Source organism: Lissotriton vulgaris, unplaced genomic scaffold (genome assembly GCF_964263255.1).
Source record: "Lissotriton vulgaris unplaced genomic scaffold, aLisVul1.2 SCAFFOLD_628, whole genome shotgun sequence".
Lineage (NCBI taxonomy): Eukaryota > Metazoa > Chordata > Amphibia > Caudata > Salamandridae > Lissotriton > Lissotriton vulgaris.
Genome location: NW_028249533.1, coordinates 71,969 through 360,326, shown reverse-complemented (window position 1 = coordinate 360,326; position 288,358 = coordinate 71,969). Strand labels below are relative to the sequence as shown.

Here is a 288,358-nt window from a genome sequence, read left to right as displayed (position 1 = left end):
TGTGGCCCGGGGGAGGGGCACACCCCAAGGAGAATGAATCACAATGAGAGGCTCACCCCCACTCACCACTCCTTGGGGCCGAGCCAAGCCATCCGCTGCAGCTTCTAAGCAGCCATCTCTCTCCCAACGTTGGAGTGGCCCGCTGTCCAAAAAGTTAAGTCATCCGGGTGTTCACTAGAAAAGTGATTTGTAATGGGATACCTGTTGGGATCTATGTTTAATGGAACATTGAGTGGGTTGCTAGGAGCTCAGAATGTTATGTTGTGAACTGCAGCTCAGTAAGAAGAGGTTGCTGGAGGAGCTGGAGGTCTTCTCATGTATGCTTATTGAAGTAAAGTTTATTCCCTTCTACAAATTGCTTTGGACTCATCTTTACACTGGCGACGAGGGACTACTCTGGCAGGGGACAGATTGCCTTTGACCTCCACCCCTGGACGATACTACCTGGAGCTGGTAGTATACATTTACTCCTTCAATTACAAGTCTACTGGATTTGGATCTTAGTTTCTTTATTTACCTGCTTCCTTGAAGATTTAAAGGATCTAGAGCTATATTTGATCAATTCCCCAAAGACCCACAAGAAATCTTTTCCAAGTACTTGGTTATACCATCTCTAACTGTTTTTTGCCGTCATTGCCGAATGGAATTGCCGTCATTGCCGATTGGAATTGCGAACTGTTTGTGGATTTACTTGAATTTCACAATTTTATCAAGTTATTCTTGCCAAGTTATTTCTACTATTCTGATCTGCATTATTTAAAGTGGTTGAAACTGCCTACCAGAGCGCGCTACTTCTAAGCGCCGTCATCAGAGGCTGCACGCACTGCTGTTGCCAAGCAGAAGCTGGTCGCGTCTCTGCTACTGTTCGTACGATCATCTGTTGCCAAGGTCCGGCGTCAGAAGCTGTTGCCAAGGCCCGGCGTCAGAAGCTGTCATCCGCACCAGCAAGAGGTTCTATGCGCCGTGTGAAGCTGCAATCATCCGCGCCACGCACCAGCAGGAGTTCTGTGCGCCGTCTGTAGCTGTAATCACCCGTGCGACCTGTCCCATCGTCATCACGCCATCACGCACCGTTAAAAAAAACGTGGCGTCCATTTTGAATTGGTCTAGAACATTGTTTATTTTCATGTAACCACGAAGAGCAACGGAAAGAGATAAAGAGGTCGGAATAGGAAATAATAACAAACGCGGAACGATAACTGTTTCTGGGCAATGCTGCAAACGTTATATGGAGCGTAAAGAGTTGTGGGCACATTGGTTTTTTTTGGATGTATTTTGTGGAAAACTAGTGGGCATTTCCACATTATTCATTTGGGAAAACACATTATTCATTTGGGAAAAGTTGTAGGCAAATTGTTCTTGATGTATTTCTTCAACCATTAGAGTAAGCATTGTGTGGAATATTATTTCTTCTACAGTTATGGCTGATCAATCATTTGCTGCTCCTCCTTCCTTTCTTCCTACCCCTGGTGAGCCTACTGTGCCGTGGAAAGAATGGAAAAAGCTGTTTTTAACATACATTCTTGCTACTGGTGCAGACAAATTTGGCCCGATTCGTAGACAGGCAATTTTACTTCATAATTTAGGAGTAGAAGGCAGGAGACTTTATGAAGATTTGCCAGAGATATCCTTGGGTATAGGTAATGGTCAACCCACTAATGTCTACGAAATGAGCATGCAGATGTTGGAGAAAAGGTTTATAGCTAAAATCAACACTGTTTTAGAAAGGCACAAATTCTTTTGTCGTGTACAAAGGAGTGATGAAGACATTTCTAGTTATGTTGCAGCTTTGAGGAAATGTTCAAGAATTGATGTTGTGTGTTGAAGGGTTACCTAACAAGGAAAGTACTCAAGACCATGTTTCTCTTGTCAATGTACCTTCCGAGAGCACAGACAAATTAGAAAAGCCACACTGTTTAATTAATTTTGATAGCAGGGATGAGAAACATCCTCAGACAAGAGATGTTAAAATGTTAATTGATTCTGGAAGTCTTTATACATTGCTATCTAAAGATATGTACATTGAAGTGTGGGGGAATGATTGTGATGTTGCTTCTTGGGGGGCGCCAGATATAAAAGCAGTAGGTTATAGTGGGAAGACTATAGATATCCTTGGACTCAAATGGATGGTGATAAGTTTCTCAAATAGAAAAGTATTTGGACGAGTTTACCTGACAAATCAGGGTTCCAACTTGCTTGGTTGGCGCCACCAGAAGGATTTGGGCATTTTATTGAATCCTAATGCTGCTGTCCCAGTTTCTTCACTTTCTGTCCTTAATGTTGACAGTTTTGAGATTGACATTATGAGAAGATTTCCCAATGTTTTTTCTGACAATTTGGGGAAATTGAAGGGGTTTTCGCACAAAATCATTCTCAAGAAGAATGCGGTCCCAGTGGTTCATAAAGTTAGGAATGTTCCGCATTTAATGAGGGCCCCTCTCAAAGATGAATTGGATAAATTGTTGGATTTGAGAATAATTGAACCCATTGAAGCCTCTGAATGGCTCGCCCCCATTGTCGTCGCACCTAAGGAGGGGGGAGCTAAGATTCGGCTCTGTGTGGACCTCCGAGACTTAAACTAAAATATTTGGGTGGATAGGCAGCCATTACCAAATATTTCTGAGATGTTAAGTGCTATGGGTGGTGGCGTAATTTTTAGTGTGATTGACATGTCTGCAGCTTACCACCAGATAGACTTGGATGAACAATCCCGACATCTCACTACTTTTGTGACTCCGCTGGGTGCGTTTAGGTATTGTAGGATGCCCTTTGGGTTGGCGTCTGCCTCAGCGGTGTTTCAGAGGGTGATGCAACAAGTTTTGGTGGGCATACAGAATGTTCTATGCTTTCAAGATGATGTGTTGATTGTTGGGAAGAGTTGTGAACATCATGATAAGGTTTTGACAGAAGTGTTGGAACGTAAGGAAAGTAATGGTTTGACCATAAAAAAGGAGAAGTGTCAATTAAAACGAGACAGCATGACTTATCTGGGTCATGAGATATCGGGTCTTGGGATTAGACCTAAGAAGAGTATAATTTCTGCAATCAACAATGCTCCTGTACCGTCCAACAAAGATCAGCTTAGATCCTTTTTGGGTCTAGCTGAATATTGTTCAAAGTTTATAAAGGGATTTTCCGATGTTGTAGAACCTTTGAGGGTGATGATGAAGAATGGTGTTTCATTTAAGTGGAATGAGGTTTGTGATTAAGCATTCAAGTGTGTTAAAGAGGGAATTGTGCATGCGCCGACTCTTGGTCATTTTGATGTAAAAGCTAGGACTTTAGTTACCACAGATGCTAGTGCTGTAGGGATTGGTGCAGTTCTGTCCCAGATTTCAGATGGTGTGGAGAAAATCATAGGATTTGCATCAAGGAGACTTCAGGGAGCTGAAGTCTCTTATTCCGTTATTGAGAGGGAAGCTCTCGCTTGCACATGGGGAATAAAGCATTTCAGATATTTCCTTTGGGGTTTGCCTTTCAGGGTGAGAACGGATCACAACCCCCTTGTACATTTGTTTAAGGGGGGAAGAGGTTTGGAAGGAAATGTAACTTTTAGAATATCTAAGTGGATTCTGTCTGTGCTTGAGTACAATTTTGAGATGGAATATGTCAGAAGTGAGAAAAATGTAGTTGCAGACTATTTGTCAAGAATGCCGGTTGAGTCTGTAGGTGAGGATTTGGAAAATGACGACTTTGTAGCTAGTTGTAATGAAATCTTGACGTTTGATAGAGCAGAATGGGAATCTGCCATGTCTGAAGATCAAGTAATAACATTAGTGATAAGAAATGTTTCTGAAGGGTGGTCTAGGGAGTCTTGTACTGACATTCGCCTAAAGGGTTTTCATCATGTAGAGGGTGAATTGAGTGTTTCAGAAGGTAAGTTGTGGAGAAGAAACAGGTTGGTGCCACCATGCAATCTTAGGTCTAAGATTATGACTTTGGCGCACGAAGGTCACTTAGGAAGAAACATGACAAAGAGGAGAATTCGTGAGTCGTACTGGTGGCCAGGCATGGATGGGGAAATAGATGATTTGGTCAAAAATTGCTATGCTTGTGCTGGTAGCGATAAAACTAAAATCGTTAGGCAGCCTCCACTTTCGTGTGTTGATTTTCCGACACGTCCCTGGGAAAAATTGGCCATTGACTTTCTTGGTCCAATTTCCAAATTGGGTGCTCGTAATAAGTTTCTAATGGTTTTGGTGGATTATCACTCGAAGTGGTTTGTGGTGGAGTCTACTGAGAATATTGATACCAGGAGAGTGATTGCTTTTATGGAAAGAGTGTTTCTGAATGAAGGGATTCCTAAAACTCTAGTATCAGATAACGGGGTGCAGTTAGTTTCTAGAGAAATGAAAGAATTTTTGGATGGCATGGGAATCTGTCATGAGAGAGTTGCGTTATTCAGGCTGCAGGCTAATGGTCTTGTGGAAAGAATTAACAGATTGTTAATGGAAAATATTCAACTATCTCTTGCTAACGGTCTAGTACGGTCTGATGAACTTAAGAAAATGGTGTGGTCCTATAGAGTCACGCCACATTCAGTTACTGGTGTCTCGCCTTTTGTTTCCCTTAAGGGGAGGGAGCCTGGTACAAAAGAGGTTCCGGGTTGGCTGAGGAACCAAGAGTGTGTTTGGGTTGACCGTATGAGTGTGAAATGTGGTGTTGATAAACGACAAAGTGATTCTGCTCAGTCATATAATTTGAGAATGAGGGTGCGTGAGTATGACATTAAAGTAGGTGATTGGGTTGTTACTAGAAAGGGTGGTATAGTGATTAAAGGGGAGAGTAAGTTTTCACAACCTAAACAAGTGAAGAGTGTGAAAAGAAACATTCTTATCTTGGGCGATGGTTCTGCTTGGAGTAGTGGTAATGTTGCGAAGTGCAAATGCCCTGTTCCCTAATTTTTATTCTTTCATGAAATATAATCTGTATTGCACATGTTATCTGGTATTGCATATGTTACGTTGTTTCTCCCTAATTTTTATTCTTTCATGAAATGTAAACTGTATTGCACAAATTATTTGGTATTGCATATGTGATGGGGGAGATGTGTTGGGATCTATGTTTAATGGAACATTGAGTGGGTTGCTAGGAGCTCAGAATGTTATGTTGTGAACTGCAGCTCAGTAAGAAGAGGTTGCTGGAGGAGCTGGAGGTCTTCTCATGTATGCTTATTGAAGTAAAGTTTATTCCCTTCTACAAATTGCTTTGGACTCATCTTTACAATACCTATTGTCCTTTGACTTAATGGCTCGTCGGTGTTCCTGAATCCTCAGTTTGAGGCAGCGAATAGTGCTGCCGACATAAATTATATCTTATCTACACCCCAAAATGTAGACCACATGTGTGGTGTTGCAGTTCAAGAAATGGCTTACATTAAATCTTTTTGGTGTGTTGTAGCTGAAAGAAAGGGTCTTATTTCTTCCCAGCGGGCATACATTGCACTTCCCGCATACATAGAAACCTTTCGGTTTGGGCGGTAGCTAGGTCTGCATTGATTTCGGTGTTGTCACATGGCTTGGACATAGGGAATTTCTAAATGATATCCCTCTCCTATATGTGATGGATGGTCTGGTCTCAATCGAGTCCTTAAGTCCTGATATTTCGGTCAGCAAGTGTCAGTGCTTACGCAAGATGTTAAAAATAGCTCCACTGTGTGTTGTATATTGAGTTATAAATAAGGCTCCCAGTTTTCCGTTTATACATATAAATACAGACGGAAAACATTTTTTTTTCCGTCTGTATTTATAAATAGAAGCGGAAAAATACAACCAAATTAGATTCTCTGAGCCCGAGAATTGTTTGGCAATCCCTGCTCCAGCCAGGGTTGCCTGCCACAACCCTCTTCCTGATTGCCATGTATGGCTGCCCTCATTAGCACCTGCTGGGCCATTAATCACTCTCTGCTAGGCGCGGGAAATTCCTTCTGCTGTTCCTTTGACATCTCCAGCGCTGAGCCTGCACCCCAGTGAGTTTTAGGTCACAGGTTAATCAAAGGGTGGGGGGTGGACCTGTATTTCACTGTTTGCACTACTACAGGTGTTAACATTTGAGGAGGAGGGGGCGTTGTTAGCAGCGCGAATACTTGGAGCTAAGACTGGCAGAAATGTGTGACCCAAAGAGGTCAGATAGACCGGCCGAATAAACACATTAAGAAAATTAAGTTGCATTCACTTTCAGGCCTTCAATTGAGACTTTCCTCCGTGACTTGGTGCAGCATGAAGAAACATTCCTGAGAGACAGAGACAGCCGCAGTATATCTGTAAGCCCCTTTTAAAGTTAAATTGTTTTTTTTTTCTCCACTGTGTGAGAAAGAACTGTGGCTGCAGCTACACTGTGTAGGATTACAGCATTAAAGTAAATTGTTCAAATGCTATGGGGCAGTATAAAGTAAAATAAGGGAAGTGATACACGCCCAATGTCTTCAGCGCAGAGACTAGTTAACTTATGGAAAAAGGGTTTTGCATTATCGAAGGACTTCGTTTTAAAAAAATGTGAATCAAAAGCTGCCAGCTCACATGCCTGTTGTTGGATATTCTAGGCTTCATGCTTCAGGATTGTGAGAGAAATAGAGCCTGGCAGGACTAATGCAAGGGCCTTTATTTTTTTCTGAATTGAGAGCTTGCTGCTGTCTTTGGCCAGGTCACTGAAAGTACCCAGGTGCACTTGTCTAAATTCTAAATGTGTTTACATTTAATAACAAGCATTTGCAATGCAATAGGTCTCGCAGCATTAAAGTTTGAGTTACTGGCATTGTAAATGACAATGCTTTGCATATTTTTTTTTCTTTAATTTGCAATTGGTATATAAACATTATTTGTGAATGGTTAGCTGTTGCTTATGCGAGTTAGTGTTAGTGTTTTCTGACTCTAGAGCAAGCTGTGATGGCGGACCCATTACCGTGCGCTGTCACTGTGCCCCTGTTCCATCCTCCCTGTACGTATATCAGGGTGTCTTTGCGTCTGCCAGAGCATGTCGGTATATCAACACGAGTGTCCGTTAGCGTCTCCTGTGTCGCTATCTACGGTCTCTGAATGAGCCTATCTCTTCCTGCCGCAGTACAATTTCAGTGTTGCCTGTTAATACTTTGTCACACTGTTCTGTGCTCGTGCCTGTTAAACGCCCTGTGACAGTGTCTCCTTCACACAGTGCTGTCCTTGATACCCGTCATTACACTGTCAGTGTCTCATTGCCCAGTTTCAGCTAGTTAGGACAAAAAGCATGAAATAGTCACAGCAGGGTCTCCCTATAGTGTGCTGTCTCCCGACTCCCTGTAGTGTGCTGTCTCCGTAGTGTGCTGTCTCCGTAGTGTGCTGTCTCCGTAGTGTGCTGTCTCCGTAGTGTGCTGTCTCCCTCTAGTGTGCTGTCTCCCTATAGTGTGCTGTCTCCTCTCCTAGAGTGTAGTCAGTTTTCCGTGCCCAAGTGTAAGTGAATGTCGGCCACTTGACTCAATGCCTTGCCATCCTAATGCACATAAGTGTATCCCTAATTGAACATGTCAGTGTCTCATCTCCATTCTGTCCGTTTCCAATGTCCCAGCGTACTGCATGCGACTCCTGTCCTAGCGGTCACCGTCTCTTGTTCCAGTGTACAATGGTGTCTTATTCTCCAATGCTTGCACCAGACCTAAACAAGGAATGAAAGCAGATAGCTTTCTGTCTTGGAGTAAAATAATTGTACTCTAAGACAGCCAGGCGCCTTATATTTCTTGACAGTACCGCAGTTATTTGTTCTGCGAAGCGCAGCCAGGGATTGGTGCAATATCCAAGCAGTAAATGACCTGTCAGTTAACAGAACACCACAATGACTATTTCTCCCTGGGGCGGGTCCTCTAAAGAGGGCTTTGCTCCCCCAGTTTGGTTGTTTGAGCTGTGTCACAAAGTATCCCTAGATGAACTGGCCCATAGCTAACTCACTCTTTGATCTTCTCGCGGCTGACAGACTAAGTCGCAGTACGTTGATTTGCCTTAATTTACAGCGTTAGAAATTTGCTATGAAGCGCTATACATTGTGGCCACCGGAAGCGCCACCTCACGCAGTTTGCAGCCCTTGTCCCTTAGCAGCGGCGGCGGTTGACCACATCACTCCCGCTTTATTTAAGGCAAGGTTATATTGCGCGAACTTTACCCAAAGGTGTCAGAGCGCTTTATTAAGAACTAGTTGCAAAGAAGGAGGATTTAGGATTACATGAGTTACATAAAAGATACACAGAGAAGAGACTGGTGATTATGGTTATTTCTATATACATAAGGAAGGGACATGCCCATTTACACCAACAGAAACGCAGGCTAGATGGCTCAGGGTCACGCGAAAGCTGCCGTCGAAGGGAGCAGTGAAGAGAAAGGTAAGGGGCCAAAAAAAAAAAAAAAAGAGAGCGGAGCTGGCACCGTCAGTACCGGCTGATCCCTTTTAAATGGTGCATATATCGGGTGGGGGAGGAGTGAGTGAGAACACGCGAGACCCAGGGCCTGCCTAGGTGCTGTGTGTGCGCCGGTCAGTGGAATGTTAGGGTACCTGGAGTGCTCCAGAAGCTGTCACCGCTGATGCATTTCTAAGGAAGGCGCTATCGCCACGATTGGGTCTTTAAAAATGCCGCCCTGCGCTCCTCTTTAGAACAGTCGTTAAGCGACATTAAATAAATGGGATTTCCTGATTTCTCCGTTCTACGTTACTTCCCTGTAGGGTTCGTCAAGGGAATGTAGTGGCAAGTTCTTCATGACCCACTGTTTAAAATAAGGCATGTGCACCGTGAAAGCGCCTGGCAGCCCTGTATGTATAGGAAATGTACACATCCATGTACTCGAGGGTTGTGAATTAATTTGAACTTAAACGGGAAATTGCTGCGAACAGTACCAAGAGGCGCTAATTGCTAAGTATGCTACATTTACTGGGGGCGTCCGAAGTCGAAAAGGGGGATGGGGCCAGCTGGCTTAAGGACGTGCATGGGTCCGAGGAGGGTTAGGTTGGGGGAGGTGCGCTTTCTCCATGGCAGACTTTAAGGACGGACCGCGAAAGAGCGCATGAGGGGGCAGCGCAGCTACGAGCGCCTCAGTCAGAAGACGGGTCCACCTCTTTCGGTGCAAAGGCGCCGTGGATGTCGAGTTAGGGGTGCACAGTGATCAAGGGTGCTTCTGTACATCATGCCAAGGGCAGGGCTCCTGCGTACAGCACAGGGACTCCAATTACATCTGGTTTCCCCCCCTCCCCGCTATCCTCATGTCTTCTCGGTTGAAGGGGAGGAGTGGGCTTCCGAGGAATGTGGAGGAAGGTTGGAAGGTTTGCAGTGCCAGGCACTGGTGAGCGCTACACCCACGGCTGGGCCCCGGGGGTGGGGGGAAGGGGCATTTGACCTGGGCTGCGTAATACTGATGGGGATGAAAACACAAGGGACGGAAGGTGCGAAGTCGGTGGTTTTTAATTATGTGATTTTATATAGCGATTTTATATAGCGCAGACGTTACCCGAAGGTGTCTGAGCGATTAATGAAAGAGGCGGAACTGATATAAGAGAACATTACAAGCGAGCAAATTGCAAAAGTTACTACACAAGCACTGGCGAGCGCCACACACAGGGCTGGGCCCCGGAAGAGGATGAGGCGCTATACAGGGCGCAACGTCTTCGCGTTATGCAGAGGGGGGGGGGGGATAGGAAGGACACACTGGGAGGCTGATGCCGTCCTGTGGGTGGGGGACGTTTTTATTCATTACTATACGGCGCGGACGTTACTCGAAGGTGTGAAAGGCTTCACAATAGCAAAAGGTGCATTACAGGAGGAGAAAGTGACATGGGTGCAGGTTAAAACAGCGAACAAAGTATTAGTAGAGGCATAACACTGCAATAAATGGCTGACACTTCAACACAACAACAAACGTTACGTAGGCTGGGTGGCAGGGGTGCAAGGATCGAAAGGAAATAAAAAGGTAAGACGTAGCAAAGTTTGATGGAATGGCACGAGTATGGGCCAGACCGCTTCCCCCAGTACTTAATTGACTTCGGCAGAGGGCACAGCTCGCATTTGGGTGTCCCCCGCTTGGCCGCAGCTTACATACAATATGTTAGCTTCCGTGGTGCTGAGAGCAGGCCCGGGTGGTAGTAGGCCACGTGGTCTCTCCTTGAAGAGCCGCCAGTCCCCCCCTCGGACAACATCCTTCACTGTTAAAGTGTCTGGCTGAAGTGTTAAAGTGTCTGGCTGTCACTTGGAATGTAGCGCTTGTTAAAACCTCCTGGGCGCTCCAGGCGCAGAGGCTGCGAACTGGAAGGCGAAGCGGAGCAGGGAAGGAGGAAAAGAAAACACAGAGGGGACGGAGCTCGGGGCGGGCTCGGCTTGACAAGTTAAGCTTCGGAGTCATGTTTTCAGTATATTTGTATTTCCGAAGGGGCAGTAGGTCCGTGGTTTCCTGTTGCTCTGGGCTAGAGTGCTGAAATGAGGTCTGCTGCGGACACGGAGGAGGACACGTCTGCGCGCGCACTCCTAAAAACGAAACCTATGGTGGGGGCGGGACTTCCGTTTTGTGAAGCCCGCGCCCACGGAGTGCCTGGAGGAGCAGTGGTGCCCGAGGGAGAGCCCCGCGGACGGAGGCTGCACAAGTCCGGAGTGCCGGTGAGCGGGGAAGGGGGGGATGCCTGTATGTGTGCGTGTGTCTGTGTGTGCGACGGCGGAGGGAGGGGGGGGAATGTTTCTACATGCGTGCATGTCTGCTTGTGTATGTGTGTGCGCATGCGTGCAGGGGGGGTGTGTGCCTGTGTATGTATGCGCTTCCAAGGAGACAGACACGGCAAGCGCGTGGCCTGCGCCGATCGCATTTTGAGAGAAGCGCGTGGCCAGCACTGTCTCCTGGGAAGCAGTGTCCGTAACATTAGATCTCGGCGAGTACAGTGCTTACGCACTGTATCGCTACGAGACCTAAAAATGGCTAGTGACAGTGTTTTCAATATTGTAACACAGCATCAGCTCACTAATATTATCGCAAGTAATCTCTGTGACACCACTCCCATTTCTCATATGTGAGTTCCTGTTTTGATCTAACAGAAAGGTTTTTGGGTGGATGTTGCATGAAACATATTTGGCGCATATATACATATAGCTAAACCTATAACAACCGTTTGCACTGTCTATTTAAATAAATGTGGAAAAATACTAGCAGCAACGTCTTTTTTTGCTTGCGACAACAATAAATACAGATATATACAGATAAAATGACTTAAAAATAAATATGGATAAATACAGACGGAAATGTTAAAAAAATAAATACCATAAAACCGGGAGCCCTAGTTATAAATCTTGCTTTAGGATTAGTTCTATCACTAGGCAGTTTTTCTGTTAGTGTATCATTCCTATTCAAATTACGGGGCCCTAGCTTCCGCTTTATCGAGGACTCCCTGTGTATATCCCCTCTTGGCGAACCTGTTTTTAACATCTCTAATGTTGTTTTGAAAGGTTTCCTCCTCACTGCATGTTCTTTGAATCCTTGTCATCTCACCAAAGGGTATATTATTCTTTACCAAGCAAGGGTGTGCACTTGCAGCGTGTAATACAGAATTACAAGCAGTCTCTTTCCTGAAGAGTGTGCTATGGATCTGACCCTGTTGTATGTAGAACTGTATATCAAGGAAGTTGATATGCTCCCTGTTATACATCATTGTGAATTTGACATTGTAGATGTTATCATTTAGAAATGTCACATATTGTTTTAGGTCTTCCACTGAGCCAGACCATAAGCAGATCACATCATCGATGTACCTCCCCCAGTACACAATGTAATTAGTCCAAGGGGAGGCACCTCTGCCCCAAGCATGCTCCCTCTCGAACCACCCCATAAAGAGGCAGGAATAGGAGGGAGCAAACTTGGAGCCCATTGCAGTACCATGTACTTGTTGGAACCATCAGTTATCAAAGAGGAAAAAATAATTAGACAGTATAATGTCAATCATGGAGACAATCATTTCGTTATAATCGAACAATCCTGCATCCTCCCTATCCAGAAAGGATTGGATCGCTTTAATCCCAAACTCCTTATCTTTGCTCGTGTAGAGACTCTCTACATCGAGGGTGACAAATAGCAGATCGTCCGACCAGTCAAAGGCTTTAAATTTCATAAGGATTTCTTTACTGTCCCTAATATAAGATGGTAAATTAGGGACGTGTTTCTGGAGTCTCATGTCCACATATTGGGATAGTTTTTCCGTTGGTGATCCTACACCAGAAATGATGGGCCTACCTGGGGGAAACTGTCCGCCCTTGTGTATCTTTGCAAGATATAAATACACGGAAAGGTCGGACAGTCTGCCCACAGGTATCTACATTCGTCCTCTGTCAAAAGGCCTGCTTCTTTCCACTCTGTGAGTTTTGCATTAATCATGGTGGTGGTGGTGGTCGGGATGGGATTGTTCTGTATTTCCTGATAATACAGGTTATTATTAAGCTGTCTAGAAATTTCAAGCATATAGTCCATGTGGTTCATAATGACCCCCTTGTCCGCTTCTCTAATTATAATATTGGGGTCCTTATTAAGTCTTCTAAGGGCCATCCTTTCAGAGGCTGTGATATTATGGGGGGCCTTGGTGACATATTTTTTGGGAGTTTCTAAGTCGTATAAGTCTTCAGTGACTTTACCATGAAACACATCGACGTTGTAATGAGTGAGTGCATGGGTGTAAACTTGGATTTGGGATGAAGTCCGCTGTCAGCACCTAGGTCAGCATGTGGTCTACATTTTGGGGTGTAGATGCAATATTATTTATGTCGGCAGCACTATTCGCTGCCTCAAACTGAGGATTCAGGAACACCGATGAGCGATTAAGTCGAAGGACAAAAGGTATCCCATTACAAATCACTTTTCTAGTGAACACCCGGTTGACTTAACTTTTTGGTTCCATGCAATAGACCATGTACCAGTACAGACAAGAGGAGGTAACAGGGACCTGTTACTGAGACAGCTGGAGGCAAGATGGATTTGCCGTTTGAAAGCGACCTGTTGGGGGCATAATACTGACGGGGAAATGCATTACTTCTTATAAACATGGTTGGTCTAAGATATCTGAGAAGAGAATGGAGTGGAAAAAGAAAGGATGAGAGGGAAATGGGAAAAGGGACATAGAGGAAGAGGGTAAATGTTGATGTGATGAATGAGTTTCTGTTGATATATATGTGATATAAAATGTCTTAACATCTGGAATCGTTTGTATGACACATGAAGTATACTATTTATATGGTTTCGTCCGATCCACTTGACGAATGTGGTACCATTCTGTGCTTCAAATACTAATTACTTTTTCCACCCCTCTCTCCTTTATTCAATCTGTACTTATAACTTTTCCCCTGTCCATTTCCTGCCGAGGGTTGACGTACAACGATTACAGGAAGGTTAAAAACGTGGGATCAGTATGTTCATACTGGTCCAATCTATATACACCCATGGATACATATACTACCCTTTTGGTCCGTGTGGCTAGCCTGCTAATCTCAATACAATTTTATGTAAGGAATCCACAATATGTGTGGTTAGCCTGCTAATTTTAATACAATTTTTACTCAAGGAATCTACAATATGAGATAGGCTAACTTTGCAGTTCCAGATTCTTTAAGGGGCAGATGTAACGTGATTACAATACATTTAGTACATCAGACTACATGGAGAACGCATTCCAAGATGGCTGAGTTTGAACCTTACAATTGTTGAAAATATAGTGACCCATGTGACCATTGCGACCGCGACCCACGTGACCCTTTTGATAGTGAGTCACCTTCGTTGGAGTTCCCCTAGTGGGACGGTAGAGTTCAATAATACCCCTAAGAAGACCGTTGCAACGGCCCGCAACTGCGGCGCCGCTGGGTGGCCAAAATAGACACTGGCCTGTCACCACTGTGGCCCGGGGGAGGGGCACACCCTAAGGGGAATGAATCACAATGAGAGGCTCACCCCCACTCACCACTCCTTGGGGCCGAGCCAAGTGGTCAGCAGCCGTCCGCTGCAGCTTCTAAGCGGCCATCTCTCTCCCAACGTTGGAGCGGCCCGCTGTCCAAAAAGTTAAGTCATCATGGTGTTTACTAGAAAAGTGATTTGTAATGGGATACCTATTGTCCTTTGACTTAATGGCTCGTCGGTGTTCCTGAATCCTCAGTTTGAGGCAGTAAATAGTGCTGCCGACATAAATTATATTGTATCTACACCCCAAAATGTAGACCACATGTGTGGTGTTGCAGTTCAAGAAATGGCCTACATTAAATCTTTTTGGTGTGTTGTAGCTGAAAGAAAGGGTCTTATTTCTTCCCAGCGGGCATACATTGCAATTCCCGCATACATAGAAACCTTTCGGTTTCGGCGGTAACTAGGTCTGTATTGTTTTCGGTGTTGTCACATAGCTTGGACATAGGGAATTTCTAAATGATATCCCCCTCCTATATGTGATGGATGGTCTGGTCTCAATCAAGTCCTTAAGTCCTGATATTTCGGTCAGCAAGTGTCAGTGCTTACGCAAGATGTTAAAAATAGCTCCACTGTGTGTTGTATATTGAGTTATAAATAAGGCTCCCGGTTTTCCGTTTATACATATAAATACAGACGGAAAAATATTTTTTTTCCGTCTGTATTTATAAATAGAAGCGGAAAAATACAACCAAATTAGATTCTCTGAGCCCGAGAATTGTTTGGCAATCCCTGCTCCAGCCAGGGTTGCCTGCCACAACCCTCTTCCTGATTGCCATGTATGGCTGCCCTCATTAGCACCTGCTGGGCCATTAATCACTCTCTGCTAGGCGCGGGAAATTCCTTCTGCTGTTCCTTTGACATCTCCAGCGCTGAGCCTGCACCCCAGTGAGTTTTAGGTCACAGGTTAATCAAAGGGTGGGGGGTGGACCTGTATTTCACTGTTTGCACTACTACAGGTGTTAACATTTGAGGAGGAGGGGGCGTTGTTAGCAGCGCGAATACTTGGAGCTAAGACTGGCAGAAATGTGTGACCCAAAGAGGTCAGATAGACCGGCCGAATAAACACTTTAAGAAAATTAAGTTGCATTCACTTTCAGGCCTTCAATTGAGACTTTCCTCCGTGACTTGGTGCAGCATGAAGAAACATTCCTGAGAGACAGAGACAGCCGCAGTATATCTGTAAGCCCCTTTTAAAGTTAAATTGTTTTTTTTTCTCCACTGTGTGAGAAAGAACTGTGGCTGCAGCTACACTGTGTAGGATTACAGCATTAAAGTAAATTGTTCAAATGCTATGGGGCAGTATAAAGTAAAATAAGGGAAGTGATACACGCCCAATGTCTTCAGCGCAGAGACTAGTTAACTTATGGAAAAAGGGTTTTGCATTATCGAAGGACTTCGTTTTAAAAAAATGTGAATCAAAAGCTGCCAGCTCACATGCCTGTTGTTGGATATTCTAGGCTTCATGATTCAGGATTGTGAGGGAAATAGAGCCTGGCAGGACTAATGCAAGGGCCTTTATTTTTTTCTGAATTGAGAGCTTGCTGCTGTCTTTGGCCAGGTCACTGAAAGTACCCAGGTGCACTTGTCTAAATTCTAAATGTGTTTACATTTAATAAAAATGGCTAGTGACAGTGTTTTCAATATTGTAACACAGCATCAGCTCACTTATATTATCGCAAGTAATCTCTGTGACACCACTCCCATTTCTCATATGTGAGTTCCTGTTTTGATCTAACAGAAAAGTTTTTGGGTGGATGTTGCATGAAACATATTTGGCGCATATATACATATAGCTAAACCTATAACAACCGTTTGCACTGTCTATTTAAATAAATGTGAAAAAATACTAGCTGCAACGTCTTTTTTTGCTTGCGACAAAAATAAATACAGATATATACAGATAAAATGACATAAAAATAAATATGGATAAATACAGACGGAAATGTTAAAAAAATAAATACCATAAAACCGAGAGCCCTAGTTATAAATCTTGCTTTAGGATTAGTTCTATCACTAGGCAGTTTTTCCTTTAGTGTATCATTCCTATTCAAATTACGGGCCCTAGCTTCCGCTTTATCGAGGACTCCCTGTGTATATCCCCTCTTGGCGAACCTGTTTTTAACATCCCTAATGTTGTTTTGAAAGGTTTCCTCCTCACTGCATGTTCTTTGAATCCTTGTCATCTCACCAAAGGGTATATTATTCTTTACCAAGCAAGGGTGTGCACTTGCAGCGTGTAATACAGAATTACAAGCAGTCTCTTTCCTGAAGAGTGTGCTATGGATCTGACCCTGTTGTATGTAGAACTGTATATCAAGGAAGTTGCTCCCTGTTATACATCATTGTGAATTTGACATTGTAGATGTTATCATTTAGAAATGTCACATATTGTTTTAGGTCTTCCACTGAGCCAGACCATAAGCAGATCACATCATCGATGTACCTCCCCCAGTACACAATGTAATTAGTCCAAGGGGAGGCACCTCTGCCCCAAGCATGCTCCCTCTCGAACCACCCCATAAAGAGGCAGGAATTGGAGGGAGCAAACTTGGAGCCCATCGCAGTACCATGTACTTGTTGGAACCATCAGTTATCAAAGAGGAAAAAATAATTAGACAGTATAATGTCAATCATATTTTTTGGGAGTTTCTAAGTCGTATAAGTCTTCAGTGACTTTACAATGAAACACATCGACGTTGTAATGAGTGAGTGCATGGGTGTAAACTTGGATTTGGGATGAAGTCCGCTGTCAGCACCTAGGTCAGCATGTGGTCTACATTTTGGGGTGTAGATGCAATATCATTTATGTCGGCAGCACTATTCGCTGCCTCAAACTGAGGATTCTGGAACACCGATGAGCGATTAAGTCGAAGGACAAAAGGTATCCCATTACAAATCACTTTTCTAGTGAACACCCGGTTGACTTAACTTTTTGGTTCCATGCAATAGACCATGTACCAGTACAGACAAGAGGAGGTAACAGGGACCTGTTACTGAGACAGCTGGAGGCAAGATGGATTTGCCGTTTGAAAGCGACCTGTCTGGGGCATAATACTGACGGGGAAATGCATTACTTCTTATAAACATGGTTGGTCTAAGATATCTGAGAAGAGAATGGAGTGGAAAAAGAAAGGATGAGAGGGAAATGGGAAAAGGGACATAGAGGAAGAGGGTAAATGTTGATGTGATGAATGAGTTTCTGTTGATATATATGTGATATAAAATGTCTTAACATCTGGAATCGTTTGTATGACACATGAAGTATACTATTTATATGGTTTCGTCCGATCCACTTGACGAATGTGGTACCATTCTGTGTTTCAAATACTAATTACTTTTTCCACCCCTCTCTCCTTTATTCAATCTGTACTTATAACTTTTCCCCTGTCCATTTCCTGCCGAGGGTTGACGTACAACGATTACAGGAAGGTTAAAAACTTGGGATCAGTATGTTCATACTGGTCCAATCTATATACACCCAAGGATACATATACTACCCTTTTGGTCCGTGTGGCTAGCCTGCTAATCTCAATACAATTTTATGTAAGGAATCCACAATATTTGTGGTTAGCCTGCTAATTTTAATACAATTTTTACTCAAGGAATCTACAATATGAGATAGGCTAACTTTGCAGTTCCAGATTCTTTAAGGGGCCGATGTAACGTGATTACAATACATTTAGTACATCAGACTACATGGAGAACGCATTCCAAGATGGCTGAGTTTGAACCTTACAATTGTTGAAAATATAGTGACCCATGTGACCATTGCGACTGCGACCCACGTGACCCTTTTGATAGTGAGTCACCTAATTTTTGTGATAATAGGCCCTTCGCTGTGCCATGGATTAAATGGCAAGACATTGCCCACTTCAGTGGTTAGTTAACCTAACATATCTGCGTTTATATTGGCCGCTCGGTATTGTGGATTTGCAAAATGTTCGTGTTTGACTTTTTTGGTGGCATATTAATCACCAGGATTTATCTATCAATTTGAAATATATATGTCCTTAATGTTTTTGGTCCCTCCAGCAAGATGTAATTTGCAAAGGGACACTTCTGGACTTGGCTATCATTGCCACTATATTCAATCATGGCGCCCATAGTTTTGGAGTGTAATCACATGACTCTTGATTGCATCACGTGGGGAAGAATAAGGGCCGGCATTCTCTTATTTAAATTCAGCAGATAATGGCGTGGCTGGTTGGGAGTCCGTATGAGGGACTGGTACTAAGACCGTGAATTTCAAACCTGATAAGGTAAGACGGCGGAATCCGCTTGGTGGGGGGTGGTTTCACGCCACACGATATTTTGCGAATGCAGCATTTTGAGACTCACCGCATAAGACTCTAGAGGGTACCCGGGTCCCGGCATAAGCACCCGGGGTTATCCTGTGCACCTTATTGTTTGTAAAACCATACACAACCGATGTATTGCGCATTTTGAGTCCCGGCTTAAGCACCTGGGGTCATCCTGTGCACCTTATTGTTTGTAAAACCACACACTGATTGATTAAGTATCTTAACATGTACGCGAAGTGATGATTTATTAAAACATTAGGTACGCAGTTTTTTGTAAATATAGCAGTCTTGAATTTACCACACAGGTCGTTTTTGAGCCTCTGGGTTATCTTGTGCACACTACTGTTTGTGAAGCCATACACATTATATGCGTATTGCCCTCAATGTGTACTATTGTGTAGTTCGGGGGTTGAATGAAATGAGGCGTTGCTCGATTAAATCTGTAGTACGGTGTTCCAATTTGACTCGATTTTCATGGCCTTTTGCAACACAGGGTTGGTTTCCTAAAGCGGATTAAACTGTGGCTCTGTTGTGTCACATATTGTTAAATAAGGCTTTATGCTTGTTGTTCAGACTTTGACTATGTTATCAATGGGTGTTGCAGCACAAGGTTAGTGACAGCTAGTGAATACCCTTATCATGATAGAAATGTTTTTCCATCAGGAACACTGGCTGTTTCTTTGGCCCTTGGATTCACTTTATATATATTTTGAAATATAAAGTCAAAGTTATTACAAAATTAAGATGACGTTCACTTAACTTACCGCTTCTTATCTCCGCCTGTCCGGACTGTTATTCGGTTTGCTGGTGGTAGAGGTCACACTATCTGTTATTTTATTATATCAACACTGTCGACACATCATGTGTGAGGAATTAGTAGCACCGTTTGATATGTGTTGTTTCTATTGTGGTTAGGACAACCTTGGGTCCTGTCCAGACATACCAAGCAACTTGGAATACTGGGGTATGCTGAACGTGCTTATAACCTTGGTAAGTTGCGCATAAACTTGTGACTTGCAATACAACCCTAACAGTGTTGGGACCCTGACTTAGGGGCAGCATATTTATTTATTTATTTATATATGATTGATGGTCTTGGTGGCATTATGATGCTGTGTCCTCTAAATCAGAGTCTTGGTCTTTCCTCAGTTTTTGAACCTGGGCTTTTACGGAATATATTTCCAAATGTGAAACTGATTGATTGGCGGACTGATACGAAGACAATTTTGGTGAGATCACTTGTTGGACTATGTGGGTGCGCTTTGTAAGATACTCAGTTTGATTTATGGATGAACTTTAAACTTTCTTTTTTATTTTACTTTTTATTTTTTACCACCCGCTTCTCCCCCTTTTCTCCTCTGCTCTCTTCTTTATCTCTCTCACCCTTTTATCTGTAACTGTGGTCTGTGTAGAAGGATCTTTTCTTTTAATTTATTGTGAATAGGTTATGAACATATCTTCATTTATTTTTATGCACATTTCTTACTGTATACTCATACATCCAGTACTTTTTTTGTGATTAATATGTGTTGGTCTGTTTTGCCGTTCTTTCAATGTAATGTATGTATGTATTTGTGATGTTTCATATTTAATATATATGTTGTGTAGACAATTCTATTTGTTGTCCTATGTGGCAGTTATACTTAGTTTGTCTTTTATTTGTGTACTTTTTCAGCCCTGACGAAGTACCGTCTGGTACGAAACGTGCGTGCTGATGTCCATGGTCTTAATTGAAAATCTAATAAAGAATCTATTTTGAAGTATACACGGAATTTCTTGACTTCATCCTGGTGCACCGTCCTTTGTCTTTGAATCTATTTATCTGGCCTCCAGTGGAGTAAAAGTGTGGCGTACTCCGGATGTGTTTAGACAGACATTTTATGAATTGGTTTACTTATGTATGTATGTATTTCTGATGTTTCATATTTAATATATATGTTGTGTAGACAATTCTATTTGTTGTCCTATGTGGCAGTTATACTTAGTTTGTCTTTTATTTGTGTACTTTTTCAGCCCTGACGAAGTACCGTCTGGTACGAAACGTGCGTGCTGATGTCCATGGTCTTAATTGAAAATCTAATAAAGAATCTATTTTGAAGTATACACGGAATTTCTTGACTTCATCCTGGTGCACCGTCCTTTGTCTTTGAATCTATTTATCTGGCCTCCAGTGGAGTAAAAGTGTGGCGTACTCCGGATGTGTTTAGACAGACATTTTATGAATTGGTTTACTTATGTATGTATGTATTTCTGATGTTTCATATTTAATATATATGTTGTGTAGACAATTCTATTTGTTGTCCTATGTGGCAGTTATACTTAGTTTGTCTTTTATTTGTGTACTTTTTCAGCCCTGACGAAGTACCCTCTGGTACAAAACGCGCTGGCTGATGTCTATGTTCTTAATTGAAAATCTAATAAAGAATCTATTTTGAAGTATACACGGAATTTCTTGACGTCATCCTGGTGCACCGTCCTTTGTCTTTGAACCTAGTTTAGCTATAGTTAGTATTGGTGTTGCCAAGATTTGCCAAAAGTCCCTCTAGGTTCTAGTCTGCTCCATACCTTAGAATGAGAGAGGTTGGAATCTCATTCCGGGTCTTGATCTCTAATACCCCGCAAGGGGAGTCAGAAACACTGGAGCTGGATTCTCTGAGAGGAGGATGACAGCGTCTGGTCAGTGTATCAGGCGGAGACTCGAATTCCTTCCGCACTTGCCGTGGCGAGCCGTATCGAGCTGTGCAGCCGAGCCGTGGTTTGCCAGGGCAAGTGCAGGTATATTTATACCTAGAATGTGTTTAGGAATGCCAGTATTGATGTAAAAGTCGGGCAGAGGAATGTCATGAATGAACCCCTAAGGAATAGATGTTCATGCATAATAAATGAGTTCTTGGAGAAATCAATAATCCAAGCGAGGGGAAGTCCTAAATGCTTAAGAGTCTGGTTTTCCAAGAACTCGTTGTGACGTGGATGGACGGATGTAGGTGACCATGCCTGTATTTGGTTAGCATGGATAATGCCTAAATAAGGGTTGGATTTCTATGCCCAAATAAGGGCAATGAGAATTGTGCCTATATAAGGGCATAAATCAGAAAACAAATATACGGTATCTAAATCGACACACAACACCCGTTTTGTAAAATAAGCTGTAAAAAACACTACAAGACATACTATATGGCGATAAGTTACCCCATCAGAGCCAGAGGAGGGAAACTTCATACAGACATAACAGTTACTAACATCGATAGTATTAATATACTGGGTGAGAAGTTTAGTAAAAACATTTAAAGTTGATGCATTTTTTATTATTCTAGGGTGATCTAAACTTCCATCCAGACGTTCTAATCCTCTAAAAGACTTTTTAGTAACCACATTAATTCCTTTATTAGTAATGGTATTATTGCTAGCATTATTCGATATCATCAACAATGGTATTATGACAGTTAACAATAGCCACAATAATATTAGTAGAACTATAGGGCCTCATTTATGAAAAGTGACGCATCGCTGCGTGAAAACAGCGATGCGTCACTTTTCACTGCGCCCTCCTTGCGAGACCAATGATGCGTCATATTTACACTATGACGCATCATGGCGCAAGGAGTTACAGATACCTCAGTATTTCTGACGTATCTGTAAGCGCAAAAGTCAAGCATTGCTGGAATGTGTCACAAAAGTGACGCAACTCCAGCAATGCGTCCTTTCACATGGGGAAAGCCCCATGTGAAAGGGCTTACGTCAGTCTTACGCCTGCTGTGAGGCAGGAGCAAGATTTTGATGCAACAGTGTCCTAAAAGTGACACAGTGAAATCTCATAGATTTCACTGCGTCACTATTACGAGGCTTTTTGTGGGGGAACGCCCCGTCTGCATACATTATACCTGATGCAGGTATAATGTAGCGCAGGGGTTTACAAAGTGACGCATCTGCTTAGATGCGTCACTTTGTAAATAGTGTGCAACAGGAGGCATATTTTACGCCCCCGATGCGTCACAAAAAGTGGCGCATCGGAAGCGCAAAACTGACGCAAGGCCTCATAAATGAGGCCCCTAGTACATAAGCAGAATCTACAGCATTTATTCATTAGGTTGCTCTTCGGTTGACCAGTCACTTCAGCATTTGCCATTTTATTATCTACAAAAATGTACAAAAGGCTAAAAATTGATTCTCTATTTTACTTGGCCTAGGAAAAAATCTAAGTTTATTTTCTGACAAAAAATGATCAGGTTTTTTTTTGTGTAATCCTGCACCTTAAGAGCTTTCTCCTTTACCCCTTTCTTTTATTGAAGCTGAAGTTTTGACACCTTTATTCTTTTCTGTTTGTCTTCAAGCTGGCATTAGAGCTCTGTCAGCAAATTTGTCATCATCATCACTAGCTGGTTCGTCACTCAGGCCTAGATATTCAAAGTCCTGAAGAACTATATAAGTCCACTCAGGATCCTGGTATTTTCTGTTCTGGACTCGCAATCATAAGCCTTTTCGGGCAGTTTTGCTTCCAGACGGTTTTTGTTCCGATTGTCTTTCAACATCTCTTAACTGATCTATTTCCTCTTGAGTCCTTCTCCTCAGGAAATATTTTAGCCTCTTTACTCCACTAGGCCAATGATCACCTCTCCTAGCTCTTTTAGGTCGGACTGCTTTATCACCTACTTTGTTCTTCCCTAAGGCTCTTTTAGTTTCCTTCTCTTTGGACTTGGCCTGATCTGAGATGTCAGACTCGTCTTCCTCTCTTATTGGACTTAGTTCACTTCCAGAAATTCTTGTTTCTTCACCTGGTCTGTTCTGATTTTCACATGTATTGCTCTGACTTTCTTCTATCTGTTCCTGTTCAGGTCTTTCTGTGCTTGTAATTTCTTCTGCCTGAACTTGTTCTTCTTCTGTCTTGCCCTGCTCAGGTCTTACTTCCGTGTCTGAGTCTTTTGCCTGAGTATGTTCATCTGTCCCTATCTGATTCTCCTCAGGTCTAATTTCAATGCGTAAATCTTCTGCCTGAGGGAGTTCTTCTATCTCTTCTTCTACCTTTATTTCCCTTATTTCTTATTCATCTGAATCTTCAATAACAATGATTTCTGAAGTCCCAATATCTGGTGCCCACCTAGTCTGGCTTGTACTTGGTTGTTTGTCATCTACACTTCTCTCAGAATCCGATGTTATAGGTATTTCGACTTCACAACCTTCAGCTCCTGACTCTCCTTCTCTTCTTTCTGTCAGCTGCTGCTCTACTGCTTCCAAGGGATTCGGGACTCTTTTTGTATGGCTGGCATGAACCCAGTTTGACTTTGGTTGTCTTACTCCATCGGGGTGCAAAGCACGACTTCCTAGAGTGCTTCTTTATGACCACCCAATCGCCTGGATTGAGGTCATGTGCTTCATTGCACTGAGCTGGGACTGCATCTCCTCCGACCTGATGAGACACAGAACGTACAACATCAGCTAGTCCCTTACAATACTATAACACTAGATCATCAGTAATGTTCAGCAGTCTGTTTCCAGGTATACAGATTCACGCTTGTTTCAGTGAACAGGTAACATGCGACTGAAATCAATGCCTGAGAGACTGTATTTTGAACGCAGAGAGACAAACCTGCACGTTGGAGTGAATGACTGCCAGCGTAAACTCTTTTGGTCACGATCCGAATGATCTGCCTGCAGGTGACCAAACATGGCGGTTCGTAACAGAGGCTAAGTGCGAGCTCATTCCAGTGCCTGATGCTTGGCCACGATTCTTAATCTCTGCTAAGACACTGTAGATATTGTGATGAAGTTACCAAATAAATGACAACTACAATGCTGGAGGGGCGGGCCTTGAACTTTGGGAACCGGGTTCTAGTCTCGGCGGGAGGCTCAACATCCTGTGATTCTGGGTTAATCACTTAATGTCCCCATGCCTATAACAAAAAAATGAATGTGCCAGTCTGTAATGCAACTGGTGCTCATGTGAAGCGCTCTGATACCTTCTGATCGAGTTTGTGCTATACAAAACTCAAAAAACTAATTCTCAGCCACTGGTAATCACTTGGGCTGCATCCCAGCAGGAACAGCTCCTCCATTTGAGCGGAGGTGTGTTGCCCATCTGCTGCAGGTGCGGAAGGCACACAAGAATAAGTAATATGGCAAATCAATGCCATTTTACTTAAATGCAGCAGTACGAGGGCAGGGGGTGGAGCTAAATCCTGCAATTGCAGGATTACAGCTGCTCCTGCAGTGCGCATGCAAAAAAGGGGGGGTGCTGCACTGTTCCTGGAGAGAGATGAGGAAGTAGGGAAAGTTTTAGGGAAGGTTTTACCTGGCGTGACCAAGGGTGTTCCAATGATACCCTGGGGCATCCATTATGTTGGATGTAATTGCCTCACACACCCCGAAGAGTGTCATGCTTCATCATCGGCGGTTGCTCCTCGTCGGGGAGGCGGTGCAACCCCCGACGGGCTCACCTCAAAGAGGGGCTCTTTGGCGGAGATCTTTTTCCAACAGCCTTGTGGTGAAGTGGGGGTATGTGGGCAGGATGGTGTATTCCTGTTAAGCTGGTTAAAATGTAGCAAGGGGTACCGGAATGAACTTTATTCTGGGGGTCCTCTGGCTACAGTTAAAAGGTGGGGCTAGCTTCCTAGGAGTCAGCTAATTAAGGTTGTGTGACCCTAGAAGAGGCTAGAAGTGAATGTGGTCAACATGTTTCTCGCTAAGGCTATATTAACCGCGATTCTTCAGGACCAAAGTGAAAACAACAACATGCTAGTCTCATATGTGTTGTGTTTGTTACCTTAGTGGATCCTCCTATGCCTATTGGTCATATGCTAGAGGCCACATGAGGGATCGGCGGTGTGGTACAACAGAGCTGAGCCCTTAGAGTGTAGCTTCAGTCCTCTGAGTCCTCTGAGTCCGTGTGTGGTGACCTACCCTTTACCGCCGAGCTCGAGCTCGAGCCGGGTCCTCTCTGCACTTGAACACAAGCAACCCAAGACCGGTTACCTCTAGTCTGGGGTCTTCAGTCGGATGCAGTTTGGGTTTACCTTATGGTGGGCAAAACAATGATGAAGTGGGATGCAGCCCGATCAATTACCAGTGGCAGAGATTAATATAAACATTACATCATCACTTTTTAAAAATGTTCAGTGCTTAAGAAAGAAGCTGAAGTGAGGAATATTGGCCAAAGATCTTGACCAATGTCCTACAGTCAAATGCCACCACTGTGGAGCCCATGTTTACTTTTACTGAGCCCCTAATCTAATCTGAGGTCTAATCTAGCATCATGCCCAGTGGTCATCGAACAATCGCACCATGCTACAAACTAGCTCCTGCAGCCCCCCCTTTAATTTTTATCCCTACATCCATCTCCATAGAGTTTGGCGGGCCAAGCCTCCTCCGCTACTAATTTGAACTCAACAGCTTTTCCTACTCCTAAAAAGGAATTGAACAAACAGGAAGATGTGGGGAAGAAGGCTTTTTCAGAAGGCAGCTTAGCGTTGCTGTCAGTTATTGGCGCTTCCTTTTGGGACTTGATATCAATGGTGATCCCTAATTTACCAGGACACACTAGTGGCCATTTTACATGGCGCTTCCTGTCACATCATCAGGTTAGGCCTGGACACAGCATACGATGTTGGCTGGACCATGAGCTTGCCTGTTAGATTGAGGAGGCATTTTTCTATCAGCAGATAAACAGAATACTTTGACGGATATGCTGTTTGACGGAGAACTGCTTTTTAGTATTAAATCTTTTTATTGAAGAAAAGACTCTCATGCAATGCAGCAAACTTACAGCAAACAGTGTATATGCGACAAGTGCTAGATATGAAACAGGATCATCAGGGTAAAGCGTATCAGAAAGCATACATGGCAAAAAGAGCCCCTGTGCTATACCGAAATGCGACTGAATAAGATGCGTAAGTGTAAATGCCAGAAGAGAGAGCAAACCCCACCAACCCCCCCCATACCCCGACCCCCTCTCAACCTACCCACCCACCACCCTCGTTCCAGGTCCAGTTCCTCACCCCACACACGCATCCAGTCACTCAACCTTAGTTCCAGCATCGAGCTGAGATAGCCGCAGCAGCCGTAAGTAACGGGGGCAGGTCACCTCCCTAAATTCTGTGGCCAACAGGGACAAAAAGGGTTGCCATAACTCTGCATATTTAGCCCCTTCTCCCGCTTTCACCAGGGACAGCTTCTCCATTCCTAAGACTGATTAAAGTCTGCCTAGCCAGCCCTGCATGGTGGGCACATGTGCCGTGCGCCATAAGGCCAGAATAGTCTGAACGGGGGAACCCAACGCTATTGCGATTAATCGCCCTCTTCTAGCTCTCAGGGGAAAAGTAATGGCGTCGGGAAGCCCCAAGAGAACATAGGCCGGGAGTCTCGGAATCTCCGTGTCAAAGTGGGCATCCATTTCATCTAGAACCACCTTCCAGTAACCCTGAATGTGTGTGCAATCCCACAAGAGGTGTGTTAATGTGCCTGTCTCTGCGCAGACCCTCCAGCAGGTCGCGTCCCGGGAAGAATCCATCTTGTGCAACCTTTCGGGCGTGTAGTACCAGTATGACACCAGCTTGGTAAAAGTGTCTGTCAGGCCCATGTGGTAAGCAGAGTGTCGGGCCCGATAGCAAATGTCCTCCCATTCCTTATTGCTCAGGTCACTTTCCAGCTCCCTCTCCCAGCGTGCCCTCCCCGCATTATAAACTTGGGAGTATCGCTCCAGGAGCAATCGGTAGAGGTCCGATCTAAGTCGTTTGTCCATCGTCCGGGAAAGCAGCCAGTACTCGTATTGGCTGAGCTTCCGGTCAGCTCCCTCTCGCACTCGGGGGTCAAGCGCCCAATGACACACCTGGAGATAACGGATGCGCTCCCATTCCGGTAGGCCATACTCTTGACGTATGCGCTCACAAGGTGTCACCCCTCCGTCGGAGTACATGTGAAATAAAACCCGACAGCCCGCCGGGCGCCAACGAGCGAACACCCACACGTCCCTACCAGGCCCAAAGTCTGGATTTTCCAACAGCGGCGTCAAGGGCGACGCGAACGTCGTCAGACCATGTCGGGCATTAGTCTGGTCCCACACCTCCAGAGGCACTCTGGTGATGAAAGAGGCGTATAGATTAGGTGGTCTGTGCTGTCTACGGAGGAAGGGGACCTCCTGCATGGGGCGGCCAGCCACCGCCTGATCCTGAAAGAGCCAATGCCGCTCCGACTCCCACCTACTCCACTCCACCAGGGTGCGGAGGTGCGTCGCCTGGTAGTATAGCGTCAGATCAGGCAGTCCCAGACCTCCCTTCTCTGGAGGGAGCATCGCCAACCGCAGTTTCATCCTCGGACGCCTTCCGTTCCAGATAAACTGCGCAAGTTCCGATTGAGTTTGGCGAATCCAACCCTCAGGCGGTCGGAGCGGTATAGCCCGAAAGATATACAAAACCTGTGGCAAGATGGTCATCTTTACCGCCGCCACCCGTCCTAGCCAGGAGAGAGGCAAATGCCGCCAACGTCCCAGCTCCGCGCGGATAGTACGGCGGAGGGTGGCATAGTTAATACGCACCGTGTCCTGTAGAGTTGCCGCCAGGTGAATCCCCAGGTAGGGGACTGCCTCCGAGGACCAGTGGAAGGGAAAGCGCTCCTCCAGAAATTCACGAGTCTGGTGTTCTAGGGAGAGATCCAGAGCCAGTGATTTTGCCATATTTACCTTAAAGCCCGAGGCCCTTGCAAAGGCGTTTAGAATCTCGACACTGGCCGGCAGGGATTCCCTCGGGGTGGCCAAAGAAAGGAGCACGTCATCAGCATATTATTATTATTATTATTATTATTTAAGAAGCTTATAAAGCGCGCGGCTACCCCCGACGGGGGTGTCCCGGCGCTGAGAGTACAAGTTAATCACGAGAGGGGGCTACCAAGTTCAAAACCATCCTAACCTAAAGCTGCAGAGGGCCCCAGGCTCGCCTAATCAGAGTATGGTGAACAGCCAGGTTTTTAGTTTGCGTCGGAAGACTTGCTCTGAATCATTGAACCTAAGGTCCAGAGGAAGGCTGTTCCAGTACTTGGCCGCCGTCACACCGAACGTTCTGCCGCCACTCCTGGTGAGCCTAAATCTGGGAACCACCAATAAACGGAGGCTGTTAGATCTCAGATGTCTTTCTGATATAGATAATTTGAGTCTTTTACTCAGGTAAGCCGGGCCAATTCCATGAATAGCCCGAAAGGCAAGGATCAAGATTTTAAATTGAATGCGACGGGCGATGGGGAGCCAGTGTAGGTCGTTCCGGTATGCTGTGACCGAGTTGCGGGTAGGGATGTTTCCAATAAGTCTAGCTGCCGCATTCTGAACAATTTGCAATCGGTCAATGAGATAGAGGGGGGCACCAGCGTATAAGCTGTTGGCATAGTCCAGATGTGCCGTAATAAGAGCATGGACAATCGTTTTGCGGGCCGTCTGGGGGAGATAGGGAAAGATCTTCCTAATCATGCGCAGCTTACCAAAGCAGGCCGCGGTAACTCTGTTGACCTGAGCTTTGCAGGACATGGCGTTGTCGAAAAGGAAGCCGAGATTGCGGGCTGACTGTACTGGATTGGGAGGGGGATTCAAGACAGTAGGCCACCACAAGGTGGCGGGGGGCAGATTTCTGGCTAAAAAAGAGCTCCTCAGTTTTATCCGTATTGAGGGCCAAGTGATTAGAGGCCATCCATGCGCAGATGTTGCCAAGGCAGTTGCGAAAGTTGGAAAATGGGAGGATGAGTGGTCTCTAAAGGAAAAAATAAGCTGAGTATCATCAGCATATGAGACCACCTTGACCCCCCATGACTCAACTACCCTGGCAAGCGGGCCTAAATACACGTTAAACAAAAGAGGGCTTAAGGCCGAGCCCTGAGGCACACCGCATATAAGGGGTTTATCCTCTGATTCAAAGGGACGAAGAAGTACCCTTTGGGATCTCCCTGAGAGGAAAGATTTAATCCATGCCAGGGCCGTGCCACCAATCCCCAACTGCTGTAGGCGAGTTGCAAGTATGTCATGTGACACAGTACTGAATGCAGCGGACAGGTCGAGGAGGACCAGCATGGCCTCCTCGCCCCTGTCCACTGATTCCCGGATTGTCTCAGATACCTCCAGCAGCGCCGTCTCGGTGCTGTATCCGGTTCTAAATCCGGACTGGGAATCGTGTAGCAGCTGGTTAGTTTCTAGGTACAGGGCCAATTGTTTCTGGACCACTTTCTCTAGGATTTTGGCAGGTTTAGGCAGAAGAGATATAGGGCGATAATTACTGAGTTGGGAGGGATCCGCATCTGGTTTCTTTAAAATGGGGAGCAACCTAGCTTGTTTCCAGACTGAAGGGAACTGACCACGGGCCAAGGAAGAGTTCCAAATGGAGAGGAGAGGGTTGATTAAAACCGGGGCGAGATTACCCATCACTTTGGCAGGGACTGGGTCTAATGGAGATCCTGACTTAACCTGGATTAGATGTTTCGTGACTGTATCTGGCATCAGCACATCAAAAAAATTAAATGAGCATTGTTGGGGGTATGACTCTTCTGGCCGAGGACTAGAGGGTGCAGAATCAAAGGAGGAAGATAGTTTAATAATTTTTTCCTGATAAAAATCAGAAAGTCCATTACAAAGAGCTTGAGTGGGAACACTCTGGGATTTCAAGGCAGGTGGGTTCACAAAATCCTTCACAATTGTGAAAAGAGTTTTTGAAGAATTCTCAGCCAGTTGAATAAGTTTTGAGAAGTAGGCTCTCATCGTGGAACGTTTAAGTTTTTGAAATTTGTTCAAGGCCGTCTTATAGGCTAATTTGGTAGTAGGGTCATAAGACTGGCGCCATTTACGTTCCAGCTGTTTGCACCTACTCTTTTCCTCTCGCAACATGGGGGAAAACCAAGGAGCAGACGGGCGAGATCTAGAGGAAGTAATAGGAGCTAGAGGAGAAATGGTATCTAGTGCAGAGGTAAGGGCAGAGTTATATCTCACAACTTCCTCATTAAGATCTTCTGTTGAATTAAACTGATAGAGAAAACAAGGGTCAATGGTCTCACAAGTGACGTTGGACCATTTGCGACCATTATCTCTGTTAATGGAGGAGGGAAGGGGCAGGGAAGGAATAGTAATTTCAAAAGGGAGAAGAAAATGGTCTGACCATGTGAGGGGTAAAGAAGGAAGGGAAGTTATGCCGGGGTGATTCGTGAAAATGAGATCAAGTGTGTGTCCTGCTATGTGGGTAGGGCCCTTAATTAATTGGGACAGAGTTAATCCTTGTAGGGTTTCGAGAAGAAAGGATGCTTGTGCACAGGAGGGATTATCGACATGTAGATTGAAATCTCCCAGCACTGTGAAATAAGAGTGTTTGAGGGAGAGATCAGCGATTGAGTGCAGTAGAGTGTTGAGAGACGAGGAAATGGCTGTAGGGGGGTTATAGACCAGGATGCCGGCAAAAATCGTGATGGCGGAATCCATAATCGTGAGATACATGGCTTCAATAAGCCCACGGTTAGTTATTTTTTTAATCTTCAGATTGAGATGGGATTTCAAGATGACAGCAAGGCCCCCTCCAGATTTAGAATTGGCACGATTGATGCCTAGCAATTGATAGCCAGGGGGAGTGGCCAAGTGTATATCCGGTTTAGAAGAGTCTTTAAGCCAAGTTTCCGTAAGGAATATCATATCCCATTTATGAGTATCCAACGATAGCCAAATATCAGAGGCATGCGCAGGCAAAGATCGACAATTTATTAAAGCGGCTTTTAATTTAGAGGGGGACTGGGGTTTAATGGCTTTCTGAATGCGAAGGACTCGATTTTGCTTGGCGGAAATGGCGAGTTCGCACAGAGAACAGATATAGGTAGACTTCTCAAGGCCTAGGGGGTTACAACAGGTAGTGGGGGTGCAGACGCCTTGTCTTAATAGATTAAGCTGACTACTGGAGCTGGAGCGCTACCCTGCCTCCCCCCAAGATGGCGGTTTCGCGTTCTCCCAGCCGGCGAGAGCGCTGTGCTCGGCTGCGCCGGGGGAGAGAGAGCATATAAACTGATTGTATGGATGTAGGCTCCAAATTTCATCCCTGTAACTCTGGGATCTGTCCACAGGGCCTGCGCCAGCGGTTCCATGTACAGTGCAAAAAGTAGGGGGGAGAGTGGGCACCCCTGCCGGGTCCCGCGTTCAATAGGGAAACGAGCTGATGAGCAACCATTGACGCGTACAGTCGCTGTGGGGAAGGTGTAACAATTCAGCACCGAAGTGCGGAATTTGGCACCCAATTCCACCCTTATCAAACACTGTTCCAGATACGGCCAATGGACCAGATTGAACGCCTTTTCGGCGTCAATCGCCAGCATCATGAACTCGCCGGGCAATCTTGTGGCCCGTTCGATCAGGTGGAGTGCCCTCTTAGTGTTGTCGGCCGTCTGTCGTTCGGGGATAACTCCCGCCTGGTCCGGGTCAACCAACCCCTGCATCAGGGACGCTAGACTGGAAGCAAGGATGCTAGTATAGAGCTTGAGATCAACGTTGAGGAGGGAGATGGGTCTATAGGCTCCGCATTGCATGCGGTCCTTCCCAGGCTTGGGAATGACCAAGATGGTGGCCTCCATCAGATCCCTCGGAATAGCACCTGATTCTGAAAATGAGTTAAAAAGAGTGGTGAGCAGCGGAGCTAGTTGGAGGCAGAAGGTCTTGTAAAAGATGGCGGTGTAGCCATCCGGGCCCGGAGCCTTAGCTAATTTAAGTTGTGAGATCGCTGAAATCACCTCCTCCGGTCGTATCGCCCTCTCCAGTGCCTCCGACTGCTCAGGTGAAATAGTGGGCAGCGCCACAGCCCGTAAGAATGCCTCACTGTCTGCGGGGTCAAGTCCGGCTCCAGTATACAACGCGGAATAGAAATCGCTGAAGGTATTCGCTATTTCCCTATCCCCTGTAACTCTATTGCCCGCCTGTGTGGTTAGCTCTTGTACCGCGTGGCGCTGAAACTGTTCCCTGAGTGCCCTTCCCAGCAGCCGCCCGCAGCGGTCCCCGCCTGTGTAATGCATATGACGGACCCTCAAAGCCGCGTATTCGGTGCGATCTTGGTCAACAGCTGTTGACGTGCCAGACGGAACTGCCTCCAGATTCTCAGCGCCCCTGTCCGCTGGTGGATCCTCTCTAGCTCGCGCGTAGTCGCCGACAGCTCCTCCCTTTTACGCGCCCGCTCCGCATTTTCCGCCGCCGATATCACTATGAACTCGCCCTTTAGCACCACCTTCAGCGCCGCCCAGTGTGTGGCCTGTGAGGTGTCAGAAGGCTGATTATGTGTCATGTACTCCGTTATGGCCCCCTTGATTTTGGCTATAACCTCTTTCTGATGAAGTAACATGTTGCGCAGTCTCCAGCAACGCGGAGCGTGGGCAAGGGGCGGGAAAGAGAACATTGCCGTGAGCGGCGCATGATCTGACAGCGCCATTGCCCCAATGTCAGTCTGGGATGCCAGCGCTGTAAGTGAGGTGGATGTCAATAGGTAGTCTAAACAAGCATAGGTCTTGTGAGCATTTGAGTAGTATGTGTAATCCCTGGTACCCGGGTGAAAGCTCCGCCAAAGATCAGTCAACCCCAACTCTCTCAACCTGCAATGTACCCCCTCCGACAGAGTGCCTGTTTGTGAAGAGCGCTGCCCTGATCTGTCCTGGAGGTTGTCAAAGACCAAATTAAAGTCCCCCCCTATCATAATATGTCTATCCGGGGACGTGGCAGTCTCACTAAGACTCTGGTGAAAAAACTTTTCTTGTCCCTCGTTAGGTGCATATACTGAACTGGCCGTGAAAGTGACCTCACCCATAGAAAATCTGTAGGATAGCAGCCGCCCCTTTATTTCAGCGCTTTTCTGCAGAACCTTGCCTCTAAAGCGGTGGGACACCAATATGGCAACCCCTGCGGTCTTCCTGGATGCCGAAGAGAAAAACTGCGTTGGGAAATGGCGCGATTTCATCCTATGATAATCTTTGGGCAAGAGGTGCGTCTCCTGTAGGAGGCAGATATCAGCCTTCGAGTTCTCCAGGAGAGACAAGACCGGCCTGCGCTTTACCGGGTTATTCAAGCCTCGGACATTTAAAGTGAGGAGGCACATATCAGTCGCCGACATAAGCAACCTTCAATCCTTCAAGCTGCATCCCCTGAAGCGAAGCCCTAACCGAAGCCAGACCCTCTTCCATTCCTCTCCCCGTCACCTCCATCACCCCTTCCTCTGCTCCCCTGTCAACCTCCTGCGCACCAGCGTCCCAACACACATCCATTCTTACCTGAACCTGGAACCCCCCCATCCCACCTTGAACCCCGCACTAGTGCCGAGCACCCCCTGATCCACAACACCCCCCCCCCCCCTGGAGCCCTCCCTAGCCCCAACCACAACACCCCCCCAACAGTCAAAAGAGTCCTGGACCAGTCATGTCCTTGTTCAGGTCCCTGGAATGAAGCAGTAGTGGGAAACGTGGCACTGGCAACCCCAGCGGCCCCCCCGCCCAGCCCCAATCAAGCCCACATGATATCAGTGCTAAGAAGAGAACCCCCCCCCCTGCACATGAGGAAGAGGCTCAGTCCTGTGTTGCTGTATCCTTGGACACCTTCTCGATAGCCACCGCCTGCTCCTGCGCCACCGTTGCCGGGTCTGGCCTACGGGCCGTCCTGGGCGCTCGCCGACGCCGCACGCTCTGCCAGCCCTCCCCCGTGGAGCGGGGAAGCCTCCCTTGCGAGAGGTCGCCTGCGTCGTCTCTGGCCGTCGAGGCCTCCTCCATTTCTATACCCAACAGGGCGCATGCGTCCTTCAGAGATCGGAGCTGGTGCAGTGCAACATTCCACTTGAAAACCAGGCGAAAGGGGTGACCCCAAGAGTAAGGGACCCCCTTCTCGTGGAGGAAACGTGGTGACAACCTTGAAGGCCCTCCTTTTCTGTAAGGTAATAGCGGAAAGGTCCTGATAGAGTGCGACCTGCTGACCTCTGCGCGCCAAGCCCACTCTGTGCGCCCTGACAATGCGTATCACAAAGTCTTCCCCTTCCCCCAGGATGTCCCGGAAAAGGCCTTGCAGGAACAGGGTGACATCACCCCCCTCCGCCTTTGATGGCACACCTCGGACGCGTATATTGTTCCTCCGGGAACGATTTTTTAAGTCTTCTGCATAAGCCTGTAAGTCCAATTGCTGTTCCTGAAGGCACAGCACCTCCTGCTGCAGTTGCTCCACTTCTTCACTCCGCGTTTGATCAGCATCTTCGACAGCGGCCACCCTGTCCCCCAGACCATCGACGTCGCGGCGGAGCTACTGGTACTCTCCTGCCATATCCTGCTTTAGGGTCTGGAAGTCCTCCCGCAATGAATTGAACAGGGACTCCAGGAACGCTTTGGTGATCGGGCCCCATCTTCTTCTCGCCCCGCAGAGTCTTTGGCCGCCGCCGGGCCTGAAGGGCTGTTCGTCCCCTTAGCCGCTCCCTTTGTTAACATGTCCGTGATGGTGCACCCTCCTTTGCGTGACCCCCCGGACATGGCGGGTCCCGCCGCGCAAGTGCTGCTAGGAGCTCCCCGCCGTGGCATGAGGCCGTACTCCCTCCATCTCCACCACCGACTCTCGGGCCCACCAGCTCCACCAGGGCCACCCGTCCAGCGGCTCTCCCAGCTGGGAGGCCAGTTAACCTAGACAGTGGTGTCCACGAAGCTCCAGGTCCCAGGAAGGGCCCCCACAGTCCAGTCCCCGGTCTGCTCACCGCTGGACCCCTGGGGAGCACGCCTCTGCAACACTCCAGGCACCCACGTGTTCAGGGGTCCCCTCGCGTCGGCTGCTTCCCGCCAACCGCCCAAGGCTTCAAAGAGGGGCCCCCTCCCGATGCGGCTCCAGGGCCGAGACCCACACCACGGGCAGGCCGCACTTCCTGGATGGGCTCCCACTCTCACTCCAGGGTGCTCCCAGGCCCTCCTAAGCCGCCACTCAACCTCGTGGCCACCACAGATTCCCCACGTTGTGCGATGGCAGGCTCCACGACAGCGGGGGCCCCACTCCTGGTATCGCCCTCAGGCCTCTGAGTCCCGGTCTCGCCTGAAGCTAGACCTCCACACACTCCCGGCACCTCCAACCACACTTCCAGACGTAGGCCTCTGAGCCAGGGTCTCAATTTTCACCGCCCCTGCCGGGCCTCAGGTTATCTGCGCCAGCCCACGCCACCACTCCAGCGTGCCTCGCCGTCCTCCGCTGTCTGCTGCTCTCCTTGGGGGTCCCACGGTACCCTCCTCCGCTGTCCCCGGTATGTAGGCTGTTCCTCCCGCTCTCCGCCCCTCCGGGAGTAGGCCTCCGAGCCCGGACCTCTATTTTCGCGCTCCCAGGGCTCGCGCGTTCACATCCCCAGGGTGCCTCTCACCTCGGTCTCTGCCGTAACAGCCACTGCTGCGGGCCTCTGATTTCCGGACCGCCGCCCACCGCTCACGGCCAGCGGCACAGGTTGCCACCTCCAGGCCCAGCTCGCCTCAGCCCGGGGGCGCATGGCTCTCGATCCACGGCCGCACTGCTGTGGCCGGATCTCCGCTCTGAGTGCCACCGCGACCTCAGCCGCTCCAGCGAGGGAAGCACCACAGTCCCTGCGTCAGGGGCCTCAAAGGGTGATGCTAGGGGGGGGGGGGGTTTAACGCTATGGGTCGGGCATTAATCGGGGAAGGGACCGGGAGCCTCGCTAGCACACGTCCGCTGCGGTCGCCATCTTGGTCACGCCCCCCGAGAACTGCTTTTTAAATCAAAAGAGCAACAGCACTTGAACACTTCAGAGAAGACAGACCCACAACAAGATCTCTGGGGCTTTATTCCACAACTAAGGATTGTTGCTCCTTCCAGAGACCCAAAGCCTACAGCAAAGGCTTTCAGTTCAGATGGAGCCAATCTGCACCTGCTGGTCAACCTCAACAGAATCCCCTTGGTGGTCAGTATGGAGATGGGGTAAGAGACGTAGCTGTGGGCTCCAGCCGCCCTCCTCTGCATCTGCTAGGAAGCCTCAGGAGCTCCTCTGAAGGAGCTCAAGATGCTGGTGGGAGGACAGGCATCTTCTTTTCTGTGAGCCTGGCAGGCCATTCATTCAGAACAGTGGGCCCTACAAAACATAGAAAAAAGGGTGCATCCCACACCCACCCATCCCTCCTCAACACTCCTTTACTGGAGGAGACTATCTACAGATCCTGCAATGGGATCTAACCAGTCTGCTGTAGATGGAAGCCGTGGAGTTGATGCTGAAGCAGGAAATTATCAGAAGTGCTACTCTGCTCTTCCTGGCTCCCAAGATGGAGAGCAGTCTTTACCCAATCCCAGAGCTTAGGCTTTTGAAATGGTAAATACATAAGGAAAAGTTCAGGATGCTTTTCCTGGCTAGGTTTAGCTAGCGATGAAGAAGGATGGGTGGTGTCCCTCGACCTACAGGTTCTTTCCTATATCAGTCTTGCGGTCACACTGGATGTGCCTTTGCATTTTAGTGGGTGCTGCTCATTATTAATGTTCAGTCTTCCATTGAGTTGGCGTCGGCACCTCGAGTCTTCTTATAATTGATGGCAGTGGTCAAAGCCTATTTCAGGTGGTCTGCGGATCGTGGTGTTTCCATAGCTGGATAACTGGATGCTCAAAGCCAGTTTGCTGCAAATGGTATCACCCTACTGATGACGGCTTTCTGGTCTTTGATTTGGGGTTTTCATTTCATGTATGTAAGTCTTACCTAGAGCCCTCCCAGCGCCTCCTGTTCCTAAGGATGATAGTGGGTCACCCTTGCTCCAAGCGTTCCACATTTTGGGTATAAATCTGATGTTTCGGATTGCCGTGCAAAATTTTACAACTAGCTAGCATTGCTAAAGTGAAAAGACCTTCCATAGATGGCAGTTCTTTTAGCGATCTAGCGCATAAACTTTGGAACTCCCTTCCTCTTTTGGTTCTTCTGGCCTCCTCGGAATCTCTCTTCTAGAAAAAAATTTAAACCTGATATTTAGATTGGGCTGTTTCTGCGGCAATTTGTGCACTCTTAGCCTGCGGGAGTTTGGACCTTAGCGCTGGGTCACTACACCTGAAGGATCTATGCGCTCTACAAGCCTCATTATTTTATTATTATTACACCTGCTCACGTTGTTGGCTTCTTGCATCGTCTTGGTCACTAACGCAGGTTGGCATATGAGGACCATCCAGTGGTGCCTCTGCAAGCAGTGGCTTCAACATCGCTGAGATCATACAGACTCAACTATGATCTCCACAGACGCTGCAGCAGACTTAGGCTTGTGGGCATGGAGGAGAACCTGTCTCAATGGAGGTCCTTATGTCTCCTGACCTATTGTGGCCACAGTAGTGACAAGCGAATCCACCTTTGAGTGGTGTACGTATGTGAGATCTGGAGATTAGAGACCTCTGAAGAGCAGAGGTTACACCCTAATCTGCTGGAACTATGTGCAATCCAGCTGGTGGCTGAGCCCTTCGACCTGGCCCTTCACAATCAGTCCATCCAGACCTTGACTGCCAACATAACTGCAATGTGGTAATCAACAAACGGGAAGGAATGGCGTCTTGCATTTTCTGTCGAGAAGCACTGATGGGCTGAGGCTAGTAGCCAACCATCTGGCAGGTTTACTCTGTCTGAAACAACAGCCTCGGTCACCGTCTTTTTGCCATCCATGAATGGTGGCTCTTTGCTCTGAGGAGAAGAATCAAGTGGATCTGTTTGCCTCTTAGAGCGTGTCCAATTCCCCAAAGCACTGTGCACTCCAGTATCCATTGCAGTGAGTCTTGGGGGGCCCTTTTCAGTTGAAGTGGAATTTTCGACACACTGTTTCCTCCAATACTCTTGATTCGTTGGGTTCTAAGACTAATTCACAACAACTGAGTCCCAGCTGTTCTCATAGCATTAGACTGGCTAAGAAGGGTATGGTACACAGAGTGCCTGCATCTCATTCTGAGTGCTCCCCTTAGTTTTTTGCTTAGAGCAGATTTTCTCTATCAGTCAGGGGGCTCGGTCCTGCAGCCATATCTCTAAGATCACACCTTCATCCATGGAGATTGAGTGGGCCATCTGAGTTCACTTCAGGTTCCACCAGAGGTGGTTGACTTAATCCTGTCTGTCCGTTGCCCCCCAACCAAGTTGGTCAACTCCAGAAGATGGAACTTTCTAGCCTAGTGGGTAAGCAGATTGACACTTTACCTTTTCTGGCTAAAGTTAGCCAAGTTCACTTTAAAGCAGTTGGCACAGTCAATGGACATATTGCAGCCTTGTCTGTATTTTTTATGTTCCAATCCAAGCTTCTTTTGATCAGGATGCTGGTTGAATGCAGATTTTTTAAGAATTTGACCAATTATACCACCAATTCATTTTGTCATGCCACAATGGGACCTGAATTTAGTAATTTAGGGCCCAGTTCACAAAAGTAATCTGAGACAAAATCCTCACTGTAGGACTTTTGGTATTCACTAAAGGTAGGATTCCTAACTTTACTACTCCAAAAATCAGAAAAATCCTAACTTTATGACTTTCGGTATTCACTATAGGCATTTAGGAGTCGTAAAGTTAGGATTCCTAACTTTACTACTCCGAAATGCCTTTAGTGAATACCAAAAGTCTTAAAGTTAGGATTTTGTCTGAGATTTTTTGTGAATCGGGCTCTTAGTGTTGACATTTTAAGTCATGAATGTTTGGGCGGCCCGCTCGGCTGGCCAAATATTCATGCGCACTTTGCATGTTCTCCACCCAGGCTGCATTACAGCCTGGGTGGAGAACATATCTGAGGGCCAATACTCCATCTGAGCGCCGAACCACGGCACTCAGGCCAATCACAAAGCTGCATTGCATCGTTGTGATTGGCTATGGGGAGCCTCGGTGCTTCCTGACGAATAGAAGCCAGGAAGAGAACGGAAGAGAGAGGGCAGCCGGCCAACCGGCCAGCAGATAAGTGATCTTTTTTTTGTTTAACCCTTACCTCCCTTCTTATACCTTCCTCACTCCACTACTGCTTCCCGGGAGCAGCCACAACTACTTTAAAGGCTATGTTAGTCCCTCTTTCACATGATTCTCCTCAGATAAATTTGTAATGTGAACTAAGGCCGCTTTCCCACCTAAAGTGGTGGCTCCGTTTCATCTTGCCCTTTGTTCATCTGCGGCATAGTCTACCATGAAGGAGGGAAAGCAGTTGAATGGGTTGGACCTCAGGCGTGCAGTAAGTTATTATTTCTGATGGATACTTCCCTAGGCTTTCAGACTTGATCCAGGAACTTCAAAGCAGTACTGCACACCGGTAGGTGGAGTCTTGCGGCTCCATGGCAACATTGTTGCACTCCGGACGTGACAAGTAGAAGCACATATGTGTGCCACCCATGCACTCTGATGTCAGTACCTTTCTTTGGTCTCCTTCAGACTCTGATCTGGAGTTACTCCTTAGTCTTTTCAAGGCGCGTTTCAAAACAATTTTTGCACAAAATTCCGGTTAACAATGTCACCTCATAAGACGACAAGGTTCAAATGTGTAGCGACTGTCACAAACAAATGTCTGTCACAAACCCTCACAAAGTATGAGCCCGGGGTTTGAGCACAATCCCATGGCCTGTGATGAATTGGTAGGATGTTGTCAAACATCGGCAGACTAACCTTGACCGCTCGAAGTCGAAAACAAGGTTCAGTTGCTGCTTCTGAAGTCTTACCCATGGCAGATCATCAATGCATTTGAAGTCTTTGGGTAAGTCCAAGATAAAGCATAAAAACCCAAAGTAGGAATCTGGCGTTTCCTTCCACTCAAACTTCAGTGAGGGTGTAAGACCATGCCACCCAGTCTCGCTTCCAAGCCTAGTGCTGTTACACTCCAAATTTCTGGGTCCATCAGCGACAACACAGCAAGTGGAGATAATGCTGTACATTTTGTGCACCTTACCTGGGCCCACAAATATCCGCGGTTGGACGTCCACTAAGCGGGTCCACCCTCGGCACCTTATCTCAAGCTTGCTTCGCGTTCAGCAAAGACTACGAGATCTGCTTTGGTTCCAACATCAGTCACTGCACTGGTCCCCTTCACATACATGCCGCCAATGCCAGAGGAGGATTCACTGCCAATTGTGCTTTGAAGTACAAAAATAATCCACCTCAACCGAGGCTGCACCCTACTCCCATCAGAGCACAGCCTGCCAACATCCCTACTGATTCATTACACTTACCATAAGGCAGGGTCCAGATTTTGCACAATCTTTTCAGCACCAATTCAGATAATGATGATTTTGATGAAGGGGATGATTTTGACCCCCCAATATGATGAAAACTGTTATGAGGAACAACAAAATGCCTTGCAGGACTCAGGAACATGCCTGCACTTAATGGTGGAGCCCTAAACTGCCGCAGTAGGTGTGCCCGGGAGTGAATTGGCGATCCCTGTCCTGGCGGGCCCACAAGCAAGATGGCGACCGTGAATTGAATACTGCAGCCGTTCCTGCTCTACAAGGCTGGTTGGCAAGTAAGAACAGGCGGGGTCGCCCAAGCTGATCGGTGACCACCTGCGTGTTGCTACGGAGGTGAGAGGGAGCTGGAGCGCACTGTAATGGATGAACTGCCCAGCAGTGACCCCCTGAGGAGCACCAAAGTCGGCAACAAAATGGCGCCTAGGTTGTGAGTGCCCTGCGGTGACTGCCGTATCCAACAGTAAACCACCTTCAGCGATCCACATCTGGCCCCCTCAATAAGCCTGGAGGCTCACCAGCCTTGGTGAGGTGCTGCTGGGGCTTTTTGCGGCGATCGTGAGCCAGCGAACTTCCTGAGACGCGGGCCTAGCGGGCCGATCATAAGATGGCGCCCGCCTACTAGCTGGCACAGAGGCTCACCACCAACCTGAAAAGTGCTCAACGGCCGAAGGCAGTTCGCCCCGTGGGGCAGGGACCCCAATTGCGCCCCATTGCAGTAGTGACCAGTGTTCAACTTGGCAGCGGTGTTTGTCTAGCCCCGACAAGCTCACCCTCAACTGGCCCCAGCCAGGTGAAGAACCCGGAGGAGCTGCTGCGGTGGTGAATGGACGGACGGCAGTGGCCGGAACAGTGAGTAGGCCCGCCGGGCACTGGGGCGCAGCAGAGGTAGGAAATGCCTGGACAGTAGTACCATCATGGCGACACTTCCCACCCCCAAGCACCAGCATGCATGCAAATAAATACACACCACACAATTTGTTATTGGGAAAAACTGGTGCAGGTTTATTACATACAACGTTATGTAATCTGGTGGGTTATCTTACAGGCGATCCAAGGGCAGGCAGCATTCTCACCACCTGCCCGCCTGATGAGCCAAGCAGCACTGGGGCGTACCCCATCTGTGCTGCCCCTTCTGGTGATCCTCCTTCGAGATCACGTGACACTTATACTCGCGCCCCTTTCAGGGCGGAGTGTAGCAAGGCAAGCCCCCAGTTGTCCAGGACCACAACCGTCCGAAGGATAACGGGGCTCCGACACGGTTTCCAGGAACCCCCCATGAGGCTCCTGGGCTCTAGCTCTGGCACCCCTATGTGCCGTGCAGAGATACCCTTCTGTACCCATTTGCTTCCAGATCGCCCTGTAACTCCGCCTGCAACGAAAAAGTACAAGATTACAACATTCTCATCATGCTTCCTACTACCGACCACGCCGGGTAAGCGGTAGGGTGGGAGACGGCATGTCCCGCGAGGCAGCAGCTGCGCGTGTCCGGTGCGATGACAAAGAGGTCGTCAGCGTGGCGAGGGGGACATATATACCCCTCGCCCCGCCTCCCGCACCGGACATGACGCTGCACTGTCCGCACCCAGGAGGGGACTCCCTTAGAGCCCCTGCCCATTTGGGAGGAAGGAGGGGTGTGGGCTGCCCGATGGCACTACAGGGCCGCCCTCTTGAGTGGCCTCCTGCGGTGGCCTCGGGCAGCCGCATAGTCCCCGGCCTCTAAGACGTGAAGTTGCAGTGGCGACCGCACCCTGACTGTGCTGGCTGACGCCAGAGGCTTGAGGCGGCAGAGAGTTCCCCGGGTAACAAAGTCTGTAGTGCTAAGAGCCAGTGGCCCCCTGAATTGGACTTTAAGTGTTAACAGGCTAGTGGGGGTACCTGGATAGGGAGGTGCAGAAGAGCGGCGCAGCCTGTACCTAGAGCACCTCCCGCAGCGTGCAGAAGCAGCTCAGCAACCTGCACTAATGATGTCAGCCTACCTGGCTACCAGGACCAGATGTTTGAGGGTTGGTGGCGGGTGCCAGAGCTCCTACTGCGAATGCGACAAGCCTGGGCTAAGGCTAACACCGACTTGGTATAAAGAGCTGCGTTTGTACACAGATCACCCTATTGCTCCATGTGCGACCTGCTTTAAAACTGCTGGCCCAACCCTGTGTGGCTGCCAAGCGCTTCAGCTTTGCAAGAGAGCCCTGTCAGCAGTGGAGACCTCATAACCTCCTGAACAGCCCCCGCCAGGGGAAAATTCGACCTTGTAGGCCCTTGCGTGGTGACAGCAACTGGCGCCGCTGTTATGGATGGTGATGCACTGAGGTCTGGGATTACGGACGAGACGGCATTGCCCTGTTGTGAGACCTACCTGCTACAACTAGAACCTGGAGGGGATATCGGTGAAGGGGACTCACCGCATCTGTGAATAACTCCCGTTCAGTGACTAGACGGAGAACAAGGCTTAACAGTAGCAGCAAAATGGCGCCCTGAGTCTCCGGCATTCGGACTTAACCACCACAGAGGTGAGACAATACTGTTTCCCTGGAGGGCCACGGAGTGCAGTGTATAGCGGAAAGAGCTTAGAGGAAGCTGCGCTGCTAGGGGGAAGAAAGAGGTCGAGCAGACCACAAAGATTTACCTCCAAGAAAAAATCACTAGTCCCCTACGACTGCGAGTTTTTGGGGTGCGCAAACGACAAGAAGACTGTGCTCAGGAGGGATTGGACTGGTGGCGCCCTGGCGCACCGAACACGGCGAACACAGAGAGCGCACCAACGCCACACCAATACGAAGCGTCTTTGAGATGGGGAGAACTCAAAAGAAACAGGAGTTTGCTGTCCTTAGCGTGGATGCCCCTCGAACCCACTCAGAAGAGGAGGATGACTTACCCAAAACAAGTGGAGACCCGACCTACCGGAAACCTACATTGGTTGACATCATCCAGGCCATAACGGCCTCCACAAAGGCGCTGGAAAGGAAAATTGATGCTATTGGAACAGACCTCAGCCTGCTAAAGGATGAGCATCGCAAGCTCAAGGACAGAGTGAATGGCCTGCCGGAATCTGTCCACGAGATGCGCCGCTCCCTCGCTGTCCTGGAAACTAAGGTAAAGACTGTAGAAATGTGTGCCAAGGAGAGTGAAGGGAGGTCACGTCGAAACAACATACGAGTCATCGGGATTCCAGAAAAAACATAAGGAACAAATATGGTCCCTTACTTGGAGGACTGGCTCCATTCTGAAGTGTCTCCAATGGAACTATCCTCCTTCAACGCCCTGAAATGGGCTCACAGAGTCCCAGCTAAACCACCAAAACAAGGGGCTCCTCCACGTCCTGTTGTGGCCATACTTTTATACTTTCGGGACAGGGACCACATTTTGCAAAGTGACCGCCAAAAACAGGAACTGCGCATTGATAATAACAACGTCATGACCTTCCCGAATTTTACGAAGGAGGTGCAACACAGCACTGCTGTCAAGGCTAAACTATGCAAATTGAACCTGCCCTATGCCATGTTATTTCCTGCTCGGCTTCAGGTGGTAGACCCGATGGGGACTTGTTTCTTCAACACGCCACAAGAAGCTTGGGACTGGCTTGATACTCGCAGCTCGGCGGGTCAGCACACTTCAGTTCCTGGGACCCCATAGCAAAGTTCTCGCAGTCATAGGGCTGGAACCAAGACTCCTTCACTTAGAGAACTTAGTCTTGAGCGTTGCAAAGTAGCAGTGATATCGCACAGCCACAAAAGAACTAGTTCTCCTCTGAGTGGGAGTGGATGCTACACTGGAAGGTCGGAGACCTCACCAGACCGCAGCAACAACGACAGTCTAGGAGCGGACATGCCATGGATTACGCCCCCAAACAGCTGATGATCTCATGTGAAGGTCATGGGGTGACATCCAACGTGGAGATTTTTCGGGTACTCCCATCATTGTGTCATTGGAGCAGTGGCAGTGAACTTATGCCTTCCCTACAATGCCTTATGAGTAACATCCAGTTGTTGGCAAGATCAGTTACGGGGGGAGGCACTATGGGGTACTTAACACAGTTCTTATTGGGTTAGCACCCCTTCAACTGTCACTGGACGATGATTTGTGTTACTATGGTTGGGACGTGGATTCTTTTTAGGATACCTGTTCTGGGAAGGGGGAGTAGGGGTCGTTTCTATAGTTGGGGTTTTTTAAGGGAATCCAGGTGTGTCATAGGCCACAACAATGGGATCCACATTAGGTTTCACTTGTCTCTCGTTGAATGTACGGGGCATTCACTATATGGTCAGGCGCCATAAGATACACTCTTATTTTATTTATTTATTTAGTGTATTTTGGTATCGCGCACAGCTACCCCAACGGGGTGTCCCAGCGCTTCTGTGTAGCTTCATACTGCATAGAAGGATGTTAAAGATAACAATCAACAGAACAGGTGGGTTTTTATGGCTCTCCAGAAGGGTTGTTCCTCCTCGATCAGCAGAATGACATTGGGTAATTTATTCCAGAGAGCTGCCGTCAGTACGGGGAAAGATTTTCCACCGGAACGAGATTTCCTAAATCTAGGAACAGTGAGAAAGTTTTTTGAAGAGGAGCGTAGGGTCCTGGAGTTGTTATAAGGAATCAGGCACGTGGCAAGATAGGCGGAGCCCTTGCCTCGCAAGGCACGATGAGCTAGGATCAGAGCTTTGAATTCTGCCCTTTTTTGGACCGGTAGCCAATGTAGTTCACGACGGTGAGGCGCTATATGCTCACGTAGGGGGATACCGCTAACCAGTCGCACCGCAGCATTCTGAACTGTCTGGAGGCGATGACAGAGCCCTACAGACAAGCTGGTGTACAGGCCATTGGCATAGTCAAGGTGTGAGGTGACCAGTGCCTGTACCACGATCTTCCTGGTGTTACTGGGAAGAAAGTGAATGAACTTTTTTATCATTCGGATCTTAGCTAAGAATGCGGCTGAAACTGTGTGAACTTGATGGGAAAATGAAAGGTTAGAGTCCCATCTAACTCCTAGATTTTTCACAGAGGCATTGGGGAGAGGAGGAGCGCTTAGATCCAGAGGCCACCAGATATTAGGATCGAGAGGTGTAGGTTGGTGGAAAAAGAGGACCTCCGTTTTGCCTGCATTTAGCCTTAGGAAATTACTATCCATCCACTGGGCAATAGTTCGTAGGCAGTTTTTGAAGGGATCAAAAGTGGTGGGAGTGATGCTGTTATAAGAAAACAAAAGCTGGATATCATCAGCATAGGAAGTGACTTTAATACCTGTTTGGGCAATGATATCAAAAAGAGGGGAAAAATATACATTAAATAGAAGCGGACTCAGCGAGGAGCCCTGAGGGACTCCCCACCGAAGCGGGCGGCTTTCTGAGGTGAAAGGGGGGGGGGGTAAACACCGCCTGGGTACGGTTGGACAGAAAAGATGATATCCATCCTAAGGCCGTGCCCTGGATACCCTTTGAACGCAACCGTCTAGGAGGAGGGGGTGGGAGACGGTGTCGAATGCTGCTGAAAGATCCAACAGCACCAACACCGCTCTTGATCCCTCGTCCAATCTCCATCTAACAGCATCAGACATCTCAATGAGTGCCGCCTCAGTGCTATAACCTGGCCTGAAGCCTTGCTGAGAGTCATGAAACGCACCGGATGTTTCGAGAAAGCTCGCTAGTTGTTGCTGAGCGAGTCTTTCAAGGACTTTAGCAGGAGCCGGTAGCAGCAAGATAGATCTGTAATTAGCGGGCTCACTAGGATCAGCATTGGGCTTCTTGATTATAGGAACCAGTCGTGCCTGTTTCCAGGTGTCAGGGAAAAGTCCCAATTTAAGTGAATCATTCCAGATCTTGTTCAGGAAAGGGTTGAGGACAAGGGCTAAGGATTTGTACTGCTTAGCGGGCCAGGGGTCAAGCGAGGAGCCGGATTTGATTTTAGAAAGTTCTGCCAGGGATTGTTCCAAGGTGATCTCTGCAAAGTCAGAGAACAAGGACTCTGGTCCCGCAGAAGAGAGTAAAGAAAAACTTTCTGTAACCTGAGTATTGCTGGGAAAGGAGTCATAAATGGAAGCTATTTTATTTTCAAAAAAGATAGAAAGGTTGTCACAAAGAATCTGTGATACCAAGGGGGGACGTTTTAGGGCTAAAGGGTCTGTGAAAGATCGTACTGTTTCAAATATTTCCCTAGATGACCCTTGCGAACGATTGATTTTTTCTTCTAAAAATGTTCTTTTATGTTCTATGATCTTTTTCCTATATTTTTTCAGAGCATTTTTATAAATGCTTTTACGTTCAGGGGAGAAGGTAATTCTCCAACGTCTCTCAAGACGTTTACATTCCGATTTAAGTACTCGGAGATCGTTCGAGTACCATGGGGCCGTAGGAGCTGAGCGATACGTTTTTATAGGCCTGACTGGGGCGATTTGGTCGATTACCGAGGTAATTCGATCATTAATGTTGATCAGCCGTGTGTCGAGATTTAGACTTGTGTCAAGATGTAGACTTATGTGCCCAACTCGGACCAAAAGGCCTTCTCTCTTCTGCCAGGAAAGCTGGTGACCATCCTTACGGGGTTGATACTCCTGGGGGCGACTTTAATTGTACCTCTGACGTTGCCCTTGACCGCTCTCACCCTCCACTTCCTAATTCAGCTGCACACAAACTGGCAGACTCACGTCATAACTGGCTAGATAAATGGGGTTTAATTGACACCTGGAGGGCGCACCACCCCATGGCCCGAGATTACTCCTTCTCGGCCCTCCACGAAGGTATACACCCGTTACAACGCATCTTTTACTCCGCACTACCATTACAACACGACTTTTACAACGCATACCATTACAACGCATTGCGCTGGGGGGCGCTCTAGGATAGGGAATAAGTATAATTTACTATCCAACACCTTCCCTAGGGTCCACGGGGACTGGAGTTAGAATAGTAAATTATACTTACCACTATCCAGCACCTCAAAGCTCTATGCGTTGTAATGGTATGCGTTGTAATGGTCGCGTAGTAACGGTAGGTAGTTGTAACAGTATGCGTTGTAACATGGTACATCCTCCACGAATTACATGTCAGACTAGATGCCATTCTGTGTTCACCTGATGTCCATGAGGGGGTGGGCTGCAGCGAATACCTCAAAAGCACACTACCGAACCACAACCCTGTCCTGGTACAGTTACAATGGTCGAGTGCGCGCCCGAAAATTCCCACCTAGCGCCTATGCCCGGAGACCTTAGACGACCAAGCTTTCTGCACTACAATAGGTACAGCTATCACTAACTATTTCCAAGACAAAAGGGGTACAGCCACATCCTCCCTCGTGGAGTGGGACGCCGGTAAAACAGGCCTTAGGGGGAGGTGCATATCTGAGATGGTTGGAGTTAGGCAGGTTCTCCTCTAATATGTAAAGAGAGATGACAAATGCATGCGCGCCCTGGAAAAGGACAGACCCAAAAACCCAGATAAACAACAGGAGCTACTAGAGGCCAGGGAGGTGGTAGCCACACAGGTAGAGCGCCTGTGATGCTTTGATTACAAAGACTACATAACTCAAGCACACTCGGAGAGGAATAAATCGGGGGCCCTTCTTGCCTGGCTGGCCAACCCGGCTAGACGGGTACAGTCATACTGGAGATCATTGACCAGAATGGGGTAGCCAGATATGACCAACAAGGACGTAATTTTGGAATATTATATTGAGCTCTATCGAAGTCAGCTGTCCCCAATGGTTGAGGAACTGCAGAAGTTCATGCAAGGGGTTGATCTACCTGCGCTGGACAAAGGTACAGCACTCTCGCTAGGATGAGAGATCGAAGTAAGAGAAGTGCGTGGAGCGATCAAGGGTATGGCCCGCAATAAAACTCCAAGCACTGATGGTTTCCCGATAGAATTTTACCTGGCAAACATTGACCTCTTGGCTCCCAAACACATACAATTATATAAAGATGCCAAGAAACTTGGCAAACTCCCTGTCTCTACTAGGATAGCAATCATCATCCCTCTGCTAAAGCCGGCAAGCAGGTGTGGGATAAAACTGTGTACCGCCCCTTATCCATGCTCAATCTCGATTATAAAATACTAAGAAAAATCTTAGCCTCCCGTTTGCCCCCTTAAATGACCACCCTTATACACAAAGACCAATCCAGGTTTCTCCCCACTAGAAACACAGCGGTCAGTATCAGAAGGCTCATGCACATCCTGGAAGCGGACACCTACCGTGGGGATGTTGCCACAATATTTGCACGTGGGAATAGGGTAGGCTTGCAGCACACAGAGGGGGTGAACTGGGAAGACAGATGTCTTCCCTATCTGGGCACACATATTTACCACAAACAAGAGGACATTCTTGAGGGTAATATTGGGACGGCCATCAGAGGGACAAAAGCCAACGTCGAATTCTGGGGATCCCTGCCGCTGTCAGAAGCGGGGCGTGTGGCCCTTCTAAAAATGATAACCCTCCAGAGGCTCTTATATAACTTTGGGACCCTACCGATCTGGATTCTTGCAACGTATTTTGAGCAGCTTGGTTCAATGTCCACAGCCTTCCTTTGGGGCAAGGGCAGACGCAGGGTGGCTCTCAGTACACTCATGAGACCAAGAGCAGAAGGTGGCCTGGCGGTTCCAGACTACGAGACCTATTATTTGGCAGCACAATTTCAATGGCTTACGCAGTGCGTAGTGACGGCCAATAGGGGAGATGATGAGTGCAGGGAAGACTTTGGGCCCCTGTTATTACTGTCCCGCATTGTACTGCGGCTCCCGGTTAATACCGCAACTCTCACCCTGGAACTCACCACGGCGCGAAAATGCTGGCACAGATATTTGCGCAGAGCCTCTACTAAATATCCCTACGCACCGGAAATACCATTGATAATGTGCAGGGCCCTGCCACTTGGTGGCAATTGGCAGAAATTGGAAACTTGGCTGGAACAAGGGCTGACTACCATAGGGGAACTATATGAGGAGGATGCCATGATCCCGTTCAATGACCTGCAAACCCGCTTTGACCTACCCAGGGGTGATTTCCTGCAGTACACGGCCCTCACTGCGACTATCAGGAAGCACTGGGGTAGGGGTCTTACAGAACCACCAACTTCCATGGCCTGCCAAAACGTAGTGTTGACAGCAGGCACTTTTTAAAGCAGTGACGTGCCTCTAAAGGCGCATGACGCTGGAATCCTTACTCCCCTGTCTGTCCTGAAGCTCAAATGGGAAGTTGATATAGGTGGGGACATCCCAGATAAGGCATGGGGAGAGAGCCTGGAAGAGCACAAGGAATGCAAGATTTCAATTGTTGCATTTCCATATTTTACATAGAGCATACCTTACCCCAGCAACACTACACACATATTTCCCGGACCACTCAGCGACATGCCAAAGATGTAACACAGAAAGCAGAGATTTTAAACACATGTTATGGGGCTGCCCGTTCTTAGACAGTTTCTGGGAGGAGGTAACAACAACATTATCAGACCTCACTGATAGAGAGCTGGATCCAACCATGGATCGTTGTATTTTGCACTAGTTTCCCCACACGTCCAAGAACAAAATTACTAGCAAATTTATAGACATGGGTCTGCTCCTGGCCAAATGGAACATCACCATTGGAAGGCAAAACAGGGCCCTAGTACAGCAAAGTTAAAAGCAGAATTCCTAAATTAGGATGAATATGAGGGAATAATTAGGTTACAAGTAGCGAAGCGAACAGAGATTGAAAAGGCCCTGGAAGCGATCGTTGTGGCACATATATCTCCCGATGCGGAGGGGGATGACGCATCTGTAGGTGACCCTGTCGCAGCTAGGGGCTAACGCTTAAGCAGCTCTAAAACCACTTCGGTCTGAAGCCTCACGATTCTTAGCGGTGCTTGCCAAGCAAGCCAGGTGACAGTCAGGGGCAACAGCCTCCTATATGAATTAGTCACCCCCAATGAGATAACAGTTATATTGGCTTAATATAGACTGCACTTAAGTGACACGCCTGGGGAGGATGGGGGAAGGGTGGGGGGCTAGTAGGGGATGGGAAGTTTCATTGGTTGCAAATACTTGTCGTGATGACCGTATGCAATGCCTGAACAGTTGATATGGACATCATATGGTGCTCCGGTTATGCCATAAATAGCCTGATTTGCACGGTGACCTTGCTACCTATCTGGGGTATGTAATCGAAATCCCCCTTGTTGAAAAAGTACTGGGCTTACAACTCCCTACTATGGAGGTGAATGCTAATGTTCTGGCAAAGGTACTCACTCTTGGCCATGCACTTACAGAACATCTCTTACCATTTAATGGGACCCTCATGGACGCACACTTGGGCAAAACATGTTTGGGACGACTAGTCAGTAGTCATAAGGCAATAGGCAGATTCCTCAGGGCCATCTACCAGCACCAAGGGGCCCTGATGTTTTACACAACATCCGATACCGGTGAGCTTGGAAGTCCGGAAATCTGCCACTAATGTAAATCCCTTGCCTTGCCCAGGACTCCACCTGATTGTGATTCTAAAAGAATACAGAAATTAGGAAAATGAGTGATCAGTAAACACCTTCTGTCTTTTGGGCTATGGGACACGGTGGCCTAAGTCTTACCTGCTGTTCCAGAAACCCTCTGGGTGTCCCAAACACAAGTTATCCAGTATGGTCACAAAGAGGCAAAATTTGTGATCCTCTCTGTTTCTGACATAACCGGTGGCTTAGGTCAGGCGATCGGTATGAGTTTGGCGCTTCAGTGCCATGCTTGGATGAGTCTACAGGCTTTTCTGGGGATAGCCTAGCATCCTTGATCGACATGACATTTGCTCACACTCGCCATTTGGGCGAGAAAGTGGATTCCGCCTGGGAAGATTTTAAAGAAAGCTGGGCCACAGCACATTCCTTGAGCTGGTCTCGCACACGCAGAAAATCCCATCAACAATTTCGCCCTTTTCATAGAAGCTACGAGAGGGGTTTCTATTACCACCACAGTCAGACTCCGCCTCCAATATAACAGGTCTCACAGCCCTTTTGTGGCCAATACAGTGGCTTACAAATACAATGCCCCGGGCATCAGTGGCAATGGGCAGCTTAGCTCAGCTGCTAGATGTGCAAAATGTATTTTGTGTGTCCTTCACAGCACACACTAACCCTGCTGGGGCAGGATGCAACATTTCCTTCAAGTGTGGCAAGCAATTACATCAGATGAGTGGGTCCTCCAAATTGTCAATTGGTGCTAAGCCTTCCCTTTCATTTCGACTCTGCCACATCTTCCACCACCATGACGACGGCTGTCAGAGGACCGCATGCCCATCTTAAGCAGGAAGTGCAGGGCCATTAAGAGGGTTCCGAACCCAGAAGTAGGATCTGGCTGGTACTCCCACCACTTCTTGTGCTGAAGAAGGATGGAGGTAGTTGTCTTATTTCAAATCTCCTTCGGAAGGACAAGTTTCAGATGCTCACCCTAGCCCAGGCTTTGTCTGTCCTTGACCTTGGAGACTGTATGCTGACGTTGGATGCTTATTTCCATATTCTTGCCCTGCAGGCCCACTGGTGCTACCTGTGATTTCAGTTTGCAGTGCTTCCTTTTGGCCTCACTAGTGCCCCTCAGGTGTGCACAAAAATGGTGGCGGTGGTCACAGCACTTCTTCAGAGCAGTTGTCACCACCTCTGAGGCTGCTGGGATTGTTAGTCTCCTGCATCCAACAGGTACAACATGCCAGATTGTACAAGTGGGCTTTGCTTTGGGACCTAAAATCCCAGTGGGCTCAGCGCCTGGAGAATCTCTCTGATTGTATCCAGATTTTGGAGGAGACTGCAAAAGATCTGCAGTGGTGGCTGCTGGACCACAATTGGGTTTGTGGCCGACTCTTCTTATCCCACCCAGATTTGACAGCGCTGACTAATGCATTGCTTCTGGTTTGAAGAGGCCATATGTGAGACGTGGAGATCAGAGACACATCACCTTGTTGAAGGTAAAGACAATTCACTTGGCATTTTAGGCCTTTCTGCCCTTCATCAGAGGAAGGCTGGAGCAGGTGCTCACTGACACCACCACCATGTGATATTGCAACAAGCTTGGATGGGTTGTGGTTTTTTGGGTCCTGTGGCAGGAAGCTTTACGCCTCTGGAAGCGGCTGAACTGCCACAGAATTTCTCTGCTGGTGAACCACCTGGCGGGATCTCTGAACACCAGGGCAGACAAACACTTAATGAACCTTCAACACTTAGTGAACCATGGCTAACAGTTACACACTTCCATCAATGGGGGGAACCTTGACTCTCATTTTTGTCACCACCAAGAATGCACAATCTCTGCACCTGTGGGCATTGGAGTTCCCAAGGGCCTCTCACTCAAAGACACATTCACTCTAAAGAGGAACCCGGACTCCTGTAGGCCTTCCTACCTGCTACTTCTCCTGCCATAACAGTGTGGTATTCAGAAATCCTGCCCATGAGAATCTGTACTCTGATCAAGCTACCACTTCAGGGGGTTGTTCTGTTGAAGTAGCATGACTGCACAGGGGTCTGCCTTTTTGGGCGCATCCACTTTACTACAATCCTCTCTGACCATTCCACAATGTTCAATATAATTTTGTATATGATTTCCTTCCACCCCTTTGTATTTTTGAACGTTGACAGACCTTTCATGTGGGTATGCTTATTTTGGATTTCCTTTTCTTGTCCTTTAATTGGATTATGTTCATATGTTTACTATATGCAAAATTTCAATAAAACCTGTTGAAATCAAAACAGAAGATGACTGTCAGGGACCCCTTTACCCACTGCAAACCAGAGCTGTGTCAGTGGGGAAGTGATTGAAGTAAAGCCATCTACTATTTCAAGCTGCCACATACAAAAGGAGCCTAGAATGGATTCTACTGATCGCTATCAGGGCCAGTTGCACAAAACCTGGACACGACTGTGTAACGGGTCAGACTTGCCTACCCCGTTATATGCCGAATCAGAGGGAACAGAAGCAAGGGAATGGTGGTCTGCCCCCGCTGAGGACTGTCGATTCCTTTCATTTCAGCCCGAGACCTGGGAAGCTGGAAGAGAGGCAGTCTGGTTTGAGGAATCCCCAGAAACCAGCGCATATACCTTTAAGGAGATCCCCGAACTGACTGGAAAAGCCCCGCCTGACGACGTCACCAGAGACCAACCAATCAGGAGACCCGCTGACAGGGAAAAGACGGAAGCAAGAGGCGTAGAGACGAGCAGGCAGGAGGAAGAGTCAGAGGATCGGAGCTCGAGTGAGGAGGAAGTGCGTAGAAGAGGAGGACGACCAGGATGGAGAGAAAATTGAGAGAAGAAGATGTCACGGGAGGAGGTGCCAGGAGGACAACAGTACCGCTATTCGCCCAGCCACTCTCCTGGAGGAGTGAGGCTCTCCCAGGTACGGAGCCGGGTTGCGGGTTGGGTGGGAAGGCGGGGACGAGAGGATCCCTGAACACCTTGCGGCCAGTGTCAGCGTCCTCCGTTAGTCCAAGCCGCTTCCCGTTTCCCAACACTTCCCCCCTTCCCTCACGTGCACGCCCTGGAGTAGAATACGTAAAACAAACACCGAATTGTGTCACACCCCCTTCCCTTTTCTGGTAAACGACCGTGTCCTATAAACTGACACGTGTTCTCTTTCTTTCTTTCTCTATGTTACTTTCGAGTCTCCGACAATGGAAGAAGAAGCCCGGGTGAGGACCAAGGCGGGAGAACCGAATCCCAGGACTGCCCCACCTCAAAGCTTTGAATACCGCATCCAGGAAAAGCACATTTAAGACTTTGTCCTAGGAAGAGACGGGACCTTGCTTTCTTTTCTTTATTCGTCTTTATTTGGATACTGTTATAATCCTACCAACCCTGGCGACGGTAAAACGTTGAGTGTACCGGAAAATAAAACCCCATCTTCGACATATTGGTGTGAGCCTGTTCACTACAGACGATACCCCTGAGCCTGGCCCGTCACACATGGTGGAGAATGCATGCAATCAACCATTGATACCAATGGAATCCCTCATAAAGCACATTGTTGAGGCCCAGGATAAGCTGGGATGGGCAGTAGAAAGCCAGCTTACATCAGCCCAAGCCGATAGAGGCCTTTAAAGAAACCATCTCGGCGCAATTGGAAGGGCTACAGAGAATCACTGCAGATAACTCCACGGGGTCCGTGCCATATGCTCGTCCGGTCCAACAGAACCCCACTGGGGTAGCCCTACAGAAGTTTATAACCGGGGAGGACCCAGGCGCCTTTTTACTGAACTTTGAAAGGGCGGCCAGGGCCTGCAATTGGCCGGTGGAAAAATGGCCCTATTTACTAGCACTGCTGCTTACAGGAGAATCCCAGGCTGCCTATCAGGTAGCAAACCCTTTGGGGACCACCCCGTATGTGGAGGTAAAGAAAATGATCCTTGATCATTTGGGGCTCGACGATGAGGCCTACAGAGTCCGATTCAGACGGGAGAAAGGGCACCCAGGGGAGAACCCTAAGACTTTGTTTTACAGACTAAAATTTGCTGCAGATAAATGGCTGAGACCGGATGTGTGTTCAAAGGAAGAAATACTTGATAAAATATATCTAGAGCAGTTTCTGGAAGCGCTCCCGTTTAACTCCCAACGGTGGCTAAAACAGCATGCGAACCTGTCCACCAAAGAAGTAATGGAAATGGCAGCCACGTTTGCAAGAGCCCAACCCCGGCACGGGAGTCCAGAAACTGACCGTCTATACCGACCCCTCCCAGGCAAATTCGCAAGAGCCAAACATAATATGGAAGTAACAAAAGCAAAGGGAAAAAACGCCGAACTCACGCCCCCAAAAGGGACCCAGTGCTACGAATGTGGGGAGTGGGGACATATAGCGCGAGCCTGCCCCAAACGGAAGACCGAAGACGAACCTATGGACATATGATACCTTCCAAAAGCAGTCCTATATTCGGAAGAATGCGGTCCATCCTTTTATGTTCACGTAAGGATAAACAAAAGACCGGTTAAAGCACTGTTAGACTCAGGCTGCAAGCAATCCGTGGTCCTACGGGAACTCATACAAGCAGACCAAATCATAGCAGGAAGAGTGGTACACATCAGATGCGTACACGGTGATGTGAAGACATATCCCGTGGCACTTATCCAGCTGAGCACCCAGGAAAAAGACACATACTATATCTATGTAGGAGTAATGAATCAACTCCCAGAAGAACTGATCATAGGGACGGACAATACCGAGTTCCTAGAATTGTTCAAAACACTCCTACACAATAAAGTCAGGAAAGAACAACCTGAAAAAGAGGAGAGCTCCTGTCTAGCTCTCCTTTCTCAGGAGCCATGGGTGATGGATAAAAAGTTTAGGTTTGCCCAGTCTAATGACCCTTCTCTCAAAAATGCCTGGCAGTATTCATACAAGGAAGGGCAAACAGTACCCACACAAGGACCCTTCTTTATGGGAAACGGGGGTTTGTTGTACTGCTTAGCGGACCACAAGAAAGAGCCCCAATTGCTAGTACCTGCTGCATTCCGTGAACAAATCCTTTTTTTTGCACATTCCCACATAACCGCGGGACACATAGGGAAAGAGAAAACCACCCTTAATATTCTACGATTATTCTATTGGCCTGGGGTCTATAGGGATGTCGAGAAGTATTGTAGGGAATGTGAGACATGCCAAAAAATGAGCACCTACAAACCTCCACCAGTACCCTTACAGCCTATGCCGGTGATAGGGGCCCTGTTTTCCCGGATAGGCATGGACCTATTAGGTCCCCTCCCGAAAACTAGAAAGGGTCACCTATACGCCCTAGTGGTGGTGGATTACGCTACCCTTTATCCCGAGGCCTTCCCATTAAGAGCACCGACCTCTCAACTTATTGCTGATCGTCTGATCGAAATGTTTTCGCGTGTCAGATTTCCAAAGGAGATTCTTACCGACCAAGGTACCCCCTTCGTTTCTAAACTCATGAGGAAGGTTTGTAGAGTACTTGATCTTCAGCACATTAAAACATTGGTCTATCACCCCCAAACAGACGGCTTAGTAGAGCGTTATAATGGCACCCTAAAAAGATTGTTAAAGAAAATGTTAGTGGTTGAGGGAAGAGACTGGGATTAGCTCCTCCCCTTGGCTCTCTACGTCATCCGTAGTCAAGTACAGAGCAGTCTGGGGTGCAGTTCTTTTGAGCTGCTCTACGGGCGAAGGCCTAGGATGCTACTAGACATGACGAAAGAGTGTCAGAAGGCCTGGTAGATATACAGGAATCGACGCTAGTCCCAACGCCCCACCACCCCAGGAGCCACCCGACAATAGATGTCCGGGTAACCCCTGAAGCAGAAGGGAAAGGGGTAGTGGAGAAAATAATAAAGAAAAGAGAGACTGCCTCCGAGTGTCACACACTTCGAGTTGGTTCTCAAGGTCTTCTGTGCGATACCTGCAGGGGAACACTAAAATATAATACATGCAATTCTGACTAGCATTTAATTAACCTCTAAGCTAATGTAACGCTTACCCCAGAACCTTAGGCATTTGCTTCTCTCTTGCTGGATTATCAACTGTGAACTCGGATTCTTTATAACCTATGTAAGCACAGTACAATTAGTATTCTTTAATGATATGGCATAACTCTAAATGTATTCTCCAATTGCTGAATAAATACCTGTCACAGTTGAAGAATCCTCAGTAACTTGTCAACTGATAGCACATAAGTAGTAGAGTTCGGTGCTTCACCAAATAGGGAACCTAACTATGAGTAAACTAAAAGGGATTGGGAAATCAATATTTTGTCTGACGAGTTAATTCACTCTGGAACTCAAGAAGTCACAATAAACATCAAAGAGCTGCGTTGTATGAAGTTTTTAAACAGTCTGGAAACGAAGATTAAATGTCTTACTTGTGTGTCCCACGTTGCGCATGCGACAACAGGAAACTTGTTAAATACAAAAGGGAAACACTTCTCTGACTCTCGAAGCTCACTGGAATTCACTCTGACTCGGCGAACGGCTACAGTTGAAGTGTGCAGTTCGTTATCGGAACGCGCGCCTCACCAGCTGTGCCGATCTCGAGCTGAGGAACACTAGACCGGCAACTCGGAACTCTGCCGCGTCCCGACACTCCAGCCATATGTGTAACGCTATCCTGAAGCTCTGTCAAACACCGTGGAGGAATATTACAGACATCACATGTCGCCTCTTGAGACGCGAGTAATTACATCGCGCTTTTCCTCCAAATGTATTTTTAGGTTTTCTCTTGTCATGTTAAACGGCTGCCAGGCAGGTCTTGACAAAGAGGCATGGGAGAAGGAGGAGGAGGAGGAGGCCCATCATTTCCTCGAGTATACACAAAAACTCTGCTCCAAAATAGGGAAACTTAGAGACCTTGCCCATACACATCTGGAGAAAAACAGACAGAAACAAAAACATTTCTATGATAAAGGAAAGAAATGGAGGAAACTGAACATCGGGGATTGGGCCCTGGTCTTTCTCCCCTCCTCTGCTAGTAAAGTTAAATCCAGTTGGACGGGACACTATAAGATAGTAGGTACAGTGGGAAAAACCAGTTATAGGATACAAGTCAGACCTGGGAGGGTGCAGACCTACCATATCAATCTCCTAAAAAAATGGTTAGGACCCCTGCCGAAGGCGGTGAATCTCACCCAAGCCCAGAGTACCCTCGAGGCACTAGTTATCCATTCCAACTTGACTCAAGAACAACACCAAACCTTGAAAAAAGTACTAAAAGAGTACCAGGTAGAACCGACTTGATAGAACACACCATTGATACCGTCCCGGGCAAAACCATTAACCAAAAACCCTATTGCATACCAGCAGCAAGGAAACAAGCCATTAAAAAAGAGGTACGTGATATGCTTGACTTAGGGGCGATCCGCTCATCCAAGAGTGAGTGGAATTCCCCCTTAGTCATGGTCCCTAAGCCACACGGGTCAACGCGCTTTTGTATGGACTTTCGGGCTCTCAATACCATCTCCCGTTTTGATACATATCCCATTCCCCGGGTAGACGACATGATAGAGAAACTGGGAAAGTCCACCTACATTACCACCATAGACCTCACAAAGGGATATTGGCAGGTCCCACTAAGAGAGTCTGACAAAAAAAAACGCCTTTTCCACTCCTGAGGGTCTATAGGAGTTTAATGTATTGCCGTTTGGTCTACACGGAACCCCTGCTACATTCCAACGTCTCATGAACGAGGTACTCCGTGAACACCAACACTGTGCAGCAGCATACCTAGATGATATTGTGATCTTTAGTACCACCTGGGAACAACACATGGGAGACCTACAAGAGGTACTCAAGAGTCTTGCACTAGCCGGCCTACACGTAAATTAAAAAAATTCCAAAGTCGGATTTGAGAAAGTAAAATACCTAGGGTATGTATTGGGCCAAGGTATGATCGAACCCCAAGAGGAAAAAGTGAGAGCCATAAAAGAGATCCCCTTTCCCTCCACAAAACGTGAGCTTAGGGCGTTTCTGGGTTTGTTGGGATATTACCGTAGGTTTGTCCCACACTGTTCAGAAATCGCAAACCCTTTGACCGACTTACTAAGAAAAGGATCCCAGACTAAGGCCCTGACCAACCCCTCCCTTGAAACCTCACAAGCTTTTGAAGCCCTGAAAGACACCATTACCTCGGCCCCGGTATTGAGATCACCTGATTTTTCCCAGCCCTTTATCCTACAAACAGACGCCTCAGACCATGGGCTGGGTGCAGTACTTTCCCAACTCTCTAGTGAAGGGACAGAACATCCAGTTCTATTTATCAGTAGGAAGTTGTTCCCCAGAGAACAAAAATACCCCACCATAGAGAAGGAGTGCCTAGCCATTAAATGGGCTATAGAAAAACTGAACTACTACCTAGAGGGCACACGATTCACCCTCTATACGGACCACGCCCCCTTACAGTGGCTTAGTAAAAATAAGAGGCAAAACCCCAGGGTGCTGAGATGGTTTTTAAGTCTCCAACCGTACGCCTTCACTGTACAACACCGGAAAGGACTCGAGAACGGGAATGCTGATTTCCTCTCCCGGATAAGACCTCTCCAGGAGACGGAGAATGCAAGGGAGGGGGAGTGTAACGGGTCAGACTTGCCTTCCCAGTTATATGCCGAATCAGAGGGAACAGAAGCAAGGGAATGGTGGTCTGCCCCCGCTGAGGACTGTCGATTCCTTTCATTTCAGCCGGAGACCTGGGAAGCTGGAAGAGAGGCAGTCTGGTTTGAGGAATCCCCAGAAACCAGCGCATATACCTTTAAGGAGATCCCCGAACTGGCTGGAAAAGCCCCGCCTGAAGACGTCACCAGAGACCAACCAATCAGGAGACCCGCTGACAGGGAAAAGACGGAAGCAAGAGGCGTAGAGACGAGCAGGCAGGAGGGAGAGTCGGAGGATCGGAGCTCGAGTGAGGAGGACGTGCGTAGAAAAGGAGGACGACCAGGACGGAGAGAAAATCGAGAGGAGAAGAAGACGTCACTGGAGGAGGTGCCAGGAGGCCAACGGTACCGCTATTCGCCCAGCCACTCTCCTGGAGGAGTGTGGCTCTCCCAGGTACAGAGCCGGGTTGCGGGTTGGGTGGGAAGGCAGGGACAGGAGGATCCCTGAACACCTTGTGGCCAGTGTCAGCGTCCTCCGTTAATCCAAGCCGCTTCCCGTTTCCCAACACTTCCCCTTCCTCCCTCACGTGCACGCCCTGGAGTAGAATAAGTAAAACAAACACCGAATTGTGTTGCACCCCCTTCCCTATTCTGGTAAACGACTGTGTCCTAGAAACTGACACGTGTTCTCTTTCTTTCTTTCTCTTTGTTACTTTCAAGTCTCCGCTAGTGGAAGAAGAAGCCCGGGTGAGGACCAAGGCGGGAGAACCGAATCCCAGGACTGCCCCACCTCAAAGCTTTGAATACCGCATCCAGGAAAAGCACATTTAAGACTTTGTCCTAGGAAGAGACGGGACCTTGACTTCTTTTCTTTATTTGGATACTGTTATAATCTCACCGACCCTGGCGACGGTAAAACGTCGACTGTACTGGAAAATAAAACCCCATCTTCGACATATTGGTGTGAGCCTGTTCACTTCAGACAACGCCCCTGAGCCTGGCCCGTCACAGACTGACACTCTTAAAGCGGGGAGCATTTAGTAGCCCATAAACCATAGAGCAGCGTTCTGGGATCTCAGTCCATTTACTACGTGGCTCTTCACTGAGTTTGCACGGTTCAATTGGGGGAAACTGACAAAATAGAAAATACTTAGGAAACGTGACATGGACAGAGGGCCCGCTCTTCAGAGTCATGCCGCGGACTTACTGCCCAACAAGGACATCGAGATGTGCTCTTGGTACTCACCAATACCATAACTACCAACCAATGTCAAGAGTATCCACTGATGCTATGGGCACCTACAAAAGCTTTCAGATCCCACCACTGTGAAATGTACGCACCAGTCATGAGTACTCCCAACACTATAGCAAAAGTAGCGTTTAGGAATCTAACTCATCACCCATTCTAGGAGTACCTACTATCACCATAACTACCTTTAAATGCTTAAAGTACTCACTTGCACAAGGACTGTTCACCAGTGCCATGACATAATATCAATGGCTTTGCCAATGCCAAGACTGCCCTTCAGTGCGTCAAATATACATCAGTACTCACCATAGACAAGAAAACCCAACAATAACAAAAATACTCACCAGGGCCAGGACTCCCATGAGTACTACGACTGCCCACAAAAGAACGTGTTCACTTTATCATGTGGTTACCCCACAATGTTACTCGTCTTCCAATGGTGACCAGACCTACATTTAAATTGAGTCCTCTATATACCACTGAGAAACCACTGTGATCGCTTTCAGCTCTGCCGCTATGAGACGGGGAGTTAGGGAATTGAATATCTGCTTTGGATGTGATACCAGCTCACCCTTAACCCGGCCATGCACTTCGGTTGAGTGACGCCAGTCAAACATCTCCTGAGATATAGCGCACTGCAAAATCCAAATTAAATGTATCAAAAGCATAGACAGTGACATATGGGAAGATTTGACTCATTGATCTTTATTTAAAATGTGTGGTAAATAGATTTAGAAAGAATTGCATGTGCTTTATGGATCAGCTTTCAGAGTATTGCAAGGAAAAGTGTGTGGACATATCAGAGGTTTCCCTCTATCAGGTCTTGGATCCAGGCTCTGTAGATGGGCGAAGGCGCCGCATTCTTCTAATCTAGAGTTTCTCGGATTGGTACTGGTACATAAGGTCGCTGACGTCTTTGCTGCAGACTTTAATCCATCCATCTTCCTTCATGTGGTACACTGTGAACAGAAAGGTGTAAGAGAGCTTAGACATGGGCATGGAAGAGCCAGCCCAGGGCATTAGGGGAGAGCGAACTCTGTGATCACAGGGGGTTTATGCATGGGTACACAAAGGAGAGACAAGTGTAAGATCAATAAATGGAAGCTATCTCAGGCCACGGTACCAGAGGAGGATCTATGACAAGAGACAGTTTAGACACGGGTAACAGTCGTGTTCTCAAAAGCGACAAGAAGACAGAAAGGTCTAGTCGGCTCCCGTTCTAGGTTAGAGATAAGCCATCCCATGCCACAAGGGTGGAGTGCGCTCTATGGCCTGACACAACATAGACATGGTAAAAAAGAAAACTGCCATGGGTAGAGGAGAGCAGAGAGGGCTTACACTGGACAACACAGAATCCCCGCAATGGTATCAAGAATAGTTTGGAGTCTAATCTAGGCCATAAAGATGAAATTTGAATCTCAAAGAGAGAGCCTGTCTTAAAAGGGAGAAACCTTCCGGGGACAGGTGAGTCCTTCTAGGCCAGGAAGGAGAGATTTGAATCTCAAAGAGAGAGTCTGTCTTCAACATAAACATTATCCCCTTTCCCAGGCCATGATGGGGAGGTGCAGTCTGCAATAAGAGGGAGAAACCTTCTGGGACAGGTGAGTTCTTCTAGGCCAGGAAGGAGAGATTTGAATCTCAAAGAGAGAGTCTGTCTTCAACATAAACATTATCCCCTTTCCCAGGCCATGATGGGGAGGTGCAGTCTGCAATAAGAGGGAGAAACCTTCTGGGACAGGTGAGTTCTTCTAGGCCAGGAAGGAGAGATTTGAATCTCAAAGAGAGAGTCTGTCTTCAACATAAACATTATCCCTTTTCCCAGGCCATGATGGGGAGGTGCAGTCTGCAATAAGAGGGAGAAACCTTCTGGGACAGGTGAGTCCTTCTAGGCCAGGAAGGAGAGATTTGAATCTCAAAGAGAGAGTCTGTCTTCAACATAAACATTATCCCCTTTCCCAGGCCATGATGGGGAGGTGCAGTCAGCAATAAGAGGGAGAAACCTTCTGGGACAGGTGAGTCCTTCTAGGCCAGGAAGGAGAGATTTGAATCTCAAAGAGAGAGCTTGTCTTCAACATAAATAATCTCCCCTTTCCCAGGCCATGATGGGGAGGTGCAGTCTTCAATAAGAGGGAGAAACCTTCTGGGACTGGTGAGTCCTCCTAGGCCAGGAAGGAGAGATTTCAATCTCAAAGAGAGAGTCTGTCTTCAACATAAACATTCTCCCCTTTCCCAGGCCATGATGGAGAGGTGCAGTCTGCAATAAGAGGGAGAAAGTTTCTGGGACAGGTGAGTCCTAGGCCAGGAAGGAGAGATTTGAGTCTGATGAGAAATAACTCATCCTGAGTTAGAGTGGGGCCTTTCTTAGTCCACAATGGTGAAATTAGTACTCGTTGTCAAGCAGACTTTCCGAAGACGCCACGGACCTTACATCATAAAGGTAGGGCAAACTCATGCAAAGGAGACTGTCACCATTTGAAGGTCAGAATAGGGGTTGTAAGCTGCAAACTTCCCAGATTTAGTGCCTCCCTGATCAATAAATGGGCAATGCACCGTGGACCCAGGTCACACAGCAGACGGAACTGTTATATGTAACTCACTATTAACGTAGCCTCCAGAGTAGGCGTCACGGTGTGTGGCATGACAAATGGCTCGCTGGGCCAGATCATAGGCCTCCTCCACTGTAAGGTCATATCGGTAGCCACTGTCCACAACCCCGTAGGCGTAACTGTTCCCACAGCCAGTGGAGAACAGAGATCCAGCCAGACGTGTCCCATTGTCATCCACATAGTACAGCCCGGGGCCCTAGGAAGGAAGAGAGACGGGTGTCAGTGCCAGGATAGAACCTGAGTGTTGGATCTCAGGGGCCCTAGGAAGTAAGAAAGACAAGTGTAGGTGCAGGATAGAACCTGAGTGTGGGAGCCCGGGGCTCTAGGAAGGAAGGAAGGAAGAGAGACGGATGTCAGTGCCAGGATAGAGCTGAGTGTGGGAGCCCGGGGCCCTAGGAAGGAATAGAGATGGTGTCAGTGCCAGGATAGAGCTGAGTGTGGGAGCCCGGAGCCCTAGGAAGGAAGAGAGACGGGTATCAGTGCAGGATAGAACATTAGAGTGGGAGCCCGGGCCCCAGGAAGGAATAGCGATGGGTGTCAGTGCAGGGTAGAACCTGAGTGTGGGACACAGGGCCCTACGAAGGAAGAGAGACGGGTGTCAGTGCCAGGTTGAAGGACCAGTGCTGAAGAAAGTGCAACAGGTGTAAGTGCCCAGATAGAACCCAAATGTGGAAGGAAGAGAGACAGCTGTCAGTGGCAGAAAAGAATGACTGATGATGGTGCCAAGATGGAGTGCGAGTGCAGAATCATGAGGCACTGTTTTCAGTGCAGTCCAGAATCCTAGTTTGGAAGACAGAGAGATAGATGTCATCAGTGACAGGACAGAACTCCAGTGCAGCCTGAAGATTGACTGCCAGTGCCAGGATAACCCCAGTGTGGAAAGAAGAGCCACTGGTACCAGTGCCAGGATAGAACCCTGTTTGGGAAGAAAGAGCGATTGGTGTCAGTGCCAGAATAGAACTCAGCTGTGGAAGAAAAAGTGGAATTTGTCCCTGTGGCGAATACTCTTTTGGACCCACTCTGGCTCTCCCTTTGTTAGCGCATTACACATTTTAGGCTGCCTCTGCTTTGTACAGCCACACATAGTACATTTGTTTTGTGCCATGATATAATTTTAGGAATATGCTGTACATGTTATTTGTTATTCAGATATTCCTCTTGGGACTCAGTCTGAACATTTTGTACAAGGTAAAACAACATGGTACACTGTTTTCTTGTGCCCGGTCAGAAACGTCTCCTAAAGTTTTAGAGAGAACACAGAAGAACAACTGCAGCTTTTCAACACACTAGTTTTTATAATATAAACTATGTCTCGCCCCCTAGGGGGGCAGAGAGGAGAATTCCGGCAGAGAGACCGGTCCTTGAACAAATGGATCAGCCTCGCCTAAACAAAGTTTACACCTATGATGCAGACCACCTAAGTACGAATACCAGGTATTGGGTCTGGTGCTAATACCATAGATAACTGATATATCCCTGTGCTCATCTATGGCATCATTTATGAGGTTTTGGCGCAGGGCAGCACAACAAGGAATCTTGCTGCACTGCCCTACGTTGAAACAAAAGGGAAGGAATGTGCCTTATCTATGAGATACGGCGCATTCCTGTTCTTTTCCCCAGCACCAGCGGACAATGGGCTGCCATGCGCCAGTGCAGGCACCCTGGCACCATGGTGCAAGTGTGCCTGATTTTTTGCAGAAAGGCACATTTTCCCACACAAAACCAATCAATTCAGGTGTTTTCTCATTTCTATGTGTGCCGCAGAATGCAGCACACATAGAACAAGCATTTACAATGCAACGGTCTCGTATTGGCAAAAGTTTGAGCCATTGGCATTGTAAATGACAAACTTTTTATTTATGTGTTGGTTTTGAAAACAGATAAATAAATGGCATTGTCATTTACAATGCCAATAGCTTTAGCTCTCGCAAATGCGACACCTATTGCATTGCACACACACAGAGCAACACACACACACAGAGCCACACACACAGCCACACAAACAGAGCCACACAAAAACACACAGAGCCACACACACACAGAGCCAAACACACACACACACAGAGCCAAACACACCCACACACATAGCCAAACACACACACACACAGAGCCACACGCACACACACAGAGCCACATGCACACACAGAGCCATACGCACACACACAGAGCCACACACACACAGTCACACACACACAGCCACACACACACAGCCACACACACACAGCCACACACACACAGCCACACACAGAGTCACACACACAGAGCCACACACACACAGCCACACACACATACACAACTGCCTCACCCACCAAGATTGGGAGACCGGTTCGGTGGCTCTGCCCCAGCTCTCGGCCACACAGCGGCGGGGGCAGGCTGCCGGGACTCCCCGCTGAAAAGAGGTTAGAGGGCTCGTGTGGAGGCGGGGGAGCAGCGCACCAGGGGTGGTGGAGGAGGGCACCGGGAGTGGTTCAGGGCACTGGGGTGGTTATAAGGAGCCCCTACATACTTTACAGGTCTTAGCAATGCACAGGCTCTCCCACTGGTCACGGCTCGAAGTTCGCGGCCCCGCACTTAGGCCCACACCCGCCTCCGCAGCTGCAGGCCCAAGCAAGGCCGCGCCCCCACTCAACGCAACCAGCTCCAGCACCACTATCCTCCCGCAGCAGTGAGTAATGCCTCGCGCTGCACCCCGCCGATAACACCAGGCCTCCACACTGAGTCCCAGTTCCGTCGGGGTCTCCGCAGCCATACAGGGACCGCTGGGCGCCCACGAGGCATGTCGCTCAGCAGCACAGCTCCAAAAGTGCAATCTCCATCCGCAGGGCACTGGTCCAACTCGCAGCGGGGCAGCGTTGCGGACCGGTTCACCCCCGAGAGATGGCAGCCGCCATCTTGCACCCTCGCAGTCCGAGCACTTGTGTGATCTCTGGAACACACAGCCTTTAACAAGCCATCAGCAGAGCGCTTTGCTAAGCTCCCACCATTAGCCTGGGAGACCCCGAACAGCGTCCAATTCCTGCACCGAACCAAGGTAACGTCTCCAGAATTTCCATCCTGAGAGGGTGGCGGGTGGAGGGGGCATGAGACGCGCTTCAGCTCTATCGCTGGATGATATTTTATTACCCTATTACATTTACTATTACTATTACAGTATGAGCTCCACCCTTTCGCCCATTTCAGCCCCAGCGTCTTTTTTCCAAGCATTAAAAGCGAACAAAGATCAGCTTGAAGCCCCGTCCTTTTCAGACTGGGGGGTGTGTTTTTGATTAAGGTCGTAACTCAGAGAAACAAATGAAAAAACACGCCCCCCAATCCGAAAAAGACTGGGCTTAAATGAAAACAAAACCTCTTCTCCAATGGCTGGCTGCCGTTTAGGAAGCCAGCCAATGGAGAAGAGGAGCGGGGTTAACCCTCGCTACTAAGAAACATAAAATCTCGCCAGCGAGACTGCGCAAGCGCAGCCTACGCTAGCTGAGACCTAAAAAGGAAAAAACAAGGAGAAATGAAAACATTTCTCCTTGTTGCGCCACGCTAATGCCACTCCTGGGGTGGCGTTAGATTCTGACGCATTCCCAGGATGACGACAGAGAGCAAGCTAGGCTGGTGCCACCTCCTCTCACTTCATACACCAACAAAGAGACTGCCATGCAGGTGCAATTTTCCCTCTCATTTCTCACAGCACACTGAACTGTCTCTGGTTGCTTTCAAATTTTGTGTTGTTGTTGCCGCAAATGTACTCATGTTTTTAACCTCAAAGGTTGTCTGATCCTGTCAGAATCTGTTCTGCATTCTTTCCATCATTTGTGTGTCTTTTATTTTCTTAAACTCAAAAAAGGTTTGGGAGGTACCTTAGTACTTGGAAAAGGGATGGGTATAGATACTGAAACAAAAACAAAGTTCCCTTCTTCTACTCTGAGAACAAAAGGATTAATTTCTCTAATTAGATTGGTTAGTTTGATTGAGCAAGACTATACACTAAAATGTAATAAGACAAATGTTACCAGGTTGCTAAATTTACAGGCAAATATATACAATCAGACATAGAATAATACATTTCCAATTAACCATATAAATTCAAAGGAATGTACTGTCAATTTTATTTTATTCAAAAAACATGTTTTATATAATAAATATTGACAAAGTTAAAAAAAACATTAAAATCATATACTCATCATATTTGTTTTGAAGGATAATAATGTATACGATGAATACATGAGGAACAACTGTTGACGCGGGGTTTCGGTGCTAAGGTGCATCGTCACCTTCTTCAGGACAATAGTTCAAAATTTAAAAATATATTGGTTTGCGTAGAAACTCTTTTATTTTTCTCTAAAAAAGTTTTTGGACAGGTTTCTCGTCTGGTTTTCTCAGTCTCAAAAGGGCCAGATTATACACTATAGTTTTCTTTGGAAGGCCTTGATTTTATTTTATCTCTCTCCCTCCTATTTCTATGAATTCCTTCAAGGATTAATGTGATACCTTCATCAATCACACTTTGACCATCCGCAAATAACTTTTATACTGTCGGGTCCATCTTGGATCAAGATTTTAATCTCAATCTTGTTTGTTAAATCCACCCACTTTTTCCTTCTTTTGGGGTGCTGGTTCCAGTTAATTTTAATTCTGGTCCAGAATTCTTCAGGTATAGAGCTAAGAAGCAAAGCATGCAGCCTACATAGAGAAAATGGCCCAGCTGGGGCGCTCTCCGCTGTGCCTCACCAATCACGACGCTGCCATTGCAGTGTTGTGATTGGCTTAGGGGAGGGAGGCTGCCTGTGGCTGCCTCCTGATGGGACCCCGCCACTGCCAGGAGCTGAGGCCGGCACGGGACTCAGGACCCGCCCGGTAAGGTAGGTTTTTAAGTGGGAGATTCCCAGTTCCCAGAGCTGTTGCTGTAATTTACTGTGCACCGCTCTCCATGGTGGAATCCGCTTGCGTGACTTGCTGGGGTCACCGCAGAACACGGACGTCGGTACTGAGGCATGCGGCTTCTGCTTTACTACCTGTCCCCAGATAGATGGCGGCTTAGGCCGCTGCGAGCCAGCCCTCTGTGTCTTCATTCAAAGGCGCCCTCCAGCTCGCGGGCCGTACTCTTCCGTGAATGCGTTGTGGTTCTTCTCAGTCTAACTCGGGCACTGTGACCGCTCTGTTAGAAATGCGAGAGACAGAGCCAGAGATGCACCTGGAGTCAAATTTCAGGGGGAGGGCTAGGAAAAAAATTCAGGGGGGGCTGATTCATCAAGCAAAAGGCAGAGTGGAGCTGCAGGGGCTCTAGCAAGGGGTGAAAGTGTAATGACGGACCCACACGGCCCATCCACTCACGCACACACGCACCACACACCCCGAGGGCGGGCCCGCCTGAGGGTATAAATAAACGGGCGCGAGACCGCTCGTGGTCTTCGGCCCAGAATAGTTAAGAGTGTCTGTTCACGTCATTTACTTAGCAAAGGCCCAAACCTGCGACCTAGGTTTCCCTTTGCCCCCGGTGACCTGCGTCACCACACTGGCGACGAGGCACGTCTGCCCCACGCCTCGACCCTGTTGCCTCGAGCCGGCCATCTGAACCCGTGTCCGCGGTGCTCGCGCAGGCTGCGCTTGAGCTGCCGCCGGGACACGGTCGCGGGTGCCTACCCTGCCGATATCTGCCATCCGCGTCCTGCCTGGTGCGCGGCGGAAGGAGGAGCTGTTCTTCGTGCCAGGACCGGCACCGAGATGAGGCCTCTGCGTGTCGATGCGGTCGGCCGTGCGCGCCACTTCCCTTGCGCTGCACCGTGCCTGGCCGTGAGCCCGGCTCGGCTCCGCTGCCCTGCCCATCGCGCTCCCGCCCCCACGTGGTGGTGCCGGCGGTCGAGCCTGCGCGATCCACGTGGTGCGCTCGCACGGGGGGAGAGTCGGCCCCCAGGAGCTGGGGCCCGCTTGGCAACGCGTGGCCCCACCAACCTCGCATGAAGCCCCCTGCTGGCCAGCACCTCTCTCCTCGTTACAGGGGTGAAGCATCAAAGGTTGCTGCTTTTGGCCAGCCTGTTCTGTGGACTGCTCTTCACCACTGGGCTGCCTAAACCCCACCGTCAAGACTTTGGCCCCTCCACTGAGGCCCTTCTGACCCAGGGACTCGTGGGTCTAGGGACACGCAGCAAGTTCAGCGCTGACGTCCCTCAGCCGGGTGGGGCCCAGACACGCCAGCAGCCGCGCGCAGACACGTGACCACAGCCCAGGGGTGGCCACGGTAGGGGGAAGTCCCTCAAGAGCACGCCCGCGCGCAGTGGACACCTGCAACACCGTGGGGAGTGCGCCAGCGCCGACTGTGCCCAAACCAGTGGGGACTGCGCCAACACCGCCTGCGCCCAGGAAAGATGAGTGCTCCAGCCGCCGTCGGCGGTGGTGCCCCTTCGTCAGCGCCGGCACATCCTCAGGCCGTGCTCCAGGCCCCAGCTCCGCAACATGCAGCTCACCAAGCTCCTGCCCCAGCTCAGGCAGCCCAGCACTTCCACAACCCACCCGGCCACGGAACAGCCGCCCCGCTGCTGCCATTTAGTGAGCTCTCGGACCTGTCCACCACAGCAGCGAGATAGCGCTCCTCGATCGGTCGCCTCGATCACTACTTCGTGGGCATCAGGGAGATGGATGGAAGGGTGAAAAGGTCGCTCCTCATGTGGTATGGCGGAGCTGAACTATACAATCTGTTTGAGACCTTGCCGGACAGAGGCGAGAATGACGACTACGCCGGGCGGTTGCAGCTCTAAATCGGCATTTTGATCCGCAGATCAATCCGGACTACGAATGGTTTAAGCTACGGCAAGCGCAGCAGGGAGAGACGGAAACAAAGGACGTCTACTATGCCCGTCTGAGAAAATTGGCCACCTCATGTGATCTACCGGATCAGAGACTTGCAATCCGTGCACAGCTCATTCAAGGCTGCCGTTCGGTCCAGCTGAGACGTCTCATTCTTCGGCAGCCTCGCATTTCCCTCAATGAAATTTTGGTCCTTGCCAGTTCTCACGAACTGTTCAACGCTCGGGCTGACGAGATGGTGGCGGCCCTGAATCGTCCTTCGGCGGTGCCACAGACACCCACGATAAAGGAGGAGAAGGTAGATACGATCCGTAGACGGCCTCAACAGCCAAGAGGAGGAGCGAGTGCTCCGCTTACCTCCATGTGCGGTAACTGTGGCATGGATCATCCCCAAGGTGGAAAATTTCCTGCAAGGGGAAAAACGTGCTCCTAATACGGCAAGCTCAACCATTTCAGTCTGCCGGAGCAATGCCCCAAGCCCGCGTGGGCCTGCACAAGGATTGCGACAACTATCTCTGGAGGATCCGGGTCCCTGCAGCGACAACTCACGATCAAATTTCGACCTCGAAGAAGATGACGATTAAATATTTTTCGTGTCGTTCGTTGGCAGAGAAGGCTCCAAGAGACGGCCAACACCAATGAGTGACATCACCGTGGCAGGTTCATGCCCTGATAGACACGGGGGCGTCCGTCAACGTGATGGACAGCATCCAATACGAGAAACTGGCACCTCGCCCACCACTCCACCCGTCAAAAGCAAAAATATACACCTATGACAGCGATGAGCCACTCCCTCTGCGAGGGGTCATGGAGGTGGAGGTCACCAGCAATGGCCAGAGCCTACGAACGAGATTCCACATCACGGAGGGGAAGAGAGGGACCCGCCTCAGTTGCCACACAGCGGAGGACTTAGAGTTGGTGTTCTTCGTTAATCAAGTACATGAGTTGCACGCATGAGAAATGCTCAAAGATTTCCCCATGCTGTTTCAGGGTTTGGGCTGCCTCAAGGGAAAAACTTTCAAGCTACATGTCGACCACACGGTCAGGCCCATGGCATTGAGGCACCGGAGGGTGCCATTCCATCTGAGGAAGAACTCTGAAAGCTGGGAGACTTGGGGGGTCATTGAAAAAGTGTCGGGCCCAACCCCGTGGATCTCACCCCTCGTTATCGCCCCGAAACAAAAACAACCAGGAGCCATTCGACTGTGCGTCGACATGCGCTTACCGAACAAGGCCGTGAAATGGGAGGGTCATCTCACGCCTACGATGGACGACATTGTTGCTGACTTAAATGGTGCCAGATGGTTCAGCAAGTTGGACCTCAATGCGGGATACCACCAACTAGAGCTCCACCCCGAAAGCCGCAACATCACCACATTTTCCACACATGTTGCCCTACATCGCTATAAAAGGCTAAGTTTCGGTGTCTCATCAGCGGCAGAGGTGTTCCAAAACGCCATAAGGGAGACGCTCTCCGGACTGTCTGGGGTGATCAACTTAAGCGACGACATACTTGTGTTCTCCAAGAACCTCGAGGACCACCCTACACACCTCAGGGCCACACTGCAACGTCTGGCGGACAACGGATTTACCTTGCACCGAGCGAAGTGCTCCTTTTACCAGGAGTCAGTTGACTTCTTCGGCTACATCTTCTCAAGGGATGGCTTGTGCGTTGACCCGAGAAAGGCGGAGGCCATCCGGTCAGCACCAAGACCGACGACAGCTACTGAAGTCCAGAGCTTCTTGGGGATGGCCACATACTGTGGCCGGTTCATTCCCAACCTCGCATCCCTATCCGAACCACTCAGGATCCTAACTAAGGCTGGACAACCATGGACCTGGTCAGCGAAGGAAGACACGGCATTCCAGGCGGTCCAAGATGCGCTAATTGACGACCGGGTAACGGCATACTTCTGCCCGAACAAGCACACAGAGGTCGTGGTGGATGCCAGCCCCGTCGGCCTGGGGGCCGTCCTCATGCAGGAAACGGAGTCGAGGGACTGGGTACCCACTGCATACGCCAGTCGGGCGCTGACTGCCACAGAAATGCGGTATGCTCAAATAGAGCGAGAGGCATTGGCCATAAAGTGGGCTTGCCAACACTTCCACCTATACCTCTACGGCCACGAATTTCGGGTGATAACGGATCACAAGCCCCTAGTCCCGCTATTCGCTGGAACCGCCAGGCTTGCACTCACCCCCCACCCCCCGGATTGAGAGATAGGCTGTAAAGCTGCAGACATACCGCTTCGAGGTATACTTCCGGCCAGGTGCCAACAAACCGGCTGATTTCCTATCACGTCATCCAGGCACGCCCACACCGTCCCGCATGCAGATGGATGTAGACGACGTTGAAGAATTCGTGCAGATGATCTCACTGGAAGCTTGTCCTGTTGCTCTCACGCTGGAAGATGTAGGGAAGTCCACAGAGTCCGATGAATGCCTCACGAGAGTGAAGAGTACGCTGACCAACCAAAACTGGAGACATTTCCTGGATGGCGTCAGCTCGCTCACAGCCAAGGAACAATGCTTTCAATAGCAAGTATGGAAAGCCCAAAGTGAGCTCAGGGAAGGGCCCTACGGGGTGATACTCCGAAGAACCTCCCTCGTGATCCCGACCAGCCTGCAGGATGAGGTGATCCATCTGGCGCATCAGGGCCACCAAGGTGCATCCAAAACCAAAGCCAGACTTTAAAGCAAGGTGTGGTTCCCTGGGATGGATGCCATGGTGGAGGAGGTGGTGTGTAACTGCCTCTCGTGCAACATCACGAGCAGAGACCCAGTGTCACACCCCGTAATCACTGAAGACCCATGTCCGGACCCGTGGTCCAAACTGAGCATCGATTTTGGATCCTTCCCAGATGGACGGAACACCCTGGTGCTCATCGACTCCCACTCACGATTTCCTGTGGTGGAAGTGGTGCCTTCGACGGCATTCACCCATGTCCAAGCGGTGCTGGATCGCACATTCCCAATGATGGTTTTGCCCAAAGAGATCCGGTTAGACAATGGACCACCCTTCCAGGGCCGAGACTTCCAGACCTATCTGGCCTCCGGGCATCAAGCACAGGAAGATTACCCCACAGTGGCCCCGGGCAAACGGGGAGGTGGAGCGGTTCATGCAAACGCTGAACCGGGCTTTTCGCATTGGGGTGGAAAAGGGGGACGACGCCTAACAGTGTCTCTCACAATTTCTCAGCGCCTACCGCCAGACTCCACATTGCACCACCCGGTGTGCCCCAGCACACCTTCTGTTCCGAAGAACCCCCAGAGACTGCATACCGGCTGACCCATCCTGGAGTCCCCCGGAACTAGACCAGAATGCCCCACAAGGAAGAAGGAAGCAGTCAAACGAGAAAGCGAGTCAGGCTCGGAGAGCCCAACCCATGAACATCGTAGTTGGGGACAAAGTAATAATGAAAGATCGCCACCCAAACTGGAAGTTCCGCACCGCGTATGAACCGAATGTGTGGGAAGTGGTCAACACCCAAGGAACCATGGTGTCAGCTAGGAGAGGCACCCGAGTAGTCACACGAAATACATCCTGGTTCAAGAGGGTCCCCAGGGATCGCTGGGATGTTGACCAACCAAATGAAGACCAAGGGTGGGGAGACGAAACTATCTCTGCAGAGACCTCACCGAGCCGACAGGAGGAAGCGCAAACGCAACTTTCAAGAGAACCAGAAACGACAGCAATCAGGAAGGAATCCACGGAATGTGAGACCATCCCTGCTGAGGTCCCTTCAGGGCCCGCTCCTGCGCAGTGCACCAGTCCACCCCGCGGCGCCAGCACGCCATTGCGGGGGCCTTCAGACCCAGCCAGCTGGCCGCAATATCTGGAGTGTAAGTTATAAGGGGAGAGTTCAGGAAGCAAGAGGTGGAGGGCACAGGAAGTAAAGGCGGTGCACAGGGAGAAGTAGTGTGCTGCTACATGGAAGAGGGCGCTAGCTTCTCTCACACTCGCTAAGCAGCTGTAAGAAAGGGAGCAGCTATGCAAGCTCCTCCCACACATGCACAACACGGGTACTGCATGAGCATCAGTGGAGACCACCCTTGCTCACACACAACAGCTACTATATACACATCAGCTGAGCAGACTTCGCTTAACCGGCAGGTCGTGATTCCCACACAGCGTTTCACCACCGACTGCGAAATAAGGTCGACCCCACTGTGCAGAGGACGGCAGGCCCGGCTCGGAAGCTGAGGGGAACACCAGACACCAACATGTGTTCTTTAAAAGAACAGCAATACAGAAAGAGCCTCTTAGCTTTCCGTTTTTACAGGCCTATAGGTTTCATGCTGATGGGTGCTTCTACCACAGATTCCTCCTTCATTCATTTCCTGGAATCAGCCCTTAAGGGGTGTGAAATAGTTCCATTAGTACTCAAGCCCCGGGTGCTGCTGTGATTTGCCAAGGATCACACAAGGCACACAATGGAGAATGACTCGGAATATTCGTCAATGGCACTAGACCTTGAAGATGGGACCCCGTCGATGCAGACTCCCCGACCACCCAGGTGGAGAATATTGTTGGACAGGCCTCGTGGCCGGCCCGTCCCCTCCCCGCAGGGCGGGTCACGGACCCCTGCTCCTCCTGTTCCCCGGACAAGAACCACCCCTGCAACCCGCCGGGGCAACCCCCGGCCCTTCCCCGACGGAACCCTGGCTCCTGAACACCACTGCATCGGCTGGCCCGGGTCCCTTCCAGAACCCCGGTCTCTGGCCCAGCCGCCATTTTGGATACTACACGACCAGGCCTCGTGGCCTCGGGTCGACCCCGGCCTCGGGCCCAGCCAGGCCCCGACATCGAGGCACCACCATCCACCCAGGGGGTGAAGAGACCACTTGGCAGGTCAATGGGAGAAGGAGTGTCGATGGCTCCCCTCGGCCAGGTGTCGATCGCCCCCAGCCTCCCCGGGCGCTGGCTCCACCCCCCTGCTGGGTGTCTGGACTCTCTCATCCCGGACCTCCCGACCTCCAAGTGCGAGGGTCCGGACATCAAAGGGCGCCAGACCTATAACTGGGGCAGCTCCAGAGCAGGAAGGCAGTTGTATCCTGGAGTCGAGAGACACCGAGACGAGCTCATCCTTCAAGGCCTGCTGGCGCTGCCGCGGCTCATCCTTTCGTGAACCATCTTCAAGGCCTGCTGGCGCTGCCGCGGCCCACCTCGTCGTGAAACCATCTTCAAGGCCTGCTGGCGCTGCCACGGCCCTCCTCGTCGTGAACCATCTTCAAGGCCTGCTGGCGCTGCCGCGGCCCTCCTCGTTGTGAACCATCTTCAAGGCCTTCTGGCGCTGCCGCGGCCCTCCTCGTCGTGAACCATCTTCAAGGCCTGCTGGCGCTGCCGCGGCCCTCCTCGTCGTGAACCATCTTCAAGGCCTGCTGGCGCTGCCGCGGCCCTCCTCGTCGTGAACCATCTTCAAGGCCTGCTGGCGCTGCCGCGGCCCCTCCTTGCGAACACTCCAGCTCGAGGATTGTGAGCTCTACCAATTGCTGCTTCTATACCAGACCGGTATCTAGACTGTCCCGCTACCCTTTCCCCCATAGAGACTAGAAGTGTCGGGATCCTCGTATCCTGGTCCTACTGTACCGCTCATCACCTTGCCTAAGGATATATAAAAGTGCGCAGAACTGATTCCTGTGTGGTGTCTATCTGTGGGGGGGGAGTTACTTGTCCGTACGATTACCGGAGAGGGCCCTCGCCGGAGGCCTCTCCCCCTGTACTAGGCCGACCCTCCGGGTCTCCGTCTAACATTGGTGGCCAGCGGCGCGATCCGAGCCAACGCATAAGCGTACAGAGAGTAACTCACCCCACGACACACAGCCACCATGACGACAAAGGAGAGTGGAACAACAGAAACATTTCTGATAGAAAAGCTGGAAGAGTACAGCCACAAAGAACTAAAGCAATTCTGCATAGAACTGGGCATTGCTACCACAGGACTGAGCACGAAAGATGACCTCAAGCACGCCTTAGAATCTTGGGTGGAGACGGAAACATCCCCACCCCAAAATCAAAGCCTCGAGACCACCGAAACCAGTACCACCCCTGTGGACGAAAGAAGATCGGGCCTCTCGTCCGAAGAGGCCCGAGAACGGGAGAAAAGCCGGCTCCACGAATTGGAGCTGGCTCGACTCCGCTTAGATGGAGAACTCAAACTGGCAGAACAAAAAATAACCCTCGAACACTTGCGGCTCAGGGAAGAACGAGAAGAGAAAAAGAGCCAGAGGGAGCTGGAAGAAAAAAGACTAGCATACGAGCATGAGCGCAACTTGAAGGAGCTAGAAATTCGACTGCAGAACAAAGACCTCGGCGTCTCCGGGCACCAGAGCCTCACTGCCCCTACGGACCCTAAGGTCCACATCCCCAAGGACGTCGTCAGAGAATACTACCGGAACGATGATATCCAGCAATGGTTTAAAGCCTACGAAGTAGCAATGACCTCCCACCGAATCCCGCGGAGCGACTGGGGAGCCGGGTTATGGGGAAAATTCGTCAACGAAGGAAGAGACGCCCTGCTGCAACTCCCCGACCACCAGATGACATCCTACGACCACATGAAGGCCGCCCTCCTCACTCGCTATGGGCTCACGCCCGAAATGTACCGGCAGAGATTTCGAGACTGCAAACGAATCCCTGGTACAACCTGGGTGGAGTACGTGAACTTTTTCAGCCGAGCCTTCGAGGGGTGGATCAAGGGCAGCCAGGTCACCACCTACGAGCAATTATTCGACCTCATGGTATGGGAACACCTCTCCAATAATTGCTTCGTCGAATTAAGACAGCACCTCCTTGATAGTAAGCTGACCGAACCTCAGAAACTCGCCATCGAAGCAGACCGATGGGAGAGCACCGAGTCCCTCGGAGCTGGCCCAGCGAACAGAACAGAGCCTCCCAAGGGCCCCACCGCCCACGGGGGGAGGAGGAGGCCGGGGATGGGGCCGGGACACCGTCACGGTGCCCTCCACGAACAAACCACCGGCCCCGGCCGGAAGAGGAAGCCCTCCAACGCGTCCAGGGTTCCGCTCCAACGTTACCTGCCACAAATGCCAGCCACCCGGCTCCTACGCCAATGATCCGACCTGCCCGAAAAATCAGAGCCCCATGAACCGCCAGATCACCGCCGCCGCCCTGGGAGAAGAGCTGGGCCAAGAAGACGCCGAAGAGTACGAGCAGTACCAGCCCGAGTGGGAACCTGCCGCCATGACCCTGGTATGTCTAGGGGAAAGGGACATGGTCCCGCGGGCGCCCATTCCCGCCAACACGCAAAAATACGGCCAGTGGGTCACCATCAATGGACGCCGGGTTGAAGCCTTCCGTGACACCGGGGCCAGTGTGACTGCAGTCCGCTGCCATCTGGTGACCCCTGACCAGATCCTACCCAATGTACTTTGTCCAGTACGGTCGGCAGACAACTCCGAAAGCCTGTGCCAGATGGCCCGCATCCCCTTCGAGTGGGGAGGGGTGTCCGGCATGCTAAAAGTAACTGTCCGCGACGATGCCCCAGTAGACTGCCTTCTGGGGAACGACCTCGAGAGCTCCCCCTGGGCAGCCGTTGAACGGAAGGAGCACCTGGGGATGCTTGGTCTCCCTGAGTGGGTCTGTGTAACGACCCGATCCATGGCCGCCCGCGCCATCCCCAGCCCAGAGGAACAGGAGTGGCCCGAGCCTCCTCCACCGATCGTCACGGAAGAAGCCCCCCCTGAGCCTGGGCCTCCGGGGGCCGGTAACGAAGAACAGGATCAACTCCAAGAACTCCCGGAGCTGGCCCCGTGGCGCCAAGAAGGTGGCCCCACTCAGGAACAGTTCCGCCAGGAACAAAGAGCGTGTCCCTCCCTTGAGGGACTCCGACAACAAGCCATAGCCCAGAGCGCAGGGGATGCCTCGGGGGCCCACTGGATCTACTGGGACAACGAGCTGCTCTACAGTGAGCAAAAGATTGCCGAGCTGGGAGCCAGCCGGGTGCTGGTGGTCCCCCTCCGATTCAGAGACTTCCTATTGAACTTGGCCCACGATGTGCCTCTTGCCGGGCACCTGGGGCAGGACAAGACGTACAGCCGCCTGGTGACCCACTTCCAATGGCCGAAGATGCGGAACGATGTAGCGAACCATTGCCGGGCCTGCCCCACCTGCCAGGCCAGCGGGAAAAGCGGCCGAAAACTGAAAGTCCCCCTGCAACCCTTTCCCATCGTCACCACTCCCTTTGAGCGGGTGGGAATAGACATTGTGGGGCCCCTGGAGCCCCGGACAGCGCAGGGACACCGGTTCATCCCTGTCCTGGTGGACCATGCCACCCGCTATCCCGAAGCCATACCACTCCGGACCGTGACGGCGCCCGTGGTGGGCCGAGCCTTGATGGGGATCTTCTCGCGGGTGGGCTTCCCCCGAGAAGTCGTCAGTGACAGAGGCACAAACTTTATCTCCAGGTACATGAAGTCCCTATGGCAACAGTGCGGGGTCACCTACAAATTCACGACCCCCTATCACCCGCAAGGGAACGGACTAGTGGAACGATTTAACCGCACCCTCAAGGGGATGATCATGGGCCTGGAAGAACCCCTACGTCGCCAATGGGGCGTGCTGCTCCCGTGCCTCCTGTTCGCTTACAGGGAGGTCCCCCAGAAATCCCTGGGCTTCAGTCCGTTCGAACTCTTGTATGGACACCCCGTCCGGGGCCCCCTCAGCCTGGTCAAGGAAGGGTGGGAGGTGGCCCCTCAGAAGACTCCCCCTGATGTATACAAGTACCTCCTGACCCTCCGTAACCAGACCCGGCGGTTCAGGGAACTTGCCAAGGCCAACCTCGAAGCCAGCCAAGAAGACATGAAGCGCTGGTATGATCAAAATGCCTCGTCCATCGAGTTCGAGCCGGGACAACAGGTCTGGGTGATGTCCCCGGTTGAACCTTGCGCCCTCCAGGACAAATGGACGGGACCCTTCAAAGTGGTGGAGCGCAAGGGCCCCGTCACCTACCTGGTAGACATGGAGTCACCCCGAAACCCCCTACGTGTCCTCCACGCCAACAGACTCAAGCCCCACTTTGTGCGCTCTGAACTTAGCCTCCTGATGGCTACCGACAGTGAGGCCGAAGAAGACTCCGAGCCCCTCCCCGATCTCCTGAAAACGCTCGAGAAAGACGGCTCCGTGGAGGGAGTCCACCTCTCCGATGCCCTGTCCCCAGCACAACGCCAAGACTGCCAAGAACTGCTAATACAATTTGCCGACCTATTCTCCCTCATCCCTGGGGTCACCCCCTGGTGCCTCCACGACGTTGACACCGGGGATAGCCCCCCTATCCGACACAGGGCGTACAGGGTGCCTGATCGAGTACGCGCCTGCATCCAGTCGGAAGTCTCCAAGATGCTAGCTCTGGGAGTGATCGAGCCGTCCGACAGCCTCTGGGCCAGCCCGGTCGTGCTGGTCCCCAAGGCCGCCGCCCCGGGCGTCGCCCCCGAGCTCAGGTTCTGTGTAGACTATCGGGGTCTGAACGCCGTCACCAGGACCGACGCTCATCCCATCCCCCGGGCAGATGAACTGATCGACCGCATGGGGGCCGCCCGCTACCTGAGCATCTTCGATTTGACGGCGGGTTATTGGCAGATCGGCCTCATCCCAGGTGCCCAGGAGCGATCCGCCTTCTCTACCCCGGATGGCCACTACCACTTCAAGGTGATGCCATTCGGCATGAAAAACGCACCCGCCACCTTCCAGAGACTTGTGAACAAGGTGCTGGCGGGGCTCGAAGAGTTCAGCGCCGCCTACCTGGACGATATTGCTGTGTACAGCCGCCACTGGCCAGAACACCTCCACCACCTCCAGGAGGTCCTGAACGCCCTCCGGCAGGCCGGGCTAACCGTCAAGGCCAGCAAGTGCCAGATCGGCCAAGGGTCCGTGACCTACCTGGGACACCAGGTGGGAAGTGGCCTGGTGGCCCCCCTCCAGCTCAAGATTGCCGCCATCCAGGCCTGGGAGCCCCCGGTCACCCAGACAGAGGTCCGAGCCTTCCTGGGGCTCACCTGGTACTACTGGCGCTTCGTAAAAGACTATGGCAGCATTGTGGGGCCCCTCACAGAACTCACGTCCAAAAACAACCCCAAAAAGGTCAACTGCACTCCCGAATGCCAGGCGGCCTTTGAGAAGCTGAAGTCCGCCATGTGCACCGCCCCCGTGCTCCAGGCCCCCGACTACAGCCGAGAATTCATTGTACAGACGGACGCCTCAGATCATGGCGTTGGGGCCGTCCTCTCCCAACTCAATACCCAAGGAGTCGATCAGCCAGTGGCCTTCATCAGCAGACGCCTGCTAGCCCGAGAACAGCGCTGGAGCACCATCGAGCGGGAGGCCTTCGCCGTAGTGTGGGCCCTCAAGAAGCTCCGGCCCTATCTCTTCGGTACCCACTTCCGGGTACAAACAGATCACGACCCCTGCAGTGGCTGATGCAGATGCGGGGAGAAAACCCGAAGCTGTTGCGTTGGTCCATCTCCCTGGGGGGATGGATTTCACGGTAGAGCATCGCCCCGGCCAAGACCACGCCAACGCAGACGGCCTGTCCCGCTTCTTCCGCCTCGGCGAAGAGAGTACCCAAGAGGATGGGTGACTCTCCCTGCCTTCAGCTGGGGGGGACGCAAGTTGGACAGGCCTCATGGCCGGCCCATCCCCTCCCCGAAGGGCGGGTCACGGACCCCTGCTCCTCCTGTTCCCCGGACAAGAACCACCCCTGCAACCCGCCGGGGCAACCCCCGGGCCTTCCCCGACGGAAACCTGGCTCCTGAACACCACCGCATCGGCTGGCCCGGGTCCCTTCCAGAACCCCGGTCTCCGGCCCAGCCGCCATTTTGGACACTACACGACCAGGCCTCGTGGCCTCGGGTCGACCCCGGCCTCGGGCCCAGCCAGGCCCCGACATCGAGGCACCACCATCCACCCAGGGGGTGAAGAGACCACTTGGCAGGTCAATGGGAGAAGGAGTGTCGATGGCTCCCCTCCGCCAGGTGTCGATCGCCCCCAGCCTCCCCGGGCGCTGGCTCCACCCCCCTGCTGGGTGTCTGGACTCTCTCATCCCGGACCTCCCGACCTCCAAGTGCGAGGGTCCGGACATCAAAGGGCGCCAGACCTATAACTGGGGCAGCTCCAGAGCAGGAAGGCAGTTGTATCCTGGAGTCGAGAGACACCGAGACGAGCTTATCCTTCAAGGCCTGCTGGCGCTGCCGCGGCTCATCCTTTCGTGAACCATCTTCAAGGCCTGCTGGCGCTGCCGCAGCCCACCTCGTCGTGAAACCATCTTCAAGGCCTGCTGGCGCTGCCGCGGCCCTCCTCGTCGTGAACCATCTTCAAGGCCTGCTGGCGCTGCCGCGGCCCTCCTCGTCGTGAACCATCTTCAAGGCCTGCTGGCGCTGCCGCGGCCCTCCTCGTCGTGAGCCATCTTCAAGGCCTGCTGGCGCTGCCGCGGCCCCTCCTTGCGAACACTCCAGCTCGAGGATTGTGAGCTCTACCGATTGCTGCTTCTATACCAGACCGGTATCTAGACTGTCCCGCTACCCTTTCCCCCATAGAGACTAGAAGTGTCGGGATCCTCGTATCCTGGTCCTACTGTACCGCTCATCACCTTGCCTAAGGATATATAAAAGTGCGCAGAACTGATTCCTGTGTGGTGTCTATCTGTGGGGGGGGAGTTACTTGTCCGTACGGTTACCGGAGAGGGCCCTCGCCGGAGGCCTCTCCCCCTGTACTCGGTCGACCCTCCGGGTCTCCGTCTAACAAATATGCGATAAGGTCACAGGGTCACCTGCCAGGAAAAGGGCGCACACTCCCCTAAAAATAACTGTGAGCACGGAGGAGGGTCCGCGACGAGTCGGAAGGACTCAGAGGAGCCCGATCCCAGCACGGGAGGAGGGGTCGAGACTCTCGCAGCCCTCTACCAAACGTAGAACCCCCCCCCCATACACACACTCCTTTTCCAGTTCGGGCTCGCTCCCTTCTCTCGCTCGCTTATTACGGTACAACATTTTTCGCCTTACCACTTTCAAAATCCACCAGCCGCCATTGATCACAATATATAACAAACCACGTCCATTTAGCTACATAACAAGCCCTTGTAGTAGGCCTTCTGGATTCTTTAATGATGTTCATACAGTCTGGTGGAAGGTTCAGATAACGAAACTCTATGCTATGTTAATAAAATGTATTGAGCGCACGAATACCCGGAGATGTCTTGGCGCTAGGACTGCAGTGAGCCCAGGAAGGGGCATCTGGTTCTGAAATAGCCACGTTTTTAGCCTTTTTCTAAAGGATATAAGTGAGTTTGCACTTCTGAGAGCCATTGGAAGCGTGTTCCATAGTTTTGCTGTGCCATACGAGAAGCTTCGGCCCTCCACAGTTTGTGGGTTGGATCTTCGGAACCTTCATAAGTGTGGAGCCTGTGAAAAGTAGTTGTCTGGCCGGCTGGTACCAAGAGCATAAGTTTCTAAGAAATATTGGTCCAGTGTTGTTCATGGCCTTGTATGCTAGGCATAACAACTTGAATTTAATATGATGTGCCACCAGAAGCAAGTGGAGTCTTTGAATTTCCTTAGATACTGACATGTGAGTAGGGATATTCAGTAGCAGTCTAGCAGCTCCATTTTGTACCGACTGATGCTTTTTTTTATATTGTCTCTGCATATTTAGGTAGAGTCTGTTGCAGTAGTCTAGTTTTGACTGCACTACTATAGTTACAACCGTCCTTCTAGAGTCGACGGGGATGTAAGGTAGAATCGTCTTCAGTTTCTTAATCAGAAAATGGGAGGTGGACACAATAGCAGTGGTCTGCTGAGATAAGGTTATTTTGCTATCAAGCAGCACCCCCAGGTTTTTTGCCTTTTGCACTGGTTTTTACGGTTCCCCCATCTCCGCCGGCCACCAATGGTCGTCCCATCTGAGTTGCAGGCTCCCAAAGATCACTACCTCTGTTTTCTCTGAATTAAGTTTGAGACAATGCTTTCCCATCCACCTGTTTATTTCAATCATACAGTTCTGAAACTGCGATGTTGCGGAGGCTTGGTCTTTATACGCTGCCACCACAATCTGGGTGTCGTCAGCGTAAGACGTGAGACTGAAACGGAACTCTCGGATCAGAGGGGCAAGTTCTGATACTTATACGTTAAAAAGGGATGGGCTAAGTGATGAGCCCTGTGGGCCTCCGCATGGAAGGACGTAGGGGTCTGATTTAAACTTGTGCAGTGTCACTGTTTGTCTCCTTTCCTTCAGAAAGTAGGATAGCAGGGCCAGTCCATACCCTTAACCCCTAACGTTTCCAGCCGCAGCTTCAGTAGGTTATGATCCACAGTGTTGAACGCCGCCGACAAATCGAGGAGGACGAGGGAGGCAGTGATTCTCTGTCCATCACAGTCCTGATCTCCTCGCTGGCCTTGATTAATGCCGATTCTGTACTGTGCTCAGGTCGAAAACCAAACTGGGAGGGATCAAGTAAATCGTTTTCTTGTATGAAGTGGGCTAACTGTTTGTTCATAATTTTCTCCACTATCTTGGCTGGGGGAGGCAGCCGGGCTATTGGGCGATAGTTTTTAGGGTTGGACACATCCAGATTGGGATTCTTTATCAGTGGAAGTATGGACGCATCCTTCCATGGAGCCGGGAAAATACCAGACGTGAACATGTTATTGAAAATTTTTGTGAGCAAGGGGCTCACCTCACCCACTATATCCTTCAGAAATGCAGGTGGGCAGGGGTCTAAGGTTAATCCAGATTTGATTTCTCTGATATGTTGTTCCGCTAACTCAGTGGAAATTTGTGAGAAGCAGTGAAAACTCTTTCTATTGACATCTGAGATTGGGAGTATTTCAGTAGAAGTGCGACTGGGGGTTGCTGCAAAGGAGTTATAGATATCTGTAACTTTGTTTGTAAAGGCCGCTGCAATGACATCACAAAAGATTTGGTTGCTCTTGGTGTATTTTTTCTTAGGTAGAGAAAAAAGCTTCCCTACTACCCCAAACAGTTCTTTAGACAAGTTCATGGCTTTCTGAATCTGCCTGGTAAAAAAAAACTATGATTTCAGGTGGCAGATCCCTGGGTTGAGCTCTTTGGGATCTGGATGTCTTAGGTCTCCATGGCTCTGTGGGAGGAGACTGTGTGTGAAATGTAGTTTTTGAGGAGGAACTAACCACTGAGAGCTCCAATAGGATAGTGAACCAAGGTTGACAAGCCCATGTGGGAGCTACTAGGATCAGTGTGAAGGATGTTTGCCTGAGCTTTCAAACCACTAGTGGAATGAGTGGGAGAGGCAGAAAAGTGTAGGCAAATATCTCTGACCAGTTCATCCATAGTGCTTTGCCTTTGGACAATGGGTGTGGATACCTGGAGACAAAGTTTGGGCATTTTGCGTTTTGGTGTGTGGAGAACAGATCTATCTGTGGAAAACCCCACATTTGAAAGAATGGGAGGCGAACTTGAGGGTGAAGTTCCCACTTGTGAATCTGTTGTCTCTGCCTGCTGAGAAAGTCTGCAATTTGATTGTTTATTCCTAGGAGGTGTTCTGCCAGGAAAGAAATATTGTGATGTATGGCCACCTCCAAATGGCTTGTGGAAGGCATGACAGCTGGAGTTAGTGTGTCCCCCCTGTTTTTGTATGTAATACCTGGCTGTCATGTTGTCGGGCGGACTAGCATTACGTATAACAAAAAAAGGAGGTAGTTACTCTATCGGGCAGATGCACCAATGGGTGCTATCAAGCCGGAGTGAGTGTCGCTGGTGGATCTGAATTTCGGATAATAAAGCCCTCACACACCTGTTAGGTTGTCATGCTTCATCATAGGGCACTCCTCGTCAGACCGGCACTGCAATGTCTAACGGGCCTGGTGGCTACTTTGGCAGAGCTCTTTTGATCTGAAGACGCCGTCTGTGGGGAGGTCATGTGGGCAGTATGAGTGGTGAATTCTAGTGTGTAGAAAGTGACTTAAAATAGGCACCGGATCTAATGCAAGTATGGTGAGAAGGGACGAAATGTATATGAAAGTAACCAATGTGTACAAGTGCAATGAAAACATGGTCACTTTTGCAAAACTGGACCTAATGGAGAATGTTATGTCTTATTGTGCAAAATTGCACGAGGACTGTGAAGCTCTCTCTTGGACTGCTAACGCAGGGAGCAGGATTTTTCTCTAGGACCCTCGTCAACAACTTGCAGGACCCGCTTCGCAGGTCCCGCTGCGCCATCAGGGACTTTGGGGCTGTAAGGATAGCGAGAACAACATCGCCTCCAGGAATCCGCAGGGCTGCGAGCAGTACAGCAGGGACTCAACTTCCCAGGAGTCCCTGCTCGCCACACCTGAGGCTGCTCTCCCTGACGGCAACGCCCATGCCCTAGGTGTACATAAGTAACAGAGGTCACCGCTGCGCGGAAGCGCGCAGAAGCGCCCGGGGCTAAGCCCGGGCAAAGGGCGGGCCCTCTAAGACCCTCATAGGCCAGACAAGGCTGGGCTGGGCCTACCTTCTTTAGTTTGTCCCTTGAAGCATTGGATTATTGTTTGTTAAATTTTCCTTTCAGTTTGCACTCATTACGTTTTGTTATGCCTTCCCCGGCCAGGGAGGGCACCCCTATGAAGTTGGGAGGGGCCAAAAATAGGACTCTAGATAACTATTTACCCCGGGCACGGGAGAAGGGGATAAGGAAAGTACTTTGATCAAGCTCAGGGCGGAGCGTAGACGCTCTATAGAAAATCTGAAAAATAGGCCCCTTGGAGATAACTCTAGATCACTTAGTGAGGAGCCATCCCTAATGGATGATGTCCCCCTTTTGCTGAGGGACTGTACCAACAATCCGACTGTATCAACCACTAACTTAACCCCCTCCATTAGCCCAAGTCGTGTGACTATTGATCTAATCTCCCATCCCCCACCGGCTATTAAAGCCAGGAAAGTTAAACCTAAGTCAACCTCTGTGCAAGGGGTATATGGGCCCCCACCTAACAAACGCAGGAGGAAGTCGAGGTGTGGTCAGGGAAAAACCAAAACAAAAATCCCCCACTCTGATTTTGGGAGGACAACAAAACCCCCTCCACCCACTAAGAGGTTAATGGAAGATGCACACACAACACCTCCTGAAAAGATCCCCACTGTTACCGATTCGGCTGATGCCACGGTAAACAATGTTACCAATGCCCCTCTCTCTGTTGTTCCGTTAGGAAATCTGGAATTTTTGCTTAGGTCATTATTATTGCCAATTAGCGAGAGTATTAAAAAGGTTGAGATCAGACTCACTATTCTGGAGGCTACATTAAGTAGTATGAAATCCTCGGTTGGCCCCCAGGGTAGATCTCTTGAGACTATTCCATCTCCCATGGTCCCTCCCAACTCCTCCAACATGCCAGTTAGTCTAGCAACCCCCTTGGTGACCACTGTTGTTCCCCCTCCACAACCCCTTATGGCTAATTTAGCCCCAGTTCACCCACTAAGCCTTAACAGGCCACCTTCACCTGTAGGCCTAGCTCCCCCTATGCCAATCACTGGTAGTATCGCTCCCCCACCCCCAGTGAAGCCTCCTCCTAGACCCCGTAGGCCCAATCTCCCTCCAGAGGCAAACGATCTCATGGTAATCATGGCTGGAGTTCCCCCACTTGAAGTGGGCGAAGGTGAGAACTTTTGCTCACTGAAAAGCAAGGTTATCAAGTGGTTGAATTGGAACAGACCCCTCCCGGCACACCTCAACAACGAAATTATCATGGTGAGAAGGGTACCTTGGGTGGGTAAAACAAACAAATCTATAATAGGGGATTGTATCCTGGTGAGTTTTCGAGACGCTGGGACTGTTACTCATATATGTCTAGGGAAGAATAGATCACTCGAATCAACAATTTAGACCTTACAAGTGTCGTTTTTCTTCCCCCCTACCCCTATGTATCCCAATCAAGCCCACGATAACTGGACGAGGGTTGCCCGGAGGGGTAGACACCACGATTTTAATGTTCGGCCAGTTTTTCATCGCCCGGTGTTACCCTTCCATGGCTTTAATCGATTTAGTTGCCTGAATGGACTTGAAGGGGTTGATTGACACACGGGCAGATATACCAATACAACGGGAAATGTATGTCAAGGAGCCGTAAATATAGGGGACCCAATATTGGAACCTGGGCAGCAAAGCCCGTTGGCACAACAAACTTCACCTGGTAGGGCTAGGGGGATTGAGGCGAACGAGCCCATGGTTATAGCTATCGAACCTACAATGGGAGGAAATGGGTTGGAACTTGGTCGGGTGGAGATTGTGGAACAAACTGGGCTCAATGGGGGAATAGAGCATGTCCATGACGCACTGAGAATCATTTCCTGGAACATAGCAGGCTTGGCAGCCAAATTTAATAATAAAGAGTGGCGCAATTATATTAGTAACTTTCATGTAATTAGCCTCCAGGAGACATGGGCACTTGATAATAGTAATTTCCACATGCAGGGGTATAAATGTTTCTTTGTTCCGGCGCAAAAAACGAGATCGGGGAGAGCCATGGGAGGACTATCCATATATGTAGTTCTAAACCTCCCGGGCAGCTGGTCCATTACGGACTGGAAATCTCATGCCATACAAGCAGTACGGTTTAATGGGAAGGGGCTAAGACTTACTGTTTTCAACATTTACAACAATGGGGCAGGGGGAGACCATACCTCATTCATAGGAGAATTGGATGACAGATTGGGTCAGGAAATAATAGCTCGGAAAGTGGAACAGGTACCTGCTCTGCTGGTCATGGGAGACTTCAACTGTCACCTATGCTCGGCACTGGTCCCAATAGATGCAGAATGGTCTCATTGCCCCGTAGAGAAAGGGACGCATTTCTCCCACACGCCGAATGGTTTAGCTTTTAGTAAACTCCTGCTTAATCACGACCTAGAGCACACTATTAATATGATGGGTGTGCAGAGGGATGGCAGCCTCCCGCCAACATTCAAGGGTAGAGGATGCTCCTCTTTTATTGACTATATCTTGGTTTCTAGACTTTTAATAAATAGAGTCATCAGCGTAGGGATAGAATGGAGCAGTTTTAGTGATCACAACCCCCTTGTATTGGGGTTGTTGCACCTGGCGGGTCCAAAAAGCAGATACAAAGGTACAATTACTGAGAAGGTAACAGACCAGGGAAGGAGACTAAGGTGGTCCAAAATAGATGGGGAAACCTTTTATAAATCCTTGATGGACTCTGGCAAACCCGACATGGATGACTGTTTAGATATGGATGTTCAAGGTCCTAGGTTACTCGAAGCATTTGGCCAGATTGTTGACCTTATAGATGGTCTACTAAAAACTAGTGCGCCCATAAGGAACCACTGTAATCCACGTTGGTTCGATAGAGATTGCTCAAAGGCTTTGAGGGAGCTCAAAAGCAGCCTTAAAAACAAACCAAGAGATATCCTACAAATCGCTGTGTGTAGGAACAAATATAAGAGGGAGACCAAGAGGAGGAAATTAGCTCTACAGGGAGAAGCGTGGGCAGACCTAAGAGAAGCGGGGGAAAATAGGGACATGTCGGGGTTCTGGAGAATTATCAATCAACCAACTTTCCAGGAAAATAATACCCCGGAGATAGGATCAAATATCCTACCAGAACAGTGGGTCTCTCATTATAAGGGGCTGTACAACTATGAGCCAGGAACAACTGAAGAGCATGTAGAGACCTCACATCAGGGCACTACAGTAGTGTTCACCATTAAGGAGATCACTGCTGGAATAGAGGGATTGACAAAAAATAAAGCCCCTGGCCCTGACGGGATCCCCCCTGATTTGTTTTTGAGCTGTGTAGAACTCTGGGCTCCCATAATGACTAGGGTCATAAATACTGCCATTACTTGTGGTCTGCCGCCGTCCTGGTCAAAGGCCATAATCGTCCCTATTTTTAAGAAGGGAAACAGGGACGATCCCAAGTGTTATCGCCCGATTTCCCTGATTGATGTGTCTGCCAAACTCCTGGGAAGGGCGATCCTGAATAGACTGTCCAAGTGGACCGAGGAAAATAACATCTTCTCGGACACTCAATATGAATCCAGTGATCAATGCTTGAACCTCTATATGCTGACTGCCAAATACACCATGGCCAGCAATGAAGCCATCTATATGGGGTTCATGGATCTGGCAGCGGCATTCGATCATGTTAATAGGGAGAAACTTTGGGTCATGATGTCTCTCATGGGGATTGAGGTTGGCCTAATTAATATTTTAAGGGAACTTCACAGTGATACCTCTGCTAAAGTCCGTTTTAATAGGGAGGGTGGGCTGACCGATTCATTTCCTTGCAAGAGTGGGGTACGGCAAGGCTGTATTCTTGCCCCATTTTTATTTTCCCTTTATATAAATAATTTGGAGCAGTTTTTGTTAAATCTAAAGACAGATTGCCCAAAGGTGGGGACGCGTCATATTCCTGTTCTGCTTTACGCAGATGACGCAGTCTTGCTCGCACGTACGCCTAGGAGCTTACAGATTTTGATTGATGGATTTGTTAAATTCATGGGCTCCCTAGACCTTTTTGTCAATTTGGGCAAATCATATGTTTTGTTTGCTGGTAACAAACCTTGCACCAAATTTACGTATACGATAGGCAACCATAAAATAGAAGAGGTTAAAACATTTCCTTATCTAGGTCTAATTTTTGACGGGGCTTTACAATTTAACTCCCTGGTTGAGGAGCGCTGTTGCAAAATGATCGCTACCAATGGCGCCATTGCAAGTTATGGTAGGAGGGTAGGCAGATAAGTATGGGGCTTTGTTAATACTGCAAAAATACAGCGGGAAGAAAATAAATACTTAAGAACCATCCTGAGAGTACCCCCAAGCACCGCTGGTTTTATAGCACACAGGGAACTAGGGAGGCCTTACCTAGAAGATCTGGTAAAACTTAGGCCAATAGTGGCCTGGTTAAAAATTTGGGTCAACCCTGAGGCGTCTCTAAGCAGGGAAATTCTAAATGATTGCTTAGAAAGAGACAAATGTATGAGAATACCATGGCTTAATTATGTAAAGAGTACCTTTAGAGGCCCTTGGCTACAGGAACCTCTTCACCAACCCGGTAACAATTGTATCCCAGCACAAGGTGTTATTAAAAAAGCTTTTTTAGATCAAAAAGCACTACAGAGAGCTGAGGCTGAAGGGTCCAAAAAGACAGTGAGGGCTCATAACCTGGTTAAGAGCATCGAGGGAATGGAGCCATATTTGTATCTCATGCATAATGCTCAGGACAGATTTCTGATGTGTCGCTTTAGATTAAATCTACTTCCACACTTATTGGCATCACCAGCAGAGTTTTTAACTACAACTGAGCAGAAGGGAACCTGCGGCTGCGACAACAGGTCTCCGCAGGATTCCCTTCACTTTGTACTCCTGTGCCCTTTTTACTCTATGCCCAGGCGTAGATTTTTAGTGAAAATCTTAAAACAAGCCAACCTGAAACATGCTAAAGAGGCCCTAACCTACCTACAGAAAGCATCCGACTCTTTAACATTGTGCTGTATAATGAATTTTATTAAAGTGGCGGTCCGATTAAGGGTAACCAGAGGAGAGGAATGATGCCTAAAAATTGTTATTAATCTTTATTAAAGTGTCAAATCCCCTTTCCTTTTTTTGCAATGTGTATAAATAACTATTATAATTAGGATCCTGATAATGATTTAATGAATTTTTTAATCATGTATATATGTATGTGCTTTTATGGTGATTTTTAATCATCGAATAAAGAATCCTTGAATTGAATAGAAAATGTTTTAAAAAAATATATATATATGCACCGGAGCTCATAAGAAATACATTTTTATTAAATATGGGCCCCAGGACTAAGCAGAAACAGTGGTGCTATCTTGTAGTCCCTTGTGGCAGACTAGGGCAGCTTTGCCTGCAAGGTGAGTCTGGAAGGCTTTGAGCACTAGAAATACTGCTAACAGCTCTAGATAATTTATATGAAGTCGCTTTTGATTTTGACTCCACAAACCTTGAACTGTGTGAGTTTGGAGATGAGTTCCCCAGCCAGTGAGCGATGTGTCTGCGGTCAGCACCTTCTGTGACACTGGGTCGATGAAGGGCCACCCTTTCGATAAGTTTTGTGGATTCCACCACTGCAGAGAGCGATGAGTGCGGCCGTCTAATACTAGATCTGGCAATTGACCCTGAGACTGATTCCACTGACGTGCTGAGCTTTCTTGAAGGGGACAAACTTGAAGTCTTGCATGGGAAACTATCATGATGCAAAACACCATCATTCCCAGTAGCTGCATGTATACTCGAGCTGGTAGTGACTGGTCGAGCTGAAACTGAGATTAGAGCCTGAATATTGAAGTTTCTAGTTGCATTGGGATAGGCTAGAGCTTTTTGAGTATTGAGAGTGGCGCCCAAATATGTTTGTGTGTTGGAAGGTTGGAGATGGAACTTCAACCCATTCACTGTGAGCCCGAGAACGTGCAGTAATTGCAGTGTTATTTGAGTGAGCTGGAGACATTTTGGGTAAGAGCTGGCTTTGATGAGCCAGTCATCTAATTATGGGAAGACATGAATAGGCTGTCTTCGCAGGTATGTAGCGACTACTGCCCGGCATTTGGTGAATACTCTGGGAGCAGTGGTGGTTCTGAATGGGAGCACTGTGAACTGGTAGTATTATCCCGCTACCATGAACCTGAGATATTTGCGATGAGCGGGATGTATTGGAATATGGAAGTATGCGTCCTTTAAGTCCAGCGTAGACATAAAGTCGCCTTGCTGTAGGAGTGGGTGTACTTGTTGAAGAGTGGCCATATGAAAGTGATCTGAGTGATTTAGCTCTCTGAGGTCTAATATAGACCTGGGAGAGCCGTTCTTTCTGGGTCTGAGAAAGTATAGGGAGTACACGCCTGATCACTGATATTGTAATGGTACGGGCTCTATAGCTCTCTTTTGCAGAAGAGAGTGAACCTCCTGTTTGCGGAGGTGTAGATGCTCAGGTGACATTGTGTGTGAACGTGGAGGTATGTTTGGGGGATTGTTGGTAAGCTCCAGGCAATAACCAGATTGGATAATTCCTAGGACCCATCTGGCTGAAGTTATTGTATGCCAGACGGGGAGGAATAGAGATAGACGTCCCCCGACAGGTGTGGAATGATCGGGGGAAGGGGAGGCAAGTCACTGTTTGTTGAGTGGGAGGTGCGGGGTGTGGGGCCTTTATCTCTTCTCTTGCCATTATTGCTTCTAAATCCGTCTCGAAAGTAACCTCTTGAAGAGGATGACTGACTGTTACCTTTATACAATGTAGAGGTGTTGTCTGTAGATATGTTTTTAGAGCCTCCCCCGTAGAAGGAGCAACGAAAAGAACCCCGATTGGATGGGGACTGTAGGACTCCCATAGATTTTGCAACGTCTGTGTCCTCCTTCATCTTATCTAAGGAAGTGTCTACAACAGGGCCAAAGAAATGCTCTTTATCAAAAGGTAAGTTTAAGATAGAAGCCTGTACTTCAGGTTTAAACTCTGAAATTCTAAGCTAGGGTGCCTTCTTAGCAATACACTAGTGTTGATTGCACAAGCCGCAGTGTCAGCTGCATCTAAAGTGCATCTAATAGATGTGTTTGAAATTAGCTGTCTTTCCTGATCTAGGTTGTGTGCCTTCGACATATGTTCATCAGGTAGAAATTGGAACAATTGTTCCAATTCGTCATAGTGCGTTCTGTCATATCAAGCGAAGAGAGCATGGTTATTGGCAATACGCCAGTGATTAGCTGCCTGTGCAGCTACCCTTTTTCCTGAGGCATCTATTAGTTTAGATTCTTTGTCAGGAGGAGGGGCATCCCCCGATGTTTGTGAGTTTGCCCGTTTACAGGCATTAGAAACCACTAAGAAATCTAATGGTAATTGACCCTTGATGTAAACTGGATCTGATGGTGCAGATCTATACTTTTTATCTACTCTTGGTGTATGGATTCGTGCCCGATCCGGATCTTTAAAGATGCCGTCCGCGTATCTAAGCATACCCTTAAGCATAGGTAGTGTGTGAGTGGATCTTTGGGAAGAGCTTAGTGTCTCAAAGAGAAAATCCTCCACAAGTGACTCTTTATGAAGCTGAACTCCATGGTATTAGTTTTATATACCCTACATTATTATCAGGCGGAGAGGGTTTTGTAGGGTATAAGTCTGGATCGTTATCTGTGTTTGGATCTGTGTTATATCAGTCCATGGATCAGGACTATTATCAACTACCCTGTCCCCGTCATCCTGGTTGTCAGGTGGTAGTGGTCATGGTGAATTTGTGGGTCTTATCAACATATTTGGGTTAGGTGGGGAAGGAGGAGAGGGGTTAGTACCAACATGTTTTCTCTTAAGAGGAATGTGGTAAGTGTCCTCCGTTTCTGGTTTGCGTTTTAACGGCAAATTTGCTTGAATATGTCTAGTTTTGGGATTGATGACCAGTTCCTTTTGTTACGGGACTGGTTTTGAAGGCGGGACGTCAAAACGAGGTTCCTTTGATGGAGTAGGAGCCGTTTTATCTTTCGGTGCCAATATTTTTGGAGCCGAGGTTTTCGGCGCTGAAGTATTTGGATTCAAAGATGGTTTCAGTTTCGGTACCGAAGGAGTTGTCTCCGAATTGTGTTTTGGTCTTGATACCAATTGTTTTAGCTTGGTCCTGAATGTGGCTGACTCGATCCCGAGCCAGAAGGCTTCAATATTTGTTCCGGTGCTGGGCCCGAAGGTGGGGAGTTGAAAACGTGTTCTTGGTGCCGACCTTGGCCTGAAGGCAGACGAGGGACAGGGGCCTTTTTCTTGGGCAGAAGTTGAGTTTGGGGTAGGGAAGGACCAGTACTTGCGGTATGCTGATCCTGCAGAATCTCTTCGTCCATGTCGAAGTCCGCTTATGATACGGAAATGAGCTCATCTTCTTCCTTGGCTCCTTGCGCGTCATCCAGGTCTTGGTCAGAATTCTTCTCTAAAGAGATCTGGAATGGAGCCGCTGTGTTGTTGTTGCATTTCGTGACGTTGAGTCTGATGGTCATGGAGCGTCTTCTTGGATCGGAACGATTTGCACGCGTCTCAGTCTTGTTCGTCATGCTCCGGGGAGAGGAACAAATTGCACACTTCGTGCGAGCCGGTGCGTGGGTTCTTGGCGTGGTACCGGGGACAGAATTTAAATGGAGTCCATTCCATCGACTTCAAGATGGCCCGAGGCGGCTAGGCCCAACGGCCTTCTACGATGTTTCCAATCAAAAGGGATTTTTGAAACCGATACGATACACGGAGAATGGGAAACACAATCAAATAACAATAATGCCGCGGGTAAGTGAATTACGTATCGAGTGGAACCCGAGGAATGGTTTTGAAACGGAGCGCAGCAATACACGTCCGAACCCGATGGCGGAAAAAAGACAATCTAACACTGGAGTTGATGCCCTTGTGCAATATCACCGAAAGGAGGAGTCGCCTTACCTCGTGACTGGGAAGACTTCTTCAAAGAAAACAACTTGCAAACATCTGGACCCAGCACTAGATGGCAGGAGTATGCAAAGCATGTGCTCTACAGCTCACATGCCTCGAACAGGTAATTACCGAAGGTACGAAATTTGTTCTCCTGATAGATACTTCTAAAAGCAGATTATTCACTTTTTGAATAGGTACCACAGTAGCACCACCCTTGTGGTGGGTCTGTGAATCAGGTCAACCAAAAAATCCTGCAGGGTCAAGCAGGCAAAACATCCCCCTTGTAAGTAATCACACTAGGGGGCTTGAGGAGATTTTAGGACCTACAGCAACCAACTCCCCACTCAATTATCAAATCACAAAGCATAAGCCCCGGGTCCGTAATGATAGGGAGGAGCAGCAAATGGCTGAGTGTACTCTTAAGTGCACAGGGGGATTCCCTTTTCAGGATGGTTCACCTCACATACCAGAGGTGTCATGCTTCATCATAGGGGTGTCTCCTCGCATGAGAGACCTACTCTCTGCACGGGCTACAACCCCCTCGCTACGAGGGAGGAGGTCAGGGATGTTTTTTTGCCTGAGGTCGGCGGGTATCCTAAAACCCTATGTGAGGCTGGTGTGTTGGAAAGAAGTGTAGTGCTGTGATGTGAGTGATTTCAAACTGACTACAGGGTTAGCTATGCTGCAACTTTAATTCAGCTACCCGGTGCCAGGAGTAAAAACAGTATATCACTGGTAATACAGGTGCCGTCAATAGAGGCTTCTGTGTTGTATCAAGACCAATATATTTCGGCCAGCAGACCTACAAAAGTATCACAGCATTCTTCAGGGTCAGAGATACAGCTAACTGCAATAAATAAATAAAGTGAATATTACGTGATAAACCATGAGATATACACGTGCAAGCCTGTTCAATATGTTCAACACACATCCTGCCCCTGGACGCGCGCGACTAGGTCCTTGGACCCCACCGCTTGTGGTTTCGCCGCGCATACCTTATGGCTATTATGCCGGGACAGATGTGGTGAACTGCACAAACCAAAAGTGGTTGTGTGTTGAACATACTGAACAGGCTTAAACTTACTGGTTCAGTATTATACTATTATTTGTTGCAAGTGTTTTTCTCATGTTTTTTCACGTAGTATTCACTTTATTTATTTTTTGCACTTAGCTGTATCTCTGACCCTGAAGAAGGTTGTGATACTTGTGTAGGTCTGCTGGCCGAAACATGTTGGTATTGATACAACACAGAAGCCTCTAATGACGGCACCTGTGTTACCAGCTATATTCTGTTTTTAATCCTGACACCGGGTAGCTGAATTAAAGTTGCAGCATAGCTAACCCTGTAGTTAGTTTTAAATCACTCACATCACAGCACTACACTTCTTTCCAACACACCAGCCTCACATAGGGTTTTAGGATACCCGCCGACCTCAGGCAAAAAAACATCCCTGACCTCCTCCCTCGTAGCGAGGGGGTTGTAGCCCGTGCAGAGAGTAGGTCTCTCACGCGAGGAGACACCCCTATGATGAAGCATGACACCTCTGGTGTGTGAGGCGAACCGTCCTGAAAAGGGAATCCCCCTGTGCACTTAAGAGTACACTCAGCCATTTACTGCTCCTCCCTATTATTACGGACTGATGGCTTAAAAAATGTCCCCCTTGACAGGCCTCACTGTCTAGGCAGAAATGCTTTGTGAACATGTGTACCGACGCCCAAGTAGCAGCTAGGCAATTAGCCAGAACTGGCACTCTGTGTGCCAATGCAGTGGTAGCAGCTTTGGCTCAGGTAGAGCGAGCAAGTAAGCCTTCGGAAGGCTGCTTCTTAGCCAGTGTGTAGCAGATTTTACTGCAGAGAACGATCCACTGATGGATGTTTTTTATTTTGCACTGCCTTGCCTTTCTTTGCCCCAGAGAATCCAGCAAAGAGCTAAATGTCCACAAGATGTTCCCTGGTACGAATATAGACGCTGAGAAAACATTTGGAATCTATTTGATGAATTCTCTCTCCCTCCTTGAAGGGATGTGGCGGATCATAGGATTGTCAGAAAGGTGATAGCTGGCCCAACATGGAATAGATAAACCACTTTTGGTAGAAATGAAGCCTTGGTTCTCAGCACCTGCTTGTCTGGGTAAAATGTAGTGTTATGGTGCATTCATTAACAGAACGTGCCTGCAGCTTGCCAAAACACCACGCTGATGTTGTGGCAATGAGAAAAATTGCCTTCAAAGTCAGGAGAAGAAGAGGACAGCTGTTTGGTGGCTCGAATGGGGTTCCCATCAAAAAGTTAGTACTGTGGTATCACAAAAATCTTTGGCAGAAACAACTGTAAACCTTTTTAAAAAACTCATCACAATAAGTAATTTAAATAAGGAAGGCCGATCCAGCAACCGCAAAAAAGCAGGAAGAGCAGACTAATAACCATTAACAATGCCCAAAGCAAGTCTTTGCTGGGCCAGGGATAGCACAAAAAGCAATACTTCAGATAACTTGATTTGTAATGGATCTATCTGACAGGTGTGTCAGCTACAAATTGTTCCCAACAACTGGCATATACTGATTTCATAGAGGGACGATGCACCGGGGAGATAACATCAATTACATCAGGAGGTAGTTCTTTAGCCATCAGTTTTATTGGCATCAGCGTATACATGTAGACAATCTATGTTCAGACAGGGTACAAGATAATGGACAGGCAGCTAAAGAGTTACACAAATTATATTATAGTTGATGTTGTCATGCCTTTTACATTGATAGTCAAACGTATATAACAAATGTGATTCTGCAGTTATACTAGATGCAGTCTTAGTTTTAACCATAGTTAAAAACGCGAAAGAAACCCCCTCCGCTCGCATCTCGATATTACAGATGTGAACAGCAGTGTCTAACCTATAACAAAGTGGCTAAAAGCCGTGGGCCGTCATCCGGGAAACTACCCGCTATTGACCTGGGGTGGAAAGCAGAAAAATTACTTTTTTTAAATTTATTTTATTTTAAAAAACTTTTCCAAACATACAAAGTACACGCCTCAAGGCGGCAACAAACCCCCATGTGACAGCATAATATAGACATAATTTTTCCTTTTGTAGGACACAACATAATACATAATGGCGATGATATATTGCCGATCATGTCACAGTTCGAGACCCACACAGCTAACCCACATGCTTATGTTTGGTGAACATCAGTACCCATGGACAGAAGGTATGTTGGGAGAGGTGCCCAGCATACCCTACGCCTTGATGATGTCTGCAGTTCCTCCGCGTAACACAACAACTGGTCTCTACAATATATCACATCCGTCAACCAATCTTTGAATTTAGATACATTTTTGCTATCCCAGTTTTGCAGCACTTTTCTTTTAGCTAATAACCTGGCTAAGAGAACAAAACGTCTATTTTCTAGATTTAGATGCTTCACAAGCCCCAGGAGACACATCTGCGGTGTACAGCCCACCTCCTCCAGCACCATTTCAGTCAGCGCCTGTGTGACGGAAACTCAGAATTAGGGGTGGGCGGAATTTGCGTGATCATGTTACGCAAATCTCTGCGAAACAGTAAAAAATCTCAGCAAACACGTGGAAATTCCACGAACACGCGGAATTGCTTGCTTGCAATGGTTTTTTACTGTTCGCAATCGCTGTTTGTGTGCTCGGGGGGAAATATCTCGCGAACACGCATTTTGAGAACGGGAACACGCACAAAATTTCACAAAGTTGCGGAAAGTAGAATTTTGGGCAATTTCACATTTTCCGTGGAACGCGAAATTAACCAAATTCCGCGAGCAGATCAGAATTTACCACCCAGGCCTACTCCGAATCATGCCTCCTGCGCATGGCACCTTTTACAGCTGGCCGACTCTCAGCCCATATCTTTGTAACTGTGGGGGTATAATTAGACTTTCCTGTTTTCAGTTTCTATTTTTGGTAAATTCTGGTGGGGTTTTTTCAGTGTTTTCAATATCTTAAAAAACAGTTGTTATCAGTGGTTACACATTTTCGCCCCACTAAAAACAACAGAAAAAGTGTTTTTCCCATGTTTATGGAACGTTTTGCTTTTATTATTGCTTGCTTTCTTCACTGAAAGAACATGGTATATAGACAGTGTACTTATAGTGTATATGAAGTCCAAATAGATTTTTGCAAATTAATCTTATTGTAGTACAAAGCACAAAATGATAAATATTTGCGTTTTAGTTCCTGTGCATTAGAAACCAGTACACCAGAATGGACTAAAAAGTCAATAGTATCCCTCATTAACTCATAAGATTGTAAAGATGCTTTCAGCATACCATCTAACAAGTGGCAAGGATCTACTACAGGGAATCACTTCAGCTCGGGTATCAATTTTGACAGGTCATCACACAACTTTTTTATGTACGTAGCTGAATCACTGCAAATACAAACAAATATCACTCCAATCTTTGTTGAACTTGGAAAGAACCTTTTTTGCAGAGCATTACAAATGACACTGTGTTTCATGTTTTTCAAAAGTCTGGTGTCATGTTTTCACCACTATCCCAGATGCTTGGTGATATATATACATGTCACTATACCTTGCATTGAATGTTTAAAGACAATTCACCTACTATCAATACTGACCCACTAGAATTGATGGTCTGATGTATTAAGGGTTTTTACCCATTCTCTGTGGGTAAATGTGATGACACATATTAGGAAAGATTTTTATGAAACCAGCCACTTTACCTATCGGTAAAAGAATCAAATGCAGCCAAAATATCAAATATGAGTTTGCTATTTCCTGATTCTCTAAAGTTTATAAAATAATTAAACTAGACCTAAACCATGAAACTAAACCCTGCATCTTTAGATCAAAGGCCACAAAACTGAAAAAGTACAAGGAAGATGAAACAATATTTTAGTCGCATCCCTAAAGAACAAAACTCAAGCAGAATAATGTTAGCCAGTCTTTCTTACTGCTTCTTGTATAACAAAGTTACATTGTATTGACCCCTTCAGGAAGAAAAAAATGACTCTTTCACTCTCGTTTTCCTTCCTTTGAATGGCATTTAGTTTGTGGTTGTCCAGGTGTTTTTTCAGTGTTTATGTTTTCACCGGTGAGGGCTATTTTTCTTTCAGTGGGGTTTTATCAGTTATTATAGGTTTAAACCTAAAACCCCACAGCCTAGGTATAATACAGTTGCAGGACATATTTGAAGTGTATTATGCGCAAGTTGCAGTTAGCCATCAGCCACCTCGTCACAGAACAACTAAAGTCCCAGTCCTCGTCCTTAAGTGTGATCTCCAGTGAGGTTTCCCAATGTCCGCTTGCTTTGCTGGATTTGGGTGCCGTATGTGGATGGAGGACAGATAGAATGAGCTGCGTGCTGCCCGGATGTCCTGGGCACTGTGTTTGCAAACTAAGGCCTTGGAAGGCATGCAGGATTGCAGGTGTGGCCTGGTATTGATAACCCCTAGCATAGCCACAGAGGAGAAGGGGTAAAACTGCTGATGAAACTGTCTGACTGGGGCAGAGAAGCCCAAGATACATGCTGTAGCTCTGCCATCCTGTTAGAAATGGGATTTCCGGTTGGCTGAGGCTTGCGCCAAAGCCAGGCAGAAACCACCACTCTAGTCAGGGCAAGGGAGTTACATGCCAAAGATAACCCCTGCTCACCCTCTAGGCAACGTGGCGCGAGCAGTAGGACTTATCTCGGAGGCAATGTGAGTTAAGTGTTTGCGCGCCACCCAGCAACAACACCCAAGGCCCACCACAAAGGAAACTCCACACCAGGTTATATATAAAAATAGCCTTTGTATTATAGAAAACACATTAGATAAAAACACACACTTTACAATGTGCCAACAGGCACGGGCAGAATTTACAGGGGATATATGTACAAGACAGGGCCAAATGGACCACTGTCAGGATTATGCACTTTTAGACTTAGAATACTTGTTAGAAATAGCACTTTGTAGAGCATAGAATAATAACAACTGTAGGCCAAAATAGAAAATAGAGCACACAACCAGTAACCACTGGTAAGAGGTAAGTACCACCTACGCAACCCTAACCGCCTTAGGAAAATATCACGCAGGGAATTATGAACTAACTAGCATAACCATATACTAGGAAAAACAACCTCCTAAGCACCACAATACATCCATACTAATATAATAAAGAGAGAGCCCAAACCTTTGAGGCGGGTAATCTCAGGAACCACAGCACCAATCACAACACCCAATACAGCGTTGGAAAGGGCAGTTGCAGCAGAAGGACATAGGCTATGCAGACGCCCACCATATACATTTAAAAGGTAAAAGAACTGTGCCAGAAAAGTAGTCCCTTGCTGGCGTGTCTGCGTTGTGCTGTGGGCGTGTGCTGGGGGGCGTGACAACGCTGGGGGCGTGTGGTACGTTCCGCCCTTCATGCCATGTCTCATATTGTGTGCTGTGGGCGTGTGCTGGGGGCGTGGGCGTGTGCGGGATTACGGGAAAAAAAAGCAAGCGTTGTGCCCAATATTTCATTGTTTTTTCTTCCCAGGTTCTGTACATTCCAGCTCCGGGTGTCCACCCTGCTCCCTTTAAATTCCCCTGCACCCCATAATCATAACCCACCCTTACTCCTTAAAATACCCCAACACCCTTAAACACTAACCCGTCTTAACCCTACAAATATACCCTCTACCCCAAAACCCAAACCTAGCCGTAAATCCTAAAAATACAGCTGTACCCCAAATCCCAAAACCTACCCCTGAACCCTATAAATACTCCTGTACCTCAAAACCCAAACCTACCCCTGAACCCTAAAAATACCCCTGTACCCCAAAATCCAAACCTAGCCCTGAACCCTAAAAATACCCCTTTACCCCAAAACCCAAACCTAGCCCTGAACCCTAAAATAGCCCTGATCCCTAAAATACCCATGTACCCCAAAATCCAAGCCTAGCCCTGAACCCTTAAATTACCCATGTACCCCAAAACCCAAACCTACCCCTGAACCCTAAAAATACCCCTGTATCCCAAAACCCAAACCTAGCCCTGAACCATAAAAATAACCCTGTACCCCAAACCCAAACTTACCCCTGAACCCTAAAATACCACTGTACCCCAAAACCCAAACTTAGCCCTGAACCCTAAAAATACCCCTGTACCACAAAACCCAAACCTAGCCCTGAACCCTTAAAATACACCTGTACCCCCAAACCTACCCCTGAACCCTAAAAATACCCCTATACCCCAAAACCCAAACCTAGCCCTGAACCCTACAAATACCCCTGTACCCCAAAACCCATACTTATCCCTAAACCCTAAAACTACCCCTGTACCCCATAACCCAAAACTATATCTGAACCTTTAAAATACCCAAACACCCCAAAACATATACCTCAGTACCCCAAAACATATACCCCTATACTCATACTTACCTTATCCAAACATTAAAAAAAAAACATGCTTTTACCATTCATGCATTTACAACGAATTTCGTTGTAAATGTATGTGTGGTAAAAGCATATAAAATGTAATGCCATGCGTTATAATGGCATTGCGGAGTCATGGTACTTTCGTAATGAAAGTAGGCGGAGTGATGGTATGCGGAAAGAAAGTTGCGGAATAATGGGTGTTTACCCTCCCCCGGTAAGTACATTGGTGGCACGGCGGCCCACATCTCCAGCAACATACTCATATTTTTTCACCACCGTTTTGAAAAATGCACAGGTCTCTCTCATTGATGGCCAGCACCGACATACACTTTTAGACACACCTCCCGCAACAAGTTCTAGAATTGCTAACTTTAGAGCTGGGGAGCTACGTTCGAATCTCGGCATCAGCTCAACATCCTGTGATTCCAGGCAAATCGCTTTGTCTCCATGTGCCTACCACAAATGAATGTGTTCTTCTGTAATGTAAATTCTGCTCATGCCATGTTGTCGAGTTTGAACTATATAATATTGCAAGGAAAAATAAAGTAGGGAAACTCGAGTTCACACACTACTGAACGTGCACTCTTAAGTGCATCAGCAGTGCACTGTGAATGGGAGCGTTTCACAGGCCTGTCACAGATAAGAAATGCTATCAAGACGAAATCCTACACAACAATATACTACTGGCCGGCAGCAATTCATACCCGGGACGGGCTGCTAGTTCAGAGGTATAAAACATTACACATGATGCAGAAGGAATATGCTACTTACCAGTATGCATCTGTTCTTGGCATGTAGGGCTGCTGACATTCATATCTGTGCATAGATTGCCGCCTAGTGTTGGGTCCGGATGATTGCACATTGTTGTCCTGGAAGAGTCTTTGAAGTATCACAAGATAGGTGGCTCCTCCCCTGGACTACAGTGCGCATGGGCATCCTTTCCATCCTCAGATTGTTTTCGCCATTGTGGCAGAGATGGAGTATGATACAGTAAGTGATGACCATGCCTGAGAATAATTCTGAGTGCTGCAGCCGCTACAGGCGCCGGGGAGGAGGGCGGGCAATATGAATGTCAGCAGACCTACATGCCAAGAACAGATGCATACTGGTAAGTAGCATATTCCGTTCGAGGCATGTGGGCTGCTGAATTCATATCTGTGCATAGAATAAATAGCAGTTTCCTCCTTAGCGGTGGTTGCCCGTGCCAGCTGCAGCAGTCTGTAAAAGAGTTCTGAAAACAACCTGTCCTACAGCAGCTTGCTGTTTGGAGTGTACATCTACGCAGTAGTGTTTGGTGAATGTATGTATGGTGGTCCATGTGGCTGCTCTACATATATCCTCTAGAGGAATGTTACCTAGGAAAGCCATGGATGCCCCTAACTTGCGTGTAGAATGCGCTCTTGGGGGAACTGTTAATGTGCGTTTAGCCTTATGATAACAGATCTGTATGCACTTAACAATCCATCTGGCTATACCTGATTTGGAAATGGCCACTGAATCAGGATTTGGGAAGAATACTGGCAGTTCTATTGTTTGGTTAATGTGGAACTGTGACACCACCTTAGGCATAAATTTAGGGTTGGTACGCAGCACTACCCTATTAGCATGAATCTGCATGAAAGGCTCTTGAATAGTTAGGGCTTGCAGCTCACTAACTCTTCTTAGCGATGTGATCGCTACTAGAAAGGCCACTTTCCACGTCAGAAATTGTATCTCACAAGAGTTAAGAGGTTCAAAAGGTGGTCCCATTAGTCTGGTGAGAACTATATTTAGATTCCAGACAGGTGAAGGCGGGTGTCTGGGAGGAATTACTCTTTTGAGTCCCTCCATAAAAGCTTTAATGGCAGGCACTTTGAAAAGGGAAAGGTGCTGTCTGTTTTGAAGATAAGCTGCCATTGCAGCTAAATGTATCCTGATGGAACTATATGCCAGATTGCATCTGTGTAGATGCAACAAATAACATATAATGTTTTGCATTGATGCATCTAGCGGATTTATGTTATTATTGGAACAATAAATGACAAAACACTTCCATTTTGCAGCGTAGCACGCCCTGGTTGTAGGTCTTCTAGCCTCCTTGATAATGTTCATACAGTCAGGGGGCAGGTTCAGGTAGCCAAACTCTATGACCTCAGGAGCCATATTGCAAGGCTCAACTGTTGCAGATCTGGGTGCTGAATGTCTCCACGGCTCTGAGTGAGGAGACTGGGTGTGAGTTGCAGTCGTTGGTGAGGCACCACTGAAAGTTCTAGGAACGTGGTGTACCATGCCTGCCTTGCCCATGTTGGAGCAACTAGGATGAGTGTCATTGAGTGCTGCCGCAGTTTGCGCGCTACCAGCGGTATGAGCGGTGCTGGAGGAAAAGCGTTCGCAAATCTATCTGACCAGTTCATCCATATCGCATTGCCCTGAGACTGCGGGTGTTGGAACCTGGCGGCGAAGGTTTGGCATTTTGCGTTTTCCCTTGTGGCGAACAGGTCTATCTCTGGATGACCCCACTGCTGGAAATACGGTTGTAGCACCGAGGGATGTATCTCTCACTCGGGCATTTGATGGCTGTGCCTGCTGAGCAGGTCCGCTATCTGGTTGTCCTTGCCTGGGAGGTGTTACGTCATGAGGAACATGTTTCTTTGAATGGCCCACTTCCACATGCTCTGGGCTAGGTGTGACAATTGTGGAGAGTGTGTCCCTCCCTGCTTCTGGATGTAATACGTGGCAGTCATGTTGTCCGTCCGGATCAGCACGACTTTGTTGCACAAATGCAATTTGCATGCCTTCATCCCCATGAAGATTGTCATCAGTTCCAGCAGGTTGATGTGCATCTTCTGCTGCTGCGTCGTCCATAGTTCCTGCACTGTATAATGGAGGACATGCGCGCCCCAGCCCTGGAGAGATGCGTCCATCGTCAGCACTATCTGTGGTACGGGCTCTTGGAACGGTCGTCCCCTGTAAAGGTTTTGTGTGTTCCACCAATGCAGAGAGTTGTGTGCACGACCGGTCACGAACACTAGGTCTTTTAGATTTCCCTGAGCCTGGTTCCACTGTTGTGCCAAGCGCTCCTGAAGCGGACGCATGTGTAGCCTCGCGTGAGGGACTATGAAGAACCCTAAAACTACCCCTGTACCCCATAACCCAAAACTATATCTGAACCTTTAAAATACCCAAACACCCCAAAACATATACCTCAGTACCCCAAAACATATACCCCTATACTCATACTTACCTTATCCAAACATTAAAAAAAAACATGCTTTTACCATTCATGCATTTACAACGAATTTCGTTGTAAATGTATGTGTGGTAAAAGCATATAAAATGTAATGCCATGCGTTATAATGGCATTGCGGAGTCATGGTACTTTCGTAATGAAAGTAGGCGGAGTGATGGTATGCGGAAAGAAAGTTGCGGAATAATGGGTGTTTACCCTCCCCCGGTAAGTACATTGGTGGCACGGCGGCCCACATCTCCAGCAACATACTCATATTTTTTCACCACCGTTTTGAAAAATGCACAGGTCTCTCTCATTGATGGCCAGCACCGACATACACTTTTAGACACACCTCCCGCAACAAGTTCTAGAATTGCTAACTTTAGAGCTGGGGAGCTACGTTCGAATCTCGGCATCAGCTCAACATCCTGTGATTCCAGGCAAATCGCTTTGTCTCCATGTGCCTACCACAAATGAATGTGTTCTTCTGTAATGTAAATTCTGCTCATGCCATGTTGTCGAGTTTGAACTATATAATATTGCAAGGAAAAATAAAGTAGGGAAACTCGAGTTCACACACTACTGAACGTGCACTCTTAAGTGCATCAGCAGTGCACTGTGAATGGGAGCGTTTCACAGGCCTGTCACAGATAAGAAATGCTATCAAGACGAAATCCTACACAACAATATACTACTGGCCGGCAGCAATTCATACCCGGGACGGGCTGCTAGTTCAGAGGTATAAAACATTACACATGATGCAGAAGGAATATGCTACTTACCAGTATGCATCTGTTCTTGGCATGTAGGGCTGCTGACATTCATATCTGTGCATAGATTGCCGCCTAGTGTTGGGTCCGGATGATTGCACATTGTTGTCCTGGAAGAGTCTTTGAAGTATCACAAGATAGGTGGCTCCTCCCCTGGACTACAGTGCGCATGGGCATCCTTTCCATCCTCAGATTGTTTTCGCCATTGTGGCAGAGATGGAGTATGATACAGTAAGTGATGACCATGCCTGAGAATAATTCTGAGTGCTGCAGCCGCTACAGGCGCCGGGGAGGAGGGCGGGCAATATGAATGTCAGCAGCCCTACATGCCAAGAACAGATGCATACTGGTAAGTAGCATATTCCGTTCGAGGCATGTGGGCTGCTGAATTCATATCTGTGCATAGAATAAATAGCAGTTTCCTCCTTAGCGGTGGTTGCCCGTGCCAGCTGCAGCAGTCTGTAAAAGAGTTCTGAAAACAACCTGTCCTACAGCAGCTTGCTGTTTGGAGTGTACATCTACGCAGTAGTGTTTGGTGAATGTATGTAAGGTGGTCCATGTGGCTGCTCTACATATATCCTCTAGAGGAATGTTACCTAGGAAAGCCATGGATGCCCCTAACTTGCGTGTAGAATGCGCTCTTGGGGGAACTGTTAATGTGCGTTTAGCCTTATGATAACAGATCTGTATGCACTTAACAATCCATCTGGCTATACCTGATTTGGAAATGGCCACTGAATCAGGATTTGGGAAGAATACTGGCAGTTCTATTGTTTGGTTAATGTGGAACTGTGACACCACCTTAGGCATAAATTTAGGGTTGGTACGCAGCACTACCCTATTAGCATGAATCTGCATGAAAGGCTCTTGAATAGTTAGGGCTTGCAGCTCACTAACTCTTCTTAGCGATGTGATCGCTACTAGAAAGGCCACTTTCCACGTCAGAAATTGTATCTCACAAGAGTTAAGAGGTTCAAAAGGTGGTCCCATTAGTCTGGTGAGAACTATATTTAGATTCCAGACAGGTGAAGGCGGGTGTCTGGGAGGAATTACTCTTTTGAGTCCCTCCATAAAAGCTTTAATGGCAGGCACTTTGAAAAGGGAAAGGTGCTGTCTGTTTTGAAGATAAGCTGCCATTGCAGCTAAATGTATCCTGATGGAACTATATGCCAGATTGCATCTGTGTAGATGCAACAAATAACATATAATGTTTTGCATTGATGCATCTAGCGGATTTATGTTATTATTGGAACAATAAATGACAAAACACTTCCATTTTGCAGCGTAGCACGCCCTGGTTGTAGGTCTTCTAGCCTCCTTGATAATGTTCATACAGTCAGGGGGCAGGTTCAGGTAGCCAAACTCTATGACCTCAGGAGCCATATTGCAAGGCTCAACTGTTGCAGATCTGGGTGCTGAATGTCTCCACGGCTCTGAGTGAGGAGACTGGGTGTGAGTTGCAGTCGTTGGTGAGGCACCACTGAAAGTTCTAGGAACGTGGTGTACCATGCCTGCCTTGCCCATGTTGGAGCAACTAGGATGAGTGTCATTGAGTGCTGCCGCAGTTTGCGCGCTACCAGCGGTATGAGCGGTGCTGGAGGAAAAGCGTTCCCAAATCTATCTGACCAGTTCATCCATATCGCATTGCCCTGAGACTGCGGGTGTTGGAACCTGGCGGCGAAGGTTTGGCATTTTGCGTTTTCCCTTGTGGCGAACAGGTCTATCTCTGGATGACCCCACTGCTGGAAATACGGTTGTAGCACCGAGGGATGTATCTCTCACTCGGGCATTTGATGGCTGTGCCTGCTGAGCAGGTCCGCTATCTGGTTGTCCTTGCCTGGGAGGTGTTACGTCATGAGGAACATGTTTCTTTGAATGGCCCACTTCCACATGCTCTGGGCTAGGTGTGACAATTGTGGAGAGTGTGTCCCTCCCTGCTTCTGGATGTAATACGTGGCAGTCATGTTGTCCGTCCGGATCAGCACGACTTTGTTGCACAAATGCAATTTGCATGCCTTCATCCCCATGAAGATTGTCATCAGTTCCAGCAGGTTGATGTGCATCTTCTGCTGCTGCGTCGTCCATAGTTCCTGCACTGTATAATGGAGGACATGCGCGCCCCAGCCCTGGAGAGATGCGTCCATCGTCAGCACTATCTGTGGTACGGGCTCTTGGAACGGTCGTCCCCTGTAAAGGTTTTGTGTGTTCCACCAATGCAGAGAGTTGTGTGCACGACCGGTCACCAACACTAGGTCTTTTAGATTTCCCTGAGCCTGGTTCCACTGTTGTGCCAAGCGCTCCTGAAGCGGACGCATGTGTAGCCTCGCGTGAGGGACTATGAAGATGCAGGAGGCCATCATGCCTATCAGCTGCATAAACACTTGCGCTGGGAGTGAGTGTTGGGGTCTGAATTTCTGAATCAGCAATTGAATGCTGTTGATTCTTGCTGAGTTTGGCTGTGCTGTTGCTGCCAGAGTGTTTATTTCCGCTCCTAGGTACTTGTGTACATGTGCGGGTTGAAGATGAGATTTTGGGTAATTCTGTGAAAATCCTAGACTGTGTAGGAGGTGAATTGTGAGGGACATGTGGCTGGCACATTGCTGGTCTGACTTCGCTTGGATAAGTCAGTCGTCCAGATAAGGATAGACATGGATGTGTTGTCTCCGAAGGTGCGCAGCTACTGTCGCCAAGCACTTGGTAAACACTCTGGGGGCTGTAGTGACCCCGAAAGGCAGGACCTTGAACTGGTAATGCTGGTTGTTTATGGTGAACCTGAGATATTTCCTGTGTCCTGGGTGAATTGGAATGTGGAAATATGCGTCCCTTAGGTCTAGGGTTGCTAGGAAATCTCCCTGGCTGAGCAAAGGTAGAGCTTGCTGCAAAGTGAGCATGTGAAAATGTTCCGACAAGATGTATTGGTTCAAGGGTCTGAGGTCTAGAATGGGCCTGAGAGACCCGTCCTACTTTGGGATTAAGAAGTACAGTGAGTACACCCCTGTACCCTGTTGTTCTAAAGGCACGAGTTCTATGGCCCCTTTTTGCAGCATGCAGATTATTTCTTGCTGCAATAAGTGCATGTGCTCTGCGGACATAGGACGGTGCTTTGGGGGTATGTTGGGTGGAGTGGAGGCTAGTTCTAGACAATAGCCGTATTGGATAAGTTGTCTCACCCACCTGTCTGTGGTAATGCCTTCCCAGACTGGCAGGAACTGCTGAAGTCTTCCCCTGACCGGTGTTATATACTCTGGGGGCAGTGACAAGACGTCACTGTTTATTGGTGGCGGAGGATCTGGCATTATTATTTCCTCGTCCTCTGCCTCTGGTGCTGTTCCCACGGTATCCACCCCTATTGCTTTTGATATAGGTGGTTTGTGTTCCTCCTTTGTTGTATTGGGCTTGCTGTGATGCTTGACCTCTGGAGGCTCCCCTGTTACCGGAGCGACGAAAGGAACCGCCCCTGTACTGTTGTGACTGCAGAGCTCGCATGCATTTGGCTGTCTCAGTGTCTTTCTTAATTTTTTCTAGGGTCGTGTCTACATCGGGACCAAATAGAAAGTCAGGGTTAACCGGCTGATCGAGTAAAGTTGTTTGGATCTCTGGCTTGAAACCAGAGATGTGTAGCCAGGCATGCCTTCTGAGCATCACACTTGTGTTTATGGCCCTAGCTGCTGTGTCTGCTGCATCTAGCGCACATTTAATGGATGCATTTGAAATTAGCTTCCCCTCCTGTATCAGCATTTCTGCTCCCTCCTTATAAGCATCAGGCAGGTGTTGTAGTAGCTGCTCTAATGTGTCGTAATGAGCCCTATCATATCTGGCTAATAGGGCCTGTGTATTTGAGATTCTCCAAATATTAGCCGCTTGAGCCGCTACTCTTTTGCCAGAAGCTTCGAAGATTTTGGATTCTTTGTCCGGAGGAGGAGCATCACCACTTCTTTGAGAGTTCGCTCTCTTACGAGCATTAGCCACTACTAAGGAGTCCAATGGGAGCTGATATACGTAGGGTCTACAGGCGCAGGCCGGTATTTCCTTTCAATTCTGGGGTTCACAACCCTTGCCCTTGTGGTTTCTTTGAAAATGTCACCAGCGTGTTTAAGGACACCCTTTAGCATAGGCAATGTCTTTACTGATCTTTCTGAAGTTGAGAAAGTGTCAAACAAAAAGTCTTCCTCTACCGGGTCAGCGTGCATTTCTACATCATGGTTAATGGTTGCCCTTTCAATCAATGCGTTAAACGCAGCTGTATCTTCAGTAGGCAAGGTTTTGACTGTATAGGACTGAGTGTCAGGCGTGGTGTGTGGCTCACCAGGGTCAACAGGGTCAGTCCAGGGTTGAGACTCCTCTTGATCTGTGTCAATAGGATAATTAAATTCTTCCTCATTGTATCCTTCCCCCACATCCTCGGTGGTACGTGCGGGAGAATAGGCATATTCCTGTCCATAGGACTCTATAGGTTCAAAAAGAACAGGTGAGGTGGCAGAGTCCCTCTTCTTTTTGAGTGGGATCTTGTATGACTCCATAGGATTTTCTGGAATGATCTTTCTTTTATAAATAGTGAGTCTTCCAGAATCGGAGTCGATGAATAGTTTCGACTGATTATCAAAGGATGGCGCTTGGAACACAACGTCCTCTTCTATGGGCTGAGTTTTTGAGGCTACCGACAACTTTTTGGTTGTGTCGGTGCTTTTTTGTGGCTTGAACGCCTTAGGGCGTGCGGTCGGGGTAGTCCGTACTTTATTGGTGGCGTAAGCATTGGAGACGGACTGACCTGCTTTGAGGGTGGCGCCGCCTTCGATCCGACCGACTTCGTCTTATCACTATTTTGTTTGTGGCCATGCGTCGACTCGAGCTCTTGGTGCGCAGCAGGCACGCTCTTCTGCTTCGACTTGATAAGCTCTTTCGGGCCGAGTTTGGTTTTCGACTCGAAGGCCTTGACCACCAGTGGCTTGGAGGCCGGAAGCTTCGGATCGAGAGTCTTCTGAGCCTTGAGTCCCTTATTAGCGTTGCCATCTTTGGATGTCGACGTTGAAGGCGTCAGTGCGACGTGCTTGACTTTAGATACATGCTTCGGCGCCCCCCGATCTTCGTGGCGACACCCTCTTGTGACCCGAAGGGGTCGATGACACTCTTCAATTTGATTGGATCCGATGAATCTGAAGTCGTCGATCCGATAAATGTCTTTACCAGATTCGGTTTCGATTTAGCGTCTGTTGGTGTCGGTTTCGATTTTACCGCTGATTGTGGTTGATCGACCGATGGCTCCTTAGAAATATTCTTAGCCGGGCCTTAACGCGGGGCTATAGAATGTGGATTAAGATCTTGGCTAAGGCCTTCCGGCGATGCCTCGACCTGAGCCTTGGAAGGGACAGTGTCATTATCGGGCCCCACGACTGCGGTTGGGCCTTGCTCATCGCTTGAGTCGTCATCAACGGCTCCGATGGCCTGTGCGTCGTCTCCTACCTCGACAACGTAGTCTTCTTCTTCGTCCTCATCATAGTTTGAGTTCTGCTCCGACGCAGAATCCGACTGTTGATCAGGATCCTCTTCTTCGACGCTCTTGTCGTCTTCAGCCTCGAAGATGTTCTCCGGGTCGGGCGCCGTTTTCCGCGCCGACTATCTCGCGGCGCGTCGAAGCCTAAGTGTTTTCTTCGACCTGAACTGAGAACAGGCCATGCAGCTGGCCTTGTTGTGGTCCGGTGATAGGCATTTATTGTACACCGGGTGCACATCGATGTGAGGGTATTTAGAGTTGCAAACGGGGCATTGTTTGAACGGGCTCCGTTCCATTGTTGATCATTGATGGGGCCTTTGGTGTCGAAAAAGGAAAGCGGCCTTCGACATCCGTCTCGAAGAACTGGAACAAGTACGTGGCACCGAACGAAAGACAATACCGACACCCGAAGGCCTTTTAGCCTTGTGAAAAAGTGTTTTATATCGATTCCGAACGTGAGTTAAGAAAGTACATCCGAAAACCAATGGCGGAAAAAAACAATCTGAGGATGGAGAGGATGCCCATGCGCACTGTAGTCCAGGGGAGGAGCCACCTATCTCGTGATACTTCAAAGACTCTTCCAGGACAACAATGTGCAATCATCCGTACCCAACACTAGGCGGCAATCTATGCACAGATATGAATTCAGCAGCCCACATGCCTCGAACATGACATTAGGCTGGTATCACAATTGCGCAAAATCACAAAGGGCCAAAAACCTGTACCCCACACAAGGGCACAACACCAGAACTGTCCCCCAGGCCAACTTGCCTCTCAGGGGTTGAAACGCCCTGTGTCCAGAAAGTCAGCGCAGGCTGCGGAGGCAGCCAAAGAGATTGTGCAAAAGAACCAGGCCTAAACGTAGCAGCTGCCCACTAAGTGCTGGGCAGAGGGCCCAAAACAACATGGCAGACTCATGGGCTCGAGACACACAATGGGGCGAGAACCAGCGTAGGAGCCTCCTGGGCTCGGGATAACCAAATTGCCACCTAAGCCTCCTGGGCTCTAAATAAAGCTGGCGCCTGCGTTGGAGTCCCTCCTCTGGGGACTCAAAATGACCAAAATTCCCCTGGGCCCTCGTGGGCTAAATCAAGATGGCCCCCTTCGTGGGAGTCCCTTACCGGAGCGACGAAAGGAACCGCCCCTGTACTGTTGTGACTGCAGAGCTCGCATGCATTTGGCTGTCTCAGTGTCTTTCTTAATTTTTTCTAGGGTCGTGTCTACATCGGGACCAAATAGAAAGTCAGGGTTAACCGGCTGATCGAGTAAAGTTGTTTGGATCTCTGGCTTGAAACCAGAGATGTGTAGCCAGGCATGCCTTCTGAGCATCACACTTGTGTTTATGGCCCTAGCTGCTGTGTCTGCTGCATCTAGCGCACATTTAATGGATGCATTTGAAATTAGCTTCCCCTCCTGTATCAGCATTTCTGCTCCCTCCTTATAAGCATCAGGCAGGTGTTGTAGTAGCTGCTCTAATGTGTCGTAATGAGCCCTATCATATCTGGCTAATAGGGCCTGTGTATTTGAGATTCTCCAAATATTAGCCGCTTGAGCCGCTACTCTTTTGCCAGAAGCTTCGAAGATTTTGGATTCTTTGTCCGGAGGAGGAGCATCACCACTTCTTTGAGAGTTCGCTCTCTTACGAGCATTAGCCACTACTAAGGAGTCCAATGGGAGCTGATATACGTAGGGTCTACAGGCGCAGGCCGGTATTTCCTTTCAATTCTGGGGTTCACAACCCTTGCCCTTGTGGTTTCTTTGAAAATGTCACCAGCGTGTTTAAGGACACCCTTTAGCATAGGCAATGTCTTTACTGATCTTTCTGAAGTTGAGAAAGTGTCAAACAAAAAGTCTTCCTCTACCGGGTCAGCGTGCATTTCTACATCATGGTTAATGGTTGCCCTTTCAATCAATGCGTTAAACGCAGCTGTATCTTCAGTAGGCAAGGTTTTGACTGTATAGGACTGAGTGTCAGGCGTGGTGTGTGGCTCACCAGGGTCAACAGGGTCAGTCCAGGGTTGAGACTCCTCTTGATCTGTGTCAATAGGATAATTAAATTCTTCCTCATTGTATCCTTCCCCCACATCCTCGGTGGTACGTGCGGGAGAATAGGCATATTCCTGTCCATAGGACTCTATAGGTTCAAAAAGAACAGGTGAGGTGGCAGAGTCCCTCTTCTTTTTGAGTGGGATCTTGTATGACTCCATAGGATTTTCTGGAATGATCTTTCTTTTATAAATAGTGAGTCTTCCAGAATCGGAGTCGATGAATAGTTTCGACTGATTATCATAGGATGGCGCTTGGAACACAACGTCCTCTTCTATGGGCTGAGTTTTTGAGGCTACCGACAACTTTTTGGTTGTGTCGGTGCTTTTTTGTGGCTTGAACGCCTTAGGGCGTGCGGTCGGGGTAGTCCGTACTTTATTGGTGGCGTAAGCATTGGAGACGGACTGACCTGCTTTGAGGGTGGCGCCGCCTTCGATCCGACCGACTTCGTCTTATCACTATTTTGTTTGTGGCCATGCGTCGACTCGAGCTCTTGGTGCGCAGCAGGCACGCTCTTCTGCTTCGACTTGATAAGCTCTTTCGGGCCGAGTTTGGTTTTCGACTCGAAGGCCTTGACCACCAGTGGCTTGGAGGCCGGAAGCTTCGGATCGAGAGTCTTCTGAGCCTTGAGTCCCTTATTAGCGTTGCCATCTTTGGATGTCGACGTTGAAGGCGTCAGTGCGACGTGCTTGACTTTAGATACATGCTTCGGCGCCCCCCGATCTTCGTGGCGACACCCTCTTGTGACCCGAAGGGGTCGATGACACTCTTCAATTTGATTGGATCCGATGAATCTGAAGTCGTCGATCCGATAAATGTCTTTACCAGATTCGGTTTCGATTTAGCGTCTGTTGGTGTCGGTTTCGATTTTACCGCTGATTGTGGTTGATCGACCGATGGCTCCTTAGAAATATTCTTAGCCGGGCCTTAACGCGGGGCTATAGAATGTGGATTAAGATCTTGGCTAAGGCCTTCCGGCGATGCCTCGACCTGAGCCTTGGAAGGGACAGTGTCATTATCGGGCCCCACGACTGCGGTTGGGCCTTGCTCATCGCTTGAGTCGTCATCAACGGCTCCGATGGCCTGTGCGTCGTCTCCTACCTCGACAACGTAGTCTTCTTCTTCGTCCTCATCATAGTTTGAGTTCTGCTCCGACGCAGAATCCGACTGTTGATCAGGATCCTCTTCTTCGACGCTCTTGTCGTCTTCAGCCTCGAAGATGTTCTCCGGGTCGGGCGCCGTTTTCCGCGCCGACTATCTTGCGGCGCGTCGAAGCCTAAGTGTTTTCTTCGACCTGAACTGAGAACAGGCCATGCAGCTGGCCTTGTTGTGGTCCGGTGATAGGCATTTATTGTACACCGGGTGCACATCGATGTGAGGGTATTTAGAGTTGCAAACGGGGCATTGTTTGAACGGGCTCCGTTCCATTGTTGATCATTGATGGGGCCTTTGGTGTCGAAAAAGGAAAGCGGCCTTCGACATCCGTCTCGAAGAACTGGAACAAGTACGTGGCACCGAACGAAAGACAATACCGACACCCGAAGGCCTTTTAGCCTTGTGAAAAAGTGTTTTATATCGATTCCGAACGTGAGTTAAGAAAGTACATCCGAAAACCAATGGCGGAAAAAAACAATCTGAGGATGGAGAGGATGCCCATGCGCACTGTAGTCCAGGGGAGGAGCCACCTATCTCGTGATACTTCAAAGACTCTTCCAGGACAACAATGTGCAATCATCCGTACCCAACACTAGGCGGCAATCTATGCACAGATATGAATTCAGCAGCCCACATGCCTCGAACATGACATTAGGCTGGTATCACAATTGCGCAAAATCACAAAGGGCCAAAAACCTGTACCCCACACAAGGGCACAACACCAGAACTGTCCCCCAGGCCAACTTGCCTCTCAGGGGTTGAAACGCCCTGTGTCCAGAAAGTCAGCGCAGGCTGCGGAGGCAGCCAAAGAGATTGTGCAAAAGAACCAGGCCTAAACGTAGCAGCTGCCCACTAAGTGCTGGGCAGAGGGCCCAAAACAACATGGCAGACTCATGGGCTCGAGACACACAATGGGGCGAGAACCAGCGTAGGAGCCTCCTGGGCTCGGGATAACCAAATTGCCACCTAAGCCTCCTGGGCTCTAAATAAAGCTGGCGCCTGCGTTGGAGTCCCTCCTCTGGGGACTCAAAATGACCAAAATTCCCCTGGGCCCTCGTGGGCTAAATCAAGATGGCCCCCTTCGTGGGAGTCCCTTTCGGGGGACTCGACTCAGACAAATGCCCCCGGAGCCCTCGTGGGCTCTAAATAATAATGGCCAGACAACGGTGGAGTCCCGCTCGGGGGACTCGGACTGCAACTACTGCCTCACTACCGTTGGAGCGGCCTGCTGTCAACCGGGGTCGCTCAATGTGCCAAGAGACTGCCACCGCACTCACCGGGACCTCGCTGGGGCTGCGGGGGCGGGAAACACTGCCGGTCTCCTTCGTCAAGCAGCGCGGGGCTCTTTTTCAACACCGGAGCCCCGCCTGCAATTCCAGCCGCTCTCCTCTCGCTTCAGGGCTCTCCTCTCGTGGAGAGACGCTGGCTTCCCTCGGGCAGGGCTGGAGCGTGGGGTGGGCTCCCGTCTGCTTCCTGCTTCCGCCTCAGTACTTCCGGGTCGCAGCAGACAGCGCGGTGGCCCTCCAGGCACTTGAAAATCGGCGATACGGCAGACCGAGGGGTAGGCTCCCTCGGGAGGCGCACAACCCCGGCCAAATCGCGGGTCAAATGCAGGGTGGGCACCTGCTTCTTGAATGGAGAAGAGGCCCTTAACACAGCGCTCCTCTAGGGCACAAAGCGTGTAAAGCAAATAAAAGCGACAGCGCTCCCAGGCGCTTTAGAGGCAAGGTCCCAGGTCCTAGGGTCCCTGGTTGTAGGCAGGGGGGGCAAGGACTGGGCCCAGGGGCCAGCTCACGGGGCCCTCCAGGCAGGGAGGCAGTCCCCAGTAGCGGTTCCTCCTGGCAACCAGCAGCAGCAGCAGGCCCCCCCTAGAGTTAGGATCAGGAATCAGAACATTTTTCAAGAGGTCATAGCCTCTTTTTATACACTAAATCCCTTTGTCCTTAGGTGCTGGGTGGGGGGAAAACCAGTCGCAGCTGGTTTTGGAGCACTTTGTTGTGCTCAGCCACCCTTTCCATTCACTAGTCAGGCTAGGGTCATCAGTCGCACCACAGGGGGCGGAGCCAGCATTGTGTGGGGAAAGCCCAGCCCTATTCAGGTCCCAGGTGCACCCCTCCCTCACATCACTCATGCAGATCTCCCATTCACCACCAGGGAAGACCCATCCTGACTCCTGGAGCCTGGCACACCAGCCAGCTCCAGCCAATCATAAGCCAGACAACCAATTCACATAATTTACACAGACATGCCAACTTCTAGGAGTGGCACTTCCACACTAGACACAATCACGCCGCACACATCATCGCGCAGCATTTAATCACACAAGTCCACACATACCAAACTCGCACTTGCACTCCCCACGCATCAGGAACTAACATGGACACATACATTCCCCATGCATTCTTATGGGAGGGCAGGCCAACCTCACCACGCGCACGCACTTTACCCTGGGACACAGTGGTAAAGTACGCAGAAACCAAAAATCACTATCACCAGGTCACAATTAAAAAGCAAAAAGTTTAGGGGTGAACCTGCCAGAAGGGCCAAGTCCAACACAACCCCTTCAAGCCAAAATGCAGGGTAGACCAATCACCACCGTGATGGGCTTCCCTGCTTGGGGCGATAGAACACGGACGCGGGCCCGCAACTGCAGGGACACCCTCCTGTTCTACGCCACGGTGAACCCATGGAGTTCCTTCTTAAATCACTGTCTGGAACAACTGGGCTACCCCACTAGTACTCCCAAGCTGTCCGTGGCCAGGACCAGGCCCTGGGCCACCCAGGTGCCACTGGTCCTTGCCTACTCACAGAGTGAGGGGTAGTAACCCCTGGCACATAGTAGCCATTCTCCACTCTTCCTGTCTGTAGGACAGGGCTAGACTGCCACTGGTTCTCCAGCCTAGGGTCTACAGCCTCAGGTGGGCCAGGAGTCACAGGGGAGGCTCTCCTCCCCTACCTCTCCTTCTAGGGTTCCTCCACCCCCTGCGAGGGGTACCCTTAGAACACCATTCACCCAACCTAGGGTTTAACCCCTCAGGTTGCACCGGGGTCAAAGGTGGGCTCTCCCACCCTCTACACCCCCTTCCAGAGTTCTGCACCCTCCCAACTGCAATGGTAACCCTGGAAGATAAACCGGTCTGGACGCAAGTTACAGACGCCCTACCTTTCAGGTCAGGCGGATCCTAAACCTGGCCTTCCGACCTCTGGTCTAGAACCTTTGGAGGAATAACTGCCTGGCACTCCAGGACTTCTGGGGATTCACACACCATCCCCCTGAGGCTGACACCTGACTCATATGTCGTGTGACTGTCTGTGTGGTGCAGATCTCCCGTCCCCTGTCCACCTGACAGTGCGCGAAGATCCCCCAGAACAGAGGTGGTGTCACCCGGGTCCCCCCAAGGGAATCTAGCCCAACTGGTTAGTCCCTGGTCCACTGGTGCATCCACTGGGAAACTCATCCCCCAATCACTCCTCACTTCGGACTCCTGTGCCCTCCGAACTGGAGTAGCACTGCCGGACACTGGAACCCCTGGAGCTCTATTTACAGATGCTCCAGGTTCCCTAGACACTAGGTGATCTTCCTCAAATGGACTAACAGGACAGCCTAGGTCCCCAACCTGGTGTTCCCTAAAGAAACCACCTAGGTTCTGAGATAGGGCTTCGGGCATCTGGTGACTCTCAGCCACCCACTCACTCCTGCTCCACTGCGACAGGTAGCAAGCCCCTACACCCCTCTCGCTACTCTGGGACCTAGCGGGGCTACATTGAGCCTCTTCCACCACGCTGGGCTGGAAGATACCTGAACCACTACTTTCGGAATCACTCACCAATGACTCTGCAGAACCTCTGGCCCTTTCCCAGCGGTCTGCTTCATCTGCAGGCTCCCAAGGACAAAAGTATTCGAACCTCAACAGGTGCTGGTGCAACCCTGGACAACAAATACTGAGCAACTGCTCTTTGAGAAACATATTCATTACTCCCCACACCTCTGGTCCAGGTTAGTCGCCAGCCAAAAACACAGTGCATCTGAACAGTCATCCATAAACTCCCCTCAATACTGGTGAGACAGTTTCCGACTGCCCCTGAATTTCAACCTTAACTCCTCCTCTTGGGAAACAGGTACCAGACTCTGGGAACTGGGGGTGGGACTTCTTGCACAGGACTCTATATAGCTGCCACCACTGGACTCAACCCTCCCTGGGGAGTCCAGAAAATTAAAACTGCGCGCAGGGGATAATCTACCTTCCAGAGCTAACTTCTCTCTGGTGAAGGCCCTCTCAGCCTCCTCTATCCTCTCCTGCGCTAAGACCCTCTCGGTCTCTAGCTGTTGCTTCTTAACACCCAGCTGCGCCATTGCCTGGGCATGCTCTAACCTGAGCTGTTCCAAAGCCAGCTGGTGCTCCCTTTCTTTCCTCCTATCTTCCCACTCCTCTGGGAACAGGGAAAGGGAAAGGGATGGGGCACTGCCCCCTACACTGGACCCAGCAAGGCACTCCCTATCTATGGGGTCTTCACGATCTGCTGGCGTCCCTGTACTGTTATTTTCTTCCTTCCCTTCAGACTCTTCAGGGCTCCCCTCGGACCCACCACCCTCTTGGTGTGAGACCCGGGCCCTCTCCTCACTGTGCTCACGCTCCCAGTCATCCTTCTGCCATTGTGTTAGGTTTTCCCTAAGCTGGGACTGGGTGTCTGACTCATTCACTGCGATGTCTCTCTCTTCACAAAACTCTACCAACTCATGCATAAACATACCCCAGAAATTAAAAGCAGACTCCATCTTGACAGGATGCTCACAGACAAGTGCAACACAGGGGACTTAACTATCTGAGCTGAAGCAAGAGTACACAATTCAAACAGTAGTCAGCAAGCTCCCTATCTCAGATAACTCACACTCACTTGTCCAGTGCAACACACCATTCATCCACACACACCCCCACCTCGGACTGGTAAGGCAGTTTCTACCGCCCCTGATTTCTCAACCTGACCACACGTGATACAGGTACCAAACTCGGGGAGCGGGCGGGGAACAAATGCACTGGGCACAATTATGCTGCTACCACTGGATCCCACCCTCTGGTGAATCCAGAAAAACTCAAACTGCACTTAGGGGAGAGAAACCACCCAGAACTAGTGACACCTAACTCACAGTGCACAAGAAACACATTTCCCAAGAAATTACTTTTAGCATAAACTTAAAAACAATAATCCCCAAAATGTGATTTATCTAAAATGCAGAGTTTTGTGGTGCAGCCAGCTGCTGCTGTGGTACAGCGCAAACACAAATCCGGATCCCTTCCGCTGCCTACCAATGTTAGAAATGGGATTTCCGGTTGGCTGAGGCTTGCGCCAAAGCCAGGCAGAAACCACCACTCAAGTCAGGGCAAGGAAGTTACACACCAAAGATAACCCCTGCTCACCCTCTAGGCAATGTGGCGCTAGCAGTAAGGCTTATTCCGGAGGCAATGTGAGTTAAGTATTTGCGCACGCACCCAGCAACAACACCCAAGGCCCACCACAAAGGAAACTCCACACCAGGTTATATATAAAAATAGCCTTTGTATTATAGAAAACACATTAGATAAAAACACACACTTTACAATGTGCCAACAGGCAGAATATACAGGGGATATATGTACAGGACAAGGCCACATGGACCACTGTCAGGATTATACACTTTTAAACTTAGAATACTTGTTAGAAATAGCACTTTGTGGAGCATAGAATAATAATAACTGTAGGCCAAAATAGAAAATAGAGCACACAACCAGTAACCACTGGTAAGAGGTAAGTACCACCTAAGCAACCCTAACCGCCTTAGGAAAATATCACGCAGAGAATCATGAACTCACTAGCATAACCATATACTAGGAAAAACAACCTCCTAAGCACCACAATACATTCAGAGGTATAAAACATTACACATGATGCAGAAATGACATTATTCTGGTATCACAATTGCGCAAAATTACATAGGGCCAAAAACCTGTACCCCACGCAAGGGCACAACACCAGAACTGTCCCCCAGGCCAACTTGCCTCTCAGGGGCTGAAACGCCCTGTGTCCAGAAAGTCAGGGCAGGCTGCGCAGGCAGCCAAAGAGATTGCGCAAAAGAACCAGGCTTAAATGTAGCAGCTGCCCACTAAGTGCTGGGCAGCTGGGAATCTCCTTCGGGCTCTAAAGGAATAATGGGGCCCAAAACAACATGGGAGCCTCATGGGCTCGAGACACACAATGGGGTGAGAACCAGCGTAGGAGCCTCCTGGGCTCGGGATAACAAAATTGCCCCCTGAGCCTCCTGGGCTCTAAACAAAGCCGGCGCCTGCGTTGGAGTCCCTCCTCTGGGACTCGAAATGGCCAAAAAGCCCCCTGGGCCCTCGTGGGCTAAATCAAAATGGCTTCCTTCGTGGGAGTCCCTCTCGGGGGACTCGATCCGGACAAATGTCCCCAGAGCCCTCGTGGGCTCTAAATAATAATGGCCAGACAACGGTGGAGTCCCGCTCGGGGGACTCGGACTGCAACTACGGCCTCACTACCGTTGGAACGACCCGCTGTCAACCGGGGCCGCTCTATGTGCCAAGAGACTGCTCCCGCACTCACCGGGACCTCACTGGGGCTGCGGGGGCGGGAAACACTGCCGTTCTCCTTCGTCAAGCAGCGCGGGCTCTTTTTCAACACCGGAGCCCCGCCTGCACTTCCAGACGCTCTCCTCTCGCTTCGGGGCTCTCCTGTCGTGGAGAGACGCTGGCTTCCCTCGGGCAGGGCAGGAGCGTGGGTTGGGCTCCCGTCCGCTTCCTGTTTTCGCCTCAGTACTTCCAGGTCGCCGCGGGCAGTGCGGCGGCCCTCCAGGCACTCGAAAATCGGCGATACGGCAGACCGAGGGGTAGGCTCCCTCGGGAGGCACACAACCCCGGCCAAATCGCGGGTCAAATGCAGGGTGGGCACCTGCTTCTTGAATGGGCAAGAGGCCCTTAACACAGTGCTCCTCTAGGGCACAAAGCCCGTAAAGCAAATAAAAGCGACAGCGCTCCCAGGCGCTTTAGAGGCAAGGTCCCAGGTCCTAGGGTCCCTGGTTGTAGGCAGGGGGGGCAAGGACTGGGCCCAGGGGCCAACTCACGGGGCCCTCCAGGCATGGAGGCAGTCCCCAGTGGCGGTTCCTCCTGGCACCCAGCAGCAGCAACAGCACCCCCCTAGAGTTAGGATCAGGAATCAGAACATTTTTCAAGAGGTCACAGCCTCTTTTTATACACTAAATCCCTTTGTCCTTAGGTGCTGGGTGGGGGGAAAAACAGTTGCAGCTGGTTTTGGAGCCCTTTGTTGTGCTCAGCCACCCTTTCTATTCATTAGTTAGGCTAGGGTCATCAGTCGCACTACAGGTGGCGGAGCCAGCATTGTGTGGGGAAAGCCCAGCCCTATTCAGGTCCCAGGTGCACCCCTCCCTCACATCACTCATGCAGATCTCCCATTCACCACCGGGGCAGACCCATCTTGACTCCTGGAGCCTGGCACACCAGCCAGCTCCAGTCAATCATAAGCCAGACATGCAATTCACGTAATTTACACAGACATGCCAACTTCTAGAAGTGGCACTTCCACACTAGACACAATCACGCAGCACACATCATCGCGCAGCATTTAATCACACGAGTCCGCACATACCAAACTCGCACCTGCACTCCCCACGCATCAGGAACTAACACGGACACATACAGTCCCCATGCATTCCTATGGGAGGGCAGGCCAACCTCACCACACACACGCACTTTACCCTGGGACACAGTGGTAAAGTGCGCAGAAACCAAAAATCACTATCACCAGGTCGCAATTAAAAAGCAAAAAGTTTAGGGGTGAACCTGCCAGAAGGGCCAAATCCAACACATCCTTAAACCATTTCCAGGATCATGTCCGCTTCTTAGCCAAAAAGTCATGAACAATCGAAGGGCATCATGTCTATTAGGGATGCCTGGACATTCTCAGAGAATCCCATTGACCTCATCCAGGTGTGAGGTCTGAGTGTCACGCTTGTACCAATTGCCCGCTCTAGGCAATCAATGGTGTCAAGACTACAGAGAATCACACATGTTGCCGCATCAGGGCCATGTTGGTCAGAGATGAACGGAGGTTGTGCAGAACTGAAGACAAAATCTGGGCCAACGTCCCAAAGTGCATGGAATAGCGACCTATGAGGCAACTGGCATTTGCAGAGCACAGGGCAATGTTGGTGGAGGAGAAATATCCCCTATCCGGCTCACCCATCAAGACATTGAATCTGCGAACTTGCCGCCGACCGTTGAGACCTAGCCATTTGGCCGATAACCGGTGGAGCTACCTTGATAGCTATAGAGGAGATGGGCTGTGGGCTTCCCCCTTGGCCGTCACCTACCCAGACAGACTTTGGACAGACTTTCCTTCGTCTCTCTGCCGTTTCTCCCTCCTACCCTTCTACCTTACTCCCCTACCCTTCTAAACTCCTTTTATCTCGTCTTCTATTCTCTTTAAATGTTTTCTTGCAACAAATGTAACTTGTAACTGATGTAACCTTATAACATTGTGTAACCTCATGTAAAGCGCTCTGATATCTTTGGGTCTATCCAGCGCTATATAAAACTCTTAAAATAAAAACATGTGCTTGCCAAATGTTTTGATGTGTTTAGACTCACAATCAGGTGGAGATATTGGGAAGGCATTAGAGTTTACCTTACACGTAGACACCTGTAATATCAAGCTCTCAGGCGTATGCTGTTGAGTCAAAAATGTCAGGTGGAGGGTGATGGTGTCTGGCTATATAGGGGCCTAGAAGATAGCTTTGCCCCTGTGCCCAGAAGAGTGTCTGTCAAGGCCTCATAAAAGGCAGCATACCTTCTGTGTGCGTCTGCCCCCGGTTGAAAGACCTTTGAAAGGACATCGGTTTTAAGTTACATTGTTGGCAATTGGATGTCCCATATTACTTATGTCCTGCACAGAATCACAGCTAAGGAGGCACTCTCCTTGGTCACAGGGCCAGGGGATGGAGACCGCACTGGGATCTGGGAAGCGGTCCGGGCCACTTGTACAAACTGACCTCCGAGTACTGAAGTCCAATTAGAGGTCTCGCAGGCCCTTTGGATCTGAGGGCGCACCAGAGGTAGCAGGGAGGGTGCCAAAGAGGCGCGGCATCCCCGCACAGAGGGCACCAATCTCCTGATGGACTGGGGGAGATGGGAGCAAGACTGAAAGCACACTGACACCCCCATGCCTTCTCTGGAGTTCAGGAGGGGTTGAAAGGGGTCGAGCCCGCGCATGCGCTTCTTGTGCCTCTTTTTAGAGTTACCTGATGACTTCCACAGTCGTGAAAGTCTGCTGTGGGCACGACTGTGGCATCGGGTACGGGACCTTCCTTTCGATTTTGACCGGTCATGATGTGGACTCTTTTGCTGTTTGGAAAAAAAAGTTTCATCTCGTGGCCCTGAAAGCCGAACGCGCTGGGGCGACTTCTCAGCTGTCGGTACGGCATGCACCGAAGGCCAGGAGCCGCTGCCTGCCTCTTGGGTTTTTAGGTCCGGGCACATCTCGTGGTGCATTAATTCCGAAATGTACAGCAGAGTTACGTGTTCGATACTCTCTCGCTACACAATGCAAGGAGTATAGAACAGTGCTGTGCTGTGGATAGGCACAGGATGGATATGTGCTCGATAGATGTAGCAATGTGTACCGGGCCATAATTTCATGCAACAAGATTGAGAATCGCCAGAGGGGGAATTCTAAAGAAATGTTTCTGTGCAGAGTTTGTAAAAGAGGAAAAGTGTGTCTAGACCTGAGCTGCAATAGAACAAATAGTATGCACTAAATGTGATAACCGGGGGGAATAAATATCAGACGTGTTGTTTGTGGTGACATTTTGTGGTTCTTTTAAACCTTAGTGCCAGGGTCGTAGTTATTGATAGTGCAGCAGGTGCACTGGCCCGGGAGGTGTGTGTGTGTGTGTGGGGTGGGGGGTCAGTTGCACCTCAGTTATGTTTGTCTTTTATTACCCAATGATTTGGGGGCATATTTCCCTTGCTTGCATTGTGTCCTGGGCAGACCACAACTAGGGACCACTCTGTGACTCTGCTTGAAGCCAAACTGGGAAGTGCCCACTGAAAGGTGCAGAAGCAATTGATGAATCACTCGGGGTAATCCAATCGGCAACGTTGCACGCTCCTAATTGAGTGAAAGTGTTGAGATAGTGACATATTTACTCTGAGTTCAACACCACATATCTTGCGTACAAATCTCTAAAGTTTCATGTCATTCCTACAATGCACATTTCTTTGTACTATATGCAGTGCCAATCTAAGCGTATAGTTTTCATAATTTTGACAGGCATGCAGCAGTCTGACATGTATGTTCAGTACGCGTATTAGTTTCTCTTAACCTGCTTAGTGCATTATTATGCCTAACAAAGCAACAGTACTCAAGGTCGAAAACATACCCACAATTTGCATTTCACTTCATGATGCAGGTGAAACACCAGGTTGGTCAAGAATCACATGTTTACTATGGTTTGACATATCAAGCCTCCTAGGCGGAGGTGTGAAATAACACAGATGAAAGCTGGAATCTGCAGGCAGGAGAAATGCTTCGAGGAGGCTTCCTTCTCAAGCACCTCTCTATGTAGTTCCATAGACACAGCCTTTGTGTAGTGAGGTTCCTCACGACAGAGTGGGCCCAGCCTGGAGCAGCCACAACAGGTGCACAAAGAAGCGTGAACTATCTATTCTGCACCCGGCTATGAACAGCCACAAAGACAGTGATCAGGAAAGAGACAAACGAGAATTTTTTACCTAAAAGACCATTCGCACTCTGAATAACAGAGGCTTTACACGACCAAATAAAATGTCCTTTGCAGCTTTGCCTCCTTGTCCTCGCGTCACTGCCAATGTCTCCGTCGTCTCCCAGGCATTGGAAGTGTGTCATGATGCATCCTGACACACTTCCAATGCCTGGGAAGACATCACCCCTAATATAGTGCCCAGAAACGGGCCCGGGACGTCCAAATTGGAACCCACAGGCCTTCATAACTCTGCTTCACTTATACGTACAATACATTTTGTACAAGAGTCACATGCACAAGCATGCACGACGTACACTCGGGTGGGATTAGGTGACAAAACACTGTATAAATCTGATTGCGCATGGGCGAGACACTCCCAGCCAGCGCCAAATAACTCATTTTTAGTGAGTGAGTGAAAAAACTTTTAATTTACAGGATAGTGAGGGATGATCTTTAAATGAGATCTTATCATTTTTTCCATGCAAACTCCCCTTGTGCAGTGCACAGACACAATACCAAGTGCGGGATACTCCAGACTATGTTTGAAAGGCCTGCCATTGGATCGGCAACACAGCAGGCTCGGACTCTTAACGTTTAAATGATGCCTGCACTCAGAACCACATGTTTATACTGTCGGCCCGGATATGTAATACCATGTACAATGTTGTTTCTAAATGACATCTTGGCTTGATTACTGCAACAGCCTTTATACTTTGCAAATTTCAGATGGTCCAACATGCGGCTGGCAGACTGGTGCTTAAACTAGGCCTGGGCAGTAAATTCCGTTCCGCTCGCGGAATTGTGGAATTTGGGTAACTTCGCGTTCCGCAGAGAACGCAGGATTCCCAAAAATTCTGCGATCTCCGGCTTCACAACATTTTTTGCTTGTTCGCGCTTTCAAAATGCGTTCGCAAACAGGAAAAAAGCATTGCAAATTGGCGGAACAAGCAATTCCACGTGTTCGCTGAACTTTTGCGTGCTCGCAGAGATTTTTTACCATTTCGCTGAGCTTTGCGTAGCGCGACTATGCCAATTCTGCCCACCCCTAGCTTAAACTCTCCAACCAGAGTTCGGCCTCTGAAGCACTCAAAAGAATGTACAGGCTACCGGTTCACAAGATGGTCTCATTTAACCATTCTGGTTTTTAAAGCATTCCAGGCTACGGGTCCTGGTGACAGGTGCTAAAGCATGGAATCAACTACCAGGCCCGCTTCGGTTTATAGATAATGGAGACAGTTTTATAAAGAGTCTTAAGACTTGCCTTTTCCTTGCACCAAAAACTCTTTGCTATCCTTAATCCAAGTCCAATCTTTTCTCTTGTTCATGGTCTTGCGCTGGGTCTTTGGTTGTTCCCTTTCTGCACTGAGTACAGGTTCTGTTGGTGTCTGAGTTAGCACCAGGATGCTCTCTCCTTAGAGACAGTACACTCTATAAATGCCATATTCATTCATTCCTTGTTAGAAATGGGGTCGCTAGTTGGCAGAGGTATACACCTTGCCCAAGTAGGGATCACCGCTCTAGTCAGGGTAAGATAGATACACACTATAAGATAACCTGTGCTCAGCCTCTGGTAGCATTGTACAGGCATATCTAAAGAGGCAATGTGTATTTGTGCAACACACACAGTAACACAATGAAAACACCACAGAAATACTCTACACAGGGTTTGAAAACCAGATCATAATTTTATGAGTAAAACAAGACCATAATGATTTAAACTGGATCGGAGGTGTGAATTTTTAAAGATTAAATATAAATATATTATTTAGAGTCATTAAGTGCCAACCTGGGACATGTGGTTATGCTAGACTGGGATAAATCCAAAATTCAGGCCGACTGCGATAGAGGGCAAGTGGGCTACAGGACGTACGCACGTCCCACTGAAAAATTACCTCAATGGAGGAAGTGTCGGCTGTGAGAACCCGATGTGAGAAGGTGATGCATTGTAGTCGATCCTGTGGATGTAGGCGATGCTTCTGTTCCAATCTGTGCATTTGGTGAAGCCTTGTTGACAAACCCCTTTGTGATGCAAGCAATGCCTCATCATTTTTGAGCTACACAGTCTATTGAAGCGATGTCATTAACAGCAGCTGCATCGGAATTGACGGGCCATTCTTCGGTTCCAATCGGTGCAAAGTCGTCGATGCGTGGATTCTGCTGGGTAACAAGCACTTCCAAGGGCCCAGGACTGGCTTGGTACCACTTGGCAAGGCAGGACTCACAGATGGAAGAATACAGGTGCTGTTGCAGGGTTGTAGGAAGTCTTTGATAGCCCTGAAATTTCAGAACAGGGGCACACCAGCAAGCCATTGGAGTCACTTGTGGTTCAAGTGAGATGGGCCCAGTCTTTTTCCTCAGCAGGGCAGAGTGTAGCAATCAGCTGGCAACATGCAGCAAGCACACCAGAGCAGAAAAGCAGTTCTAGAGCAGCAGTCCAGAAGGGTGGCTCTGGAATGGTGCCTGGGTCGGCAACGCTGCCGACCAGCTCGCCAATCCCTCTGACCTGTGGATCGGGGCTCCGCCTCCGAACCAGCCTCTCCCTTGGTCTCCGGTGAGCCAACTCCTCCTTTGTCCACAAGACCCTACGGGGCTCACTACACAAGATCAAATCCTCTGATTAACAACATCCTGCAATTTGCTTTCCTTCTTTGGCTGCCCCCGCTACCCTTCTTGTCCATCCCTGCAATTCATCGCGAACAGCACCTTTCATTCAGCAATCGGGTCCTGCTGATGATCCTAAACCAATCGGATTGAAACATCGTCGACATCTCAGCGCAATTTGTGGCGCACCTTACCCTGGTTCACTAGAACACTTTGAATCTGTATCTATTTATGTCATTACCCTTTTGTGAAACTCAAGTTACTTATAAATTATTGTCACTTTTTCACTTGTGCCATTTATCGCTGTCCACTTGTCACCTGCGCCGTCCGCTTCCTGTGTCATGAGCACTTGTGTGCACATATTCTCTCGGGTTTTGCATGTATTAATTTCCCACAATGCTGTAACAACTGTTTTCAATTACTCTGTATCCCTTTATGCCTCTTTGTTCCTTTATTCAATATATGATGCCTTTGGCACATATAACTAAACCACGAGTCTCCCTATGTTCTTGACCTGCAATGGCGCATGCATGCTTATTTACTAGCCTTACAAATAATGCCAATTGAGATACTGTTGTTTTTGTATTCTTACTTACCCAAATCTCAGCCTGGTTGATGGGTACACCGTATACAGCACCCTGCCCTATAGGCTACCTAGGTCTACCTTAGGGCTGACTTAAGTGTAATAAAAGGGGAGTGTAAGGCTTGGTAAGTAGTTTTAAATGTCAAGGATAAAGGCTATAAACTACACTCACAGGACCTGCAATGGCAAGCCTGAGACAGGTGTGAGAGTGGCGACGTGTGTGGGTGGCACAATCAGTGCTGCAGGCCCCCTAGTAGCATTTAATTTGGTATGTGGTATATCACTTTACAGGGACTTACAAGTAAACTAAATATGTCAATTGTGTATACACCAATGTAACCATGTTTAGGGGAGAAGCACATGCACTTTAGCACTGGTCAGCAGTGACAAAGTGCTCAGAGCCCTAAAGCCAACAAAAAGAGTCAGCTAAAGTAGGAGTTAAGCAGGCAAAATGTATGGGGGAAGACCCCCCTAAGGATGACAGGTCTAACACCCATTCACTTTCTTTCTTCAGAGCGACCGTCTTCTTACCTTCCTCTGCTTACCTTCTATTTCTGAGTATAGTCTCCTCTAAGTTTCATACCTGCCTGCCTCAATCCTTCATACTGTGATTCGAAACTGGCTGATACCTAATTTCACAGATCATACCCTCTCCGTATCCCTGTAATCTAACATTACCTAATTTCTGCCAGCCTATCTATCTCCCCAACCATTCACCTGAAACCACACAGCCCTCACTAATGACTAAACCTAACTGGTATTGACATATCAGACAGAAACCAAAATAAAGGAATGTAATTTTTCTTGAGAGCACATGACTAATCCAAATAACCAGCATTAACCACTAACCTTTTTAAACACATTTCTTATTTTGTTTAGAATTGATCTAAAAAAGCTGCTAAATAAGCACCTCCAACTTTTTAAGTGTGTGTTCAAGGCTTTCGTTTTTGTAATATATGTGTACGGGCTCCTCTCACCAAGGCTCATCTATGTCAAGCCGCAACTGAACGCTAATGTCTGAGGCTGTCACAAGAGTGGGCACATCTACTTCAAGAGAGTGGTGTAGGCAGGTGGTGGCGAATGTGACTAGAAAACCACTAAATCAGAGGCCCCCAATATGTAGGGTGCTATACATTTGTATCAATTTAAGGTTGCAAATTTCCCTCTATTCTACCTTTTTCAGTCTCTTTCTCATCCTGATGAGGCCCAGTGAATCAATTAGAAGCGAAGACGTGCCATCAACATTTGGAGGACAAAATTTGAAAGGACTAGAATAATAAAATGTGATTACACAAAAGCTAATGGGAAGGAATTACACATTCTGACAAAAAAATCAGCCTTTCACCAATTTATCTGCCCAGGGAAGATTATGAGCTGCAACATAAAGATATGAAGGGGCTATTGGAGAATTACATTATAGAAATGTAGAGGTCAAAAACCATGTCAATTTATTTTTAATGGTTCAAAAGCTATATATTAATGAAAGATTGAAATATTTAGCACACAATATTTTTATGGATGTAGTTTTTTGAACATATAAAATAGATAGGTTTGAATACTTCCAGAAACTCTTTGGGTCCTTCTTAGTGATCCATTGTTAGCTTTTCTGTAAATTATCCCTATGAAGAGGACACCACACGGTGTGTTCTTGTATTTCTCTGCGTTTTCAGGCAGATGATGATATTTCTTACCCTTTTGAAGTATTGTATATGGTTTTCCCTTCGGAGTGTAATAGTATTCTGGACCTAGGACAGTAGTAATAAACAAGCATACCAGCCACAGACACTGTCCAGTGACTGACGGCTCTCCCAGTATAATACAGAAGGTCTCTCACCGGCGTGGACGTCATTCTTGCTGTAGTAAATTACTAAGGGGGGAGGGGCTGCTGTGCCATTTACTGTTTTACTGGCAGGACGTGGTCAGTCCAGCTCCTAAATATTTAACTGGATTGTGAGCAGGAAGTTAAAACAAGGCTCCAACACCAGTAAGGAAAATGCTACTTACCAGTATGCATCTGTTCTTGGCATGTAGAGCTGCAGAGTCATACACTTAGCATTAGATCGCCACCTGGTGTTGGGCTCGGATGATTGCATGTTGTTGTCGTCTTGGAAGAAGTCTTTGTAGTCACAAGATAGGTGACTCCTCCCTTGGACGATAGTGCGCATGGGCATCGACTCCATCCTTAGATTGTTTTTCGCCATGATGGGAAATGATGGAGTTAGTAGAAATAAAGAAAGGATGTCCATGTGTATATCTAATTAAGATGAAACTGGAACAGATACAGGTCCCGGGGAGGCGGGAGGGCGTGTAGAAATCTGCAGCTCTACATGCCAAGAACAGATGCATACTGGTAAGTAGCATTTTCCGTTCGAGCATATGAGCTGCAGATTCTACACTTTGCATCAGTTGTGCAGCAGTGGTCACCTGTATCATTTGCAGTAGTTTGAAACAGAGTTTTTAGGACAGATTGGCCTACTGCAGCTTGCTGCTTGGCTTGCACATCAACACAATAGTGTTTAGTGAAGTTGTGTGTCGTAGACCATGTTGCTGCCTTGCAGGTTTCTTCTAGGGGAATGTTCCCTAAGAAAGCCATAGAGGCTCGTAGTTTGCGTATACAGTGCGCTCTAGGAGGAACTGTTAACGAATATGCTACTTACCAGTATGCATCTGTTCTTGGCATGTAGGGCTGCTGACATTCATATCTTGTGCATAGATCGCCGCCTAGTGTTGGGTCCGGATGATTGCACATTGTTGTCCTGGAAGAGTCTTCAAAGTATCACGAGATAGGTGGCTCCTCCCCTGGACTACAGTGCGCATGGGCATCGACTCCATCCTCAGATTGTTTTCGCCATTGTGGCAAGATGGAGTGTAACACCGTGAGTGATGACCATACTAAGAGTAGTTACAAGTGCTGCAGCCGCTACAGGCGCCGGGGAGGAGGGCGGGCGATATGAATGTCAGCAGCCCTACATGCCAAGAACAGATGCATACTGGTAAGTAGCATATTCGGTTCGAGGCATGTGGGCTGCTGAATTCATATCTTGTGCATAGAATACATAGCAGTCCCTCCATTAGCGGCGGCCGCCTGTGCCAGCTGCAGCAGTTTGAAAAAGTGTCTTTAGAACAGCCTGCCCTACAGCTGCCTGCTGTTTGGAGTGCACGTCTACACAGCAGTGCTTAGTAAATGTGTGTGTAGTAGACCATGTGGCTGCTCTACATATGTCTTCTAAGGGAATATTTTCTAGGAAAGCCATGGAGGCCCCCAACTTTCGCGTAGAGTGGGCCCGCGGTGGGACCGTTAATGTGCGCTTGGCTTTCTGATAGCAAATCTGAATGCACTTAACGATCCACCTGGCTATACCTGCTTTGGAAATGGGATTGCCTTTGTGTTGTGGAGAAAAGGCAACAAACAGTTGTTTTGTTTTTTGAAAATCTTTGGTCCTATCAATGTAGTACATTAGTGCTCTTTTGACGTCTAGTGTGTGGAGCATTCTCTCCGCCAATGACTCAGGATTTTGGAAGAACACGGGCAGTTCTATAGTCTGATTGATATGGAACTGCGAAACCACTTTAGGAAGAAACTTAGGGTTAGTGCGTAGTACCACCCTGTTGGAGTGAATTTGAATGAATGGCTCTTGGATAGTTAGTGCCTGGAGTTCACTAACGCGTCTCAGTGATGTGATCGCTATCAGGAAAGCCACCTTCCACGTCAAGAACTGAATCTCGCAGGAGTGCAGAGGCTCAAAAGGTGGACCCATGAGCCTTGTGAGGACCACATTTAGGTTCCATTCAGGAGCTGGTGGGGTCCGGGGAGGAATAACTCGTTTGAGTCCCTCCAGAAAAGCTTTAATGGCAAGCACTCTGAAGAGTGAGAGATGCTGCCTACTTTGGAGATAAGCTGCTATTGCGGACAAATGTATCCGAATGGAAGCATAGGCCAGATTGCATTTGTATAGATGTAACAGGTAACAAATGATGTTCTGAGTAGATGTGTCAAGCGGGTTGATGTTATGGTCTGCACAGTAAATGACAAACCGCTTTCATTTCACCGCATAGCATGCTCTGGTGGTGGGCTTCCTTGCCTCTCTTATGATATCCATACAGTCGGGAGGCAAGTTGAGGTAGCCAAATTCGAAGACCTCAGGAGCCAGATCGCCAGGTTGAGCTGTTGCGGATCTGGGTGCTGAATGTCGCTATGGCTCTGCGTCAAAAGCCTGGGTGTGAGGTGCAGCCTTTGATGCGGTACCACGGATAGTTTTAGAAACGTGGTGTACCATGGTTGGCGTGCCCACGTCGGAGCAACCAGGATGAGTGTCATCGAGTGTTGCTTCAGCTTGCGTGCCACCAGCGGTATTAGAGGTGCTGGGGGAAAAGCGTACGTAAATCTGCCTGACCAGTTCATCCATATCGCATTGCCCTGCGACTGTGGGTGTGGGAACCTGGCGGCGAAGCTTTGGCATTTTGCGTTCTCCTTTGTGGCGAATAGGTCTATCTCTGGATGACCCCACTGCCGGAAGTACGGGTGGAGTACTGATGGGTGTATCTCCCACTCGTGCATTTGGTGGCTGTATCTGCTGAGCAGGTCCGCCATTTGATTGTCCTTGCCTGGGAGGTGTTCCGCCATGAGGAAGATGTTCCTCTGAATGGCCCACTTCCACATGCTCTGAGCCAGATGAGACAGCTGTGGAGAGTGCGTACCTCCCTGCTTCCGAATGTAGTACATGGCCGTCATGTTGTCCGTCCGGATCAACACGACCTTGCTGCACAGATGTACTTTGAATGCTTTCATTGCCAAGAAGATAGCCATCAGTCCTAGAAGGTTGATGTGCATATGCTTCTGCTGCGTTGTCCATAGTCCCTGCACTGTGTAGTGGAGTACATGAGCTCCCCATCCCTGGAGAGACGCGTCCATTGTCAGAATAATCTGTGGCACAGGCTCCTGGAACGGTCGGCCCTTGCAAAGGTTTTGTGGATTCCACCAATGCAGAGAGTTGTATGCGCGACCGGTCACCAACACTAGGTCTTTTAACTGCCCGTGAGCCTGATTCCACTGACGTGCTAAGCACTCCTGAAGCGGACGCATATGTAGTCTCGCGTGCGGGTTTATGAAGATGCAGGAGGCCATCATGCCTATCAACTGCATGAACACTCTTGCCGGAAGTGAGTGTTGCGGTCTGAATTTCTGTATTAGCAATTGAATGCTGTTGATTCTCACTGAATTTGGCTGTGCTTTGGCTGCCAGAGTGTCTATTGACGCACCCAGATACTGCCGTACGTGGGCGGGCTGAAGGTGGGACTTTGGGTAATTTAGTGAGAATCCCAGATCATGAAGAAGGTGAATGGTGTGGGACATGTGGGCGGCACACTGCTGGGCCGACTTTGCTTGGATAAGCCAGTCGTCCAGATAAGGGTAGACGTGAATGTTCTGTCTCCGTAGGTGTGCAGCCACCGTCGCCAGGCACTTTGTAAACACCCTGGATGCCGTTGTCACTCCGAAAGGGAGGACCTTGAATTGGTAATGCTGATTTTGAATGGTGAATCTGAGGTATTTTCTGTGTGACAGGTGTAGCGGAATATGAAAGTATGCATCCTTCAGATCTAATGTTGCAAGGAAATCTCCCTGACTGAGCAAAGGCAGAACCTGCTGCAGTGTCAGCATGTGAAAGTGTTCTGATAGAATGTACTGGTTTAGGGGTCTGAGGTTCAGTATGGGCCTGAGGGACCCGTCCTTCTTTGGGATTAAGAAGTACAGAGAGTACACTCCTGTGCCTCTTTCTTCCCCCGGCACGAGCTCGATTGCCCCTTTTTGCAGCATGACGAGTACCTCCTGCTGCAATAAGTGCAAATGCTCTGTGGACATAGGACGGTGCCTTGGGGGTATGTTGGGGGGAGTGGATGTTAACTCCAGACAATAACCGTACTGGATAAGCTTTGTGACCCACCTGTCCGTGGTTATAGATTTCCAGACCGGCAGGAACTGTTGGAGTCTCCCCCCGACTGGTGTGGTATGGTCGGGGGGCAGTGACAAGGCGTCACTGTTTGTTAGCGGCAGAGGATCGGGAGCTGTTGTTTCCACGACCTCTGCCTTTGGTGCTGTTCCCAAGATAGCCACCTCTACTTTGTTTGGCGTATTAGGTTTGCGCACCTCCTTTATTGTACTGTGTTTGCTGGGACAGCTGGCCTCTGGAAACACCTCTATTGCTTGAGCAACAAAAAGAAGCACCCCTGAACTGCTGCGACTGTAGAGCCCCCATAGACTTTGCAGTCTCAGTGTCCTTCTTGATCTTTTCCAAGGTGGTGTCCACCTCTGGGCCAAATAAATGATCAGGGTTTCCTGGCTGATTTAGAATCGTGGTCTGTATCTCTGGCTTGAACCCGGAGATTCTGAGCCAGGCATGGCGCCTCAACATGACACTTGTGTTAACAGCTCTGGCCGCTGTGTCTGCTGCGTCCAGGGCACATTTGATAGAAGCATTGGATATGAGCTTCCCTTCTTGTATGAGCATCTCTGCTGCCTCTTTATATTCGTCTGGTAGGTGTTGTAGCAGGGTTTCCAGAGTGTCGTAATGTGCCCTGTCATACCTGGCTAGAAGTGCCTGAGTGTTTGAAATGCGCCAGATATTGGCCGCTTGAGCCGCTACCCTTTTCCCTGATGCCTCGAACACCTTAGATTCTTTATCAGGGGGAGGAGCATCACCCGTGGTTTGTGAATTAGCCCTCTTCCGGGCATTGGAAACAACGAGAGAGTCCAAAGGCAACTGTCCCCTAATGTAGGTAGGGTCCCAAGGCACCGGTTTGTACGTTTTGTCAATTCTGGGGTTAATCACCCTGGCTCTTGTAGGCTCTTTAAATATTTCCCCAGCATGTTTCAAGACACCCTTCAGCATAGGCAGAGTCTTGACAGTTCTCTCCGAGGTGGAAAAGGTGTCAAAGAGAAAATCCACTTCAACAGGATCAGCATGGAGCTGGACATCATGGTTTTTGGCTGCCCTTTCAATAAGCGCATTAAACGCCGCTGAGTCCTCAGTAGGCGAGGTTTTAACCGCATACCCCTGAGTGTCCAGGGCAGTGTGTGGATCCCCCGGGTCAGCAGCATCTGCCCAGGGTTCACCATGGTCTTCTGGATCAGTGTCCACAGGGTAGTTATACACTTCATCGTCACCTGCCCCTGTGTCTACATCCGAATAAGTGGGCATACATCCTGGCCACGCGGAGACACATGTTCCACAAGTACGGGTGCAGTAGCAGAATCCCTTTTCTTTTTTAAGGGGATTCTATACGACTCCATGGGATGTTCTGGGGTGATCTTTCGTTTATAAACCGAAAGTCTGCCTGTTTCGGCATCGGTGAACTGTTTCTGTTGCTCTTCAAGCGAGGGTAGTTTATGCTTCGCGGCCGGTACCACAGTAGTGGGCTTCGGCCCCGTAGACCCCGTTTTGGCTGTCTTGACGGCCAGTTTAGGGACGAAGGCCTTCGGTACCACTTTCGGCGGCAGCGTGAAGAGGATGGGCGCCGACGTCTTCTGGGGTTTATCGGCAGGCTTCAGAGGTGGAATAACCTTTGGCCCGACCGTCGAAGCCTTGTCTTTGATTCGCTTCAACGATTCCGACACCTGCTTTGAGAAGGAGGCGGACGGCTGCGCTGACTCGACGGAGCTCTTCGGCCCACTGCTTGGCGTGGACCCGAGGGATACACCAGTTTTAGCCTTGTCTGGCCGATGCAGAGGCTCGAGAGCCGGCAGAGCTTTTAGTCCTTTGTCGGCGTCGATGGTCTTCGGTGCCGATTTTTTAGGGTCGACGACCTTAACCAGCGCTTTTGGAGCCGCAGTCTTCGACTCGACGCCTTTTAGTGGCTGTTTTGGATCAACAACACCTTTATGCTTTGTCGGAGCCGATAGTTCTGAGGACTTCGAGCCGACCAAAGCAAGACGCACTTTTGGTTTCGCTTTCACTTCTTGTGCTTTGGGTTGCGCAGACACCGAAGCTTTCTCTTTCGGTTTCGATTTTGCAACGTGCTGCTCCTTCAAAATGTCCGAAGCCGGGCCCGAAGGCGGGCTGTAGAACTCAGTGGAAGATCTTGGGTAAGGCCTAGTGGCGATCCCTCGACCTGAGCCTTATGAAGTGTCTCGGCCCCAGTATCAGTGTTCAGGCTTAGCTCATCTCCTGAGCTATCTTCCATGGCCCCAAAGGCCCCATCGTCGTCTCCTACCTCGTTGACAACGTCTTCCACATCGAGCATCTCAGCATCAGCGTCGTAGCTGGAGTCGATCTCCGATGCGGGATCCGACAGGTTCTCTCGAACCTCCCGCTCTGCTTCCTCATCATCCCCAGCATCGAAGATGTTCACCGGGTCAGGTGCCGACTGCTGGGCTTCCTTGCGCGCAGCGCGCCGGAGTCGAATTGTCTTCTTGGATCGAAAACGGGAACAAGCCATACAGCTGGCTTCATCGTGATCCGGCGAGAGGCACTTGTTGCACACCGGGTGGACATCGATGTGGGGATATTTCGAGCTGCACATGGGACATCTCTTGAACGGGCTCCGTTCCATGATGGTTCGTCGATAAGGCCTCTGGCGTCGACCGGGCCTTCAGCGCTGAAAAGCCACGCGGCTCTTCTGAATGTCCCCTCGGGAACTGAGCAGGAACAGAACTGGTCACCGAGCGCAAGACAATACCGACGGTAAACTAAAGGCCTTTTGCCAAGATAAAGTTATATATCGGTTCCGAACTGGAGTGAACCAATATGCATCCGAACCCAATGGCGGAAAAAACCAATCTGAGGATGGAGTCGATGCCCATGCGCACTGTAGTCCAGGGGAGGAGCCACCTATCTTGTGATACTTCGAAGACTCTTCCAGGACAACAATGTGCAATCATCCGGACCCAACACTAGGCGGCGATCTATGCACAAGATATGAATTCAGCAGCCCACATGCCTCAAACTGTACGTTTTGCTTTTTGATAGCATATTTGTATACATTTTACAATCCACCTTCCAATTCCAGCTTTAGAGATGGGGTTGCCTTTATGTGGTGGAGAGAAAGATACAAACAGTTGCTTTGTTTTGCGAAAGGATTTGGTCCTATCTATATAATAGAGAAGAGCTCTTTTAACGTCTAAGGTGTGTAGAGCTCTTTCTGCTACAGAGTATGGGTCTTGGAAAAACACTGGTAACTCTACAGATTGGTTTAAATGAAACAGAGTAATGACTTTTGGAAGGAATTTAGGAGAACCACTTTATTACGGTGTAATTGTAAAAATAGTTCTTGTATAGTGAAAGATTGAATCTCACTAACTCTCCTAAGAGAAGTAATAGCTACTAGAAAAGCTGTTTTCCATGTGAGGAATTGCAGTTCACATTTGTGTAGAGGTTCAAAAGGTGGTCCCATGAGCCTAGTAAGAACAATGTTTAGGTTCCACACTGAAGAGGGTGGTAACCTGGGAGGAATGATTCTTTTTAATCATTCCTTAAATGCTTTAATAGCAGGCACTCTAAAATAAAGACAGATGTCTGTTTTGTAGATATGCTGCAGTTTCTGCCAGATGTAGGCGTATAGATGAATATGCCAAGTTACATCTTTGTAAATGTAGAAGGTAGCAGATGATATTCTGGATGGAAGCATCCAGGGGATCAATTTGGTTATTGTTGCACTAGATGGCAAATCTTTTCCATTTAGCAGCATAGCAAGCTCTAGTAGTAGGTCTCCTGGCCTCTTTAATGATATTTATACAGTCTGGTGGTAGGTTAAGGTAACCAAACTCTAAGACTTCAGGAGCCAGATCGCCAGATTTAGTTGGCTTGGGTCTGATGTCTCCATGGTTCTGCGTTAGCATGGATGGTGTCAGACGTAGTTTTTGGTGTGGAACTAGGGATAGTTCTAGCAGTGTTGTATACCACGGTTGGCGTGCCCATGTGGGAGCTACTAAAATCAGTTTGAGCGACTGTTGTCATAGCTTGCGCACTATTAGTGGTATTAGTGGTAGTGGCGGAAAAGCGTATGCAAATCTGCCTGACCAGTTCATCCATATCGCATTGCCCTTGGACGGCGGGTGTGGAAACCAGGTGGCGAAGGTTGGGCATTTTGCGTTTTCGTGGGTGGCGAACAGATCTATGTCTGGATGACCCCACATTTGAAAGAATGGTTGAAGAACTTGCGGATGTAGTTCCCATTCCTGAATCTGTTGTGTCTGTCGACTTAACAGATCTGCTATCTGAATGTGAACTCCTGGAAGGTGTTCTGCTAACAGATATATGTTTTGTGGAATGGCCCATCTCCAAATGTTCTGTGCAAGCTGGGACAGTTGTAGAGAGTGTGTCCCCCCCTATTTTTGTATATACTACATGGCTGTCATGTTGTCCGTCCGGATTAAGACAGCCTTCTTCTGTACTTATACTTGGAAAGTTTTGAGCGCTACGAATATTGCTAGTAGCTCTAGGTGATTGATATGGAACAATCTTTGTTGAGTGGTCCATTGCCCTTGAGTTGTATGATGCAGGAGATGGGCTCCCCATCCAGTGAGAGATGCGTCTGCTGTAAGTATTATTTGTGGAACAGGTTCGAGGAACGGCTGCCCTTTCGTTAAGATTTTGGTGTTCCACCACTGCAGAGAGCGATGTATGCGGCTGTCCACCAACACCAGGTCTGTTAGTTGTCCTTGAGCCTGGTTCCACTGTTGTGCTAGACATTCCTGGAACGGACGCATTTGCATCTTGCATATGGTACAATAAAGATGCAGGATGCCATCATGCCTATTAGTCTCATGAACACTCTGGCTGGAAGAGAGTGTTGATGTTGAAACTTTGTGACTAAGGCTTGAATGCTCTGTATCCTTGCTGGACTGGGATACGCTAGAGGGATCACTGACATAATATCGAGGGACATAATATCGACTATCAAAAATATCGTTGACAAAATATCGACAGACAGAATATCGACTTTGCATGTACAAACAGGTAAGTACAAAAATATTGAGTAAAAAATATTGTTTACAAAAATATAGTTTATAAAAATATTGACTTTATTAAAAACAATGTTAAATTAAATTAATATTAAAAATTAATTACTAAAATATACTTAAAAATACTTAAATTACCTTATAATAATTAAATAATTAATGAAAGTTATAAAAAAAAAATTACAATCATATTTGTTAAAACATATATATATAGTAACATAATATAATTAAATAATAATCAATATTATAACCGTAGGATAGCGGAAGTGTAAAAATTACTATTCCCACTCCAGAGAGTGCAACAGTAGGGAAAGCGTTGGATAGCGTAGGGGTAAAAATTACTATTCCCACTCCAGTGAGTGCAACAGTAGGGAAAGCGTTGGATAGCGTAGGGGTAAAAATTACTATTCACACTCCAGTGAGTGCAACAGTAGGGAAAGCGTTGGATAGCGTAGGTGTAAAAATGACTATTCCCACTCCAGTGGGTGCAACAGTAGGGAAAGGGTTGGATAGCGTAGAGGTAAAAATTACTATTCCAACTCCAAAGAGTGCAACAGTAGGGAAAGCGTTGGATAGTGTAGGGGTAAAAATTACTATTCCCACTCCAGTGGGTGCAACAGTAGGGAAAGCGTTGGATAGCGTAGGGGTAAATATTACTATTCCCACTCCAGTGAGTGCAACAGAAGGGAAAGCGTTGGATAGCGTAGTGGTAAAAATTACTATTCCCACTCCAGTGGGTGCAACAGTAGGAAAAGCGTTGGATAGCGTAGGGGTAAAATTTACTATTCCCACTCCAAAGAGTGCAACAGTTGGGAAAGCGTCGGATAGCATAGAGGTAAAAATTAATATTCCCACTCCAGTGGGTGGAACAGTAGGGAAAGCGTTGGATAGCGTAGGGGTAAAAATTACTATTCCCACTCCAGTGAGTGCAACAGTAGGGAAAACGTTGGTTAGCGTAGAGGTAACAATTACTATTCCCACTCCAGTGGGTGCAACGGTAGGGAAAGCGTTGGATAGCGTAGGGGTAAAAATTACTATTCCCACTCCAGCGAGTGCAACAGTAGGGAAAGCGTTGGATAGCGTAGGGGTAAAAATTACTATTCCCACTCCAGATAGTGCAACAGTAGGGAAAGCGTTGGATAGCGTAGGGGTAAAAATTACTATTCCCACTCCAGTGAGTGCAACAGTAGGGAAAGCGTTGGATAGCGTAGGGGTAAAAATTACTATTCCCACTCCAGTGAGTGCAACAGTAGGGAAAGCGTTGGATAGCGTAGGTGTAAAAATGACTATTCCCACTCCAGTGGGTGCAACAGTAGGGAAAGGGTTGGATAGCGTAGAGGTAAAAATTACTATTCCAACTCCAAAGAGTGCAACAGTAGGGAAAGCATTGGATAGTGTAGGGGTAAAAATTACTATTCCCACTCCAGTGGGTGCAACAGTAGGGAAAGCGTTGGATAGCGTAAGGGTAAATATTACTATTCCCACTCCAGTGAGTGCAACAGAAGGGAAAGCGTTGGATAGCGTAGTGGTAAAAATTACTATTCCCACTCCAGTGGGTGCAACAGTAGGGAAAGCGTTGGATAGCGTAGGGGTAAAATTTACTATTCCCACTCCAAAGAGTGCAACAGTTGGGAAAGCGTCGGATAGCATAGAGGTAAAAATTAATATTCCCACTCCATTGGGTGGAACAGTAGGGAAAGCGTTGGATAGCGTAGGGGTAAAAATTACTATTCCCACTCCAGTGAGTGCAACAGTAGGGAAAACGTTGGTTAGCGTAGAGGTAACAATTACTATTCCCACTCCAGTGGGTGCAACGGTAGGGAAAGCGTTGGATAGCGTAGGGGTAAAAATTACTATTCCCACTCCAATGAGTGCAACAGTAGGGAAAGCGTTAGATAGCGTAGGGGTAAAAATTACTATTCCCACTCCAGTGAGTGCAACAGTAGGGAAAGCGTTGGATAGCGTAGAGGTAACAATTACTATTCCCAATCCAGTGGGTGCAACAGTAGGGAAAGCGTTGGATAGCGTAGGGGTAAAAATTACTATTCCCACTCCAAAGAGTGCAACAGTAGGGAAAGCGTTGAATAGTGTAGGGGGTAAAATTACTATTCCCACTCCAGGGAGTGCAACAGTAGGGAAAGTAAATACTTCTCATATTATTTTAAAAAATAGAAATTAAAATCTATAAAAAATTAATTAAAAGTAATTACCAATTTAATATAATATAATAATTAATCAATTAAAATTACTAATTACAATTAATTTTTAATATTAGATACCTATTCAAATTAATTACAAATTAACATTTAATTAAATAACAATTAAAAATTAATTAACAATTAATTCAAATCAAATACAATTAAATAAATTGAATTATTTAATTAGTTATGAATAAATTACTTCCCACCCTATTCCCCTATAAACTCACAACCCACTACAGAAAATAAATTAGTAAAATTAACATAATTAGCAATTAATCAATTAAATAAAATTAATTGGCAATTAAAATTTAATTACCCATAAAAAATTAATTAACAATGAATTCTAAAAAATACCAATAAATATTTTTACATATTTAATTAATTATAAATAAATTACTTCCCACCCAATTCCCCTATAAACCCTCAACCCGCTACAGAAAATAAATGTGTAAAATTAACATAATTAGCAATTAATCAATTAATTAAAATTAATTGCCAATCAAAATTGTATTAATTACCAAATATAAATGAATTAACAATTAATTAAAAATGACTACCAATATATACATTTACATATTTAATTAATTATAATTAAATTTCTTTCCACCCTATTCCCCTATAAACCCACAACCCGCTACAGAATTAAATTACGCAAAAAATTAATTATAACATAAATACACACTTTTCACACATATAATAACATAACAAACACTATAAAAAATTCGATAATTTTAATAACCTATATTATATACTTCGATGTTTTAACTTTCTATATTTTTAACATTCGATATTACATTACTTACCTTCAAAACGATATTTTTGATGACTATATTCTGTCCATTCGATATTTTGTCCAGACTATATTTTGTACTCGATATTATGTCCATTCGATATTTTGTAGTCAATATTATGTCTGTTTACCACGCTAGAGCTGTAGACATGTTTATTGTAGCCCCTAAATATTGGTGTACATGAGAGGGCTGTAGGTGCGACTTGGTGTTGTTGATTGTGAACCCTAAGTGGTGCAATGTTTGAATTGTCTGAGATGTGTGTTGGACACACTGATTGAATGACTTGGCTTTTATGAGCCAATCGTCTAGATAAGGGAAGACATGTATCTGTTGTCTTCTGAGATGTGCTGCTACTACTGCTAGGCACTTTGTGAATACTTTTGGCGCAGTTGTGACCCCGAATAGAAGGACTTTGAATTGATAATGATGTCCTTCTAGTACAAACCTTAGATACTTCTTGTGAGAAGGATGTATAGGAATGTGGAAGTAAGCATCCTTGAGATCTAGTGTGGCAAGGAAATCGCCTTGTTGCAGCAATGGAAGCACTTGTTGTAGAGTGATCATATGAAAATGATCTGAGTGTATATAGTGATTCAGGGGCCTGAGGTCGAGAATTGGTCTTAGTGTCCCGTCCTTCTTGGGTATTAGAAAATACTGCGAGTAAACCCCTGTTCCTTGATGTTGTAAAGGAACTATTTCTATTGCGTCTTTATGAAGAAGTGACAGGACTTCTTAATTGAGCAGTGTAAGATGTTCTGCAGACATTGGACGCTGCTTGGGTGGTATGACTGGAGGGGTAGCTGTAAGTTCGAGGCAGTAGCTGTGTTAGTCTGCCCCACCACAGGAGTGGAATGCTGTTGGGGGAGCAGAACAAAGTCACTGTTTTGTGGTGGAAGAGGTTTGATTATTGTTATTACCTCAACCTCTTCCTTTATTGCTGTTGCCTCTATAGCCTCCTCTAAAATATCCTTTACTGGAGGATGTTTGCGTATTGGATTTGAAGGAAGCTGAATTGTCTGCCCCAGTTTGTTTGGAGCCTCCTCTATAGAAGGAGCGACGAAAGGAGCCTCTAGCCTGTGTGGATTGCAAAGCTCCCATAGATTTGGCTGTATCGGTGTCTTTCTTCATTTTTTCAAGTGCTGTGTCTACCTCTGGTCCAAACAATTGTTGTTGGTTGAATGGCTGATTTAAGATGGTAGTTTGCACTTCCTGCTTAAATCCTGAAATGCGTAGCCACGCGTGCCATTACCCCTCCCTTCCCCCGCAGGCCACCCCCTGGATCCAGGACCTAAGCGCGACTCTGCGCTCCCAGTATCTCCGGGACCGCAAGGTAAGCCGCCGCCAGGCGTTAACAGACATGCGTTGTGTAAATTCTTGCGTTCGTTTCCCTGTTCTGATTTATCGAACGTTTCATAGGTACAAGCGGTATTGTGGTAATCTGCCCGCCCCGCCCCCGGACCTTGACACACTATTCTTGTAATCCCGGTAAGCCCCTAAACCCTGCTATGAATACCGGCACCGAGGGTTGGCCGTTCCTTTTATAACTGCTGTTTTTTTCCCCTCCATTTTTCAGATTCACCAAGTCATACCGATGACTAACTTTATTACCGATCCTGTCCCATCATTTTTAACTCAAGCTCGCCTGTGAGCTCTTTAACCTTATGCCTTTTGGTAAGCTCTATATACCTTTACCTTCAACTGAACTATTTCACTGCGCCGATCGTTCCTGAGAACTTCACCTTCACCTTACCTGCAATTGAATTGTTGCACTGCGCCGTTTATAAACTTCACCTCACAATTCTGAGGCACCAATGCGCCGTTTTTAATCTGACTACATAGTCACCCACCTGATCTTAAAATTGCGAATCTTTCACCCTCCACAAATGGGTATTTGCCACTCACCTAGACACTGTGAACGTAGTTTTATAACACTCAGTCACGTGCTTGCTGACACTATAATGTAAAATTCACTTGGCCTGATAAATATGGTTATTAACCACCACACAATGTCACCAACCCTATGTGTGTGGTTAAACTCCAACTTATTGTATTTTGTGTTCCCCTTCCTCCCTTTAGGCTAAAGAGGCTCAAATTTTAATAAGGCAACTACTGTTCTGTCCTGATGATGGACCCCAGCATTTAGTAAGGGGGTCCGAAACGTCGTCGACCTTGTGTACCATATACCAGTACAATGATTTACTACATGAAAGAATGTAATGGTACCTACTGGAATCTCTCTGTTTAATTTTGAAACTTTACAGAGACTCTTTTGATTTTGCCTTGTAAGCCCTTCTGTGTATGTTGTCTGTGTCTATGTATTGTCGTGGGTTGGTACAGGCTTGTGCCCCACGAAAGTGAATTGTTGAAGGTGCATTATTGTTTCGCAAAACGTTTATTGAAATATAAAACTTGAAGACCTCTGTCCGGCTGGGCATGTCTTCTACAATATAGAACTGACTGGGTCTATATTTATGTTGGTTATTATTGTCTCCTTGCTAGGGACCACTGTTGTGTTTATAGTCTAAGTAGGACACTAGTGTTTACAGCTCTAGATGCAGTGTCTGCTACATCAAGTGCGCACTTGATTGAGGCATTTGAAATTAACTTACCTTCTTGTATAAGGTGCTTTGCTTGTGCCTTGTATTGGTCAGGTAGATGTTGTAGTAGTGTCTCTAACTGATCATAGTGAGCCCTGTCATATCTTGCAAGGAGGGCTTGTGTGTTAGCTATACGTCATGTATTGCTAGCCCATGCAGCTAAAATTTTGCCTGAAGCATCTATCACCTTAGATTCTTTGTCAGGTGGGGGTGCTTCACCTGATGTCTGTGAGTTTGCTCTCTTTCTAGCATTTGACTCGACTAGAGAATCCAAGGGTAGCTGTCCCTTAATGTATGCAGAGTCCCCAGGAGCAGGCCTATACTTTTTCTCAATTCTAGGGATTAGAATCCTAGCACGTACAGGATCTTTAAATACTTCCGGAGCATGTTTGATGACTCCTTTAATCATGGGCAGAATCTGAACAGACTTTTGTGATTGTTCAAACGTATCTAATAAAAAGTCTTCCTCTGCCTCATCTGAATGCATGGTGACCCCATGATAGATGGCAGCCCTATTTAGTAAGTGCCCAAAACCAATATTGTCTTCTGGGGGAGAAAGTTTTGATGGATAAGAATGTGGGTCAGCAACATCTGGCACATCCTGTGGGTTTGGGTACTCCCAACCTGGATCATCAATAGGGTAGGGAAACGGCTCATTTGGGTCTACCCCTCCCCCTATGCTGTGCTCATCATCATTTGAAGGTATATGTGGTGAAGAATGAGGAGGAGAGTTTTCAGGAGAATTTTGAGGTGAAATATTAAGAGGAACAGGAGATGAAGGAGAAGGGGGTATAGGAGAAGTAGGATGCATAGGAGATGTGGCAGAGTCCTTCTTCTTGACAGGCACTGCAGGTGTAGGTGCTGTGTCTGACTTCCCCTTTCTCTGTGGTATAGGAGATACCTGACCTGTCTTTGGGTCAATGTAGATCTTCTTTTGTAGAGGATTAGGTTGAAAAAGGTCTTCTCCTTGCGGAACCTTTGCCGGTGCCGATTTTTTCGGTTCTGGGCGTGGTTGCTGCTTGTCTTTAGCCTTAGGAGTTGTTATTGTGTCCTTTGGCGTAGATCTCGGTACCGAAGGTATTGTTTTCGGAGCCGAAGGCTGTTTCGAGGGCTTGAGCGCATCGGAATCAGGCCTTGTAGGTTTCAGTGCCGAAGGTCCTGGCTTCGGAGTCGAAGCAGTTTTTGTGGGCTTCGAGGTATTGAAAGCAGGCTTCGGAGTAGGAGCTGTTCTTGTCGGCTTGGAGGCGTCAAACGCTGGCTTTATAGTCCTGTCTTTAGAAGTCGACGGTTTCGGAGCCGGGACATCTTTCAGTTTTGGTGCCGAGGGAGCTGGTGTGATCGGCATGTGCGGCTTGCTCGGTAAGCAGCTACCAGAAGGCTTGAGTATTTTCTTCGGAGCCGGGCTCGATGGCGGGGCTATCGAAGTGTTTTTTCAGTCGCGACTGTGCCCCGGAGGCGGAGTGTTGACCTTTGCCTTTGTTTTGGGTGCAGGGTATGGGGCAGGGGCAGTAGTACTCACGCGCTGACCCGATGGTATGGAGTCATCGGATTCGTCTGCCTCAGAAACGATTTGGAGATCGTCTGAATCTTCTTCTGGAACGAGCGGAACCTTTCGTCGAAGATATCCACTGGTTCCGGAGCTGATCTTTGCATGTCGTTTCGACGGGCCCTCTGATCTCGAATGGTCTTCTTGGATCGAAAGGATGCACAGGATGTACAGCTGGATTTGTCGTGAACTGGCGTTAAGCACAGGTTACAGACCTCGTGATGGTCACTATGTGGAAACTTTGCTCCACACTCGGGCATCTTTTGAATGGCGTCCTTTCCATGAGGTGTAGGCCTTACGGCGTGGATAGGCCCAACGGCCCACGTAGATGACCGGAATCGAGCTGATGGAATCGAGTCGACGTTTATTGATATCGAAAGTAGTTTGGTGAAGTTTGAATAAGTTTTTACACGTCGAAGCACTTGAAAAGTAGGTTTCGAACCAGAGCGGAAAATTTTCATCCAAACCCAGTGGTGGAAAAAAACAATAGGAGGATGGAGCCGATGCCCATGCGCACTATCGTTCAAGGGAGGAGTCACCTATCTCGTGACTACAAAGACTTCTTCCAAGACAACAACAGCATGCAATCATCCAAGCCCAACACCAGGTGGTGATACAATGCAAAGTGTAGATTCTGCAGCTCATATGGCTCGAACTCCTATTTACATGTTTAAAAACACTCTATTTTCTCAATGATCCGGCCTCTTGTCAGATTCCAAAAGACGGCACAAGGATCACCTTAGATAAAGAAGGATTGGCTTTAGCCTCCATGATGAACACCCTGGAAGGTTCTAGGTTGGTGTCATCTAATGCAGAAGAGCAGCTGTTGTAAGCATACACCTTACAAAAATAAAAAATACAACAAATGGAGCACAGCAAACTCATACCTGACTCAGCTGTTAACTCTCTTATCAGATTCTAATCCCTGGACAGGACTAAAACTGGGCCTGAGTCCCATCTAGTGGGTGACTGTGCCACAGCCAGCAGACAGCCTCCAATCTATTCCTAGGAGACTCCCTAGAGCATCTGTGTGCTTCATGGAACTGTCCCCTCCACTCACCTTCTTGTCCCAGCCGCAGATCATGCTACCCATGGACAGCCCCATGCCGCGGTATTCACACATCATGTTGGAGAGCAGCTTGGAGGCGGCGGAGACTGAGATCCTCTCCCTGTTGCGCAGTTGGTACAGCCTGAGAAAGAGAGATGAACTAATCAGTGAGGGTTAGGTGCCTGGAGAGCTACTAGCAACATATGGATGCTCATGATAACACCCCAAATCTGCTTTTGTGACATCTGGACCAAGGAAATGGGCGGGGAAGGCCAAAGACTCAAAGGGACACTCCACAAGGATGGAGGGTCAATGGACCAGGGAAATAGCAGCCCTTGGAGCTCCATGGGGTCAGGTTGTATCAGCCACAATATGTACTACACCTCCCAATGAGGTCAGAGGTCACCTATTGGAGACTTCTGTAGGGTCAGAGATCATGTGTAGGAAAAGGCAGAGTACGATTCAATGGGGTGGAGGAAGTATTGAATAGTCTTGTTGAGTCAGAGTTTATGGGCTAGAAAAGATCCTCAGTTGAATGGAGTTGGCGGTCAAGAGTTCAACGGTATATTGGACTGCTCCGTGGCGCAGGTTAAAGGAATTCATTAGGTTGACTTGAGCATCACGGGTTAGAGGAGGTGTTGGTTACATCTTTAGGGACCACAGATAATGGTGTGTGGGGTCAGAGATAATGAGGGACAAGAGAGGGTTCTTAGGGACTGAAGAGTGCGATGAAAGCAAACATTATTGAGCCAATCTGTAGTGTCAGAGGTTAAAGGCTGAGGAGGTACTGGACTGAGGTAGAAGAGGTATTGGACAGTGTGCTGTGGGCCAAGTGTCATTGTCAATCAATTGTCCTGGGAAGTTCTCTGGGACCAGGGTCTATGGGCTAGATACTGGCCAACTCAACAGAGTCACATGTCATGGGCTGGAAGAGGCACTGGACAACTGAATGGGATCAGAGGTTGACGACTCGCAGATGCATCGGACTCAACTGGGTCAGAGGTAAGTGACTGGAAGATGCATTTGTGGTCTATTAGTGAGACAATGTTTTGGCTTGTAGATGTATTAGACAGATCAACAGATTCTAAGGTCAGGAGCTGGACAGGGTATTGGTCATCTCTAGGATGTTAGGAGTTCAAAGGCAGGAAAAGGTGGTAGTCACTCTGTGGGGCCATGATTGATGGGCAGCAAAAGGTACTGACAGCTCAATGGGTTCAGAGTTCATGCAGTGGACAGTGATAGATAGTTACCTGAGACAAGAGGACATGAGCTAGGATGGGGGTTGGGTAGGTGTTTATGGTCAATGGCTGAGCTGCAGAAGGTGCTCGACCAGTATGTGGGCAGAGATAATAGGCTAAAGGAAAATGCTACTTGCCAGTATGCATCTGTACTTGGCATGTAGAGCTGCAGAGTAGAACACTTTGCATAGATCGCCATCTGGTGTTGGGCTCGGATGCTTGCACCTTGTTGTTGTCTTGGAAGACGTCTTTTGTAGTCACGAGGTAGGTGACTCCTCCCGTGGACAATATTGCGCATGGGCATCGACTCCATCCTCAGATTGTTTTTAGTCATGATAGGAAATGATGGAGTCAGTTAGAAATAAAAGAGATGTCCATGTGAATGTATCTAATTAAGATAATACTGGAACAGATACAGGTTCTGGGGAGGCGGGAGGGCGTATGAATCTCTGCAGCTCTACATGCCAAGAACAGATGCATACTGGTAAGTAGCATTTTCCGTTCGAGGCATATGAGCTGCGGAATTCATACTGTAGCATTGACTGTATAGCAGTGTCTTCCCTAGCGGTGGTCACCTGTATCTGCTACAGGGGTTTGAAAAAGTGTTTTAAGAACAGCTTGGCCTACCAAAGATTACTGCTTAGCCTGCACGTCAACACAATAGTGTTTGGTGAAGGTGTGCGACATCACCCCTTCACAAGACCTCTGCAACTCCCTCGCCTCCTACTTCCACAACAAGATCGCGGATAGACACAACAGCTTCAGCACTCAACCGACGCACGCCACGACTGAACCACCGCCCCCACCACCACCCTCCGCACCTGGACCCCGATCAGCACCGAAGACACCATCTGCACGATGAACTCCATCCACTCCAGATCTCCGACCGACCCCTGCCCTCACCACGTCTTCAACAAGGCCGACGCTGTCATCGCACCCCACCTGCGGGACATCATCAACACCTCCTTCGACACCGCTACCTTCCCGGAGAGCTGGAAGCACGCCAAACTCAGCGCTCTACTAAAGAAGCCATCAGCCGACCCCACTGACCTCAAAAACTACCGCCCCATCTCGCTGCTCCCGTTTCCAGCAAAAGTCATCGAGAAGACCGTCAACAAGCAGCTGGCCGCCTTCCTCGAGACGAACGGATCCCTCGACCTCTCGCAGTCTGGCTTCCGGGCCAACCACAGCACCGAGACCGCCCTGATCGCAGCCACCGATGACATCCGAGCCCTGCTCGACAACGGAGAAACAGCGGCCCTCATCCTCCTAGATCTCTCCGCGGCCTTCGACACTGTCTGCCACCGTACCCTAGTGCAGCGCCTCAGCAATGTCGGAATCCAGGAGAAGGCACTGGAATGGATCATCTCGTTCCTCGCCGGAAGGACACAGAGAGCCCGCCTCCCGCCGTTCAGATCAGAAGCCACCGAAGTCATCTGCGGCGTTCCTCAAGGCTCCTCGCTCAGCCCAACCCTCTTCAACATCTACATGAGCCCCCTCGCAGCCATCGCACGCCAACACAACCTCAACATCATCTCCTACGCCGACGACACCCAGCTGATCCTCTCCCTCACCAACGACCCCGCCACCGCCAGAGCCAACCTACACGAAGGGATGACAGACGTAGCCAAGTGGATGATGAACAGCCGCCTGAAACTGAACTCGGACAAAACGGAAGTCCTCTTCCTGGGATCTTCACCCTCCGCCTGGGACGACTCCTGGTGGCCCCCCGCCCTGGGCAGCGCACCCAACCTGGGCTTCATCCTGGACTCCTCCCTCTCCATGACCAGACAAGTCAACGCCGTCTCCTCGTCGTTCTTCAACATCCTGCGCATGCTACGTAAGATCTTCCGGTGGATCCCCACCGATACCAGGAAGACGGTCACCCAGGCCCTCGTCACCAGCCGCCTGGACTACGGCAACTCCCTCTACGCCGGAACCACCGCCAAACTCCAGAAGAGACTCCAGCGGATTCAGAACACCTCAGCACGACTCATCCTGGACATCCCCCGTCGCAGCCACATCTCCGGACACCTGAGAGATCTGCACTGGCTCCCGGTCAACAAGAGAATCACCTTCCGTCTCCTCACCCACGCACACAAAGCCCTACACAACCAAGGCCCAGGATACCTCAACAGCCGCCTCAACTTCTACGCTCCCACACGCCAACTTCAATCGACTGGCCACGCCCTCGCCACCGTCCCCCGCATCCGAAGAGCCACCACAGGAGGAAGGTCCTTCTCCTACCTGGCCGCCAAGACTTGGAACTCCCTCCCGACCCACCTTCGCCTGACCCAGGATCACCTTGCCTTCAGGAAGCAACTCAAGACCTGGCTGTTCGAGCAGTAGCAAACCCCCCCTCCCCTAGCGCCTTGAGACCCTCTGGGTGAGTAGTGCGCTATATAAATGCTTTGATTGATTGATTGATTGATTGTGCGGTGTAGACCATGTTGCTGCTTTACATATGTCTTCTAAGGGGATGTTCACTAAGAATGCCATGGAAGCCCCTAGTTTGCGTGCTGAATGCGTTCTAGGGGGAATTGTTAATGTGCGTTTAGCCTTTTGGTAGCATACTTGAATGCATTTTTACTATCTACCTGGTGATCCCAGCTTTGGAGATGGGTTACCTTTATGAGGTGGAGAGAAGGCTACAAACAGTTGTTTTGTCTTTCTAAAGGGTTTAAATCTGTCAATGTAATAAAGTAGTACTCTTTTGACGTCTAGTTTGTGAAGAGTCCTCTCTGCCACAGAGTTTGGGTTTTGGCTATACCCCGGTAACTCAACTGATTGGTTAAGATGAAATGCAGAGATGACTTTAGAAAGGAATTTTGGATTTGTTCTGAGAACCACTTTGTTACGATGTATTTGTAAGAATGGTTCTTGTATGGTTAAAGCCTGGATCTCACTTACCCTTCTGAGAGAGGTAATGGCAACAAGGAAAGCTACTTTCCATGTGAGGAACTGGAGTTCACATTTGTAGAGGTTCAAATGGGGGTCCCATGAGCCTGGTAAGAACAATATTTAAATTCCACTCTGGAGAGGGTGGCAATCTGGGAGGGATTATTCTGTTGAGAACCTCAATAAAGGCTTTAATTGCAGGTACTCTAAATATTGACAAGTGTTGTCTGTTTTGTAAATAAGCAGCAAGTGCTGCTAGATGTAATCGTATGGATGAATATGCTAGATTACATCTTTGCAAGTGTAGCAAGTAGCAAATGATGTCCTGGATGGAAACATCCAGTGGATCAATATGATTGTTATTGCAGTAGTTGACAAATATTTTCCATTTTGCAGCATAGCAGGTTCTAGTAGTTGAGTGTCTGGCTTTTTAATGATGTTCATACAGTCCGGTGGAAGGTTAGGGTAACTGAACTCTAGGACTTCAGGAGCCAGATCGCTAGAGTCAGTTGTCCTGGATCGGGGTGCCTTATCTCTCCATGGTTCTGTGTTAGCAACGTTGGAGAGAGACGTCGTTTTTGGTGTGGAACTACTGAGAGTTCCAGTAGTGTTGTGAACCACGGCTGGCGTGCCCATGTGGGAGCCACCAGGATCATTTTGAGAGACTGTTGTCTGAGCTTGCGTACTACTAGTGGAATCAGTGGGACTGGCGGAAAAGGGTACGCAAATCTTTCTGACCAGTTCATCCATATAGCATTGCCTTTGGACAAAGGGTGTGGAAACCTGGCAGCGAAGGTTGGGCATTTTGCATTTGCGTGTGTGGCAAACAGATCTATGTCTGGTTGATCCCATATTTGGAAAAAAGGTTGAAGAACTTGGGGATGAAGTTCCCATTCATGTATCTGCTGTGTCTGCCGACTTAGCAGATCTGCAATCTTATTGTGAACTCCTGGAAGATGTTCTGTCACAAGCTATATGTTTTGTGGAAAGGCCCATTTCCATATACTTTGCGCTAGGTGAGACAGCTGCAAAGAATGCGTGCCCCCTTGTTTCTGAATGTAATACATGGCTGTCATGTTATCCGTCCAGACTAGGACAGTCTTATTTTGTAGATGTATTTGGAAAGATTTTAGTGCTAGAAATATTGCCAGTAATTCTAGGTGATTGATGTGGAGCACTTTTTGTTGAGTGGTCCATTTGCCTTGAATCGTGTGGTTTAGGAGATGGGCTCCCCAGCCAGTGAGTGATGCGTCTGCTGTTAGTACTATCTGTGGAACTGGTTCGAGGAATGGCGGCCCTCTGGACAGGTTTTGTGTGTTCCACCACTTCAGAGAGCGATGTGTGCGGCTGTCCACCAACACCAGATCTGTAAGTTGTCCTTGAGCCTGGTTCCACTGATGTGCTAGACATTCCTGTAACTCCATCTGAAGTCTTGCATGAGGTACGATAAAGGTGCAAGAGGCAATCATTCCTGTGAGCTGCATGAATACCCTTGCTGGGAGGGAGTGTTGTGGTTGAAATTTGGTGATCAGTGCTTGCATACTGGCTATCCTGGCTGGATTGGGATAGGCCAGAGCTCTGGAGATGTCTACTGTGGCCCCTAGTTAATGATGTAGATGAGAGGGTTGAAGATGTGACTTGGTGTAATTTATTGTGAATCCCAAGTTGTATAGCAGGTGTATAGTTTGATAAGTGTGGTGAACACACTGGTTGTATGACTTGGCTTTTATTAGCCAGTCATTGAGATATGGAAAGACATGGATTTATTGTCTTCTTAAGTGTGCTGCTACCACCGCAAGGCTTTTTGTGAACATTCTGGGTGTGGTGGTCACTCTGAATGGAAGGACTTTGAACTGATAGTGTTGTCCTTCCACTATGAACCTTAGATACCTCCTGTGAGCAGGATGTATGGGAATGTGGATGTAGGCGTCCTTGAGATCTAATGTGGCAAGGAAGTCGCATTGTTGAAGCAGTGGGAGGACCTGTTGAAGAGTGATCATTTGAAAATGATCTGACTGTATGTAGAGATTGAGAGGTCTGAGATCGAGTATTGGCCTTAGGGTGCTGTCCTTTTTGGGGATTAGGAAATACAGCGAGTAAACCCCTGTTCCTTGGTGTTGTACGGGAACTGGTTCTATGGCCTGCTTTTGAAGCTGTGAGAGATCCTCTTGTTTTAAGAGGTTGAGATGTGCAGTGGACATTGGACGCTGTTTGGGTGGTATGGTGGGTGGGGTTGCTGTAAGTTCCAGGCAGTAACCATACAGGATAATTTGTCTTACCCACTTGTCTGTTGTGATGGAATCCCAGACAGGCAGGAACTGTGAAAGTCTTCTCCCCACTGGAGTGGAATGGTCTGGGGGGAGTAGAGGGAAGTCACTGTTTATTAGTGTGGGAGGTGCGAGTGTTATTGTTACCTCGGCATCTCCCCTTGTTGTTACTTCCCCTGTATCTGCCCTCTAAAATATCCTCTGTTGGGGGATGTTTGCTTGGTATTTTTGTAGGAAGAGGAGGTGGCGTCTGTTCCCATGTTTTTGGATACTCCTCTATAAAAGGAGCGACGAAAGGAACCACGTGTGGAAGGAGACTGTAATGCTCCCATGGACTTAGCAGTCTCGGTGTCTTTTTTCATTTTCTCTAGTGTGGTGTCTACAGCCGGTCCAAAAAGTTGTTTTTGATCGAACGGCTGGTTGAGGATAGTTGTCTGTACCTCTTGTTTAAAGCCTGAAATGCGTAGCCAAGCATGTCGTCTGAGTAACACACTAGTGTTAATTGCCCTAAACGCTGTGTCAGCTGCATCAAGGGCACACTTGATTGAGGCGTTGGTTATTAATTTGCCCTCTTGAATTAAGTAATTTGCCTGAGTTTTGTATTGATCAGGTAAATGTTGTCATAGGGTTTCTAGTTGCTCATAATGAACCCTATCATACCTCACAAGTAATGCTTGGGTGTTGGCTATGCGCCAGTGATTGGCTGCTTGGGCAGCAACTCTTGCCTGAGGCATCTAGGAGTTTAGATTCCTTGTCCGGAGGTGATGCGTCACCAGAGGTTTGAGAGTTGGTGCATTTCCTAGCGTTAGATACCACTAGTGAGTCTAAGGGTAGCTGCCCCTTAATGTAGATGGGATCATCGGGGCAGGTTTTATTTTTTATCAATCCTGGGATTGAGAATTCTTGCTCTCACTGGGTCTTTGAATGTGTTGGGGGCATGTTTAATGACCCCCTTTAGCATGGGCAGTGTTTAGACTGTCTTTTGTGACCGTTCGAAGGTATCTAAAAGGAAATCCTCATCTACAGGGTCTGAATGCATGTGAACACCATTGTAAATGGCAGTTCTATTAAGAAGCTGCCCAAAGCCAATATTACCATCTGGAGGAGATGGTTTTGCTGGATATGGCTGGGGATCAGGGAGGTCTGGGGATCTATTGCGTCATCATAGTCATCCGAATCGCCTGTGATGTGTCTGTGTCGTCATCAGGGTCAGTGAAAGGGTCATTGTTGCCCCCGCCACCCTCTAAATCTTCATCATCATCATCCTGTGGTGGTGGTGACTGTGGTGGAAGTGTTGGAGACTTTGAAGGAGATACATGTTTAGGAGGAAGAACAGGCTCAGGAGGAAGAACAGGAGAAGTGGGTCTTATAGGTGAAGTGGCAGAGTCTTTTTTCTTTACAGGCACTGCAGGAGTGTCTGGTTGTCCAGCTTCCTCTTCTTGTGTGGAACAGCAGCCACATGTCCTGTTTTGGGGTCTATATGCAGTTTTTAGGTCTTGCTACCGATGCAGCGCCATGCACTGCTCGCGCAAGCGAGACTTACTGTCGCTGGGTAGCTTAGCGAAGTGGGACAGGAGAGGTGCACGAGCGTGGAAACACATTGGAGACAATGGCTGCGACCGCGCGCTTTTGGAGACATGGGCTGTGAACACGCACGTCTCTTCTCGTGCTCTCCCACGCTTTCACTTTCGCGAGCGAGAGCACCTTTCTTTGTATCAGAAGCGCTGTGTGCCTTCCAGCACTGCTGCATCCCCGGACTCAGATAACACCCCCTGACCCAGTCCTCACTACTCGGCGGCAAAAGCAGCAGTGTCACAGTTCACTTCCGGTGGCATCGTTCACCTCTATTCTGCAGCTCTAGACACATTGACGATCGGCCGCTTTCACTCTCACCCAACGCACCAATTTCGGGCGCCATGCGGCTGTTTCCTGCTCTAGTGAATTCCCATGGCCGCGTAGCTCGCCGCATGGGGCAGGGGCCCCGCTCGCGCCTGGACCTGCTGCGAAACTTGCTGACGGCGCTGGTGCGGCACGAGCACATACAGACAACCTGGGCTCGCGCCGGTGAGCTGCGCTTCTACACCGAGCGGGTGAACACAGGACTGGGGCTTACGGATGGAAGCTGCAGGCTAGTTGGTGGGGTGGGGGGGTAAATGAGTGATCAGTAAAATGAGTGATTGGTGCACAAGCGGGTGCAGGGGATCGTCTACCGAGCTTGGAGCAGAAAGGCTGAGGCATTTGTAAAAGGCGTTTCCGCTGATGTATGTGTTTCAGTAAGATAGATGGTTTAAGAGTGGTTGTGGTGTCAGGGAGGGGTATGGGGGCTGAATTGCATACGAGTTCCTAAAAGTGAATCTTATTGTTATCGATGTGCCGCACAGTAAAGTGAAGACTAAACTTAGGCTCGGTAACGCTTCATTGACAGGAGAATTAATCCCTGCCACATGACGGCAGACCTCGCCAACGTATGGCCCGATTGGGGTAAAAGATTTTCTGTTGGAAAGTTCCTAAGCCACTGCTTCTGTTGAGAGGTATGTTATGGCTTGCTTCTCGTGGCCTTGTTTAGTTTTCAGACATCACGGTGCAGGGCTGGCTTTCATGCTTGCGGTGCTTGGTGTAACAATCATTTTTTTGGGCTTTCCACCCTCCCCCCCCCCCCCACCTTCTTCTTCTGGAAGTGCTGGTGCTTTAACCATGCCTGCCCTGTGCAAGACTCCCTAGGTGGGCGCAGCTTCTCTACGTGCCCACTCCTCCATGCACCGCTTCTGTGCACTGTCACTGCCCACATGCAGCATGCTCCTTTCTTCCCCAGGTTCTAAATGTGTTTTTCATTTCTGCTGTTCTGCGCCTGACCTATCGTGAATGCACAGCAACATCTAACATTTTTTGTTGCGTTCGGGCACCACACGGCAGGATGACATGATTGGGCCAGGCGGACTGCAATGAGCAGCATAACCTTACTGCCCAAACAAGTGGAGCCACGCAACACAGCACCTTCAAGACATGCCAGCCCGACGGTGACAGAAGAGTATTTTTTTTTGCCTGGCCGCAGTGCTGAGTTTCACCGGTGCCCTCCTGATTGCACCTGCCATTGGCACCCAATGCTCTAAGATCGGTGCACAGGTGGTCAACGCCACAATACAATTGCTCGAGAAGTTAATCAGTGAGATCCAGTGGGGCCTGGCTGCAACGACGCACAGCCTCCGGGCAGCGGCCAAGTCTAGTGCCCTTGCAGTTCTGGTGCTTGCTTACAGCAGCTTTAATATCTTAGAGTTTCTTACTGCTCAAATTGGTGTAATTTCTATTATTTATATGTTTCTGTTGTCTATATTGCTTGATTTTGCTCGTGGGATAGTGTCACTCATAATCTTTCATGCGTGCCCATTTACAGTTGGTGCTATATAAAAATGCACACATTCTACTTGCCACAGCTCGAGGGGCAGTGGTTGTGTACAACGGGACAGTGTACTTCAGCTGTATCCACACACATAAATTACAGGGCATTTAACCGCATGCGTGCGGGCGGAATTCCGCTCGCACGCTGAGATTTTTAAAATCGCATGTTACGTGACGAGCTGGGCTCGTCATCAGCGTGCGAGCGGGCTACGCCATGACGAGCCCAGCTCGTCATCAGCATGCAAGGGGTTAAAGGAGCACTTGTTTAGTAACCTACCTAATCCAGTGAGATATTTCACTGAGCAGTGCAAAGCCGCAGAAGACATCACAAAATACTTCTACTATGTCTGTTGTTGCTGGTTGTTAGAGGTTGTGGACTGAGGAAACAGGGCTGTGTGTTTTTCTCTGCACTGGAAGCCCCTTTATATCTAGTGCTTCACAGACCATGCATATATGTGTGCATTAATTGCTTATCCTATAAAATACTATTTATGTATGCACAACATATTTTCAAAAGGGACATTTTTGAATTACATTTCTTTAAGGTGTTTAAGGTGTTTCTAATACAACATATGTTTTTAAGTTTGAAAAGCAGAAGCATCAATTGCTGTTCAGAGATCCAGTATTTTTGGTATTTACGAGTTTCAGCTATTGGTATTGTAAATGCCAATGCGTTTTATTTATGTTTCTTTTTTTTAAAACATGGATAAAAGGCATTGTCATTTACAATGCCAAAGTTTAAGCTATTGGCATTGTAAATGACAATTCCATTTATTTATCTGTTTTCAAAACCAACACATGGATGAAGAGTTTGTCATTTACAATGCCAATGGCTCAAACTTTTGCAAATGCAAGACCTATTGCATTGCAAATGCTTGTTTCTGTTTGGGATCGATAGGATCCGGTCGAAAAAGTTCTTCCTCCTCGGTAACCGCGGGATTTTGATTTCTGCTCCGAGGCCTCAGGAGGTGGTTTAGAGTCCTTTGGAGACGAAATCTTTTTTGGTACCGAAGGTTGTGGCTTCAGTTAAGATGGTTTTTCTTTCGGCGTCGAGGTGGTCGGTGCCAATTTCTTTTTGGGAGTAGGTTGCTCTCCCGTCTTCGGTGCCGAAGGCGCCTACAGGACAATGATCTGCGGTTTGCTCGGTCCCGAGCTACTGGAAGGCTGGTCCTTTCTCTTCGGAGTGGGCCCGGGGGCGGGGCTTCTTAATCTTGTTTTTGGTCGCGACTGTGGCCAGCAGGCGAAGTCTTGACCAGGGCCTTATTTTTTTCGGGTGGAGTTGGGGTAGGGGCAGTTGTACTCACTCGTTGACCAGGAGTGATGTGGACGTCTGAGTCATCTGCTTAGGACACGATTTGAGGTCTTCGGAATCTTCTTCTGGGCCATCGGGGCCTTCATCGACAATGTCAACTGGTGCCGGGGGTGCTCTCTGCGCCATGATGTGTCGTCGGGCCCGGCGATCACGGATGGGTTTCTTGGATCGAAAAGAGGCTCAGGCCTGGCAATTGTCCTTGTCGTGCTCGGGCGAGAGACACAGGTTAGAGACCTTGTGACGGTCACTGTGTGGGAATTCCGCTCCACACTAAAGGGCATTTTTTGAATGGAGTCCTTTCCATGAGCTGTAGGCCCGAACGCCTTGATAGGCCCAGCGGCCCGCGTCGACGACTGGAATCGAGTAGTTGAGATGCGCGTCGAAGATCACGCGAGCAAAAACAATACCCTAGAGTTTGAGATAGTTTGAGCGTCGAAAAGGTTTGAAAAAATAAGTCTTGAACCGGAGCGCCAAAGTTATATCCGAACCCAATGGCGGAAAAAAGAATCTGAGGATGGAGTCGATGCCCATGCGCACTATTGTCCAAGGGAGGAGTCACCTATCTCGTGACTACAAAAGACTTCTTCCAAGACAACAACAAGGTGCAAGCATCCTAGCCCAACACCAGATGGTGATCTTATGCTACAGTATGAATTCCACAGCTCATCTGCCTCGAACATAGGTATTCAACAGTTCTGTGCAGTCAGAGTTCATGTTAAACAAGACATATGGAAGAAGTGAATAACGCCAGAGATCATGCGTTGTAGGAGCTAGTGGCCAATTCTATGTGGCCAGGGGGCCGGCAATAGCAGGAGAAGGTATTCATCAGGTCCTTGGGCTTAGAAATCATGGGCAAGAAGCTATTGTACAAGTGTGTGTGTTCATAGGTCATGGGCCAGACCAGTTCAATGAGCTCAAAGTTCATTAGCTGGATAGGTAGTTGGTTAGTTTTGCTGGACTAGAGGTAAGTAGTTAGAACAGGAATTTGTGCGGTCAGAACTAAAAGGCTACAGGATACACTGAAGAAAACATAGAGGTCAGAGGTCATTGCTGCAAGAGGTATTGGGAGGAGGAGGTAATGAACTGGGCAACATAACCATAGCATATGGGGAAAGAGAAGAAAGGTCAACATAGCCATAGCATATGGGGAAAGAGAAGAAAGGTCAACATAGCCATAGCATATGGGGAAAGAGAAGAAATGGGCAGTATTGGGCAGTTGTGTGTGGTCACGGGTCGTGAGCAGGATGACGTGGAGGATATCTCTGTGCGGGCAAAACTTAGGCATGTGTTTATGTGGTATCTGCATACGGCCTCTAGAAAAGGTACTGGACAGTGTATGTGGTCAGAGGAAGGGTTGGAAGAGGTTTTGATGGCTTGCAGTAAATTCATAGTGGTAAAAAGTCTTGTTATATACAATTTAAGACATAAGTACAGTTTTCACTGCCAATGGACTTTACAAAATGGTAAATTTTTGAACAACTCTCAAATATCATGTTTATTGTGTATCTGATTTAAAACAATTAACTAAACTAGGATCAGTATTAAGGATTTACATTAAGGTTCGAGTAAGGGATGGGTTAAGCTATGGGTACTCACAAACTTTCTCCCGGGGCCCAAATTTACAGTGTGGTTTGTGGCCAAGGGCCGCACTGGTGGGGAGGGGGTCAGTGGGGGAGGGGAGCAGGGCTAGAGCAAAAAAAAAACTGTGGCCATGAGGTTGAACGCAGGCCCCTGCAGAGGATGCATTTGTCCACTGAGCAACCAAACCCGGCATACACACATCTCTCTCTCTCTCTCTCTCTCTCTCTCTCTCTCTCTCTCTCTCTCTCTCTCTCTCTCTCTCTCTCGCTCTATCTCTCTCTCTCTCTCTCTCTCTCGCTCTCTCTCTATCTCTCTCTATCTCTCGCTCTATCTCTCTAGCTATCTCTATCTCTCTCTAGCTATCTCTCTCTATATATATATATCTGTCCTTAGCTAACTCTATCTCTCTCTCTATGTCTCGATCTCTCTCTATCCGTCTCTATCTCTGTGTCTCTATCTTCTATGTATCTCTATCTTCTATCTCTCTGTCTTCTATCCCTCTATCTATGTCTCTATCTATGTCTCTATCTGTCTCTGTCTCCCTCTATCTGTCTCCGTCTCAGTCTGTTTCAGTCCCTGTCTGTGTCTGTCTCTGTCTGTTTCTGTCCCTGTCTCTGTCTGTCTGTCTGTCCCTATCTCTGTCTGTCCCTGTCTTTATCTTGTCCCTGTCTCTGTCTGACCCTGTCTCTATCTGCATGCCCCTGTCTCTGTCTGTCCCTATCTGTGTTCCCCTGTCTGTCTGTCCCTGTCTGTAAGGTACTGTACATCTTCTATGTCTACCACTGTTGCTGCTCGAGACAACTCTTATGTTCTGTTACATTCTTATTGTATTCCTTGATCTGCATCCTCGAGAGACAGTGTTCTTTCAAACATGCTTATGTTTGAAGTGTGCATCTCTCGAGGATGCAATGACTGTTACACTACTGTTTTACTCTTACTGTTTGCCTACTGGTCAGTTTAATCTTGTACTTGCTACTGGCCAGTAGTACTCCCGTGTGATGCTGGATTTGTCGGAATAAATCTCCTTCTTGGATTTCAACTTGAGCCTGTGATTCCTCATTTAATATTCAAAGTATCCTACTTCACATTTGGCGACAGGATTTGGTTTCCCGACGTTTTCAGCATTTTCACTAATTTCTCAGTTCCTCACTTAAATCCGAGAATACCTTTGTCCTGCTGTGCCTAATCTTAAAGAAACAAACGTTTCTCACCTCGTTTTGGAATTTTTGTTCAAGGAGTTTTCTTCGTTCTTTTATGCATTTTTCTGCAAATCCTTGATTTCTACGAACCCCTTTCAAATACCGCGATAATTGGCTCGGGTGAGCTCATCGCGTACATCGCGCAACGGAAGGATTTCCTCCTAGGAAGTGAAAGCCACTTTCTTCGTCTGATTACACTGCGCAACGAAAGAATTTCCTTTCAGGAAGTGAGTGTCACTTTCTTTCTCTAAACGTGAGCACTGAGCTTCATTTCTGAAATAAACACCGCTTTGGTTCCCTTTTCTTTCACGCAACTGCCGATCTCTTAAAGGGAAACCACAAGTAAATGGTATGTACATTTTATTTTGACTATTTGAAGTAATTGTTTCAATACAACTAGTACTCAGTGGCTCATTGGGCATTTCACCTTCCTTTTTGTACTTTTATCTTACTTTTAAAACCTTCAAGAGTTCTTTAACATGGAAAATAATCAACAAGTAATTATTTTAAATAAATTTTTACCTAGTAACGGTAAACCAGTTGAACCTTGGAAGATATGGTTCAAAAGCTTTGAAAATTACTTGATAGCAATTGATGCCGAGGAATATTCTGCTAAAAGGAAATTAGCCATTTTATACAGCCATTTGGGAAGGGCTGGAAGAGAAATTTTCGACAATTTACCCACAGCCATCCCTCCTCCTGGCAGAGGTGATGGATGGAATGTTTACAGAGATGCAGTCCATAGACTGAATATTAAATTTTTAGTTCAACCAAGCGTTATCTTGGAACGTTATAATTTCAGGAAAAGAAAACAAAATATGGAGGAAAGTGTGGAAGACTTTATTTCTGTTCTAAGGAACATGTCAGCAGAGTGCAACTTCGGAACTGACTTAGACATTTACATCAGAGATCAGTTCGTTTATGGTTGCTGCCATAAAAAAATTCAAGAGAGGATTTTGAGTTGCAGAGATCCTACTTTAGCGGAGGTCATTGACATGGCTAAAAGCATCGAGAGAAGCATAGTTTCATCTAAAAGTATTTTTTCTGAAAACTCTGTCCCTGTTAATCTTGTTCAAAATGACTTGTCTGTTAATGCCTTAACAGTTAGAAATAAGTTTAGTAAACCCCAGCAGCCTCGCTTTAATACTTATTGTTTTAGATGCGGATCGAAAACCCATCTTAGTAATAGCCCAATATGTAGTGCCTTGGGTAAGAAGTGCACAAACTGCCATAAAATTGGTCATTTTAATAGTGTTTGCAAATCAAAACGTACTGTGCATGTTAGAGCTGTTGATACTCATGATCCCTACCAATCAGATACCTTATCAGGTTTTGATGTTGTCCAATTAGGGTCTGACATGCAACATCTAAACATCAATACTATTGAAATTCTGGCTGTTGACTCATTTGATAAGTTGATTGATGTTGAACGTGTTCCTGATCCCACTTGTCAAGTGTTTATTGGTGAACACTCATTTGACATGATGGCTGATTCTGGTGCACCTGTCACAATTGTTTCTGATGTTATTTTTAATAAGTTCTGGGCTCATTCAACCTCTTTATATAAACTTGACATTATTCCTATAGCATATGGAGAAAAGAGTTTTGAGATGCTTGGTTTCTTCTTGTCTGACGTAACATGCCTAGCTAGGAAAACATTCACTAAAGTCTATGTAGCCATTAAGGGTAAAAGCATAGTTGGTTGGCAAGATTTAGCCAGAATGGGTTTAAAACTCGTTCCTGGCTCCAAAAATCCAGTTCAAGTGAATAATGATGTTGAAATTGCTATGGTGAATGAAATTGATGAATCTTTTATCAATGATATTTTGAAACAATTTCCAGAAGTTTTCAATTCTAATGTGGGTAAAGTTGAAAAATTTGAACATCTCATCAAGTTGAAACCTGGTGCCATTCCAGTTGTTCATAAACTTAGAGCAGTTCCCCTTAGTGTTAGGGAGGATTTAAAGAAATTATTAGATAACATGGTGCTTGACAAAATCATTGAACCTACAAATTCATCGCAATGGGTCAGTCCAATTGTTATTGTTCGCAAAAAGGACTCTAGTATCCGTTTGTGTGCAGACCTTAGGTCTTTAAACAAAAATATATTGATTGATTGTCATCCCATTCCCAAGATTCAGGATCTCCTGGTTGGTATTGATGGATGCAAGTTTTTCACACTCTTAGACCTGCGAAGTGCTTATCACCAAATCCCTTTATCTTCAAAGTCTACTGATTTAACCACATTTATCACACCTTTTGGTGCTTATAAGTATTTAAGATTACCTTTCGGCTTAGCCTCAGCCGCTAGCGTCTTTCAAAAGTTCATGGACTCTGTGTTAGGTAAAATGAAAAATGTTCAGGCATACCAGGATGATGTCCTTATTTTTTCTAAGAGTATTGAGGAACATGTTAACACGTTAAAAGATGTACTTTTATGTTTCAAGAATGTTGGCATCACCTTGGGGAGAGATAAATGCAAATTTTTAAAATCAGAAGTTGATTACCTAGGTCACTGCATTAGTTCAGAAGGCATAAAACCTAAATTCTCTCTCACGAAGGCCATTTCAGATGTTCCCACCCCTGGTAACAAGGATTCCTTGAGGTCGTTTCTTGGCATGACAGAGTATTACTCTAGATTTGTGTCTAGTTATTCACAGATTGTGCAACCCCTACGGGATTTACTTAAGAAGAATGCCAAGTTTGAATGGTCTGATAGTGTTAACAAGTCATTTCTCACTGTTAAAGAAGCAATTTTGAATTCCCCAGCATTGGCATCTTTTAGCCCAGGAATTATGTGTACAATTTCGGTTGATGCCAGCCAGTTAGGTCTTGGTGCAGTTCTATGTCAGCATACAGGTCCTCTTGAACGTACAATAGGGTTTGCCTCAAGGTCTTTGTCCACTGCTGAGAGAAATTATTCAACAATTGAGAGGGAAGCATTGGCCTGTTCATGGGCTGTAGAGAAGTTTAAAAGTTTTATTTGGGGCACACACTTTGTGTTGCTAAGTGACCATAAACCTTTACTCAATTTATTGAATGGTAATGGTACTGGTAAGGCCTCAGCACGTTTGGTGCGTTTGCTTTCTAGGTTACACGAATTTAATTTCACAATTCGCCATGTGTCTGGTGGTCTCAACGTTAGAGCAGATTGTCTCTCAAGACTTCCACTTCAGGAAGACTATGTGGAGACAAAATTTAATGATGTAGAATGCGTTGTAGCATCTATCTCTGATTCAAGTGAAGTTTTTCCATTTTTAACTCAAGAACTGTGGTTCAAGGCTTACAGTGAAGATAAAGTTTTACAAGCTGTTGAGAATATGATTGTTAATGGTTGGCCAAGAGAACGTTCTTTACCTTCTTCCATGAAATCATTTGCTCAAGTTTCTGAGGAACTTTCGATTGTAAATGGGATTTTGATGCGTGGAGATCAATGCATTCCTCCTTGTTCTATACGTACGAAATTGGTGGAATGTGCGCATCAAGGCCATTTGGGCATTGGAGGTACTTCCAGAAAACTTAAAGAGTTTTTCTGGTGGCCCGCATTAGATAAGGATGTCACTTTATTTATAGATAGTTGTGATTCTTGTCTCTTATCCGATAAACATTGGAAAGTCAAGAAGTTACCTCTTCATCCTGTTGATATTCCAGATGAGGCATGGTCTAAAGTTGCGTTAGATTTTTCTGGACCGTTCAATTTATTGCCGGCCAGTGATCGTTTTGTAATAGCCTTAATTGATTATCACTCTAAGTGGGCGGACATTGATTTTTGTGAATCCCCATCTTCTTCTTCCGTCATCAAATTTTTGGAGAGAGTTTTTCATGTAGAAGGCTATCCCAAAGAAATTGTCACAGACAATGGCTCACATTTTTGTTCCTTGGTTGTGCAAGATTACTTCAAAACACATGACATTAAACATTTAAGAGTAGCACTATACTCCCCTTCTGCTAACGGTCTTATTGAGAGATTTAATAGGTTTCTAAAGGAGGGTGTACAAACAGCTCTTGCTAGCAATGTCCCGGTTAAAGAATTTTTGAGAAAGAAAATTTGGTCCTACCTTGTCACTCCACAAGCAACTACTGGTATTTCCCCGTTCAGACTGTTGAAGAAGAGAAATCCCAATGGGGTTGTTTGTCCAAATTGGTTGAGGGAGTTAAGGAAGGACAATTCTTCGTGTATTTCTTGTCATGATAAAGGCGTTCTGCAACAGAATGTTGTGAAGAAGCAGGCTCTTCAAAAAAAGTATTTTGATGCTTCTTCTCATGTTTCTGTTGAAGATTTTCAAGTTGGTGACTGGGTTTTATTCAGGAACCCTAAGAAGTGTCCTAAAGGTATTTCAAAATTTTCTGCTCCTTGTCAAATTGTCAAAACTTCTAAAGGTTCAGTTTTTCTGGAGGAAAAGGGATGGTGGAGTAAAAGAGCTCTTGTTAAAGTTTCTGACGATCAAGCCAGAAGAATTCGTGTATATAAAACTGACTCCAGTGATCTTGATTGTTCACATTTTCCTCTAGGTACCCCCTCTGACTTTTGTCATAACAATATTTGTTCCACTTTTACTCCTTCACCCTCTCCTTCAGGTATTGTGTTGCAGACCTCACCTATTCCATCACAAACATCTTCAATGTTAAGTGCAAGGAATCAATCTGTAAGATCAAATCGTAATTGTTCTTTTCCTTCTAGGTTCAAGGATTTTTATATGTCTTAGTTCAAAGATTTTTATTTGTCTTAGTTCATGTTGTTCTCTTATTTTATTCTCCTTGATAAAAAGGGAGATGATGTAAGGTACTGTACATCTTCTATGTCTACCACTGTTGCTGCTCGAGACAACTCTTATGTTCTGTTACATTCTTATTGTATTCCTTGATCTGCATCCTCGAGAGACAGTGTTCTTTCAAACATGCTTATGTTTGAAGTGTGCATCTCTCGAGGATGCAATGACTGTTACACTACTGTTTTACTCTTACTGTTTGCCTACTGGTCAGTTTAATCTTGTACTTGCTACTGGCCAGTAGTACTCCCGTGTGATGCTGGATTTGTCGGAATAAATCTCCTTCTTGGATTTCAACTTGAGCCTGTGATTCCTCATTTAATATTCAAAGTATCCTACTTCACACTGTCCCTATCTGTCTGTCCCTGTCGCTATCTGTTTATCCCTGTCTATCTGTCTGTCCCTGTCTCTATCTGTCTGTCCCTGTCTTTATCTGTCTGTCCCTATCTTTGTCTGTCCCTATCTCTGTCTGACCCTGTCTCTGTCTGTCCCTGTCTCTGTCTATCCCTGTGTCCGATTGTCCCTGTCTCTGTCTGTACCTGCCGCTGTTTGTCCCTGTCTCCATCTGTCCCCATATCTGTCTGTCCCTGTCTCCGTGTGTGCCTGTCTCTGTCTGTCTGTCTGTCCCTGTCTCTATCTGTCTGCCCCTGTCTCTGTCTGTCCCTGTCTCTGTCTATCCCTGTCTTTGTCTGTCCCTGTCTCTATCTCTGTCTGTCTGTCCCTGTCTGTCTGTCTCTATCTGTCTCTGCGCCTCTGTCTCTGCGCCTCTATCTGTCTCTGCGCCTCTGTCTCTGCGCCTCTATCTGTCTCTGCGCCTCTATCTGTCTCTGTGCCTCTATCTGCCTCCGCGCCTCTATCTGTCTCTGTGCCTCTATCTGTCGCTGCACCTCTATCTGTTTCTGTGCCTCTATCTGTCTCTGTACCTCTATCTGTCTCTGCGCCTCTATCTGTTTCTGTGCCTCTATCTGTCTCTGCATCTCTATCTGTCTCTGCGTCTCTATCTGTCTCTGCACTGCTATCTTTCTCTGTCAAACAGAAAACTTCCCAAAAGGTGCTTTAAAAATCAGCTGTGAAAGCGCCTACAGCTAACTTTTAAAGGGCCTTTTGGGAAGCTTTCTGAAGGTGCCCTGACGTCACAGAGGCCGGCAGTAAAAACAGAAGATGGCTGCAGGAGCATACGTAGTGAATACCTATTTAATACGTATTCACAACGTATGCTCCTGCGGTCATCTTCGGTGTTTACTGCTGGCCGTGGAAACTGCAAGGCACGGTCCGTGGCCGCCAATGAAGGCCTGCCGGGCCGCTGGTGGCCCGCGGACCGTACTATGAGTACCACGGGGTTAAGCGATGTGTCGGCGGCAGGGCTGAGGTAAAGCATGGGATGGGTTAGGTTATCAGCTAAGAATGAGAGGTTAGGATAAGGTTTAGGGCAGGAAGGTTAGATTTGATTGACGCATGGTGTAAAAGTTAGGGTAAGGACAAGGGATAGGGGTTAGGGTCAAAGTTCACATAGTTAGAGATTACCATAAGGTATAAACTATCAGCAAAGAAAATTATGAAATTTTTGTTACAACCTTTACGGGTCTGAAGTTCTGCAGGAGACAATACTACAAACAACCGTCTTGGGCAGCTTACTGTGGTAAGAGGTCATGGGCTACAAGAGGTATATTTGCGAGATGATGTAAGTTACAGTCTGTAAGTTGGAGCAGTTCATGATATCAGCCGTCAATCGCTGAATAAAAACAAGCAAACATAAAACGCTGAATTTCACTGCACATGATTTGGGATGGACTATTGGAGGACTGAGGACATTCCAGCACCGGCTACACCTCAGGCTCCTACCTGCATTCTTTGGCCAGCGTACGCTCCCAGAACTGGCAGTCGGCGGCGCTCCCAGACATGGTGCCCAGCAGGTAGGGGTTAATCTCGATCACCTTGTTAGCATGTATGGTGGCTGCAGATGGGTGCAACAAGAGAGCAGGAACACAAATAAGAGTGCAGGTAAGGGTTCATCTTTTACACCTTGTTAGTATGTATCATGGCTGAAGATGGGTGCGACGAGAGAACAAGAACACGGAAACGCATGCAGGTAGAGGTTAATCTTTCACACCCTGTTACAGTGTATGCAGGCCACAGATGGGTGCGACAAGAGAGCAGGAACATGGATAAGAGTGCAGGTAGGAGTTAATCTTTCACACCTTGTTACAGTGTTTGGGGGCCACAGATGGGTGCAACAAGAGAGCACGAACACGGATAAGAGTGCAGGTAGGGGTTCATCTTTCACACCTTGTTACAGTGTATGCAGGCCACAGATGGGTGCGACAAGCGAGCAGGAACACGGCTAAGAGTGCAGGTAGGGTCTATTATTTCACACCTTGTTACAGTGTATGGAGGCCACAGATGGGTGTGACAAGAGAGCACGAACACGGATAAGAGTGCAGGTAGGGGTTAATCTTTCACACCTTGTTACAGTTTATGGAGGCCACAGATGGGTGCGACAAGAGAGAAGGAACACGTATAACATTGCAGGTAGGGGTTAATCTTTCACACCTTGCTACAGAGGAACACAGATGAAAGTGCAGGTAGGGTTAATCTTTCACACCTTGTTACAGTGTATGGAGACCACAGATCGGTGCGACAAGAGAGCAGGTACACGGATACGAGTTCAGGTAGGGGTTAACCTTTCACACCTTGTTACAGTGTATGGAGGCCAGAGATGGGTGCGACAAGAGAGCATGAACACAGATGAGAGTGCAGGTAGGGGTTAATCTTTCACACCTTGTTACAGTGCATGGAGACCACAGATGGGTGCAAAAAGAGAGCAGGAACACGGGTAAGAGTGCAGGTGGGGTTAATCTTTCACACCTTGTTACAGTGTATGAAGGCCACAGATGTGTGCAACAAGAGAGCAGGGACACGGATAACAGTGCAGGTAGGGTTTAATGTTTCACACCTTGTTACAGTGTATGGAGGCTGCAGATGGGTGCAACAAGAGAGCAGGAACACAAATAAGAGTGCAGGTATGGGTCAATCTTTTACACCTTGTTAGCATGTATCATGGCTGAAGATGGGTGCGACGAGAGAACAAGAACACGGATACGCATGCAGGTAGGGGTTAATCTTTCACACCTTGTTACAGTGTATGGAGGCTGCAGATGGGTGCAACAAGAGAGCAGGAACACAAATAAGTGTGCAGGTATGGGTCAATCTTTTACACCTTGTTAGCATGTATCATGGCTGAAGATGGGTGCGACGAGAGAACAAGAACACGGATACGCATGCAGGTAGGGGTTAATATTTCACACCTTGTTACAGTGTATGGAGGCTGCAGATGGGTGCAACAAGAGAGCAGAACACAAATAAGAGTGCAGGTATGGGTCAATCTTTTACACCTTGTTAGCATGTATCATGGCTGAAGATGGGTGCGACGAGAGAACAAGAACACGGATAACAGTGCAGGTAGGGTTTAATGTTTCACACCTTGTTACTGTGTATGGAGGCTGCAGATGGGTGCAACAAGAGAGCAGGAACACAAATAAGAGTGCAGGTATGGGTCAATCTTTTACACCTTGTTAGCATGTATCATGGCTGAAGATGGGTGCGACGAGAGAACAAGAACACAGATACGCATGCAGGTAGGGGTTAATCTTTCACACATTGTTACAGTGTATGGAGGCTGCAGATGGGTGCAACAAGAGAGCAGGAACACAAATAAGTGTGCAGGTATGGGTCAATCTTTTACACCTTGTTAGCATGTATCATGGCTGAAGATGGGTGCGACGAGAGAACAAGAATACGGATACGCATGCAGGTAGGGGTTAATCTTTCACACCTTGTTACAGTGTATGGAGGCCACAGATGGGTGCGACAAGAGAGCAGGAACACAATTAAGAGTGCAGGTAAGGGTTCATCTTTTACACCTTGTTAGTATGTGTAGGAGAGTAGGGTCTGCAATCCTATGATCACCCAGATTTTTTGCTTTTGTTTCACTGGTTTACGACTTTCTCTGGCTGTGGGCCTGCCAATCAGACCCACAGCCTGGCTGTTCTCTTTCTAAATTACGAGATGTACCCTAGGTGCATTTACCAATTGGTACTGGGCCACCTTATCAGACCCTGTAACCCAGGGCATAGGTGTACCCAGGGCCGCCAGGGGCTGCAGCATGTATTATGCCACCCCTGGCTGGCCTCCTAAATTTGACACAACTGGCTGCATGACAGCTGGGGCGAAGTCGTGTAATCACCCTTTGCTTTAGATATAGTAGCTCTATATCTAACCCTACAATGGACACCCGAGTCCCTATCAGTCACTCCTATGGCAGGCCTTGACAATCCTGAAGGCAGAGTGCATGGGCTCGCGTGAACTGTGTTCTGGCCCGAGCCGAGCCGGTTGCAGCTTGCGGAGAAAAGACCCAATGGCTGTTCCATGATAACGCGTACCCCATCGGTAATTTCGGTGTCGCGTTATCAAGACATGTCGAGTAAGGTGTCATACGAATCGGGGTGCTGCCCTCTCACCAACCCTGGCGACGAGGTTAGCATTCCGCCCTTCTAGAGGGACACGACATGTACGTAACTGTGAACCCCGGTTAAAGTTAACGAAAGCCTCAGCTCCACAAAATGGATGCTGCCACCACAGACACGAGTCTGACCTCCTGCTGCTGGGAGTCCTTCCAGCGAGGAGCACTCGGACAAAGGGTTTCCTGTCGAGGGCGGTGTTCGCACCGTCCCAGACAGGGTTTGTGTATTCTGGGTAGGTAGGGCTTTTGCGAGAAGGTGACTGCGGAGTGGCACCCCGGTGCTCACTACGCATCTGCCGGTTAGAACCAGTTCCAGGGGCGACAGCCCTGGCCTGGGGAAAGTCCGGCAGGGGAGAGGGGTGTAACTACCCCCCTTCCTGGTCCCACCCTTAGGGCAGGACCTAGTCATGTACCCACCCCTTTCTTTAGAATAAAGGCCGGAGCGGGGACCCTTCCAAATTAGATCATCTTTGAATCAAGAATGCTTTCTACGAAAGGACTTCAAGACTCTTCTCAAGATTTCTCCCTTGTGGCTAAGGAGTAGTCACCCTGCATCAGCGGGCACCATCTAAGAACTCTGCGGTTTGCTGTAAGTCCTTCCTCAAGGAATCCGACGGCCCAGCTCGACGAGAACCGGCTTCCCTGGCACCTCTGACCTCTACCCACGTCATCAGCTCAGCTGTGATCTGTGGGTGCGACGAGACCTCGAGGGACCGGCCATCATCAGAACCTGCACGCTCTTAAAAACCAGCACGACCATCGAGGTAACTCTCTGGTGAGTGCTCTGGGGTCCGAGAAGCCCCGACCCTGAGCCGCTCCAGCTCCGAAGTGCAGTCTCCCAGCATCTCCACGATCTGCGTGGGGCCCTTCTGCTCGCTGCTCAGCACGTTGTCTGGTCACTAGCCGCTGGCTTGTGTCCTTCTGTGACGACATCCGAGAATCATCACTGCCGGTCTGGTTGCTCCAGGCTGGCCCTTGCTTCCATCTTTTCGAGAAGCACCCCGGATCCTCCTGGTCCACTCAAGACGCCGACAGCGCCATCCTTCGTGGGACAGCTCGCACCTCCACCGTGGTCGCCGACAACGCCTCCTGGTCCGTGAGACTGCAGAGCCTAGCGTCGCCCACTCACCTGGTTGAGGTGACGGCCAACTGGTGCCTTCCTGGTACCCTCTGACTACTGGCTAGTAGTACGAACTTGGTCCCCTCTGCTTTCAGGTTTCATCAATCTCCGATCCAGGCTTGGATCTCTACGAACTATTCATCACTGGTCGCCGGCCAGCAACTCCTTTTCTTCCGGCTCCTGGCTCGTCAGCGAAGACCCCGACGCCTGTAAGACTTGTGCAGCCGCAGCCCTCGTGGCTAGGTAACTCGGCATTTCAGTGCCTGCATAGCCTCCTTACTCTAGGGTCCCGAGTCCCTCGCTTCCGACTTGCCTTAAACCTTTCCGTGTCCTCGGACACTTGTTTTTAAATTGTGCACTTGAAGTATTTACCAAAGAGATTTGGTTTGTGCTTAGTACCCTGTCCTCATAAAGAATACAGGGCTGTTGTGATTCTTAATAAATATACTGTTTATTTTCATAACACTTGTGTGGTGTCCTTTCACTGGGTGTTCAAGGGGTACATGTGTGGTAAACAGCTGGCTTAACGCGCCCTCTCGAGTCTTTAGCCTTAGACTGCTCGTATCCACGCTACTAGGATAGCTGGTCTATAGGTTGACTTACAACCAAACACCATAAGGGTCGTTGGAACGATACATAGCGGTCGCTAGAATAGCGAACGTTGCATATCGGGCCAACTTCTCACATTGGTGAGCAGCGGTTGGGATTTGAGCTTGCTGTTGTTTTACCACACGTATCCTAAGAATATCTTGTTGAAAGATCGCACAAGTACTATTAGTACATATAACTAAAGCTTAGAATACTCTGAGTTCTACTGAACCAGCTGTTGTAGCTCCTCAAGGCTTAGCACACCTTGGCTACAACTCTTAGAAAGGGAACAGTAGGTAAACACGTAGTGTAGGTAGGTGCATCACTTACACCACACTAGAAACAGTATGTCGGACAAAGGAGGAAACTCTGAGTCTCCCCTTGTGTCAGTTGACCCTCCACAGGTCATCCCTTCAAGATATACTGCGCTTAACTTCCATGAGTTACGACAAGTATGTACCTCTAGGAAGATTAAGCAAGGGGCTAACCCCACCACCTCCTTTCTGATTGGTCTCCTAGAGACTTATGATGCCAGAAAGGCTGAGAAGCTTCTTAGCCCTTCTAATCCAGAAGGAGGCATGCCTCCCCTCGAGGGAACCCGGGACGATCCTGACCTCATACACCTCGCAACTGAGAACGAAGATGGCGAGGAGGATGAGGATGAGGATCTCTCTGGGGATGAGGCAGATAAGGGACAGGTAGAAGTCGTCAGACTGACACGGTCCAACTTAAGCAAACATGATAGTGGTACTGGGGGACCCCCGGCGCTACTGTCAGGTGCGCTTAACATTGGGAATGGACGAGTTAGGTCTCTATCAAGAGGCTCTAACAGATCCTTTCGAACCAATGGCTCTCGCAACTCTTCTCAAAGAGGGATGACGTCCCCTCAGAGGAGAGTGTACGAAGCTAAGGAAAGGGCAGCTAATCTGAGGATCGAAAGGGAAGAACTTGCCCTGGCCAAGGAAAAGCTTGCTTTTGCTAGAGAGCAACAGTTAAGTGGGGCAGTCCCCACTGGTGGCAGCAATGTACCTAGTAATAGGGAAAAGAGTTTCGATACGAAACACCTTGGGAAGATAGTGCCCCCCTTTAAACAAGGGGACGACATCCACAAATGGATTACTGCTTTGGAGAGGGCCTGCACTGTGCAAGGTGTTCCCCAGAGTCAGTGGGCGGCTATCTTGTGGCTCTCCTTTGAAGGTAAAGGAAGAGACAAGCTCCTCACCACAAGGGTAGAGGACGCTAATAATTACCAAGTCTTGAAGAATACACTCGTTGAAGGGTTCGGCCTAACCACTGAGCAGTACAGGGTGCTGTTCAGGGATACCCAGAAAACGCAGTCTCAAGATTGGTCTGATTTTGTCGATTGTGCCACTAAGGCTTTTGAGGGCTGGTTGCTGGGCAGTAAGGTTACTGATTACAAAGGATTGTATAATTTGATGATGAGAGAACAAATTTTAAACAATTGTCAGAACCAGTTGTTGCATCAGCATCTTGTCGACTCGGATCTGACCTCTCCCCAAGAATTGGGACAGAAGGCAGACAAATGGGTTCGTACGAGAGTTAAACAGAACCAGGGCCAGAATCAAGGTGGTCAGAAGAAAGCAGACCAGAAGGGTAAAGATTCTAAGGGGGAACAAAATGACCAGAAGTCTTCGACAGGTCCCCAACAACCCAAAGAGGGTGGGGGTCAGGCTCCCCAAAAGAAGAAAGAAGGCCAATCCAAAAGATGGTGCCAGTACTGTAAAAGTAAATCTCACTGGTTTAGTGAGTGCACCAAGAAAGGAGGAGGGCAGACTCCTGCCACTGCAGCCCCTAAGGCACCTGTGCCCCCTAGTACAGTCAGCAGTGGTAGTGCGCCTCCCAAGGGTTTAGTAGGGTTAACCTTGAGTTCTGAGGGGCGTGACAACTTAGTTGGCACACTCACTCAGGCTGTCCTTGTCAGTACAGGGGACGTGGACGTGTCCCCTGACGTAAGCCCCAATACGCTGGGCAAATACCGACAGACGCCTTTCATAAATGGAAAGATGGCTCAGGCCTATAGGGACACTTGTGCCAGCGTCACCATGGTGACGCCTAACTTTGTGGACCCTGGACAGATCATGCCAGGTACAGAATTCCTGGTGACCAATGCAAGCAATGTCACTACCAATCACAGTATGGCAATTGTAGCTTTCTCCTGGGGAGGGGTAACTGGCCAAAAGAAGGTTGTAGTTAGTCCAGACCTCCCAGTGGATTGTTTGTTGGGCAATGATTTGGAGTCGTCACAATGGTCAGAAGTGGAGCACCGGACTCACATGGAAATGTTAGGTTTGCCAGCACATGTGTTCGCTGTGACTAGGTCACAGGTCAGGAAATGCCCCACTGAACAGGTGCTGGATCCTGGAACAACGGACCAGACACCTCCCAAGAAAAAGAGCAGTAGGGTTAAGGCTGCGCCTTCCCCCTTACCCCAGGTTGTGGATCAAGTCTCAGAGGAGGCTGACCTACAGGAATTGAGGGAAACTGAGCCTAGAGAGTTTGAACTTGATCAAGTTGAATTCTTGGGTTCAGGGGGACCCTCAAGGGAAGACCTGGGGAAGGACCAGTTAGACTGCCCTTCTCTTGAACCCCTCAGACAGCAGGCTGCTGCTGAGGCTGCTGGGAACGCCACAGGTACCCACAAGGTATACTGGGAAGATGGACTCCTGTACACTGAGTCAAGAGACCCCAAGCCTGGCATGACCAGGAGGCTGGTCGTACCCTTGTCTCAGCGTGGTTTCCTACTTACCTTGGCCCACGAGATTCCCTTAGCAGGTCACTTAGGCCAGACGAAAACGTGGGACAGGCTTGTCTCGCACTTTCACTGGCCTCACATGAACGAAGATACCAAGGAGTTTTGCCGCTCCTGTGTCACTTGCCAAGCCAGTGGTAAGTCAGGTGGCACGACAAAGGCCCCCCTTATACCAATGCCTGTGGTGGGGGTGCCCTTTGAACGGGTGGGGATCGACATCGTCGGTCCCATGGAACCACCGACAGCATCAGGGCACAAGTTTATACTGGTGGTAGTGGATCATGCCACCAGGTATCCTGAAGCTATTCCCCTTAGGACCACTACAGCACCTGTTGTGGCAAGAGCCCTAGTTGGAGTATTCTCCAGAGTGGGCTTCCCTAAGGAGGTCGTCTCCGACAGAGGTGCAAACTTTATGTCGAGCTACTTAACTGCTATGTGGAAGGAATGTGGTGTCAACTACAAGTTCACCACGCCCTATCATCCACAATGCAATGGGCTTGTTGAGAGATTCAACAGGACCCTAAAAGGGATGATTCATGGACTACCGGAAAAGCTTCGGCGTAGATGGGACGTCCTGATCCCCTGCCTCTTGTTCGCCTACAGAGAAGTCCCACAGAAGGGGGTTGGCTACAGCCCTTTTGAACTTTTGTACGGGCATCCTGTAAGAGGACCCCTGTGTTTGGTGAAGGAAGGATGGGAGAGACCTCTCAAAAAGCCTGCAACCAACATAGTGGACTATGTGCTCGGCCTCCGCTCGCGGATGGCTGAATACATGGAGAAGGCATCCGAAAACCTTAAGGCCAACCAAGAACTCCAAAAAGCTTGGCATGACCAAAAGGCTGTCTTGACTGTTTACCAGCCCGGACAGAAGGTGTGGGTGTTGGAGCCAGTGGCCCCAGCAGCACTCAAGGACAAATGGTCCGGGCCCCACACCATCCTGGAGAAAAAGGGAGAGGTCACCTACCTGGTCGACCTGGGAACTCCCCGGAGCCCCCACAGGGTGCTTCATGTCAACAGGCTAAAAGCATATGTCGACAGGAAGGACATGAGTTTGCTCATGGCCCTAGATGAGGGACAGGAGGAGGAGAGTGACCCTCTCCCCGACCTGCTCACTCAGAATCCTGACGATGGCTCGGTAGATGGTGTTGTCTTTTGTGGCAGCCTCTCCGAACATCAACAGAACGACTGTAAACAGGTTCTTCAGTCGTTCCGACATCTGTTTTCTCTGACACCCAGTCAGACCGATTGGTGCACCCATGAGGTCGACACTGGTGACAGCTTGCCCGTAAAGAGTAAAATCTACAGGCAGCCTGATCACGTTAGAGACTGCATCAAAAGTGAAGTGCAGAAAATGTTGGAGCTGGGAGTCATTGAACCCTCGGATAGCCCTTGGGCTAGTCCCGTAGTTCTAGTGCCGAAACCTCACACCCAGGGTGGTAAGAGAGAGATGAGGTTTTGCGTAGACTACAGGGGTCTCAATGCAGTCACTAAGACTGACGCCCACCCAATACCAATGGCAGACGAGCTTATCGATAGATTGGCTTCGGCCAACTACTTAAGTACGTTTGACCTGACAGCTGGGTATTGGCAAATCAGGTTAGCTGAGGACGCCAAGCCTAAAACCGCATTTTCAACCCCTGGTGGGCATTATCAGTTCGTGGTGATGCCCTTTGGTCTGAAAAATGCACCTGCCACCTTCCAACGGTTGGTGAATCACGTCCTTACTGGGCTGGATGACTTCTGTGCGGCGTATCTTGACGATATTGCTGTCTTTAGCTCCACCTGGGAGGATCACCTGGTCCACCTGCGGAAGACGTTAGAGGCACTGCAAGCAGCAGGTCTCACTATCAAGGCCACCAAGTGCCAGATAGGGCAGACACAGGTTGTATACCTGGGCCACCTTGTAGGTGGAGGTCAGGTTCAGCCACTGGAGAGCAAGATACAGTCAATCAGGGACTGGGCTCCTCCAACCACCCAGACTCAGGTTCGAGCTTTCTTGGGCCTGACTGGTTACTACAGGAAGTTTGTCAGGAACTATGGTTCCATCGTGACACCATTAAACGAACTGACAAGTAAGAAAATGCCAAAAAAGGTTCAGTGGACAGCGAGCTGTCAAAAAGCATTCGATGACCTAAAGCAGGCCATGTGCACGGCGCCTATCCTCAAGAGTCCGGACTACTCCAAACCATTCATTGTCCAAACAGATGCTTCTGAGTTGGGTGTGGGAGCTGTTCTTTCTCAACTGAATTTTGATGGTCAAGACCAGCCCATTGCTTTTATAAGCAGACGGCTGACCCCTAGAGAGAAGAATTGGTCAGCTATTGAGAGGGAGGCCTTTGCTGTGGTTTGGGCCCTGAAGAAGCTGAGGCCATACTTGTTTGGCACTCACTTCAAGATTCAGACCGACCATAAGCCCCTCTTGTGGCTAAATCAGATGAAGGGTGAAAACCCCAAACTGCTTAGGTGGTCCATTTCCCTACAGGGGATGGACTTCACAGTGGAACATAGACCTGGTACTGATCATGGCAATGCCGATGGGCTCTCCAGATATTTCCACTTAGAACAAGAAGACTCACCTGGTCAAGGTTAGCTAGTTGTTCCGACGTTTGGGGGGGGGGTCATGTAGGAGAGTAGGGTCTGCAATCCTATGATCACCCAGATTTTTTGCTTTTGTTTCACTGGTTTACGACTTTCTCTGGCTGTGGGCCTGCCAATCAGACCCACAGCCTGGCTGTTCTCTTTCTAAATTACGAGATGTACCCTAGGTGCATTTACCAATTGGTACTGGGCCACCTTATCAGACCCTGTAACCCAGGGCATAGGTGTACCCAGGGCCGCCAGGGGCTGCAGCATGTATTATGCCACCCCTGGCTGGCCTCCTAAATTTGACACAACTGGCTGCATGACAGCTGGGGCGAAGTCGTGTAATCACCCTTTGCTTTAGATATAGTAGCTCTATATCTAACCCTACAATGGACACCCGAGTCCCTATCAGTCACTCCTATGGCAGGCCTTGACAATCCTGAAGGCAGAGTGCATGGGCTCGCGTGAACTGTGTTCTGGCCCGAGCCGAGCCGGTTGCAGCTTGCGGAGAAAAGACCCAATGGCTGTTCCATGATAACGCGTACCCCATCGGTAATTTCGGTGTCGCGTTATCAAGACATGTCGAGTAAGGTGTCATACGAATCGGGGTGCTGCCCTCTCACCAACCCTGGCGACGAGGTTAGCATTCCGCCCTTCTAGAGGGACACGACATGTACGTAACTGTGAACCCCGGTTAAAGTTAACGAAAGCCTCAGCTCCACAAAATGGATGCTGCCACCACAGACACGAGTCTGACCTCCTGCTGCTGGGAGTCCTTCCAGCGAGGAGCACTCGGACAAAGGGTTTCCTGTCGAGGGCGGTGTTCGCACCGTCCCAGACAGGGTTTGTGTATTCTGGGTAGGTAGGGCTTTTGCGAGAAGGTGACTGCGCAGTGGCACCCCGGTGCTCACTACGCATCTGCCGGTTAGAACCAGTTCCAGGGGCGACAGCCCTGGCCTGGGGAAAGTCCGGCAGGGGAGAGGGGTGTAACTACCCCCCTTCCTGGTCCCACCCTTAGGGCAGGACCTAGTCATGTACCCACCCCTTTCTTTAGAATAAAAGCCGGAGCGGGGACCCTTCCAAATTAGATCATCTTTGAATCAAGAATACTTTCTACGAAAGGACTTCAAGACTCTTCTCAAGATTTCTCCCTTGTGGCTAAGGAGTAGTCACCCTGCATCAGCGGGCACCATCTAAGAACTCTGCGGTTTGCTGTAAGTCCTTCCTCAAGGAATCCGACGGCCCAGCTCGACGAGAACCGGCTTCCCTGGCACCTCTGACCTCTACCCACGTCATCAGCTCAGCTGTGATCTGTGGGTGCGACGAGACCTCGAGGGACCGGCCATCATCAGAACCTGCACGCTCTTAAAAACCAGCACGACCATCGAGGTAACTCTCTGGTGAGTGCTCTGGGGTCCGAGAAGCCCCGACCCTGAGCCGCTCCAGCTCCGAAGTGCAGTCTCCCAGCATCTCCACGATCTGCGTGGGGCCCTTCTGCTCGCTGCTCAGCACGTTGTCTGGTCACTAGCCGCTGGCTTGTGTCCTTCTGTGACGACATCCGAGAATCATCACTGCCGGTCTGGTTGCTCCAGGCTGGCCCTTGCTTCCATCTTTTCGAGAAGCACCCCGGACCCTCCTGGTCCACTCAAGACGCCGACAGCGCCATCCTTCGTGGGACAGCTCGCACCTCCATCGTGGTCGCCGACAACGCCTCCTGGTCCGTGAGACTGCAGAGCCTAGCGTCGCCCACTCACCTGGTTGAGGTGACGGCCAACTGGTGCCTTCCTGGTACCCTCTGACTACTGGCTAGTAGTACGAACTTGGTCCCCTCTGCTTTCAGGTTTCATCAATCTCCGATCCAGGCTTGGATCTCTACGAACTATTCATCACTGGTCGCCGGCCAGCAACTCCTTTTCTTCCGGCTCCTGGCTCGTCAGCGAAGACCCCGACGCCTGTAAGACTTGTGCAGCCGCAGCCCTCGTGGCTAGGTAACTCGGCATTTCAGTGCCTGCATAGCCTCCTTACTCTAGGGTCCCGAGTCCCTCGCTTCCGACTTGCCTTAAACCTTTCCGTGTCCTCGGACACTTGTTTTTAAATTGTGCACTTGAAGTATTTACTAAAGAGATTTGGTTTGTGCTTAGTACCCTGTCCTCATAAAGAATACAGGGCTGTTGTGATTCTTAATAAATATACTGTTTATTTTCATAACACTTGTGTGGTGTCCTTTCACTGGGTGTTCAAGGGGTACATGTGTGGTAAACAGCTGGCTTAACGCGCCCTCTCGAGTCTTTAGCCTTAGACTGCTCGTATCCACGCTACTAGGATAGCTGGTCTATAGGTTGACTTACAACCAAACACCATAAGGGTCGTTGGATTGATACATAGCGGTCGCTAGAATAGCGAACGTTGCATATCGGGCCAACTTCTCACAGTATGTATCATGGCTGAAGATGGGTGCGACGAGAGAACAAGAACACGGATACGCATGCAGGTAGGGGTTAATCTTTCACACCCTGTTACAGTGTATGCAGGCCACAGATGGGTGCGACAAGAGAGCAGGAACACGGATAAGAGTGCAGGTAGGAGTTAATCTTTCACACCTTGTTACAGTGTATGGGGGCCACTGATTAGTGCGACAAGAGAGCACGAACACGGATAAGAGTGCAGGTAGGGGTTCATCTTTCACACCTTGTTACAGTGTATGCAGGCCACAGATGGGTACGACAAGCGAGCAGGAACACGGATAAGAGTTCAAGTTCAAGTTCAGGAATTTGTATAGCGCACTACTCACCCAGAGGGTCTCAAGGCGCTTGAGGGAGGGGGGGGGCCTTACTTATCGAAAAGCCAGGTTTTCAGCTGCTTTCTGAAGGAGAGGTGGTTCTGTGTGAGGCAGAGGTGAGTGGGGAGAGAATTCCAGGTCTTGGCCGCCAAGTAGGAGAAGGATCTTCCTCCCATGGTGGATCTATGGATGCGCGGATTTGTGGCGAGGGCTTGATTGGATGATCGTAGTTGGCGGGTGGGTGTGTAGAAGGAAAGCCGAGTGTTGAGGCATTCGGGTCCTAGGTCGTGGAGGGCCTTGTGTGCGTGGGAGAGGAGGCGGAACGTTATTCTCTTGTTGACGGGGAGCCAGTGGAGGTCTTTCAGGTGCCCGGAAATGTGAGCTTGACGGGGGATGTCCAGTATGAGTCTGGCTGAGGCGTTTTGGATGCGTTGGAGTTTTTTCTGTAGTTTGGCTGTGGTTCCGGCGTAAAGGGTGTTCCCATAGTCCAGTCGGCTAGTGACCAGTGCGTGGGTAACTGTCTTTCTTGTTTCGGTGGGGATCCAACGGAAGATCTTTTTGAGCATGCGTAGGATGTTGAAGCATGAAGATGAGATGGCGTTGACTTGTCTGGTCATCGAGAGGGAGGAGTCCAGGATGAAGCCCAAGTTACGTGCGTGATCTGTGGGTATGGGTGCTGTGCCCAGGGCCAGTGGCCACCATGAGTTGTCCCAGGCAGAAGGGGATGATCCTAAGATGAGGACTTCCGTTTTGTCAGAGTTTAGTTTTAAGCGGCTGTTCTTCATCCAAACGGCTACTTCTTTCATTCCTTCGTGTAGATTGGTTTTGGCGGTGTTAGGGTCTTTGGTGAGGGAGAGGATCAGCTGGGTGTCGTCTGTGTAGGAGATGATGTTGAGGTTGTGTTGTTGCGCGATGGATGCGAGGGGACTCATGTAAACGTTGAAGAGGGTGGGACTAAGTGATGATCCTTGTGGTACGCCGCAGATGACTTCGGTGGCCTCGGATTTGAATGGGGGGAGGCGGACTCTCTGGGTTCTTCCAGCGAGGAACGAGATGATCCAGTCCAAAGCTTATCCTTGTATTCCGACGTTTCTGAGGCGTTGTATGAGGGTGCTATGACAGACTGTGTCGAAGGCGGCGGAGAGGTCCAGTAGGATGAGGGCAAGTGTTTCTCCGTTGTCCAGTCGCGTACGGATGTCGTCTGTAGCAGCGATGAGGGCGGTTTCGGTGCTGTGTTTGGCTCGGAAGCCGGACTGTGAAGGGTCGAGGGATTTGTTGGATTCGAGGAATGCGGCGAGCTGACTATTGACGGCTTTCTCAATGACTTTGGCAGGAAATGGGAGGAGTGAGAGAGGGTGGTAGTTCTTGAGTTCAGTGGGGTCTGATGTGGGTTTCTTCAGAAGGGCGCTGAGTTCGGCATGTTTCCAGCTTTCCGGGAAGGTAGCGGAGTTGAAGGAACAGTTGATGACATCGCGGAGATGGGGTGCGATGATGGAGTCTGCTTTGTTGAAGAGGTGGTGGGGAGTGTATGGAGGCCACAGATGGGTGCGACAAGAGAGCGGGAACACGTATAACATTGCAGGTAGGGGTTAATCTTTCACACCTTGCTACAGAGGAACACAGATGAAAGTGCAGGTAGGGTTAATCTTTCACACCTTGTTACAGTGTATGGAGGCCAGAGATCGGTGCGACAAGAGAGCAGGTACACGGATACGAGTTCAGGTAGGGGTTAACCTTTCACACCGTGTTACAGTGTATGGAGGCCACAGATCGGTGCGACAAGAGAGCATGAACACAGATGAGAGTGCAGGTAGGGGTTAATCTTTCACACCTTGTTACAGTGCATGGAGACCACAGATGGGTGCGAAAAGAGAGCAGGAACACAGGTAAGAGTGCAGGTGGGGTTAATCTTTCACACCTTGTTACAGTGTATGGAGGTCACAGATTTGTGCAAAAAGAGAGCAGGAACACGGATAACAGTGCAGGTAGGGTTTAATGTTTCACACCTTGTTACTGTGTATGGAGGCTGCAGATGGGTGCAACAAGAGAGCAGGAACACAAATAAGTGTGCAGGTATGGGTAAATCTTTTACACCTTGTTAGCATGTATCATGGCTGAAGATGGGTGCGACGAGAGAACAAGAACACGGATACACATGCAGGTAGGGGTTAATCTTTCACACCTTGTTACAGTGTATGGAGGCTGCAGATGGGTGCAACAAGAGAGCAGGAACACAAATAAGTGTGCAGGTATGGGTCAATCTTTTACACCTTGTTAGCATGTATCATGGCTGAAGATGGGTGCGACAAGAGAACAAGAATACGGATACGCATGCAGGTAGGGGTTAATCTTTCACACCTTGTTACAGTGTATGGAGGCCACAGATGGGTGCGACAAGAGAGCAGGAACACAATTAAGAGTGCAGGTAGGGGTTCATCTTTCACACCTTGGTACAGTGTATTGAGGCCACAGATGGGTGTGATAATGGAGCAGGAACACAGATAAGAGTGCAATTAGGGGTTAATCTTTCACACCTTGTTAGCATGTATGGTGGCTGCAGATGGGTGTGACAAGAGAGCGGGAACACCGATAAGAGTGCAGGTAGGGGTTAATCTTTCACACCTTGTTAGCATGTATGGTGGCTGCAGATGGGTGTGATAATGGAGCAGGAACACAGATAAGAGTGCAATTAGGGGTTAATCTTTCTCACCTTGTTAGCATGTATGGTGGCTGCAGATGGGTGCGACAAGAGAGCAGGAACACAATTAAGAGTGCAGGTAGGGGTTAATCTTTCACACCTTGTTACAGTGTAAGCAGGCCACAGATGGGTGCGACAAGAGAGCAGGAACCCGGATAAGAGTGAAGGTAGAGTTTAATCTTACACACCTTGGTACAGTGTTTGCAGGCCACAGATGGGTGCGACAAGAGAGCAGGAACGCGGATAAGAGTGCAAGTAGGGTTTAATCTTTCACACTTTGTTACAGTGTAAGCAGGCCACAGATGGGTGCGACAAGAGAGCAGTAACACGGATAAGAGTGAAGGAAGAGTTTAATCTTACACACCTTGCTACAGTGTTTGCAGGCCACAGATGGGTGCGACAAGAGAGCAGGAACATGGATAAGAGTGCAGGTAGGGTTTAATCTTACACACCCTGATACTGAGCATGGAGACTGCAGATGGGTGCGACAAGAGAGCAGGTACACGGATAAGAGTTCAGGTAGGGGTTAACCTTTCACACCTTATTACAGTGTATGGAGGCCACAGATGGGTGCGCCAAGAGAGCAGGTAGGGGTTAATCTTTCACACCCTGTTACAGTGTATGGAGGCTGCAGACGGGTGCAACAAGAGACTAGGAACACAGATAAGTGTGCAGCTAGGGGTTAATATTTCACACCTCCTTACAATGTATGGAGGTTGCAGATAGGTGCGACAAGAGAACAAGAACATGGATACGCATAGGTAGGGGTTAATCTTTCACTCCTTTTTACAGTGTATGGAGGCTGCAGATGGGTGCGGCAAGAGAGCACGAACACGGATAACAGTGCAGGTAGAGGTTAATCTTTCACAACTTGTTACAGAGTATGGAGACTGAGGATGGGTGCAACGAGAGAGCAGGAACACAGATAATAGTGCAGTTAGGAGTTAATCTTTCCCACCTTGTTACAGTGTATGGAGGCTGCAGATGGGTGCCACAAGAGAGCAGGAACACAGATAAGAGTGCAGGTACGGGTTAATCTCTCACACCTTGTTACAGTGTATGGAGGCTGCCGATGGGCGTAATAAGCGAGCACGACCACGGATAAGAGTGCAGGCAGAGGTTAATCTCTTACACCTTCTTACAATGTATGGAGGCTGCAGATAGGTGCGACAAGAGAGCAGGAACACAGATAAGAGTGCAGGTAAGGGTTAATCTTTCACACCTTGTTACAGTGTATGGAGGCCAGAGATGGGTGCGACAAGAGAGCAGGAACACGGATAAGAGTGCAGGGAGGGGTTAATCTTTCACACCTTGTTACAGTGTATAGAGGCTGCAGATGGGTGCGACAAGAAAGCACGAATGCGGATAAGAGTGCAGGTAGGGGTTAATCTTTCACATCTTGTTACAATGTATGGAGGCTGCAGATGGGTGCGACAAGAGAACAGGAACACGGACATGGCTTGGACCTGTGTCCTACTAGCGGGAGACAACAGTTGACTCCAGAGGTGGCCATGTTCATGTAAGTAAGAAGAGGTCACTCACCTATGTAACTCCCAGTGGAGGCTCGAGAGTCCACAGCTACCACCACTCATGGCTGAAGATGGGTGCGACGAGAGAACAAGAACACGGAAACGCATGCAGGTAGAGGTTAATCTTTCACACCCTGTTACAGTATATGCAGGCCACAGATGGGTGCGACAAGAGAGCAGGAACATGGATAAGAGTGCAGGTAGGAGTTAATCTTTCACACCTTGTTACAGTGGATGCAGGCCACGGATGGGTGCGACAAGCGAGCAGGAACACGGATAAGAGTGCAGGTAGGGTTTATTATTTCACACCTTGTTACAGTGTATGGAGGCCACAGATGGGTGCGACAAGAGAGAAGGAACACGTATAACATTGCAGGTAGGGGTTAATCTTTCACACCTTGCTACAGAGGAACACAGATGAAAGTGCAGGTAGGGTTAATCTTTCACACCTTGTTACAGTGTATGGAGACAACAGATCGGTGCGACAAGAGAGCAGGTACACGGATACGAGTTCAGGTAGGGGTTAACCTTTCACACCTTGTTACAGTGTATGGAGGCCAGAGATGGGTGCGACAAGAGAGCATGAACACAGATGAGAGTGCAGGTAGGGGTTAATCTTTCACACCTTGTTACAGTGCATGGAGACCACAGATGGGTGCGAAAAGAGAGCAGGAACACGGGTAAGAGTGCAGGTGGGGTTAATCTTTCACACCTTGTTACAGTGTATGGAGGCCACAGATGTGTGCAACAAGAGAGCAGGGACACGGATAACAGTGCAGGTAGGGTTTAATGTTTCACACCTTGTTACAGTGTATGGAGGCTGCAGATGGGTGCAACAAGAGAGCAGGAACACAAATAAGAGTGCAGGTATGGGTCAATCTTTTACACCTTGTTAGCATGTATCATGGCTGAAGATGGGTGCGACGAGAGAACAAGAACACGGATACGCATGCAGGTAGGGGTTAATCTTTCACACCTTGTTACAGTGTATGGAGGCTGCAGATGGGTGCAACAAGAGAGCAGGAACACAAATAAGTGTGCAGGTATGGGTCAATCTTTTACACCTTGTTAGCATGTATCATGGCTGAAGATGGGTGCGACGAGAGAACAAGAACACGGATACACATGCAGGTAGGGCTTAATATTTCATACCTTGTTACAGTGTATGGAGGCTGCAGATGGGTGCAACAAGAGAGCAGAACACAAATAAGAGTGCAGGTATGGGTCAATCTTTTACACCTTGTTAGCATCTATCATGGCTGAAGATGGGTGCGACGAGAGAACAAGAATACGGATACGCATGCAGGTAGGGGTTAATCTTTCACACCTTGTTACATTGTATGGAGGCCACAGATGGGTGCGACAAGAGAGCAGGAACACAATTAAGAGTGCAGGTAAGGGTTCATCTTTTACACCTTGTTAGTATGTATCATGGCTGAAGATGGGTGCGATGAGAGAACAAGAACACGGATACGCATGCAGGTAGGGGTTAATCTTTCACACCCTGTTACAGTGTATGCAGGCCACAGATGGGTGCGACAAGAGAGCAGGAACACGGATAAGAGTGCAGGTAGGAGTTAATCTTTCACACCTTGTTACAGTGTATGGGGGCCACTGATTAGTGCGACAAGAGAGCACGAACACGGATAAGAGTGCAGGTAGGGGTTCATCTTTCACACCTTGTTACAGTGTATGCAGGCCACAGATGGGTACGACAAGCGAGCAGGAACACGGATAAGAGTTCAAGTTCAAGTTCAGGAATTTGTATAGCGCACTACTCACCCAGAGGGTCTCAAGGCGCTTGAGGGAGGGGGGGGGGGCTTACTTATCGAAAAGCCAGGTTTTCAGCTGCTTTCTGAAGGAGAGGTGGTTCTGTGTGAGACAGAGGTGAGTGGGGAGAGAATTCCAGGTCTTGGCCGCCAAGTAGGAGAAGGATCTTCCTCCCATGGTGGATCTATGGATGCGCGGAATTGTGGCGAGGGCTTGATTGGATGATCGTAGTTGGCGGGTGGGTGTGTAGAAGGAAAGCCGAGTGTTGAGGCATTCGGGTCCTAGGTCGTGGAGGGCCTTGTGTGCGTGGGAGAGGAGGCGGAACGTTATTCTCTTGTTGACGGGGAGCCAGTGGAGGTCTTTCAGGTGCCCGGAAATGTGAGCTTGACGGGGGATGTCCAGTATGAGTCTGGCTGAGGCGTTTTGGATGCGTTGGAGTTTTTTCTGTAGTTTGGCTGTGGTTCCGGCGTAAAGGGTGTTCCCATAGTCCAGTCGGCTAGTGACCAGTGCGTGGGTAACTGTCTTTCTTGTTTCGGTGGGGATCCAACGGAAGATCTTTTTGAGCATGCGTAGGATGTTGAAGCATGAAGATGAGATGGCGTTGACTTGTCTGGTCATCGAGAGGGAGGAGTCCAGGATGAAGCCCAAGTTACGTGCGTGATCTGTGGGTATGGGTGCTGTGCCCAGGGCCAGTGGCCACCATGAGTCGTCCCAGGCAGAAGGGGATGATCCTAAGATGAGGACTTCCGTTTTGTCAGAGTTTAGTTTTAAGCGGCTGTTCTTCATCCAAACGGCTACTTCTTTCATTCCTTCGTGTAGATTGGTTTTGGCGGTGTTAGGGTCTTTGGTGAGGGAGAGGATCAGCTGGGTGTCGTCTGTGTAGGAGATGATGTTGAGGTTGTGTTGTTGCGCGATGGATGCGAGGGGACTCATGTAAACGTTGAAGAGGGTGGGACTAAGTGATGATCCTTGTGGTACGCCGCAGATGACTTCGGTGGCCTCGGATTTGAATGGGGGGAGGCGGACTCTCTGGGTTCTTCCAGCGAGGAACAAGATGATCCAGTCCAAAGCTTATCCTTGTATTCCGACGTTTCTGAGGCGTTGTATGAGGGTGCTATGACAGACTGTGTCGAAGGCGGCGGAGAGGTCCAGTAGGATGAGGGCAAGTGTTTCTCCGTTGTCCAGTAGCGTACGGATGTCGTCTGTAGCAGCGATGAGGGCGGTTTCGGTGCTGTGTTTGGCTCGGAAGCCGGACTGTGAAGGGTCGAGGGATTTGTTGGATTCGAGGAATGCGGCGAGCTGACTATTGACGGCTTTCTCAATGACTTTGGCAGGAAATGGGAGGAGTGAGAGAGGGTGGTAGTTCTTGAGTTCAGTGGGGTCTGATGTGGGTTTCTTCAGAAGGGCGCTGAGTTCGGCATGTTTCCAGCTTTCCGGGAAGGTAGCGGAGTTGAAGGAACAGTTGATGACATCGCGGAGATGGGGTGCGATGATGGAGTCTGCTTTGTTGAAGAGGTGGTGGGGAGTGTATGGAGGCCACAGATGGGTGCGACAAGAGAGCGGGAACACGTATAACATTGCAGGTAGGGGTTAATCTTTCACACCTTGCTACAGAGGAACACAGATGAAAGTGCAGGTAGGGTTAATCTTTCACACCTTGTTACAGTGTATGGAGGCCAGAGATCGGTGCGACAAGAGAGCAGGTACACGGATACGAGTTCAGGTAGGGGTTAACCTTTCACACCTTGTTACAGTGTATGGAGGCCACAGATCGGTGCGACAAGAGAGCATGAACACAGATGAGAGTGCAGGTAGGGGTTAATCTTTCACACCTTGTTACAGTGCATGGAGACCACAGATGGGTGCGAAAAGAGAGCAGGAACACAGGTAAGAGTGCAGGTGGGGTTAATCTTTCACACCTTGTTACAGTGTATGGAGGTCACAGATTTGTGCAACAAGAGAGCAGGAACACGGATAACAGTGCAGGTAGGGTTTAATGTTTCACACCTTGTTACTGTGTATGGAGGCTGCAGATGGGTGCAACAAGAGAGCAGGAACACAAATAAGAGAGCAGGTATGGGTAAATCTTTTACACCTTGTTAGCATGTATCATGGCTGAAGATGGGTGCGACGAGAGAACAAGAACACGGATACACATGCAGGTAGGGGTTAATCTTTCACACCTTGTTACAGTGTATGGAGGCTGCAGATGGGTGCAACAAGAGAGCAGGAACACAAATAAGTGTGCAGGTATGGGTCAATCTTTTACACCTTGTTAGCATGTATCATGGCTGAAGATGGGTGCGACAAGAGAACAAGAATGCGGATACGCATGCAGGTAGGGGTTAATCTTTCACACCTTGTTACAGTGTATGGAGGCCACAGATGGGTGCGACAAGAGAGCAGGAACACAATTAAGAGTGCAGGTAGGGGTTCATCTTTCACACCTTGGTACAGTGTATGGAGGCCACAGATGGGTGTGATAATGGAGCAGGAACACAGATAAGAGTGCAATTAGGGGTTAATCTTTCACACCTTGTTAGCATGTATGGTGGCTGCAGATGGGTGTGACAAGAGAGCGGGAACACCGATAAGAGTGCAGGTAGGGGTTAATCTTTCACACCTTGTTAGCATGTATGGTGGCTGCAGATGGGTGTGATAATGGAGCAGGAACACAGATAAGAGTGCAATTAGGGGTTAATCTTTCTCACCTTGTTAGCATGTATGGTGGCTGCAGATGGGTGCGACAAGAGAGCAGGAACACAATTAAGAGTGCAGGTAGGGGTTAATCTTTCACACCTTGTTACAGTGTAAGCAGGCCACAGATGGGTGCGACAAGAGAGCAGGAACCCGGATAAGAGTGAAGATAGAGTTTAATCTTACACACCTTGGTACAGTGTTTGCAGGCCACAGATGGGTGCGACAAGAGAGCAGGAACGCGGATAAGAGTGCAAGTAGGGTTTAATCTTTCACACTTTGTTACAGTGTAAGCAGGCCACAGATGGGTGCGACAAGAGAGCAGTAACACGGATAAGAGTGAAGGAAGAGTTTAATCTTACACACCTTGCTACAGTGTTTGCAGGCCACAGATGGGTGCGACAAGAGAGCAGGAACACGGATAAGAGTGCAGGTAGGGTTTAATCTTACACACCCTGATACTGAGCATGGAGACTGCAGATGGGTGCGACAAGAGAGCAGGTACACGGATAAGAGTTCAGGTAGGGGTTAACCTTTCACACCTTATTACAGTGTATGGAGGCCACAGATGGGTGCGCCAAGAGAGCAGGTAGGGGTTAATCTTTCACACCCTGTTACAGTGTATGGAGGCTGCAGACGGGTGCAACAAGAGACTAGGAACACAGATAAGAGTGCAGCTAGGGGTTAATATTTCACACCTCCTTACAATGTATGGAGGTTGCAGATAGGTGCGACAAGAGAACAAGAACATGGATACGCATAGGTAGGGGTTAATCTGTCACTCCTTTTTACAGTGTATGGAGGCTGCAGATGGGTGCGACAAGAGAGCACGAACACGGATAACAGTGCAGGTAGAGGTTAATCTTTCACAACTTGTTACAGAGTATGGAGACTGAGGATGGGTGCAACGAGAGAGCAGGAACACAGATAATAGTGCAGTTAGGAGTTAATCTTTCCCACCTTGTTACAGTGTATGGAGGCTGCAGATGGGTGCGACAAGAGAGCAGGAACACAGATAAGAGTGCAGGTACGGGTTAATCTCTCACACCTTGTTACAGTGTATGGAGGCTGCCGATGGGCGTAATAAGCGAGCACGACCACGGATAAGAGTGCAGGCAGAGGTTAATCTCTTACACCTTCTTACAATGTATGGAGGCTGCAGATAGGTGCGACAAGAGAGCAGGAACACAGATAAGAGTGCAGGTAAGGGTTAATCTTTCACACCTTGTTACAGTGTATGGAGGCCAGAGATGGGTGCGACAAGAGAGCAGGAACACGGATAAGAGTGCAGGGAGGGGTTAATCTTTCACACCTTGTTACAGTGTATAGAGGCTGCAGATGGGTGCGACAAGAAAGCACGAATGCGGATAAGAGTGCAGGTAGGGGTTAATCTTTCACATCTTGTTACAATGTATGGAGGCTGCAGATGGGTGCGACAAGAGAACAGGAACACGGACATGGCTTGGACCTGTGTCCTACTAGCGGGAGACAACAGTTGACTCCAGAGGTGGCCATGTTCATGTAAGTAAGAAGAGGTCACTCACCTATGTAACTCCCAGCGGAGGCTCGAGAGTCCACAGCTACCACCACTCATGGCTGAAGATGGGTGCGACGAGAGAACAAGAACACGGAAACGCATGCAGGTAGAGGTTAATCTTTCACACCCTGTTACAGTATATGCAGGCCACAGATGGGTGCGACAAGAGAGCAGGAACATGGATAAGAGTGCAGGTAGGAGTTAATCTTTCACACCTTGTTACAGTGGATGGGGGCCACAGATGGGTGCAACAAGAGAGCACGAACACGGATAAGAGTGCAGGTAGGGGTTCATCTTTCACACCTTGTTACAGTGTATGCAGGCCACGGATGGGTGCGACAAGCGAGCAGGAACACGGATAAGAGTGCAGGTAGGGTTTATTATTTCACACCTTGTTACAGTGTATGGAGGCCACAGATGGGTGCGACAAGAGAGAAGGAACACGTATAACATTGCAGGTAGGGGTTAATCTTTCACACCTTGCTACAGAGGAACACAGATGAAAGTGCAGGTAGGGTTAATCTTTCACACCTTGTTACAGTGTATGGAGACAACAGATCGGTGCGACAAGAGAGCAGGTACACGGATACGAGTTCAGGTAGGGGTTAACCTTTCACACCTTGTTACAGTGTATGGAGGCCAGAGATGGGTGCGACAAGAGAGCATGAACACAGATGAGAGTGCAGGTAGGGGTTAATCTTTCACACCTTGTTACAGTGCATGGAGACCACAGATGGGTGCGAAAAGAGAGCAGGAACACGGGTAAGAGTGCAGGTGGGGTTAATCTTTCACACCTTGTTACAGTGTATGAAGGCCACAGATGTGTGCAACAAGAGAGCAGGGACACGGATAACAGTGCAGGTAGGGTTTAATGTTTCACACCTTGTTACAGTGTATGGAGGCTGCAGATGGGTGCAACAAGAGAGCAGGAACACAAATAAGAGTGCAGGTATGGGTCAATCTTTTACACCTTGTTAGCATGTATCATGGCTGAAGATGGGTGCGACGAGAGAACAAGAACACGGATACGCATGCAGGTAGGGGTTAATCTTTCACACCTTGTTACAGTGTATGGAGGCTGCAGATGGGTGCAACAAGAGAGCAGGAACACAAATAAGTGTGCAGGTATGGGTCAATCTTTTACACCTTGTTAGCATGTATCATGGCTGAAGATGGGTGCGACGAGAGAACAAGAACACGGATACACATGCAGGTAGGGGTTAATATTTCATACCTTGTTACAGTGTATGGAGGCTGCAGATGGGTGCAACAAGAGAGCAGAACACAAATAAGAGTGCAGGTATGGGTCAATCTTTTACACCTTGTTAGCATGTATCATGGCTGAAGATGGGTGCGACGAGAGAACAAGAACACGGATAACAGTGCAGGTAGGGTTTAATGTTTCACACCTTGTTACTGTGTATGGAGGCTGCAGATGGGTGCAACAAGAGAGCAGGAACACAAATAAGAGTGCAGGTATGGGTCAATCTTTTACACCTTGTTAGCATGTATCATGGCTGAAGATGGGTGCGACGAGAGAACAAGAACACGGATACGCATGCAGGTAGGGGTTAATCTTTCACACCTTGTTACAGTGTATGGAGGCTGCAGATGGGTGCAACAAGAGAGCAGGAACACAAATAAGTGTGCAGGTATGGGTCAATCTTTTACACCTTGTTAGCATGTATCATTGCTGAAGATGGGTGCGACGAGAGAACAAGAATACGGATACGCATGCAGGTAGGGGTTAATCTTTCACACCTTGTTACAGTGTATGGAGGCCACAGATGGGTGCGACAAGAGAGCAGGAACACAATTAAGAGTGCAGGTAAGGGTTCATCTTTTTTTTTTTTTTTTTTAATTTTTAAAGACCTTTATTGTGCATGTTGCAGAAAAACAAATACGGGCCTACAACCATTCGGCCGGCCACAACATTTATGAGCACAGGTGTCAACATTACGGCCTTCCGACGGCATCATGTGATACAACAACTATTAATAACAGTTACACTGGAAAGGACATGCCGCCAGGGAGAAGGATCAGTGAGGTCAAATTTTAAAGTTTTTGATGAAATAAAAGCAATAAAGGATTGGTATAAAGAATATCCGAGTCCGTACATTGAGTCCACATGAGTAGGCAGCAATAGAAATGATATCAATTACGTAGAGCTCTTCGTCAAGGCGGCAGAACAATAGGAAAGACAAGCGGACAGCAGAAGCCAAACTCGTGCCGCTCCCAGTGCCACCCACTCCCAACCATCCTCTGTCACAGACCCAGAAAAGAAAACAGTATAAGAAAGCGCAGGAAAAGAAGAGAAAAGGCCCATAGAAACTAAATATGGAAACTAACATCTACCCCCCCACCCTGCACCAACGCGGAGGCTACGGCCTACCCCCCCCCGACAATGTGCCTGTCGCCCCATAAAGAACCCGAAATATAGTTCAAGCAAAGAAAGAAGAGAGAAAAAGAAAAAAAAGTAATAAAACGTTACCATGAAATATAGAGAGCGAGAAAAGGCCACCCCAATCTACAACCCTCAAAAATCCCCTACAAGTGAAGCGGGAGGAGGAGCCAACCGAGCCATTCCCAGTTCCCCAGTCAGAAACACAGTCCCCATACAATTTACAATCATTGAAAACCAGTTATTAATACAAAAGCAGCTAGGGAAAGACATTATAACTTGTGCGACTTAAGCAAGATTGTACAACTTCCAATCCCGGTCCCACCCGCCCAGCAACCGACAGTACAAGGAGAACCTAGCCCTGACCCGACCTCGGACAGACCCAGGAAAGAAGCACATGAAGAAGGCCCGCCCCCACCAGGACAAAGAACCAACATGGCCGCACATCAAAGGAAAGTAACCCAGTAACACAAAATGGCCAGTGAACGTCACCAATAAATCCTGTCTTCGTCACAATTAAGTTCCATGGGCCATCGGGGAAACACGGGGCCTCCGGGGCACAGGGCAAAGGCAACAGTGGCAAGACCCGCGCGTGAGGCCGTAACACTGTTGCAGGCGGCATATCAACCAGTCCCGGAGACAAAGGATACAAAGTAACACAGGCAAATGCTCTGGTCGGCCCATGGCAGGCGTCCATAGAGGCAGAGACAGTCACGACTGCACCGTCAGAAATGAAGGGCACTGCATCCCTCGTCGGTTCGGCTGAAGATGAAGCCAGATTGGGCTTGCCCTCCACATTACGATCGCCGCGTAGATCGGATGCCATTGCGTCGAGACATTCACCCAGCGCTCTAAAGCCCGCATACATTTCCACACTGAGGCTAGACAGGGCGGCCAGGATATCCCTGTAGGAGAGCGGTGGTGGGAGCTCCTCGCATTCGTGTTCCCGGAGGGGAACGAGCATACCGGCGTCCAGTGCTCGTAGGGCGACACAACCCACAGACAGGGATATGCGCACCCCCCCAGTCTCTGAGGCAATTGATCCCATCCCGATGTGCGAGACACAGAGCAAGCTACAAATCGAGTGTAGCTCGAACCGACCACAGCACAGGGCTCCAAGCCAGCAGAGTCGATGAAGGTCGGGCTGTCGAGACTGGGGGCTGTAATACCACTAGCCGTCACACCGGGACAGGGTAGCAAGCATCCACCGTTTCACCAAAATGGCCGTGTCCCCTTTATCTTCCGCCACCAGTCACAGACAAAGACGCGTTACTTACGAGGCATCTTGAGGGGCAGGTAGACCACAGGGCTCCGAGCGCGGCAGTCCACTGCAGGCAGCCCAGTCAGGAGCTCGATCCGGGGAGAGATGGCCACCCTCTCAGAGTCAGCGGGTCGCGGGCAAGACGGCCGCTCCACAGCCTACCAGGCTCGGGGACGGCCAGTGGCGTGGTTCTGGGGTCAGGGCTCGACTCCGGCTATCGCGTATCTCCGGTTGCCGGGCGAGCTGGGAGGTCCGGGAAAGATGAATAAAGTCAGCACAGCTGGGCGCACCGTCCGCCGTCGGAGAAGTCAGGACATGAAGCAGGATAACAGTGCGGAGGGCAGAGAGCTGCCGGAGCCGGGAGCCTACACGTCTTCACCAGTCGCCATCTTGGCTCCTCCCCCCGGGCTGCTGAAGGGTTCATCTTTTACACCTTGTTAGTATGTATCATGGCTGAAGATGGGTGCGACGAGAGAACAAGAACACGGATACGCATGCAGGTAGGGGTTAATCTTTCACACCCTGTTACAGTGTATGCAGGCCACAGATGGGTGCGACAAGAGAGCAGGAACACGGATAAGAGTGCAGGTAGGAGTTAATCTTTCACACCTTGTTACAGTGTATGGGGGCCACTGATTAGTGCGACAAGAGAGCACGAACACGGATAAGAGTGCAGGTAGGGGTTCATCTTTCACACCTTGTTACAGTGTATGCAGGCCACAGATGGGTACGACAAGCGAGCAGGAACACGGATAAGAGTTCAAGTTCAAGTTCAGGAATTTGTATAGCGCACTACTCACCCAGAGGGTCTCAAGGCGCTTGAGGGAGGGGGGGGGGCTTACTTATCGAAAAGCCAGGTTTTCAGCTGCTTTCTGAAGGAGAGGTGGTTCTGTGTGAGGCGGAGGTGAGTGGGGAGAGAATTCCAGGTCTTGGCCGCCAAGTAGGAGAAGGATCTTCCTCCCATGGTGGATCTATGGATGCACGGAATTGTGGCGAGGGCTTGATTGGATGATCGTAGTTGGCGGTGGGTGTGTAGAAGGAAAGTCGAGTGTTGAGGCATTCGGGTCCTAGGTCGTGGAGGGCCTTGTGTGCGTGGGAGAGGAGGCGGAACGTTATTCTCTTGTTGACGGGGAGCCAGTGGAGGTCTTTCAGGTGCCCGGAAATGTGAGCTTGACTGGGGATGTCCAGTATGAGTCTGGCTGAGGCGTTTTGGATGCGTTGGAGTTTTTTCTGTAGTTTGGCTGTGGTTCCGGCGTAAAGGGTATTCCCATAGTCCAGTCGGCTAGTGACCAGTGCGTGGGTAACTGTCTTTCTTGTTTCGGTGGGGATCCAACGGAAGATCTTTTTGAGCATGCGTAGGATGTTGAAGCATGAAGATGAGATGGCGTTGACTTGTCTGGTCATCGAGAGGGAGGAGTCCAGGAAGAAGCCCAAGTTACGTGCGTGATCTGTGGGTATGGGTGCTGTGCCCAGGGCCAGTGGCCACCATGAGTCGTCCCAGGCAGAAGGGGATGATCCTAAGATGAGGACTTCCGTTTTGTCCGAGTTTAGTTTTAAGCGGCTGTTCTTCATCCAAACGGCTACTTCTTTCATTCCTTCGTGTAGATTGGTTTTGGCGGTGTTAGGGTCTTTGGTGAGGGAGAGGATCAGCTGGGTGTCGTCTGTGTAGGAGATGATGTTGAGGTTGTGTTGTTGCGCGATGGATGCGAGGGGACTCATGTAAACGTTGAAGAGGGTGGGACTAAGTGATGATCCTTGTGGTACGCCGCAGATGACTTCGGTGGCCTCGGATTTGAATGGGGGGAGGCGGACTCTCTGGGTTCTTCCAGCGAGGAACGAGATGATCCAGTCCAAAGCTTATCCTTGTATTCCGACGTTTCTGAGGCGTTGTATGAGGGTGCTATGACAGACTGTGTCGAAGGCGGCGGAGAGGTCCAGTAGGATGAGGGCAAGTGTTTCTCCGTTGTCCAGTAGCGTACGGATGTCGTCTGTAGCAGCGATGAGGGCGGTTTCAGTGCTGTGTTTGGCTCGGAAGCCGGACTGTGAAGGGTCGAGGGATTTGTTGGATTCGAGGAATGCGGCGAGCTGATTATTGACGGCTTTCTCAATGACTTTGGCAGGAAATGGGAGGAGTGAGATAGGGTGGTAGTTCTTGAGTTCAGTGGGGTCTGCTGTGGGTTTCTTCAGAAGGGCGCTGAGTTCGGCATGTTTCCAGCTTTCCGGGAAGGTAGCGGAGTTGAAGGAACAGTTGATGACATCGCGGAGATGGGGTGCGATGATGGAGTCTGCTTTGTTGAAGAGGTGGTGGGGAGTGTATGGAGGCCACAGATGGGTGCGACAAGAGAGCGGGAACACGTATAACATTGCAGGTAGGGGTTAATCTTTCACACCTTGCTACAGAGGAACACAGATGAAAGTGCAGGTAGGGTTAATCTTTCACACCTTGTTACAGTGTATGGAGGCCAGAGATCGGTGCGACAAGAGAGCAGGTACACGGATACGAGTTCAGGTAGGGGTTAACCTTTCACACCTTGTTACAGTGTATGGAGGCCACAGATCGGTGCGACAAGAGAGCATGAACACAGATGAGAGTGCAGGTAGGGGTTAATCTTTCACACCTTGTTACAGTGCATGGAGACCACAGATGGGTGCGAAAAGAGAGCAGGAACACGGGTAAGAGTGCAGGTGGGGTTAATCTTTCACACCTTGTTACAGTGTATGGAGGCCACAGGTGTGTGCAACAAGAGAGCAGGAACACGGATAACAGTGCAGGTAGGGTTTAATGTTTCACACCTTGTTACTGTGTATGGAGGCTGCAGATGGGTGCAACAAGAGAGCAGGAACACAAATAAGAGTGCAGGTATGGGTAAATCTTTTACACCTTGTTAGCATGTATCATGGCTGAAGATGGGTGCGACGAGAGAACAAGAACACGGATACACATGCAGGTAGGGGTTAATCTTTCACACCTTGTTACAGTGTATGGAGGCTGCAGATGGGTGCAACAAGAGAGCAGGAACACAAATAAGTGTGCAGGTATGGGTCAATCTTTTACACCTTGTTAGCATGTATCATGGCTGAAGATGGGTGCGACAAGAGAACAAGAATACGGATACGCATGCAGGTAGGGGTTAATCTTTCACACCTTGTTACAGTGTATGGAGGCCACAGATGGGTGCGACAAGAGAGCAGGAACAAAATTAAGAGTGCAGGTAGGGGTTCATCTTTCACACCTTGGTACAGTGTATGGAGGCCACGGATGGGTGTGATAATGGAGCAGGAACACAGATAAGAGTGCAATTAGGGGTTAATCTTTCACACCTTGTTAGTATGTATGGTGGCTGCAGATGGGTGTGACAAGAGAGCGGGAACACCGATAAGAGTGCAGGTAGGGGTTAATCTTTCACACCTTGTTAGCATGTATGGTGGCTGCAGATGGGTGTGATAATGGAGCAGGAACACAGATAAGAGTGCAATTAGGGGTTAATCTTTCACACCTTGTTAGCATGTATGGTGGCTGCAGATGGGTGCAACAAGAGAGCAGGAACACAATTAAGAGTGCAGGTAGGGGTTAATCTTTCACACCTTGTTACAGTGTAAGCAGGCCACAGATGGGTGCGACAAGAGAGCAGGAACCCGGATAAGAGTGAAGGTAGAGTTTAATCTTACACACCTTGTTACAGTGTTTGCAGGCCACAGATGGGTGCGACAAGAGAGCAGGAACGCGGATAAGAGTGCAGGTAGGGTTTAATCTTTCACACTTTGTTACAGTGTAAGCAGGCCACAGATGGGTGCGACAAGAGAGCAGTAACACAGATAAGAGTGAAGGTAGAGTTTAATCTTACACACCTTGCTACAGTGTTTGCAGGCCACAGATGGGTGCGACAAGAGAGCAGGAACACGGATAAGAGTGCAGGTAGGGTTTAATCTTACACACCCTGATAATGAGCATGGAGACTGCAGATGGGTGCGACAAGAGAGCAGGTACACGGATAAGAGTTCAGGTAGGAGTTAACCTTTCACACCTTGTTACAGTGTATGGAGGCCACAGATGGGTGCGACAAGAGAGCAGGTAGGGGTTAATCTTTCACACCCTGTTACAGTGTATGGAGGCTGCAGACGGGTGCAACAAGAGAGTAGGAACACAGATAAGAGTGCAGCTAGGGGTTAATATTTCACACCTCCTTACAATGTATGGAGGTTGCAGATAGGTGCGACAAGAGAACAAGAACATGGATACGCATGCAGGTAGGGGTTAATCTTTCACTCCTTTTTACAGTGTATGCAGGCTGCAGATGGGTGCGACAAGAGAGCACGAACACGGATAACAGTGCAGGTAGAGGTTAATCTTTCACAACTTGTTACAGAGTATGGAGACTGAGGATGGGTGCAACGAGAGAGCAGGAACACAGATAATAGTGCAGTTAGGAGTTAATCTTTCCCACCTTGTTACAGTGTATGGAGGCTGCCGATGGGCGTAATAAGCGAGCACGACCACGGATAAGAGTGCAGGCAGAGGTTAATCTCTTACACCTTCTTACAATGTATGGAGGCTGCAGATAGGTGCGACAAGAGAGCAGGAACACAGATAAGAGTGCAGGTAAGGGTTAATCTTTCACACCTTGTTACAGTGTGTGGAGGCCAGAGATGGGTGCGACAAGAGAGCAGGAACACGGATAAGAGTGCAGGGAGGGGTTAATCTTTCACACCTTGTTACAGTGTATAGAGGCTGCAGATGGGTGCGACAAGAAAGCACGAATGCGGATAAGAGTGCAGGTAGGGGTTAATCTTTCACATCTTGTTACAATGTATGGAGGCTGCAGATGGGTGCGACAAGCGAGCAGGAACACGGACACGGCTTGGACCTGTGTCCTACTAGCGGGAGACAACAGTTGACTCCAGAGGTGGCCATGTTCATGTAAGTAAGAAGAGGTCACTCACCTATGTAACTCCCAGCGGAGGCTCGAGAGTCCACAGCTACCACCACTCCGTGCTGGAACTTGAAGGCCAGGGTCGTCGTCCCATGCCAGAGCTCGATCTTGGCACCGTTGTGGCCCTCGGTGCACGACCGCAGGAACTGAGCAGGCTGTAAGAAGAGACTGGGTTTGGCATGGAATCATCCTCGGAGAGGGATGTTTAGAGAGCACTGGATAACATGGAGACTTGCTGGAAGAGAGACACATACAGGGTACTGGTCCTAACATGGACTTAGCAGGAGAAAAAGAGGCAAACAGTGGACCTGCATGGAGTCACGTAAGGGACTGGCAGCTGTAAGGATGGGGGCGGCGGTGTATACTGAGTACTGGGTCTGACGTGGACTGATACCAAAGTAGTACTGGACCTGCATGGAGTCGCCTAAGGGGGTGGCAGCCTGTCAGGATGGAAGGGAGTGCATACTAAGTACTGGGTCTGACGTGGACTGATACCAAGGGAGTACTGGACCTGCATGGAGTCACCTAAGGGGCTGGCAGCCTGTCCTGGGTCTGACGTGGACTGATACCAGAGGAGTACTGGACCAGCATGGAGTCACGTAAGGGGCTGGCAGCCTGTCAGGATGGAAGGGAGTGCATAGTAAGTACTGGGTCTGACGTGGACTGATACCAAGGGAGTACTGGACCTGCATGGAGTCACCTAAGGGGCTGGCAGCCTGTCAGGAGGGGGGCAGGGAGTATACTGAGTACTGGGTCTGACGTGGACTGATACCAAAGGACTACTGGACCTGCATGGAGTCACCTAAGGGGCTGGAAGCCTGTCCTGGGTCTGACGTGGACTGATACCAAAGGAGTACTGGACCTGCATAGAGTCACGTAAGGGGGTGGCAGCTTGTCAGGCGGGAAGGGAGCGCATACTGAGTACTGGGTCTGACGTGGACTGATACCAAAGGAGTACTCGATCTGCATGGAGTCACCTAAGGGGCTGGCAGCCTGTCAGGATGGAATAGAGTGTATACTGAATATTGGGTCCGACGTGGACTGATACCAAAGGTGTACTGGACCTGCATGGAGTCACCTAAGGGGCTGAAAGCCTGTCAGGATGGGTGGGGGGTGTATACTGAGTACTGGGTCTGACGTGGACTGATACCAAAGGAGTACTGGACCGATACCAAAGGTGTACTGGACCTGCATGGAGTCACCTAAGGGGGTGGCAGCCTGTCAGGAGGAAGGGGGGGGGGGCAGGGAGTATACTGAGTACTGGGTCTGACGTGGATTGATACCAAAGTAGTACTGGACCTGCATGGAGTCACGTGAGGGGCTGGCAGCCTGTCAGGCGGGAAGGGAGCGCATACTGAGTACTGGGTCTGACGTGGACTGATACCAAAGGAGTACTGGACCTGCATGGAGTCACATAAGTGGCTTGCAGCCTGTCAGGGGGGGGGCAGGGACTATACTGAGTACTGGGTCTGATGTGGACTGATATCAAAGGACTACTGGACCTGCATGGAGTCACTTAAGGGGCTGGAAGTCTGTCAGGATGGGTGGGGGGGTGTATACTGAGTGCTGGGTCTGACGTGGACTGATACCAAAGGAGTACTGGACCTGCATTGAATCACCTAAGGGGCTGGAAGCCTGTCAGGCGGGAAGGGAGCGCATACTAAGTACTGGATCTGACATGGACTGATACCAAAGGACTACTGGACCTGCATGGAGTCACGTAAGGGGCTGGCAGCCTGTCAGGATGGGGGCGGGGTGTATACTGAGTACTCTGTCTGACGTGGACTGATACCAAAGGTGTACTGGACCTGCATGGAGTCACCTAAGGGGCTGGCACATCTAGAGAATTGTAGAGTTCTTGTAATAAGAGGCCACATACAGTACTAGGAGGAAAGTGCTGGGCTTTATTAAAATGACCCCTCTGTGACCAGCAGCAACTCACTCCTTTGAAGACTCAGGACACTTGAAAGGTAAGGAGTAGTTTCTGTCCTGTAACTCCAGTTCTGTAGTAGGGATATCTCTGTTATAGTCGTAATCTAGTGAATAGTCCCGCCCATGTGCGGGGACCCCGGAGCAATCAAAAATTATCTCTTAAAGTGTTGAAAAATGCAGACCTGCACAGACACTTAAGAGAGAATTAAAGACAGATAATGCAGCCTATTCACAGGCTACACTGTCCAGTACTTCAACTAGAAATTCCACCAAAAATCCACAAACAGCAAAGCCTGTCCAGATTTCCCTTGCTTTAACAGCAAAACCCCTCTGGAATGATAGAGAGGAAGACCTGGACAGACAAGCCCCATAGGGTGCCATTATGTGGCTCAGAACAGGATACTGTGCCTTTAAGAGAACCTTCCAGAACTTACCAGTATCCCAGAATGCACTGCAGGTCCCTTTTACTTTCAGTTCTTTTTGAAGGCGTAACACGCCAGACCTGTAGCATTCCTTACATGAATATCTCTCTCCACCGGGGAGGCGGGCGGGCGCTTATGACTATAACAGAGATACCCCTACTACAGAACTGGAGTTACAGGACAGAAACTACTCCTTCTGTAGTAGGGGATCTCTGTGTATAGTCATAATCTAGTGAATAGAATGGCAAGCCCATCCCCACACCAAAGCGGAGGTGGAGAACGAGAATTAACACCACTATTGTGCGAACAGATTTCGCAGCGAAACCTGCCCAACCTGAGCGTCTGCCCTGGCATCAGTGTCCAGGCAGTAATGCTTAGCAAAGGTATGAACCGACTTCCAAGTGGACGCCTTGCAGATTTCTGCTTTTGGAACATTACGGAGAAAAGCAGTCGTCGCAGCTTTGCCCCTGGTGGAATGAGCTATAGGTTTACCCCCTAAGGTCTTACCAGCTTTTTGGTAACACAATTATATACAGGACACAATCCACCTAGAAATGGACTGTTTAGAGGTAGCAAGACCTGTCCTGACTGATCCATAATTGATAAACAATTGGTCTGACCTACGAATATCCTTGGCTTTATCCAGATAAAATTTCAACACCCTCCTGACATCCAGGGAATGCAGGGACCTTTCCGCTGGAGAGGAAGGATTCTGAAAAAACGTAGGTAAAGTTATGGTCTGGTTAACATGAAAGTCAGATATAACTTTAGGAAGAAATTTAGGGTGAGTACGCATTACAACCTTAGCAGCATGAAATACAGTATAAGGTTCTTGGCAACACAATGCCTGAATTTCACTCACCCTGCGGGCCGATGTAATGGCCACAAGGAACACCGCCTTCCAGGACAGGTGCTGCAACGAAGCCTTATGGATGGGTTCAAAAGGCTCCTTCATCAATCTGGACAGCACCACATTCAATTCCCATGAAGGCGAAGGGAGCCTGACAGGAGGGAACACTTTCTTCAAGCCATCCAAAAAATCTTTGATCACAGGGATCTGAAAGAAGGAAGTCTGTGAAGCGCATTTCCTGTAGGCAGTCAATGCAGCCAGATGAACCTTAATGGAATGGACATTAAGGCCAGACTGCGCCAGATGTAGAAGATATGGAAGGATAACATCTTCCTTACATGTCGTCGGGTCATAGTTCTTGGACTTGCACCAGATGCAAAACCTCTTCCACTTGTAAGCATAAGAAGTCCTAGTGGAAGGTCGCTTAGCCTTCTTCAGTATGTCCATGCAATCTTCTGGGAGATTCAGATGGCCATATTGCACTATCTCAGGAGCCATGCCGCCAAACTCAAAGACGAGAGGTTGGGGTGCAACATCTGCCCCCCGAACTTCGTGAGAAAGGAAGGAGAGACCGGTGAAGCAGGTCTGTGAACCACCACTGCCTGGGCCATTCCGGGGCAATCAGGATCATCCGCGCCCTGGACTGGGACAGTTTGATGAGCACCGCCGGAATCAGGGGAATGGGTGGAAAAGCGTACAGAAAGCTGTTCAACCAGTTGATCCATAGCACATTCCCCAGCGTCCCTGGCTGGTAGTACCTGGAGGCGAAGTCTCGGCATTTGCTGTTTTCGGCGGAGTCAAACAGATCTACGTCTGGAGTCCCCCACCTTGCGAAGACTTCTCCTAGCACTTCGTTGTTTATGACCCATTCGTGGTTTTCCTGAATCAGCCTGCTCAGTGCGTCTGCCTGAACATTCTGCACACCTGGCAGATGGGTAGCCGTTATCGTCAGTCCTCTGGCCAGAAGCCAGTGCCAGATCGCTTGCGCCTCCTGCGACAGAGTGCGCGATCTCGACCCCCCCTGCTTGTTGAGGTAATACATCGTGGTCGTATTGTCCGTCTGAAAAAGCAGAGAGTTGGTCCGGAAGGACGGATGAAAGGCCTTCAGTTCCAAGTGAACAGCTCTGAGTTCCAGGAAATTGATGTGGTACGAGGACTCCGTCGGAGACCACGTCCCTTGAATCTGTAGGTCTCCGGAGTGCGCCCCCCAGCCGTGGAGAGACGCATCCGTCACTATAGTCTGCGTGGGAATGTCCTTGTGGAAGGGAACCCCTCTGAGGAGGTTCTCCGCTGAACACCACCACTTCAGAGACTAAAGACCATGCAGAGACAGTCGTATCCTGTCGTCCCAAGATCCTTTCCTCTGATCCCACTGATCCTCCAAGCACTCCTGCAATGGTCTCATGTGCAGCCGTGCGTGTGGCGTGAGGAAGATACAAGAGGTCATCGATCCCAGAAGAGAAGACACCTTCCTCACTGTTGTAGATGGAGTGGTCATAAGAGCCTGAGCCTTCCGAAGGAGTGATAACCGTCGCTCCTCCGAAGGAGACACGCTTGCTGACAGCGTATTGATGGACTCTCCCAAGTACTGGATGCACTGGACCGGAGTCGGGACAGACTTGGACATGTTGATGTGCAACCCCAGCTTGTTCAAGAGAACGCACGTCTTCTGGAAGAGCACTTGAGCTTCCGAGAAGGAGGAGGCCTTGATCAACCAATCGTCCGGGTACGGGTAGACAAACACCTTGTTCTTCCTTAGGTGTGGGGCTACCACTGCCATGCACTTCGAGAATGTTCTGGGCGCAGACTTCAGTCCGAATGGAAGTACTGTGTACAGATAATGATTGGCGCCGACTTGGAATCGGAGGAACTTCCTGTGCTTGTGTGCAATGGGCACATGGAAGTATGCATCCTGTAGGTCTATGGCACACAACCAGTCTCCCTGTTGCAGCTGAGGATAAATCTGATGCAACGACAGCATGCGAAACTTCTCTCTGCGAATCCACTTGTTTGCCTGTCGCAAATCCAGAATGGGCCTGAACTCGTTCTTGTGCTTTTTGCGAACCAGGAAGAACCGGGAGTACAGACCTCTTCCCCTTTGAGAGGGAGCTACGTCTTCTATCGCCCTTTTCCTTAACAGGATATCGGCCTCCGCCTGGAGCTCGCGCAGCTGAAACTGCGAGCTGACCGGAGGAATTGATGGAGGCGGGCTGGTGAACCGAAGACTGTATCCATTGCAAACAATATTCAGCACCCACTTGTCCTGAGTAATTTTTCTCCACTCTGCCAAAAAAAATCGAACCCTTCCCCCCACCGGAGCGGGTAACGGATGTAGGGGAAGTAACAGCTCAGGGTCGAGACCCCGCCGCGCCCTTGTTTGCTGTAGAGGACTGCTGACCTCCTCTACCCTTCTGGCGCTTCTGGAAGGGCCTCCGGAACTGCTGCTGATGTTGCTGCTGCTGTCCCGAAGCCTGTCCTCGCCCTCTGTCCTGCGCCCCAAACCGTCTCTGGAACGGGAGGTAGGCTTTCTTTTCTTTGAGCTTCTCCAAGCCCACAGCCGTCAGAGTCTCGGCCTCCGCCTTCATGCGGGCCATCTCATCATCTGCATGTTTTCCGAACAGGGTCTCCCCCGAGAAGGGCAGATTAGCAACTCGCTGCTGGGCCTCCGGCTTGAGTGATGTGAGCCTGAGCCAGGCATGGCGTTACTGGTTAATCCCATGACAATATCCATGGGCCGCCAAAAGAGAACCATCAGCGGCTGCGCTGATGACCTGGTTCGAGGCCAGCATCCCTTCCTTCTGGATCTCCAGGAAATCCTCCCTCCTATCATGAGGCAGGAGGTCCGCGACCTGCTGGAGGGATTCCCACAGGGCACGATCATACTGCCCAAGCAGAGCCGTATCGCTAGCGGCTTTCATGGACGTAGAGGCCGTCCCACAGGCCTTCCTGCCATTTGAGTCAATCCATCGGCTCTCCTTATCCGGAGGCACGGTAGAAGACGGGGAGGTAGAGTGTTGCTTTCTGGCCGCCGTCACTATCACGGAGTCCGGAACGGGGTCAATCCTCAGAAAAGCCGGGTCGGAATCCGGAGCCCTATACTTCTTCAAAAGACAGGACGGAGCGGCTTTCGTCGTTGCAGGCGTAAGGAAAAGCTCCTCCGCTGGCTCTACCAATCCTGGCACGAGCGGCAGTAGAGGGCGAGACAAATGCTTCTTGTGAAGAGTCTCAAAAATCACGGACGTCGTAGGTGTAGGAGCCGTCACCGTGATTCCCAATTTTGCAGCACCTCTCAAGAGAAAATCCTGGAATGTGCTGATATCTTCCACAGGAGATACCCTTGTCCCCGGGGAGTCCTATAAGGTCGGGGAGTAGGACCTGGTTCTGTAAGAGTCCGTGCGGGACCGCGATCCGCGCCTCCTGTGGTGCCGTCTTGACCTCGTAGAGGACCTGCGACGACTGCGCGACCTCCCTCTCCGTCCGGAGCGGGATCGCGACTTCCTCGGCTTCGGTCGCCCCGCCGGTACCACCGGGACGGGAGACTTTGGCTTGGATGGAGCCCTCGGCCGAGGGGTCCCCGTAGGAGGAGTAGGAAATCGTGGCAACGAACCGTTCCTCGGAGGAACCGGAGGAGGCTTGTCAGTCGGCAACTGGGGTTGCGGTTGAGGCTGCGGAGTAGGCGGAAGTGGAGGCGGAGTGGGAGTCCGCGGAGGACGTCCTCTCGGCGGAGGAGGACGTGGAGGAGTAACCGTCTTCGGCCTAGCAGGGGTATACACCACAGAGTACACCGAGCACGGTGAACCGCCCTCCCTACTAGGCTGGGACTTTGGAGAGTCTTCCATAGGCACTCAACGCCTGCCAGACTGACTCCTGGCGCCAGAACTCCTTCCGCGCCTTTTCGACGTCGAAGAACGGCGACCAGACGGCGAGCGTCGGCCCCTCGATGGCGAGCTTCACCTCCTCGATGGCGAGCACCGATCCCTCGACGGCGGCCTTCTTCGCCTCGACGTCGACCGTCTATGCCTCGACGGCGACCGTCTATGCCTCGACGGCGACCGTCTATGCTTCGACGGCGACCTTCTACGCCCCGACGGCGACCTTCTACGCCTCGACGGCAACCTTCTACGCCTCGACGTCAAGGATCCCCTCGACGACGATCTTCTCTTCGCTGACGGCGAACTGCGGTGTCGCCTCGACGGCTAGCGCCGACGCCGGGCCTCTCGACGTCGAATACTCGACGACGACGATGACGACGAAGACGACGACGAAATCGTCACTGGAGACTTCAACGGCGGCCTCTTCAGATCCCTCGACATCGAACGTCGACGTCGCCTCGACCCAGAGCCCTGGGGAGACGGGGAACAGACTGCAGTCATCCCTCTCGACGTCGTGATCGGTGCAACCGACGCCGACGGAGAATGGGGACGTTTGCTGGTCTTCCTGCCCCCAGAGGCCTCAGCATGGGCAGATGAATCCCCTCCAGACCCACCTTGAGCCTTCCGTCCCTTGGGCTCAATGCTCCAGGGTCCTGCTTGCAAGAGCCGGAAAAAAGAACTGAAAGTAAAAGGGACCTGCAGTGCATTCTGGGATACTGTGAAGTTCTGGAAGGTTCTCTTAAAGGCACAGTATCCTGTTTTGAGCCACATAATGGCAGCCTATGGGGCTTGTCTGTCCAGGTCTTCCTCTCTATCATTCCAGAGGGGTTTTGCTGTTAAAGCAAGGGAAATCAGGGCAGGCGTTGCTGTTTGTGGATTTTTGGTGGAATTTCTAGGTGAAGTACTGGACAGTGTAGCCTCTGGATATAGGCTGCATTATCTGTCTTTAAATTCTCTCTTAAGTGTCTGTGCAGTTCTGCATTTTTCGACACTTTAAGAGATTATTTTTAATTGCTCCGGGGTCCACGCACATGGGCGGGACTATTCACTAGATTATGACTATACACAGAGATCCCCTACTACAGAACTCTTGGATATAATCCTAGAACAGAGTAGTACATAGAACAGGGCGGCTAAGTAGCAGAGGTGGGATACCACACATCCCAGCTTATTAATCAACAAATCACAAAAAAGGAAACATAATAAAGTAAAAACAATAATTTTGCGTGAGCAAGATAGGAAAGATACCATACACAGAGTGGTAGAGAAAGGAACTAAATAGTCAATTGGTCAAAGTAAGCAAGAACTTGACATATAACCCAATATTTAAAACAGCAAGTTGGATAACCCGCAACTATTAAGTAACGTAACCCTCAAGATAGCTTGGTCTCTTCCTTGTTCTCCTACAACCAGCCAGGTTGCCCATGGATGTGGCTCCACTGATTTGTTCCAGATCAACATCTCTGGCCACATCATGAGTTTTCCAGAGGCCACCACCCTCTCTCTCACGCACACAAATGTGACTTGTGCTACAAATCCTCCTGTCACTGGTTTTGACACTGTTGTCTGACAACCTTAATAGGCTTTGAAAATGTAGACCACATATTACCAAAGGTAAGAAACCTAGTTCTTCTGTGATGGATACTAACTGCTGGTTCCTCCCCTTGTGAAAAGATACCAAAGCAACACATCCCATGGCGGTGGCTCTGTGGGATGGCTCAGGCCAAAAAGGTTCTGTAGGACCAAACTACCACCAAACTACCAAAGTGCCCTTCCCAATAACCTGGCAGTTGAGGTAGTGTTTGATGAACATCTGCATTGATGCTGCTGTGGCAGCCTGACAGATTTTGAAGACAGGAACTCAACATGTAAGTGCGGTGGTAGAAGACCTGGCCCGAGTGGAATGGGCTCAAAACCTCATTTGTAAGCAATTAAGCCTCCCGGGGGCTGTTTCTTTGCCTTTACATAGCAGATTTTAATAAATAGTATTATTGTAAAGAATTGGATTATTGGTTAAGGGGGGTGTAAGCTCCACTCAAGCAACAACCACAATCCTTCTCTGGGTGAACCACAAAAGTCACCTGTGCATAACCCTCTGTCAGCTTGGCTCAAAAGCAGTCAGGCCTAACTTAAGAGGAATGTGTAAAGTATTTATGCAACACTTAAACAGCAATAAAACAAAAACAGAAGAAAAGTCCCAAGGTAATTTAGAAATCAAGAGTACGTGCTAATAAATAAAATGATTCCAGAAGAACAAAAATCCAATCAGTTGGACGGGATCTACTGAATTTTAATTATTTTTTTTAGTTAAAATAGCACCAAGAAGCAGAGAGTACCACTAGCACATATGTGGTCAGGCTAGACTGGGGGAAAGTCACAAGTTCCGGCCGACAGTGATGGAGTGAGGACCGGATGCATGGACCAGGTTAGTCCTGCTGAAAAGTTACCTTCTCAAGTCTGGCGCGAAGAGTCCCCTTCACATTGGAGGAGATCGGAAGAAGGTTTCAGAGCAAACAGCAGGCCAGGTGCCACAGACAATCGATACTGTAACTTGAAGATTCGGTCGTCACTGGAGCTTCGCATTGGTGGATCATCGCAGATGGTCACTGTCAGTGCAAAATGCAGGTATAGCGTTGCTGGTCGCGCCGGGCGGTCACTGTCAGCGCAAAGAGCAGGTCTCACCGAAGCTATGCATTGGTAGTTGTCGCCGACGGCAGAGTTTCATCATGAACTGGCCTGTTCGTAGCTAAGAGGAGCCCATACTTAAGGATTTTCACCTTTTTAGGTCTCGCCTATGCAGCGCGCATGCGCTACAAAGGCAAAAAGACCTTTTCTCATCGCTTTGGCTTTTCAGCCAAGCACGTGCACGCGTTCCATTGCCTTCAATGGCAACGCATGCACGTCTGGAGATTCACTTGCGGGAGCGAGCGCCAGCTATTATCTCTCCCGCAAGTGAATCGCGCAGGCCACACACCCCATCCCCCCTGCTGCTGCGCGAGCGCTTGTTGCTGTTGAATCTGCGGCGGCACGTCCCTGTACGTAAATAGGAGTCTAGGCTTGAGGCGTGCGTGATTCATTACACTGTAAAATATCTGTCCACTTTAAAACTCAACTTCTGAAGGATAGCGCACCGTCAGTTCTGGCTCAGTGCCTGAGATGCGAGATGTGTAAACACTGCTAAGGTGACCCGTGACACGAAGCAGAGGCGCAGATGTACTGCGTGCGCGGGGCCTTTGAAGCGGCTGGCCGTGACATACTGCATACCTTTACTCCATTATACACTGATCGGTCCATCCCTGCCCGCGGCCCTTATCTCACTAATATCTCTGATTTATTATTGCTCTGCGGCAATGCGTGACTCACTAGACCATTATTAATTCAGAAATTCCCAAGACATGGCTTTCGCCCCTGGCTGTGACATTCGTGCGCACTGGTTTCTAAAGACGTGTATTCCTGATGAACAGCGAACAGGGGAGTACTGGTGCATATTTTTACCAACTGCTGCAGCCCGCGAAGTTTAGTTTGTCGGCTGCTGCACAGAAGTGCCATTCCTTCCTCCAGGGGCTGCGAGCTGAAGAGCTTGGCAGGACCAGGCCCGTTGAGTCCTGATTCTTGCTGAAGCTTGCATACCCCCGCCCACAGGCAACTACGCATTTGGTTAGTCTAGAGTCTTGCACATACCTGGCCATGTCACGCACGGGGCGACCGTCGAGGGCTCAGGCACATAGCATTGGTCACCCCACAGAGGTGGAATTCTGCGACTGTCTGTTGTCGTAAAACACTTAGTGTGACTGGTATGCACAGGCGTGAGCGCTGTGCTGTGGGGCTCAAACTGAATCCTACTGGGCAAGCCCCAATTAACTGAAAACAGGCGGGCGGTTTGTGTTCCATAAAGTCGGACCCCTCAGACAGTTCGGGATGATTTGCAGAGTGGCATAGTGGGGCAAACATTGTGGACTGGAGTGCAGCCCCGACCGATCACCAGGGTCTAATATTAATACACGCATTTATCCATCATCTTGTTTGCAGCCAGTACCACAGGGGCAACATGTAGAGGTACCCTCCACAAGAGCGCGTCACCAGCTGAGGTCAGACACATGAATGCAGATGAATTCTGGTTGTCAGTGGAACAGCTCATGGTGTCTCTGGGAGGGAGACAGCTGTTTACTTGAACACGCTGCTGACACCAAAATCGTCCACACCATAACTTGCTGTGTAATCGATAATCTTGCAAGTCATTTCCCACAAGAAAAAGGTTTGTGTCCGGAATTAAAGCCATCACTCTATAACATGATTGATATCACCTCCTCATAATAGCTAGGGTTAGCGAAGCTGTGCTGGGGCCTTTACAGTATCAGCAGGTATGGGCTACTCAAACGCTGGAAAAACCTCTGACTTGTTGTACCCCCAACCAGATCAACCTTTAGATTACAACCTTTTTCACTGTATAAGAGGACTGCCTCAGCCCAAACAGTCCCACAGAAGCACTAGTCTATCTGGAATCTTAAAGCCTGACTACACATACCCCAAGCTTGCTGACAAAAAATCTAAACATATAACAAACTCGACACTTGCCTCATCTTTAAAATGAATGCCTGATGGGCATATTCACCACGGGTCCTTTGCTTCTATTCCACCCACCCTCCCCCAGCCAGCCTGTTTTGTAGCGCGTGCATCCTTTGCTTTTTGTCCTGATCACTCAGCTGCCTGTTTTGAGCACTTCTGCTTCCATTGAACATGGCACAATTACATACATAGCACTGACATGAGTGGGGGTCGCTGGTACCCGAGCTGGCGAGCTGCCCCTCAGCTGTACCCCTGAAGCAACCTAAATAAAGGAGAAGTTTGCACTGATGCTGACAGTCCTAAAAGCTGCACGCCAATCTGCAACAAGCATTGGAATAGCCAATAGGTCTCACTTTTGGGACCTTATAAGTATTTAATTATGCAGCACAATATCCTTGGTGCAACAACATCAACTGTTGCATGGCTAAACACTTATAAGGTCCCAAAGGCGAGCCCTATTGGCTATGCCAATGCTTGTTCTTCTTGGAGGAGCTTCCACTGATGCCAACCCAGGGTCTAGGACCTGGAGTAGGGTGCACCTCTTGGGCATCAGGTCTCCCTCCAGCATAGGCCAGTGGCAGGGCTCAGGAAGGTCCAGTTGAACCTGGTCAGTTGCAGGGAGACCTCTGGAAGCTGTTTGTGTCCCTGAAAGTCAACCTTCTGACCCTTGTAGTCACTCTGAGTAGGGATCATGGCAAGCAGGTTCAGTTTTCCTATTTCAGACAGCAAGGCAGTTCCTCCAGCAGCCGGCTAGTCCTCTGGCAACAGGGCAGTCCTTCCTTGGAATCTTTCACAGGTCCAGGAATTGTCTGATGAGTGGTTTTGAAGGTACTCCTTTTATACCTGGCGACAGCCTTTGCGTGGGGGAATTCCCTGACCTACCCCCAAAACTGGTTGTGGCCAGCTCATCTACACCCTCTGGTCCATGCTAGGGTGACATAAGGCAGGGAAGGCCTTATGTTATGTTCCTTTGTGTGTGCTATATGCAAAGCCCTTTGAAGAGTAAGTGAGGATGGGTGCATCCCCTCCCCAGACATCCTGTCAGAATAGCACAACCTATTCACATCTAAGCCCCCTGTGTCTCACTGTCTGGAAGCAATACAGAAACCCCACTAACAGAGCCATTCACAGTTATGTGACCCCAGGACACTAGCAGAAAGGCAAAGTTGACTGAGATAAGAAAATGCCAGTATTGTAACTTAAAATCCAAATACGCCAATAAAGAGGATTTTAAATTACTATTATTTTGAGTGTAAACACCATATATGTAGCTGCTATCAATCTGAAGTTACCAATTATCAAATGTATTAAGGTAATCAATCAATCAATCAGAGTACTTGTAGAGCGCACTGGGTGTGCCGTATGTGGGTAGGGAGGGTGTTCCAGGTCTTGGCAGCGTGTGAGGAGCTTGAAGGTGGTCCTCTTGTCGACGGGGAGCCAGTGCAGTTCTCCCAGGTGAGGGGTGATGTGGCAGCGGCGGGGGATGTTGATGATTAGTCGGGCGGAGGCGTTTTGGATGCGTTGTAGTCGTTGTAGATGTTTGACTGGGATTCCAGCGTAGAGTGCGTTGCCGTAGTCCAGTCTGCTGCTGACGAGGGCCTGTGTCACCGTTCTTCTTGTTTCGGTCGGGATCCACTTGTAGATACTGCGGAGCGTGCGGAGGGTGTTGTAGCAGGAGGAGGAGATGGCGTTGACCTGCTTGGCCATGGAGAGGGAGGAGTCGAGGATGAATCCTAGGTCAGCCACCAGGAGTCGACCCAGGCTGAGGGGGTGGGTCTGAGGATGAGTACCTCCGTCTTGTTCGAGTTCAGCTTCAGACGGTTGCTCCTCATCCAGTTGGCGACGGCCTTCATTCCTTCGTGGAGGTTGGTTTTGGCGGTGTGTGGGTCCTTGGTGAGGGAGAGGATGAGCTGGGTGTCATCGGCATAGGAGATGATGTTGAGGACGTGCTGGCGGGCCACTTGTGCGAGGTAACCCAGTGTTAGTCATTGGGAGAGGGAGGCTTTCTAGGAGTGAAAAAATGAAATTAAGAAATATTTCACCCCAAGACATGTAAAACATTTGTACAACTGCCCTCATTTAAAACAAGCATTTGCAATGCAATAGGTCTCGCATTAGGAAAGTTTGAGCTATTGGTATTGCAAATGACAATTTTTTTATTTATGTGTTGGTTTTGAAAATAGCGAAATTAATAGCTTTGTCATTTACAATGCCAATAGTTATAACGTTCGCAAATGTGACACCTATAGCATTTGTAATGCAACATGTTTTGTATTTACGTGACGTAGATATATGGATATTACAAATAAGAATGGCTTTACATTTTTTTAAATAATTAATACTTAAATAAAAGTGTCAGGCTTGTACTTGTCCTTTAGTGACGTAGGATAACCAATCTAGCAATGCCCAATGCAATTGCCAATCATCTTACATGTCTTGTTAGTGCAGGTAAAAATGAAACATCATGCAGCAGCGCCATGCAGGCAGGGGGCATATGAAGGGCAGCTTTTAAACAGCCCCATACCTAAAGCCAGTATTCGTCAAGTTTCGTGCCGTCTCACAGATGTGCACCATATTCCTGTTGTGTTCCGCGCCTCTCCAATGTCTGAAATCATTACAAAGTTTAGCCCTGCATAGTTTCTCTGGTGACCAGTTCCAGCGGCGGACAGTCTTCAAAAAGCTATATTTTAGCAAGCTACACTGAACCCTTTGACGTAATCTGCTAGTCTTGTTTCCCACCCTCCTTCACGCAGTGTTTCCCCCCATGTGAACGGTGTGTAGGTTGGGCTGGGGAAAACACAGTGATTAATCAGGGTGGCAGATAACCTCCACAATCTGTCACCTCGCCCTTGGATTGTGTTAGCCACGAAAGACAACAAGAACAAGCCTGTTGGCTTTGCCAATGCAAGTTGGGCCCGTTCATTCCTACGGGATGTTCAAAGCCACGGTATTTTTCGATCATGCTGTTGACTGCGACTGCAATTATGTGGCTGTTTTCAATCATTCCAAACAAAAGTAAGCTAATGCACATAAAAAGACTATGCAGGTGTGTATGCACAATTCAGATGTTTCATATGCACTACGTCTCGCTCCTCGCACACGTGACGCTTGCTTAGGAAGTACTCTACCCAAGCCCGACAAACACAAGACACCTGAATAAGAGCACTTGAAGATACGTTCAGCGCCTCTCACGCGAAGGCAGAACCCATGACAAGTGGAGCAATGGCGCGCGCCCTGGGGGGTGTTTTAAGAGCGGCTGAGAGCCAGCCTTCATTTACCCAATTAATCTTCATCTTAGTCACGTTATGGACAAACATGGCGCTGCAGTGCGAGAACAAATACTTCACTGACTGTACGGCGATTGTTGCAAAGATAGGGAAACATTGTTAGGTGATAGAAACTGCAGACTTCATTTATGATAATCTACGTTGAAAAAAACTGTCATATCGGTGTGGGCTCAACGTCCTGTGATTGTGATCAAATCCCTTATCTCCCCGTGTCTAACCCCAAAAAAACACGTGTGTTATTTATTTATGTTTATATAGCGCGAACTTTACCCAAATATGTCAGAGCGCTTTACACTAAAAGCAAGTATGTTACATGAGGAGATTTACAAACGTACACGTTACAGATACAAACGGGATAGTTTAAGAAGTAATAAAATAAGAGGTGGCACTGACAAACAAGATATTTCTAGACTGGGCTGAGTGAAGTATTTAATTAGCAAACTAACCTGTCCTGTTAAAATAAGACACGGCCTGGCGGCCGTCAAGTGTGAAGCAGTGGGCGGGGAATCTGATGCCTTTGAAGCTCTCGCTGCCTTTGATGATGGAATGCGAGTCACGGAAGGCAGGCGCTGGAGAGGGAGGGGGTGGGCTGCCTGCAACTCGAGCGACCATATGGAGAGGAATGGGGGTGGACGGCCTGCTGGCAGGCACTGTGATTAGAGACTCAAACTGTAGCTTCTCTCTACAAATGTACCACTTCTTTTACAGAACCCCAAAAAGCGTGCAATTAATCATGGCGTCTGGGACACAAGAGTGTAGGAGTCAAGCTGAATCATTTAAATGCATTTTCTGCTTTTACAGAAGCTTAATTAAAGCTTGAAATATCCCTACAACAAGAAGTGAAAGTAAAGCTTTGTGGATACCTGGAGTAACCAGGAAGCAGGATGGGCATTTTAAATGGATTTCCTTTAACTGCCAAATCTCGCTTCACAAAGAAAACAAGTGGTGAAGGAGTTGTACGTTGCCTAATTTTGCAAAGCCATCATAGGACAGACCCAAGATCATCAGATTCAAACAATCCCAATACAGAATGCACTCGATAGGGCCCCGACACATATATAGTAAAAACAAGTTCAATCTGGTTACCATTCCTTGATCAACTAGAGAAAACAATTGTTGGATGAAAACTGCTAAACAGTCTGCATAGCACCTTGCTGCAAATGATGTGTAGCTGCACGAACCCTGCAAAGACAGCAGGTGTGATGTGTCCTAAATATCTCATTTATTTATGAAGCACCGCAACAAAACCCTTGGGACACACTGGATCCAACGATGGGTTAGGATATTTCCATGTTCGACCAGGCTTCGGAAATACTTGTCTATTTACTACCCACCGCACCCGATTTTCAAAACTAAGAACTTGGCCATAGGCGAGACCTATTGGCTTTGCCAATGGTTGATAAAGTTAGTCACTTCACAAAACGTGCTAGGTACATTTTTTATAGCAAACAGCACAACTTACTGCTATTTCTTTGCATGAATATTTCAAGTGAGCAAACGGCTGATGTTGGTTATGTAATAAAAAGCACCGTCTCAACATGGATATTTGATGCAGAGTAGTAAGGCAGCTAATCACGGGTAGTCAAAGATTTTCAACTTATTGTGCCAAGCACCACACTGTCGTGACATAAAAAAGTGTCAAGTGACAAGGATCAAACCCTAATACTGGACGTATTGGTGTGCGTATAATCACCGCGCCTGTTAATGCAGCGGGGAAGCTGAGCCAACACGTAAGGACAAATTTGGCAATTTAACATTGGGTTCGTTACAGTGCTTTCCCGAAAGTGCCAAAACGTATTTGGGAATGCGTTGCACAAATGCGATACGAAAGCACGAGGCGCCCGGAGGAGAACAACTGACGACATACCTAATGCTAGGCAGAATATGACTGAGAACACAGCATTTTAGTGCAACAGTAATCAGTCGTGTCAGCATCAATGCTGTTATTTTGGTTTCAAAAACACTGTCGCTCTCTTGTGCGCACTGCATTTCGAATCCTTCCTTATATGCTATAAGACCTACATTCTTATTATTTACATCAGTCATTTTACAGTACACAACTTTAAACAGAAGAACTGTGAAAAGAAGGACCCAGTTACGCGTGCCATTTAAAATGAAGCTCTATACTTAGAGACTAAGAAGAATACTGCCGGATTGCACTATACACCCCCAGTCCGCCCCTGACTGCAGCCCACAATTTTTTCAGCATAAAGTATGTAGACTTCCAAGCAAAAAAATAAAACGTCCTCCAAACGTTTAAGGTGTCCTGCCTAAAATGTGAATGGAAACCCTGGAGCAGATCCATATCCACCTGCCAATGTGGAAGCAGCTTCTTTCTGCACTTGGGTCAGCAAGGCATGCAGGGAACGAACTGCGTTTGTTTTTCTTGCTTTACCACTAGTCCACCCCTCTGTCCTCAGAGTGTGTCTAATGTGTGTAAAAGCATCGTGGTCACATAGGTTTCCCGCACAGGAAATGCATAATGCATGCAAAAGCTGCAAAACACACGTGTAGGATCCGTAGTTCGCTGTGAGGAGCACTTCTGAGTGAATGAGTATGGGGACTTTGATATTCAAGTTTGTTTTTTACATTAGTATAATTGTTTTTTGCGGCACTCGCGTGGAAATGCGAAGCGAGGTACACATCCTGTAAAAAATGCACACCAGTTACTAACATGACGCGGTTTCTGAAAAACTGCGGCAAAAAACTAATCATGCGATGCACGCACAAGCACAACGCTTGGGCGTTACCATGGTGACAAGGTTTCAAAATACTGCAAGAAAAAGAAAGGAATGCACTTGCACCAAATGCTACCACACTACAGCCATGAACTAACGCGCACGAGACCAAACTACGCGAGCTCATTGCCGCAAAAAAGCAGGACACTCTGTGGCCTAAGGGACGCCAATACTTAGAATTAGATACAGAGAGACTGGGCTGTCAACTATGTGGTTGATGTTTTGGTGTCAGTGAAAAGAAACAGGATTGATAACTGAGTGAACGGCCATCTCAATGGATACCATGTCAATAAGGACACCGTGCTTCAGGCCTTGGATTTCCTCTTGCAAACCATTTTATCTGGTTTGTTTGTCCCAGCTGCGTTCATTAAAACTACAACTACCAGAATGCATTAGGCTGTTAAACACTGACTACATGCATTGATACAGCGTAATATGGTAGCTTCAAGATCAAGCATGTTTACTACAGCTTTCTATGTTGTCTCGAATAGAACTCCTCCCTTCTGTCAAGTGCGTCTCATAGCGACAGGAACCGACCTCTCCCCTCAGGTGATCTCCCAGAGGCGCCAACCTCACCCGCTACCCACTGGGCGTCTCGTGACGCCTCGCGAAATTTACATTGTGTTTGTTAGCGTTGGAGCTCAATGGCATTTTACTGAATATCAGGCTCTGTTGCAGTTAAATCGAATGAGGAAGTGAGCGCCGTGGTTGGCCACACATGGCTTCCTAGATGAGCGAACTTGAGGAAGTCTTAGGAGCCTAGTGCCAAGAAGTATTCACTAACTCGCATCGCTCGAAATAGTCACTGTTTGCCTAGAGCGTGTGGATGTTTTGCAGCGTTGGTGTTCCTACTTTCAGACACTCCGGAAACAAGGTTAAAAGTGTAATGTGTGTGGCAAGAAAAGGCAAATGATGCAGTACTGTATTATGCGGGCACATTGTTTAAAGGCACAGACAAGAAGGGGGTGGGCAGGCTGATTAGCTGCGGAGCGGATCTCTTTGAAGTAGCTCACGGCCTTGAGGCCGTGAAAATTAAAGCAATTAGGGGGGAGGTGGGAGGGAGGCTGATAGGCAGAAGGCTCGGGGCAGATGTCAGATTATAGGGAGGGGGTGGGCTGCCTGCAACTCGAGCGACCATATGGAGAGGGAGGGGGGTAGGCTGCCTGCTGGGAGAAGCTTGTGTGAGGGAGACTGGGCTGCCTTTGATGATCGAATGCAAGCTCGTACACGAGGAGCTTGTGGTCACGTGATTCACGTGAACTGTTGGAAATCCTCATCGTAAAAAGTCAGTTTTGTGGTTCGGTGGCAATAGGTCTCTTTGCGAGACCTAAAAATACTATCAACACTTCCCTATGAGCCTTTAGGGTCTACCCTAAGGGTGACATCTGAGTATTAACAAGCATTGGCAAAGCAAAAGGTCTCGCCTTTGGGGCCATATAAATGTTTAGCTATGCAGCACATTATTCTTGATGCTGTGCCACCAGGGATTGAAGAGCTATATAATTACTACACCCTGGGTCATGCAGTTTGATTCAGAAATACATGCTTGTCGAACACACTGGCTTCACCAGGCCACTCAGCTTGTGTAAGCCCCAGAAAATCACAGTATTTATTATGAAGGTTATTTACTTTAACCTAGTTTAGCCTGTTAGACAATGTTTACATGCATATAGTGCTTACTACCTGTGATGAGGCGTTGATATGGAGCGCCTTATGACTCCATATCACTAGGGAAGCAATGCTCCAGTAAAGGTTGTTTTCTGGTGCCTAAGTTCAGCAGTAGTAAGGGAAGTGCAGATGGACTAGAAGTCACAAAATACATTAGGGTGTTGAAGAAAAGCCCTGAAGTGGAGCCCTGCCTCTATGATGACAAGAAGTCCCCTGAACCAGGCTTCTCCAAAAAGTAGCTGATGGGCTACAGGTAGCTCACCAAGTACCTGTAAGTAGCTCTCCTCTGTGCTGCCCAGACTGCTAAATTAGAAGCTTTTACTTTGTTGAATTCAGATTTGTTCACCTAAATTTAGACTGCATAGTTGATACAAAAATGTGTTGATTTTCAGAACTCACAAGCTGATATTTGGAGAAAAATGGATGAGTTTCTAAAATATATGTAAAGCTGATATTAGAGTGCTAAATCTTGGTATTGTGAAGCCTTTTTACAAATGTCATTACCTTGGTGCCAGAGGCTTTGCAGCTATGGCTGTTATGTGTTACTCATGTAGAGGCATTCCATAGTGACACAGCCTTTTTTATATTACTGCTAGCATAAGTAGCTTTCATTACAGAAGAGGTTAGAGACACCCTGCTCTACTCCTACTCAGATGTCACCCGTAGGGTAGACCGTAAAGGCTCATAGGGTAGAGTTGTGTGTATGGCTTACAGCCTGTGCTGCAGGTAAGCAAACCCAAGGCCCGAAGCATCCTCTACCTCTCAGGTAGCATCTTCCATGCAACATAACGCCTGTTATTTAAATGAACATGTAAAGATCACAGTGATAAACTAAGCAAATGTAGACAATCCAACGCGTGGCTTTCACTGTGGACTCAGAACAGAACATTTTAACAAATTTAAGAGGTAGAGGTGTTTTCTCACCTAATGCGTCTACTGCAAATTAAGCAAATCTCTGTGAGACATGCGTGTTTTAGATTCGAAAATATACTCTAAATCACCCTGATGCTAAATGGGCGTACTCTGAGGATGAGCGGACTCAGACATTTTAAATGAAGGCAAAAAACACTAAGGTATGGAAGATGTTAACTGAAGGGATGAGAACTTTGCAGAAGTCCAGGCACAGCAGAGCTCGTGTGGGCCTTTGAAATGCGCTTTGTGCTACAGGAAGGATTCTCTTCAAGACTGCACAAATAATCCCAATAAGGGGTTTGAAGGCTCTTCTGACCTGAGCATACATTCTGCAGCAGGACTGAAAAACAGTCCACTGAAGCTAAATAAAGTGGTGCAGATTGTGAGAAAGCGCCCTCTTTCTGAATGATTGCCCCCATGTTTTGCTCAACTGCTGATGTGCTTTGACCTGCTAATCAGCGACCCAGAGCCTATGTTATTTCCCTAAAACTGCATTGAAGCCTAAACCCAATTTGTATCTCTGGCTACAGGGCAGCCCCTGGTAAATGGTACCACAGGTACCCAGGGCACTGTGACCAGGGAAGACCTCTAAGGGCTGCAGCACTTATTGTGCCACCCTTAGAGGTCCTGTACCTCTACACACACAGACTACCTTTGGCAGGCTGTGTGTCTTGGTGCAGAACAAAGTGAAGAGTCAACATGGCACACATCCCTGTGTGCCATGCCTACAACCCACTGCCCTGGCATAGATCAGCCACCCCTCTAGCTGGGTGCACTATCCCAGTGGTGAGGGTACAGGTGCATGAGCCATGTACGCCTACAATGCCCAAGTCCATTCTTGGGCATTGAAAGTGCAGTGCTGCCATTAAGATTATATGGTGCTGGGAGTTTGTCATTACGAACTCCTCAACACCATAATGGCTACACTGAAGACTGGGAAGTTTGGTATCAAACTTCTCAGCATATTAACCTACACTGATGCCAGTGTGGGATTTAATGAAAAAGGCACACAGGGGCATCGTAGAGATACCCACTGAAAAACGACCTACTACTAGTGTCCAGACTGAGTGGCTGCTTTGAGCTGCCACCACCAGACATGTTTCTGGACCCCTGGGGCGAGTGCCTGCTGCTCTCGGGGGTCTGAAACAATGCACATCCTGGGTCGAGGTGGAGGTGCCAAGCCTCCTCCCCCAGAATGGGCAGGTCCATGAAGGCAAAGTTTCAAAGGCTGCATTTGTGAGTATTCCCTGGCCATTTGCTGCTACCAGCAAACTGGTCCCCACTGGTTCGGACTCCCACTTTGGGCAGGAGAACCGGTGGAAAAACAAAGTGAGGGAGAGAGGTGTCAACTCCACCCCTCAGGTGGGGGTGGCGAGGTGAAGGACAACTCTCAGTCCCCACCACCTTGCAGATGGGGGGACCCAGCCAACCAGAGTGAGGCATATGCCCCCTCCCACTGGAGGGTGGCATAATAGGGGTGTTCTCACCCATTAGTCCCTACCTTTTCCATAGACATTAAAGCTCCTAAATCTAGTATTTAGGGGGCACCCCCAACCTTGCTTCCTCAGATCCAGACTAGACAAGAAGAAAAGAAGAAGAAGGACCGAACAGCCATGCCAAAGCTAACAAGGGGAAGACGCCTACTGGCTTGGCCCCAGCCCTACCGGCCTGTCTCCACCTCAAACCTGCTCCTGCGAAACCCCGGTGTGTACTGCAGCCAGGAACCTTGAAATCCCCAGAGGACCTGCCTGACTTCAACTCCAAAGACTGTGTCTCCCGAGAACACCGGATTTGTTCACCAGCAACCTCTGACTCCTGCCGGAAACTGCGAATCCGAACCACTCTGCACCTGCCTTCCACGGCCCGAGCTTGAGTGAGCAAACACCACGAGGAGGTCCCCCGGTGATCCTGACTCGAGAACCAGCGATCCCTGACTTGCCTCAAGCCTCCAGCTGACGCCTGCAGCCTCAAACCAGAAGGTCCCCCCCAACCGCGACCAGTAACTGGGAAGAAGATCCGACCCTAAAAGGCACCCCTGCATCCGATGCTCCACTGCCTTGGGTGGCCCAACCAACAGTGCCTAACCAACCCCCAGCATACCAACTTACCTCTCTAAGTGGTGGTCGCACCCAGAAGACCTTCGTCCCCGAGCCTGCAGTGTCTTTACAAACCGGAGGTTCCCCATAGCAAACAGCAGGTTGTCTGATGTCGAAACAGCACCCTGCACCCAGCCGTCCTAGTGCCGCTGAGGGTGCACCTTTGGTGCTACTTTGTTTCTCCATTTGCCCTGAGCTAAAGTCAAGGAGCTTTGCTCCCACAACCGAGTGGCCTACTCGTCAGCAGCCATCAACCGGAGGCCCACTAACCCCCATTGGATAACACTGGGCCTCAGCACTCTGCACCTAGTGCCGCTGAGGGTGTAACAAGAGTGCATCACTGACCCTGAGGTACCCCTGAGTCTACCCCTAGAGCCTCATCTCCCACAACCATATACTTACCTTAGGATAACATTGACTGTTTTTCTTGGAAAAGTGTGGAGTTTGAAAACCTAAAGAAATTCGTTAAAATTGTACGAACTAACAAAAACTATTTTACTTACCTGTTTACAGGAGATGTCCAAGTGCAGTACCCAGGTATACTGCACTGTGTAAGAAAAGTAATCTCAAAAGTAACTTACCTGTAATTTTCTTAAAAAGCTTATACAAAGTATATGTACAGTATTTCACAGTATTGCCATATCAGTAATTCAAACTGTAACAATTCCAAAGTACATTTACAACTGCATTTCCAAACTGTATATTTACTGCAAAGTACTTATCACTTACCTGTGCCAGGCTTGCTTGGTTCTAGGAAATAAAATAACTAAAATAATATTTCTATACAAAAAACAATTGGTCTGAAGTTCAGTCTTTGAGTGTGTGAATTCATTTGGTCATTGAGTGTGTACAACAAATGATTACACTGTCCTCTGATAAAGCCTTACTACTCGCCCACACTACCACAAAATAGAGAGTAAGGTGCTATCTACTTTTACCTCTGCCTACATTTGGGGTTCCACTGGACTCTGTGCACACTATACCTCACTTTGGTATAGTATATACAGAGCCAGCTTCCTACACAGATGTCTATGGCATCTGCCAGCAAAGGCGCTCATTACTTTCATACATTTGTAAAGGAGCTCCTTTCAAAAGTGCGCATTTCAAACAATTCCATGCTTTAATGCACAGTGCACCCATGTGCAGGATTTAAGGGGCACCTACATCAGCGGGGCTTTTAATTATTGACAATCGAACACTGAAAAACTAGCAGATGAACAGAAATTGCATATTACAGTGTTAATGAAAAATATAAGAATGCAACATAGGCAAGCAGAGGCTGCGAACCACGGGTGTTCACCAGCCTGGGAGCTAAGCCTCTCGCTGGCAGGTTAGCCAGAGTCCAAAATACCCTATTAACAAAATAAAAACTTCACACTCCACACAAATCACTTGCCGTTCAAAAGTGCATAAAGAATAGTGGAATTGCCCATACTGCAAGCTACAAAAAGATATATGGCTTGCTTTTGAAATAGCAGAGTACAGCTATACACAACAAGAAATAAATCATGAAATAAAACAGGCAGCAGCGCAGGAAGGACAGCAGTAGGGAGGGGGTGTGAGCAAGGAGGTAACAGGTGGCCAGAAATGGCCACCAAACAGGAACAATCAATGAATTCCAATGAGAGAGAACCAAGCACCAAAAGGCAGGACAGTTGTACACTATTTACCAACCAGAGCAAAGGAATTTCGAAAAGGCAGGCCAAACAAACAACCAAAATTGCTGGGCGTGTTGAAAGCCCATCGACTGAATACAGCATGTCTTGCAGACAGTGCATACTCGCTGTCTTGGCTCGACTTAGAAAAGAAGGTTTATGCCTGGCAAAAAGTTTAATTCGGCAGGTCAAAATGACAGTTTAAAACTGCCCTACAGGCTGCAGTGGCAGTTCTGAGACATGTTTGAAAGTGCTACTTTAGTGGGTGAACAGTCACAATATCGAAAAAAAAAATATCGATTGGACAAAATATTGAGTTTTTAAAATAGAATGGACAGAATATTGAATTGCAAAAATATAGAGGTGCAGAATATCGAAATTCAGGTAAGAAATAAAGATTTTAATAATATCGAAGTTAGTAATATCAACAGTCATATTATAGTTGTTTAAAATATCAATGTTTTTATAGTATTTTATTTAATTTTTATTTGTTTTATTAATTCAAAACATGAAAACAGTGGGCATAGAGAAATCATTACATGCATACAGAAATAGCGGGTCTTCATGGAATCGAACACACTGGCACTTCGGATACACAATATAGTTGTAACAGGTCGATAGCCCTCCACCCTTCCTCAAAGCTCCATCCCCGCCCCTCACTCAGAATCACTGTCGCAGAGTCCAAATCTGAGCACCACTCCCTAAGCGCCGGCACCTGTGATGCCCCCCAGGACCTGGCTATATTCCTTTTAGCGTACATGATACTCAGTGTGGCCCAGTCCTGCATGGAGTGATTTAGATCGTTCGGATCCCAAATATTCAGTAAGCAACATCGCGGCTCCGGGACCAGCGACTCTTTAACCACCTGTGATATAGTCCGCATAGCCTTCATCGAGTAATCGGCAATCCGCGGGCAGTCCCATATGGTATGAAAGAACGTACCCTCCTCGCCGCACCCCCGGAGACAGTACTTATGTGTGGCTTTCCTCCTCTTATAGAGGGAGACCCTGGTGTAATAAATTAGATGTAAAATTTTTAACTGCACTTATCTGAGCCTAGCTGGTATAGCCACTTCCCGCGGTGAGGAGAGCGCCGTTTGCCAGTCCGCCTCATCGAACTCGCCCACCTCAGCAGTCCATGCCGTCCGCAGCTTCAAGGTGGGGTCAGGAAGGTTATTAACGAGCTTACGATAAACAAAGGAAGTTGCCTTTTTGGGCATATGTTGCGTTAGGAGCATATCTTCCAATGGGGTAGACTCCGGTAGCTCCTCACAGGGCTGGATTAGTGACTTCAGGGCATGACTAATCTGCAAGTATCGGAATTGCTCCGTGTGTGCCAGGTCATATTGGTCCCTGAGTTGTGCAAAAGAAAGGACGGCCCCACGCCTCCAAAGGTCTCCAACCGTAGAGATACCTATCAGGTCCCAGGCTTAAAAAGCCCTTACTATTACACAGACGGCCCAGTAGGCGTGACGACCAGAGTGGCGCCATTTGCGTAAGTGTTCCTTGCATTTAAGGCGGGCAGAAGCCAAGTACCACACCCGTACCGTATGAGCCGTTGGGCCGATCAAGGCCGCAACACTTTTTGAGTCATAAAGCGCGGCCATCACTCCGCCGCTCCCTAGGTCATACATGTCCGCTTTGTACGCCGGCTCTATCTGCGGAGCATGCAGCCATTGATTTATGATTTTTAACTGGGCCGCCCAATAATACAATTGAATGTCAGGGAGGGCTATGCCTCCATCGAACCAACCTCTAACTAATTTATATCGAGAAATGCGTGCCGGTTTGTCTCCCCAAAGGAGACCGGAGACGAGTGCGTTTATGGACGTAAAATACTTAGGAGGCACTAAGAACGGAGTGTTCTCGAGGAAATAAAGCAGCCGTGGCAAAGTCATCATTTTAAAGAGCGCTGCTTTACCCAGAAGGGTCAGCGGTAAAGTGTGCCAATGCTTGACATCACTACGAAAGCGTTCGAGGGGGGGGCATTAAATTACGCTGATAAAAGACCTCTGGGGTAGGCGTTATCCAGACCCCCAAATATTTAAAAGGACCGTCAGTGACCACCAGTTGGCAATCAGCCGGGAGCTGCGGTGGGGGTCCCCTAAGGACGAACAAAACAGACATGGACCAATTAATAGTATACCCTGAGGCCCTTCCGAAGATTTCACAGATATTCAGGAGTACTATAATTGAACGTCTGGGCAAGGTCAAATAAAGGAGGATGTCGTCAGCGTAGAGCGATATACGATCCTCCCATGTCTCAATCCAACTGAGTCCCTTAATCATGGGGTCCCACCGTATCCATGCTGCCAATGGCTCAAGGATCAGGGCAAAGAGCAGGGGCGACAGAGGGTATCCCTGGCGCGTGCCACGTCCAAGTCGAAAATCCCTTGAAATATGGCCGTTCGCCACTACGTGCGCTAGTGGTTCCGTGTAAAGCAATTTCACCCATGCACAAAAAGTCGGGCCAAAGCCTAGGTGCCGGAGAACCGCGAAAAGATAAGGCCATTCGACCATGTCAAAGGCCATGCGGGCATCCAGTTTTATAGTATTTTAAGTGTTAGTATATGTGTTTAAAGTATGTATTATTTTAGTAATGTATGTTTGAATTTTTTTAAAGTAATACATTTTATGTTATTTAACTTTTGCGTAATTTAATTCCGTAGCGAGTTGTGGGTTTATAGGGGAATAGGGTGGGAAGTAATTTAATTATAGTAAACTAAATATTCATTTTTAGGAATTATTAATTATTTTTAATTTAATTTTGCGTTTTAGTTCTGTAGCGGGTTGTGGGTTTAACCTCTTCCGTGCTCGTGACGGAACCACTCCGTCACAAGCCACGGACGCGCTGTGCTGATGACGGAATGGTTCCGTCACGGCGGGCCACTCGGCCTACGCTGATAGAATTCCGCACCTGCGCGGCGCGTTCTATTGAGTGGGCGGGGCCGTAACGGAACCACTCCGTCACAAGCACAGCGCGCCTGTGGCTCGTGACGGAGTGGTTCCGTCACGAGCATGGAGGCGCCGCGCGACCCCACTCCCCCCAAGCGCCGCAGCGGAATTGCCGCCGCGGCCAAGGGTTTAAAGGGGAATAGGGTGGGAAGTAATTTAATTGTAATTAAGTAAATATTCATCTTTAGTTATTGGTATTGATAATTAATGTATTGTTAGTTAATTATTAATTGGTATTTAATTTTTATTAATTGGTAATTAATTTGTATTAATTGATAATTATGTTAATTGTATTAATTTATAATTCATAGCGGGTTGCGGGTTTATAGGGGAATAGGGTGGGAAGTACTTTAATTGTAATTAGGTAATTATTGAAATTATTTTTGTGTATTGATAATTTATTGCTAATTAGTTATTAATTTGTCATTTTTTATTACTTATTACATTTTTGGTATTGAAAATGTATTGTTGTTAATTAATTATTAATAGGTAATTAATTGTTAATACATAATATTTATGTGTATGCATAATTAATTAATTATTAAATATCTTGTAATTGGTCATTAATAAAAAAAAATGGGTAATGATAATTAATTCATTTTATTTAAATAATAAATCATTACTTTCCCTGCTGTTGCACTTACTGGAGTGGGAATAGTAATTTATACCCCTACGCTATCCAACGCTTTCCCTACTGTTGCACTCACTGGAGTGGGAATAGTAATTTTTACCCCTACACTAGCCAACGCTTTCCCTACTGTTGCACTCTCTGGAGTGGGAAAAGTAATTTTTACCCCTACGCCATCCAACGCTTTCCCTACTGTTGCACTCTCTGGAGTGGGAATAGTAATTTTTACCCCTACGCTATCCAGCGCTTTCCCTACTGTTGCACTCACTGGAGTGGGAATAGTAATTTTTACCCCTACGCCATCCAACGCTTTCCCTATTGTTGCACTCTCTGGAGTGGGAATAGTAATTTTTACCTTCCCACTATCCAACGCTTTCCCTACTGTTGCACTCACTGGAGTGGGAATAGTAATTTTTACCCCTCTGCTATCCAACGCTTTCCCTATTGTTGCACTCTCTGGAGTGGGAATAGTAATTTTTACCCCTACGCTATCCAACGCTTTCCCTATTGTTGCACTTTCTGGAGTGGGAATAGTAATTTTTACCCTTACGCTATCCAACGCTTTCCCTACTGTTGCACTCACTGGAGTGAGAATAGTACATTTTATCCTTCCGCTATCCTACGGTACAAATATTGAATATTTTTTATTAATATTAAGTTAATATATATATATGTATTAAAACATAAAAATGCATGTTTCTTTTTTTTTACTTACATTAATTATTTATTATTTTTAAGGTTTTTAAGTATATTTTAGTTAATTATATTTATTATTTCATTAATTTTACATTACATTTAACACATTCGATATTTTAACAAACTATATTATTTACAACAATATTTTGGATTCGATATTTTTGTACTTACCTGTTTGTAGATAGGAATTGGATATTCTGGCATTCTATATTTTCTCCATGATATTTTGGCAGGTCGATATTTTGCTCCTCGATATTCTGTCAGTGATCCACTTTAGTGGGTAGCACAATGAGTGCTGCAGCCCACTAGTAGCATTCAATTTACAGGCTCTGAGTACATGAAGTACTATTTACTACAGACTTATAAGTAAATTAATGATACCAGTCAAATGCCAATTGTACCATGTTTTTGTGAGAAAGAACAAGCACTTTACTACTGATCTCCCAGACGATATCCCCAAATCAATAGTAACACATCTGTTACCACCATCACCTCAGGGTGGGGTAGGAACATCGTTCTACTGCTGATCCACCTGTGTACAAGCAGTCTCCACTGCAGATCTTTCTCAGTCTCCTACTAGTCCGAAAGGTTTCTCTGGTGCTGTGCCACTGCAACTTTAGTTACTACAGTAGAGGTCCCAGATGCCATTGGACAACGGTTCACAAGCAAGAAGCAGGCGGTCAATAGGCCAAGAAGCCTGAGAGCTGTCCTTATCCAGGCTTGAGGTTGAAACATCGGGTTATTAGCCCAAATGTCCTCAACTTGTTGGTGTGGAACAACCTCAAAAATGCATGGTGTCCAGGACGGCTCCAATGAAGGGAAACCTCTGTGAAGTTGTGCTGCCAGACCACAATCACCTTCATGAACACCCGAGGGGAACTGCTGAGGCCAAAAGTGAGCAGTGAAAACTGAAAGTGCTCGCGGCTCACCTTGAACCCCAGGTAGCGCCTGTTGTCCTGCTGGATGAGAACATGAAAGTGAGTGACCTGCTGGTCTAGTGCCACCATCAAGTCTCCTGGGTCCTGGGCAGAGAGAACCTGATCTAAGGCAATCATCTTACATTTGTCCTTCTGCAGGAACAAGTTGAGAGGGCAAAGCTCTGAGATAAGAGGCAAGTCTCTGCCCTTCTTTGTGACTAAGAAATAGGAGGGATAACACCCATTTCTGATTTACACGGTTGAAACCCTTTCAATGGCTCCTTTGGAACAAAAAGAGCATGGACCTCCTGTGGCAAAATGGACAAAGAGCTGCTCTTATGAAGGTGGAATGGGTGGTGGGACAGAAAGGAAAGAACTGTACCCACTTGTCAGATGTTATTACTTGCCACCCATGGAGAAAATGAGTGATCCTGCTTCCCAGAGGGTGGCTATATGCTGCTAAGAGCAAACTGAAGCAGCTTTGAGGCTGCTGCCGGGGGCCCTGGGACTGGATAGTTCACTGCCCCTGCTGGCCTCAGCGTTGACTACTGGACACCCTGCTGTGGCATTTAAAGGACTGGGGTACATGATGTTGTCTGAATGTGAAACCCTAGCGATCCCTCTTAACCCCTCCCATGCTGGTGACGAGCTCAGCTCGTCATGAGGTACAGTTGAGCTGTACTCATGACGAGCTGAGCTCGTCACAGCCGTTGGAACGTTCCAAAAACGGTTGTGGTTGTGACGAGCTCAGCTCGTCATGAGTACTTTTTAAAGGAACAATGGTTCAAGGGTGGCCTGATAAGGTCCCGAAAGAAGCGAAGCGAATAATTAATTAACGCTAGGGAGCTAAAGATGTAGGTTCTTATAGAATCTTTTATTTACTTTCTTTTTTATTTACAATTATTATAGTACTTTTCAGGTGCTCAAGTGAGTGACAAGGTGCAGAACGTGACATAAGTGAACAAAGTGAAAAACGAAATGTCACACAACAACAAGGCTTAAAACCACAGAGATAAGGTGGGTGTATTTCCTTGGGTAAGTCGACGACGTTTCGATCTATGTAAGTTTAGATCTTCATCAGGACTGATGAGCCTCCTGAAACTACAAGATGTAATTGAGATTAGAAAAAGGACCTACAAATGTATTTTAAGTTTAATTAATACTAGTGCTCCCAGTTTCAAATTTGACTTTTTCCATGCATATTTTGATCACTTTGGATGGTGCGCTTAACAGTCTCACCAATTATGTGCTGCGCATATTTCTTAATCTAGCGACGTGGGTGGGCATGTGGGTACATGCAATGGCTTAATTGAAGTACAATTAATTCGGTTCAGTACCTCAGGGTAGTTGTATCCGGCAAAGAATTATTTTGAAACAGGCTACATGGTATTTCAGTAATTTGCCAGAGAAAGGGTTCTGAGGAAACAAAAAACGGGGTCATTTCGAGCAGTATATATCTATATAATTATAGATAAAAATCATGGATTGGCATTGTAATTCTGAATGGCAGTCATGATTTAACGTGGAGGTATAATCTAATTTTTCAAGTATCGAACACTTATTGTGGTATAATCACTGTTGACCTGGGTCAGTAATACTGATATTCATCCTACGGCCTTAGTTGTTGCGTGACCTGGCCTCATTTACTTGCCGCTGGACAAGCACAATTACTTCTAGCTATTTGAAGTACCAGGAGCGGGGCTCAGAATGTCATTTAATCGAGGTTATTTCTAAAAACATTGGTAGGGTTCAAAAGCATTGAGAAAAGATCGTACTCGTTACATTAAATAATAATTTCTCAAGGGGTCCAGATTGTGCTTGATAAAAATTGCTTCGAAAAGGTCCTATTTGAGCCTATAGGAAAACAATGCAGTTACTTACAGCAGGATTAATCATTTACACAGCCTATTATCCATGTAAAGGGGGGTGGATAAACTTACTGAGGATGTTATTAACTGTAGTGGTCGAAGTGATCCGAGTAGCGCTCAATTGTAATCAATTAGGTGAGGGTCCTACCGGAACCTGTGGGGTAACAGTTCAATTAATTACAAAATGGCGTGGTTTCTCGGGGCTCGGGCAAAGTGAGAAGGCGGGAAACGAAACTTACTCAATTTTAATTACAGCCGGGGCGTTTCTAGGGGGTCCAAGTAGCGCTTTTGTCGTTTACCGGGACGAGTAAATTGTTAGCATACGCCTGGAACTGTAAGGCAACAAATTGGAAGGGCGGTTAATTTAATATTAGTTATGTTGCCAAGTCTCTTCGTGAAGCAAGGTCGGGGTGAAGGAAAAACGTACTTAATCGCGGCGTCACCACGGCTGTGCGGGGGAGCCCGAGTGCTTCGCTGTGCAGCCGCTCTCGCATTGAAAGACTACTAGGGATTCTGTTATCATTACTTCCTGGTTGCGCGCGCAGCCGCATGGGTGTCTTCAGACTTGCGCGTGCGCATTGGGGGATCAGTGCACCAGTATTGTATCTGTTACACTAGTGTTTTCAGAGGGCATTTTTTGGTTTGGAATAGCAGATGGTGCAGTGCCGGGGTATAAGAGCAAGATTCAGACAATGAATATTGATAAAGCAGTAAATTACAAGTTAATAATCAAAGAACAAAAAAACATATATTTTACAGTTTGGCATTTAGACAATATTATGCAGGATGGTGACATGACAGTGTCACGCCACTAGTGATCAGATGCACATGTTCCATTCATCCAGGGTATTGAGTCCTTTCTCAATCGTTTTACAATAGTAAATCCATTTGCATTCTAGGCGATTCAGAACAGTCTGTTGATTTCCACCCCTTACATGTGGCGCTAGTTTGTCAATGACTTGCCACTTTAGGTCATTTTCAGTGTGTCCCAGCTCAAGGAAATGTTCAACAAGGGGGGCCGTTGTCACTTTGCATCTTATCCTGCTCCTATGTTGCGATATCCGAGTCTTGATTTTTTGAGTCGTTTGTCCAATATAGAGCAATTTACACGGACATTCAATGCAGTAGACAACATTTTTAGAATTACAATTGGTGAAAAAATTCAGAGTGTGCTTACAGCTTCCATACTCAAATACTTTTGTGTTTTTTGTGAATTCGTATGCCATGCAGTTATTACATTTGAAATGCCCTAGAATCGGTGGAAGATTAAGGCTTGCCTCAATTGTATTGCTTTTAGATTGGCAACTTGCTGCTCTCACCAGGTGGTCCTTAAGGTTTCGACCTCTTTTAAAGGAAAAAAGTGGGAGACCTGTGTTCAGCTCTAAAGGGTCTAATACAGTCCAGTGTTTTTTAATTAGCTTGGATAATTTATTGCTGACTGTGCTGAAGGTGGTGACACAGGTGACTTTGGATAAGGCTTTTTTGGGGTGAGGTTCCAGCAGGTATTCCCTGTGTGTGTACCATGCCCTTTTCATGGCTCTCCTTACAAGTTTCCTAGGGTAACCCCTGGCTGTTAGTTTTTTACACAGGATTTCTGCCTCAGTGAAGAAATCGTTTTTGTATTTACAATTTCTTCTGATCCTTAAGAACTGGCCGTAGGGAAGGCCAGTTCTTAAGGATCAGAAGTAAATTGAGAGCAGCAAGTTGCCAATCTAAAAGCAATACAATTGAGGCAAGCCTTAATCTTCCACCGATTCTAGGGCATTTCAAATGCAATAACTGCATGGCATACGAATTCACAAAAAACACCAAAGTATTTGAGTATGGAAGCTGTAAGCACACTCTGAATTTTTTCACCAATTGTAATTCTAAAAATGTCGTCTACTGCATTGAATGTCCGTGTAAATTGCTCTATATTGGACAAACGACTCAACAAATCAAGACTCGGATATCGCAACATAGTGAGGTTCCGTGACGGTTCTGTGACGACTTGAACCCGTGTTTTTAAGTTTGTCGGAAATACCTAATATTGGTATCAGTGAACCGCAAATGATCCATTTAGTATATCCTAGTGTTTTCGCTACGCTACGAGCAAGAGCACTCCTTCCATTGACATATTTCTGATATACCCACGGCATCCATCTTAGATCATGGCCGCCATTTTGTGTTTCCTTGCCCTCACATATGCAATAGCCTTTGATCACTTCATTCACTCCACTTTGATTAAGGACACGTAGCCTTAGCCGGAGATTCACCTCTTACATGACACGTGCACCTTAAACCAGATCACGCTGTAGCTGCATGACTCGACAAAGGCTGCCTCCTCTGCCCGAGGCCAGCCCTGCCAAACTGGTCTTCGTGTCCATTGTACCTGATCATGATTAGGCGGCCGAAGCCGGTAGCCTTGCCCATTTACAACCCACAAACATCCCTTATCCCACTTTTCTATCTTCCACACCTGGCTCTGCTTCTTTCTTTCTGAATCTTTATTAGGGGGAGGTAACGAACTTTACGATGAGGCGGTCCGGGTCCTGAATGCAATATTGACAGGGAATTGTGACAAACTAGTGGGAACCCCTCTCTTCGCAATGTTTGGCCTCAGATATTATCGACGGTTCCTGTGTAACGTCAAATATTTATTGTTTTTGACACAAAGGTTTTGGGAATGTATTACATGTAAAGAATTTGCCCCTAGCATAAAAAACCGTATATAAGGAGCAACCCATTTTGTACAAATCGAACAGGCTCCTAGTCTCTGCCCGTGTGTAGATTCTGTGACTTCTGTGTCCCTGCAGTAATAAACCTTTGGTCTTTGACGCCACCATCGAGAAGCCCGTGTTTCTGTTCATTTGTGCACCAAGGCAGGTGGAACTCCGGGGTCTTCGGGTGTTGTACCCTGACACCTCTGGACGGAACCAAAAAGTCCAGAACTCCAATTGGCGCCCAACGTGGGGCGACGTCATTCGGTACCGGTCCAAAAGCCTGAAGAGTTCGAGAAGCTTCGTGTGAAGATTCCTGAGGGAGGCGCCCCACTTCATCGATCTCGGCATATCGCAAAAGTGGCCCGAAGTTCTCTTCCACGAGGGTTTCCCGTTCAGGACGGCTGCAGTGGGCCGTTGCCTTGACCGTCGCCCTGTCTTGGACCCGAAGTGGTGCAGTCCTTAGTACGGCGAAACGTGACGGGTTTCTCCTTGGTGACGTCTTCAGTGACTCAGTTAAGTATTTAGTGATAGCTAGCTGGTTACTTTTTGTGAGGATTGTTAAAAATCCTTGATCGGTTCTTGGTTTGGTTTGGTTTTGTCAGATTATCACTGGTTGTTCTAGTTACGATAATCTATTTGGTTTAGTTTTGGGTATCGATACATCAGTTCGTTTTGGTAGGCCTAAATTCTTGGTTCGAGTGCACATATTTGTTCCGTGTTTTGTTTGTTTTGTGTTCCGGACTGAAAATGGTAAGTCGGAAAATGTTGTCTTGTTTTAGTTGCAACAGTGACTCGCGATTGGAGGACTCTTGTCTGGTTCCTCCGATTGGGACTCCCCTATATGATTTATATTGTAAGTATGGCGTGGGTCCTATAACTTATAATGAGATATGGGTTCGCTATTGTAAAAAGGATGGTGTCCTTAGTTGGCCACTGCATGGTAGTTTTGAGCAAGAGATTCTCGACAATTTGGAAGCGAAATTGTTTAAGAAGAAAGCCCGGCCGGCAATGTTTGATTCCTTCCGTTATTGGCGGAAAGAATCCAAACAGAGAGAAATGAGAAGGTTGAAGAAAGAGCAGAAAGAACAAGAAGAGTTAACTCTAGAGCAAGCGACTAAACAGTTGCAGGCTAACGAGTGTGAGAAGGTCATAGATGTAGCCATTAGAGAGCATAACTTAGCGATTGACAAGTGCTATCCTGCCTTGCCATCGAAAATGGCTAAGATACTGGAGGACTCAGAAAACGATCCTCTGCTATCTTATCTGTTACGATCACCTCCACCGTATGCACAAGGTGCTACGACTCCACTCGTCCCGAATGTTCAATTGCCGGTTGCTGGACAACCTGGTGCTCCTGCTCCTATCCCTCAGAATCAAGTTCCTGTACTTCCGGTGGTGAATGTGAATGTTCCTACAGCTCCTCCTCTTCCTACACTGCCAGCCACTATACCTACCTCTGTACCTACTGCTCCAGAAACTATTTTCCTCGATACTCCTACTGCTTCCTCATCTATTCCTACCTCCACTGCATTTTCTATGTCTGCGAGTGTACTAACTCCACTTTCTGTTCGTCGAAGAATCACTGATTCGGTTACTAATATGCTGTCTCCTATATATAAAACTTTGATTAAGACTCCTACTCCTGACTCTGTACAGAGACGGAGTCAGCTTCCGAGTACTGAGGAACGGGGAGTTTTAGACTCCACGGCTCTCAGATGGATTTCGAAGGGTAGAAGATATAGTACAAGAGATGTGCTAGACACATTTATGCAGTGGGGAGAACCAACGCAACGATACGTCTTTGATGAGATGTGCTCGTTGTTACGTGAAGAGATAGAAGAAGACGATGTCGAATCAGATTTGGAAGATTTAATTAGGGTTCAAAAGGAGTTTGCTACTGGAATGATAGTGGGTGAGAAAATAAAACAAGCGATGGAACTCATTTTAAGTTTTAGGAATGATCCATCTCTTCGTTCACCGAGAGATTTAGAAAAAGGTAAAATGAAGCTAAGTCGCCAATATCCTATGAGGGAAGTTCCTCCAATCTGGCGCGAAGCAGTGGCACGTGATGATAATGCTGGTATTGCAGGTGCTCCAGCGCAGTTCCAACGAGTGTGGATACACATTCCATGGAAGCGAGCAGAAGTGTTAGCAGTGAAACAGGCCTTGCCAGATCCGCGTAAGAATCCAGCCGGATATTACAAGGAATTAACACAGACAGTTGAGGCTTGTATAATGAACTTAGCCGACATTGATATGTTATTTGGTAATGTAGTTCCGCAACCAGTGTGGGCTAAAATTCGTAGAGAAGATCATCAGGCTGCTTTAGGTGGTGATTGGGCAGCTATCACTGCAGCAGATGGTCAACAAATAGGTGGTGCGAAACCTGAACCTTTGATCGCTAATCTACCAGGAAGAATAATTGATCTAATGAAGACTCTGATGCCAGCATTGCGTGTTAATTGGGACAAGTTGTCAGCATGTAAGCAAAAGAAAGACGAAAGTGTCTCGGACTTCTTCACGAGGTTCGAAGAGACTTTTGTGGATCATAGTGGTCAGGACATGAGTACAGAAGGAGGACAAAGATTGTTTGTCGATAAATTTGTGCATAATTTGTTACCTGAATTATGCAATAAATTAAAAGACTCAGAAAGTGCGTGGGCTGTATCTACGACAGCGCAAATACTTGCGACTGCGCAGTACTACGAAAATAGAGATAAAGAGGAAAAGGAAAAATCAGAAAAGAAAACGAAAGATTTAAAAACTAAAGTTCTTTTGCAGCAGGCGTATCCGCCTCGCACGAATCAGACTAATACGCAGCAAAACTCATACCAAAGGACAGATTATAGTACGTCAAGACCTCAATATCAGTGGAATCAATGCGCGTACTGCAAGAAAGAGGGTCACTATAAAAATGAATGTCCGATCTTAGCGCAAAATAATGCAGCAGCAGCTCAAAGAGGTCGTGGTGGTTTTGTGCAGAATTCTAGAGGACGAGGACGAGGTGCTATGCCTCCACAAACGAATGATCGTCCCTCCAATCACTTTGATCAACGAAATGGACAATCTGTTCAGCAAAATAGATCTCAGCAATATCTTGTTGAAGATTATTGTGAAGTAGAAGAGGGTTTTCAACAAAATGGGTACTAGGACAGCCATGGACAGAGAGAGGGAGTAGTATCAGTTCCAGTGGATCAGAGTGGGCCTTATGTCGCAGTAGCAACATCAGGTGTAGTCGAACCGTTTCTGTTGGATACTGGTGCCGCAAAAAGTTCTATCATGCATGCGAAACTCCCTGGCGCACCTTTGTCTGGCTCAACAAATGTTTCCGTAGGTTTTTCAGGCGCCCCTGTGTACAACCCGATATCCGGTCCTTTGTCTATTTCTGTTGGACCATGCCAATTGAAAGCACCCCTGATTTTGACGACAGGTTGTAATGAAAATCTGCTTGGTTTAGATTTGTTAAAACGACTATATGCGACATTGTACTGTTCTCCGGAAGGAGTACAGCTTACACTGGGTAAAAATATCACCTCTCCGATGTACTTGTCAATGGACGCACTCCCGCCGGAGCTACGTTCACTCCCTGATTCTCTTTGGGCGACTGGTCCTAATGATGTAGGTCTCCTAGAAATTCCACCGTATGTAGTAACTTTGAAAGCAAATGTGAAATTTCCAAGAATTCCCCAGTATAAAATATCGAGTGAAGGTGAGCGTGCACTTTTATTGATTGTGCAAGACTTGATTAAGAAGGGTGTAGTTGAAGAAACTAGAGGAAATGTCTGTAACAGTCCTGTATTGCCGATTCTGAAGCGAACAGACCCTACAAAACCTCCAGTTTATAGGTTTGTCATAGACCTTAGAGAAGTTAATAAGATTGTAATTCCGCAGTTTCCTGTAGTACCAGATATTACTGCCTTGTTAACATTGATACCTGCTACAGCTACATGGTTCTCAGTTATAGACCTAAAGAATGCTTTCTTTAGCATTCCGATAGCCGAAGAAAGTAGGGATATTTTCGGCTTCTGTCTAGGAGGTCGAAGTTTCAGATTTAAACGCGCTCCACAAGGCTATTGTGAAAGTCCATCAATTTATAGTCAAGCTTTAAAAAGTCAGCTAGATTCTTTTGTCCTTCCTCCAGGTTCTGCCCTAGTACAGTACGTAGACGATCTTTTAGTGGCTGCCGATGACAAGGAAACTTGCAAAACAGCTACAATTTCCCTATTGCATCATTTGTCTAAATTGAATCATAAGGTGTCTCCTTCCAAGATGCAATATTGCTGCCAAGAAGTGACCTACCTAGGTCATCTCTTGTCAAAGGAGGGAAGGAAGTTGACCCCAGAAAGAATAAAAGCCATTACGCAGATGAGTGTTCCGCGCACACAGAGAGAAGTACGTGCCTTCCTAGGTATTACCTCTTACTGTAGGCAGTGGATCCCAAATTTTTCTCTGTTAGCAAAACCGTTGGTAGCTTTGACTGGGAAAAATGTTCCGAGTCCGGTGCCATGGTCTGATGAATGTCAAGAGAGTTTTACTGAATTACGAAAAGCACTGTGTTCAGCTCCTGTATTGGGTACACCTGATTACAGCAAGCCATTCACGCTCTACGTTCACGAAAGAGAAGGTTGCGCGTTGAGTGTTCTGACACAGAAATTTGGTGATAAACAACGCCCTTGTGCGTATTTTTCATCAACATTAGATCCGGTAGCCAGAGCGTTGCCTAGTTGTTTGAGGGCTACAGCGGCAGCTGCAGCTTCCATTCGACAATCTGCTGGTTTGGTGATGAACAATATGCTAGTGGTCATGGTTCCTCATGCAGTGGATACACTCATGAACCGAACGAAGACACAACACCTTACTAGTGCGAGATTATCTGGTTACGAGCTGACATTATTAGCGAGTCATATTCAGATCAAAAGATGCAATGTATTGAATCCAGCAACATTGTTGCCGACTGATCAAGAGTCGAGTGGTTCTGAGCCACATGACTGTTATTTCAAAACGGAGGAAGAGACAAAAGGACGTATCGATTTAAAAGATACTCCTCTATCCGACCCAGATGGTACGCTGTATGTGGACGGGTCATGTTTTAAATTGGAGAATGGTGATGTGACTGCTGCTTATGCGGTAACGACTTTGAAGACGATTGTGGAGACTGCAAGAGTGAGTCAGAATTCTGCCCAAGCTGCAGAATTAATAGCTCTAACGAGAGCGTGTGTTTTAGCTAAGGGAAAGAGAGTGAATGTGTTTACAGATAGTCAGTACGCATTTGGCGTGGCCCATAGTTTTGGCCGGTTGTGGAGAGAAAGAGGTTTCATTACGTCCCATGGGACTAAGATCCAACATGGTCAGCTAGTTAACGACTTGTTGGAATCTCTAACCTTGCCGACTGAAGTTGCGATTGTGAAGTGCAGTGCTCATAAAGCAATCACGGATGATGTTGGTCGTGGGAATGCCTTTGCTGATGAAACTGCTAAGCAGACAGCTAGAGACACGATGAGTAGAATGTATGTTGCTACGTCTGCAAGATGGATTGCTGAGTCTGGAATGTGTGAGGACACTATGGAAAGTGTGAAAGAGATTCAGAAAGAAGCGACTGAGGAAGAGAAACGTGTATGGAGAGAAAGTACGGGCAGATTGGACTCGAATGGATGTTGGATTGATTTGACAGAACAGCAGCGTTGGATGTTGCCTGATGCGTATGTGCTTGCGGTAGTGACGATGGCACATGGAGTAGCGCATATAAGTTCTAAAGGGATATGTAAGATGTTGGCTCCAGTCTGGAAGAATGAGGGAATCAGTAAGTGTGCAGAGAGAGTGGTGAGAAATTGTATGGTGTGCTTGATGCATAATCCTGGCAAGGGAACTCCAACTCCAGCTGGTCATTTCGCTCCTCCTTCCTGCCCCTTTGAAGTGATTCAGTTAGACTTCATTCACATGGAACGCTGCAACAATTTAAAGTACGTCCTGGTGGTAGTTTGTGCTTTTTCCAGGTGGATAGAAGCATACCCACTAAAAGACAACACTGCCCTATCAACTGCCAAAATTCTTCTCAAGGAATTTTTCCCTAGGTATGGAATGCCACGGATTGTATGGTCAGATAACGGAAGTGAGTTTATAGGGAAAGTTATGCAGAGTGTGTGTGCTGGTCTAGGATTGAAACAAAAATTCCATAGTGCAAACCATCCCCAGTCTGCTGGTTTAGTCGAGGGTTATAATGGCACTCTGAAGCTTAAGATAGCCAAAATACAAGCATCCACAGGTTTAGCCTGGCCAGACGCACTTCCTTTGGCCTTGTTATCAACGAGAGCAACAGTACATTCTAGAATAGGGCTTTCTCCATATGAGATTGTGTTTGGCCGCCCGGCAAATATCTGGGGTGTGCCAAGGCCTAAACAATTGTGCTCCATTGAATATCCTATGTTGATAGACTACCTTTACGACTTGACTGCTAAATTGAGTCTTATTCATCAACAGGTCTTCGATGCTTTGCCAAAACCTCCGGAGAGTCCAGGGCATCAGCTGAAACCCGGTGATCACGTGGTGGTCAGAAACTTCGCGAGGACAAAGAATCTTCAGCCTCGCTACATCGGCCCCTTCCAGGTCCTACTGGCAACGAGGACAGCCGTACGTGTCGCTGGCCGTAAGCATTGGATTCACGCCTCTCACGTAAAGCGTGTTCCTTTGCCGCTGCCCTACGACGACTGGGTGAAGAAGGGAATTGGTGCCTCCGAATCTGAAATCACTCCGAAATTTATCCCTTTCAGCGATGCCGATTTGATTACTGACACTTTGAAACCTGACTCTCCTCCTGAAAAGACTCCTTTGAACACTGAACATTTGTCTCCAGCATCAGAAGAAACTTTGCTATCTGCGAACTTAAACTCTGCAACAGCTGCTAGTAATACACTATTTTCAGATCAGACAGTACCAGCGAAGAAAAGATACAACCTTAGAAGCCATAAAAAGGACAAATAAAGCAGGCAACTGCATATTGTGATTTTTGATACATTGAACCTTTGCCTTCAGCCAGGAAGTTTGCTATTGTTTATTGTTTTTAAAATTGCCTTGCCGTCTGGGTAGCCGTAGGGTCGTGGCTGTGTGCCTAGTTTGAATTTGCAGGGATCTGACACAAGGTCGATCTTTCTGTTGGTTCTGGGAACTCCCAGGGCTGATAGAGGCATTTTCATCTACGTACACATCATCAGTGGTCGCGAGCGGATTGTAGAAGATGGAGCTTCCTGCGCTGCAACGAAAGAATGTGATTTACGTTCGCAGAAACAGACTTAATAGAATTCTTCACAGCAAATGTTTCTTGATGCAATGTGCCGTTACATTTTTGATTGTTTTAGCAACATTGGTGGGTGGAATCGTCTTTAGCATAAATTTGATTTTTGTTCCAGTTTCTACAGTACCTCCCCTTGATCCTGCTATTTCTACTGTTTCTTCTATACACTCTTTTCACTCGTTTCCGGAACATGAGCAAGCCAGACGCTCAGAATTCACCAACAACACTTTTGTACAGCTCTTGCACCAACACCAACTGGTAGTTAACACTACAGACTGCTGGGTGTGTGGCTTGATACCTCACACTATGGATAAAGGTATTCCATATCTGGTTTTGCCTTACAGCTATAATGGATCATTTCAGGCCTTCCAAACCATCTTTGCTTATGCCCTTGAAACCTATCCTCCACGTCCACCACGGTCCACTAAATATAACTCTGCTAACAAAGCTTTAGTCCAGGGAATTATTGACATGGTCAAGGACGTCAATAATACTCCATCATACCCTAGAGACGAATTGCGAGTATATTTAAGTTGGAATACTTCAGAGTATCGCCTTAGTTTAGGAGAAAGCAAGCGTAAAAGCTCAACTCCAATCTGGGTCGTACCTCACCGAGGTCAGGTCTGTTTGCAAGGTAATGGGAGAAATCCGAGAGCTCAGCTAGGGAGGAGTGAGTGCGTAGAGACTTATGTGTTTCCGGCTAACTCTTCCCCTGCCTTCCTTACTGCTAGGGGTACCTATTTCATTTGTCGAGACAGAGCTTATACATGGTTGCCTGCCGACTTCTCAGGATCATGTTATATTGCTCGATTATTGCCTCCGACATACACTGCTTCACCCGATTACCACAGAACAAGAGTAGCGAGAGGTGTCTTCAGCAAGGAAGATACCGCTGGTCAGGAAGCCGGAGACTTCTTCAAAGGCTTCCTTCCGTTCTGGGGACCTATGGCCAATAGTAGAAACATACGTCAGCTAACACGGGTAGTTGAATCTACTATTACTGAAACTGCTGGTGCCCTTAGCAATCTGACAGCTGAGCTTCAGGCGGATAGGCTCATGACGTTGCAGAACCGTATGGTTCTAGACGTTATACTTGCAGATCGAGGTGGGGTATGCAGAATGATCCAATCGAGCTGCTGTGTCTTTATTCCTAATAATGCTCCAACAGTCTATGAGGCGATCTCTAAGTTGCACAAGATTTCAGACTCCATACATGTAAACAAGGGAAACTGGTCCTTCATGGAGTGGTTTTGGACTCTGATCTCAGCGTGGGGATGGAAGGTTCTAATGGTCATTGGTGTCATCCTAGTATTCCTATTCTCATGTTGTCTGATTATCCAGTGTGGTCCTGCTCTGTGTAGTCTTTGTGCTGCGACTTGTCTCAGAAAACCACCTGCGTTTGGAGAAAAGACACGAGAAAGGATGATGATACAACAACATGTCACTGACCTGATGAGCATAGAACTAGATTCTGACATAGACTGAGTAATTGCCTATGTAAGGGCAAAAGGAGGGTCTGAGGTTCCGTGACGGTTCTGTGACGACTTGAACCCGTGTTTTTAAGTTTGTCGGAAATACCTAATATTGGTATCAGTGAACCGCAAATGATCCATTTAGTATATCCTAGTGTTTTCGCTACGCTACGAGCAAGAGCACTCCTTCCATTGACATATTTCTGATATACCCACGGCATCCATCTTAGATCATGGCCGCCATTTTGTGTTTCCTTGCCCTCACATATGCAATAGCCTTTGATCACTTCATTCACTCCACTTTGATTAAGGACACGTAGCCTTAGCCGGAGATTCACCTCTTACATGACACGTGCACCTTAAACCAGATCACGCTGTAGCTGCATGACTCGACAAAGGCTGCCTCCTCTGCCCGAGGCCAGCCCTGCCAAACTGGTCTTCGTGTCCATTGTACCTGATCATGATTAGGCGGCCGAAGCCGGTAGCCTTGCCCATTTACAACCCACAAACATCCCTTATCCCACTTTTCTATCTTCCACACCTGGCTCTGCTTCTTTCTTTCTGAATCTTTATTAGGGGGAGGTAACGAACTTTACGATGAGGCGGTCCGGGTCCTGAATGCAATATTGACAGGGAATTGTGACAAACTAGTGGGAACCCCTCTCTTCGCAATGTTTGGCCTCAGATATTATCGACGGTTCCTGTGTAACGTCAAATATTTATTGTTTTTGACACAAAGGTTTTGGGAATGTATTACATGTAAAGAATTTGCCCCTAGCATAAAAAACCGTATATAAGGAGCAACCCATTTTGTACAAATCGAACAGGCTCCTAGTCTCTGCCCGTGTGTAGATTCTGTGACTTCTGTGTCCCTGCAGTAATAAACCTTTGGTCTTTGACGCCACCATCGAGAAGCCCGTGTTTCTGTTCATTTGTGCACCAAGGCAGGTGGAACTCCGGGGTCTTCGGGTGTTGTACCCTGACACCTCTGGACGGAACCAAAAAGTCCAGAACTCCAATAGGAGCAGGATAAGATGCAAAGTGACAACGGCCCCCCTTGTTGAACATTTCCTTGAGCTGGGACACACTGAAAATACCCTAAAGTGGCAAGTCATTGACAAACTAGCGCCACATGCAAGGGGTGGAAATCAACAGACTGTTCTGAATCGTCTAGAATGCAAATGGATTTAATATTGTAAAACGATTGAGAAAGGACTCAATACCCTGGATAAATGGAACATGTGCATCTGATCACTAGTGGCGTGACACTGTCATGTCACCATCCTACATAATATTGTCTAAATGCCAAACTGTAAAATATATGTTTTTTTGTTTTTTTGTTCTTTGATTATTAACTTGTAATTTACTGCTTTATCAATATTCATTGTCTGAATCTTGCTATTATACCCCGGCACTGCACCATCTGCTATTCCAAACCAAAAAATGCCCTCTGAAAACACTAGTGTAACAGATACAATACTGGCGCACTAATCCCCCAATGCGCACGCGCAAGTCTGAAGACACCCATGCGGCTGCGCGCGCAACCAGGAAGTAATGATAACAGAATCCCTAGTAGTCTTTCAATGCGAGAGCGGCTGCACAGCGAAGCACTCGGGCTCCCCCGCACAGCCGTGGTGACGCCGCGATTAAGTAAGTTTTTCCTTCACCCCGACCTTGCTTCACGAAGAGACTTGGCAACATAACTAATATTAAATTAACCGCCCTTCCAATTTGTTGCCTTACAGTTCCAGGCGTATGCTAACAATTTACTCGTCCCGGTAAATGACAAAAGCGCTACTTGGACCCCCTAAGAAACGCCCCGGCTGTAATTAAAATTGAGTAAGTTTCGTTTCCCGCCTTCTCACTTTGCCCGAGCCCCGAGAAACCACGCCATTTTGTAATTAATTGAACTGTCACCCCACAGGTTCCGGTAGGACCCTCACCTAATTGATTACAATTGAGCGCTACTCGGATCACTTCGACCACTACAGTTAATAACATCCTCAGTAAGTTTATCCACCCCCCTTTACACGGATAATAGGCTGTGTAAATGATTAATCCTGCTGTAAGTAACTGCATTGTTTTCCTATAGGCTCAAATAGGACCTTTTCGAAGCAATTTTTATCAAGCACAATCTGGACCCCTTGAGAAATTATTATTTAATGTAACGAGTAAGTTCTTTTCTCAATGCTTTTGAACCCTACCAATGTTTTTAGAAATAACCTCGATTAAATGACATTCTGAGCCCCGCTCCTGGTACTTCAAATAGCTAGAAGTAATTGTGCTTGTCCAGCGGCAAGTAAATGAGGCCAGGTCACGCAACAACTAAGGCCGTAGGATGAATATCAGTATTACTGACCCAGGTCAACAGTGATTATACCACAATAAGTGTTCGATACTTGAAAAATTAAATTATACCTCCACGTTAAATCATGACTGCCATTCAGAATTACAATGCCAATCCATGATTTTAATCTATAATTATATAGATATATACTGCTCGAAATGACCCCGTTTTTTGTTTCCTCAGAACCCTTTCTCTGGCAAATTACTGAAATACCATGTAGCCTGTTTCAAAATAATTCTTTGCCGGATACAACTACCCTGAGGTACTGAACCGAATTAATTGTACTTCAATTAAGCCATTGCATGTACCCACATGCCCACCCACGTCGCTAGATTAAGAAATATGCGCAGCACATAATTGGTGAGACTGTTAAGCGCACCATCCAAAGTGATCAAAATATGCATGGAAAAAGTCAAATTTGAAACTGGGAGCACTAGTATTAATTAAACTTAAAATACATTTGTAGGTCCTCTTTCTAATCTCAATTACATCTTGTAGTTTCAGGAGGCTCATCAGTCCTGATGAAGATCTAATCTTACATAGATCGAAACGTCGTCGACTTACCCAAGGAAATACACCCACCTTATTGTATATATCTCTGTGGTTTTAAGCCTTGTTGTTGTGTGACATTTCGTTTTTCACTTTGTTCACTTATGTCACGATCTGCACCTTGTCACTCACTTGAGCACCTGAAAAGTACTATAATAATTGTAAATAAAAAAGAATATATAAAAAAGAAAGTAAATAAAAAATTCTATAAGAACCTACATCTTTAGCTCCCTAGCGTTAATTAATTATTCGCTTCGCTTCTTTCGGGCCCTTATCAGGCCACCCTTGAACCATTGTTCCTTTAAAAAGTATATACTCACCCCAGGTTCGCTTTATGGGGTACCCTTGTTCTCAAAATATATACAGCTCGTCATGAGGGCAGCTCTGCTGTGCCTCATGACGAGCTGAGCTCACCACCAGCACAGCTGCGCCGCACGCGCCACCCCCGCACAGCGGGGAGAAAACACCCCACAGCGAAGGGGTTAAGGGGGAGATTGTTGGGGGTATTACAGGTGTGGAAAGGCTGTTAGCTGTTAGAGAGCGAGGTCGCTCTACTCCCTTTACAGTACTGTAGGGCTGAGTCAGCCTTCTCGCCAGACAGACTAGATACTTTGAAGAGAACATCCAAAAGTGATGCTTAGACATCTGAAATTCCTGTGGATCTCATTCCTGCGTGGCACCGCAGCACCACTCTAGCGCCCACTGTGCTGCTTCAGCAGTCAGTTGTATCTAGTCCAGCAGAGTGAGGAATTCAGCTGCATCTTTGCAATCCCGAACAGTCTGTGCTACATTTGCAGAGAATTCTTCCGGAACTGCCAGCAAGACTTTTGGCCACAGTGTCCCATAAGGTATGGAAGTAGTGTCTCAGCTTAAGCTGGAGTTGACAGATCTGAGAGCAAGGCTGGAAAATGAGAACATTCTCTATGACTCTCTATCTGTCAGGGTTGTTGGGAAAGAGTTTGGGGTGAACCGGTTGTTGCACCACCAGGCTTTCTGGGATAGGATCTTAGGTCAAAAAGGCTGTGTCACCTAATGCTGCTGGTCTGTGTGCATCTTTTGCTTTAGAAGATGGGCTATTTGTAAAGTTTTCACCACAGTATGAAGGCTACAGGTAGTATGACATTTAGCATCTTCAGACCTTGGCTATTTTAAGCAAACAGTGTTGCATAGAGTGTACTTCCTTCTTAGTAGATACCTTTTTTATAGTTTGTGGTGTATTTCTCTTGAGAGTTTAACTGTCTGTGAACAGAGTGGTACAGAGTAAATTCTCTCCAAAAACACTGTTTACAGTACCTACTTTTCTACTCATATCCACTTAATGTCTCAATGTAGGTTTGGTAACTGGCGGGTCTGATACAGATAAAAGCTGTCTGTAGTAGGGAATTAATTTTGGAACAGATGTTAAGTAGATGAACTTGGCTCTCTCTGAACAGTTGTATACAGATTGAACACTGTGTGCAATAAGGGTTTCCAATATATCTGTGGTTGATAATTTTTAATAGAATTAGACAACCAATGTAGTGTATGGTGTAGGGTTAATGTTGCTCATAACACATGCTTGCTACACCTAAAGAAGTTGTATCTGTGTGGGCATTAACGATGCTTCACACTATTTTGAGCTGTTTTGTACTTACTTTTACGCATCTAATGGCATACTAGTTTATAAAGTAATGTGTACAAAAGAAGCTTGGATGATGTCATCAGTGATGTCACAAATGTAATTTGACATGTCATTAGTAATGTCAGAAATGATGTAATAGAACATGTCATAAATGATGTCATATGTGAAGCCATAAGCAGTGCACAGCAGGGCAAACGTTATAGTTAGCTCTGCTAACTATAACTAGTGAATATCTGTTTTTTTAGTTTAAACCGTTAATGTTGTCACTGACGATTTCACCTACGTATATTGTTACTTCAGTGAATTTCTAAAGTTTAAAAAAAACATATTTTTATCACACCTAACTATAACATTACTGTAAATTAACATTTAATTACATACATAAGTACAACCCCCCCATTTGCAACAACCCCACACTGCACAAGGCCTTCAGCCATTTTTTTTCTTTATTATTAAAGGAAAGGGAGGGCCACATGGCCTCCTTCCCTGACCTGTTAGGACCTAGGGACCCCATACCCTGGGGATACTTATTTAAATAAAGGGTGGCCACGCATCCCCCACCCGTGCCTCTTTAAGCCAGGGGGCCGCGCAGCACTCCCTGAGACGCTATCGGCCCCGGCGACCCCATCCCCCAGGGCAACTTCTCTAATTAGAAAAGGGAGGTGGTCCGTGTGATCCCCTCCCCAAGCCTTGTTAGGCCCTGGGGACCTCATCCCCCAGGACCACTCTTTTAAATAAAGGGGAGGGGTGCATGTGCCCCCTCCCTAAGCCAAATTTGCCTCCCAGGGCCCCATCCCCCAGGGCCTGGTGTTATTTTCAGGGGGGGGGGCAAGAACGTCCCCCTCCCCAGGTTGATATCTGCCCCAGGGACCCCATTATCCGGTGCTCACTGTGATTTTTAGGGGGGAGGACATGCGGGTCCCCCTCCCCATGAATATTTTTGCCCCAGAGACACCATCCCCTGTAGCCCTGCACTGCTAAAGGTGGGTCCTCCGGTGCCCACCCATGTCACCCATTATACTCTCATTGGGGCCGCAAGAGAGCCCCAAGGCCTTAGCCGGCTACTCGCTTACAGCAGGAACCGGCAATGCTCCCTTTGACTAAGAGTGGGCAGCGAAACAGATCAAAAGAATGCTACCAGCGGACAGGAGCATTTGCAAAGCTCCTGCCCACTGGAAGAGGACTTGGTGTTTGCTCCTGCTTGGAGGTAAGCTAAAAAATGCTCCACCAAACCCCGGTTTCCTTGCGCGTGTCACTGGGGAATGGGGTTCCCAGGAAATGAACGGCTCATGGAGGGTGGCCCACTCCCCAATGTAAACATTTTCGGTCCTGGGGAGTGAGCTCTCCGGGGCCTTTAGAGGCTAAGGGAGGGAGGAACCAAGGGTCCCAGAGCCTATTGTGGCTTGGGAAGGGGGCCACATGGCCCTCCCCATCCCTTGTTAGATCATTTTGGTGCCGGGGTGGGCCCCCCTGGGTCTCCGATAGCTCAGGGAGAGGGGACCACGCATCCACCCTTCAAATATACAATACGTTTGGCTGGGGGAGTGGTCCCTCCACCCCATACACAATATTTCCCCCTGGGCCATTGATGGCTCTGCGAGGGGGCCACATGGCCCCCTCCCCATGAACAATGTGTTCGGCCCCAGGTTTGACCTTCCCGAGGCCTTTAGATGCTCTGGGAGGTTGTCATGCTTTTATGACATATTGTAATATATATTGAACATGGGTGACAGAGACATGTTTATCTGTGCCTATCATGTTATGTTTTTGTTTACATTTATTTGCCAAGTAGAAGGCGGGATTGCTCTACAATGTTTGGATGTATTTGAACCACATTACCTTTCCGTTCCCTTACACCATCACGCAACCCTCCCTCAACACTCACTCCTCCCTCTTTTCTGTGCACCAAATTTTACCACTGTTGATTTATTCTATGTCTATTTGCTTGATTAACTCAACTTTTTGTGATGCAAATTAACTCACAAGAACTCATCTATTTCTCATAGTGACGTTTGAATTTTTTTATGTGTTTGAATTTGGTTCTACATATTTGGTTTGAAATCCTTTTTCCGCTGTGACCTTTCTTTTGTACCATTGTTATACCCAGGTCCAGTGGTCTGACGGGTTACCCAGTTGCATTTCAGCCAGCACCTTAACATACTTTAAATATATATATATATATAAACTGAAAAAACAAAGGTTAAAGTAATGTTATACTTAGGTGAATATGTCAGTGAGAACATTAAAGTTTTGAACTAAAAAAAAACTCAGAAATTCACAAGTTGTAGTTAGAAGAGCTAACTATAAATTGTTCCCCCCGTACTGCTTTTGACCTCACATATTACATCACTCATGACATGTTCTTTGACTTCACTTATGACATCACTGATGACATCTCAGATGATAACTTTGATGTCAGCCTGGAAAATGGCGGGAACACTGATGCATACTACTAACGTGGAAGGGACGGGGCCAGGCGGAAGGAGCATGTAGGGGATTTGGCGTCTTTCCATACTCTGCAGCAATTAAAAGAGAGAGCCGTGGACTCTGCCCTCAGATTAGGAGACGACAAGAAAGAACTCATTGATCTTCGACAGTCACTACAGAAAAGACTGCACTCCAATAAATCAACAATGCATTCACCTCCATCAAGAATGTAAGAGTGGTTTTTAATGTGCAATTGTAAAGAAACACACTGTCCAACCACTTGGAAAATGGGAGGGGGACCTCATCCTCCAAAGCTGTGCATTTTTTAAAGGGAAGAGGAGCCGCCCGAGCAGCTTTTGGACCTTGGGACATCATTCCCTGGGGCCTGCATTTATTAAAAGTGGGTGCCCTGGTGCCAACTAGGACACCCACAATACAGTCGTGGGGAGTCTGCGGGAAGTCCCACAGCCCCTGCAGCCGCATTCGGCTCCCCACCAGCACTGCTCCCGTCTGCGGGGAGCAGCTACTTAAGCTGCTCCCTCCAGGCAGGAGCAATCTCTTGCATCAGTGCAGGCAGGGAAACAGATCAAAAGTCTGCTCCCAGCTGGCGGGAGCATTTTCAAAGCTCCTGCCCCTTGGGAGCAGACTCACTGTTTGCTCGCATTAGACAGGAGTTTCGAAAATGCTCCCACCAGGTGGGAGTAAACATTAGTTTACCTGCCCACGCTGGTGAGGGCAGGCACTCCTGCCAAGCGTCACGCAACAGGTGTGACGCTCACGCATTCCAGTGCGGTGATCCGCATCACCGCACTGGAATGTATTGTCACGCATAATTGCCACCTGCCTGCCAGGCATGCCAGCAACGGCACCAGGCTGGGCCCGGGCTCGCTCTGCTGCTCTGAGAGACGTGAGCCTGCTTCGAGTTCCGAACAGTTAACAAGACTGCTCTCAGCTCTGTGGCTGAGAGCGCTACAATGTTTCCCTCTGACTCTCTGCACTCTGCCAGGAGTCAGTGTTGCCCTGGAAACAAAATGCGCAAATCATGGTGCGGCGCCAGCGCCAGCGCGGCTCTCAGATATAGCATCACTGCAGGAGGCCGGGCTGCCCTCTCACTCACTGCAGCTGTCAATCACTGACCGGCATGGCACCAGGGGGCCGGGAATAAATTCATCCGGATGTGCGGCTGTTAGAGTGCCATCACGTCCTGAGGAACAGGAAGTAAGCAGAAGCGGCGGGAATCTGAGAGAGTGCAGGCTGCTCACAGTGTCTCTCTCATGCCATGGACGCCCCTCTAAACACCGCCGTTCATGCTGTAATTTATGTTGGTGCGGCGCCGCGCGGCTGAAAGGTATAATGTAAATCTTGATAGGTCATTTCTTAGCTTGAGGCTGGCGTGGGTTTTGGAAAACTTTGTATTTCGAAGTCTGTTAGAGATACTCTGTGCATCAATGGAAATTAATATGCCAGTGTGCTTTTTCAAAAAACGTCTGTCTTCCTCCTGGTTTTTAGGTCGAGCAGACCTAACCCTCAATGCGTGAGCATTGAGGTGTCTGCTTCAGACCTATTGTGGCCCGTATTTAGGAATGTGGACAGCTACCAGACGCGCGCTTTGACAATGTCAGATTTCACCTCGGGAGCGCGCGTCTGAGCTGCGCATGCGCGGAGCAAAGCCCTTGCTCACACACAGACACAGGCAGCCCCCACCCCTCTGCATGCACGCACGCACACACACACACACAGGCGCGCGCATGCACACGCAGGCACACGGCACACATACAGGCACACGGCACACTATCCCCTGCCTCGCATTCTCTTTCAATCACACACAGTCACGCATGCGCACACACATTCCCTCGCGCACACACGCGCGCACACATTCCCCCCCCCCATCCCCTCCCCCACAGGCATACACACAGGCACGCACGGACTTCACATCAGCCCTGGGCCCCACTCACCGACTGCGCTCTTCCGGCGGGGCTCCTCTCGCTCTCCGCTCCTCACGGCGCGGCGCGTCTCCTCTTCTGAATCGGGGCTCCCTCAGGTCAGAGGAGCCCCGCAACAGGCGCCACACTCTTCCTTCTCCCCGGCCCCCTCCTGGGAACCCGGGCTACCCCGGACCGGCAGGGCGCTCCATGCGCCGGCATGGCTTCTCACGGACTTCGGGAGGCGGGACTTCCGGTCGGCCGCGAGCGGATTGGCCGGCCGGCCAAGAGCTTCCGGGTCGCCGCGGGCAGCGCGGCGGCACCCAGAGACCCTTTCTAGGTTCATAATATTCAGCCCTCTGACGACCGTTTCCTGTCTCCGAATCCGCTTTAGAGACAGTGCTTTGTATTTAAATGGAGTGCTTTGCAGCATGCTCACAGCGTAGCCAATTGCTGTTTATTACTGGGTCGATCTGGGTGCTGTGAGTGAATGAATGACCAGATAGGCGCAAATTATCTTTGTACTTTTTTTTAATGCTCCGTTCCATATGTTGTGGTCAGTATCGGATGGTGAATGTGATTTGGGTGGACATACCCATTGGTGCAAGACACAACTGCGCTGCAGGTCCATAGCTTGTTAATAGAGGAGTCTCCAGGGAGTGCATCGTTGTGAGCCTCAGACAGGGTTCCTGGCAGGGGGTGCTATCGAGTGGGTCAGTCCTTTATTCCCGGCTCTCGGGCGTCTCTCCAGTGCGTGCAGACTGACAGCGAGCTCAGCCGATCAGAGGCCCGTCAGCCCAACCCCGCAGTTAGAAGACAGCAGCGCAAGACAGCAACTCGTCAAAGTAAGAGGCCACGTGAAGCTAGCAAGCAAATACAACACCCCTGGAAATCGTGCTACCACCCTTGCTGCTAATCATACAAGCGGGCCACTACATCTCTCTAGCTGCAATTATTTCGAACAGCCCCGTATATTGTACACCATCACAAGCGATATCTCCATCTGAAAATATCCCCGCTGTGCACGGCACCAGCAGCCCATTAGTAACCCCTTCAGATGGTGCCAGTAGCCACTACACTGCCCACTGTTGCAACAGATACCTGCTAAACAAAGCACAGTTGCAGACGGTGCTAGTAGCCTAATTTACAAATGGTGCCAGCTGACCCTGTATACCCCGACGCTGTAAATGGCAACAACCCCTGCACATACCGCAGCTGTAAACGATGGTAGCAGCTCATACATACCTCACTGAATCTAATTGTTAGCAGTCCCCCACACATTCCGTCGCTGCAGATGATGCTAGCAGTTCCCACGTAGCCCTTCAACGCAATTAGTGATAGCTGTCACTATTACACTCCCCTTCATATTGTTAATATCTCTGTTTCACCAGCCTTAGCAGAAGCAAGTGGGGCTACTAAGTCCCAGGTCCCCCACACCAGGGTGTGAGAATAACATGGAGTTTGCAATGTGGAGTGATTCTATCCTTCATTACATCTTTTCTGGGGAGTGATGGTTGTGCAGCTCGTTAGTGTAGTGCGTTCAGTGCAGCTCATTAAATAATAGGTGTTCTTTGGTGACGCTCCCCGGTGTGTGCGAGTTGGTGCAGGATTATCGGAGCACCTCAATGTCTTGGCCTGAAACTATGATGGGTCAGTAATTGCCCGTCTGTATGCCTCTTGAATGAATCTGTACACAGGAACAACCAATGATTTAGCAATTAGAATATCCTGGATAAGCGTATGCTCCCTACGATGTCGCTTAATTGGTCAGCTCAGTTAGTTAGAGCTCTGTGCTATGAACGCGAGGCTGGCAGGTTCGATCCCCCTACTGACCATTGTTTTTCATTATTAAATTAGAAAAGTAGTGTATTACAGAACAAGGCTGTTAAAACACGGTATAGGGTTGTTGTTTATTCTGGTAATTTACTGATCTATAGTGACGGATATTTGTAATAGAACCAGGGTGGGTATTGCTAGTGCCATTTAAGGGGCACTGCGGGCTAACACCCGCTCCTCTTTCTGATATCCTCCTCTTTTTGAAGCTCTGTTTGAACCTGGTTTTTCTTACACCAAGCCTCTACGGGAAGGCAGGACCGCACTTTCCCTTTTAGTTATAAGAAGCTTGGTCATGCTAAATGTAGGCTAACACCTATGTGTCCACTACAATGATGGGACGGTCATCCCATTGAACTTCAGCCACCAGTACTTCTAAAACAGAGGAGCTGGCTGCACAAGTGCAGTTATTGTTGTGCCATTGTTGTTTCATTTATTTGTTTGGGCAATAAACAATGGCGATTTGTTAACATTTTATTAAGCAGATCAAATTGTCGTTGGTGGCCTCAGGTGTTCGTCTTAGCAAAAAAAAGTAAAAAACACTGTGACTTGTTATTAGTATGTTTGTTGGTTGCCCCAAGATATTACTTTTTCTTATCGGAAAGTCACGTGGTTTGGACTTATGCGATATGCAGCGATTAGCTTAGAAGCTCCCACAGGTTGAACCGACTAACATTTCTGTCTCCCTGGGCATGACAAAGTGGGCCGATTTGTAACTGTAAACTTGTGCTATTAGTTACTTATTTTTCAAACTGATAACCCTGTATTGAGGAAGACTGTAAAAATTGCTAAGGCTTGGTAATTGGGCGCGAATTCTCATACTACAAATTCACTAAGATTCCAGTTGATAACTGCCAGCGGTGTGCACTTCAATCAAACATCACGAATCTCCGCATTTGTCTTATTAATACGATCCGGACAAAAACGTCACTTCATTTGTTCCAGTTTATCATCAGAAACAGCAAACATGAATAATTAACCTGTTCAAATTCAAATTCAAAAACTTTATTCGATCATTAGTTGATAATAATCATAAAAGTACATACATACAGCATAAAATACACAAAAATACAGCTTATTTAGAACATATTCATGGGTCAAAGGACATATTATTTCTCAGGTGTACCGATTTTAAAATATATACAGCAGTAAAAAAGCAGATATCATGCGAATCAAGACCAAATAAAAGCCTCATGGCAGATTCAATAGTGGATACATTTAACCTGTTCAACACGCCAACCACTGTATGTTAGCAGTCATGTAACTTATGAACTGTTTGACATTCAAGCACGCCATTTTTTTAATGAAAACTCCAAATTAAGGAGCAAAAGGTAGATTATGACATCAGACCACATAATTCACGCCACATAATTACACTGCACTCAATGCAACATACACTCCAAATACCACTCCGTGCCACATAATTACACGCCACACAATTACACTTCAAACAATACCACTCAGTGCCACATAATTACACGCCACATAATTACACTCCAAACAATAACACTCAGTGCCACATAATTATATGCTACATATTTACACTACACTCAATGCAACATACACTACAAATACCACTCAGTGCCACATAATTATATGCTACATATTTACACTACACTCAATGCAACATACACTACAAATACCACTCAGTGCCACATAATTATATGGTACATAATTACACTGCACTCAACGCAACATACACTCCAAACACCACTCAGTGCCACATAATTACACGCTACATATTTACACTGCGCTCAACACAACATACACTCCAAATACCACTCAGTGCCACATAATTGCACGCCACATAATTACACTGCACTCAATGCAACATACACTCCAAATACCACTCAGTGCCACATAGTTACACCCCACATAATTACACTCTATTGCATCACAACAGCATCACTCAGCACCACCACAGCATCACTCAGGAGCACCACAACATCGCTGAATACCACAACATCACTGAATACCACAGCATCACTGAACGCCACAGCATCACTGAACGCCACAGCATCACTCGTCGCAACCATTCAACAACTGGTTCACATATGTTCTCTCAATGTTTCAAGCTTTATTACAAATGTCACAAAAAGATGTTAATATTTCACTTCTGTTCTTGGATTTTCGTCACAATAAAATACACTGAACATAATTTTCACAAAAGGTATTTACAAAAGTTTAAGCTATTGCCATTATAAATTACAGCAACTTTTATTTACGTATTAATTATTTAAAGAAAATTAAGAACAATTGTTATTTGTAATATCAATACATCTAAGTCACGTAAATACAACACATATTGCATTACAAATGCTATAGGTGTCACGTTTGCGAAAGTTAAAACTATTGGCATTGTAAATGACAACGCTATTAATTTCGCTATTTTCAAAACCATCACATAAATAAAAAAATTGTCATTTACAAGGCCAATAGCTCAAACTTTCCTAATGCGAGACCTATTGCATTGCAAATGCTTGTTAGATCATGTGACAGCTGAATTGGTGATTTGGAGATCTGTTTACAAAGGTCGGTGTTGTAGTGTGCTTTCCGGCTATGATGAAGCAGCTGTTTTGTTCCCGTATTATAGCGTGTTTCATAATATCATTTTTTTCCTGCATAATATTTTAATGTTTTGCGAGCGTCTTTATTAAAAAAAAAACATGTTTCTAAGCCATTCTGCTCATGGATACAAACAGCGTTGTGCAAATTACCATAAATACGTGGTAACAACTTTAAAATATGTATTGGTTGCATTAATGAATATAATCCAAACTTTAATTGTGCACACTACTAAACAGACATAATTTGCTATTAAACTTGAAAGGCACTCTGGGCTTTGACGAAAGTGCATTATAGCAGGATATCCGCCACCCTCAGCCTGTGTCCGAGTCCGGGCCGCCCCTGTAATTGCTGATGTCACCTGACATCACTAGAGCTCTCCTTCCACACGTGCTCTGAGTCCGGGAGAGGCTGAGCAGGTGGAGTTTAGGGCAGGCCCACGGCCCGCCGCTAACATTAGCCGAGCAGGACCACTGTGACCCGTTCTGCATTTAGAGCTCCTCACCTCCAGCGTCGTGACTGGGGTCAGACAGACTGACTTGGCTACTGTACAGCAGCTGGGTGTATGCAGGCGGCTTAGCCAGTGAGTGTAACAGACAGAGACACACTAACTTCTAGGACATCGGCATCTGCATTATTTTTTCCCCACCTAGTCGCATCAGTGTAGTGTTGTGACTATTAGACACACGGTATTATTAAATTAAGGCTACCACAATAATGTCGCACTGAGGAGGGTTAAATATCCCTGTTAAACGTACTTGACTGTACCAATGATGCAACGCATATTCCCAAAAACTACCATCAGGGCCGGCTCTAGGCTCATGGTGGCCCTGGGCAGGGAGCGTAGGTAGGGAGCCCGGAAGAGGGGGTCCGGGCGGGGCGGAGCGTGCAGGCCAGTAAAGAGGGGAGGGGTCAGGGAGTTTAGAAGTGGAACAGAGCCAGAGGCCGCAAAATCCCTGCCAGGGGCCACCACGCAAATATGTATCCATCCTCAGAGGATTATTATATTAAGGATATATATTGGTGTGGTGGCCCCTGGGGTTTGCTGGCCCTGTGCAGGTGCACAGCTTGCACATGCCTAGAGCCGGCCCTGCTACCATTCGTTTACAAGGGCACTAGGTTAGTTCTCTTGGATTTCTGGTGATGTGCGGCAGGTTTAAGATGTTGCTCAAATGAGTGTCATTTCTGATATTTATATGTTTTCCACGTCTTTACTGCTTGGTTTTGCTTGCGAAAAAGTGTCACTCATAGTGGTTGAAATGTCACTCATAATTACACAGAGTTTAAGAAAGTGTCACACATAGCAACCTGAAACCTTGGCAGCTATGGGCAGGGAAACTGCTGTATCTCAGGGTGGGATCCCGAGGACACAGCATGTGCGCTGGATCCGGGAGATGGGGTCCCTGTGGCCATAAATGGCTAAGGGAGGGGGGCCACGCAGCCCCACTGCATTTCAATGTTAATAGGGGCTCTTGGGGATGAGGAACTTTTCAAGGCTCAGGGAGCTGGGGGGGCCATGCGTCCCCCTCCCCTTTATAAGAGATTGTGGCCCCGCGGGTGGGCTCTTCGGGGCCTATAATGGTCGGGAGGGGGGCCATGCAATTTACAAGAAAGGGGAGGAAACACAGAAATGTAATATTCAAACATTGGATGAAAACTGAACAGAGAGGAGTTGCACGTGAAATACTTTTAAACACCTCATGGAGTACAAATACGAAATAGATGCAGGATTCAGAAAATATATATTAAAACATCCTCTGGGATTTAAAGACAACAGATGGAATCGAGACAGGAGAGAGACATTTACACATATCACAGGGTTTAAATACAGCATAGGGGAGGGGAGACACAAGAGAGACTTTTAAATAACTCATGGGATAGAGACAGGTAGAGGAAAGACAGATGAGCGAGATTTAAACATGTCAGAGGTATAAATGTAACTAAGGGAGAGCGAAGACAAAATGGTTTCATTTAAACACCTCGGGCAGAAGTAAAACGGGAGGGGTTGAGACATATATATCTCTTGGGGTATACAAACATTGGGACACGAGAGAGACTTTTAAACATAACATTGGGTTTAAACAGAAAGAAAGTGGAGGTGAGGCAGGGGCGAGACATCCAACTATCCCAGGGAATAAATAAGGGGGTAAAGAACAAGATGAGAATATTCAAACACCTCATGGGTATAAGTATAACAGAGAGGATGGAGAGACAGGAAACAGACATTTCAACACCTCCTGTGGTAAAAATACAGCAGAGGGTAGAGGGAAAAGGGAGAGAGACAAACACCTCATGAAGTATAAATACAACAGAGGGAAAGGAGAACCAGGAGAGGGGGATTTAAATATCTCAAGGAGATAAGTATTTGCACACTTACCCGGGTATAAATACAGGAGAGATTTATATTTTACCACCTTAAGGGGTATGTATATTACAGATGGGGAGGATAGACAGGAAAGAGAAACGTACACACATTGGGGGCTATAAATACAACTAAGGGGAGAGATACGAGAGACATGTAAATGCCTCATGCAGTAAAAATAGAACAGAAGGGAAGGAGGAGTGATATTGAAACCCTTCATGGAGTAAATACAACAAGGGGGTTGGAGATAGGAGAGAGGCATTTAAGCACCTCATGGGGCATAAATACAGGAGAGGAAAGAGAGAAAGCAGGAAAGAGTCATTCAATTACAGGGCCTGATTAACAAACTGCACTCTGCAGTACGTTTGGTAGTACTACAAAACATACTACGAAGTGCTATTCATGAAGTGTATTTTTGTTGTAACTGTTGAGTAAGTTTACTAATTAGGGGTATTCACACACTGGACTGTAGTAAGTCACACTTTTACAGTAACTTTTCTGTTATCAAGGAACAGGGGCATTTACAATAGTTTTTACTTGTGTTTAGTGAGAGAGCAGTTGCGGCTCCTCCGCTAAGGCAGAGGAGCGTCGCCTCACTGTTTTTTATTATTTTATTTGTCTGTGCAGGACTGGAGCCTTGTCAGGTGGGGCGGGCTGAGTACAGTACCTCCCATTCCCTCGTCCATCAACCCTTTTCCCCGTGGATGATCCTCAAATGTTCCCTCCCTTTTCTGCTTCCCCTTCTCTCCATACCCTTGCATCCCTCCCACCCTCCCTCTGTGCTGTGACTGCATCCACACCTATGGAACTCTGCTCTTTGACTTATTGTAATATCTCTAATCAATGGTATTTGCTTTAGACCTTGCACCATATACCTTGCCTATGTGACTCTTTAGTATATCCAGTCTTATCCCCTCCCTATGTATATAGAGATAACTCTAATGACTAGTCTCCTATGTGACTTTTAGAGTATATCCATGTGTATCCCTTCCCTATGTATATAGAGATAACTCTAATCACTAGTGTATGCAGTAGACCTTTGTACTCTCTACCATTCCTATGTGTCCATTAGAGTATATCCACTCGTATCCCTTCCCTATGTATATAGAGATAACTCTAATCACTAGTATATGCAGTAGACCTTTGTACTTTCTACCATTCCTATGTGTCCATTAGAGTATATCCGGTCTTATCCCTTCCTATGTATATAGAGATAACTCTAATGACTAGTCTCCTATGTGACTTTTAGAGTATATCCATGTGTATCCCTTCCCTATGTATATAGAGATAACTCTAATCACTAGTGTATGCAGTAGACCGTTGTGCTCTCTACCATTCCTATGTGTCCATTAGAGTATATCCGGTCTTATCCCTTCCTATGTATATAGAGATAACTTTAATGACTAGTCTCCTATGTGACTTTTAGAGTATTTCCATGTGTATCCCTTCCCTATGTATATAAAGATAACTCTAATCACTAGGACATGCAGTAGTCCGCTTTGCTCTCTTCCATTCCTATGTGACTTTTAGAGTATATCCAGTCTTACCCCTTCCCTATGTATATAGAGATAACTGTAATCACTAGTTAATGCAGGAGTCCGCTGTGCTCTCTACCATTCCTCTGTGACTCTTAGAGTATATCCATGTGTATCCCCTCCCTAAGTAGATAGAGATATCACTAGTATATGCCTAGAGTTTATCCATTTGTATCTCCTCCATGTGTGACTCTATCTCTTGTACATTTGCAATTTTTTCTGTTTGTACCTTTTTTGTAACGCATGTAATCCTAAGTCTGTATGTTTTCAAATGGTTCTTATGTAAGTCAAAAATTTGCAAATCTGTTTTTCCTATTGTAACCATCAGTACTTATGGTTGAAACTGGGTCCTATGTAAAGCGCTCTGACACCTTCGGGTAAAGTTTGCGCTATATAAAATCGCATAAATAAAATACAGTGAGGAGTGGTGTGCACTCTAAGTGCGTATGAGTGGGTCGGCCAACCATTCATGTGCACTTACTGTGTTCTCCACCTGGTTGTGTTGCACAAAAGGATGGAGAACAAACCGAGGCTCCCAGGCACTGCCTCAGCAGCCAAACTGGCCAGTCAGACCAATCAGGACGGTGCTCATGCAGCTCCGCGATTGGCTGGGAGAGTCTGCTTCCGGTGCTGCCAGTGCAGACAAAGACGACGGAGGAGCAGCATGCAGCGGCAGCTGCAGCTAAGGAAAGGAAAGTTTATGTATTTTCTTTTTTTCATCCATTCCCACCCGTGCCACACCAACTCTGTTCCAAGGCAGCCGCCACTGCGAGAGAGTGTAATGCTACGTAAGGCAGTGTCATTCTGGAAAATCGTTCACGTTATTTAACTAAAATAGTTTAAGTTTTGCAACAAAATTTACGAAAAGAATAACAGCAATGATACGTTTGTGACATGCTGTTTTGGATTGCACGTGTGAGACATGACTGATCAGATGACTTAACAAGCATTTGCAATGCAACAGGGCTCGCATTTTACGCGAGTTTGAGCAATTGGCATTGTAAAAGACAATGCCTTTTATTTATGCTTTGGTTTTTAAAACATAAATAAAAGGCATTGCCATTTACAATGCCGATAGCTTAAACGTGCGTAAATGGGAGACCTATTGCATTGCAAATGTTTGTTTTATTGTTAGTTTTATATAGCGTGAACTCAACCCACAGGTATTGGAGCCCTTTACATAAGCACCAGTTAGATTACACAAGGGTACATTTATTTTATATGTAAGCACTGCGGAGATAAAGTGATAAGAAGAATCACAGGATGCTGAGCCGGCGCCGAGACTCACACCCAGATCCCCAGTTCCAAAGTCAGTAGGTCCAGCAATTACGCCACATCCTCTCCGCAGAATTGTACAGTTCTCTTCAGAAAGGAAGAGTTTCCTACAGAACATATTCCTTCCTCTTCTGGACAACAGGCTTAATGTAGGATTTTCTCTTCAGGGATCTGGATTTTCTTCAGAACGCAAAGTTCTCTTCGGTACGAGAAGTCCCTCTTTGCAAGGACAGCCCGATTATTCTGAATGTAATATCTCTACACGAGAGCAGGGCACCCTCGGAATGAACCATCTCTCTTATATGGCAAAAGCTCTCTTTGATTCTCCAAACGTCTCAACACACATCTGGAATGGCTGAGTTGTCTTCCAAATGCCACACTCCCTTCATAAAATGAGGACTCTATCGGAACGCAAGGCTGTGTTGAGAAGAGTTCGGCTGTGTTCTGGAAGCGGATGCAGGCCTATCTTTCACCACTGTTCTCCTGCGCCTAGAGTCCCCTCCTCCCTCTGAAAAATCTGAAGGGATTCCTCTTCCTCAAAGTAATCCATAAAGCACTCAAACTTCCTGCCAGCCCCCGCTCCGTGACTTCCCTGGCAACTTCAGCAGATAATATAAATCGAGCTAGTTGACCGTATAGGGGACCGAAGCCCGGCAGCCTCTGCTCCTGGCGCTGGTATATTTGGAGCGTTCGCTTTGCATGTAGTCCCAGGGCCGGACTGGCCATAGCGGGCACTGGGCAATCCCCCGTTGCGCAGCTCGGGTGGGGGCCGGTTTTGGGCCCCACCGTGCCATAGCTGCAAAATCGGCCCTGTACCAAATCGGCCGAAAACCGGACCCGGCAAAGAGTTCGGCGGCACCTCCAATCCCCCAAGTGGGCCGGGCGGGGGCCGGCCGAGCACTTTGCAGGGCCGGTTGTGGTTCCCAGTCCGGCCCTGTGTATGCCCTACACCCGGCTATCCCAGCGGTGAGTGTCTGACTCTGGATCACAGGAGCACGAGCACAGGGCATCTCTGAATTAAATTATCACAAGTGTTTCTGAAGGCCAGGTGTGAGATAACTTGAAAACAAGCATTTGCAATGCAATAGGACTCGCATTTACGCGAGACGTATTGCATTGAAAACGATAGCCATCACGGACAACGGGAGGGAGGTACAGACAATGGGAGGGAGGGGGTGGAGTAGAGAAGTCAGTAGGAGAACCTCATTAAAGAAAATAGAGCTCACAGTCTAAATAACAGGGTACCATGTAACACTTGAAGTAAAGGGGCCAGTCGCCATGGGAGGTGACAAATGAAGAGGAGGTGGTACTAAGGAGGGACTAACATCATCATCAGGTAGGAGCCATTCTATTAAAGTATCTCTTTGGACTACCGAACCGGTTTTAAACCGCACCTTCACTACAATACATCAACACTTGCCTAGGTCCCTCACCCACACCTCACCAAACGGCAAGGAACAAAAGATCTCCGCCAAAGACCCCCTTCATTGGGTGCCCTCTGGTATTGCAGCACACAACGAGGAGCAGTCCCAATGATGAATCATGACACCTAGCTGGCTGGGTGTGTGAGGGCCCTAGTTCCGTAAGGAGGAATTCCCCCTCCCCCTCCTCCACTTTCTCCTGAAGAACACCTTGTCCTAAAGGGAATTAAGCACTTCCTACCTCGTACTCACCCTTGGGGTGACCCACCTAGGAACTGCATACCCTTTCTGTTTCTGATTCATTTGGGCAAGTATGCTAGACTTGACCAAATGTCCTTTCTAATCCCTCTTGTTGAAGCATAGAGACATCCGAACACCCTAAGATTAGGGAGACATTTAAATATCCCAGGGATATAGAAGCAGTCACACACCATAGGGGCATAGAGACATCCGAACACCCTACGATTAGGGAGACATTTAAATATCCCAGGAATATAGGAGCAGTCATACACCATAGGGGCATAGAGACATCCGAACACCCTACGATTAGGGAGAGATTTAAATATCCCAGGGATATAGAAGGAGTCATACACCCTAGGGGCATAGAGACATCCGAACACCCTACGATTAAGGAGATATTTAAATATCCCAGGGATATAGAAGCAGGCATACACCCTAGGGGCATAGAGACATCCGAACACCCTATGATTAAGGAGACATTTAAATATCCCAGGGATATAGAAGCAGGCATACACCCAAGGGGCATAGAGACATCCGAACACCCTACGATTAAGGAGACATTTAAATATCCCAGGGATATAGAAGCAGGCATACACCCAAGGGGCATAGAGACATCCGAACACCCTACGATTAAGGAGACATTTAAATATCCCAGGGATATAGAAGCAGGCATACACCCTAGGGGCATAGAGACATCCGAACACCCTACGATTAAGGAGACATTTAAATATCCCAGGGATATAGAAGCAGGCATACACCCTAGGGGCATAGAGACATCCGAACACCCTACGATTAGGGAGACATTTAAATATCCCAGGGATATAGAAGCAGTCATACACCCTAGGGGCATAGAGACATCCGAACACCCTACGATTAAGGAGACATTTAAATATCCCAGGGATATAGAAGCAGGCATACACCCTAGGGGCATAGAGACATCCGAACACCCTAAGATTAGGGAGACATTTAAATATCCCAGGGATATAGAAGCAGGCATACACCCTAGGGGCATAGAGACATCCGGACACCCTAAGATTAAGGAGAGATTCAAATACACCAGTGATATAGAAGCAGTCATACACCCTAGGGGCATAGAGACATCCGAACACCCTAACATTAGGGAGACATTCAAATATCCCAGGGATATAGAAGCAGTCATACAGTCTAGGGGCATAGAGACATCCGAACACCCTAAGATTAAGGAGACATTTAAATATCCCAGGGATATAGAAGCAGTCATACACCCTAGGGGCATAGAGACATCCGAACACCCTATGATTAGGGAGACATTTGAATATCCCAAGGATATAGAAGCAGGCATACACCCAAGGGGTATAGAGTCATCCGAACACCCTAGGATTAGGGAGACATTTAAATATCCCAGGGATATAGAAGCAGTTATACACCCTAGGGGCATAGAGTCATCCAAACACCCTAAGGTTAGAGAGGCATTTAATTCTCTCAGGGATATAGAAGCTAGCATACACCCTAAGGGCATAGAGACATGCAAACACCCTATGATTAGGGAGACATTCAAATACCCCAGTGATATAGAAGCTGTCATACACCCTAGGGGCATAGAGACATCCGAACACCCTAACATTAGGGAGACATTTAAATATCCCAGGGATATAGAAGCAGTCATACAGTCTAGGGGCATAGAGACATCCGAACACCCTATGATTAAGGAGACATTTAAATATCCCAGGGATATAGAAGCAGGCATACACCCAAGGGGCATAGAGACATCCGAACACCCTACGATTAAGGAGACATTTAAATATCCCAGGGATATAGAAGCAGGCATACACCCAAGGGGCATAGAGACATCCGAACACCCTACGATTAAGGAGACATTTAAATATCCCAGGGATATAGAAGCAGGCATACACCCTAGGGGCATAGAGACATCCGAACACCCTACGATTAAGGAGACATTTAAATATCCCAGGGATATAGAAGCAGGCATACACCCTAGGGGCATAGAGACCTCCGAACACCCTACGATTAGGGAGACATTTAAATATCCCAGGGATATAGAAGCAGTCATACACCCTAGGGGCATAGAGACATCCGAACACCCTACGATTAAGGAGACATTTAAATATCCCAGGGATATAGAAGCAGGCATACACCCTAGGGGCATAGAGACATCCGAACACCCTAAGATTAGGGAGACATTTAAATATCCCAGGGATATAGAAGCAGGCATACACCCTAGGGGCATAGAGACATCCGGACACCCTAAGATTAAGGAGACATTCAAATACACCAGTGATATAGAAGCAGTCATACACCCTAGGGGCATAGAGACATCCGAACACCCTAACATTAGGGAGACATTCAAATATCCCAGGGATATAGAAGCAGTCATACAGTCTAGGGGCATAGAGACATCCGAACACCCTAAGATTAAGGAGACATTTAAATATCCCAGGGATATAGAAGCAGTCATACACCCTAGGGGCATAGAGACATCCGAACACCCTATGATTAGGGAGACATTTGAATATCCCAAGGATATAGAAGCAGGCATACACCCAAGGGGTATAGAGTCATCCGAACACCCTAGGATTAGGGAGACATTTAAATATCCCAGGGATATAGAAGCAGTTATACACCCTAGGGGCATAGAGTCATCCGAACACCCTAAGGTTAGAGAGGCATTTAATTCTCTCAGGGATATAGAAGCTAGCATACACCCTAAGGGCATAGAGACATGCAAACACCCTAGGATTAGGGAGACATTCAAATACCCCAGTGATATAGAAGCTGTCATACACCCTAGGGGCATGGAGACATCCGAACACCCTAACATTAGGGAGACATTTAAATATCCCAGGGTATAGAAGCAGTCATACAGTCTAGGGGCATAGAGACATCCGAACACCCTATGATTAAGGAGACATTTAAATATCCCAGGGATATAGAAGCAGGCATACACCCAAGGGGCATAGAGACATCCAAACACCCTAAGATTAGAGAGACATTTAATTCTCTCAAGGATATAGAAGCAGTCATACAGTCTAGGGGCCTAGAGTGATCCAAACACCCTAAGATTAGAGAGACATTTAATTCTCTCAAGGATATACAAGCAGTCATACAGTCTAGGGGCATAGAGACATGCGAACACCCTACGATTAGGGAGACATCCAAATACCCGAGTGATATAGAAGCAGTCATACACCCTAGGGGCATAGAGTAATCCGAACACCCTAAGATTAGGGAGACATTTAAAAATCCCAGGGATATAGAAGCAGGCATACACCCTAGGGGCATAGAGTCATCCGAACACCCTAAGATTAGGGAGACATTTAAAAATCCCAGGGATATAGAAGCAGGCATACACCCTAGGGGCATAGAGTCATCCGAACACCCTAAGATTAGGGAGACATTTAAATATCCCAGGGATATAGAAGCAGGCATACACCCTAGGGGCATAGAGTCATCCGAACAACCTAAGATTAGGGAGACATTTAAATATCCCAGGGATATAGAAGCAGGCATACACCCAAGGGGCATAGAGACATCCGAACACCCTACGATTAAGGAGACATTTAAATATCCCAGGGATATAGAAGCAGGCATACACCCTAGGGGTATAGAGTCATCCGAACACCCTAGGATTAGGGAGACATTTAAATATCCCAGGGATATAGAAGCAGTCATACACCCTAGGGGCATAGAGTTATCCGAACACCCTAAGGTTAGAGAGGCATTTAATTCTCTCAAGGATATAGAAGCTAGCATACACCCTAAGGGCATAGAGACATGCAAACACCCTAGGATTAGGGAGACATTCAAATACCCCAGTGATATAGAAGCAGTCATACACCCTAGGGGCATAGAGACATCCGAACACCCAAACATTAGGGAGACATTTAAATATCCCAGGGATATAGAAGCAGTCATACAGTCTAGGGGCATAGAGACATCCGAACACCCTGCGATTAAGGAGACATTTAAATATCCCAGGGATATAGAAGCAGGCATACACCCAAGGGGCATAGAGTCATCCGAATACCCTAAGATTAGGGAGACATTTAAATATCCCCGGGATATAGAAGCAGACATACACCCTAGGGGCATAGAGTCATCCGAACACCCTAAGATTAGGGAGACATTTAAATATCCCAGGGATATAGAAGCAGGTATACACCCTAGGGGCATAGAGTCATCCGAACACTCTAAGATTAGGGAGACATTTAAATATCACAGGGATATAGAAGCAGGCATACACCCAAGGGGCATAGAGACCTCCGAACACCCTACGATTAAGGAGACATTTAAATATCCCAGGGATATAGAAGCAGGCATACACCCAAGGGGCATAGAGACATCCGAACACCCTAAGATTAAGGAGACATTTAAATATCTCAGGCAGCGTCGGATTGGTAACGCGGGCATTTGGGCAATGCCCGAGGGGCCGGTGTCCGAGTGCTAGTGCGGGCCTCTTTTTTGAGCAGTCTGGGGGGCCATTTGGGCGCTGTCTCTATTGTTCGAATACAGCCAGCGGCCCAGCAGGTGTCTGAGTGGCCTTTCTATAGGCAGGTGGGAACTCATTACCTCTGTTTAGCAAGAGGTGTCACTCCCTTTGTCTTGCTGGCCGGCCCATTAATGTCTACACATACTGAGCGGTGGCAGGAGGCCTGAGTGGAAGTGGCCTAACTTGTTTCACCACTGTAGACTAACGCCTGCATTTTTTTTACCCCCCTCCTAAACTTTTTTTTTAATAAGATTACACCAAAGCAGTGATTTGAGGACTGATTATGCAAATGTGGGCCGATTTTTTTTGGGCATGCCCGGGCCGATTTTCAATCCCAATCCAACCCTGATCCCAGGGATATAGAAGCAGTCATACACCCTAGGGGCATAGAGACATCCGAACACCCTAAGATTAAGGAGACATTTAAATATCCCAGGGATATAGAAGCAGGCATACACCCAAGGGGCATAGAGACATCCGAACACCCTAAAATTAAGGAGACATTTAAATGTCCCAGGGATATAGAAGCAGGCATACATCCCAGGGGCATAGAGACATCCGAACACCCTAAGATTAAGGAGACATTTAAATATCCCAGGGATATAGAAGCAGGCATACACCCAAGGGGCATAGAGACATCTGAACACCCTAAGATTAAGGAGACATTTAAATATCCCAGGGATATAGAAGCAGGCATACACCCAAGGGGCATAGAGACATCTGAACAACCTAAGGTTAAGGAGACATTTAAATATCCCAGGGATATAGAAGCAGGCATACACCCAAGGGGCCTAGAGACATCCGAACACCCTAAGATTAAGGAGACATTTAACTATCCCGGGGATATAGAAGCAGGCATACTCCCTAGGGGCATAGAGACATCCGAACAACCTAAGGTTAAGGAGACATTTAAATATCCCAGGGATATAGAAGCAGGCATACACCCAAGGGGCATAGAGACATCCGAACACCCTAAGATTAAGGAGACATTTAAATATCCCAGGGATATAGAAGCAGGCATACACCCTAGGGGCATAGAGACATCCAAACACCCTAAGATTAAGGAGACATTTAAATACCCCAGGGATATAGAAGCAGGCATAGACCCAAGGGGCATAGAGACATCTGAACACCCTACGATTAAGGAGACATTTAAATATCCCAGGGATATAGAAGCAGGCATACACCCTAGGGGCATAGAGACATCTGAACAACCTAAGGTTAAGGAGACATTTAAATATCCCAGGGATATAGGAGCAGGCATACACCCAAGGGGCATAGAGACATCCGAACACCCTAAGATTAGGGAGACATTTAAATATCCCAGGGATATAGAAGCAGGCATACACCCTAGGGGCATAGAGACATCCAAACACCCTAAGATTAGGGAGACATTTAAATATCCCAGGGATACAGAAGCAGGCATACACCCTAGGGGCATAGAGTCATCTGAACAACCTACGGTTAAGGAGACATTGAAATATCCCAGGGATATAGAAGCAGGCATACACCCAAGGGGCATAGAGACATCCGAACACCCTACTATTAATGAGACATTTAAATATCCCAGGGATATAGAAGCAGGCATACACCCAAGGGGCATAGAGACATCCGAACACCCTACGATTAAGGAGACATTTAAATATCCCAGGGATATAGAAGCAGGCATACACCCAAGGGGCATAGAGACATTCGAACACCATACGATTAAGGAGACATTTAAATATCCCAGGGATATAGAAGCAGTCATACACCCTAGGGGCATAGAGACATCTGAACAACCTAAGGTTAAGGAGACATTTAAATATCCCAGGGATATAGAAGCAGGCATACACTCAAGGGGCATAGAGACATCCGAACACCCTAAGATTAAGGAGACATTTAAATATCCCAGGGATATAGAAGCAGGCATACACCCTAGGGGCATAGAGACATACGAACACCCTAAGATTAAGGAGACATTTAAATATCCCAGGGATATAGAAGCAGGCATACACCCAAGGGGCATAGAGACATCCGAACACCCTAAGATTAAGGAGACATTTAAATATCCCAGGGATATAGAAGCAGGCATACACCCTAGGGGCATAGAGATATCCGAACACCCTAAGACTAAGGAGACATTTAAATATCCCAGGGATATAGAAGCAGGCATACACCCTAGGGACATAGAGACATCCGAACACCCTAAGATTAGGGAGACATTTAAATATCCCAGGGATACAGAAGCAGGCATACACCCTAGGGGCATAGAGACATCCGAACACCCTAAGATTAGGGAGACATTTAAATATCCCAGGGATACAGAAGCCGGCATACACCCTAGGGGCATAGAGTCATCTGAACAACCTAAGGTTAAGGAGACATTTAAATATCCCAGGGATATAGAAGCAGGCATACACCCAAGGGGCATAGAGACATCCGAACACCCTACGATTAAGGAGACATTTAAATATCCCAGGGATGTAGAAGCAGGCATACACCCAAGGGGCATAGCGACATCCGAACACCCTACGATTAAGGAGACATTTAAATATCCCAGGGATATAGAAGCAGGCATACACCCAAGGGGCATAGAGACATCCGAACACCCTACGATTAAGGAGACATTTAAATATCCCAGGGATATAGAAGCAGGCATACACCCCAGGGGCATAGAGACATCTGAACAACCTAAGGTTAAGGAGACATTTAAATATCCCAGGGATATAGAAGCAGGCATACACCCAAGGGGCATAGAGACATCCGAACACCCTAAGATTAAGGAGACATTTAAATATCCCAGGGATATAGAAGCAGGCATAAACCCTAGGGGCATAGAGACATATGAACACCCTAAGATTAAGGAGACATTTAAATATCCCAGGGATATAGAAGCAGGCATACACCCAAGGGGTATAGAGACATCCGAACACCCTAAGATTAAGGAGACATTTAAATATCCCAGGGATATAGAAGCAGGCATACACCCTAGGGGCATAGAGACATCCGAACACCCTAAGATTAAGGAGACATTTAAATATCCCAGGGATATAGAAGCAGGCATACACCCTAGGGACATAGAGACATCCGAACACCCTAAGATTAAGGAGACATTTAAATATCCCAGGGATATAGAAGCAGGCATACACCCTAGGGGCATAGAGACATCCGCACACCCTAAGATTAGGGAGACATTTAAATATCCCAGGGATACAGAAGCAGGCATACACCCTAGGGGCATAGAGGCATCTGAACACCCTAAGATTAGGGAGATATTTAAATATCCCAGGGATACAGAAGCAGGCATACACCCTAGGGGCATAGAGACATCCGAACACCCTAAGATTAGGGAGATATTTAAATATCCCAGGGATACAGAAGCAGGCATACACCCTAGGGGCATAGAGACATCCGAACACCCTACGATTAAGGAGACATTTAAATACCCCAGGTACATAGAAGCAGGCATACACCCAAGGGGCATAGAGACATCCGAACACCCTAAGATTAAGGAGACATTTAAATATCCCAGGGATATAGAAGCAGGAATACACCCAAGGGGCATAGAGACATCTGAACACCCTAAGATTAAGGAGACATTTAAATATCCCAGGGATACAGAAGCAGGCATACACCCTAGGGACATAGAGACATCCGAACACCCTAAGATTAGGGAGACATTTAAATATCCCAGGGATACAGAAGCAGGCATACACCCTAGGGGCATAGAGACATCCGAAAACCCTAAAATTAGGGAGACATTTAAATATCCCGGGGATACAGAAGCAGGCATACACCCTAGGGGCATAGAGACATCCGAACACCTAAGATTAGGGAGACATTTAAATATCCCAGGGATACAGAAGCAGGCATACACCCTAGGGGCATGGAGACATCCGAACACCCTAAGATTAGGGAGACATTTAAATATCCCAGGGATACAGAAGCAGGCATACACCCTAGGGGCATAGAGACATCCGAACACCTAAGATTAGGGAGACATTTAAATATCCCAGGGATACAGAAGCAGGCATACACCCTAGGGGCATAGAGTCATCTGAACAACCTAAGGTTAAGGAGACATTTAAATATCCCAGGGATATAGAAGCAGGCATACACCCTAGGGGCATAGAGACATCCGAACACCCTACAATTAAGGAGACATTTAAATACCCCAGGGATATAGAAGTAGGAATACACCCAAGGGGCATAGAGACATCCGAACACCCTAAAATTAAGGAGACATTTAAATATCCCAGGTATATAGAAGCAGGCATATACCCAAGGGGCATAGAGACATCCGAACACCCTAAGATTAGGGAGATATTTAAATATCAAAGGGATACAGAAGCAGGCATACACCCTAGGGGCACAGAGACATCTGAACACCCTAAGATTAGGGAGATATTTAAATATCCCAGGGATACAGAAGCAGGCATACACCCTAGGGGCATAGAGTCATCCGAACACCCTAAGATTAGGGAGATATTTAAATATCCCAGGGATACAGAAGCAGGCATACACCCTAGGGGCATAGAGACATCCGAACACCCTAAGATTAAGGAGACATTTAAATATCCCAGGAATACAGAAGCAGGCATACACCCTAGGGGCATAGAGTCATCTGAACAACCTAAGGTTAAGAAGACATTTAAATATACCAGGGATATAGAAGCAGGCATACACCCAAGGGGCATAGAGACACCCGAACACCCTAAGATTAGGGAGACATTTAAATATCCCAGGGATACAGAAGCAGGCATACACCCTAGGGGCATAGAGTCATCTGAACAACCTAAGGTTAAGGAGACATTTAAATATCCCAGGGATATAGAAGCAGGCATACACCCAAGGGGCATAGAGACACCCGAACACCCTAAGATTAGGGAGACATTTAAATATCCCAGGGATATAGAAGCAGGCATACACCCAAGGGGCATAGAGACATCCGAACACCCTAAGATTAGGGAGACATTTAAATATCCCAGGGATACAGAAGCAGGCATACACCCTAGGGGCATAGAGACATCCGAACACCCTAAGATTAAGGAGACATTTAAATATCCCAGGGATACAGAAGCAGGCATACACCCAAGGGGCATAGAGACACCCGAACACCCTAAGATTAGGGAGACATTTAAATATCCCAGGGATACAGAAGCAGGCATACACCCAAGGGGCATAGAGACATCCGAACACCATAAGATTAGGGAGACATTTAAATATCCCAGGGATACAGAAGCAGGCATACACCCTAGGGGCATAGAGACATCCGAACACCCTAAGATTAGGGAGACATTTAAATATCCCAGGGATACAGAAGCAGGCATATACCCTAGGGGCACAGAGACATCCGAACACCCTACGATTAAGGAGACATTTAAATACCCCAGGGATATAGAAGCAGGAATACACCCAAGGGGCATAGAGACATCCGAACACCCTAAGATTAAGGAGACATTTAAATATCCCAGGGATACAGAAGCAGGCATAAACCCAAGGGGCATAGAGACATCCGAACACCCTAAGATTAGGGAGATATTTAAATATCCCAGGGATACAGAAGCAGGCATACACCCTAGGGCATAGAGACATCCGAACACCCCAAGATTAGGGAGATATTTAAATATCCCAGGGATACAGAAGCAGGCATACACCCTAGGGGCATAGAGTCATCTGAACAACCTAAGGTTAAGGAGACATTTAAATATCCCAGGGATATAGAAGCAGGCATACACCCTAGGGGCATAGAGACATCCGAACACCCTACAATTAAGAAGACATTTAAATACCCCAGGGATATAGAAGCAGGAATACACCCAAGGGGCATAGAGACATCCGAACACCCTAAGATTAAGGAGACATTTAAATATCCCAGGGATACAGAAGCAGGCATACACCCAAGGGGCATAGAGACATCCGAACACCCTAAGATTAGGGAGATATTTAAATATCCCAGGGATACAGAAGCAGGCATACACCCTAGGGGCATAGAGACATCCGAACACCCTACAATTAAGAAGACATTTAAATACCCCAGGGATATAGAAGCAGGAATACACCCAAGGGGCATAGAGACATCCGAACACCCTAAGATTAAGGAGACATTTAAATATCCCAGGGATACAGAAGCAGGCATACACCCAAGGGGCATAGAGACATCCGAACACCCTAAGATTAGGGAGATATTTAAATATCCCAGGGATACAGAAGCAGGCATACACCCTAGGGGCATAGAGACATCCGAACACCCTAAGATTTGGGAGATATTTAAATATCCCAGGGATACAGAAGCAGGCATACACCCTAGGGGCATAGAGTCATCCGAACACCCTAAGATTAGGGAGATATTTAAATATCCCAGGGATACAGAAGCAGGCATACACCCTAGGGGCATAGAGACATCCGAACACCCTAAGATTAAGGAGACATTTAAATATCCCAGGGATACAGAAGCAGGCATACACCCTAGGGGCATAGAGTCATCTGAACAACCTAAGGTTAAGGAGACATTTAAATATCCCAGGGATATAGAAGCAGGCATACACCCAAGGGGCATAGAGACACCCGAACACCCTAAGATTAGGGAGACATTTAAATATCCCAGGGATACAGAAGCAGGCATACACCCTAGGGGCATAGAGTCATCTGAACAACCTAAGGTTAAGGAGACATTTAAATATCCCAGGGATATAGAAGCAGGCATACACCCAAGGGGCATAGAGACACCCGAACACCCTAAGATTAGGGAGACATTTAAATATCCCAGGGATACAGAAGCAGGCATACACCCTAGGGGCATAGAGTCATCTGAACAACCTAAGGTTAAGGAGACATTTAAATATCCCAGGGATATAGAAGCAGGCATACACCCAAGGGGCATAGAGCCACCCGAACACCCTAAGATTAGGGAGACATTTAAATATCCCAGAGATATAGAAGCAGGCATACACCCAAGGGGCATAGAGACATCCGAACACCCTAAGATTAGGGAGACATTTAAATATCCCAGGGATACAGAAGCAGGCATACACCCAAGGGGGATAGAGACATCCGAACACCCTAAGATTAGGGAGACATTTAAATATCCCAGGGATAGAGAAGCAGGCATACACCCTAGGGGCATAGAGACATCCGAACACCCTAAGATTAAGGAGACATTTAAATATCCCAGGGATACAGAAGCAGGCATACACCCAAGGGGCATAGAGACACCCGAACACCCTAAGATTAGGGAGACATTTAAATATCCCAGGGATACAGAAGCAGGCATACACCCTAGGGGCATAGAGACATCTGAACACCCTACGATTAAGGAGACATTTAAATATCCCAGGGATATAGAAGCAGGCATACACCCTAGGGGCATAGAGACATCCGAACACCCTAAGATTAAGGAGACATTTAAATATCCCAGGGATACAGAAGCAGGCATACACCCAAGGGGCATAGAGACACCCAAACACCCTAAGATTAGGGAGACATTTAAATATCCCAGAGATACAGAAGCAGGCATACACCCTAGGGGCATAGAGACATCCGAACACCCTAAGATTAAGGAGACATTTAAATTTCCCAGGGATACAGAAGCAGGCATACACCCTAGGGGCATAGAGACATCTGAACACCCTACGATTAAGGAGACATTTAAATATCCCAGAGATACAGAAGCAGGCATACACCCAAGGGGCATAGAGACACCCGAACACCCTAAGATTAGGGAGACATTTAAATATCCCAGGGATACAGAAGCAGGCATACACCCAAGGGGCATAGAGACATCCGAACACCCTAAGATTAGGGAGACATTTAAATATCCCAGGGATACAGAAGCAGGCATACACCCAAGGGGCATAGAGACATCCGAACACCCTAAAATTAGGGAGACATTTAAATATCCCAGGGATATAGAAGCAGGCATACACCCTAGGGGCATAGAGACATCTGAACACCCTAAGATTAAGGAGACATTTAAATATCCCAGGGATACAGAAGCAGGCATACACCCAAGGGGCATAGAGACACCCGAACACCCTAAGATTAGGGAGACATTTAAATATCCCAGGGATACAGAAGCAGGCATACACCCTAGGGGCATAGAGACATCCGAACACCCTAAGATTAAGGAGACATTTAAATATCCCAGGGATACAGAAGCAGGCATACACCCTAGGGGCATAGAGACATCTGAACACCCTATGATTAAGGAGACATTTATATATCCCAGGGATACAGAAGCAGGCATATACCCTAGGGGCATAGAGACATCCGAACGCCCTAAGATTAGGGAGATATTTAAATATCCCAGGGATACAGAAGCAGGCATACACCCAAGGGGCATAGAGACACCCGAACACCCTAAGATTAGGGAAACATTTAAATATCCCAGGGATACAGAAGCAGGCATACACCCTAGGGGCATAGAGACATCCGAACACCCTACGATTAAGGAGACATTTAAATATCCCAGGGATATAGAAGCAGGCATACACCCTAGGGGCATAGAGACATCCGAACACCCTAAGATTAAGGAGACATTTAAATATCCCAGGGATACAGAAGCAGGCATACACCCAAGGGTCATAGAGACACCCGAACACCCTAAGATTAGGGAGACATTTAAATATCCCAGGGATACAGAAGCAGGCATACACCCTAGGGTCATAGAGACACCCGAACACCCTAAGATTAGGGAGACATTTAAATATCCCAGGGATACAGAAGCAGGCATACACCCTAGGGGCATAGAGACATCCGAACACCCTAAGATTAAGGAGACATTTAAATATCCCAGGGATACAGAAGCAGGCATACACCCTAGGGCATAGAGACATCTGAACACCCTACGATTAAGGAGACATTTAAATATCCCAGGGATACAGAAGCAGGCATATACCCTAGGGGCATAGAGACATCCGAACGCCCTAAGATTAGGGAGATATTTAAATATCCCAGGGATACAGAAGCAGGCATACGCCCAAGGGGCATAGAGACACCCGAACACCCTAAGATTAGGGAGACATTTAAATATCCCAGGGATACAGAAGCAGGCATACACCCTAGGGTCATAGAGACACCCGAACACCCTAAGATTAGGGAGACATTTAAATATCCCAGGGATACAGAAGCAGGCCTACACCCTAGGGGCATAGAGACATCCGAACACCCTACGATTAAGGAGACATTTAAATCTCCAGGGATTCGGATGGAGGAGCACCCCAGGGGTGTGCATACAGACATGTGAGGGGGCAGGCGTGTTCCTGCAGGATAAGTGCTGGAAGGCAGCGTAGTTTCTGGAGTTCAAGGCCTCGGACACGGGGCTCTGAAGTGCGCAGGGTCACGGGGTGCTGCTTCCAGCCGGGCCGGGCCGGGCAGCCCCCATCCCCCCCCCCCTCCCGCTCATCAAATGCAGTTTCCATGATAATAAACGCAGGGTCCAGTTCCTGGAGCAAACACACGTCATAGGTTGGTGCTCTCGGTGCCCCCCGGCAGCAGCTGTCACAGAGCTCCTGCCCCGCCCCGGGATCCCCGCCCTCCTCACCTCCAGCCCCCGAGGCAGGGCCATGTGGCCCCCGAGCAGCTCTCTGCAGGGCCCCTGGCCCCTGTCGTCCTCATTGCTGTCCATGGGCAGGGTCCAGTCCCGGGGCCCCGGGAAGAGGTCGAGCAGCGCCATGAAGAGTGCGTGCAGCCGGTTGTGAGCTCTCTGACTGCCCTCCCAGCCCCCCCTCACCCTCACCGAAAGTGAAGGTGGCAGAGCACAACAAGGAGGAGGGCTGGGAGGAGACGAGCGGGCTCACTCCGATGGGGCGGAAAACTGTACTGCTGACACTGTACATAACGCACACACTGCACTAATGCCGAGAAAGGCATTTTTACAAACAACCTGCGCTGTGCGCCGCCCTCCGAGAGGTGTGTACTCCTCACGATGGTGCGGGGACACTTCTCAGAGGGGGGTGCTGCCATTCAGGGGGCACACAAACAAGTGAAGCAAGTGAGCCACGCCCTTTCAGCTGGAGAGTGGTAAGGGTGTGGTAGGTGGGGGGGGGCACTTTGGCGCACACTGTGACAGATGTGTGACTAAAGCATGGTGTGGTGGTAGCCACTGACATTCAGCACATCTTCAAACACGCCAAAAGGGCCCCATTTTAAGCCAAAAATGGCTTTATTTTACCTGTCTCCTGTCTCAAAGAGCCTTCTCAACATGGGTACTCGCAAACATTTTCCAAGGAGGCCCCAAAGTTTGTTCTGTGGTGTGAGCGAGAGCCGCACCTATGCCAGCAGTAGCGGTTGATGGGGAGGGGTTTGGCGGTAAGGTGGTGGTAGGGGAAGTGAAGCATAAACATCTAGTGGCTGAATTGCACAACGAAAAACCAAACAAGCATTTACAATGCAATAGGTCTCGCAGCATTAAAGTTTGAGTTACTGGCATTGTAATTGACAATGGTTTGCATTCATTTTTTTATTTTATTTGCAATTTGTATATAAACATTGTTTGCGAATGGTTAGTTGTTGCTTATGCTAAGCAAAATCGGCAGTAATATAGAGTACTAGTTTTGCTTGTTATACGCATGGATAATTATTAGAAAGTTTTTTGACAAGTAAAGGTAAGTTTACAGCTGCGGGCTTAAACAGGTTTTTTTGTTTTTTAAAAGAAACGTAAATGTTGCTGAACACACAATGTATGTATAATGTGTAAAAGTATGCTGAATACAATAGCCACTAGTAAAAGCATGTCATGAAAAATGCTTGTTTTATTTACTACTTACATTTACGTCTTACATTGCGCCCATTGTGAAAACAGCAAATTCAAATTGCACTTCTCTTCATAATAAATGGTTTATTGATTTATAACAATTTCATATTCCTATTTATAAATTGACTTTTGAAGGCCCAAAACAATATTTAATGTGTTTACAATGATGCCTTTTAAAGAAGCTTACCACTATGGGACTCTACTTCTCAAATTATTTTCTGTTTTGAGGTTTTTTTTGTGCTTTCTCTCGATAGCCCAATCGAAATCTGGACACATAAATACATGATTAACTCGGAAGCAATTTTAGTCTCAATGGAACAATAACATGGTGATCTTGAGAAGCACAGGGGGTCTGAATTACACTCAAAAATACAGAATTTCGTTTGATTTTGCCTCCCCACAGCAGTGAACCCGATTAGAAAAAAAAAGTTTCTCGTGGGTAGATCAAGGTGTCAAACTTGAATCGTGGGCAACGGAGTATTTAAAAAATTACATCCTTTTCATAAAAATAAAGGGATTTATCATAAGTGCCTCCCTGTGGAAATGCTTCTCCAAATACCATCATTCTTAAATGGGCTATATATGGGATTTAAAAAAAATACACACCACGTCAATTACAGTCCGTCAATTATCTCGTGGAAAACATGAGTAATCTAGAGATGTGTTGTGAGTAATTAAATACACTTTACCCTTACAGGGTAAAAACCAATCTAGCGCTTTGCAGCCCCACACACACAGATTGCTTCCCCACCCTCCTTCCCTTCAAAACAGCATCAGGAAAACAATAGCTGTCTCTGGCCTCACCTGTGTACACAATGGCGTGGCGGTACAGTGACTTCCTATTTTATGTGATCGAAATTTCAAGATACAAGTACACAGTACAACATTTCATATTGTGTGCGTGATCGTTTTAAATATACATATTTAAGTACATTTAGTACTTTACACACACATGGTTTATGATCTAACTTTGCAGTTTTTAATTCGACTTACACCTGTTAATTCCACTAACACGTCAATTATGTATCCACCTGAAATTGCAGAGGCCGCCGCACCCTCCCGTAGGGGGGGGGGAGGCTCGAGGGCCGGCGCCATAACCCACGCGGTGCCAACAGTGGGGGTGAACTGGTTCTGGGCGCCCCGAAGCGGCCGAGAACCAGCGGAAGCGGGGTGCGCACCAGCCACCCCGACAGGAAGTGACCTCGTGACCCGGGCGCCCAGAGGGGGCGACCAATGGTCAACCTTGCTACCTTTGAACCCCCCAATCAAGGGGGTTCACCTGAGACCTTCTAGGGGGCTCAAGAGGATTTAAGCACCGCCGCTCCCCAGCAGAAGCACAACGTCTTCAAGGAGCTGGGAGAGCGGCGCGACAACAACATCGTTTGAAGAGGACCGTCTGCTGCAAGGGACGACGAAGGACAGCGAAGCAGAAGGAAGGCGAACCTAAACCCCCCCCTCCCGGTCGGCGGGTTTTCGCCCTGGACGGCTCCGCAGAGCAGCGCGCCCTCCCGGTTACCCGCCCAGCTCCTGGAGAATCCAACGCCGGTGATCGGAAGTGTCAGAGACGGAGGACGAGCTCGGCGGCCTAGCCGAGCTCCATCGCGGTAAGCGACTCGACGCCCTCTCGCTTCTCTGCCCCTTTCCGTACAGAGCGCGCATTGAGCCGCTGCACCTCACGAACGATATCCACGGGCAGGGAAGCTTGAAGGTGAGACCGGAATTTCTTTCCGACCCAGCGGCGCAGAAATCAGCCCGCAGAGACCAGGCTAGGGCCCAGCGACACGACCCAGCGGCGCAGGAGGCAGCCCGCTAAAGAAAACATCTCGCGCCGGGGTGAGCCACACCTCCCCGCCGACAACGTGGGAGAGCGCGCCTGCACCCGCTCGGCCTCCCCCCCCACGAAACCTCACGCATCAGGCGGAGCTGACCCGAAAAAGGGCACAGCGTGCTCAGAGCCCGCTGAAGGCACACGCATCACGCGGTGCCATTACATACGGCCTGACGCAGAAGCAGGGGGAGGCGGGCAACATGGCTGAGGATCAGCCGGAAGAAATGGCGGAAGTGTTGAAAAGGATCCGCGAAATATCGGCAATACACGGCGATGACTGGCTCCAACCTCACTTGGCCAAGGGGAAGGAGAATAGGCCGGACGGCCAGGCAGAGGAGGAAGCGGGCCCGTCAGCACCCAAGAAGCCCAAGACCACGCCAAGGAAGAAGACTTCCAAGAGAAACCCCCCGAAAAAGGTGCGCCAGAAGCACCCACCGCCGAGGCTAGACGACGCCAAGCAGGGCGAGACGACCAGCAGAGCAATTAATGGTGAGCATATTAGTACCATTGTAAAAGAATGCTTGAAATCGCTGGCGCCGGCCTTTCTTAATGGCTCAGGGCAGGGGGCTGCAGGGCCCAGGGAACAGCGCGCGGAGGAAACAGGGGGTATGACATGGCATATGGTTGATCCAGGGTGGGCACGGCAGACAAGGGTACAGGAGCAGGTGGGCCTGTCCGCGCAAGGTGAACAGGTTTCCCCGCTACCCGGTTGGGGGTACACTACTGCGTCCGGGAGCCCAGGGTCGGGCGGGCTAGGCACTGACCTGTACGCCAGGCCATCTCCCGGGCCTGCCTCCTTGACGACGAAAGCCACAGGGCTCGCGTGCCTTATTCCTCTCGCAGTGAAGGAGAGGATATGGCGCAAGGAGTTCATAGACATATTCTCACTCCTGGAAATACAGCTAGAGGGCCTCGACCTGACCACATGTGACAGGAAGGAGGATGACAAAAGAGAGAGGCGCGGGGCCAGAAAGGAGCGGAATTTCGAGAATTGGCTAGACGCATTCAGAATCATGGCATGTATCATAGTGGAGAGGTTCCCCCATTGCGCAGCTGACCTATGGTTATACGAGGCTAACATACACTTAGCGCAGAGGCAATTCCCTGGGGACGCCTGGTTGGAATACGATAAAGGGTTTAGATTAAAGATGCAGAGGCACCCAGAGATGGAGTGGAATGAGGAAGACGTGTCAGGTTTCATTCATAAAATGCTTGCGGCCAAAGAAGTGAGAGCCTGGACAGGCAAATACGACCAGTCCTTTCGGAGTTCTTCCCATAAGGGGAAGAACAAAACTTACCAAAAGCATTCCTCGGGGAGATCCAACTCCCCCCCCGCAACCAAGTCAATATGCTGGAGATACGATGCGGGGGACTGTTCATGGGGCTCCTCGTGCAAATTCCAACACGCATGCTCAAGCTGCGGGGGGAGGCACGCCGCGGTGGCATGCAAAGGCTCCAAGCGTGAATCAAAAGGTGACAAGAAAGAGAAACACAAGAAGCACTAGCCCAAAGGCTAGTGGGGGCGGGGCTCTAGTAGACATTCAACATTGCCAGCTGGCTAGGTCCCCCATTAATACGCAACAGCTGCGTAGACTAGCGAACAAATACCCAAACAAGGCGGACGCCAGAGTACTGGTGGAAGGTTTTGAGGAAGGTTTCATTATCCCATTTCAAGGCCCGTTGCCACTGGAAGGAGCGAATAACTTGCAATCAGCGAGGCAACACCCCCGGGTGGTAGGCGCAAAAATAGAGAAGGAAAAGGGCTTAGGTAGAATCGAGGGCCCCCTTCCTAAAGAACTACATGCAGGTATAGTCGTCTCTCCGCTGGGAGTGGTTCCCAAGAAGGAGAAGGGTCAATTTAGGCTAATACACCACTTGTCATATCCCGAAGGGGCATCCGTGAACGATGGAATTGACCCGGAAGCATGCTCGGTTGGTTATGCGTCAGTAGATGATGCGATCGCACTAGTCAAAGCGTCAGGAAAGGGATCCCTCATGGCCAAGGCGGACATTGAATCCGCTTTTCGCTTACTGCCGGTTCACCCGGCCAGCTTCCACCTCCTGGGTTTCCAATGGGAGGGAGACATGTATGTCGACAAGGCCATGCCCATGGGCTGTGCCATATCTTGCGCCTATTTTGAGCAATTTGCTACCTTCTTGGAATGGGCCCTCCATGACATGCACCAAGGAGGCGGAAAGCTGCACTACCTGGACGATTTCTTGTTCACAGGCCCAGCAGGATCCACGAAATGCGCTAGTACACTGGCAGCATTCGAAGCCCTGACAGAAGCACTTGGGGTCCCCTTAGCAAAAGAGAAAACGACAGGCCCAACCACAAGACTAACGTTCCTGGGCATAGAGCTGGACTCCATGGCAGGGACCGCCAGGCTCCCCCCAGATAAAGTGCAGGAATTCAGGGAAGAAATTGCCAAACTACGGGGCCGGAGCAAGGCCACCCTCAGGGATATCCAAGGGGTGATAGGTAGACTGAATTTTACGGCTAGGGTCATCCCACCCGCGAGGGTCTTTTCCAGGCGCCTAACCGCGCTGACAGCTGGCGTTACCCACAAACACCATCACATCCGGCTGAGTGCGGGTGTAAGGCAGGATCTGCAAGTATGGGACGACTTCCTGCGGGAGTTTAATGGTGTTCTGATCTGGAGAAAAGGTTGGGTGACCGCTGAGCAGCTATCCCTCTACACGGACGCAGCTGGGAGCCTGGGTTTTGGGGCGGTCCTGGGGAACAGATGGTGTGCCAGCCAGTGGCCAGACAGGTGGCATGCGCAGGGGCTCACAAAAAACATCACTTTCCTCGAGCTATTCCCAATAATAGTGGCTCTGACCGTCTGGAAAGAGGAGATAAGGAACCTGAAACTCACCTTATGGTCTGATAACAAGGGGGTAGTGCAGGCCATTAACAGAGGCGCAGCAAGATGCCCTGACATGTTGAGGCTAATGCGGCAGTTGGTTAAATTGCAGCTGGAGGGGAACCTGGAGCTGAAGGCCCGACACGTGCCAGGGACAGAGAACACAGTTGCAGACGCGCTATCCCGGTCCCAAATGAAGCGGTTCAGACAACTTGTACCCGGGGCGGACAAGGAGATGACCCCCTTTCCACCATACCTGTGGGACCTGGGGGGGTTGACCTGTCCAGATTAATAGGGCACTCGCTCACCTCTGAGGCGCACAGGAGATACAAGAAATACGCAGGCACAGTAATGAGAATTGGGGGCATAAAGTCACTGGAAGACAAGGCCATGGCGCGCACAGCGGTGGAGAAATTCGTGCAATGGGCATTCGACGCCAAGAAAACGAGATCTTGGGCCCAGGCGCACTTGGCCGCCATTGCTCACTTTACCAGGCTCTACACAGGTGAAGACCCCACGGCATCTGCCTATCTAAAAGCAGCGTTGAAAGGCTGGCGAAGGGTTGAGGGGACCAAGAAGGACGGCCGGCGCCCCATTGACTTCGACAAGCTGGGGCAGCTACTGAGCGCCCTAACCAGCATCATTTCAGACAAATATGAGCTGCTACTTTTCAGGGCGGCCTTCACCACGGCATTCTTTGGGGCATTTCGGGTAAGCGAGATAGTGGCTCCCAACAAGTCAGGCCCGGCACAGCGTTGCCTGCAAGCGAGGGACATCAAGCCAATGGTGAGGGCCGTTGAGCTCACGCTTAGGCAGTCCAAGACGGACAGGGCAGGAAAGGGGACGGCGATACGCCTACACTGCATCCCAGAGGCTGGGCTCTGCGCAATGTGCTGGCTCTTTAAGTACATGGCGGCCCGCCCGGCGGGCGAGGGTCCCCTCTTCATACATCAGGATGGAAGGAACTTGAGCAGGTTCCAATTCACAGCTGTAATGCGTAAGGGCCTTGGTAAGGCCGGTTTCCAGGCAACATCATTTGCTCCGCATTCCTTCAGGATCGGTGCAGCGACCTCGGCATCGCAGCATGGCATGCCAGAGGACAGGATCCAGGCCGTGGGCAGATGGCGTTCCAGGGCCTACAAGTCCTACATACGCCCACATCTCATATAAAAAAAAAAAAAAAAAAAAAAAAAAAGGGGGGTGAGAAAGGAGAACGAGGGGAAGTGGGGGGGGGGGAGCAGCCGCCTTGGTATGCCGCACGGCAGGGTTCTTGCCCTCCCTCGACCACACCCGGTGCGCAGCAAGCCACCTTAATGGAACATTTTCTCTTGACAGGGGGACGTCCGCGGCTTGTCTGGGTGGTGGGACACTCATTCGTGTCCAGAATGGAATCCTGGTGGCGGCGAGTGGGGCACAAAGAAAGCAGACCCAAGGCGACATACATCCGCTGGATAGGACGGCCCGGCATGAGATGGGAGCAGTTACTACCGACCCTGGACGGCCTTATGGCAGACTCAGCGTGGCTGCCAGATGTACTGATAGTACATCTCGGGGGGAACGACCTAACACGTTTGGGCCGCAAGGCGGTGGGCCAGGCCATTCAAAAAGACCTCACCAAAGCGGCGGCATGGCTGGGTCCCACGACAGTGGTCTGGTCAGAGATGATCAGCAGGAGGCACTGGAGGGGTGCTGACTCCAACAAGGCGGTAGATAATGCAAGGCGCAAGTTAAATATCGCCATGCACAAGTTTTGCTCGACCAATGGCCTGGAATCAATCCGGCACGGCCTCATCCATCCAGGCCGCCCAGAGCTCTATGGACAAGATGGGGTGCATCTGTCCGACAAAGGAATGGAGGTGTTCTGGGATAACTTGTGGGGCGCAATGGCGCTCGCTGGTTGTCTTTAAAAAAAAAAAAAAAAAAGAGGTGGGTAGCCACGAACCAAGGGCAAGGGGGGGAGCCGCAGAAAGACGTGAGCCTCCCTGCGGTGTGGCGGAAATCCTACAATGGTTGGCTAACCAAACACACCGGTGGGCGGTGTGTAGGAGGAGGGCCACTCACTTTTGAATGCCGCACGGCAGGGTGACGTGGCCGCACAAAGGAGGGGAGGAACAGATGGAGACGGCACTCGCGGCCCAGACCCGGCCAGACGGCAGGGCGCAAATGGTAGCGAGCTGGGGACCTAACTCCAGGCAGAGAAGCTCCCCTCCATGACACCCAAAAGGGTGTGGCCAACCAACCACTGGAACACCAATAAACTGACTAAGAACTGGTTGTGCACAAGTGCCATTTACGAACTGAGGAGTGCACAAAAGACAGACACCTGTACCAGATGAAGGTGTCATAATCTGTAATGTGATGTGCATGATTGATGACTAGAGTTCGCAAATGAAGATTGCACAACCAGTATGTTATTAATATTGTTATTAATAATTTTATTGATATTAATAAACCTGCGGCCAACAATGACCACCATTAAGAACTGCTATTGTTGGCTGACATTATTTCCTAGTAGTGACAGAGAATGTATGCAGAATGCAGACCGGCAAGTAAGTATGTATGGGTGACCCACGGAATAGGCACATGCGAGGGTTATTGCAGAGGCCGCCGCACCCTCCCGTAGGGGGGGGGGAGGCTCGAGGGCCGGCGCCATAACCCACGCGGTGCCAACAGTGGGGGTGAACTGGTTCTGGGCGCCCCGAAGCGGCCGAGAACCAGCGGAAGCGGGGTGCGCACCAGCCACCCCGACAGGAAGTGACCTCGTGACCCGGGCGCCCACAGGGGGCGACCAATGGTCAACCTTGCTACCTTTGAACCCCCCAATCAAGGGGGTTCACCTGAGACCTTCTAGGGGGCTCAAGAGGATTTAAGCACCGCCGCTCCCCAGCAGAAGCACAACGTCTTCAAGGAGCTGGGAGAGCGGCGCGACAACAACATCGTTTGAAGCCCACCCACCCACACCTGAGGAACAGCAGAGTCGCAGTGCTGGACAGTGGGGAAGGCGTTGGCGGAAATCCTACAATGGTTGGCTAACCAAACACACCGGTGGGCGGTGTGTAGGAGGAGGGCCACTCACTTTTGAATGCCGCACGGCAGGGTGACGTGGCCGCACAAAGGAGGGGAGGAACAGATGGAGACGGCACTCGCGGCCCAGACCCGGCCGGACGGCAGGGCGCAAATGGTAGCGAGCTGGGGACCTAACTCCAGGCAGAGAAGCTCCCCTCCATGACACCCAAAAGGGTGTGGCCAACCAACCACTGGAACACCAATAAACTGACTAAGAACTGGTTGTGCACAAGTGCCATTTACGAACTGAGGAGTGCACAAAAGACAGACACCTGTACCAGATGAAGGTGTCATAATCTGTGTGATGTGCATGATTGATGACTAGAGTTCGCAAATGAAGATTGCACAACCAGTATGTTATTAATATTGTTATTAATAATTTTATTGATATTAATAAACCTGCGGCCAACAATGACCACCATTAAGAACTGCTATTGTTGGCTGACATTATTTCCTAGTAGTGACAGAGAATGTATGCAGAATGCAGACCGGCAAGTAAGTATGTATGGGTGACCCACGGAATAGGCACATGCGAGGGTTATGAACACAGGAGAGTATATTTATATAATGTTTACTGATACCCCTGTGAAGCGACACGCGCTTTCTGGATGGCCCAGCTGCATTATCCACAAGACACAAAAGGCCCGCCAGCCCATCGCAGTGTCTTTAGGCGTCACCTCTGATATGCCATACCACTATGCGCAATGTACAGCTCCAATAAAGTGAATGCAAACTCCCCTGGAAGTCTCAACGCAGTGAACTCTCTTACCTGCAGTCGGGGTGGGCTCTGCTGAAGCCTGTGCCCCTCCCCCGGTGTGCGGACTGTTCCAATGGCATCAGAGGGGGCGCTCAATGCTGGGCTATTCTCATCGTGGTCCTGGCAGCAGGAAGTGAGTGCCTGGGTGAGGTGCACGGCTTCTCCTAAGGAGGGGGCTACAGGTGGTCCCTGCACTACCTATGGCCTGGGGTACTTTCACGGCGAAGCCTGTGCCTGGTCTGATCACAAGCACACCGGAAGTCGCCTGCGCTTGGCTGCTGGCTAGGTCTGTACCGGATCTTATCAGACGCAGGTGCAGCAGTAACCTGCCGTGCGTAAAGTGCCTCCTCTTGAGTTACCGTCGTGGTCTGCCCTGTGCAGGGTCGCGTCAGGTACAGAAAGGAAAGTGTCTGGCTTGACGGTCCTTCAGAGTCAGTTTACTGTTAGAAAGTGCCGTGTCTTCAAGTGCCTGTTCCCGGATGGTGTCAAAGTGCGTCTGAGGAGCGATCAGAGGGCCAACGACATCAAAAGACGGCTGGTGTCAATTGCTTATCAGCCACTGGTCAGGTGAAGTCTGTCCTAGTCGTGATTAGTGCTTGAAATAACAGGAAAGTGCTGTATCGGAAAGTGCCCTAACCTGGTGGTAGGACTGCCTTATGGTGCCTTAGCATTAGCAACTGCAGAAGAGTGTCTTGGGTCGCTGGCGAGCCAGGGACAGCAGACATATGTTTGGCCCGGAAGTGCTTGGTAGGAAAGTGCCTGGACGAAAAGTGCCTGGTCTTAAAGTTGTAGTCACGACCTGCTGATGTATTTCTATGGTCAGAGGCAAAAAAAGGTGTCTGGTCTGAGCTCTAACCTCTTGCAAGAGCCCGATAGAAAGCTAGCGCTGCGTCGTTGCTGCAGACAGACAGCACCAGTGCTGATCGCTACTCGTGCAGTCCTCGCGCTGCTTGAGCAGTGCACAGAACCGGCTGCAGCAGGCGCACCAACCGCACGACACTAAAGTCTCAAGTTCTCTGACAACAGGCCGCAAAGTCACATCACAACTACAGCAGCAACCCCCAAACTCCCAAGTCCTCCCCAACAGCAGATCCAAAGTGGGAAGATCTGTCTAGCAACAGGTGCCAAAGTCACGATTGAGCCAGCAGCAGACACGATCCGTTAGCAGGTGATCGTAAAGTCAATAGATCCTGCAGCCAGCGATGCCACTGTCATTACGACCCCTCTCGCTGGCAGATCCCAAAGTCGAAAGACCCGCGCAGCGGTAGATTCCAGAGTAACACGATCCCTCCAGCAGGAGACCCCCTAAAAGCTGCGAGGTCCCTGCAGCAGTCCGGGGAGGGCAGAAGTTGAGCCTTGCTGCATCGATGTAAGAGTTGGGGTCCCTGCAGAGACAGATCCAACTTCGCGCAGAAGTGCCTTTGAGCCCCAGATCACACGGCCCCTACCTGCTGCTACCCCAGCTGACACCTGTCCTGAGCCCTGCCGGAGGGAGGGGGCGCTGGGAGGACGGGCTGCTGCTGAGGCAGGGGGTGGAAAGCTGCCTCCAGCGGCAGCGGCGGGGAGGAGGATTAGGGGGCGGAGGGAGGAGGCTGGAGCTGCGCGAACACACTCCTATGCAATAATCCTGACGTGAAATTTAATTCCAATCCATACTGACCACCTTGTGGGTTTTTGTGGCCTGTACATACAGCAAACGTACACCACTAAAAACGAGTTTTGAAGGGCATGTACATGCAAGCAAGCTCTTTTCAAAAATGCCCGCCCTCTTTAGCAAAAACGAAACCGTGAGCAAAAATGAAACCTGCCGTGGGGCGGGACTTCCGTCTTCGGAAGCCCGCGCCCACGGAGTGCCTGGCCAGAAAAGCAGTGCTGGTGACGCGGGGCTCCCATGCCCGAGGGAGAGCCCCGCGGAGGCTGCAGAGTCCGGCGATGCGGAGAGTAGGGTTGGGGGGGTTCTCTGTATGTGGGCGGGGGCATGGGGGATTGTCTGTGTGTGTGTGTGGGGGCGGGGAGGGGGGTGTGGGGGGGCTGGGGTGGTGTGGTGTGTGTCTGTATGTGTGCGCTTGTGTGTGTGTGTCTCTGTGTGCGTGCGTTATCCATGGTGACTGAAGAGCCTGCCGGAATCAGATCGCGTGTTCACGCGCACGACCTGATCCGATTCCGGCAGGTTGCGTGCGCGTGACAGTCTCTTGTCTCCTCTGGGTAGTCCTTGAAAGAGGAAAGGACTGAAACGATTACAATAGATTCGCTTTGCGACAGCAGGGGCTTTCGCCCCTGCAATCGCAGGCGCGAGACCTAAAAACCTGGGATTGCCAATGGAATGGAACACAAAGTAATGGATCGTATATAGAGCTTGGGCATAACTTGCAACGCATCTACCTCATATATGGACCACACATGGCTACCTCAACGGGCAAACAAGAAAACCAACGGAAAAAAAAACCTAGCAAGTAGAACAACCGCATACAACAGCACAAGAACAATACCGGAGAGCATGAGCCCAGACACACCATCCGAGAGCAAAAGATATCCTTTTAACAACCATGCT

At 48.1% G+C, this 288,358-nt stretch overlaps 1 protein-coding gene across 1 annotated transcript; it reads right to left on the bottom strand.

Moving 5' to 3' along the window:
* Positions 1-61,333: 61,333 nt before the first annotated feature.
* LOC147663551 (proteasome subunit beta type-8-like) lies at positions 61,334-276,389 on the bottom strand. Its single transcript, XM_086950364.1, has 6 exons — positions 276,078-276,389; positions 199,459-199,603; positions 168,108-168,219; positions 147,618-147,747; positions 63,246-63,450; positions 61,334-61,607 (listed from the first exon to the last, which is right to left on the bottom strand). The coding sequence occupies exons 1-6, from the start codon at positions 276,207-276,209 to the stop codon at positions 61,519-61,521; spliced, it is 813 nt and encodes a 270-aa protein (XP_086806490.1). The 5' UTR covers positions 276,210-276,389; the 3' UTR covers positions 61,334-61,518.
* Between the last annotated feature and the right edge of the window lie 11,969 nt (positions 276,390-288,358).

Coding starts and splice junctions, on each gene's coding strand:
- LOC147663551 (XM_086950364.1), bottom strand. CDS start 276,209: ATGGCGCTGCTCGACCTCTTCCCGGGGCCCCGGGACTGGACCCTGCCC. Junction 199,604..276,077: donor CCCTGCCTCGGGGGCTGGAG/GTGAGGAGGGCG, acceptor CTCTTCTTACAG/CCTGCTCAGTTCCTGCGGTC. Junction 168,220..199,458: donor CTCCGCTGGGAGTTACATAG/GTGAGTGACCTC, acceptor ACCCATCTGCAG/CCACCATACATGCTAACAAG.